This window comes from Desmodus rotundus, chromosome 1, assembly GCF_022682495.2.
Source record: "Desmodus rotundus isolate HL8 chromosome 1, HLdesRot8A.1, whole genome shotgun sequence".
In the NCBI taxonomy this organism is placed as follows: domain Eukaryota; kingdom Metazoa; phylum Chordata; class Mammalia; order Chiroptera; family Phyllostomidae; genus Desmodus; species Desmodus rotundus.
In genome coordinates, this window is record NC_071387.1 from 36,170,225 (window position 1) to 36,407,277 (window position 237,053).

General features: G+C 38.7%; 5 protein-coding genes, 1 non-coding gene and 5 pseudogenes across 29 annotated transcripts; 7 read left to right on the forward strand and 4 right to left on the reverse strand.

Moving 5' to 3' along the window:
* The first annotated feature begins 22,119 nt into the window (after positions 1-22,119).
* On the forward strand, positions 22,120-22,251 carry LOC112304612 (thymosin beta-4-like). The gene has a single exon (XM_045195247.1). The coding sequence runs from the start codon at positions 22,120-22,122 to the stop codon at positions 22,249-22,251; it is 132 nt and encodes a 43-aa protein (XP_045051182.1).
* A 22,019-nt stretch (positions 22,252-44,270) lies between these two features.
* LOC128781462 (ATP synthase subunit g, mitochondrial pseudogene) lies at positions 44,271-46,975 on the forward strand (annotated as a pseudogene).
* An 8,899-nt stretch (positions 46,976-55,874) lies between these two features.
* On the reverse strand, positions 55,875-77,243 carry RMI1 (RecQ mediated genome instability 1). 12 transcript variants are annotated; one of them, XM_053923477.2, is made up of 6 exons: positions 76,963-77,243; positions 75,630-75,668; positions 74,627-74,730; positions 71,888-71,948; positions 58,801-58,897; positions 55,875-57,961 (listed from the first exon to the last, which is right to left on the reverse strand). In XM_053923477.2, the coding sequence occupies exon 6, from the start codon at positions 57,928-57,930 to the stop codon at positions 56,053-56,055; it is 1,878 nt and encodes a 625-aa protein (XP_053779452.1). In that variant the 5' UTR covers positions 57,931-57,961; positions 58,801-58,897; positions 71,888-71,948; positions 74,627-74,730; positions 75,630-75,668; positions 76,963-77,243; the 3' UTR covers positions 55,875-56,052. The 12 variants fall into 12 exon arrangements, with proteins under 12 accessions (XP_053779452.1, XP_045051035.1, XP_045051036.1 ...); XM_045195100.3 differs by adding an exon at positions 76,284-76,406 and having other exon boundaries at positions 74,627-75,668; XM_045195101.3 differs by having other exon boundaries at positions 75,568-75,668; positions 76,284-77,243.
* LOC112304408 (V-type proton ATPase subunit G 1 pseudogene) lies at positions 58,927-59,620 on the forward strand (annotated as a pseudogene).
* A 64-nt stretch (positions 77,244-77,307) lies between the features above and the next one.
* Positions 77,308-89,709, forward strand: HNRNPK (heterogeneous nuclear ribonucleoprotein K). Of its 9 annotated transcripts, none has more exons than XM_053923484.2 (17): positions 77,313-77,443; positions 79,459-79,532; positions 79,644-79,727; positions 80,178-80,275; positions 80,925-80,981; positions 82,463-82,506; positions 83,384-83,456; positions 83,955-84,026; positions 84,528-84,641; positions 85,007-85,135; positions 85,765-86,072; positions 86,184-86,238; positions 86,557-86,640; positions 86,916-86,931; positions 87,008-87,090; positions 87,470-87,639; positions 88,364-89,709. In XM_053923484.2, the coding sequence occupies exons 3-17, from the start codon at positions 79,670-79,672 to the stop codon at positions 88,395-88,397; spliced, it is 1,395 nt and encodes a 464-aa protein (XP_053779459.1). In that variant the 5' UTR covers positions 77,313-77,443; positions 79,459-79,532; positions 79,644-79,669; the 3' UTR covers positions 88,398-89,709. The 9 variants fall into 9 exon arrangements, with proteins under 9 accessions (XP_053779465.1, XP_053779473.1, XP_053779476.1 ...); XM_053923497.2 differs by having other exon boundaries at positions 88,424-89,709; XM_053923486.2 differs by lacking the exon at positions 77,313-77,443 and adding an exon at positions 77,675-77,798.
* A 4,506-nt stretch (positions 89,710-94,215) lies between these two features.
* Positions 94,216-95,279, forward strand: LOC112304315 (phosphoserine aminotransferase pseudogene; annotated as a pseudogene).
* Positions 95,280-99,015: 3,736 nt separating this feature from the next.
* Positions 99,016-110,758, forward strand: QNG1 (Q-nucleotide N-glycosylase 1). Of its 3 annotated transcripts, XR_006655428.3 has the most exons (5): positions 99,016-99,673; positions 100,168-100,427; positions 105,825-106,020; positions 107,144-107,378; positions 109,954-110,085. XR_006655428.3 is itself a non-coding variant. In XM_024560071.4 (4 exons), exons 1-4 carry the CDS (start codon positions 99,337-99,339, stop codon positions 110,184-110,186), a joined length of 1,026 nt encoding a protein of 341 aa, XP_024415839.2. In that variant the 5' UTR covers positions 99,064-99,336; the 3' UTR covers positions 110,187-110,758. The 3 variants fall into 3 exon arrangements, 2 of the variants coding, with proteins under 2 accessions (XP_024415839.2, XP_024415840.2); XM_024560071.4 differs by lacking the exon at positions 107,144-107,378 and having other exon boundaries at positions 99,064-99,673; positions 109,954-110,758; XM_024560072.3 differs by lacking the exon at positions 107,144-107,378 and having other exon boundaries at positions 99,444-99,692; positions 109,954-110,758.
* Positions 110,759-117,918: 7,160 nt separating this feature from the next.
* Positions 117,919-197,952, forward strand: KIF27 (kinesin family member 27). Of its 3 annotated transcripts, none has more exons than XM_053923518.1 (18): positions 117,919-118,005; positions 122,807-123,191; positions 129,127-129,327; positions 135,873-136,834; positions 140,800-140,943; positions 147,600-147,806; positions 154,807-154,976; positions 155,441-155,544; positions 157,011-157,166; positions 160,336-160,541; positions 163,599-163,796; positions 170,994-171,107; positions 174,052-174,228; positions 178,966-179,181; positions 187,262-187,468; positions 188,979-189,177; positions 190,562-190,726; positions 194,786-197,952. In XM_053923518.1, the coding sequence occupies exons 2-18, from the start codon at positions 122,894-122,896 to the stop codon at positions 195,268-195,270; spliced, it is 4,209 nt and encodes a 1,402-aa protein (XP_053779493.1). In that variant the 5' UTR covers positions 117,919-118,005; positions 122,807-122,893; the 3' UTR covers positions 195,271-197,952. The 3 variants fall into 3 exon arrangements, with proteins under 3 accessions (XP_053779493.1, XP_053779496.1, XP_024415864.2); XM_024560096.3 differs by lacking the exon at positions 117,919-118,005 and adding an exon at positions 118,329-118,434; XM_053923521.1 differs by lacking the exon at positions 157,011-157,166.
* On the reverse strand, positions 130,111-132,760 carry LOC112304340 (large ribosomal subunit protein P1 pseudogene; annotated as a pseudogene).
* On the reverse strand, positions 137,989-138,095 carry LOC112304631 (U6 spliceosomal RNA). Its single transcript, XR_002974764.1, has one exon. It is a non-coding gene; the product is annotated as a U6 spliceosomal RNA (small nuclear RNA).
* LOC139440450 (U4 spliceosomal RNA) lies at positions 170,484-170,610 on the reverse strand (annotated as a pseudogene).
* Positions 197,953-237,053: the final 39,101 nt, after the last annotated feature.

The window sequence follows — 237,053 nt, forward strand, 5'->3', positions numbered from 1 at the left end:
TTATGAAATAATTTAAACTGTATAGAAATTATTCTTTGATAGTTTGAAATCACTTGCCCCCAAGACTTCTAGATCCCCATGACTTTCTTGAGGTAAATATTTGACAAGATTTTAAAATTTTATTATATAACATTTTTCCTAAGAAATTGTTCAAATTTTCAGATAACTCTCAAAAATAGTATGCTGAATGAAAGAAGTTTTATGCTAGAGAGTGCATATTACATGATGCCACTTACATGAAGTCCTAGGACAGGCCAAACCAACCTACAAAGGAAGGGAAATAGAGCAGGGGCTTCCTCCAAGGGGTGGGATGGGAACAGGAGATGATGGGGAAGGAACACGAGGGAACTTTGTGGGGGGACGGAAATGTTCAGTAATTACTATGATAGGGGTTGGGTTACACAGGTGTATGCATGTGTCCAATCTCAGTGAATGCACAACTAAGATGTGTACACACAACACTGTATGTAAATTTTACATCAAAAGAAAAAAATTATTGAGAAATATTGAACTTTAGTTAATTACATGCACGCTGAAATTTAATTAATTCCAGCAGTCATCTTTTTTTAATTCTATGCATCTAAGAGGGGCTTGAGAAAGGGGTCTGTGTGAGCTGAGGAAAGCACCCAGCAGATATGAAAGCATAGTTCTGAGGGTCCCTGGGAGAGGGAAGCTGAGAGTCTGAAAGAGGCTCAGGAAAGAGGGGGGCTTTCTGAAGCTTGGAAAGGAGGAAATGAACTCCTTGCGCCACAGCACATTAGGAGGCCCATAGACGGAGGCTCTTTAATTTCTGTACCGAGAAAGCAAGCATCCAAGGATGATTTCTAACGGCCATTAGGATATTTAAAGAATGCAAAGGTCACTTCTCACGGGAAAGGAATTCTCATTAGATGCCAAGAGAACCCCTAAGAGAGGCTTTGGCCACAGTTGTGTGTGTGCACACGTGCACGCACAGGTACATTGAAGAAGCCCCGCAGCTGCCTGACAGAGAAATACGAGTGACAAAGTTGATACATCGTGTCACACCTCCAAGCCTCAACTAGTTTCCGACCCAAACTCTTCTGGGCTGTGTGTTCACCTGCTGCCTGACCGTAAAATCTCCCTGGCACGCTCCCTCCCTGTGAGCACGGCCGCTCATCTTTAACACCATGTCCCAGAAAGGGATGTTTCCTCTTTCTGGAAACTGGAAATAGTCTTTCATTATTGATTTTAGATAGGTCTGTAAATAAACTCAACATATGGGGTCAAGAACTTAATAAACTTGACGTAGTTAAGAATTCATTTGGTTAACTTCTAGACCAGTGCTCTCCCATGAAAATACAATGCAAGCCACATAAGCGATTGTAAATTTTGTAGTAACCATACTTTTTTAAAACTACAAAGAAACAGGTGAAATGAACTGATAATATATTTTACTTAACCCAGTATCTCAAAAGGTTATCATTGAAAAGGTATTCATATAAAGAAATATTGACATAAAATGTTGTTCACTTAAGAGAACATTGAGGCACTACCTCAGATTATGTTTGTGCCGAGGTTTGGAACCCAGTCTGTGTTCTACATTCACAGCACGTCTCAGTCCGGACCGGCCACATTTCCAGTGTTTGATGTCCCGGTGTGGCTAGCACGTCCCACAGTGGGTAGCCCAGGTCGGGCCTCAGAATTAAGAGTAACTCATGTGTGAAGTATAATACTAAAACTCACTTCTCAGGTTTTAGAAAAAACCAAGGAGTTGTATGTCCACGTCTTGCTGATTACAGAAAAAACTTGTTGGTCGCAGTGTTCCAAATCTCTCAGATATCCAGAGTGCATTAAATGCAGGCGACAGTGTTCTGGCAGTGTTCTCTGACCCATGAATAGTAAACAACAAAAGCTTCTTTAAAATCCTTTTGCTGCATTACGGCAAAATCTCTGACTGCGGCCAGGGAACAATTTAACAAGGGCTCTAAGCTAAATGTATGTAGGAGCCAGGCAAGTGCCATAAATGAGTGGGGACCAGCGTGTTGCCTGTAAGACAACAGGAAGTGGTAGCCGTTGTGCCAGATTGGAAAGTGCACGCTCTGTCTAAACACGCTCAGTTTGGGAAGCTGTGTAAACAGCATGCATGTCAGACAAAACCCATCTGCTAACCAACTTTGGCTACCAGTTTACAACACCTAATTCAATGGGACCAAAAAGGGAGCATCGTAAAGGAAAGGCTTATTTTATTCCCTGAGTGCAGGAGTCTGTCTCCCTGGTTACGTTGCCAAAGACAACATTTTCTCCTCCCAACAACAGAGCTTTCTGTGAAGCCAACATGCCTCTCACGTACAGTCGTCTGTTACAACTCTTAGGCATGAGCAAGAAACAGGAAAACTATTAGCTGGAAATTCTCCACAAGTAAGCTTCATTAGCGTGGAATGGCATTGCGTGTGTCACACATCCCCTCACTCGCTCTCCAGACCGTGTCATGACTCCACTTTAAGAACACGAGCCTGACTTGGTCACCGCTCTGAAGACCCTGCTGACCAGCCAGGCAGCGTTGAATGCAGAGCTGTGCTGTTCAAGGCAATGTGTCTTTTGCCTACCTCCGTCTTTCTCGAACTAGGAGCCCTCTGTTAAAGATAAGGAATATTTGGCCAAAAAACACATTTAAGTCAGTGCTTTAAAAAATAAGTCTAGTACTGAAAAACATGGAGAATACGGGATAAGTGTGCACTACGAATTATATTTGCATCTTAGAAGGGTTATAGGCAAGTTGCCGAACATACTTCTCCTAAGAGCACAACAAGTATCCTCAATAAGAGAAAAAGATTCCCTTTGATAACGCACAGCACCATTCTCTGAGTGTCCGTGCGACTGCTCCTTTTGATGGAGTGACTCTAATCTGGATGTTGTCATCATAGCAAAGAGAGCACTCCTTTAATTCCCCTGAATTAGGAGGAAATAGTTTGGACACCATCGGGTTGGCTCCTTCTAGGGAGTGTGTCAGTCTGCTTAGGCTGCCATGACAACATAGCGCAGACTGGGTGGCACTAACAACAGAAATTTTTCCTGCACAGAAGACAAGAGAGCACCTCCCCAGTTTCAGCAACCACTGGTTTTATTTTATTTTTCCTGGTTTTTACTGTTTTGGTAATATAGATGAAAAAAGAAACATATTAATACCACCTGGGGAGAACCCCAACCAAAGAAATCTGGAATGTATATTAAATGCTTCCCCCCCCGCTTTCCTGTTCATTTTTGGTGCTGGTGATAAACTTCCAAGTATTGTGATTTTTTTTTTAATTTTATGTCCTTTTTATTTATTTCTAGATGAAGGGAGGATAACATTTGCTGTCTTATGTGGCACTCTCTTTGAAAATGTGCTGCATGAAGTTCCTCAAAAATAGAATTTTTACCCTTGAAAGGCTAAAAAACCCCAGAAATTTATTTTCTCACAATTCTGGAGACTGCAAGTCCAAGATCAGTTGCTGGCAGGGTTGACTTATTCTTCTGAGGCCTCTCTCCTTGGCTCATACGGGGCTGCCTTCTTACGGCCTCTTCCCATGATTGTGCCCCTGTGCAGGGGGCCCCTGCTGCCTCTTCCTCTTCCTATAACACCGCCAATCATAATTGATTAGGGTAAACCCTCACGGCCTCATTTTAAATTTGTCACCTCTTTAAAGGACCTATCTCCAAATGCTGTCTGAGTATTGGAGATAGTATACTGTCTGAGTATACTCAGTACACTGAGTATACTGCCAGTGTCTGAGGTACTGGAGGTTAGGGCTTCAACACGGGAATTTTGATGGGACACAATTCAGTCCATAATGGGAAGCAACATTTCTTGAAGTAAAAAAAAAAGGCTAACATTCATTGAGCAACTCTTATATGTTATCAACCATAATAAGCATTTTACATGTTTTAATTCATTCCATCTTCAGAACAATCCCATGAGCAAGATACTTTTATAATCTCCATTCTACTGATGCAAACCTGGGGCGGAAAGAGCATAAGTAACTTGCCCAAGGTCTCACAGCTAGTAAGTGGCAGAGCAAGGATATGAATACAGATGGACAGATGGGCAGATGGTTTGGCTACAAAGCCCATGTACTCAGCCACTTTACAATAGATAGAAATGCTGTTTCAGCAGAGAATCTGCTACTCTGAATTGGTTGACAATGGCTCAATATCTTGTCTGTTATGGACTGAATTTTGTTTCCCAAAATTCATATATTGAAGGTCTTACCCCTAAAAGGACTTATTTGGAGAAAGGGCCTTTAAAGATGTACTTAAGTTTAAAGGAGGTTATACAAATGGGGCCCTGATCCAATAGGACTGGTGTCCTTTCAAGAGAAGGAAGAGACACCAGGGATGTGTGTACACAGAGGAAAGGCCATGTGAGGAAAGAGGGAGAAGGCAGCCAGCCATCTGTGAGCCAAAGAGAGAGGCCTCATGAAAAACCAAACCAGCCAACAACTTTATCTTGAACTTCCAGCCTCCAGAACTATTTAAAAAATACATTTCTGTGTTTAAGCCACCCCGTCTACAGTATTTTGTAACAGCAGCTGACTTGACTATTACACTGACCCTTTGTCAAGAGCTAGTATGGAGACAATCTGTGATTACCACAGATAACCTATAAGATTTTGATCCCAAGAGATTGTTAAGTCAGTAAAAAAGTCTCAGGGAAGTGGGCTTCTCGGGACTCTGGACCCTGGAGGTTGAAATATTTTATAGAATCCACTGGGTTCTGCTTTCTATCCTCAAGCAAGGATGTGGACTTCTAGACTCTGCATCTGGATTAAGAACTTGGAAAATGTGATGTTTTTGGATGTCATGAAAATAGAAATGCATAGGTTGGGAGTGTAGGACAAAAAGAAGATAACAAGTAACAGATTGGGAGTGAGAATAAGAGGGCAGTGGCAGAACAAGAACTGAGCTTTTCAGGCCTGGTAAGACCCCCTCATGGGAACCCAGTGCCTGGTATCCAGTGCTTCCCTCAACCTCCCCATCCTATTAGTGATTCTAGAGACCAAGGGAAGCTGTACCAAGGTCAACTGCATCTGATCTCGTTCAGTGTGTTGACCTGAATTTTAATAAGATCTCTAATCCCTCACTGATTGACATTTACTCTAAAAATGATTGGTGTTTACTCTAAAACTTCAAAGGCTCGTGGGTGTGCATGCCCTGTGAAACTGAACTGAGTGTGTTTTAAACAACAGGCCTCCCACTCATTAGATAAGACAAATGTTTGAAAAACAAAATTAATAAAAAGTTGCATATCCTGCTATAATATAAAAATATGATATGCATTATTATTTTAAAACTTCTAATATCTTGTATTTGGGGTGAAATTTTTATCAAGAGAATCTGATATTTTTGTTTAAACAGTCTAGTAACCTGACTCCTTTTGAAAGAATAAATAAACCATAGAAAGACCTAGTGTAGACCAAGCAGAAAGATACAGCCTTAATTAAGATCATGCATTCAATGCATATATTCCGCGAAATTTTTTAGCAGCCTGTTATGTGCCTCTGTTCAGGGCACTGGCCAGCCTGAGTTACATAAGTCATGAGAAACTGAGAAAAACCAATCAGAAAAGGAAGAAAGTGAGCTCCCACGATATGGGGGCAAGGGCTACAAGTTCTAGGAGCAACAGAAGTAGCGTGACATTGAGGTACTTGGAAAGAAAATCCTTGCAAATTATTTAACAGCACAAATTAGCACAGGAGAGTAGTCAGCTGGGCCTGCAGAATACAGAGGACAATGTGAAATATTTAGGAAGAAAACCAATTGAGACAAAAAGAAAAAAATGGGCTGGGACACACCTAACTCTCTAGGCTTGAAACCTTTACCAATTTGGGGGCAAAAAAAAGGATTGGCACACTTATTTTGTTGTTCACATTTGCATTAACTACCTAGAGATCTCTGTAGTGAGTTCTATAGGTTTCTTTCCCTTGCTTTGTAAATTTCTACTGTGTTTTGAACAAAGCAATAATTTGCTTTCACGTAAGATCTTCTTATGACCCCAGAGAAATGTACAGAAATACATAAATCCAGAGGGGTTTTACCAGCTTGTCCTCCTCTAGTCTGACTACGTGTGTAGGGGCTAGTGATTGGGCATTTTTAGGTGTGCATGCACTGAAAATATGAACTGTAAGTGGGAGCACACGCATTGTGTCATGTGGAGAGAAATAATAATGTTTTGAATGGTGCTGACAAGTCATGAGATGAGTCACTGAGAACAGCCAGGAAGATAATAACTTTCTGGAAGAAAAAATCACTTTGGGGGAAAAACTGCTTCTGCCTTAGTCTTCCTAATTAGTTTGTTAGAAAGGTAGGCACACTATCTAGCCCAGGAAGGCAGCTGTGCGTGCCTCACTCTACCTTCTGAGGAGGCAGCAAATGGCCACCAGGCCAGTTGACATCAGGGACTGGTCAAGAAAGAGAGCTCCAGGGCCTCTGGGACCAGCACTCCATTGGCTCCATTCCCCACGGCTCATGTGCGGCATGCACAGCACAGGCCTGAACTAACTTACGGCTCTGGAGAAGGCCCTGAAATCAAGTAGTGGGACAGACTTTGACTGACCTGCAGAAAATAATGGAACAAACCAGGGGTATCATAGGAGGCTGATGTCTCTGTCTCTAGAAGAACGAGTTTATGTATTTGTAATCAGACAAAAAGAATAACTATTTCATTAACAACTCCTCCTATAACCAGTGTTTTGTTTGTTTTGTTTGTTTGCTTGTTGTTCTTGGACCTAACAAAACGTATATCATATTTACATCTAACCATAGTTCTAAAGTGGGCAAGAAAGACAAGCAGAGAGTGAAAGAGCCTCAGTCGCTACCTGGCAGCACCTCTCACTGAGCCCCTCCTGCCACTGAGACTCACAGCTATAAAGGAAGCAGGGTTTAAGCATTTCATAAGGAACATGTCCGTCCAATGGAGGACAGCTCCAACAGTCATCTATGTTTAATTCTATGCATCTAAGAGGGGCTTGAGAAAGGGGTTTGTGTGAGCTGAGGAAAGCACCCAACAGATATGAAAACTCAGTTCTGAGGGTCCCTGGGAGAGGGAAGCTGAGAGTCTGAAAGAGGCTCAGGAAAGAGGGGGGCTTTCTGAAGCTTGGAAAGGAGGAAATAGACTACTTGTGCCACAGCACATTCGGAGGCCCATAGACTGAGCCTGACTAAACTAACTGGTGTGTTGTAAGATGTGGCCAGAGTTAACTAAGACCTGAGAGAATGAACCACTTCAGTTGCAGGACTTCCCACAGAACAACCAAGGCATCTTTTATCAAGAATAGCGTCATCCACCATCAGACTCATAGATACAGAGGTCAGACTGATGGTTGCCAGAGGGGGTTTGGAGGGCTGGGTTAAAAATGTAAAGGGATTAAGAAGTGCAAACTGGTAGTTACAAAACAGTCACATAGCATAGGAACTATAGTTGATAACATGGTAGCAATTATGTACAATGCCAGGTGGGTACTCAAAATATCAGGGGGACCACTTTGTAACATATGTGATTATCTAACCATTATGCTGTACACCCGAAACTAATACAAAATAATACTGAATGCAAACTACAATCGAAAAACATTTTTAAATGACAGATGTTACATATAAAATCCAACTTCTGCTTCAAGGCTGGGCTGCAATGCTAGCTCCTCTAGGAAGCTTTTCCATGTCTCAGCAGACGTGCTCCTCCCTCCGAGGCTGTAGATGTTGTGCACGTGTCTTCCAGAAGGCATGCTCCCGGAAAGCTGGGCTCTTTCCCCTAACACAGTGCCAGTACTAATGAGCATGTTCCTTAGTATTACGCATAAACCAAAGCATATGCCCATTTAGTTTATGAAAATAAATCATTAACAATAAAAAAGAACTGTTTCATCATGGCGTGTCTACTCAGTTTGAGAATTTTTAACAGTTAAAATTAATAGTTGGCTAATTTAACAACATCTGCTCTGTGAAAGACAATATCAAGAGAACAAGAAGACAAACCACAGGCTGGAAGCAAATAGTTGCAAAGACACATCTGACAAAGGACTGCTAAAAAATACAAAGAAATTCTTAAAACTCATCAATAAGAAAACAAACAACCTCATTTTAAAAACTGACCAAAGTTCTTAACAGACATCTCACTAAAGAAGGTATACAGATGGCAGATAACCATATGAAAAGATGCTCAACACCATATATCATTAGGGAAATGCAAATTAAAACAATAATGGTCGTCACCACATACCTATTAGAATGAACAAAATCCGGAACATTGACGACACCAAGTGCTTGTGAGGATGTGGAGCACCAGGAACAAGGATACCCGTGAGCAAAACTAAATGATAACAAATGAGTGTTGTTTTAAGCCACCAAGTTTTGTTTTGCAGCTACAGCTTACTGACATAACCACACACATTGGGATGGTTACTATTTTTAAAAAGGAAAGGAAAGCAAATCACAAGTGTTGGCCAAGGTGCAGAGAAATCGAAACCCTGTGCCCTATCGGTGGGGACATAGAATGGTGCAGCCACCATAGAAACAGTATGGCAGAGCCCCAAAGTATTAAAAACAGAATTACAATATGGCCTAGCCACTCCACTTAGGACTATACATGAAAAATATTGAAAGTAGGGTTCAGAACAGATATTTGTACTCCTGTGGTTCATAGTAGCATGATTCACAATAGTCAGGAAGTGGAAGCCACCCAATTGTTCACCAGTGGATTAATGCATAAACTAAACGTGGTAGTCCATAAAATGGAATATTATTCAGTCTTAAAAGGAAGGAAGTTTTGACACCTGCTATAACATGAGTAAAACCTGAGGACATTATGTTAAATGAAATAAGCCAATCACAAAAAGATAAATACTGCACGATTCTACTTATGTGGGATACTTCAAAGAGTCAAACTCATAGAGACAGAAAGTAGAAGGTTGGTTGCCAGGGACTGAGGAGAGGGCGCAATAGAGAAGTGCTTAATTGCTACCAATTTCAGTTTTGCAAGGTAACAGGAGCCGATTAGTTGCGCGACAGAATGTGCTTGACACTACTGAACTGTATACTTCCTTTGAAATTCTTTCTTTAAATTTTTTATATTGGTGTTCAATTGCAGTTGTCCCCATTTTTCCCCCATTGCCCACCCCTGCCCTGCCCAGCCCCCCTCCAACTGTATACTTTAAAATGATTAAGACAGCCACTTTATAATATGTATATTTTACCATAATTTATTTAAGCTTATGATATAAATTGACACAGATCTCGGCCCGCAAGATCTGTTGTTGTGGTTGCAGTATTCCAATACACATACACAAGGACTACAGAGGTCCTGTGGGGGAAAAGGGACAGCGCGGCCACTCTCTCAAGAGGAGAGTGCCTCTGAGCGCCTTGGCCACTCCCTCAAGGAGGGAGCGCACCTACCTTTGCCATGACCAAGCTTTTATTGGTTTTCCCAGCCCCTTACATCAAAGAAGGTCCTCCTTTACTATGCAAAGGTTTGTTTTGGGTGGTTATCTTTGCAGACGCAGGAGAGGGTGTCGCTGAATACATCAAAGGAGAACATTTGCAATGTAAAGGGAGAAGTGGTCCAAACAGCTAGGTTCCAGACCTGGAAGGTCTAGCCCAGATTCTGGGAAGATAAAGATACTTAGTAAACATTTGCTTGCCTCAAGGTGACGGAGTTTTTAGCAAGAGCAAGTCTCATAGCAGTCTAAGTACAATGTAGGCCTGATTTCCCACTGGAGAACTTATCCATGGACGTGGGTCCTGCCTGCCAACCTTGCTCCCCACTGGCTTTTCCGAGTGGGGGCTGAGCCACATTTCCCACGCGTGAAACAGTTCCCCACAATAAATCTCCTGCTGTCTTAAGTCTTCTCATCCCTTTTCAGCCAAATTTGACCTCACAACATGAAGATTTTTGTCTTGAATTCCTTTAAAAAATCTCAAATCTCTTGGTGTCTCTGATACCAACTTCTAGTTTAAAATAGGAAAAAACAGAATATATAAAATCACCCTTTACCATTTTACAGACTAAATGTCAAGAAATTAAAAGTTTTCTACAATAGAAACTCCCCCTTCATTTATTTTGCCACTACCAGGAAACTATGCCCCTTAGAACCTTTACTACCAGCTCCTGGATTATGTCATTTCCCCCTTCTCATTAGCCCAACCACCTCTTTTAAACCTGACCAGTGGCCTTCCAGTGAAGAGCTAAAGGACACGTTGAATTCTAAAAGACGAATAAATGGGGCCTTTTCTGAAGCTCAAATAAAATGATGCATGTACAAGTCAGAGACACTCCAGCTCTTCATGGCGACACCTTCTCAGAAACACTGTCCATAAAAACAAAAGCAATCGCAGACTTCATGGGTTATTATCTCAAAGACTAACGGTCCCAGTAGTAGAGGAGAGTGAAATCTTACGCCTAGCAAAACATCTTTAAAATCTGTTCTCCCACTTCCGTCATATCCTCCCCATAAATGCCAGTCTCAAATCCCAAAAACTTCTTTCTTTTAAGCTTTTCTTACATCTTATGGCCCCTCCTACTGCTGCTGCTCTCCCTGCTCAGGTTTATAAAATAAGGCCCAGTGGGGAAGGGAGGCAGAAAGAAATTGTTCAGTGGCCAAGGCCTTGGTTTTCTCTTTTGGACAGATGAAATGTCCCTAAATACCCTGGCTGGAAGGTCTAATTCTAATAAAAGAAACACATATAGGGAAATGAACAGAAATACTTAAGATCCATTGGTCTTGTGAAATAACTTTTAGATGAGATCTATATTTAAATGGTGCCAATTCTGCTTTCCAGAATGTGTGACTCTTAAAGCCCAAATGAGTTTGAGTGAAGCTGTTTTCACTAGAGCAAGGTTTGACATTTCTCATCCCACACAGAGGAAAATAAATAGTGGAACCATCTTCATTCATGGAAACACTGATTTCTGGTTCTCACCCCATTGGATTCTGACCTTGCAACAGCACACAGCCTCCCCTTTGGACCAAGGAGAGGGAAAACCTCATTCCCTGACACACACAAAGGGACAACAAGTTCTGCTGGCACCTTATCTCCTAGGGAAGAGGCCAGCTGTCTCCCAACATTTTGTAAAAAATATGGGCTAAAAAAATAATAAAAATTTAATTTCCTTTGAAGTGGAGGTTGATCTCATTTTATACATTAAAATAATTCCTAGGAGATGACATCTGCCAACTCTCCCACTCTCAGTCTCCAAAACTGCCTCTTGGCTTCTCCCTGTGCACTCTGCTTGTCATGAACGACTCACCCTCTCTAATCCAGAAAACACCAACCTGTGTGCCACCGATGTCTTGCATTACCCCAGGGTGCCTTGCAAATTTTACCTTTTTCTCAAGGTATCACTTGCTAAGAGTTTAAAAGCACTGCCCTTTACACAGTGTTCCAGGACTCAGCTGCCCTTTCTGTCTGGAAAACCTTCTATGTGTATAATTTATACCCATCTTTTCAGATTCAGTGCTGGGTATCTGACTTCCTCCTCCAGGAAGTCTTCCCTGATCTGACCTAGCCCACCATTTGGAATAGGTTAAGTACTTCTCTACGCTCTGAAAACCCCTGTGTGCCTAGATTGTGTATACACTGTATAGTGTTATATGTAGCCACTAGTAAGTAGTTCCCCAAACAGATCTTATTTGGAGGGCAAAGTCCTCATAGCTGTTGTTATTCTACTTTTAATTGAAGTTAGTCTCATTTTTCCTGTAAGCTTAAGATAACCATCTCTATCTAGGGCAAGTCTCTTTATCCTTCAAGTCACCATTCAGATTTCACTTTGGTGACACTTCCCCTGCCCGACCTTAGCTCCAGCAAGGGTGCTTTGTGCATGCTGCCTGCACTGTGTTCTGGTCTCTGATGTACCCATTTCTCCTTGTCACTAGACTGCAAGCTCATTGGCACCAGAACTATGTCTGATTTCTATTTGTATGTCCAACACCAGCAGACACCCTCTGTTCTCTCAGTGAATACCCTGTCTCCCAAGATCAATCATAATTCTAGCTAAATCACCCGGGGGTAAAGACATGTAAACATTTTTTTTACTGCTTTTATATACCATAAAAGATTCTCTCTCTGCTCTGCTCTAAACCAGTGGTTCTCATTCTTAGGATGCATCAGCGTCACCTACAAAGCTTGTCAAAACAGATCGCTGGGCCTATGCCCAGAGAGTCTAGTACATTGGTCTGGGGTGGGACCCAAGAATTTGCCTTTCTAACAAGCACCCATGTGATGCTGATGCTGCAAGTCCAGGAGCCAGATTCTGAGTAGCCCTGTACAAAGCAAGCCATCAGATAACCCAAATAGATGTCCTCCAGGTCTTCTGGAACACACACATCTGACTGAATGAATAATCTTAAAGGGAAATGTTCATGTAGAGCTTACACGTTCTGGGTCAAAAGGAAGAAGCTCTCATTGTTTTGCACCTGGCATTTTTATCAGTTTCTGTTGCTGTTCTTTTTATTACATGGGCCAAAGGGAAGTGACAGTCAGTAAATACCTACTATGAGGAACAGTTGGGTACAGAGTTGAAGAGCCCAGGCCTGGAGCCAGACTCCCTGACACCAAATCCTGCCTTGGCTTGAACTCCGTGCTTCAGCCTCCTTTTCTGTAAATTAGGAATAATCACAGTCCTCCCTTATGGGGTTGCCATGAAGCTTCGATGAGTTAGTGCACGCAGAGTGTACTAACTTAACACAGTGTCTGCCTCGGTAAGTTAGGGCTCAAAGCGTTAGCTTTCATCACTATTAGTGCTCTTAAACATGACCGTTTTCACACACACACTAGCTAATTTAATCTTCACTTCAGTTCTTTCAACAGCTTGCCTTAGACCATATCATTAAAAACAGCTAAAACTGGGAGAGAAATAAATTTTGACTCCAAAATTCATGATTTCTCTTTCTAGTCATTTGAGAGCTTATCAAATGGCAATTTCCCAGTCCCATGCGACTGCTCAGATTCTTATTCCATTCCATGGGGGACTCAGAAACCTGTGTTTTCAACTAGCTCCCCAAGGAATTTGAAAGCTGCTGCTGATGGTGTAGGGATCATCTTTTCCACAGACAGCCTCCCCGGATGGACATTAGAATTAGTGAGAACAAATGAAGAATGGGGTTTTAAAAACTAACGACTAAACAAATGTCTTTTGTTATTATGGAAAGAAATTGCTTTTCTTCAAACTGTAGAGCTATATCAAGATAAGAAGAAACTGTCAGAACACAGTTGAGAACAAAAAGCTATTGCTCTAATTTGACCACGAAAATGAAAGCTAAAAATTCTCTGGAATCAACGGATGTGACAAAGACCGAACTCAGTTTTTGCATTCAGAAGCACTGCGTTTGATTCCCAAATCTCATCCTTATTTAGTGTCATCTTAAGCAATTTATTTCACCTCTCTGAACTTCAATTTGCTCATTTGTAAATAAGAATATCTACCTCATAGGATTGTTGTAAACAATAAAATAATGCATATAAAGTACTTAGCACTGTGTCTGGAACAGAACACACTCAGTAGATGATAGCACTGTTATTCCTACTAATGTCGACAGTCAGTTGCAGAAGTCGTAGAGGAGAGACGGGGGAGGGTGCTTGACGACACCACAGCTTTATGAACCGGTGTAAAATGGTAAAGAGCAGGAGTGGAATGGCATCTTTAAAATGTAATCATATTTAGGAATTTTGAGCACACACCATTATCCCTAACATATGTGTGTAAACCGCAGCCTCATCATATCTTCGTAACACCTGGAAAAATGTGATGAGTGTGTGCACTAAAGACTCCCTTCCCAAAAGGGCTCTTCATGGTCCCCAGAGCCTGAGGCAGAAATGGACACTGGTGCTTGCTCAGCAATTGCAGGGAAATGAGAAACCTCCTCAGAAAGTCTTTGCACTCGTTGTGAATTTTTCCTCATTAACCAGCCTCTTCCCAAGAGCATCATCACAAATCTGGGGGAATTCTAAAGTGCCTCACAGACCTTTGGAAAGAGCCTGCAGCCCACCCGACTCCAGCGTCTCCTGTCTTTGGATACGAGGAAAGAATAGGAATAAAAGGACAGTTAAGCAAAAGAACTCATGCTCCTGTTTGGTTCACACCACCAAATTCTGAACCCAGGATTGCGTGTGTGTGTGTGTGTGTGTTTGAAAATAGAAATGTGGAGGTTAAAACTAGTTCTAAATGTTTAAAAAGCATGTATTGAAGTTGCCTAAACACTCTATGCTGCTGGCATGTCATCAAAGTGATTTGAAAAATAAAAAAGTGATCTGGCATGAAATAATTCTTAGAAAACACCTTGATGCAGAGAAAACAAAAACGCACTACTCCCAAAGAAGACAAAGAACTGAGGTGAGGGGATTAAAAAGTACAAATAGGTAGTTAGGGAATAGCCATGGGGATGTAGAGTCAGTATAAGAAATGGAGGAGCCAAAGAACTTATAATCATGACCCATGGACACGAACAATGATGGGGGGATTGCCCGAAGGAGTGGGTGGTGCTGCGTGAAGCAGGGCAAAGGGGGAAAATCAGGACAACTGTAATAGCATAATCAATAAAATATAATTTTTAAAAAAATAACTGCTTTGTGAGATCAGCCTATCTGTCAAATGAGTTGGGCTGCTCATCTGATGCAAAGGCCACTGTTAGCCCTAATATTCTAGAATTCTAAGATTGTATTTATTCATATAGTTAGATGGATGTGCACATATATGTACACATGTATGTATAATATAAATTTTAATTAGTCCCAAGCATATGATAGAATGGTGTAATACTATTTAAAACTCACCAGAATTCTCCATCCTTAGTATTAAGCTTATTCATAAACACTGAGAAATTTCCTACCACATGGAAAAAGGGATTTTTTCAAAATTAAAACCATCCTATCAAAAAGTATCACAGCATTTTGTTGGGTTAAATATTAAGTTAAAATCCTTTGAGAGCTAACACAATAAAACTTTTAAAATGTTATCCAATTTTTAATTACTGTATTTGGCTGTGTATAATGCTCACTTTTATGCTAAAATATTTTTAGGAAAAAATAAGGATGTACATTATACATAGGTAGTACTAATTCTGTATCTATATAAATGTTTTTAATTCTTTTATTTATGCTTATGCATTAAAAGTGTAACTCTAGAAAACAATAACAATATCCATATGCAAAACAATACCCTGGAATACGATAATCAGTTTTGTTTCTAAATATAAATAAATAAATAATTGAATTAAAATGAAAGATTTTTTCCCTGAAATTTTGTGCCAAAAACGTGGGTGCACAGTATATGGCAAAATACGGTAAATGTAATATGTCCTGTAATTTATCTACTTATATTTTATACGTTGATTTTGTTGTTTTTGTTTTTTTGTAAAGAAAATGTCTAAATTGAAAGTGTCAACGGAACAAAAAGGGGAGGAGGGCTAACAATCCGCTTTCCAAAAAGGTGCATTAAGACGGTTTATCCATAAACCTCAGGTTGTCGTAGCTTCCCAAACAAGCCCTCTTTCCTCTTCCTCCTGGGCCAGCACACCTACCCTCACCCTCATCTTCATTCCGTACATACTTGAAAGTGTTTTTCTTTGTTAACCTATGAAGGGGGCTGGGTAAGTGCTGGGGGCGTCAGGCCTGATAGCCAGGGGGCCGGGCCTCAGGCTTAGGGTGCATCCCCGCACGGGGACGAGCGCCCAGTGGGTAAAGGACACTTCTCCCTCTTTCATACCCTCCCCCATCCCCTCTCTCTCCCCGCCCCTCGCTGTCCATAACATCAGAAGAATTATTATTATTTTTTTTTTTATGGCACAAAGGTCCGTCCCCATCGCGAATGCGGTCCGTGGATACTTCTTTTTTGGGGCTGTGGTAGGTAAATATCACGGTGGAAAGTGCCAGTCTCCCTGGGTCTGCCCACAGTAACCTGCCCCCGTGCCTGCAGAGCAGGCACGTTGAAGGCTCGGAAAAGGCAGGAAAATAGAAACGCTCTAGCTGGACGACTTACAACGTTGTTTTGCCCTCAAGAACAGGAAACTGCATGGCACAATCCCAGTGATTTCCAGGGGGCGTGGGTTTCCACGCTCACAGAACCTTCACACAGAGTCCCTGCCTGCTGGGAGCAGCGAGAACCCAAGCTGAGCGTCAGTTCCCCGGTGCACGATGCTGCTTGTCTAGGTGAAGGTTTACAAATCGCGCCAGGCAAGAGCCCTTTTCACTTTTCCCAGTGAAGTTGCTGTGCACTGTGGTCAACTGCAACGTCGAAACAAGGGCCCTCCCCACCACCCAGCTGCCTCCTGATGGGATGAGAGTGAGAGGAGGAGCTGGATAATAATTTTAGTAACTATTCTAATTTTTTAATTAACCCAGGAGAAATACAAAATAATATAAACCCTTGGGGAGAGGGAAGTTAATTCTCAAGGCAAACGGTATAGTGTTCTTTTTGTCAACGATCTGCACCAAGGTGCCTAAGCCATTTGCTGCCAAAGATTTTTTTTTTTCTTGAAAAAAGAAAGGAAGGAAGGAACCTATAAAACAAGTAGAAGTTAACTGTTGTCTCTCTTAAAAGATATAGAGCATGGAAATCTTTGTTTGATATTTTTGCACATTTTCCCATGAAACTCCCCATACCACCACCCAGCCTGCCACTCCCCACCCCCTCAGCAAACAAAAGTTTTGAGCAAGGATATGAGAGTAAGCACTCACTTCTTAATGTAGGAAACCAGTTCTATTTATGAACATGCTCAGTAAATCCTTGCCATGGGGGAATCCTTAAGTTTGAAATGTTTAATGAGAGCTAACCAGGTTTTTGACCAGGCCTGAATTGGATGCAAATAAAATTTGACTTCTTGTGTACACAGGCTTAAAAAGAGAACGTTAAAGAAAAAGTGTACTATTCTGTTCCACATGGACTTGGGACTTTATTTCTAATTATACACACTTTGTGTTCTCTGGCATATGTTTGGTACACTGGTGGGAGATCTTTGCAAGTTTATTTAATTAAATGTTAGCACTGGCAGGGACTTGAGAAGGTCATCAGTCAACCCTCTCATCTTTGTAGTTAGGGAATGGAGACCCTGAGAGGCTGTACCTTGGAACTAAATTCAAAAGATATAAACAACCCTTAAAAACAAAGGAAAGCGTGGAAGCTAACATTTGGGTCTAAATAGCAAGTGGCAGGCCCACCATATAAAAATCGCCTAGGCCGCCCTCTTTCCACCAGGGACCAAGTTACCCAGGAGCCCTAAGTCCCCCTAAGGTACTGCCTTTGGGAGTCCTACCCTCCTCCTTTTTTCTTCCCTTATCCTGAATACTAGCCCTTCAGTTTTCTAATGAGGCCCATCTGGGTAGGAATGCAGGACTAAAGCAATAGGATGCTGTCTCTCAGGCAGTCCCATGTGCACCAAATGCACAATGTCCACTTCAGCTAAACCCTCTTAGCTTGCAAGAGGTAGCAAGCTTTATTTGAGTATTAATAACATATGTGGCCCTGATAATGAGAGGCGAACTGAATAAGGGGAATGGAGCTCAAATCAACGCAAAAGCCAGCTGCCCCTTCTTCTCTCTCTGTAGGCATAAACCAGCTGTTTAGAGGCAGGAGGGGAAAGTCAGGGGGAAAACACAAAAGGGGAGGCCTCTCCAATGAAGTCCTATTTATTTTTTTAAAAGGTTAAAAGGCTTCTTTTAAAATGGGAGCCTAGAATTCAAACCACTACCCCAAATAAGGCCTGACATTATCTGCAGACATCGCCTAATCCTCCACTGTATACTAACATTCTTCTAAAAGAGGGGAGTTTTGTCTTTAAAGAACCAATCCTTTTTAAAAGTTTTTAAATTTTACAGTTTTGGTTTAGCTAATGAGAAGAATTAGAACTTATCAAAAAAAATTGGTTTCAACAGACTTTTTGTTCTTCTCTGCTAAGACTTTTTTTGTTGTTCAGAAATTTGGACTCCTGCTACATAAGAAATATTTGTCTTTTGAGACACCAAACAATATTTACCTGATTTGGAGCTGTGAGTTAAGTTTCTCTTCAAATATGCCAAGGTTCTCAGCCTACAACACCTGAGTTCCCAGCACAGGCTGCCTGAATCTCAATGTTTTCCCAGCGGAGGCAGCTGTGTTACAGCACAGCTTAAAGGCGTCTGCTCTTACGGTTTGCACTACAGCAAATTCATTATACACTTCATTTAGAAGTGTCATTCATTCATTCGCTTTCTTAAATCATTGTGTATGCCAGTGGGCAAAGTGGAAATCAGTAAAATTTCCCTGTACCTCACATCCATTCTCTGTTAATTTACACTTTTTAAAAAAGTAAGAATAGCAAACTTTCATGTGACACCTCCAAATGTTACATCCTAGGGCAGTTAGTTACAAAGCAGACGGATTGATCAATCGTATAAATCAAATGCAAAGATTATAAGATATTCAAAATCAGTCATGTGCTATTTGGGAGAAAAACCTATCTCTTTGGAGCATCACAGTCATTAAGTGGTACATTTCTGATTTAGTTAATAAGAGTCCAATTATATTTGAAATGTAGATTGATTCTCTTAAAAGCATGAATCAATTTGGCAAGGACACCTCAATATTAATGCAGCCTCTTTACTGCTTCCATAGTAAGATTGTGTCCCCATAATCATGATCAGCTTATTGATACAAACACCTCTCTACCCTTTAGTTAATTCAAATAGAACATTTCATAGGTGCTTTCAGCTGATGGGGTGGTAAATAATTTTTCGACTAAAAGTTGAAGTGGGTTGATTAGGAGCCACTTTTTTTTTCTGTTTTGCACAATAAAAAGATGAACTGCATGATTCGCCAAGCCAATTTGCAGAGCAACCTCTCCTCTCTAATTGCTGCCAGACTAATGTAGTAGGAGCTGAGTCCTAGGAAGTAGAGAAATCCATTTACCCAGGCATGACATTTAAGTAGCAAACACAAGTACTGGATTTCTCCATTACCTTCATTTCAGCCCTGCTACATTCCACCTGTGACCTTTCTGTGATGAGGCCAATGCGCTTTCATACAATTTGGTAACTATAATAAAGGTCCACTTCAAAATGTTTGAGAGCAGACTAAAAACATTTTTTTACAAAAGCATAATTAAGTCCATAACCAATCTTGCTAATTCCCGATAATGTATTGGAAAACCAAATTATTTGATAAATGCTCTGATAAATGCACATCATACCAGAGGGGAAAATTGCATATTTCCTCCATCACAAACAGCATTGTGTTTGTCACCAAGCGTTCCAGCCTTGATTAGTGCTTTTACTTCATATGACACTTTCTTTCAACAACAAGAAGCACGCAGGTTCTGCAAAAACAGCCTGGGCTCCTTTGTTGTCTACCTCACCAAAAAAAAAAAAAAAAGGAGAAAGCATTTTTAAATAGAATCCAGGTAGAAACACATATCAAAGAAGGAAAAAAAAAATCTGTACCTTTACTTTTCACAACTCTCCTCAGACATTTAAGTCTCAGCAGAGGTTCTCCAGGTAAGTTATCATCAAACTGGCACCGAGATGCTCCCAGGGATGTGTCTTTTTGCAGTATGATCACTACACTCCCTAGTGCAGAGCACACCTGGCATGTAGTAGATGGCCTATTAATTTTTACTGAAAGAAGGATGAATGTTTACAGGGCCCTTGAACTTTGAGGATGGGGAGAAGACCAAAGCAGTGTATGTGTGTGTGTGTGTGTGTATTTTAATCCTCACCCAAGGATATATTTTTATTAATTTTAGAGAGAAAGAAACATCAATGTCAGAGAGAAACTTTGATCCGTTGCCTCCCATAGGTGCTCTGAACCTGTAACCTTTTGGTGTACCCAATAACACTCCAACCCACTGAGCCACCTGGCAGGGGCCCAAAGCCATATTTTTAAATGAAGCAAACTAAGTCAGTTTTATTTTTTTCTGTTTGTCCCCCAGGGAGTTACTCTCAACCTCCAAAAAAGAAATAATAAAAGAAAATTCAGGATTTTGACTTCCTGTTGAAATTTGTCAAGTAATTCATTAACACTTTACTTGAAGTCAAAGCGTTTGCTTCAGGGTTGAATTCAGAAGCTGATTCCACACAAAGTCGACCTCAAATATAGCATCTTCAGTTGCACACAAGACTGTGCCGTGCCACAAAAATAGAGGACAGTCCTTGGAGGATATGTTATCTGAAAGCTAAATGCTTTACCCTTTTCTTTATTTTTGTTGTTTACTTAAATTGCTCGGGTAAAAGATTTATCCGCCAGAGTTCTTCCTGCTGTAAATTTAATAGCCTAGAGATTAAAACCAGCAAGCTCGAGGTTAGAGAGGAAAATGCCAACCTTGTTTCTTAACGACAGCGGCCCACCCAAAGACTCTTGAATACCATCAATAATATGCTTGATGCTTTAACAAGTATATTTAAAAAGCAATTAGGTATGCCAGTCTCAGGCTGAAAACAATTTTAAAATAACACAAGCGTTAAGTCCCTACCTCTTTACAAAGTAGCGAGTTGCACTGACATGATTTAGATCTTGTGCACTGTTTCTGTAAAGTGATTTCCACAAGGTGGGGGAGCGCGTGCTTAGGAAGATTCATGCTTCTGTAGGTTTGGGTTCTTCCTTCCCTATTAAAAAAACAGAATTGCATATAATTGACTCCAGCAGTTTTGAGTAACTACCAAAAAACTTCACCACTGTGAAAAGCATTGATACTTGTTGCTAAGAACTAAAACTCAATATTTATTCATCTTTGACTCTGACTTATTAAAACACAGGAGGATGGAGGATAATAGGCAGCAGAATGAAAAAAGAGGTGTAGGTAAAGAACTTGCCTAAGGAACTTTCTTCTGAGAAGGTACACTGAGGCTGAGATTGCACCAAAGGTCACAGATGGGGTCAAACACCACTGAGTTCTCAGTGACTGTCACTGGGGAGGCTGAGTAGCAGCTCAGTGCAGGATGTTGAACTGGGAGGACAATGATGACAGATTCACACACAGTGGGTTATAAGGCCCATTGAATGGCATTTCCCATCCCAGGGCTGAGGCACAGCACATGGCTGATTGAAGACTTGTGTTTGAGGGGAAGCGTTTGGCAGAGGATGCTACAAGGCAAGAAATCCAAAGGCAACAGGAAGGTGCAACCCTGGCATTCCACAGCCAGGTCCTTTGGTCAAGCCAAGACCATGTAGATATATAAAGGTATCTCAGGACTTTTCAGTCATCTGGAACCAGTGTGTCTGGTCAATCCTCAAAAGTTGGGGGCTCCACTTGTTTTCTCAAAACTGTCCAGGTAAGATGAACACAACCCCTTCCTCAGTTGGCGTAATTTGACAGGAGCAAAGTCTGGTTCCTTCACATTCAATGTAGACAGTGCTTCAGGCCCTGAGGTCCACTTTTAAAATGCCCAGATGTCTTTTCCTAGAAAGCCACAGCTGCACAGCTTATCTTCAACAAAAGCAGGGGCAATAAGGTGAAGGTATTAGGAACATAGGCATCCATCAGAACCACACAAATGGGTTCCAAGTGATGCTTCTGCCATGCACTAGCTGTGTAACTTTGGGCAAGACAACTTATCTCTCTGAGCCTCATCTGTAAAACGAGGACAAGTAATTTGAGGATTAAATGAGATAAGCCACTTTAAGTATTTAGCAGAGTACTTGACACTGTGGGCCATCCAGGAATGAATACTGTTGTGATTATCAGAGAGCAAAATGCTACACTGGAGAGAGCTGGGATCTTACATTTGGCATTTGGGCCATGAAAGGCAAAATGCTCCCAACATGAGCCACGGCTATTGTTCCACCTCAACATCGTTTTAGGGTTACATGGAGATATAAGTAAATAGACTAAAATATTGAGTTTTCTGATTCTGGACATTTTCATTCCCTTTGGCTTCTGCCCATGTCCCAATTATTGTTATTTCTACATTGCCTCTCCTTGGAAGCAGTTTGGTGTTTACTCTAGAGAAGTAGTTATTTTAATACAAGTTCAAACCAAATGTAATGAGTAAAATAAGCTTCTGGGAGAAAAAACATGTATCATACATTCCAGTGCCAAATATTTTCAAATTATTCATTTGGTTGATGCCTCTTGTGAGATAATTAAGAAATAACTGGCTCACTCCAGACACTGAGCCAGTCAGTCTCCTCTCGTTCGTGCACCTCACTCTGCTTCCGGGGCTACCATGTCTGACAAACCCGATATGGCTGAGACTGAGGAACTTGGTAAGTCAAAACTGAGGACAGAAATGCAAGAGAAAAACCCACTGCCTTCAAAAGAAACTACTGAACAGGAGAAGCAAGCTGGTGAATTGTAATGAGGGCCCACACCGCCGACATGCACTGTACATTCCACAAGTATTGCCTTCTAAATTTACTTCTTTTAGACGTTTAAGTTCCTAAGATGCAAAGAGGTTGGATCAGTTTAAATGACTGTGCTGCCCATTTTCACATCAGAGAACTACTGACAAGGCCACATCTGCCTCCCCCATCTGCCTCTCTGGCTGGCAGGGAAGGAAGAGAACTTGCATGTTGGTGAAGGAAGAAGCTGGTGGGACGACAGCGAAATCTAGAGCAAAACCCAAGCTGTTCCCAGGTGCTCTGCAGGCTGTAAAAAGCAGTTTAATCAGAGTGCCACTTTTCTTTGTTAAAACAATTTTTATTACTGGAATGTGCAACTTTTTAATATTCAAATAAAAAGTTTTAAAACCTGAAAAAAAAAAACCCCAAAACCAGAAAGAACTGCATGCTGTGGCCATGTAGATACTTAGGAATTAAAATATGTATATTGTCCATTCAAATGCGACAACCCACCCCTTGAGGAAAAAGTCCCTCTACCTGGAATACTCATAACTACTTGAACCTGGGTCATTCCCACTGATCAGTTATTAATTCATGAGTGCTGGTTCTATCAAAATGTGGGTTTTTCTCACAGTAAGATGAAATACAACTGGGGCCTTACAGGAGAGGTAAATTTTGTATGGGAAAATAATGAGAGAGAGGGAAAGAAGATTGGAGCTATACAGAAAGGGAACAGTAGAAGACGGACAGGGGGAAGGAGGCTGGATAGTGGTCGGGCCTCAGCGTGGCTCTAAGTCCCAGGTACACCAACCAGGAAAGGCAGCACGCATCCTTCTACAAGGAGCTGTACCTGGCTCCTGGACAGTGATGAATAATATCCAGGCCGCACATCAAACTTAAATAAGTGCTAGATACTCAGATCCCACGAAGGGGTTATTTCTTGAATGGCCCCTGAGACTCTAGGTTCAGGGACAGTTCTGTGGTAATTATTCAAGAAGCTAAATACATACTATTTCTCCTCACCCTGAATGCTTTATACTCTTAGACTTTGACCTTTGTTTTTGGTTTTCTTTCTGTCCAGACATCAAGTTTAGGTAAAAGTGAAAGGGAATTTGGAGGCCCTCTAAATTTCAGTGTTCAGGAACCAAGCTTCCATTATGCTCTTTCCATTGCATGTTATTTTAATAAATTTAGAAGAATGTGTATTAACAACAGCACTGTGGAAACATACCATACTCTGTCTCAGTGATCTACAGGCAGGTAGACAGGACATCTATTTCTATATGTTCAGTCACATAAATTACCTTAAGCCCCAGACTTTAATTTTGAAGGAAAATTAGATTGAATCTGAATAATTAAGGACAGGTAGAGAAAAATTTTAATAAAAGTTCATAATTTGATTCACAGTTCCTTGAGCCAATAGTATTCACTTTCATTAGATGCATGATTACCCAGTGGTTGGTGAGTATCAGTTAATAACCGGAACATTTGTGGGGCCTTGTGTGCAACAATAGCTGGGGGCACACATAAGAGCCAGAAGAAATGGGCACGCTCATGCTGTGATGTACCTCATATGTATCATGTGCTAGATGCAAATCACCATCATCATTAAGGTCTAGAGTCCTCATTTTAATTCTTTCCTTCATTTGACAAACATTTATTAAGGATCTGTGATGCATCAGGCTCTGTTCTAAGCACTGGAGAAACTGAAGTCAGCACAGGAGGCAAAGCCCAAATTCTGTGGTACTTAGACCATAGTGGAGAGATGCAGAAAATTAATAAGTAGATATATAACAGCATTTTTTCCCTCACAGAAGCCAGAGAAGACCAGATACAGCCTAAAGTTCAAAATGCCCCAACAAGTAAATTACCCATCACACCCATGGTTTAGGAAGATCTAAGCAGTGGCCATTAAACCCCTGGCTTCCCCGGAGCTGAGATTTACACATTTTTAATTATCTGTGGACAAGTTTTATCTTGCTTATGTTCATACTCCCAGATGAAAAAACGTCATTTTATAGAAATGTTGATTCCCAATTAATCTATACAGTATAAATATAATGCAATTCCACTCAAAATCCTGGCAGGATTTTTTTATAGAACTTGACTGACTGATTTTAAAATTTATCTTGCACTACCTGATATGAAATATACCATAAAGCTACAGTTATTAAAACAATAAGCTACTGGTAAAGACACATAGATTGGTGGGCAAAGATAGGAAGTCTATAAACATGTTAATACGTATGAGGAATTTAATGTTAAATTGCTGAAACTGCCTATTTTAGAGGTCAAAATGACCAAAAACTGGCAATTGTATATAGTACAGTCAAATATATGATGAGAGTAACCTTTTATGTATGTTGAGAAGAGACAAATGACCCCAACAAATTGGCTATCCATTTGGGGGAAGAAAATTCAGTTAGATCCTTATCTCACACCAACCATAAAAATCAGATATTTTATCAATCATATTAAAGATGTAGATATTACATATATGTAAATATATATTGGTTAAGGTAATTAGTGGCTAGAACAGATGAGCCCCCAAATCTCAGCAGCTTCAAACTCATGTAAGAGTCAAAACAATTGTTTCTCATTGAGTAGCTCTTCTCCAAGTGGTGATTCAGATCCAGGCTTCTTCTAAATTGTTGTTCCACTATCTTTAATACATAGCTCCTCATTTCTCCATGGAGGTTGTATCCATTACAGTCAACTGAACAGGAAAAAGGCATAAAAGATCAGACAGGCAAGTCCTGGAAGATGGCATTTCACTTCTCTCCACATTCCATTAGCCAGAACTCAACAGCATGGCCACATCTAGCTGCCAAGAACGTTGGGATATAAAGTCTGGCTACGTGCTCAGCAGAAAAAGGAAAAGGGTCTGCTGAACAACTAGACTGTTTCTGCTTCGTTTACACACTTTTATGCACAAGAAAACTAGGAGGATATATTTGTGAGCTTGTGGTAAGGAAAATTTTTCTCAAGCCAAAAGTGAAAAAATAAAAGATTGGCAAACTTGACTTCATTAAACAGAAAAACCTAACCACAAAAGACACCATAAGCAAAGTTTAAAGGACAAATGAGGAAAAGGAAGACTGTATTTATAACATATAAAGCAAAAGATTAACATTACAGAATACAAAAGTTACAACTAGCCAATAAGTATGTGAAAAATCCTCAATCTCATTGGAAATCAGTGAATCGTACTTTGAAACAAGAAATGGATATGTTTTATCCATCAGATTTATAAAATAATCTTTAAGTGTTTAAGATATCCAGCAACTCCTCAAGATATCTTAGAGAAATGCTCCCAAATATGTTCAAAGTAGAATGAAGAATTTTGTTGTAGTATCATTTACAATAATAAAAAATTGAAAACGAGATAAGTGTGCATGGATAAAAGAATGGTTAAAAGAACTCTCAACACAGTGGAACATTTTTAGGTAGATCCAGATACGTAACATGGAAAGGTCTCCAAACATACACTAAGTGAAAAAAGAAAATCACAGAATAATAAATACAGCATGATCCCATTTTTGCACATATACATGTGTGATCCCTATATGAACATGTAAGTGTATGTAGAAAATTAAATATCTCAAAGGATACATACCAATCTGACAGATAAGTGTTTTTCCCCCCAAGGAAGGAAGTAAAATGACAAACACATGAAGAAAGGTTAAAAGAGGATATTTTCATTATACAATCTGTACTCTGAATTTTTATAGGCATATATAATGTACTACTTATGCAAATAAGGATTGTGATATAATTTTTTAGGAAGTATAAAATAATGATTTGACTTCTGGTTTCCTGTCTTGCATGTAAGGAGCTTGGAAGTCACCACTCCATCCTAACAACCAGTAAAAAGCAGAACAGAATTAAAAAATAATAATAATAACTATTCTAGGATCCCCAAGAGAGGTGAGGATGCAGAGCAAACTGCTGTCCCCCACAGAGAGACAGACAGGTGAACACAGGAGCCATGGCTTATCGGACCCAACTCGGAAGTGGAAACTACCACAGGAAACAGCGCCAGGGTAAGAAAATTTGAATTGCTAGAGGCTACATGTGGACAAGTCTGAGAGTAATACCACAGAGCAACCCAGTAATGGGGGACCCCCCCAAAATTTTGTGAGATCTACCTCAGGAGCTCAAACAGATTCTCACAGTATTATCAGGGGGGGAAATCCCTTCTGCTGCAGCAGTAGGAAGGGAAAAGGATCCGTATTGAAATGTACTACAGGACTCTTTCAACTAATCTTTGAGAAAGGAGCAAATGCAATCCAATGAAGCAAAAATAGTCTTTTCAATAAATGGTGCTATAACAGTTGGACATTCACTTGCAAAAAAAAATAAATTTAGATATAGACTTTTACCCTTTACAAAAATTAACTCAAAATGGATCATATGCCTACATATAAAATGCAAAATTGTAAAACTCTTAGAAGATAATATAGGGAAAAACCTAGATGACCTCAGGCATGGTAATTCCTTTTTAGATACAATACCATAAGCACAACCCATGAAAGAAATCATAGATAGCTCAATTTGATTAAATTTAAAACTTTTGCAAAATACCATGTCAAGAGAATGAGATGACAAGTCACAGACTGAAAGAATATATTTGCAAAAGACGTATCTCATAAAGAACTATTATCCAAAATATACAAGAACTCTTAAAACTTAACAATAAGAAAACAAACAACCCAATTTAAAAATGGGCAAAGGCCCTTACCAGCATGGCTCAGTGAGCTGAACATGGTTCAGCAAAGCAAAAGGTCACTGGTTTGATTCCCAGTCAGGGCACATGCCTGGGTGGCAGGCCAGGTCCCTGACTGGGGGTGTGCAAGAGGCAACCAATGGATGTTTTTCTCACACATAAGTGTTTCTCTCCCTCTTCTTCTCCCTCCCTTCCTCTCTCTCTAAATGAAATCTTTAAAAAATAAAAATAAAAAATGGGCCAAAGATCTTAACAGATTCCTCACAAAGAAGATATACAGATGAAAAATAAACACATAAAAAGGTATTCTACTTCATATGTTACTAGGTAAATGCAAATTAAAACAACAATGACATACTAATACTACACACCTATTAAAGTGGTCAAAATCCAGAACACTGACAATACCACATCCTGGTGAGTTTGTGGAACAATTGGAACTTTCTTCCTATTACCAGTGGGAATGCAAAATGGGTCCAGCCACTTTGGGAGACAGTTTGGTGGTTTCTTACAAACTAACCATACTTTTTATCATATGATCCAGTAATCACACTCCTTGGTATTTACACAAAGGATGTGAAAACCTCTCCACACGAAAACCTGCACAAGATGTTCATGGAAGTTTTATTTATAATTGCCAAAACTTGGAAGCAACCAAGATGTCCTTTAGTAGGTAAATGGATAAACTGCGATACCTTCAGACAATGTAACATTATTCAGCACTACAAGAAATAAGTTATTGCCCTGGCCAGTGTGGCTCATTTGGTTGGAGCATCATTTGGTAATTGAAAGGTTGCAGGTTTGATTCCCCGTCAGGGCATATATCTAGGTTGCAGGTTCTATTTTCTGTCGGGATGTGTATGATCCCAATCTAGGCACATACAGGTACAGGAGGCAACCTATTGAGGTTTCTATCTCTCTCTACCTCTCTCTCTTTCTCTCTCTCTCTCTAAAAGCAATGAAAAAGAAAAAAGTCCTCCGGTGAGGATCAAAAAGAAACTATCGAGCTATGAAAGGAAATGGAGGAAAATTCAACACATATTACCAAGTTAAAGAAGCCAATCTGAAAAGGCTACAAAATATACAGTTCCAACTATATGACATTCTGGAAAGGCAAAACTAGCGAAAAGACAAGTGGTTGCCGAGGGTTGGGTGGAGGGAGGGGTGAGTCTGCGAGCACAGAGGATTTTTAGGGCAGTGAAACTACTCTATATAACACTTCGATAGTGGATACATGTCATCATACATTTGTCCCAAGCCATGGAACGTACTACTCCAAGAATGAACCCTAATGTAACCTATGAATGGTGTTAATCTCCATCCACCCTTCTGCCCAGCCCACAGTCACCACACTGTTGTCTGTGCCCATGAGTTCTTTCTCTCTTTTCTTTTTTTTACTCAATCCCTCCACCCATCTCAACACTCCCCCCAGAGAAGTCAGCCTGCTCTCTGTCTATGAGTCTGTCTCCATTTTGCTTGTTAGTTCAGTTTGTTCATTAGGTTCCACATAACAAATGTGCCACTTTGATAACGAGCAAGGCTGTGCATGTGTGGGGGCAGGGAGTTTATGAGAATTCTCTGTACCTTCTCCTCAGTTTTGCTGTTGACCTAAAACTGCTCAAAAAAAATTTTTAAAGAAAAAAAGGAATAAATCCAAAAAATTACATAACTTGCATATATATTTTTCAAAAGACAAAAGGCAGACTGGGAAAAATATTTGCAACATAAATATTTAAAATATTATTAATATGTTCAGATGTGAAGAACACCTATATGTCAATAAAAGAAGAAACACAATAGAAAGATCAGTAATAGATTAGAATAAAAACAAAAGAAAAAATATAAAATGAAAATAAGTACAGTACATAAAAAAATACTCAGACTCACAAATGATTTTAAAAAATGACTTCCTGAGTTAACGCTTCTCACATCAAACTGTCCAACTGCCTAAATGAAGTTTAAGGAAATGAGAAGCCACCAAGGATCCCATAGAAGGGTATGGAAACTTGGGACCATCAGGAAATGATTGAAGAAATGGTCTCCCAAGAAATTGGGATTTATGAAAAAGGAGGTAGGAGGAAGCAACCAGGAGCAGCTTCAGGAAAAAGACGTCAGAGAAGACAGGGGCTAATAAAGTGAGCCCTTAGGGTATATTAGCTAATATTCCTGACTCCATTTGTTGATTCTACCCTTGTTTTCCATTCTTTCCTCATGCCTGGTTTTCATGGGCCATTTTGTTGTATTTTATTCATCTTATAAACTGCCTTCCATGTCTGGAACATTTTTGAGAACAGATAATCAAATAAATGAATGATTTATTCAACAGATAGTGAAATGAATGAGTGGTTAAATAAAAATTGTGACTGTTTTCAAAAAGAAAAATGTCCTCAAAGTGATTCAGTGGGGTGGAAATGCCATCCATTCTGAGAAAGAACTACTTTAGCATCATTGGACAATACCTAGAACACAGATTCCCAGAGAAGGGGATGTATGAGGGTTAAAAGTTATATTAGATGCTTCAAGGAGTACTGGTCCTGTGTCAGCAGAACTCATACCCTGAAAAAAAGGTATACTGTGACTGAAAGCTTAGAAAAAAAGTAAGTTATAGTTAGAATAGATCAACTGCTGTAGCAAACAAACCCCCAAATGTATAATGGTTCACCCTTAATACAAGTTTATTTCTTGCTCACAAAACATACTGAGCAAGTGAACAGGTGGGCAGAACAGTCATTCAGGCAGCCTAAGCTGATGGAGGCACTGCCATCTTCAACACGATGTTTCCAGGGTTGCCCTGGGAGTCACCTCCTTCTAACCAGTCAGGAGAATAGAACAAGCAACTTATGGGACGTTTATATCAACGAAACCTGAAAGGCAGACATATTACTTTCAGATAAAACTCAGGCATGTGACCATACCTAACTACAAGGGAGGCAGGGAAATGTGGTCCAGCTGTGTGCCCGGAATGGAGTGTGGATTTGGGTGAGTCCCTAGTACTTCCTGCCACAGACCATCAGCAGACCTAGAGTAAGACTTGAATAAGAGACTTCAATAAATTCCAAGCTCCACACTATGAGTCCCCTTCTCGGGAGACTGGGAACATGTGCCCAACACCTGTTCAAGAGTTCTTTACTAATAAATTCCAGATGAGAATTCTAGCTCATCTGGAAGATTCTTTTACTGGAGGCTTTTTCAGGGAACTCTCCCATCCCAGTATAGAGGGAGGAAAGGCAAAGAAAGCCCATTCCCACCGTGCATGTTAAGAGTCACTGGGTTATCAGGGAGAAATAAGAGATGGAAGACTGACTGTACTTGTAAATAGGGGAGATTTTTCTGTGCAGCCTTGTGCATTTATGGAGAGAATGTCATGCTGATGTCAAGCTTTGTTAAACCGCTGCTCAATCCTTTACAGAAGCACATTTAAAAAAAAATATTTCTATTGTTCACTTCTGCCTTGCTCTGGTAAGGCTACTTCCACAATGAGTAGAAGACATAAAAGAACAGCTGCACCACATCTCTTAACCATGAACCCTAGTAGGCACCCATTTTGCTAAAAAGGAGAAATCAATTTTTAGTTTTACACGAGAGAAATAAGGCCCACTTAAAAGGAAATATTAAGAATGCCTATTTAAATGCAAATTGAACTACAGCATTTACACATGTCAATCAAGATCCCTCAAAGAATTTTCTTGAAATATTAGCATTTCCTTATATGAATTTTTTCTTTTAAAGAAAGAGATTCACCATTGAAAATTGTTCTGAATTTTATAGCAGGTTTTTGAAAAGTAAATCATTGTTAGTTCTGGTAACGTTTGACTTGAGGGACCAGTGTCGTTTCGGCATGAAAAAGGTGAGGACTCCTCTGCCCACCCAAGAAAGGCCATGACCTTGATTGTGCCCTGGCTCGTGTCCTGTTAGGAGAACCAGGGTGGCAGTGACTGTTGGTACCCACAACACAATCAAAGAATAATAAAAAAGCTAACGTTCGTTGAGTGCCCACTGCCTGTGCCAGACATTTTTTCTTCAGATTACATAATTGGTCTCCACAATCCCCTAGAGAGGGAAGTGGGTAAACATTATTATCTATTTTTAACAGATTAGGAAACTAAGGCTCAGAGAAGTAGCACTTACCCTGAGTTTCACAATAAGTCATAAATCCAGGATTCAAAGCCAAGTGTGTGTTATTCCAAAATCCATCGTTATCATCACTATTCTGAGCTGGCTCATGTATTGGGTTGGTCAAAAAGTCCATCTGTTTTTTCCTGTAAAATAAAAGACAAAGTTTTCATTTTCACTAATAACTTTATTGATTTGGATATTTTGAGCATGCCGGCTCTCTCCTGTGTGGTATAACGTTGATTGTTCTCAGTTAATGTCTCCATTTGATCTCTATCAGCTTCTACTGGCTTACGTGACCGTGCAGCATCGTCTGGCACAAAACTTTGCAAACCGCTTTTGACATGTTCGATCAGTCACAGCACCTGCATACATTGAACAGATCTTTTTTTGCATTTCTGTTGCATTTTTACCTTTCTTGAAATAATAAAGCATAATATGCCAAAAATGTTGCGTATTTTCTTCCATCTTCAGTGTTAAAATAGCTACAGAAAAATTCACCAATTCTGATAATTCTTTTAAACACATGCTGATGTGACAGCTGTCACAATACAATCTAACAAAGTTGTTTCAAATGAAGTTAAAGACAACTAAGTGCTACTACGGCCATCTTATGAAAAAAAACAGAAGAACTTTTTGGCCAACCCAATATGTCCAGGTCAATTAGGCTCTTCCCAGTCAGATGATTTTTGCTTGCCTGCGTGGAAGTCAGGACACCTTAGGCTGCACTTGCAACCCCTGGGTCTTTTTCAATGGACTAATTTTTGGAGGGAGAAACATGGCAGCCTGCTAAGCAGTTATGCCACCAGCTAGCACGATGTCATTTGGCTAGCCTGTGCTTTCAGCGAACCCTTTGAGCCTGTCCATCAGCTCTTCTAATCAGGGTAGTGCTGGAAGAAAAAAACTGTCAACACATAATAATATATCCAGTGAAAATATTCAAGAATGATAGGTTTTTTGTTTTATTTTTTCTTTTTTTTTTAAAGTGGGTACATCTCAGGTAAGAAAAACTTTAATTCATTGCCAGCAGACCCACTCAAAAGAATTGCTAAAAGAAGGGAAATGATACCAGAAGGAAACTTGGAATGTCAAGAATGAATTATAAAGTGGGGGGGCAGGGTTTTCAGGAACGACTATAAAGGACACATGAACAAAACCAAGGGGGGCTGGAAGCAGGGGAGGGAGGTGGGGATGGCTGGGGTTGTGGGGAATGGTGGGGGGTAAATGCAGACAACTGTACTTGAACAACAATAAAATAATTTTTTAAAAAATGAATTAAAAAAACAGAGAAATGTTAAATATCTGGATAAATGTAGATAATTCTTCTCCTCCTGAGTTCTTTAAAATATACATAACACCCAAAAGCAGAAAGTATAACAATGTCTGCTGGGGTTTAAGACTCTACATTCCACTTTGTGTCAGGGTCTCCAAGACCGCACTCAGGTTTAATGATTTTTTAAAAAGACTAATAGAACTCAGAAAAGTATTATGCTCTTGGTTAAAGTTTATTACAACAAAAAAATGCAGATTAAAATCAGTAAAGGCAAAAGGCCCATAGGGCAGAGTCCAGAAGAGACCAGGCACAAGCTTCCAGTTATCGTCCCCCAATAGACTTGTACAAACAGCACCTAATTTTCCCAACAGTGGTGTATGACAACACACATGGTGTGTCACCAAACAGAGAAACTTAGCCAAGACTTTGTGTCCAGGATTTTTATTGGGGGTTGGTCACATAGTCACGAAACACCCATGTGACTGATCTTAAGTAATCAGTCTCCAGACCATTCAAGAGGTCAAACTGGTGCAGTGTGGTCCAAAGACCCCACATAAATAACACTGTTAGCATAAATTATGTGGCAAAACCCTAGGCCCCAGGCATACAAAAATACTCTTATTAGGCAGGGCATTCCAAGGGCTTAGGGACTATCTCCCATGAAGTTGTCAAGGGCCAGTCCTTTGGAATGTACAGGGCTTGAACATCTCAAGCCAGCTAAGTTAATACTTTACTGCTTGTGCTTGAAGTGGTAAAATATGGATTCTAAATAGTATGTATGTGCTTTGTAAGCCCTAGACCAATTACTAAAAATAAATACTACAAATATAGTCAAAGATACAATGGATACATTAAATAGAATACTAAATTATGTTCAACTAAGCCAAAGGAAGGAAGGGAAGGAAAACAGAGGAATAAAAATTAGAGAGGAAAAAACAGAACACAAATAATAAAATGATAAGCCTAAATCCAAATTATTGAATTACATTAAACATCAACTTTCTAAATAAGCCATTCAAAAATTAGAGTTTGTCAGATGGACATAAATGGACTTAGGAAGAATAAGAACATGAGATTATATGCTGTCTACAAGAAACCCACCTCAAATATAATGATATAGGTAGAATAAAGTAACAGATAGAAAGGATATACCATGCAAACGCTAATCAAAAGAAAGTTGGCACAGAAATATTAATAACAGACAAAGTAAACTTCAAAGCAAATTATCAGAAATACAGACATTACATAATGATAGAAAGGTCAATTCATAAAGATACATAACAATGCTAAATGTATATAAAAGTAACAACAAAGCTTCATGAAACAAAAATGGAAAGAATTGGAAAGAGAAATGGGTAAGTCCAAAATTATAGTTGCTTGCTTACTTCAATACTATTCTCTCAGTAGTCAGTAGATTAGTAGGCAGAAACTAGCAAGGATATAAAAGAACTGAACAATATTATCAGACAACTAATTAATTCACATTTATAGAACACTCAATCCAACAACAGATTATACATTCCTTTCAAATACTTACAGAACAGGCACCAAAAAGCTGTCCTGGATCATAAAACAAATCTTAATATATTTAAAAGAATGGAATCATTAAAAATATGTTCTCCAGTAATAATAGAATTAAGCTAGAAACCAATAACAACGATAACAGGAAAATCTACAAACATTTGGGAATTATACCATATACTTTTAAGTAATCCATGGGTCCAAGAAGAAATCTCAATGGAAATTATAAAATATTTTCAACTGAATGAATATAAAAATATAACAAATCAAAATTTATGGTATGAAGCTAAAGTAGTACTTAGAGAATTATTTAAAGCATTAATTGCTCATATTATAAAAGAAGTCTCTAGGTAGTAATCTAAGTTTCCACCTGGAGAAAAATAAGTCCAGTGAAAGAATAGGGAATGAGATAATAAAGATAAGAGCAGCAATCAATGAAATTAAAACACAAAAACAATTTAAAAAATCAATAAAACAAAGAGGGAGTTCTTTTAAAAATCAATAAAATTAATGAATCTCTAGCAAGATTGACAAAAAATAGAGAAGTCACAAATTACCAATATCAACAATGAGAGAGGGGATATTCTACAGACTCTGCAGAAATTAGAAGACTAATATGAGGATACTACAAACAACTCCACACACATAAATTCAAAAACTTAGATAAAATGGAGCATTTCTACAAAAACCATAAACTACCGAAACTCACTCAAGGTAAAATATATAACCTGAACTGCCTCATAATTATCAAAAGAAATTGAACCAGTAATTAAAAACCTTCTGAAAAAGAAATCTCCAGGCTCAGAATATTTCACTGATGAATTCTACCAATTGAAAAAGAAATAACACAAATTCTACTTTTTCCAGAAGTTAAAGGAGGAGTGAATACTTCTCAACTCATTTTTAAGGCCAACATTACTCTGATACTAACACCAGACAAAGATGTTACAAGAAAACAATATATCTTATGAATATTTTTGCAAAAGTGCTAAACAAAATATTAGCAAATGAAATCCACCTATATAAAACATGATATACCACAATCGATTCAGTATGCAAAAATTAATCTAATCTGTTATAACAATCTAAAGAAGAAAAACAACACAGTTCTATCAATTTATGCTCCCCCAAAACCACTTGAAGCAATTCAACATTCATTCATGACAAAAATTCTCAGAAAACTGAAATAGAATGGAACTTCCTTAACCTGAAAAAGGTACAGTTATAGGCTGAACTGTATTCCCCCCCAAATCCATATGTTGAAGCCCTAACCTCCAGGACCTCAAAACGTGACTGCATTTGGATGATGACACCTTGATCTTGGACTTCCAGGTTTCAGAATTGTGAGAAATAAATTGCTGCTGTTTAAGCCGCTCGGTCTGTGGTACTGAATGGCAGCCCTAGGAAACTCATACAGACATCTCCAGAATAATACAAGATAATACAGGTACCAATAACTAACATCATATTTAAGGTTGAAATACTGAGTGCTCTCCCACCCCCACCCCAAGATCAGGAACAAGGCAAGAATGTCTGCTCTCTCACTCTAGTGTGAAAAGACATTTGAAGAGAATTCAGTGCTTTGAACAGAATTCAGTGATTTATCAAGATAATCTATTCCACAGACATTGTCTCATCCCCTTGCTTCAATACCCCTCACCATACCAACTCCAACACCAACCACACACACACACACACACACACACACACACACACAAATTACAGCTATTATCTAAATGTCTTTGTTAAAGCTATTTTCCATCCAAATTATCAAAATGGTTGCTTTAGTTCAATTCGAGTGTACAGAAGCAGTCTTGGGCATAATGGGGGAGGGACAGGGAATCAAATTAACAGCAAGATTATGAAGTCTGCATAAAAGACAATTTTAAATGGAAACAGTAATTTCAATGTGTTTATATATGAAAACTGCAACCCATGCATCCCTGCCGCATTGTGGAGGGTCGGGTTACCTTTGATGGAGCTTCCCAACACCATCGCGTTCTCATAATGTAATTTCTGTGTCCTGGTTAAAGAAGGATACAATATGATCATTTAAAAAGTATTAAGCTTCTTAAAAACCTGTTTGGAAGTTATTTGGAGATTTATTTTCTTCTCACATATAATGTATCTGAGCAATTTAGAACTATTACTATATCTACCAAGTCTCACTTCACACTTACTCTTGCAAGAAAAATGCTTCATGCAAATCTGAAAATTACAACTGGAGACATTCTATGTAGGCTACTTAACCGAGGGTAGGGGAGGTCTACATGCTATATGTTGCCAAAGATGGACGGGAAAAAAGGTAGTTAAAAGGAAAAAAGGGATTATGTTCTGAGGTTGTGTTTTCTCCTGAGGCTCTTTAAACAATGCCTTCATCTGTTCCCTATTTTCCAATTGTCTTCTCCAGCGATGTGGCAATAATTTAGCAGTATTATGTGCTGTCACTTCTGCATTAGTAAACACCAGGACTTGCTGAGTAATTACCTCAGAATAACCTCATAATGAAATGCAGTGACGAATTCTAATTAAAATTTAACGTTGCTTAACAACTATTCTACTTTAAAATGAGAATTTTCCAGCCATGTATCCTAATGAGTTATCAGAATGCATTACCTCCAAAAAACATACAAATGAGAAGGTAAACATAAAATATTACCCCAGTGGGCATGTGTTTGGGAACATTTATAATAAAAATTAATATACTGCATTAAAATTATTAAATGCAAAAGCACATCAAAATTCTGTAACAACTACAGGGCAGGATTTTTATTTGAAAGTTCATATTTCATTTTGAAGAAGGAAAAATGGTATATTATACTCCAATACAGGAATTAAAGGTATCTTTTTCTGAACATGGGACTAATGCATATTAAACTACGAATAAAATCACAGAGCTAAAAGAAAACTTGCTATGTAATTTAAAAATCAAGGCCTTCCATTTACTTTATTCTATAAAAATATGCCAAGAGGGGAATCTCTCCCATATTCTGTTGTTCTGCCTTCTGAGCGTTTATGTAAATCCTTTGATGCTGACCCAGTGAACATGGTGACATGGTGAAAATCTATCACCCACTTCTCTCTCGCCAAACCACAGGAATACGATACTAACATCCGCAGCCCTCCCTTCTCCCTTACATTGCCAGAATTATCAGGTTCATTCCATTTCATTCGGGGAAAAGACCTATATTCTAATTCTTCTGCAATTACCTGCTGGCATCTGCTAAAGCTCCATAGCTCCTCCTCACACTCTGTCAAAACTTTTATGTTGCTACTTCTACTCTTGAGGCCTAATTAATGCCTTTGGGGGTATAAAAATTTTAAATACAATCATGTGGAGACCAGCGAGGGTATTGCCCGTAGGATTCCGCAAAATATGCTTACTCTTTTTCTCCACGATGCAGAGCTAACATAAATATTGCCATAGACAAATTTGCAGCCGTTATTTCCATTATCCAAGCTCTAGTGCTACTAGGAATATGTGCCCACTTCACAGAGCCTGAGTCTTGGATATCTCCCTCTACCAGGTTCTATACCACACGCTCACTTGTAGTAGAAGTTATTGTTGCTGCTAACAATGAAGAGATTTGTTTATAGGTGACTGTCACAAGATATGTTGGGACTTTTTCTTCCCTCTCTACACCAAATGAGTATTGTAGAAGAGGTGACAGCCCTTAGCTTTTCTGGGATTCCCTTTGGCCAATGTTACGAATGGAAACAAGCTAGAAGTTCTGGGGACTTCTGCTAAGCAGCCTGCACAGGCTGAGAGGAGAGGGGGAACAGGAGGAGACAGCTGAGGCCTTGCTCAGACACCTCGAGTTCCATTCCCATAACTTTGCAGTGCTACAGGGGCTTTCCATCTGTGTGCAGGAAATTGTCTGTGGCGATCAGAACCAACATGGTATTGACCTCTGCGCAGTCACCAGGCACCACAAATGGTGGTTGAGAGGTGGTGAGACTGCCCTTCCTGCTGTCCCTTCAAGAAGAATGTGAAATAACTTTACTAGGCCGTTTTCAAGAGGACAATGCTTCAGGGCACAAGCTTTGGGGTCAGACTTGTGTTTGTATCTCAGCTCTGCTGCTTGCTAGTTGTTACCTTGAGCAATTGGCTTAATCTTTCTGAGATTCTGTCTCATCATCTATAAATTGGGACTAATAATACTCACCTCACAAGATTATTGTAAGAAATAAAAGATCAATATGATAAGCACTTGGCATGGTGACTGATTCAAGTGTTCGGTTAGTGGTAGCACTAACATTACTACTACTGTCCTATCCATGCTATCTTTCCCCACACGTGGTAATACCTCCTGGCTTCTATAATAACAATACCATTCTTCCTGAGAAAAATGTTCAAGCCATCCTTGCCTCTTACCCTTCCCTCAGTCCCCACCCACATCCAAAGAATCACCAAGTCTTAATTAATCCATCCCACCCTTTGCACTTCCATTGTCACTCCTCTAGTTCACACTTTCATTACCTCTTACCTGTACCTTCACTCAGTAAATGTTTATTACAGCTCTTACTGTGTATTGGGCATAGTGGAGAATATGGACGTGTGTGATACCTCAAAATACTCAAAATACCTACAGTCTGGTGGTGGGATGGGGAAATACAGACACGTGGACAGTTAACTAGACTGCAAGGTCAAACGAAACAGAATAGAACACACAGGGAGGTTTCACACATATATGATTCAACAACAAAAAATAAGATATAGGAGAAAGTAGAAGAGGGTAAGGGGAGATAAATGGTGATGGAAGAAGACTTGACATGGGTCACTGAACACACAATACAACATACAGATGATATATTAGACACCTGAAACCTATATAATTTTATTAATATCATCTCAATAAATTCAATTTAAAAATAAGAATAAATAAGGTATGTAGCAAAGTTTCACAGAGACCTTGCCCCTTGAGGTGAAACTTGAATGATGAATCTTTTTTTTAAAGACAATTTGGTCTAGAGAAAAAAGCATGAGCAATACAAGTCCTCAGGAAATAGGTCATGTGAAGAGAAAGATGTATTGTACAGTGGCATTGGAGGATGGGATGAAAAGCACAGAGCAGAAGCTAAAGATGGAACTCCTTGGGTGGTGAGGTGGGGCATTCAAGGGGAAAGAACATAGGTTTGAGGCAGCTCTCCTTCAAATTCTGGAGAAGGCAACTTTTCTTTCAAGGTCAAGGTCCAGAGTCTGAACCTGGAATTCATTCCATTATAATGTTAAAGTTAAATAAAACTGCTCCCAGTAACACAATCACTTCCTTGTTTTTTAAATCTTTTTTTATTGCAATAGCAAATAAACCACGCACTCACCTGTTGCTGTACATACCTATAGCTTCTTACTGCTAGCTCCTCTAGCCCTCAGCCTGCAGGCTTTCTCTAGCTGCAGAAGTGAGCTCACCACTGCACACAGCTGCCAGGGAGTCAGCCAACCACTGCCCCCAGGCAAGTGGGAGCCATCCTCAGGTGGGACAATCTGAGGTGTGTTCTACACAGCCTTCTGAAGTCCAGAGTGGCACTTGGCCCCAGTTGTCCCTAGCAGCTCTAGATTGGTTTCCTTCCTTTCCCTCTCACATCCTTTTCCCATTCAGTTTGCTGGGGTCACCCCTCACACACACACACACACACACACAAAGAAAAAAAAACTATTGGTGTGTAAATCCCCATATGTATGTGGGGAAACCAACCTAAGACAATGGCCAGTTTGTCAGCTCATGCTGCCAAAGCAAAGTACCACAGACTGGTTCAGCCTTAAGCAATAGAAATTTATTTTCTCACAATTCTGGAGACTAGATGTCAGAGATCAAAGTAGAGGCAGTGTTGATCTCTTCTGCGGCCTCTCTCCTTGGCTTGCAGTTTATTACCATCTCCACCATCTTCACATGGTTTTTCCTGTGTGTGTGTCTGTGTCTCAATCTCCTCTCCTTAAAGGACATCAGTCATACTGGATTAGGGCCCATCGATATGACCTCATTTAATTTAATTACCTCTTTTAAAGGCCCCATCTCCAAATTCAGTCATATTCTGAGGTGCTGGAGGTTAGGACTTCAACACAGAATTTGTTGGAGTGGAGGGGGTACACAATTAAGCCCATAACAGCCCATTATAACCAAAAGAAAAATGAGTAAGTATATAAAGTTAAAAAACATGTAAGCTCCTCCAATCCAATTTCCAACTTCCTCCAAAGGAAAAAGAAGATAGAGAAAAGAAAAAAAAAAACTATTATGTCCTTCAAGCTCCTTTTCTACATGTAGTAGGAATGATGTTGCAATGACAAATGTCAATGAAAACATCAATTTCCTTATTTTCTTGGATTCAATTTAAATGAGAACCCTTGTACTAGAAAATTCAATCACAAGTGAGCCTAGACGCCTTTCCCTTTCTTTGATCACCCAAGCATCATGAAGACTTATGTGATCCCAAGAAAAACATGAACAGTCCTCACCTTCAGTCCATTGTAGTCATTGCTTATGTTTCCAGGTCCAGCTGCTCAAAGACAGGCAGCTTTCGTGCTGGCTAGGCTCGAGGTGCTAGATTCTGGGGGCTTTAGTATCCAGGATCCAGTCCTACAGATATATCCACTTCCCTCCAAGGTCCTACCAGCTCCCTAGGCCACAGGTCCTCACCACTAGGAGGCAATAGAGAAAGAGTAGCAATTGAGAGCATGGCTGAGGAGGCTGGGCCACCAGGGGCTCATTCCTGGCTCTAAGCTTTGCTAGTTTTGTGACCTTGAGCAAGGTGCTTTACCTCTCTATGGTTCAGTTTCTTCCTTTGAAAAGTTTTGAATAAAAAGTCTCTGTTTCATGACTAATACCCATAGTTATCCATATAATCATTACAATAAACCTATTATGTGTTTTGGACAAGAAAAATAAAGCCTTTTTCCAAGGTCACACAGCTAGTTAGTGGCAAAGCTAGGGTTCATACTCAACTCTCTGACAAGTGGAACCAGACTAATGGAGCCAATTAAAATCGGAAAGTAGATTTAAAGTTGTTAAATATATTCTTTCTATTTTTCCCTAATGTAATTTTATTACTAGACCATAAGAATTGGTGGTAATGGGAAATTCCAAGAGTTATGTGAGATGTTTACTGTAAACATGTGCTCATGTTGATTTGGCCCAATCAGCAGACAAGAGTAGCCCAGTAGGTTGTGCTGAAATCCTGGTTCTGAATCTGCACGGGCTGCCTGCTACCTGGAGACACACATTCTGATGGCACAAAGCAGCCATCAGCATTAAGAGATTTGCCCACGATTAGGAATTTAACCTAGGATTTAACCCAGGTCCCTTAATTCCAAATCCTTCTACTATATTCTCATTCCAGTTTGCCTGGGGCTGTCCTGGTGTTAGCACTGACAGTCCTCTGTCCTAGGAAACCCCTTCTCATTCCTGGGCACACCGGGCTGACTGATCACCCTTAGTCTCTCACATTCAGGGGATGGAGGTGGAATATCAGGAATGGGAAGAATAAGAGAGAATGAACAGATGGCACTTTTTAAATAAAGGCAGGGTCCAAGTCAATGATTTCTGAGGTTGTTTCCAGTCTAATTAGTGCAAGGAAGTAAAAACGTTATCAATTCCTTGGATGTTAATTTTATAGTTTAGTAGCTGATAAGAAAATATCACCAACATGAGGAAAAATAATAACTCTACTAATACTGTACCTAATACTAAGGTACAATACCTGAGAATATGAGAGAGAAGGGAACTCAAGAAGGCTGTCCTCACACTTCCAGACAGAATAGACCCTGCCCTCTTTCCCACCCTGTACTCAATGATCACACCTGAAATCACTTATTGAACTTATCTGCATGCTTCTTTTCCATACAGAACACCAAAGTTCCTTGAAAGACTGAGTCTTATTCAGCATCGAAGACCCTGGCACAGAACAGGTAGGTACTGTTGGCTGATTAAATGAACAAATGAATGATCGCTTTTTCCCCTCCTATATTTCCTCACAATACATTTTTGCTACTAAAACTAGCATTACCTCTTGTATGATCATGAGTACCTTGAAAAGAATTTTATGCAATGAGTGGTATCTTCCCGAATAATCAAAGAAATGCTATTACTGATAGAATTACTGACTGCTGATGCCATTTCACCACTTCAGGTTTTGCATTTATGGCAAATTTACAATATACCTTTCAATTTGAATCATGCAAGACCTACCTGCATTATTATTACATGTGGTAGCCATTTATCAGACAGAAGCCGTTCTGTTGCTTTAAACTATATATCTTATCTGAAAGGTAGAGTCCTGTATCTCTAAGGTTTTCCAATATTTTTGTTGGATCTGTCCAACATTTATTAAGCAGCCACTGAATATTTTGTATGAATACCACATTCAACAAATTATTGAATATTTTATAACCGGTAAGAGCAGCAGAATGGTACCATATAATCTCTACCTTACAGGAATTTCTGGTCGACCCGAAGAGATAAGACTTACGTAAAAAGGATAACTTATAATGGATCTCATCTAAAGCAATAAATTGAATGTGCCAAATGAGCAGCACAGAAAATAAATGACAATACCCTTGATCATTATTGTTTTACCTGCCTTTCCCATTATCCAATGAGGGCCTTGAAGATATATTATTTTGTAACCTTGGTACCTACTTTTCAAGAGAAATCTGATTTTAACAACTTTCTCAGGTAATTCTGATGTATAAAGAAGTTTAAGAATCACTACTGGATACAACAGAGGGACTGGGAGTGAGAAAGTGTCATGATAGAGATGCATGAAGATTCATCTAGTGGAGTACAAGATGGAGCAGAGCACAGAGAAACTATAGATCACGGGACACAGAACAAAGGCTGCTGCATTTTTCCATGCATAAAACATTAAGAATAGTATGAAGGAAAAGGACATGGAAAACAGTGAGCCCAAGGAATTATCAAACCTGGTGACTGTTTGCTAGGGAAGATGGGGAATGAAAATAACTTCAATATTTCTAACTTAGGAACTGGAATAATAGCTAGCATGTATAATAATTGTTGTCTGGCTACCTCAACAACCATGCCCAAGCCTCTTCTTTTTCACTCATTTACCATAACAGAAGTTAGAGAACTCGACAGTTACTTTCTCGGCCTCTTTCACACACAAGATTAGACATGTGACTTAGTCTTGACAATCACAGGTAACGAGAAGTCCTTTGAGAGGCTCTGGATGAAAGGACAGTGCATGCTGGCCCTGCCCATCTCCCCTCTTCTATGAAGATGAGAAGCCAACATGCTAAAGAGGGTAGAGGGGAAAGATGGAAAGAAACGGTGTCTTTGGTAGCACCACTGAACTGCTGCACCATATCCGTAACTACCAATTCCAGAATTTTAGTCCTGTAAGATAATGACAGGTGTTTATTGCTAATCCTACTATTAATTGGTGTTCTGTTACTTGTAGATTAATACAACCAAAGTAATATGAACACTGATCACATGCCAGGCACTAGTCCAGGCAATTTAACTCAATGCTTACAACAACTTGATGGAGGGATGTGTTATTATCCCCATTGTACAGATGAGGTAATTAAGGCACCAGTCAAATAACTTGCCTAAGTCCACACACCTAGTAATTAACACCACAGGGATTTGAAACCAGGCAGTCAGCCTCCCAAGCCCTTACTCTTAACCATTACACACACATCCAGTCTCTCAATAATGGTAATGGTGATAACATAGAAATAAAGTGGCCTGGAACAGGTATTAACAGCTAGCAGTCCAAGTGGAAATGTCCATCAGGAAGTTAGAAATGCCAAGTCTGAAGCACAAGAATATGAAGGATATTATTTAGAACAAGGAGCCATCTGCATTGAAATAAAAGTTGATTTAGAAACTATAGAAGTTCCAAATTCTACTCTTCTACCCACAGGGCGAGTTGAACATAACTATGTATGTAGCAATCCCAGCTTGGCCTGAATAATAATGCTTTGCTGACAGAATGCTTTGGACTATTGCAAAGCTGGCTCCCTTGCTAGTGCACCATTTAAGTTCTGGCTATGAGTGCATCATTTAAAGAAATGTTGTGAAGTGGGGTCCAGGGCTGCTCTTCACTCCTTACTGCCAGGGAAGATTGTTGGCTCTGCATAGCAATTCCCCAGTGTAAGCCAATGCAGGACATGACCTCAATCTTCCAGGCAGCTGCCAGTTTGCAGGGCTGTACTGACCCAGCAAAATTACCTGGAATCTGGAATAAGGTTTCCAGGGCTGCCAACCCTGTTCTATCACCTTCAACATCAGGGCAGCCCATTGTCAGAAAAGAAAATGAATGTTTACCTTCATACCAATGAGGTTCAGAGTAAAAGATGCTCATGGAGGACTACAATGAGAGGAGGGGGAAATAGGTAACATTCATTCCAAATAATAAAAGTAATGGTAATAGCTCTGACCGGTATGGCTCAGTTGGTTTGGCATTGTCCTGCAAAGCCAAATGTCGCTGGTTCAATTCCTGGTCAGGGCACATGCCTAGGCTGTGGGTTCAATCCCCAGTTGGAGCACATACAAGAGGCAACTGATCCATGTTTCTCTCTCTCATCATTGTTTCTCTCCCTCTCTGTCTCCCTCCTTTCCCCTCTCTCTAAAAAGCAAATACACACACACACACATATATATTTTAAGTCTGATCCATATTTTTTAAAAATAATAATAATGGTAATGAGACTGTGCATTTATTGAGCACTGGCCTTTACCTTTTAATGCATTCACACATTATCTCATGGGAAGCAAGTCAATTTCTGATCTGCTTCTATTTTAACAAAATCACTAAGTGTCCAAAGAAAATTGATGTTAATCGTGCCAATTTTTTTGTTTTCCATCTTTTCTCAAAGCCCTAACAAAGGTCAGCTGGAACAGTCTACTGATACCTGTGACACTGCAACAGTTCTCACGCCAGGCTGACAGCCAGGGCAACAGAGCTGTGGAAAACACATCAGCCCGCCTGGGAGAACTGAGAGGTCACATATATGAAAAAGATGCGTCTACAAACTTCCCATCACCAAGTTTGAAAGGTTGGTACTTACATGATCCTAGAAATTGGAGACAATTTAATTCTTACTAATCCAACATAAGATTATAAATGTTCTGCTGCATTGGAAGGGGTAAATGTCTATTATACAATCCAGGTATTGGTCAGAATGTTTCATCCTTTCCCGGGTGATGAACTTCAATTAACCCAGTTCTGAGCTGGATGTGCTAATCTCCATCACAAAGTACAGATGACACTGGAACAATTTCAATGTCATTAAATGCTTAAATGATGTTACAATCATTTAAGCAACTAGAGTACACATATTAATATTTTAATTTATAACCCTTTTGCCAAAGCACTTCTGTTAGATTTAGTTTAATATTTCCCTAATCTCACACCCCAGGTCCAATCATTCTAGTTAATTCTAACCTCCTTAATCAAGGATGCATGTCTTTACTTGGGATCCTGAAAAGTAATGGAGATTATAAATGGATGTATTTCATTACTGTTCATGATTGTGGTCAGTTGCTCTCTGGTCCTCAGTCTGGGACCATTTGAAAGCTAAACAACACTACAATTAGCTGCTAACAACAATAACAAAAAGAAGACAAAAAATACACATCCATCTTATTACAGGGACAGGAATGAGACCAACTGAATCACCAATGAAGGGATCGGTAGTCCAAGACCACTCATGCCTCATGAATGGCAGTTGCAAAGGGTTCCCTCCTCCAACCCCTCAAGCAAGAGGGCAATGGGTCAGAATAGCTGCACACTACCTTGGAGAAGTTACTCACCTGACATTAGTGGCTAAGTCCATGTCAACTAGACTAACTCTAACATCTGTACGCAGGAGCTGATCTAGAATTTAAAAGCACACAAACAGGGAAGTAGCTAGCAAGTCCTCTCACAATCCTGCAAAAGTTGATTTTTTTTGGTCCCAAAAGAGAATGAAAGAGAAGTAAATTCCCTCCTAAACTTCCAACTCCTTGAGAATACGAATGTAGTGGAGTGAGTACCTGGCACGCGATACATTAATGTTTGTTGAAAATGAAATGAACTAACATGTCCTATCACTGAATGTACGTAACTACTGTATTTTGCCATGTGTAATGCACACCCACGTTTTTGGCCTAAACTTTCCAGAAAAAATATCTTTCATTTTAATTTATTAATTCAATTTTTTATTTATTTATATTTGGAAACAAAACTGATTATCATATTCCAGGGTATTATTTTGCATATGGATATCATTATTGCTTTTTAGAGGTATGCTTCTAATGCATAAGCATAAATAAAAGAATTAAAACATTTATATAGATAGGGAATTTGTACAACCTATGTATAATGTGCATCCTTATTTTCCCCTCAAAAATTTGGGCAAAAAAGTGCACATTATACACAGCAAAATGCAGTACCTGACAAAGTAGATATTGTTGTTCTCATTTTATTAGGAAGAAATTGAAAAGATGAGTCTGGTAACTTGTTAAAAAGGAATAAAGCCAGAATTCAAGTTCAGGTCTTTCTGGCGGCAAAGTTAAGGTTCTTTGCATTAAGTCATACTGCTGCAAACCCCCTGCTTTGCTAAATGAAGAACACCCTTCTGCATTTTTTCTAATTACAAAATTTACAAGACTATTCTATATTTGTAAAAAGCTCCCTTCTAGTCTCATCTCCCATTCTCTGCAGATGAATGTTTATTCCTTTAATCAAAATGTGATTAAAGGTTTAATCATCAACACAACTTCTTTGTCTCTTCCCCATCCTCCTTTCCTTCACTGTCACTGAGAAACGTGTGACCCTCAAGTTCCAGGTGACAAGTTTTTCCAACCTAGAATCTCAGCCCAATTTGTCCATAACCTGGCAGAGAAGACTCCAGTCTTGGTAAACACTGCTGTAACTTATTTGAAGCCTCAACTGGCCACAATTGGCACTATTGTCAGAGTTGAGCTGCTTCCTCAACCCCTGCTGAGATCCCTACAGCTATTAGAGCTGTAAATAGTGCTCAAACTAGTAGCTTCAAACAGCTATTAACGCTGTGCTGAATGGTTTGGTGGCGTCTGAGGTATGGATGTGGTTTCATGCTGGTGAGATCATAGGCAAGTATGGCATCATTAGCTATAATGTTTAAAAACTATCTTTAACATCTGATTATATTTGGTTTATTATTTGAGTGTTCTTGGACCATGTGTGACCAGACTGCTATCTGAATAACATGTATCGAAGTCAACATTTTGGAACACTAAGTAACAATTTCTCATAGTATTAAGTTGAGTTAACTTTTGCTTTGATACATTAATACAGGTCTAAATGTATTGTTGCTTAGCTTGAAACTGGAAAGGGTATATACATGTATATACGAAGGTAAGATTTTCATTTGAATGTTTGAAATATGTGGTAAACTTTATTTCCAGAAAAAAATTAAGACAAAGCCTTGCAAAAACTAGAACTTGCTGTAGGAGAAATAATGTCATGTGCCAGAATGATGTGGTTAAATCAATATCAGTAGTCATAAAGAATAAAATGTGGACTGTATCTCTGCTAAAATCACAGATCCTTTTGATAACAGCTGTCTATGAATGTTAAGGCACTTCTTGTCAACTTGAATATAGCATCAAGAGAGAAGAGCCAGGTAGTATTCTAAATATGTATCTTTGTAACATCTTTACCAGTAGGACAGAGTGAATGAGAACCATTAATGTGTTCAGTTTTGACTTTTAGAACATATCTTTGCAAAATAAAATATCCTACAGATTTTAAAACGGTTATAACTTAGTATCATCCATGGTCTAAGTAGCATACTATCCTGAAATAAATAGAAGTGATTATATAAAAAAAAATTTAAATAAGTGACCCTTCTCTACTTCATGGTAAAAGCCCCCTCAGTGGCCCTCATTGCCATCCATTCTCTGGGGCCTTACTCCATCAATAATCCCCCCAACCTAGATACATTTTATTAATCTTCATTCTTCCTTCTGTGACTTCTTTCTGCCAATGTAACAAATGTTTGGAAGTGCTTCCCATATTAAAACACAGGCTACTCTTTGAACTACATTCCTCCCTGCTTCCCTTCACTACCAAGTTTCTTTCTATGGCTTCCATTTCCTTAACATCTAATCATGTGCAAAAAACTCTTTTGATAATCACTGAACAATTAAATCCAAGTTTTCCTCAGTTCTCATCAGACTCTACAGCAAGACACTGTCCACAACTCTTCATATTATCTTCTCCCATGATTTTTTATAACACTGACCACTCTCATTTCTACTTCTCATTATGATTCCTCTTTATCCTTCTATCTCCAACTGTAACTACTCGCTTTGGTTATGGCCATGGTCCATTTCTCTTCTCTCTACGTCCTCTGCTTTGGTAATTGTACTCAATCTTTTCTACCAATCTTTTGTACTGACTGGTACTGTATTCCACATTTCAAATTTCCTGTTGGACATCTGCCTGTCCTCCTGACATGGCAGAGTCAGTATGCTCAAAACACAAGTTATTTTTTTGTACATATCTATTATATTGTAATAGAGAGGAGGTACAGACCAACCTAATGCTGACACATAAGCACATACTCCTCCCCCCAAAATGATTGCTTGTATGCACAAAGACGTGTACAAGGCTGTTCACAGAAACATTTGTAAAAGCAAAATAACGGAAACCTGAAAGTGCATGGATACATGGATGCATAAAGTGTGGTCTTTCCCCTCAATGAAACATTATGTAGCAAAATTAGTAAACCATAGCTACATGCATCAACAGAGATGAAACTCAGGAATACAATGTTGGGGAAGAAACAGAAAGGCATATATCACATTATTCCATTTTTTTTTAAGTTATAAAACATTCAAAATTAAACCACCCATTATTTACAGTGGTAAAATTAAAGAGAAAAGTAAAAAAATACTAAACACAGAATTCAGGATAATGGCCTCTCCTGAAGGAGGGGAGTGGGAAGGAGCACTGTAGGGGATTCTAAAGTGCTGGGAACATTCTAGTTCTTAAGCTGTGAGGGGGAACACCAATATTTGTTGTACCATCATTCTTTAAACTTACATGTCTTACAAATGCAGTTAAGGTATTCATTATCAAGTGAAAACAAGTTTCGGAAAAGATATAATAGGTATTTTAATTAATCTGAAAATCTCATTTTCATCATCATACATATGGAATGCAAGTAAAACAAGCACTGTACTCAGTATATGGGATTTATTTTTATGGGCCTCCAACTTACCACTTACTTCTCCTATGAGGGTTTTAGAAAACTAAAGCAAGAGTAGCAAGAGCACTGATTTGCTGAGCATGGGTAGTCAGCAGCTTTATGAGGTCCCACGCAGTGTCAGCACAACACCCAACGGAAGTGGGAAGGCTGGATTCAATGTAACTACCTGACAAAGTAAATACCAAAAATTGAGTTTGAACTATCTTCTCACCAAAATGAATGTCTGTCCTCTACATCTGAGTTCACCTTAACAGTTTATCACGGCCAGCCTGCAACCGCCTTGCTCCAGGACTCTGAGCAGTTATCTTCAGCATGGTAGATCAGTAAGAGCCATATCCATATACTGAGTACTACTTTGTGCCACGCACTGCTGTCTCACTTAGCCCCTCAACACCCCTCAGGGGTTTCAAGTGTTATCCCCACTGTATACAAAACAGGTTCAGAAAAGATAAACATCTAAAAATCTCTATAATCACTTACAGCAAGTATTAGAGGCAGGATTTAAATCCAGGTATCTCTGACTCCAAGTGCTAACTTCTCACCTGGGACCCAGCAATCTTCATCACAGGCCTTCCCTCATCTAGGCAATTTCACAGTGAACTCTCCTCTCCAGTGAGGCAGGCAAGTCTCCTTAATGTCTCCTGAAAAAGTCAGACTCAAGGTATCCATGCCTTTCCGTGTTATTCCTCTGCTGCAAAACACCCTCTCCTCCTTTCCTCTACTTACCCAAATACTATCCAAATACCAATCACTTTTTTCAAGCTTCCATTTGGAACTGATCTTCTGAAGCCTTCCTGAACCAATCCAAATATCCTGAGTGGTCTCACTTTGTCAGAATCTTGTCTTCTAGTTGTTCTATTAGGCTGTAGGTTCCACAAAAGGCCAGATGCCTCTGTGGCATTTTGTTTTGCTTTATTTGAGGTTCTCCACATAGATACACCCAGTAACTACAAAATAAACTCATGATTCAGGAACTGTACAGACATAATTATAATTCCTCTGGCAGTGATTCCAAGGAGATTCCAAATCCCCATCCAGGCTTGTTAAACCTACAGATGTCAGGCTCCATTCCAGAGACCTGGTGAGTCAGAATCTCCCATGGAAGGGGGTGGGAGAACTGCATATCTCTATTTTTTACACATCTTAAGTGCACCCTCAGATGAAAACTTTATGCTTTGTTATAGTTCAGGACCATGTCCACCTACATAAATGCGTAAGGTACAGCCATAGAAAGAAAAGTAAAACAAGTAATAAAAAATATGTATTTATAAGTCATATAAGTACATATTTCAAGAAATTTAATTCCTTATGGGAGTGATTATTTTAAGGGAAGAAGGAAGAAAGGAAGCAAAGAAAAGAGATAAGGAAAAAGGGAAGGAGAGGAGAGGTAGATGTTAACTTTATGAAAATTCACAAAATCTCAAGGCAACTCATTTGAGCAGTCCTAATTCATAGGCGTTCTGGTTCCTCCCTGACAGGCCTTACAGAACCAGCCTATCCAGGGGTTGCAAATACAAATACCTACAAGGCCAAGGAAGATACCTAAGGGAGTGAAACCAACAGCATGTCAGGCAGCAGGGAGTGGAGAGAACACAAGTAGGAGCCATAACTAAAGGAGTGAGCAGTGACTCAGCTCCAGATAATTGTCTCCAAACAGCTCAAGCCCAATTGCCAGATCCTCCAACTTATCAAAACAACCATGACATCTTCCCATCTTTAAATATTGGCCATTAATTTAAAAAACAAAATTAAACATTGGTCAGGCCTATGTTGTTTTCAACTACTTCCTCCTTATAACAATGAATGTCAGGTCTCATCTGCCTTTAACAAAACACCACACTCCTACTCCAAATAACGACAATCTTGAGAAAGAACAAAGTTGCAGGTATCACGCTACCTGATATCAAAGTATACTACAAGGCCACAGTAATCAAAACAGCATGGCACTGGCATAAAGAGACATATAAATCAATGGAACAGAGAGCCCAGAAATACACCCATACCTGTTATGATCAATTAATATTTGACAAAGGAGGCAAAAAAATGCAATGGGGTAAAAAACAGTCTATTCCAAAAAGTGTTGGGAGCCCAGCCCTGGCTGGTGTGGCTCAGTGGATTGAGTGCCTGCCTGCAAACTAAAAGGTCACGAGTTTAATTCCCAATCAGGGCTCATGCCTGGACTGCGGGCCAGGCCCCCACTTGGGGTGTGCAAGAATCTAATGTTTTTCTCCTCTCCCTCTTTTCCTCTCTCTAAAAGTAAATAAATAAAATCTTTAAAAAATAAAGAAAATCTTCAATATACATGCAAAAAGATGAAACTAGAGCACCTTTTTACACCACATAGAATAAACTCAAAATGGATTAAAGACTTAAATGTAAGACTCAAAACCATAAAAATCCTCAAAGAAAACATAAGCAGTAAAATCTGACATTTCTCTTAGCAATATTTTTTCTGATATATCTCCTTGGGCAAGAAAAATAAAAGAAAAAATAAGCAAATGGGACTATATCAAACTAAAAAGTTTTTGCACAGCAAAAGAAACCATCAACAGAATGAAAAGATAACCAACTGAATTAAAGTATTAGCCAATGATACATCTGATAAGGAGCTAATATTCAAAATGTATAAAGAACTCATATATAACACCAAAAATTTTTTTCAACTAAAAAATGAGCACAGGACATGAAAACACTTCTCCAAAGAGGACATACAGATGGCCAATAGACAGATGACAAGATGCTCAACATCACTAATCATCAGAGATGCAAATTAAAACCACAATATCACCTCACGCCTGCCAGAATGGCTATCGTAAATAAATCCACAAAAAAGTGCTGGCAAGGACGTGTAGAATAGGGAACTCTTGTGCATTATTGGTGGGAATGCAGATTGGTGTATCCACTATGGAAAACAGTATGAGGATCCTCAAAAAAATTAAAAATGGAACTGCCACTTGACCTAGCAATTCCACTTCTGGATATATATCCAAAGAAAACCAAAACACTAACTCAAAAGAACATATGCACTCCTTTGTTCACTGCAATAGTACTCACAATAGCTAACATATGGAAACAGCCCAAGTTTCCATCAACAGATGAGTGGATCAAAGAGCTGTGGTACACATATACAATGGAATATTACTAGCCATAAAAAATACAATCTTACCACTTGTGACAGCATAGATAAACCTAGAGTATTATGCTAAGTGAAGTAACTCAGAGAAAGACAAATACCACGATTTCACTTATATGTGAAATCTAAAGAAAATAAATGAACAAAAAAAATAGAAACAGACTCATAAATAGAGAATAGACTAATGGTTGTCAGAGGGGAGGGAAGGTTGAGGGACTGGGTGAAAAAGATGAAGGGATTAAGTACAAATTGGTAATAATAAAATAGTCACAGGAGCCCTGGCTGGTGTGGCTCAGTGGATTGAACCCTGGCCTGTGAAACGAAAGATCGCCAATTCAGTTCTCCATCGGGGCACATGTCTGGGTTGCAGTCCAGGTCCCTAGTTGGGAGCAAGGCAACTGATTCATGTATCTTTCATACACTGATGTTTCTCTTTCTCCCTCCCTTTCACCCTTTCTAAAAGTAAATAAAATCTCTTTTAAAAAAGTCACAGGAATGTAAAAGGCAGCATAGGGCATATACTACTACTGCAATAACTAGATATAGTGCCACGTGAGTACCAGAAAAGCCTGGGGTGGGGGGAAGGGCACTCTGTGCAGTGTATGATTGTCTGACCACTATGCAGTACATCTGAAACTAATATAAAATAATACAAATGTAAATTGTAATTGAAAAATAAAATTTTGAAGATGTTAATTTTTTTTATCACATTGGTTTTTATCACCCTAGGCTGTCAAAATCATTCCTGGATTCTAATCCAGCAACCAGTATTTGAAAAATCCCTCCCATACTTGGGAAAAAAAAAAATTGTGGAGCAAGTGCTGACTGTGAGAAGAGCCCTGTCACACTACTAAAAACCACAATCCCGTTAATCCATTTGAATACAATTAGTCAACAAGTGGATCCACTTAACTGTTCTTAATTCTAGTCCATATTGTTAACAAAGATTCTGTGTAAAAAACATGACAAATGCCATGCAGACCTCTAAACACACTAAATACATATTCCTGTCTTCTCCAGTAGTCTAGTAACATTCCATTCATTCACGGTGTCTATCATTATATTCACAGCACTGACCCAAGTCCCAGGAATGCAGCAATGAATATGACAGTCAAATCCTTGAGCTTATGGAATTTACATCCTGGCAATCCAGACAGTCACTGAACAATAGAGTTCACAACTGTTAAATGATAATCATGACAGCAAAATATTAGTGACTAAGTATATGATGTCTGAGATTTCCCTCAAGGTAATTAAGGGATGGTATGTAGTTCAAATAAAACTGAGTTGGAGTTAATAATTGTTAAAACTGGGTGAGAGAAATGCAGGGATTTATTATACTATTCTCTCTACTTTTGTCTAAGTTTGAAATTTTCCACTAAAATTTAAAAATTATAATTATGATACTGTGGAAAACTATAGAAAATTAAGAAAATAAGTAACAGTGAGGATCTAACCTAATGCAATGAGGCAGAGAAAGTTTCTTTGAGAAAATGACTCGTAAATTTAAATCTGAAGCAAACAGAGGGAACAGCATAGAAAAGCACCCCGACAAGGAACAGAGTACATACAAATAGCACAAATATTGTCAAATCATAGTTGAGTTGCAACCATAGTTTGGCTGCAGATACCAGAATTTGGCAGAAATTAGCACTCTGGGAGGATCAAATGGCTATATTTAATTTACAATAAAGTATTTTATACTTTATTATAATTTATAAATTGTTTCATTCTTTATATCAGTAAAATTCATAAACATGTATGTATACTGAAATATAGATATATAAATACAGATAAAACCCAGCTGTTAAGCATTTACTAGCACACCACTAAACAGAATCCAGTGGAAGTTTGAGACTTTGAAAAGGGAATTAGAGATTCCACTTAAACTTGGCTTCAGAAACATTCTCTTTTCAGTGACTCGTGTTGGGACACAGAACTCACAGAAAAGGAAACATAATTCAATACACTACCTGTACTCTGCCTGAACACCATTTAGACCTATATTATATACCTGTTTTTATGAATTTTAACTTTAAACTTTGACCTGTTAAAATTCTTCTACCCTCTTAAATGACCTAGCCAAACATACACATACAGCAAAACTGTAAGAGGCATGCAGACAGCCTACCATCCTAATTTAGATTACTTCAATGGGAGAATACACCAAAATTTGGTGCCAGAAGGGAAAGTGCTTATCAACTGTGCAAGACCGTTACGTACTCTTTCATTTGAGCCTCATAGAAACCATAGGCTATAAATCATCACCCCCACTTTACCAGTGAGAAATCAGTTTTGGCTCAAATGAGGCAATTGTCCAAGATCATGCCCTAACAATACCACTTCAAAACCCAAAGTTCATCCTGTGACACTGGCTCAGACTTGTCCTCTCCCAGATGATCGAATGCTCCATTTATTAGTACTGGGTCACCACCAGTGAACAACCTTATTAAGGATTAAAAATTGAGTCTAATTATTGTAATTCATATTAAGATGAAAAGGCATTTTAATAGATTTCTTAACTCTCTGGAATTACAGAGGAAAGAATTGTGTTTTGTTTTGGCATGGTAGCTTCTTGATTCCCTCAGCTACATTTCTGCTCCATCAAAGAAAGACAAGAATCAAGAACTTGTCCTCCCTTCTGAAAGTTTGCAACCCCAAGGATAAAGCCAAAACAGAAACGCTCTATACATTTTCCCATCCTCCTTCCACCTTCCACCCATACCTCCCCTATCTTCATTCAGAGTTAAATGTTAAAAAAAAAAATTTTTAAGTTAAAGCTCTTGAATAGTCTGATAACATTTACCAATGTTCACAGGTGAAATCACCAAGGACAATCTGTCAACTTCTATTTCTTGGAAACATAACCTAATGAAAACATCAGCCTTCTAGTTTATTAATTATTAGGGTTTATATAGCTGTTTCATTTCATTAGTATTGAGGTCCCATAAAAGTGACGTGAAGAACCAGGCCATCATGGAAAAGTAATAATGTCAAATACATATTTCAAGTTGATTTATATTGACTCTTTTAAATGCACTGTGGGTCTGCTGCCCTGAATCTCAAAGCTACAATGAATACTAACAGCATGAATTCACAAATATACAAAGAAAAATACCAAACTTATTAAATTTATTAATGGAATAATCATCTGTCTTTTACTATTAGAGATTATTCTAAAAATTTGGTGTCCTATTGTCCATCCTAATGTTTGAGAAATATTTAAGAACATCATCAAGGAAGACAACTCAACAAAAGAATATAAAATAAATGATCAGATTGACAAAAAACCTTTTTAATGATAATACCTTGTATAAGTATTTGAGATACTGAGAAGCCACAAATTCTTAAACTCCAGATAGAAATATGGACGGATAGCCCTGGCTCAGTGGATTGAGCGCTGGCCTGCAAACCAAAGAGTTGCTGGTTTGATTCCCAGTTGGGGCATGCACCTGGGTTGCAGGCCAGATCCCCAGTTGGGATATGTAAGAGGAACCACACATTGATGTTTCTCTCCCTCCCTCTCTCTCTAGAAATAAATAAATAAAATCTTTTTTAAAAAAAGGAAGGATAAAATTACAGAGCATCCATTTAAAATAAATTTAATTTAAATTAAAAAAAATTAAAATCACAAAAATAAGTGAATAACAAATTTCTCAATAACAGTGAGTCACCAAGTTCTTTTTTAATAGTTTCTATTAAAAAATTTATTAAGAAAACCTAAACACACAAACATGATTAAACACTTTTAAACAAAAGTCATGAAACTTCGTCCCTTTTACAAAAAGAAAGTTTCAAAAATAAAAGGATAAATTCTAAATATTTCATTGTTTTCTAGTACTATTTTAGTAAATTATTTATTCAATCGCTTCTTTAGGTTCTCAAGGTGTTCCACATTAACGTCTTCTAATGCCAGTACCATTGCTTTAGACAAGGAGGGACTAAACGAAATAGTCATTAGACAGCACAAATCTATTAGATCTCGCTGACATTTCTGCAAACCTTCCAGAAATGTTTGGTACTGAACAGGATCTTTTTTTAACTTTTTCATCTCCGGTACTGAAAACCCTATCAAACTAGTGAGTATTTCATCTACAAAGTCTACATCTAGATATGCAGTACCGTCAGAAATCTTTGCTGCTATACTCCAAATGCCACCAGAACTTGATAGATTTCCAGTTAAGGTTACAATAAAGGCTTTGACTTTTACTGTTACAATTTTCTTTGGTTTGCTGGCCATTAGAACAGACAAATAGATAAAGGGGGGAGAATACAAATCCATGGTGACAGAAAGATTAGTGCTGTCCTCTGATGATCTTGAAGAACAATGCTGAAAATGGTGATCATTTTCATTAGACATTTGTGAATTCCTTTTTGGTACATAATTAACCAGTTCTTCATTTAAAATTGTATTACTTAAGGAATGTATATCTGAACTGCTGATGGTTTGTTTTACTTTATCACCTGTCTCTGAGTTCTTTTCTTTATTTGTAAAGTCATGGTACAGGGGTGTATTATCATGAACTGAAAAAACACTACTGTTGTGGTCTGTAGGAGATAAACTAAAAGATTTGTCTTCATTAGACATTTGTTCAGATAAATTTTTTTCATTCCAATTGTTACTATTTTTGCAAATCAAAGAAAAATTATTCAGAGCATTAGGCTCATGTGAAGATCTCACTATATTTTCATCTGTGATTCTGTTCAAAGTCAATGGCTGCAATTCTTTAGTCTCCATTTTTTCTTCCTGGGCAGCTTCTTCTAAAAGCAAGGCCTCCGCCAATGAAAAATCATCTAATTCCCCATCAGTGAAATGCACAGACTGATTTGGTGGTTTCTCCTTTGGTCTTGGAGAAATAACAAGTCCTGGTTCAAAACTTGACTGTCTTCTGGGAATAGTATTTGAGGAACTACCTGTGCTAAAGCATCTTCCTTCCAAGAAGGTGGCATTAATTGCTGCAAGCTCATCATTTTCATCAAGACTTGCCAAGAGTTCTGCATCAGAAGGTCCTAAGACAAGATCTAGATCATCTGTATTTCTGGGAATGCTTTGGTTAGAATTATTTGGTATGATTGAAACTATAGGATCAGGTTCCCCAATTAATCTTCCAAGTACTTTTTCTTGAGCATATTCCTCTAAAAGAGCATCTACTTCTCCTCCCAACACCTTCACATTTTCTGGTTTCAGTAAGAGAACACCAAGGCGGAAAGAAATGATTCCATAAATCAAAATTTTTGTACCTGGAGGAAGATTACTATGAAGAGCTGGAATAGGCTGATATTCCATTCCCTGCACTTGTACAATTCCATCAGTTAGCTGTAGCATCAACATTCGTGAAGGCTTTGCTTCCCAAGGCTTTTGGGTTACTTGTGTTTCAGCTGTAATTAGCTCATTCATAGTATTCTTTCCTCTCAACTTTTGTATCTGGGAATATGCAGGTTGACTTACATCAACCAATGAATTAATCTGCAGAGCAAAAAATCCATTCAGTTCTCCTTTTGGAACTTCTAAAATGCCATCAGGTAAAAGAGGATGCTCCAAATCTTTCAGATCGGTAAGGAGCCATTGCTCAAAAACTTGTTTATTTATTTGTGCCTGGCTCAAATTAACATTATCATTTTCTTCTTGGATCCAGCGAATACAAGCTTCCAGCCACAATGGTGGTACTTTTACATGCCATGTAGCTAAAAGCCAGGTTTCAACTCTTACTGCGATACTAGTTACACTCATTTCTTTTAAATAAAAATTATGTATCTGTTACCTAGAAACAAAAAAACAAAAGAATTATAATTCAGTACACTTAAATATAGTCTCCATAATTCTGTACGATGCACAGAACAGGCATAACCACACCCTTTTGATTTTTCTCACTTCAGAATTTAAAAGCCTTTCACTTTCTACATATCCAAATTTCAAATACCACAAGCAAGCAGATGATATAATGAGAAAAGCAAAAGTGTTGAAAGGTAACTCATCAAATTATAAGTTCTCTGACCTAATATAAATTTCTTAAATCTCTAACCCAGTTTTTTCATTTGTAAAATGTCAATACCATCATCTATCTTACAGGGTTGTTTTGAAGACTACATGTTAACATTTGTAAAGCATGTCAGATCTATGAAAGACACGTAACAAATAGTAATTATTATATTGATAACCAGATTTTAAATCATTTAAAATTTGGTTAAGAAACAGTATCTGAATTTGTCTCAGAAATCTTCTAAAGTCTAATAAAAGCAGCCTCCTAATTATTCAGGCAATAGAAAAAAAGAAGCAATATTCACTAAGGTTATTTTCATAACTACAATGCATACTCTATTAAAACATAGCATTGTATTTGACCATATAGCACTTAAATATGTGATCTAAGACTAAAGTTATAACAAACAACAATAAATTCTGACCTGATATAAAGCATCTACTTTAGCTAAATAATTTCAATAGTCCTATCAGGTAAATATACTTCTGATTTTCTCAGTATGATAAAAAGTAAAGACAAATTAATGCTATGTTCACATAAGTATATTTTTTCCTTCTATAGCCAAAGATATCTAAGAGTGAGAATTTGTGAAAGTTGTAATATGCCCAGAAGAAACTCACCATTTGGAACAGGTGCATAGGATTTGAAGACAGGACTTGGAACTGGTTGTTCAGGGGAGAACTTATAACATCTACTGCTCAGAAATAGCCCTGGGAGCTAAGACAAGAAGCAGTAACGGTTATAAGATGAAGCTGCAAAAAGAATCACTGACCTATTTTCATGAGTGCAAGAGTTTGATAGTTTGGTTTTTCAGTCTCCTGTTACCAATCAAGGTAGAGTATAGGTAACGCAGAATTTTAAAAATGAGGTTTGGAGTGATATAAACAAAAGCAAATAACCATGAGAAACTTATCCACTTTAGCTTGCTTCCTTGTCTATATAGTACTTACTTTCATGGGCCAGTATGAAAATTAAAGGAGATGGGAGAGGACAGAGAGCAGGGACCAGCCCAGACACAGATATTAGGCAGCTAAGTCAGATGACCTAAGGGATAAATCCAGCCCATTTAGGCCGCTCACCTTAAGCCTCAGAATCACCAGCTCTATGGCAAGTCACAAGGAATCCAGCAGCTGCTGCTATAGGCAGAGAAGCAGGCTACCCAGAAAGTATCCCAGGCCCACAAGAGACCAGAGGCTGAAGCAGGTCAAAGCAGTTCAGGCTGAAAGTAAACAGTACTGCCTGCAGAGGGAGAAAGACTTCAAGGCCAAGGTAGCTGGGGTTCTAGGATACCATGGCAGTGGCAGCACTGAGGTAGAGGAGGATAACCGGAAGACAATCCTCCAGACTTTCTGGCAGAACAAGGATGAAGTCCTGGATAACCTTTGGTCTTGCCTGCAATTTCAGCCAGAAGTCCATTAAAACTACCACATAAATAGCTAAGAGAAGGAGTACTTGGTTCCATGGATTGGCATTTTAGATGCCTACATAGAATATGAACCATTAGCAAAGCTTAAGCTATTTCTTGTAAAAAGGCATTAAATTATTTCTGTATATGGTAAGTCCCCTCACTTTATGAAGAATAGCAAATGTTGCTTCTTTGTAGAAACTTAAAACTTAATCCAAAGGCTTCAGTTTTTACTTCATATTTTTTAGAAATTTAATCAGTATATACATTGTCTTGGTTTCCTATGTCTTTTAGCTCAAGCAACACATATATTTAGTACTGACTTTTTCTTTCTTAAGTGTAGTAAAAAAAAAGTGTGTTGGGTTTTTTTTTTGATGAAAGAAAGGAGGTTAAAACCTTTTCCCCCCTAAAGCTTTCTTGAAGGTCAGGGGTTTTATCTATGAAAAAGTAGTAAATAGTTACTTGTAACCTGTATTAAGCAACAGGAAGCCTTAAAATAATACTTTCTGGCTAAGGGTTAGAACAATCAATAGAATTGTTTGGGCTGCTTTTACCAAAATTACTAGATGACAACTTAAGAACTTGTTACATGTTATTAGTTAAAAGTGAAAATTCTTTATCATGTAAAAAAATTAAAAGAGCTAGGAGAACAGTAAATAATCCAGTGGTTCAGAGTACAACCATGGTACCAATTATTTTTCACTTACTGTCACCGTAAACAAGTGGTCACATTATTAATTTAACACATGGTTAAAATTTAAGGTAGTATAGTTGTGAGAATTACATGAATAACATTTTAAAGGAATGAAGGTCATTGTAATTACTGAGCTGGTAAATCTTTATATTGAAGAAAATTATTGAGAGTATAGATATATTTTTAATGATATATGAAAAACAATGTAAAAATTCAAAGGTAGGAAAAGTCCCTGGCCATTACAATGAAAATAAACCACATCAAGTCAAATCTACATGTCTCTATAACAAAGAAACCAACAATCTCTATACTAGGTTTCTGATTTAAATGGAAATATTTCCTAACTTATTGCTAAATAAGGAAACAAAAACAGTGTACTAACTTTTGTGTACAAAAAAAAGGAAAATATTCTTATTTCCCTGTATATACATAAAGGACTTTTAGAAGGATATACAGGAAATAAAACATTTAGTATATAGCTACACTCAATAAAAAAGAATAAGATCTTTGTGGGTCAGTAAATAACATGTGCAATATACATAGTATGGTCCAGAAGTAGGCTATTCACATCAAGTAAAAGCTCAAATCCCTAATGAAACAGCTGACCTAGCCCTATGCCAGCCAGAGGATCAGGCTGAAAGCAACTCGAAAACTACACAAGAGCAAAACACATGGGAAAAACTCCTATTCAACATGAGCTCTCAAACTAAAATGATAATATACTCGAGGAAAATTACTGCCATGAGCCACACTAGTAGACAAAATAAACAGGAGAATTTTCATCTTTAAAAAAAAAATGTTAAATAAAAAATCTTAAATGGTTTTTAAAAACCTCTGAGCATACTATAAATATACTTTAAAAATGGGACTAATATCCTTTTAAAAAGGTAATTAAACAGTAACAGGCATTTATGAAAAGAATCAATTGGAAATCTTAGAAATGGGAAAGTCTCTGAAATTAGAAGTGTAAGAGATGGGATAAACAATAGAATAAAAACATATGAAGAGAGAACTTACACACTTGAAATTAGAACAGAGTATAAAGATTTTAAAAAATTAAGAAAATAAGATTTTAAAAAGCTATGCAGGGGAAGATAATCACAGTTTCAGAAGGAAAAACTAGAAGATGGGGAGGAAATGTGTTTTTAAAAGATAACTGGTTGGGCCCTGGCTATGTATAAGTAGCTCAGTTGGATAGAGCATTGTCCCAAAATACCAAGGTTGCAGGTTTGATCCCAGATTAGGGCACATACAAGAATCAACCAATGAATGTGTGAATAAGTAGAACAACAAATCATTGTTTCTCTTTCTCTCTCCCCCTCCCTCAAAAATCAATAATAATAAAAAAAACTAATAATGGTTGAAGGTGGTCAAAAAGTATAAATTTCCAGTTAAATACTAAGGATGTAATAATATACATCATGATGAATATAGATAACACTGCTACGTATGTTAGGATCTACTCTCTTAACTTTCTGAAGAGTATTCATCACAAAGACAATTATTTTTTCTTCTCTTTTTATTGTATCTATATAAGATGATGGATGTTCACTAAACCTATTGTGATAATCATTTCAAATCATCACTTATACAGTGATGTACAGGGCCTGGCACAAATAATGCCCCTTTTTTTATTACAAAATCTTTTATTACAAAATCATAAGCATGTAATTCTGTAATATAACACTGTTACACTCAAGCACACCACAAGACATTTTAGGTGAAATGTTCAAATTAAAACTATAAATTATTATACCCATATTATATTATTATCCTATCAACCACACTCAAGCAGGCCTCACTTCTGCCAGACCCTGTATGTCAATTATTTCTCAATAAAATTGGGGGCAGAAATAAATAAAAGTGAAAATAAATAAAAAATAATATTGAAATTTTCCTGAAAGTCAAGAAAGATATAATTCTCCAGGCTGGAAAACCCCAATACTACTAAGCAGTATTTTTAAAAATCTACAAGTAAACATAGTATGGCAAATGGCAAAACATTAAGGACAGAAGGGGAAAAAATCTTAAGATCAGCAAGCTGGATATAAAATTTGAGACAGTAAAAATGTAGAAAAAACAAAAAGAATTCAGAGGGAAGTTTGGGTATTCCTGTTTTATCAAGGAAGACAGAGATTCTGAGTAGGTTTAGAAATTTATAGAAAAAATATAAAATTATATATTTAAGGGTAAAACACATATCTTTATAAACCCTCCTGAAAGAGAACAGAGAACAGATCCCTCCACAAAGAACAGATTTTTTAAAGTCCATAAAACTCTTAGAACAGCCCTGGTCAGTGCGGCTCAGTCGGTTGGGTGTCATCCCGCAGACTGAAGGGTCACTGGCTTGATTCCCAGTCAGCTTGTGCCTGGGTTGTGGGCTTTGTCCCCAGTCAGGGCACTTGAAGAAGGCAACTGGTCGATGTTTCAATCTGACATGAAAGATGTTTTTCCTCCTCTCTTTCTCCCTCCCACACTCTAAAATAAAATAAAAATAAATTTAAAGAAAAGCAAAACTCTTAAGAACAAAGAAAATGGGAGAGGAAAAAATGGCAACAAATTTTGAAAGCTAGAAACCAGACACCCAAAAGCTGAATTCTAAGCTGGGATTAAGGGTGGCTGATTTAAAACCCAGAACCCACAAAAGGTAAATACCATGTATGTTTGGAAGTAAAGGGCACTCTAAAAACATGACTGATTAGGAGATTCTTTAAGACATTAATTAAGACTGTGGCATCCTCATCCCACATCAGTGAGACTGCTAATTCTATCTTCTAAATCAGAGGCTTTTTAGATTCGGGGACACCAGAGCAGGGTTAAAGGTACTACACTGAAACTAGAACAAATTAATTCTTAAACACTAAATGGTAAACACATGCTACTCTCTTCCTCCACAAAACTCCAAGAAATAACAGTGACTAGGCCTACACTCTCCTAGAAGGAGACTAAAAAATCTTTCTCCAGATAATCCTACCACTGAGACCTAGAAATATGCACTAACAAGAGATGTTCTCTAATTAAATGGTCTTTCTGAGACCACATCAACAGACTCAAGAGTTCCAACGAGCTTTCCTTCCAGTTTCCCACTCTTAATTATGACAAGATATCTGAGAAAAGCCTCTAAAAAGAAATCACATCAAAGAGAAAAAAATGCAATGAAGTGACCATGAAGAGAGACAAAAACTTCAAAAAAGCTATCATTAATATCCTCAGACAGCAAAGACATCACATTCATGGAAGAATGCTGTAACAAGGAATATTCATAAGACAAAAAAACAACTCTTAGAAATTTAAAACACAATCACAGAAATGAAAAACAGTACAATGATGGAAAATAATAAAATCTCTTCAAAAAGCAAAGCATCAGTACAAAGAAATCAATGGAATAAAGGGGATCGAAGGGGCAATAATCAGAGAAACACATTTAGGAAAATTTGTAACAAAGACAAAAGCTTCCAGATTTAAAGGACATACAAATAAATAAAAATAGACATATAACAAAGCATACATTTATAAAATTTTAGAAAACAGGAAGATTCTGCAAGCTTCCAAAAAGGGAAAACAAACAACAAATAGGTCACATTCAGAATATCAGGAATAAAAATGGCTTTAGATTTCTCAATGGAAGCTATAAAGTAAATGAGCAATTCCTTCAAATGTCTGAGTGAAAATTATTTCCAACCTATAAATCTCTACTCAGGAAAGTATCAATCAAGAATGATGATGAAATAAAAACATTTTCAGATCAGATTTGTACAAAACAATTTTGTAATGTAGGATGTGTTCTAACAGAGGAATAAAACAAGAAAGAGGAAGAAGGCATGATATTCCCAACCTTAGAGAGGCAACAAAAGAGAGGCAAAACATCACAGTGAAGGGTATTTGCAGGATGTAAAGGCAAACAGTCCAGAAGGCCTCAGGAGAAATTATTTTTTCAGATGAAATTGTGTAAGACCCAGGATTTCATGTCTTTCTCATTCTTGGCTTATACCTGTTAGCTGGAACATTGATGTAGCTCAATGTACAACAGAGACTTAACTAACTGGAGGAGTTAGGAATTGTACTAAAGAAAAAATACAGAAAAGCAAGAGAAAAAAAGAGAAGAACTCAAAAGAAAACAAAATATTTAACAGGAAAGAAAAGTAGTATTTGTATACTACATGACTTAATTGTAAATAACATGTACAGTCATAATATACACTCTGAATCTGGCAAAAACTTTTAACATAGCTATACAGAGATAAACTAACAAGATTGACAAATATGTATGAGGGTGAAGGTGGGAGGGGTAAGAAAGATAAGGGAAAAAGAGGTTAATCCTCATCTCTGTAGTGAAAGTCAATAGACTAATGCCTGAATACTGAAATATCAAGTATCAATATTTGCATTGCTTCCAGAGCTATAGAAGTAAATACAAAAAAAAGATCAGCTACAAAAGTTGAAAGTGATTGCCTCTGGGGAAAGGGGACAAAGGATGGGGGCAGAGGGTTGCTATTTCTCAAAACTATTCTTTAAAGTTTGATATTTTAAATGATACATATAAAATTTTATTTTCTTTGATCTTCTACATTCCACTGATTTCTTTGTACTGGTGTTTAATGTTAGGAGGAGATTTTCTTACTAACTTTCATGTGTTCTACCTTTTCATTTCTGCTGATAGCAATGAACAAAATAGCACAAGAATATTTATGTTTAAAGTTTAAAGGTATATAGAGGAACTACTATGGAGGACACATGGACAAAACCAAGGGGGAGGGTGGAGGTGGGGGAGGGAGGTGAGTTCAGTTCGGGTGGGGTGGAGGGATGGGGAGAAAAGGCATACAACTGTACTTGAATAACAATAAAATTAAAAAAAATTAGAAATAATAAAAAAAAAAAAAAAAAAAAAAGTTTAAAGGTATAAAAGACAAAATGCTTTCCCCCTAACATCAGGAGTAAGGCAAAAATGTCTACTCTCAACATTTCAACATTGTACTGGAGGACTGTGTCAATGCAATAAAACAGAAAAATAAAAGTATACTAATTAAAATACAAAAAAATAGCATTAAGACACATAAACCAATGGAACAGAATAAAGTCCAAAAATAAACCTTCATATATAAGGTCAAACGATTTTCAACAAGAGTACCAAGATTACACACTGGGGAAAGGATAGTCTCTTCAACAAAAAGTACTGGAAAAACTCAATCTCCACATGCAGGAATGGACCCTTACCTTATACCATATTCAAAATTTAACTCAAAATGGATTAAAGATCTAAATGTTAAAACCTGAAACTATAAAACTCCTAGAAGAAAATGTAGAAGAAAAATTCATAATATTGCAATGGTCAGTGATTTCTTGGACATGACAAAAGTACAGGTGACAAAAGCACAGGTAACAAAACAAATAGGGCTATATCAAACTTAAGAACTCTAAAGCAAAGGAAACAAGAGTGAAAAAGTAACCAACTGAAAGGGAGGAAATATTTGCAACCATATTTCTGATAAGTGGTAAATATCCAGAATATATGAAGAACTCAACTCAATAACTCCCCTCCAAAAAAAATTTAAAAATTGGCAAAGGAATAGAATAGCCATCTCTCCAACAAAGATATACAAATGTCCAAAAGTATAAAAAGACAATCATTAACCAAAAAAGAAATGCAAATCAAAACCACAATGAGGTATCATTGTGGAACTCTTGAACACTGTTGGTGGGAATTGTAAAATGGTGCAGCTACTATGAAGATTCCCCCAAAAATGAAAAACAGAACTATCATATAACCCAGCAATCCCACTTCTTTTTTTTTTTTTTTTTTTTTTTTTTTTTTTTTTTTAATATATTTATTGATTATGCTATTACAGTTGTCCCATTTCCCCCCCCACTCCACTCCATCCTGCCCAATCCCCTCCCTCCCACATTCCCCCCCTATAGTTCATGTCCATAGGTCATACTTATAAGTTCTTTGGCTTCTACATTTCCTACACTATTTTTACCCTCCCCCTGTCTATTTTCCACCTATCATCTATGCTACTTATTCTCTGTACCTTCCCCCCCTCACCCCCTCCCACTCCCTTAATGACAACCCTCATGTTCTAGTTGTTTGCCTAGTTTGCTCTCGTTTTTGTTTTATGTGTGGCCGTTAATAACTGTGAGTTTGCTGTCATTTTTACTGTTCCTATTTTTGATCTTCTTTTTCTTAGGTAACTCCCTTTAACATTTCATATAATAAGGGCTTGGTGATGATGAACTTCTTTAACTTGACCTTATCTGAAAAGCACTTTATCTTCCCTTCCATTCTAAGTGATAGCTTTGCTGGATACAGTAATCTTGGATGTAGATCCTTGCGTTTAATCTTGGGTAATGTAATTATGATGTGCCTTGGCGTGTTCCTCCTTGGGTCCAGCTTCTTTGGGACTCTCTGAGCTTCCTGGACTTCCTGGAAGTCTATTTCCTTTGCCAGATTAGGGAAGTTCTCCTTCATTATTTGTTCAAATAAGTTTTCAATTTTTTGTTCTTCCTCTTCTCCTTCTGGCACCCCTATAATTCGGATGTTGGAACGTTTCAAGGCGTCCGGGAGGTTCCTAAGCCTCTCCTCATTTTTCCAAGTTCTTGTTTCTTCATTCTTTTCTGGTTGGATGTTTGTTTCTTCCTTCTGGTCCACACCATTGATTTGAGTCCCAGTTTCCTTCGCATCACTATTGGTTCCCTGTACATTTTCCTTTGTTTCTCTTAGCATAGGCTTCATTTTTTCATCTGTTTTTCGAATAGATTCAACCAAGTCTGTGAGCATATTGATAACCAGTGCTTTGAACTGTGCATCGGATAGGTTGGCTATCTCTTCGTCGCTTAGTTGTATTTTTTCTGGAGCTTTGAAGTGTTCTGTCATTTGGGCCATTTTTTTTTTTTTTTTTGTCTTGGCGCGTCTGTTACTTTAAGGGGCGGAGCCTTAGGTGTTCCCAGGGGTGGGGTAATGCTGGTTGCTGCGCTGTGACGCTGTACGTGGGGGAGGGGCCGAGTGGGAGCAATGGCGCCCGCCTCACTCTCCTCCGGATTTCAATCTTTCACTCCGCTACCCACAATCAAACTGGGCCACTCTGGTGCTGGTTCCCGAGTAAGTGGGCCTGTGCACACTCTAGGCCCCTGTGGGTCTCTCCAACAACCTCTCCTGTGAGGCTGGGAGTCTCTCCTGCTGCCGCCCCAACGCCCACGGGCGTTTTCAATCAGAGGTTTGAGGCTTTATTTCTCCCGTGCTGGAGTCCTGGGTTACGCGATCTGCTTCGCTCCCCGCCGTTCGTCCCGGTTTATCTGTGCACGAATGTGGGGCCGCGGGGTGCTACCCGCTGCTCTGCCTGTCCCGATCTCTGCCACTCTGAGTCCGGCCCTCTGGGTTTATCTGTGCAAATGTGGGGCCGCAGGGTCTGCTAGTGCTCGGACTGCCTGCGCCATTTGTCCCACACTCCGCCAGTCTCAGTCCCGCCACAGCCACGCGAGTCCTCTCCACCCTGGTGCCCGTCTCCGCCCCTCCTACCAGTCTGGATGAATGGTTATTTTCTATTTTCTTGGTGTTGGTCCCCCTTGCTGTTCGATTCTCTGTCAGTTCTGGTTGTGCGAGGAGGCGCAGTGTGTCTACCTACGCCGCCATCTTGGTTCTCCGCAATCCCACTTCTGGGTATATATCCAATAAAACTGAGAAGAGAATCTCGAAAAGATGTTTGCACACCCATGTTCACCGCAGAATTATTCACAACAGACAAGATGTGGGAGCAATCTAAATGCCCATCAACAGATGACTGGGTGAATAAAATGTGCTATATACACATAATATTATTCAGCCTTAAAAAAAAAAAGAAATCCTGTCATATGCTGCAACATGGATGAAACTTAAAGACATTATGGCAAGTGAAATAAGCTGATCACAAAAATACTGCATGATTCCACTGACATGAGGTATCTAAAGTACTCAAACTCATAAAAATATAAAGTAGAACTGTAGTTGCCAGAGGCTGAGAGAAGGAAGAAAGAAGCTGTTCAATGAACGCCGAATTTCATTTGTGCAAGATAAGTAAGTTCCAGAGATCTGTTTTACAATACTGTAATGTATACTTAAAAACTGCCAAGAGGGTAAATTTGTGTTATATGTTTTAGAGGGGAATAAAAAGAAAAAATAAAATTACCCCACTTGTAGATGACATGAACGTTTGTGAAGAAAATGCCAAGGAATCTGCAAAAAAACCCTACATCACCTGATAAATGAGTTAGCCAGATCCAAGTGTTTATTTCATCTATTGAGTATTACATTGTTTGTACTTTTGTGCATTTTTATTGATGATTTCCCTGTTTAATATGGCCCCCCTACATAGTGCTAAAGTGCTGTTTAGGGCTCTGGCCCAGTGGCTCAGTTGATTAGAGTATTGTCCCCCATGCAGCAAGGCTGCATGCAGGTCCATCCAGATCCTGGGTCAGGGTACACACAGGAAGCAACAAATTGATGTCTCTGTTTCTCTTGCTCTTCCTTTCTCCCTTCCTTTCTCTCTCTTTCTCTTCTCCCTCTCCCTCTCTCAAATCAGTAAGTTAAAAAAATTTTTTCTAAAGAGTATAAAAACAAGCACACATACACACAAAAGTCAAGGCAGGCTGCAATAAACACATAACGGACAAAAGATTTGTATCCAGAATACATAAAGAATTCTGAAACTCAATTAAGAAAACAAACTAATTTTAAAATGAACAAAAGAGTCCTGGATGGTATGGCTCAGTGAACTGAGCACTGGCCTGCAAACCAAAAGTTCGCCAGTTCAATACTTGGTCAGGGCACATGCCCAGGGTGTGGGCCAGGTCCCTTTCCCTCTCCCTAAAAATAAATAAATAAAATCTTTAAACTAAATAAATAAATAAAATGAGCAAAAGATTTAAATAGATATTTCACCAAAGATATGCAGATGGTAAGTAAACACAGTAAAAGATGCTCAATGTGGTTAGACATTAGGGAAATGCAAAATTCAAAGCACAACGTGAATTACGCATCTATTATCATAGCTAAAATAAAAAGTAACTGACAATACCAAGTACTGGAATTCTCATGTTTACTAGTGGGAATGGAAAATGGCAGAACCACTTTGGAAAACAATTTAGCAAAACAATTTTGCAGTTGCTTAGAAAAACAGATTAGCATTTTCTGAGAAAGTTAAAGATATACCTATACCATAGAGGTCAGTAATCATATTATTAGGTATTTACTCAAGAAAAATAAAAATTTACACTCATTTAAAACTTGTATATAAATGTTTATAGCAGCTTTACTCATAATCACCAAACTTGGAAACAACCCACATCTCTTTCACCTGGTGAATGAAAAAACAAATCATACTACAGCACTACAATGAAATACTATCCATAACTGAAATGAATAAACTACTAGTAGATGCACTAACATGGAGGAATGTTGCTATAGACTGTGTCCCCCCCTCCAAATTTATATGTTGAAATCCTAATGCCCAATGTGATGGTATTAAGAGATGGGGTCTTTTGGGCATGATAGGTCATGAGGGTGGAACTCTCATGAAAGAGCTATGAACTCGTATAAAAGAGAATCCCCCCGTCAACAGAACTACCTTGCCCTTTCTACCATGGGAGGTTACAGTAAAAAGATGGTCATCCATGAAACAGAAAATATGTCCTCACCAGACAACCACCAAATCTGCTATTGCCTTGATCTTGGACTTCCCAGCCTCCAGAGAAATAAATCTCTGTTGTTTATGTCACCCAGTTTATGCTATTTTTTTGGAGTAACCCAAATAGACTAAGACAATGTCAAATATGGTATGCTAAGTGAAAGAAGCCAGACACACTATATAACATATCTTGCTGTCTATAATGCGTGTTTTTTGCCCAAATTTTTGAGGGAAAAATAAGGATGCACGTTATACATGGGTAATACTAATACAGTATCTATATGTTTTTAACTCTTTTATTTATGCTTATGCACTAGAAGTGTAACTCTAGTTACTAGAAAGCAATAATGATATCAGTGTGCAAAATAATACCGTAGAATACGATAATCAGTCTTGTTTCTAAATATAAATAAATAAAAAATTGAATTAAAAATTAAAACGAAAGATATTTTTCCTAAAAGTTTGGGCCAAAAATGTGGGTGCACATTATACACAGCAAAGTACAGTAATGGTGATGTGATGTGACCATATGTTTGTCAAAACTCATAGAACTATACACCAAAAAACTATGAATTTTACTTCAATAAAAGCTGAAGACAGGCTTCCGGCCAAGATGGAGGCGTAGGTAGACACACTGCGCCTCTTCACACAACCAAAAGAAAGAAAACAACAATTTAAAAACAAAAAAACAACCAGAACTGACAGAAAATCAAACTGTATGGAAGTCCGACGACCAAGGAAATAAAGAAGAAACATGCATCCAGACTGGAAGGAAGGGCTGAGACGGGCAGCCAGGGTGGAGAGGACTTGCGGGCCCAGCGAGGTGGCGGATTGTGGAATGGGGCAGGCCAGGCTGCAGCTGGCAGACCCACAAGGTGGTGGCTGACAGACCCCGTGGCCCCACATTCTCGCATAGGTAAACCAGGAGGAACGTCGGGGGAGAGAAACAGACCGCCCAACCCAGGGCTGCAGCGTGGGGAAATAAAGCCTCAAACCTCTAATTGAAAACACCCGTAGGGGTTGAGGCAGCAGTGGGAGAAACTCCCAGCCTCACAGGAGGGTTTGTTGGAGAGACCCACAGGGGCCGAGAGCGTGCACAAGCCCACCCACTCAGGAATCAGCACCAGAGGGGCCCGGTTTGATTGTGGGTAGCAGAGGGAGTGACTGAAATCCAGCAGAGAGTGGAGCAAGCGCCATTGCTCCCTCTCGGCCCCTCCCCCACGTACAGCGTCCCAGTGCAGCAATCAGCGTTACCCTGCCCCGGGGAACACCTAAAGCTCTGCCCATATATGTAACCCGCGTGCCAAGACAAAAAAAAATGGCCCAAATAAAAGAACAGATCAAAGCTCCAGAAAAAATACAACTAAGTGAGGAAGAGATAGCCAACCTATCGGATGCACAGTTCAAAACACTGGTTATCAAGATGCTCACAGAATTGGTTGAATTTGGTCGCAAATTAGAGAAAAAAATGAAAGCTATGCTAAGAGAAACAAAGGAAAATGTACAGGGAACCAATAGTGGTGGGAAGGAAACTGGGGCTCAAATCAACAGTGTGGACCAGAAGGAAGAAAGAAATATCCAACCACAAAAGAATGAAGAAACAAGAATTCAAAAAAATGAGGAGAGGCTTAGGAACCTCCAGGACATCTTTAAAACGTTCCAACATCCGAAATATAGGGGTGCCAGAAGGAGAAGAGGAAGAACAAAAAATCGAAAATTTACTTGAACAAGTAATGAAGGAGAAGTTCCCTAATCTGGCAAAGGAAATAGACTTCCAGGAAGTCCAGGATGCTCAGAGAATCCCAAAGAAGCTGGACCCAAGGAGGAACACACCAAGGCACATCATAATTACATTACCTAAGATTAAACAGAAGGAAAGAATCTTAGAAGCAGCAAGAGAAAAGGATACAGTTAAAAATGTTAACAATCATAATGAACATAGATCAACTCACCTGTTAAAAGATCCTCTCACACTGAATAAATCAAATCCAACTGTATGCTTAAAAGATAGACCTAAAAGAAAATAACATCAAAATATGAATTTAATTAAAATAAAGGTATGTTAAAACCTCCAAGCATAATTCCACAAAGCCACAGCTTAGTGACATCTAGACTGAAATAACTATACTTATATAACCTAAGATTCCAAAGTGCTATTTTTTTTACCTCAAAAATTACACCCAATCCATGGCTCTTAGGTGAGCTCATTTAGTGAGTTACCTATTTCCTGCACTAAAATTTAAAAACCACAGTACTGGCAAATGGCCTTAGTATAATTTCCAGAGGTGTAGTAACGTGATGACAGTAAGTAAACTGAAATCAGGACAAAGTATACTTTGAACAGTTAAAAATTGTTTAGGTGAAGTATCAAGAATAAAAACCACAATAACAATTTAGTTGTTTGCAAAATGTTTTGTACTATAAATCACTCTGGGTACAGTATATACCCCTAAATTACAAGCAACCATATAACACAAATGCTATTTTCTACCTGAATGTATTAAATACTAGGAGATAATACTGTTGATACTTCTAGGACCAGGGAAAAAACAGTAAGAAAGATTAGTTGTGAATTGAAAAGGTCAAGGCTAGACAGAAAATTAAATAAACAAGGATGAATTTCAGATATTAATCCTATAATCTGAGCAGGTACAGCTATATAAACACAGAACTAAACACAAGGGTTTGCTGAAAATAAAACTTAAAAACTTTTACTTATAAAACTTTCAGCTTTTTGCAAAATACTTTTACAACTGCATTTATAACCCAAATTTCAAAATCATAACTTACGGTAGGTAGGTATTTTCATCTATTTGAGAAAATGAATTTGAGGCACAAAAATAAAGATATAAAGACCATACCTAGTAGAAGACCTAGAAACAGAACATAAATTCTGCTAATCTCCATTCCTATTTTTTCTAGACCCTGTTGACTTAAGTAGAAAGAGAATATAGTAGTATCACCTGTCCCCCTTTATATATAAAACCCACTTACATGTAAATCTTACTCATAAATGGCTATCCTGTAAGAGCACAGTATTAAAATTAACAGACTTCTCAGATCTCATTTAAATAAGCTCACCTAGTACATTCCAAATTATTTCATTTACAAAATCAAGTGAAAGAAAAATTCAACATCACCTATTGCACCTGTCTTTGACAGCTTCAAAACAATAATGTTAGGGTTAAGTAATACTTTTCCTTCGTTATAACTCTACAAAAGCCCAATTTTAAATTTTCAAAAATATAATGTTTTAAGGCTTACGTATGCCTTTATTTTTTAATTTTTTTATATATCTCAAACATGCACTTATTTGTGCTGTTATCATGGCAGGTAACAAAACTTTCAAAAAGACAGTTGGGACAAAATCTGAGAAACGATGCTCAACTAAACCATATCTAAATTGTTCTATTAATGTGTGGCAATACTAATTAATAATTCGCTCCAAGTACTACCGTCTACAGTTTGCATCTCCACTTTCTGGAGCTAACTACATCCTGTAATTTTATAATTATCAAAACTGGGCAAAAAAATTGAATGACTGAAACCCCAAAAGATAACCAAACCTTTAAAAAATGTGTTGAGATATTTAACATTGCGATATTAACTCAAATACAGCTAATATAAAATATTTTACCAAAAAGTCAAGAACTTTGGGGGAAAAACTGCTAAATGCACATTTGTTACACAGAATTCTTCATTTAACAACAAAGTAGAAGGTATATTGATCTCCCTACAACTGCATGTAATAACAGATGTAATAAAAAAAATTCTATGTACAATAGAATTATTTTTCATAGGTTACAAAGAAAGATTTATTAAAATGTTTAATCAAATGGAAAAGGTATCATCATGTGGAATCCATATTATAATGTTTAGACTGGGTTTCAATAACTGAACCCCTTAATAATTTAGTAAATTCTACTACTTGCATCTTCTCCTTCAGAGAATTCCTAAGGTTTTCGTTCCTCCCTTTCTCAAGAAATTGAGTAACCACAGTTACTGCAGGTAGAAGCAACTCAGAGAGAAGATGTTAGCGAGGGCAGCAAGGCCTCCCACCTGCTCACATACAAAAAAACAGCACCTAATCCTCAAAAGTATATGCTTTTTAAATTGTACTTTAAGAAACATTCATACCACATGATCCACTTCTTTTACTCTCCAAAATTAATCTTAAGAAAACAATCACAAATGTAGACAAAAATTTATGTGCCAGAGTATTATCATTGTTTTTGTAGAGGGGAAAAAAAGAAAACAGAAACAATCTATAGAATGGAGGGTAACAGCATCTTTAAAAAACATTTTTAAAGGACTATTTAGTGACATGTTCTTATTTTATTTTGTTAGGAAAAAGACCAGATATAAAACTACATATATCTTAATCCTCACTAATTTTATAAACAAGAAAAAAGTTTTAACTGACATTTTGTGCATGGTAAACTTGGCTGACCACAATAATCTACATTCTAGATCTTGACTGCAGGAACTGAGTAGGAAGAGAATAGAATAGGAAAATACTATCACATATCACCACTAAGACTGAAGCATATTTAATTTATAAATTAGTTTTCAGGCAGCCTCACACATTCCAAGTTTTAAAAAACAGAAAGAGGCAGAAGTACCATCCTTCTGGGTATTGTATATGGCATTCAACCGATAACTGAAACTTAAAAGCAATAACAAATATTTACATCATAATTGCTCCACGTTTCCTCTATCTGCACCTATAAAGTCCCGTGTTTTAACTCATTTGGAATGACTTCAAGGTAATCCCAAAATTTTGAGAAGGTACTCTCTGAAAATTAGGGGGGGAAATTATATGTAATGACTGAAATCAGAAAGAAGTAATCAGTGGGGCTAGTTGTGGATCTTCCATAACCTGATGAAAGATAAAAAACAACAGAAAATAGGTTTAGGAGTTTGAATCCCAACTCTGCTATGTGACCTCAGACATGTTCTTAATTTCCTCCTCATCTATAAAAACAGATAACCACAACACACCCACAGAACTGTAATAAGCATTAAACTGCGAGTACAAGATCTAGCACAGGGTAGGGAATTCGGGAAATGATAGCTATAATATTTGAAATAACCATCTAGCCAGTGTGGATTCTCAATTATATTAGCTTATCTAAAATAAATCCCACCTGGCTGGTGTGGCTCAGTGGATTAAGTGCCCCCCTGCAAACCAAAGGGTTCGAAGTCCGGACACCAGCCTGGGTTGCCTTGCGGTCAGATCCCCAGTTGGGGGCGCTCCAGAGGCAACCACATGTTGATATTTCTCTCCCTCTCTTTCTCCCTCCCTTCCCCACTCTCTAAAAATAAATAAAATCTTTAAAAAAAAATAAAGTAAATCCCAAACCTAAGTAATACTAGCTCTGAATTCACTTAGAGTGCAAAATGATCATACAATTACACAAAACAGGAACCACTGAATGTATGGATCAAGTAGGCAAGTCCATGAATGAGCATAGGTATAATATAGTTTGGCTGAAAACACTAGAGTATGAAAGGATGATGAAAAGACAGGCTTTTCCTGTAATTTAAACAGTACACTTAAAAAGTAAATTGTAAGAGGTAATGAAAATAAAAGCATCCAATAATGGCATCTAGCAAAGGTAATAGCTTTTACCAGTTAGGGTCCAGTCAGAAGATGGTAAAATTGGGAGGAAGGAGTTCCTGGGTAGGGCTTACTTTGCACTGCTGTTCATCACTCGTCACAGAAAATGATGGCTGCAATAAAAATACTAGTTTGAAAGAAAACATCATTAATTAGTACAGTATCCCTATATGTGCCTTTTAGTGTTAGTGAAATGTCCCAGGTTTTAAATGACAGATTCAATTAAATGTTGCAAATCCTGACTGGCAGATTAAATCTCTACAATCCAAGTTTCCCAGACCCCAAATACGCTTATCGATTCTTGGTTGAACACTAACCATGTCATGTACCATAGAACCAAAATGTGAGTTAAGTTTTAAGTCTCAACAAGTCTTACAATGCACTCTTCATGGTGGGAACCATATTAGAAAAACCGGATTAACACTTAAAGAGATCTTAAACTCCACAATCCCAGACACTATGTTCTAACAGTATTTCTTAACTATCCTCCCAACCAGTAAATGGTGCTTCATGAAGCCTTCTTCCTAATTAGGCAAGTAAAAGTTAAAGGATAGACGAAATCATAGCCATTTTAAAAAAGATGCTGATTACATCTATTTTGCAAATTATTCAAGAGGGAAATCAAGTTCCAATGTAATGAATCAGCATAAATTTATCATTATAAATATATACATATATACGTGTATTCTGCTAATAGTGGATTTAGCTTTATGTGTAAAGTACAACACCTTTAACCTTCAACGTTGAGTTTGGGGTTATGGAGGAAGACTGGAGAGTTGAAGGGTCACGATGTGAAAATTGGATACAATCAAGCCTGCCGATTTCCCGGGACTGTCAGGAATCCAAACGATCTTAACAAAAGAAATCATCAAAGCTTACTACAGGGGCCTTAGGAACACCAGACACAAATGAAGTACTGTAATCTGAATACGCTAAAACGGTAACATTGGAGGGCGAGGTTTTTGATGTTTTCATCACTGTCGCATACCCTGACATGCGTCAGGCTTTTTAAGGAGCTGAAAAACAGAACGCGGGTGTCTAAACGTATTTTGATGCTTACATTCATTTGGGATGAATGTAATACTACTGCAAGGAGTTTTTAGATAAAACGCAGCGATAAAGAGAGCGAAAGAATAAAAGGTCTCTTCATAACAGAGAAAGCCCCGTGGAGAAGCCTGGACTTTCCCGGGCGTTGCTGGCTCAAGGTAGGAAGCAAATGGACAAGTTCTCCAAGACTCTGCGGCTCACCGCCACAACTCCGCGGACCCGCCCGCGTCTGTCGGGGTCCCGCCAGTACCGAACGCCAGCTGCGCCCCCCGCGGGCGCCACGCCTGACGGGCGCTCTGGCCCGTTACAAATAGCGGGTTTCCACGGTGAGGGCCGGGCTGGTGGGCAGGCTGCACTTACCGACCCGCAGCTCGCCCCGCAGCCGGGCGGGAGTGGGGTACGGGGAGGGAGACCCGAGTGTGGACAGTGTAGACGGGGTAATTCGTCGGGGCCTAGCATCGACCTGGGAATCCCGCTTTCCCCTCGTGCAACAGCAGTTCCCGCGCCGCTAGTCTCTGCAAACAGGAACCAAAACGCCGCGCGCCCTAGTCCTATTTTGCCTCTTCCCGCCCGACTACCCGCGTGCTCACGCCCCTCCTCCAAACCCAAAAGATTCCTGCAGGCCCCGAAAACGCCTCTTCCCCGCCCCCTCCCTGTGCCAGTGAACGAGGCAGCCTTTAGTTCTCGCGAGAGGCTTTTCCCCTCCCCCAGCTAGTGAGTGCGCGAACAGGAGACGAGGAGGGCGCTCCAGGCGAAAGTGGTGCGGACGCCATTATCCTCTGTTTCTCCCGTGCACCAACCTCGACGTCTTGCTTACGTTCCGCTTGTTTACGGCCTATAGGTAATTGGGATTATTGGGACTTCGGTATTGCGGACGCAGGAAGGGGATTGGCCTGCCTAAAGGCTGCGTTGACTTTTTCTAAGTCTGGTTTTTCTCGGGCCTTCCGCGGCCTCGCAGCCTGAAGGGAGGCGCCGGCGGGAGGCGGGGTGTTGCCGCCCCCGGCACGTTGATTGAAGCGGCTTTAGACCAATCGCTTAGCCCTGGTGCCACGGCTGAAGCCCCAGCAGCCAATCGGGTACGACGGCGGGGTAGCAGAGCGCGGGAGGCGGGGGAGAGAGCGGCGGGGCCCTGGGCTCGTTCTCTATCTGTGACCGGTTGAGGCGGCGCGGCAGCGAAGGGACGGCGGCCTCGCGCGGTGAGGTGCGGGGCTAGGCAAGCGGCGCGAGAGAGTGAGAGTCGGAGACGAGTTTTGTCACTTTGAAGGAGGCGTTTGAGGGCTGTTTGGTTGGCTGCCTCTCAGCTAGGGAACGTTGCCCGGTTCCCCTCCCCCCACCTCCGCCATTTCCCTGAGCGTATATCCGCAGTCTTCGTTGTGGTACTAGAGGCTTTGGGACATTGCGAGGCATGTGCCTGTTGGATGAGCTGTAGTTTTCAGTCTTGGGGACTAGGATTTTTCGGGGAGAGGGTGTGGGAGGCCTGCGAGCCGGACCCCAGGACGTAGAGAACGCCGTCTTTTGTGTGAGTCCCGCCGCACTTTTCGCTGACCCGGCCGGGTCTTGGAGCTGGAGCCGGAGAGGTCGAACGGTCGGGGCTGCCTCCGTTGCTTTGTCTCTCCCGCGGTGGGGGGAGGGTGCGGGGGATGAGATCTCGGGACCGCGTGGTGGGTGGGGGAGGGGGTCGGCTCCGGCTCCGCCTAGTAGCACGTAGTCGCCATTACAGAGGCCGCCATTTCCTGTCGGATCCAGGAGAGTAGCGGCGCTTCTGCTCTCGACCGTGGCTTTTTCAACTCTCCTTAGTCCGCTCTTGGCGATTCTGGTATCGCGCGTGGGGGAGGGCAGTGCATGTTGCGTCGGCTGGTCGCGCGCACACTTAGCGAATTGTGCGTTCTGGGGAATGGTGATAGAAGGACCGCAGCAACGTCTTATTCTTACAACAGACCCTCCTGTTTGTCTCTAAATTCCTTTATCCAAATACTGTGTCATAACTCAGTATTTGAGCGATGGGCCGAAGGAGAGTGTTCCTTCGTCGTTCCTTAGTCGTTGGAAACGTGATTTGTCGACAAACTTTAAGGAAGAATGGAAGACAAAAATGTTGCCCCTTTTTTGAAGCGCTGGGCTATCTGGCTATTCCCCCCCGCCCCTTTTTTTTTTTTTTCTGTTTCTTTTGTTTTTTTTTTTTTTAAAGCAGAGGCCACTTGCCGTCACTTTCTGCCAGTACTGAGAAGGGACTGTTCGCAGTCCTATGACCATTCTGATTGTAAAGGTGTAAGGTTATCGTTAGGTTATGCCCTTTTTACTAGTGTAAAAAAACCTTGCTAGTGTTCAAGAGTTCCATTAATTCTTGAATAATCGAGTAGTACTGGCAGTTTGGGTTTGCTCTTAAGTCAGGTTCTGAGATTTATTCCTTCGATTGACTTGACTATTAAACATGGCTTGAATTTGCCTTTATATTTGGAAACTTTCGAGGTTTTAGAAAATAACATTTCAAGTCCCAATAGAAACTCCCAAACAGTTTACATTTTAATATAAAACCAGTTTGTTTTCTGTTTTTGTACAAATTAAACTTTGGGGGGAGAATTGAAGTTAATGGGTTGTGCCTTTGGTCTTACCTGTATTTATCATATAAAATAACTAGTTTCTGTGGTGGGACTAGATCCAGTGGCTTTAGTTTTCTTTACCCAAAAATCGGTAAGATTGTTTTGGGTTTGTAAGGCAATCATTTGAGGTTTTAAGACCCTAAAATGAAGAAATAAGTTTTAGAAGTAGCTCTTATAGTTTGTTGTGTTCAAATCAGTGTTTGTTAGTATCCAGTAATTGGCAACCCAAAGGCAAAACTGATTTATGTTGGTTTTTTAGGCTACTGCAGCACTAGGGTGTCAGTTGGTCCCGCCCAGAACACTTCAGTTCTTCTCTGCAAGGATATATAATTGGTATGTTCTAGAAGCAGAGTTGTTTCTTTGCTTTTTTTTTTATCTTTAGCAACATGCACAGCTTATTTTCCAATAAATCAGATGTACTAGCCTCTTTATTTTTTTAAACAGATTGGTGTCCGATATAATCCAAGAAAATGGAAACTGAACAGCCTGAGGAAACCTTCCCCAACACTGAAACCAATGGTGAATTTGGTGAGAGGGCATTTCTGTTAATTTTGTTGTTAATGACTGTGTGTGTAGTTGGCCATTGCTGTGAGTTAATTCTTGGCTTGTATTTATGAACTAAAAGTAACTCTTGCTCGCATAGGTAGGTAACTGTAAACTAAGACAAAACCAATACAAAAATTTTTTTCTTGCATTTTGAAATTTCTGATCATTTGAAGTATTTTGTCACAGTATCTTGTGTTCAGAAAATGTTACTGAAAGAGGCAGCATGCTTCGATCCATATTTAAATGTCCAAGAATATAAGGGCCTTTAGGGCTTTTTTAAACAAACTTGGAATTAGCAACAAATCTCTTCAAACAATGTAGTTGCTTTCTCTAATTTAACCTGTTAATTACATTAAAACTTAAATACAATTAAAGATGCCTTTTCTTGAAGATGCTGGTGCTTTCTTTGAAAATTGAACTGTTAATTTCCAGGTAAACGCCCAGCAGAAGACATGGAAGAGGAACAAGCTTTTAAAAGATCTAGAAACACTGATGAGATGGTTGAATTACGCATTCTGCTTCAGAGCAAGGTATTAATTTTATTCTTGAAAATTTGAAAATGGCTCTTATTCAAGTATAAATTAAGATAACTTCTGGTTAGGTCCCCTGGGAAGCCTTAAAGATTGAAAAATTTAAAAGATGTGTGTGACTGTGAAGACTTCGTGGAGACTTCGAGACTTCGGGGCGGGGGTTGGTTTGGGTTTGGGGTTTTTTTGTTTCTGTTTTGGCTAACAATTAAAAAGAAATTCCTTAATATATTGAGACACTTACAGGTAAAACCAGGAGAAAGGGTATAGGTGATTCTTACAGCATAAATAGATTTTGATTACATTGTAAATTTATTAGAAAATGGCATTTTACTTAGTAATATCAGGTTACAGTGTGAAAGTAGCTCATATTTAAATCATTTAATTGTTTTACAGATGGGTACTATACAACTAATAAATGGTTAAGTTTTATATTCAGTGTATTCTTACATTCTGAATATTCCAAAGCTCTGTCTTTGGTTATTAGAACCGGAAAAGCCTGTTGGATACTTTGTGTTTTTTATTTTTTAACTTGATTCTGATATCCACAAATAAATTTCCAAGAGGATGGGGGGCGGGGGTTGGTTTTTGGTTAAAACTTGAGAGCACAAGAAAGGAAAGGGCAAAATTAATTTCTTTTTACCTTCTCCAGAATGCTGGGGCAGTGATTGGAAAAGGAGGCAAGAATATTAAGGCTCTGCGTACAGACGTAAGTATTAAAGAGTTTAAACTACACAAGCAGCTTCAGTTTGTAGAAATTTAAGGAGTTGCATCATAGAAATCATTTAATAGTCTAGATACCAGCCATTTGTAATCGTTGATTGCATAGATAATTTCAAGGTTTGCCGTTCCTGGTTTAACAGTTTGTGTTGGGTGGGGGGAATCTATATTAAACCTCTTCACTTTCTAATAACTTTCCACCAAATTATTCACTTCAAGCAAGATAACATCTTAATTAAAAATGACAATAACGACAGTATAAAAACCCTTAATTGCACCATTTCCCATGTTTGAATCAATTAGAGTGTTACTGAAAGCCATTGCAGGTGGCTGATTAAACTCAAATTTTTGTTTCCTTTTTTTAAATTGTCCATCTGCTCTTTAACAGCTTGCACATGGAACACAAACAAATTAATGTTTTAAGCTTGCATGATTTAAATTTGGGTAAAAAAGAATAGGCACTTAATCTTTAAGATTGGGAAACCTTTTGTCAATGCCAGTGATTTGTTTGAGTCTTCGTATTTTATAGTGGGTTGACTCTTGTGATTAGACACATTAAATGTTGGTATCACCAGAAATGTGCATATTTATAGGGCTTGGCTACACCTAAATTCCTTTAAAATTTTTTCTCATAGTGAACACGCTCTTAATGTTTTTCTTGCTAAAATTGAGGCAAATAATAACTTTGTGTTAAGTACTTATTTGGTAGTATTTCATTTCTCTCTTGGTCGCAGATCTTTGTGTGTTCCTCTTGATTACTGTAAACTGAACTTGAAAATTCGTTTAAAATTTTGCAAACTTGCCTATTAGCATCTAGGGATGTGTTTTAAACCTCCAGGAAACCAACTAGTCTTTTTAGGATTTTTGGTTATGTGGGAATTTTTGTTTTGTCTTTTATAAACCTCTCTCCTCTTAATCCAGATGTTCTGTATAATTATCTGGGTTATTAATTTCCCCGTTTCCTCAAGAACTTCAGTAAACTGAGTCATGACAGGTTTTGTGTCTACCCTCATGAGCCAGCCTGCTACTGAAACATCGTTTGTTTATTTTTTGTTTATTTTTTTGTTTTTTTTTTAAATAGCTAGTACCATCATTTAAGGTCCTTAAATGTTAAGCCACAGTCAGATATAGAGAAGTCCATTATTGTGTTAGTCTTCAGAGCAACTTAAACTTGTTTCATTAATTGAGAGTATGAGTATAGTTTGTATTAAATTAAAATTTATTGCTTTTCCCCCTTTTCCCTCTCCTTGTTTTTTTGGCCATATATCTCCGTTGCCCATGTACTGGATCGACTTACCCCTGCGTTGCCCACCATGACGTTGGCCCATCCGCCCCTGAACGCCCATGTGAAAACCCTGGTTGGCTATGCCCAAAAATGTGCTCGTTGCCAAACGGGTACCATACTTGACAACTTCTGATTGAATGCCCATGCCCAATGCCAACATCCACGAACGCCAATGACCAATGCAGTACAATGCCAGTGTTTCAGTCCCAGACAGCAGTGGCCCCGAGCGGTATGTCCCAACAGTTTATGCCTCACTGCCTGATTAGAAAGAGAGAAATGTATTTTATTACCTGCCTTTTATATAATTAAATAGTATCCCCTTTAGACGGTGTATTGTTTTTCAAGTTTCTGTCTTATTTTCCCCATTAAGTCTTTTTGTCACTGAACTTTTACCGTGAGTTGCCCACCCAAACGATCCACTAATTTTATTTCGATGGAAGGAGCACAGCTTCAAGTGTTGCATATTTGCTGCATTGTAAATCAAATTGTTACCAAAATAGTCTCTCGCTCTGTCTTTGTGGCCCACCTTGCTTCCCAACATTGCCTGTTCATAATTTTTTCTGATGAAATGCTAACTCTGGTTCACTTTCCTTCACTTCTCATTTGTATTGTCTTTGTTTTGTCTTGCATTTGTATTTGTTTTCTTGCAGAGCCCATTAGTGATCTAATTTCTAACTGGTATCCATAACCTTACTCCAAATATAATGTTCACCACTTGCATATTCCCCCACTTTGCCTAAGAGAAGGTGTGCCAGTTTTACCAATGTAATGGCAAGGGTATCCTTAATTAACTTAGTGGTGGCGGGGAACATAAATATTCAACTCTGCTTCAGTTCTGGTCAATTTATTGCCCACTTAATCTGAGCCCTTCCAAGAGCCCATTCTCTCTGTCTCTCTGCAAGTCTCCTAATACTGTTACCATGTCTGTATTGGGCATAAAACAAAAATGCATGTGTTAAATCTTATACATAGGCTACTTTAAATGGGGAGTATTAAAAAATTGTATGTTACTTCTCTGTAAAAGTTTGTATGACTAGTGGTAAACACAAAACTCATTTTTCTTTTCCATCTTTTTTGTACTATCTGGTATTTGTGATGTTTGACAGCATATTGAGTATCAGTGCTGATATTGAAACAATTGGAGAAATTCTGAAGAAAATCATCCCTACCTTGGAAGAGGTAGGCTCTTTTTTCAATGTATTTGCCAATTGAAGGGGAGGGTGTTTAAAGTATGTTTTATTGGGGCATAAAGGGGGAGGAGGAGAGACAGTGGGTAAAATAGTTTGTAGCAGCAGCATTGTACAACCTACTCCATAGAATACAGGGTTACTGTGGTCACAATTTGTTTTAAAATGCAGTCTGGCCACTCTGGAGTAAATAGGAACTATTTGTGGTTGTGTATTTCATGGGTTTAGCATAGATTTTATGGGCTTTGGTTTTTTGTTAATATTGGTTGTAGGGATATGTGAGAAAGGACTGTGTTTGAAAAGTTTGGGGATATTTTAATTCTGTAATTATTAAGTATAGAGAAAAAACATGTTTTTAGTGTAGATTAGCAGTTTCTCATTACTTAATGATGTAGATGTGAAATATGTTGTAGTAGCTTTACCAATATATGCGACAATAGCCTGATCACACTAGACACTTAACCTATTACTCTTATTTTTCTACTTTCAGGGCCTGCAGTTGCCATCACCCACTGCAACCAGCCAGCTCCCGCTCGAATCTGATGCTGTGGAATGCTTAAATGTATGTCATAGTGCCATTGAACCCCACTGAAGTATGGAGCCTGGCCCATAGGATCAATTTTATTTTTAACATGGTGTGCTTTTCCCGTCTCTATAGAAAAAGGCTTGAAAACATGATAAATGAATGGTCTTACAACTCATTGTTGACCCTGCTCCATGCTGCAGTGGGAATTAACTACATTTGCAAAGTGCTTTGCAGTCATTTATATTATGGTGTTATTTTGAATGTTAATAATAATAATGTGGTAACAGCGACATGCTAAATGGCTGCAGTGTGGGTATGGTGTTGCAGGACCTGAAAATAAAATAGTTTTTTAAGGTGGTGCAGAATGTCCTTTTTGGGCCTGGCTATTGAGGATAATAAGCACATAACTGGTAAAGTTATTGAAATAAAAATTCAGGTTGCTCACTGCAACAGTATGTTACGCTTATAGCAGACAAGTGTGCATTATTTGGGGGATCTTTAATTTGGAACTAAAACTTTATAACTCTCCCTCTGCAGTACCAACACTATAAAGGAAGCGACTTTGACTGCGAATTGAGACTGTTGATTCATCAGAGTCTGGCAGGAGGAATTATTGGGGTCAAAGGTGCTAAAATCAAAGAACTTAGAGAGGTAAAGGCACCGTTTTATTTTCTCCTGTTAACATTACCGGAAAATAGTTTTTCATGTAGACTTGGTTCAGTGGGCTTCTCTCACCCTTCTGAGTTTCTTCCCTGAGATTCCTCATCACTTCTATATTTACTTTGCTATCAAAATACCACAATAAGGCCTGACTCACATTATTTTTCAAAAATTTGTATGCCAATGAAAAGTCCTAGAGTTACTAACAAAATGGGGGGGGGGGGCAGGTTTACTTATGGCAAATGTGTTTCTGAACCTTCCCAGGTTTCATAGTCTCATTAATGTACTTTTTTTAAAAATTCTTTTGATTGACTAATGTGCTTTTTTTTTTTTTTTTTTTTTTAAACTTACCACAGAACACTCAGACAACAATCAAGCTTTTCCAGGAATGCTGTCCTCATTCCACTGACAGAGTCGTGCTTATTGGAGGAAAACCTGATAGGGTTGTAGAATGCATAAAGATCATCCTTGATCTCATATCAGAGGTACCTTCAGAATATGCATTTCACTTCATGAAACACATAGATGTCAAAAGTAGTTTCAGAATGTTTAGACACGGTCTTGTCCTATTCCCTAGCAATTTTTTATCATCTGTCTTTAGTTACCACTTTAATTTAGAAATAATTGGGAGAGTGTAGAGGTTGGTCATTTGATTGCTAGTGAGATTTTTATAGCCTTTAGTCCTTCAAAGTCAGTTTCTGTAGTACTACATTGCACAGGTTCCCAACTTACAGCCTCAATATGGGTTATAGGCTCACCAAAGTTGGTGATCCCTTAATCCCTCAGAATGGTTACTTCTTCATAGACTCCATTGTGAAATGTAAAAGGTGTTTGTAAAATGCCTAAGATTAGGGTAAAAATAGTAAACTGTTAATCCCCCGCCTGCAAGCAGTAACTGCTCACTTTTTGTTTGGACTTGCATGTTGCCTTCCCACCCCCCACCCACCCTCAGTCCTTTCCTTCCTACTGTATTTTTGCCTATTTCCTTGTTCTGTCTGAAGTGCTTGTTAGGAGAAATAAGGAGGAAACTTTAACTATTTTGTAAAAAGAGTGCTTGGTGATGAACCAAGGTTGTTTTTTTTGGTTTGTAATACAGCTTATGTTTTTGTTTTAGTCTCCCATCAAAGGACGTGCACAGCCTTATGATCCCAACTTTTACGATGAAACCTATGATTACGGTGGCTTTACAATGATGTTTGATGACCGCCGTGGACGTCCTGTGGGATTTCCCATGCGGGGAAGAGGTGGTTTTGACAGAATGCCTCCTGGTCGGGGTGGGCGTCCAATGCCTCCATCTAGAAGAGATTACGATGATATGAGCCCTCGGCGAGGACCTCCTCCACCTCCTCCTGGTAGAGGTGGCCGGGGTGGTAGCAGAGCACGAAATCTTCCTCTTCCTCCACCACCACCACCTAGAGGAGGGTAAGTTCTTTTGATCTACATACTGACACACAGGAGGCTGCACTTTAGCAAGGTTGGTAGGGTAGATTTTATTAGATGTGTGTGACATTACAACCAGTATTATTCTTGCAGAGATCTAATGGCCTATGACAGAAGAGGAAGACCTGGAGACCGTTACGATGGCATGGTAAGAATTTTCATTTACCATCAATATATAGTTAAGGGCATAAAGGATCTTAAAGTCGGTCGTAGTTAACATTTTGTTCCCAAAAACTGTTAATTGAAAAGCTTGTCTTAAAAATGGACTTCTTACATAGATTACATCATTTTGGGCGTTTGCTAGACTAATTATTAAGACTTTATTAAGACATTGTTATTCCCCAAAATGTATGATTGTTGCCAATTTATATATTTAGTAACATAGAATAGAAATCAGGCATATAAAAGAGCTCTATAGCAAAAATACAGTGCCAGGTTCATGTTAATAGTTCCTCTCTTAACACAGGTTGGTTTCAGTGCTGATGAAACTTGGGACTCTGCAATAGATACGTGGAGCCCTTCAGAATGGCAGATGGCGTATGAACCACAGGTTGAGTATCATGGTTGTTTGCATTCATATCAGTAATAATTAAGATGTTTGTGTACTCACCAATAAGTGTCTTTTTTCCCCCTTAATATTTTTGTTTCTATAAATGCTGTATACCGGGTTTTTTGCCCTAAGGATTGTATTCTGAATGTATACTTACTAGGGAAGATACGGGAGGGCTTTGGTTTCCTAAACTGAGGGGTTTTAGGAATATTAAAATATCTGAAGAAGAGTCTTAAAGTAATTTTTTGTTTTGTTTTTTTCCTTTCCATTTTTAGGGTGGCTCCGGATATGGTAAGTTTTCTCCTTTGTAAAATCAAACATTATTTCATGCTTTCTAAATGAACTTAATACTCATTATTTAAATCAGATTATTCCTATGCAGGGGGTCGTGGCTCATATGGTGATCTTGGTGGACCTATTATTACTACACAAGTAACTATTCCCAAAGATGTAAGTATCTTTACTATATTATATGGAACATTTAATGAATCATTTCAAGTTCCCTAACTTAAAAGGTTTAACAAAAATATTCCATTTTAGGATTAAAATTGTGTTTTTAAGGACTTAGTGTCATTCTCTGGTTTAAGATTTGTCAAGTGATGTCTAGTACTATCAAAAGGAGTTAGAGGTTTTTGAGCCCTTGATTAATTTAGTAAGGAAATGCTGAAGTGTAAATATTGTAATCCAAATCTTGACTGGTTAGAGAGCATTAAAGTTCAGAATAAGTCAATATACAAAGTTAATACTTTTGTGAAGGTCATTAAAAATACAGGTTATGTGGTTTCTGTTAAAGTATGTCATAAACATTTGTTTCTGAAAATTTTTTCAGTTGGCTGGATCTATTATTGGCAAAGGTGGTCAGAGGATTAAACAAATTCGTCATGAGTCAGGAGCTTCGATCAAAATTGATGAGCCTTTAGAAGGGTCCGAAGATCGGATCATTACCATTACAGGAACACAGGACCAGATACAGAATGCACAGTATTTGCTGCAGAACAGGTCAGTTTAAGTTTACCTTTATGTTAGCTTGCACATACTAAAACTTTAAAAAGCTTTTCTTCTCAATTGGTTTTTCTTTTTAGAAGCCATGGTGTCTCAACCTTTTGGGGACCTAACTTCTAAACATTCTAATAGCTTTGCTTTAATTTTCTTCTGCTTTCTTACTAAAAACGGAGACATTCAATACTAATCTTGCTGGAAGAAGCCTTAACCAAGCAAACTTCTCATTTCTGTGGTGAAAACTGCTGCTAAAACCACTTGTTACAAATTATACAGAGCCTGTAGAAAATATAGAAGATTTCAGTGGATGTTGGTCTAGTTCTGTGTGGAAGACTAGTGATTTTGTTGTTTTTAGATAACTAAATCGACAACAAATCACAGTCTGCCATATGGCACAGGCCATGCCTCTACAGGACAAATGATTGGTGCTGTAAAATGCAGCATTTCACACCTAACTGGCATTTCTTGTCTTTTCTACCGACTATTAACAACTTTTGATTTCATTTTCTTAATTCTTCTCTACTAATGTCTGGTTCACTGTTAATCTTTTAATTTTTTTTTTAATTTTACATTGCTCTAATTTGTAACTGCTAATGTTTTAATTCTTATTTCTAATTATACTGGACATGCTTATTTTAATTTAGCATTGAAAATTGTCTTAATGTTGATTAAGATGTTACGAACAAAAATTCTAATTCGTACTTTTTTTTCTTTTCTTTTATAGTGTGAAGCAGTATGCAGATGTTGAAGGATTCTAATGCAAGATATTTTTTCTTTTTTATAGTGTGAAGCAGTATTCTGGAAAGTTTTTCTAAGACTAGTGAAGAACTGAAGGAGTCCTGCATCTTTTTTTTTTAATCTGCTTCTGTTTAAAAAGCCAACATTCCTCTGCTTCATAGGTGTTCTGCATTTGAGGTGTAGTGAAATCTTTGCTGTTCACCAGATGTAATGTTTTAGTTCCTTACAAACAGGGTGGGGGGAGGGTGTGCAAAAACTAACATTGAAATTTTGAAACAGCAGCAGAGTGAGTGAATTTTAATTTTTGTTCATTGTTGGTGGTTAAAAAGGAAAATTCCCCCTATGTAATTATTGTGAACACTTTGCTTTGTGGTCACTGTAACATTTGGGTGGGGGTGGGACAGGGAGGAAAAGTAACAGTAGTCCATATTTCCCTGGCATCTATTCAGAGCAGTGTGCAGAACGTAATGCTCTTTTGTAAGAAACGTTTTATGATTTTTAAAATAAATTTAGTGAACCTATTTTTGGTCGTCATTTTTTTTTTTTTTTTTTTTTTAAGATGGTCATTTTTCAAATGGCTAAATTCCCCAACCTACTCTCTCAACCTGAACACTTAAGTTTGATTTTCAGCTCCTCTGCTGGGCTTAAACTTAGGTAAAAATATCTTGGCAAATTCAGTTCTGGTGATTTCTGGATGGTTTGAAACTCCATTTATTGCTTGGGAAGAAACTCCATCATACCACATTCATGCTTATAATAAGCTGGGGATTTTGTTTATTTGTTTTGGCAAATGCTTACCCCTACTTTGCAACAGTTTTCTATGTTAGTAATTGTGAAGAACCAAGGTGGGGAGCAGTGCTAAAAAATAGTGGTATAACTATATACCAGAAGCCTGATGGCAGCAAGTTTTATTAATCGGAATAATAATTGGTCATGGAAGTGGCTGATGCTAAATAAATCCTGATTATTTTTTATTAGATAATTTCTCACCTATAGACTTAAACTGTCAGCCTGCCTAGTGTCTATTAGTTAAACTTTGTAAAATATATATTCTTTTTCCCATTGTATGCAAACTGAAAGAAAAAGATGTACCATTTTTTTGTTGTATGTTGGGTTATGTAGGAAATGTTTGTGAACAATTCAAAAAATTTTGGAAAAAAGTTCCTGTGGATGTTTTGTGTAGTATCTTGACATTTGTATTAATAGTTAAGTTCTCTTCCAAATAAAACTCCCATAATGCTAGATTTGATGTGTGCCCAATTTGAACAAGATTGACACCTGTAAATTTGTTAAAACGTTCCTCTTGTAAGGAAATACAGTAATCTTAAATTATGTATTTTTTGTGTGAAGTGTTTTTCTAGCATTTACAAATGAAATCTAGTAGGGTGTGGTAAATAGCATAAGAGCTGAGTCATGCAGTTTTACAAGTTCTGTTCTCACATTATCTATAAAAAATCTAGGTTTTTTAGGTTTCTGTAGAATAACTCTAGTTTGTTGAGTATTAAATCCTAAAACACTGCCTGTTGACCTCCAATTGTCCAGGAGGCATGAGACCTCATTTACATGGAAAAGGATTCATGGGTATAGGTTTGTTTTCTTCAGTGTAGGAAGGAGACTTGTGTATAATAGAATGAAGTGGGAAGCTTTTCTGTGAGTACACAAATGATACATGCAAATATGCTTTTTAGGGTGATCAGTACTCCCCTCTTGGAGGAGAGGAATTAAGTGTTCTCTTAATAGTGAAATACATTGTCACATCACTTAAAATTAGTGAATACCACCTGTGATGAGGTTGCCCCAAAGGTAAAGTTAGGCTGAGTTGCCACATTGGTGTTACTTAGCTTCTCCTTTGAGCATTTCAAGTATAGGTAAGCTGGGCCTGCTTGGGGTAGTATAGCCTGCTCCTTTTGAAATGAGCCCTCCCCAGAGAAAAATCAGCAGTGATGACATTTAGTCAAGTTGTAAGCATTCCTGGAGAGAAGGCTAGTGTTCAAAGCTTCCATTGGTCATTGAAAAATCAGTAAACAAATGGACTATTCAGTGAAGGTTTTAATTTTTGCCTTTTACAAACTAGACCTTGAACACACGAACCTGCTAAAGAATTGGAGAGTGGCATTGATAAGTTAGGTGTACAACTGGGAAGGAGAGGCCTTTTGCATTGCCACTATTGGTAAATGGTGTTTGAACGTGAGTTGGAAATTAAGAAAGTTCTGGCATCAGGTTTCGAATTCACATTTAGTGCAATACTTAACCAAGTTTCTAAGGAGTAGTACATAACAGACTTTATTGAGTCTTCAAATTTTTATATGTATATAAAGATTTTAATTTTATAGAGGGGAAGGGAGGAGAACATGGGGTGCCTCTCAGCACCCCTACCTAGGACCTCCACGCAACCCAGACATGTTCCCTGACCAGGTTCGATTCCCAGGAACATTTTGCTTGCAGAATGACAACTAACTGAACCACACAGGTCAGGGCAGAGGCTTTAAAAATTTAAACACAAACATGTAAGTTTCCAAAAATGATTTTAGCTTAACTTTTTGACTAGTTAGTACCAAAATGCCTCCAGGTGTTGGAGATCAGGTTGCACCGAGGTTTTTTAACAGGAATGAAGAACTCGCTATTCAAATTTTAAGTTTGCATAGTGAGACAAATGGAAAATACCATTGTACTGAATGAGTAGTTAAGCCTAAATCTTTGATCACCAATACCGCTGGCATACATAGATGGCTGAATCTACAAAAGTGAACTGTCATCAGAATAGAGCAATTTTTCTTGAAAGTCATTTCAGTGGTTTGTCTTATAATGTCTTATGTTAGTACCCAAATGGAATTACTGTTTCATGAACATGACAAGTCATGAATTGCTTAAGATTGCTGCTAGAAGCCCTGGCGGGTGTGGCCCAGTGGATTGAATACTGTCCTGTGAACAGAAAGGTTGCTAGCTAATTCGATTCCCAGTCAGCACATGCCCAGGTTACAGGCCAGGTAACCTAGCTGGGGCATGAGAGGCAACCAGTCAGTGTATCTCTTGCACATCAACATCATTTTTCCTCTCTTCCCAGCTGTAAAAATGTTTTTAAAAAAGTCACTGTTGAAGAGGCCTGCATTTTAAAATTTATTTTTGTATCAGTGAAAACACCATAAAGTAAGTTTGTTTTTTTAAACATTTTGGTCTACGGGACAATGCTCCAACCAAGTGAGCCATACCAGCCAGGGCAAGGGATATTCAGTCTTGATGGCTAAATTAAGTTAATCTTAAATATACTATGTTTACATCTGTTTTTAATAAAGGTTTGTCCCTTACAAATGAGAATTGAAACTGTCCCAATTTTTTTATGGTGACACTGAGCTTTTACAGAGCAGTATTATGGTGTTTCTCAAGCTGTTCCTAGGGCCATGTTCAAAATCACCAACAATACTGGTTAAGTATGAAAGTTTCTGGCCCACACGTCAGTTCTAATGAACCAAATCAATCTATACACAGGCGTCCACAATCTGCACTTTTAACAAATTCCTGGAGTTAATATTTTTAAGTTGTTAAAAAGGTGTATCATTTCTACCTTTCCAAGATCTTTAAGGTCTTCTGTGTGCAAAGGGTTTATGTAGGTTTGCTGATAATGGGAGGAAAGAGCTTTTGCTAGCAATTACGTAATAATGTAAGAACTACAAGTATCTTCTTACCTTTTCATTAACTCAGATTATTTCATTCCCTAAGTATACAGGGATAGTTGTAGGCCCTAAGGGTGTAGTAGTAAGCAAAAATAATCTATTTGAAAAGATAATCCAATAATTACAGCAAATTGATAGAGGAAAAAAACAGTACTGTGAGATGTGTGTATACACATACATCCATTCATAATCTAGTTAGTGTTGCCTGAAACAACTGTGACAAGTTAAAAGGGAAAATCCAGTGTGTTGATCCAAAACTTCCCTCTGCTCGTAGCAGATGAAAAAGACGAGTTGGTGTTCACAGATGGGTATCATTCGTCCAAGGCGCAGGCCTCAGCACTTAGAATCAGGGAAGGAATCTGACCTATGGAAGAGGAAGGGAATATCTGGAAAACTAAAGTCGAGGTAGAATACATTCATCCATATTTAAAATGGGGAGCTAATTTGCTGAGCTGGGTGGTTGAATGTACAAAATGCAAATGTTTTATGGGTTTGGGTTCCCCTGTTTGCCAACTGAGCAACAGGCACAAACAACTAATTGAGGTAAACTGAAATACTAGCTAACCTATTGCCTGAAACCTTTCTAGTCACCTCTTTTTTTTTTGTCCATACCCATAAGGATTTCCTGTCCTCTTAACAGCCCCCATTTCTCCCCACTTCCCCAAATTCAGACCTGTAACCCCCAGACCTATAATTTTGAGGGAAATAAGGCATAGTCACCAAAACCTCACTTTTCAAAATCCTGTCAAATATTTTCCTCTTTTGGTCATCCTATCCCCCTTTTCCATTTCCTTCCTGAAATCTACCATTAAGGCACAGGCTTCATGGAAAGGAAGGGCCAGTTCACCTAGAATAAAAAGTCTGTAGGGTAGGGAGGGGAAAGCGTATTGACAGCTGCTTATCAGACTGAAAGAGAAAGTCATTTTGACGGTAAGGAGAGATTTGACAGGAACGTTGGAGTACAAAGTGCCCGCTTTGTCCCTCTGAAACCTCCCTCGGGTTCAGTCTGGTGCAGGGCAAGAGATTAGTTAGAGCAGCAACTCCAGATAGGTGTATGAATAGGAAGCCAAAGGCAGAGAAGCAAGACTCAAGCCTCATTTCTATTTGGAACCCTGCAAAGTGTCTCTATGATCACATGGGCTGGCGATGCACAGGAGAAATCGAGGCATATGCTTTGGCACAGCGACTGAAGTTACACACACACACTCCACAGAACTTCCTTTGATTCCCATATGGCCAAAGAGGGAGTGCTCATGGACTTGACCGAGGGTCACCATGGTGAAGGGGGTGGTTACCTTATAGTAGGAGCTATAAAGTAGCCCACCCAGGGGCTAGATAGAGATGCAGCAGAAAAAAAGTGTTGTAAATACCAGTGAAAGCTGAAGTCAGATCAAGTTAGTCAAGGAAGACCAACTGGGCTCAATGCTGAGAAACCAGACCATGCATTATACTAACTAGTTTAGTCACTCAGTGGTAGTAGTAACTATGGGAAGAGCAGGGGCCAGAATTCAGACACCAGACAGACTACACCTCAGCTAGAGGTCAAAGGCAGGTTGCTGACAAGGGCTCTTTCCTCCTATTATCAGAACCCCTAAGCCTTTGGACCCAGCCTTCCCTTCCATCCTGAAAACTTTCATGTGACTTTCCAAAAATTTATCTTTGCTTAAATTAGTCAGTTGCTATTATATGCAGCCCTTCAATCAAAGGCTTATCTTGAACAGGAAGCATTGCTAATTTCAGGGAGGACAGTAACAAAGTATGGGTGACAGCTGCTGGATCCATCTCAGCTGCCACTGCTGTCAGCCATTGTCACTTGGGCCTTCAGAGTTATGCCATGTGGGGCATAAATCAGTCATTTTCCAGGGGAGTGCCAGGCTCTGTCTCAAGGCTGCTACTGAACATCCAAGGCAAACAGCAACGTGCCCAAGTTTCTGGCTTTTTCCTTCATGTTCAGACTTCAACAAATGCCACACCTCACAGGCGAGAGGTTTGACTTCCTGACTAGCCACCAAAGGGGCTGGATGATACAACTGGAATGATGGAGGAGTTCACTTCCTCTGGGGGAAACTGTGACCAATGGGGGATAAGAGAAAGGAGAGAGCTGCGTGCTGCCCGGCCATCAGTCCCCTAGGTCTACTCTGCTTGTGCTGCCAAGGAAACACTGTGGATGGCTGGTGCCAGGCAGTCAATTTCATTTGGCAGAAGGCCGGCCACCATGTTGTCTTACTCATTGTAGTTAGAGATACACAAAGAATTATTAGACTACAAAGACTTCGCATTAGTGTTCTTGAAATGAACCATTGGCCATCTGCTTCACTAAGATGATTCACAACACAGAAAATCTTGTCGGGGAATTGTTAGCCATTCTAGACAACGACAAGGTAATTCTCCCACAAAGAGATGGGTCAGGCCAGTTCAGTGCTGTCTTCTTGAAACTTGGTCTGTCTGAAAGCAGAAAGATGTGCTGACTATGTGGTGAGCTAAAGTCGCAGAAGAACTTTGTGACTAAAACTTTGTGACTGTGAATATTGTTCATTATCCTAAACTTGGGAGTTATATGAAAAATCCAGATCCAAGTTCATGAAACCTTGACCCAAATGCCTGCTCTGTTAATTACTGCACCAAGGAGACCAGGCACAGGGCAGATGTCCTCATCTGCCATGTGTCCTCAAACTTCCTATCTAAGCCAGTGGATATCTCCAAGTTTGGTGTGATATTTGCTCTTCTGGTGCATAGAAGAATGCACCACTGTGGTGATCATCAGCAATGACCTGCTGGGCTTTGGCCTCAAAGAGCACCCTTCAATCCTGGAGTACAAAGTGCAGGTTGGTAACTCCTTGTACAACACACCTTGGTGTTTCAGCATCTACGTCATGGGCTTGGTCCTGGAGTGGATTGAGAATAGTGGTGTGCAGTGGCCATGGAGAAGATTAGCTCCACCCAATCTCAAATGATTCATGGTACTGATAAGCCTCAAGGATTCTATGTGTATCCAGTGAACTCCAGATAGAAGCAAGTTGAATATTCCATCATGCACTGGCAACAACAAAAAAGATAATGCTTTGGGAAAAAACAACTTTTTGGTAAAGCTCTTGAACTCCGTATGATCTCTTTGAAAGGGTGTGGGTCTGAGGGGGCATCCGGGCCTTTCTGTAGAATGCAGAGAGGATTGAAGATGTACAGAAGCTGGCAGGCTTCATGAAAAATTCTTTGGGGATACAACAGCTGTGAACACATCCTACTCAACATATACTCTGCCCTTGAATAGTGTATAAAACTTGGGAATGGCTATAAAAACCTAAACGTGGTATGTTTTCTTGAATGAACATGTTCATTCTACATTCTTCTTTTTCCAAAGAACAACAACAAAACATCCACAACTCTGCAAACTGATGGGACTTTGAACAGACACCTTAATTCTGACTTGATCTGGAACATTTAAAAATTTTTTCTCTTCCTTTTCTAGCAAATTCTACCTTATACTGTCTTTGCTGACACTTTTTTCTGCGAGACCTCAGTATTCAAACTTGTCTGTGGACTTAATTATGCCAAGTGCAGTTAATGTTTCTGGAGATGCACAAGCACACATCATGGAAGGTGGATGGGGTCCTCTAGGCGCTTAATCTCAATCCCTTCCAAAATGACAGTAGTGGGACCTCCTGGGTTCCACAGCTATTAATTCAGTTCAACACTGATCATGTGGTAAGTGTTTAGGAGGTGTTCTAGGCTAAAGGTCAATTGGAGAGCTTTCTTTATACTGTAATTTTGAAGAGATAAGTGACATACTACTATATGTTTATATAGCAAGGTCTGTTTTTAATACCAAGTAGTTTTTATCTCTACGCATTTATATTTCTAATAGTACAGTTGTCAGTAGTAAATGTAGAGACTTAGAATTTGTTAGAATCCATGACTTTGTGCATTATAGCATTACATTAGCCCCATTTTCCTCCACCACCCTCCCTTTTAGGCTGCTTTATAAAAAAGATTTACAAATTCTCCAATTCACTTTTGTTTTCCTTTCAATGGGTAGGAGAGAAGGCTGATTGGTTGCTTTCTTATTTTTTAGTTATTCTGTGGAAGTAAAATTTTCTGGTAAACTCCCTTATCCTTTGTTCACTTGACTGTTCTATTTATAGTGTTTGATCAGAGTGATACTGTGAATTCAGGAAGATCTGTACTGAAGAGTCTTTTCCCCTATTGTTTTTCCATTGTCAGTATTTTATGTTGAATATGTGAAGGACATTAAAACCCTAAAACATCTGAAGGAGAGAGAAGAATTTCCTCTTCTTTCCCCCTCCAACAAACTCCTCCAAGGCACAGTTTCTCCATGTAGTTTGTCCAGTGTGGTGTGGACTGTGGCAACATTCCTACACAGGGACCAGCTGTGTTTCTTCCAGGCTCACCGCAAAGCAGTTACCAGCCCCAAACTACGTCTGCTTGTATTATTTGCCATGTGAACCTTCTCTTTTCCTTTCCACACTGTCATGCCCTGTCAGATTGTACCTCACAGATAAAACATCAGCATTTAATCCCTGCCTCACGTGTGTTCAAAATATTCCTTTGTATGTTTATTTTTGTGCTTTTTTAAAAGTAGGTTTTCACATTTATTATCATATGTACCCCTCCTTTTGCACTACAGTCCAAGCTGAGTGATCTATTGCCAACTAGCACCAATTCTCCAAATCAAAGTGTGCGAGGGATATTAATACATGCTTGTGTGATTCTCTTTAATACACCAGGCAATCTATTTACTTCTGTTCCCCAGAAATAAAATAACTAGCAGGGCTGCTGCTCCTTAAATGGAGATTAGTTTGAAGGTGACTGAAGTTTAAACATGTAAGAATAAATACACAATTTCTTTAATAAATAATTCCGTGTTTTGGGGGGGTCTCTCTCTCCATAGTCTGGCTTTCTGTTGTGTGAAGTACAATCCTACCCAGACATTCGGTTGCCTTTCCCACTAGACCATTTCAGATACCATGTCTGTATTTGCTACCTGTGTAAGATAGAAAACCCAACTCAGAATTATAAGGAAGTTTATTAACTCACATAACTGGAGACCCAAAAGTAGGACAGACTTCAAGGTTGATGTAGTCCTGTTACCCGAATTCCATTTCTCTGCTATTCTTCTGGCCTTCCGCATGTGTTGACTTCATACACTCTGGTTGCCATCAAAAGCACTGCAGCAATTTCAAGCCTTATATCAAAGCTCAACATTTCCAGCAGGAATGTGAATCACTTCTAGAAGTTCTCCTGGTAAAGCTTTTTGGAAAGCATCCTGAAAAACCTATCCTTCCCACTCATTAAAGCAAGGTACATGCATGATCCTAATCCAGTAAGGAGGTGCTATTATCCTTAGCCCAGCCCAGACCACCCCTGGAGCCACGGAGGCTGGGCTTCCCCAGCTGTGGGTAAGAGGGAGTGAGTTCTAAACAACATCAGGGTTCTGTTGGAAAGGAAGGAGGAAAAGGATGTTTTGTAGGTAAAGAGCTCACTTAAAAAAAAAGATTTTATTTATTTTTAGACGGGAAGGGAGGGATGAGAGAGGGAGAGAAACATGGATGTGCTAGAGAAACAACGATCAGTTGCCTTTCAAAGGCCCCCATCCAGAGACCTGGGCCACACCCCATGCATGTCCCTGAACAGAATCAAACCGGTGGGTGACCTTTGTCCTTGCCGGACAACACTCAACCCACTAAGCCACACCAGCCAGGGCAAGAGCTCACTTTTTATATTTCCAGTATATTTCTTGTAGGCATACTTAAGAAAAGAAAAAAACCCAAAACGAAACACCCCTCCCCCCCATACACACATACAAAGTTTATCTCAACAATAAGGTTCTTGAACAAAGGAAGTATGTTCTAGTCTTGTTTATACTACTCCTAGTGTTTAACTCAATCCTGAATGTGGTAGGAGTTCAACTTGTTTATTTATTTAATCAATTAGCCTTAGTGAGAGAAAATGGCCTAAATTGTTTAGCCTCCTGTGTTCTTTTGTAGATTGCTAGATTTTCTTGCTAATCAATTTCTTTGACTCCCAAGACAGAGCTGCTGGGGTACGCAGGAAAAATTGCAAGTCCACAGATTTACATTTATGCAACAACTGTACTGATCTACTAATGACTTTTCTGGAAAAGTCCATCATAGTGAAGTCCTTAAATTTCCTTTTTCTTACCAAAATGAAGAAATCAAGAGGAATGATGTTGTTTCTCTAGGGAAACAATTGTCAAACTTAAAAGTTCCAGATCATCCAAAACTTATAAGGTTATTCACTGTCAATAAGTAAAGATAAGTACTGATTTTTAAAAACAGTTGATTTTCAAAGATGTTAACGTTTCATATTACCCAAGGAGATAATATTTTGTCTCCGAAGGAGGAAAAAAGCCCCTAACTTTTCATCACTAGGCAAATTTGGATACATCTCCTCAATTCTATTAGAAGGTGTTGTTCAAACGGTTGGGGGCTGTGAGGTAATATTACTTCCAGTCTCCTCAGTAGGGCCTTTGAGAAAGTCACTACTTGACAACATCAGTTCACCCTGCTAGGCTTGGCTTGCAGAAGTGTGCCTGGCCTGGGGGTCAGTGAACAAGGGTTCAAATCTCAGACCTAGTCTTGTGACTAGGAGCTAACTACTACACCACTCAGCATCTCTTGCAAAATGAGCATTACTCAGTTGCTCGTTCGCCACAGCTTCCAGCATCCATTCTCCAAACATTCTAATTGACCATGCAACGGCCCCCAAATGGGCAGGCGTGGCCGAGGGCGTCAAGCTCAGACTTCGCTCCTCCGGGAGCCCCCAGGCGGGAGCCCAGTTAAGGAAATGCAGTACACCCGCTCACTTATCGCGACCGGGGCCACCGGAGCGCAAGGCAGTCCCATCTGCCCGAAGAGAGGGTGGGAGCGCAGGCAAAATGGCGCAGCCTCAGGCCTTAGGCTGGGCAACTCCCGGAGGTCGCGCGCCTGGCCCATCCTGGCCCCTCGGGGCTGCAGAACCGGAAACGGACCCCGGGCGGGCGCCGGGGAGCGAGTGGGCGGGGCCGTTTTCTCGGAAGTGCGTGCAGCTGTGTTTGGGCGCTGGGCCCTACGCTCTTCGCGGTCACGAGCGGAGCGGCCTCCTAGGGAGGGGACCCGGATCCTGCCGCGGTGGGAGCGCGGGAGCGGGACCCAGTGAGGGTATTGATCCCACGGTGGGTAGGTTGGAAGAGTCGCGGAGGAAGAGAGGGAAGAGGGTTTGGCTAGCCCGCTGGCAAAAACGTCGTTCCCTAGTCCTAAAAAGGAGGGGCGATATGGACGGTCCCCTAACTCCCAGGGAGTCCGCAAAATTCATTACGGAAAACAGTCGGGATGTGTTCATTGACGGCGGAGGCGTGCGGCGGGTGGCCGAGCTGCTGCTCGCCAAGCTCTCGAGTCCGGAGCTACGCCGCGGGGCCTGGAAGGCCCTTCACGAGCTGAACCCCAGGTCGGCCGACGAAGCCGCAGTCAACTGGGTCTTCGTTGCAGACACACTCAACTTCTCCTTCTGGTCGGAGCGCGATGAGCGCAAATGCCTGGTGGGGTACAGGGGGAGAACGTACAGTGGGTACTGGTCCCTGTGCGCCGCGATCAACAGAGCTCTCGACGAAGGTTGGTGCCCTTTGTGCTGGTGAGGAGACCCTTTTAGCCTTTGACGCTTCAGTTTACTGGGAGGGTCCCGAGGAGCGGGCGGGAAGATGGAATAATTTGTTATAAGGCGAACCTGAAGTTCTTCATTGCCAGCCCCTCAGCTTAAAATAAGAGTATGATAAGAAGCTGGCATTAAATCCTTATTCAGTGGGAACTGATCCTAAATACGTATTATCGCAGCTAAGTCTGATGAAATCTGAAGAACCAAAGGGACTGATATATAACATATTTTACATTGTTAAAATACACCTGATGTAATATTACAATAGAAATGGGTGAATGCGTACAGATGAACAAACAGAAAATGAGGCGTTTGCTTCTGGTTTTTTATTCATCCACTTATAGTTAATTTATGTACCACTCATTTAGTTTCATATTAACTGTGTTGTAAAAACAAGAGTCTAGTGAGTATAAAATCATGACATTGTTCCTCTGTGTTTTCTTTTCTTCCCAAGGGATACCAATAACTAGTGCTTCGTACTATGCTACAGTGACCCTGGATCAGGTTCGGCATATACTCCGTTCTGACACGGATGTTCCCCTGCCTTTGATAGAAGACAGGCATCGGATTCTCAATGAAACCGGGAAAATTCTGCTTGAGAAGTTTGAAGGCTCTTTTCTTAATTGTGTCCGAAAAAGTGAAAAAAGTGCACAGAAGTTAATGCATCTGGTAGTTGAAAGCTTTCCATCTTACAGAGATGTGACTGAGTTTGAGGTGAGTTGCCACTGTTGGGGATTCTAGAATTCTTATCTTGTCATTGTCAACTTTTAGTTAACTCTTTTACTTCCGGAGCTCCTTTTGAGAATAAAAACTTAAATTTTGAAGTGCGTTCCTGTGAACAAGGAATAGCAACAATTAAGCAGAGTTTCAAAGACCTTACTTCTCCTATGATTTCTCACTAGCAGATTCTCATTATTCTTTTCACCTTTTTCATTGTCCTTTGAAAATGCTTCAAACCTGAAAAAACAGGGGACCTTCAAAGGGGTGTTATCACTTAGGGATAAGGATCTTTTTAATACTTAAAAACATTTTTGCAGGCCAGGTCCCTGATTGGGGGCATGCAAGAGGCAAAGCAATTGTTTCTCTTGCATATGGATGTTTCTCTTCCTCTCTTTCTCCCTCCCTTACCCTGTCTCTAAAAAGAAATAAAGTCTTTTTAAAAAATTTACTTCATTGAATGAAAATCAGAATGTACACTAAATTTTCTCTAATAAGTATATTTGCAGAGTTCTAATGTATATATACTATGCATTTTCCTTTTCATGCACAGTATTATTTGCTGTATTAACAGTATTATTAACAGTATTATTTGCTTTATGGTACAAAAAAAATTCTAAAGAGATTTACTTTTAAACTGGTGAACATTTTGTTTACCCTCCCAGTGTACACCTGGATTTTGTTTTTGTAAAATTTTTAGAATCTGTTATCATTGTGTATTTTAACTGTGACAAGAATTGAAAGCAACTTCACTGGAATCACATAACATAAATCTAAGTTAATGTTATGTCAGCTTTAAATATTAAAGCTAAACTTTTGTAATTACAGTTCAGTAACAACTAAAATTACCAATAATATTGCTTAAATTGTTCTGTATCATTTACAGGGTGTTTGCACATACACTCTCATTTGATCCATAGAACAGCTCTGTGGGGCCTAAGAACAAGGAGCATATTGTCCCCTGTGCAGCAGGAGCCAGTCAAAAAAGAAAGTTAAACTAGTTTATCTTAGGTCAGGTAGTCAGTAGCTAGCTTTTCAGTTCTACTATAAAATGAGAGATGGCCTGTTTATGTAAGTTAAGATTCTTTTCATTGCAAGTGACAGACACGAAACTAGAAAAGAGCTTAATCAAAAGGAAGAATTTTTGGATGGGTATTGGGGATGGGCACATCCAGGATCAAGGACTCAGTGTCATCAGGATTCAGCCTCTTCTCTTAGCTTCTGTTGACTCCATTTTTCTTTTATTGTACACCAGTTTTCTCCATGAAGTAGAAGAGCTTTTTGCATCTTACTGCGTCAGCACCAGAGAGAGAGAATGGGAGAAACATGTTCTCAGGTTCAGTTCTAAAACTCTTGGGCAAGAACTGATTGAACGGGCAGGGATTATGACCCATTAAGTGTGGCTTTTAGGGGTGTGTGGACAGGCAGAGGCAATTCCTGGAAAAGAGGCCATATAGGTCAACTTACTGTTGAACTTGATTCTGTTTTGGATTAACCATTCTGCTGATGCAGAGGTTACTTTGAAATTTATCTTTGTCTTCGAAGTATGTCATTTCAGCCTTGTTTTTCAAGAAATTAGGACTCCGTTCCTCAGTCCATCATTCAGGCCATCTGAATATACAGGGTTGGGCAAAAGTAGGTTTACAATGTGAATAGGTGAAACACAGAGTTTATTATTTTATTCTTATTTATTAATTATTGTATTATTTTCCATATGAAGAACTGAAAACCAACTTTTTTCCCCATCCTGTATTAAACAGTGTGGGCAAGAAATCAAACTGCCATTCACGTGGCTAAGAATCCGTGTATTCTAGAGTTTACATGGTTTTAGTAGAAGACAGGCTAAAATTAAATTTAACATGGCTTCAGGGTGGGTGAATTCTTGCCCTGGCTAATATGGCTTAATTGGTTGGAGCATCATCCCACAAACCAAAAGGTCACAAATTCCATTCCCAGTCAGGGCACATGCCTGGGTTGTGGGTTCGGTCCCCAGTTGGAGCGCTCTGATTGATGTTTCTCTCCCTCTCTCTCTCTCCCCCTCCCTTCTTTCTCTAAAATCAATAAGCATGTCCTCAGGTGATGATAAGAAATACAAAATTTCAACACTTTTTTAAAGGAATATTGTATTTTTTCATTTTTTTCAATAAGACTATCATTAGTGTTACCCAAAGCCTGTATTTCTGTAACCACTATGATTCCTCATATAACACTGAGCACATAGTGAGTGCTCACTTAATGCTTTAATTAGTCAATTTACAGTTATCTTTGTATAGTCATATAAAAGATACACAAATAATTAAAGCACTTTGCATAATTCCAAATCTGGAAGAATTCTAACGAACAATTCTGGGACTGATTTGAAATTCAAAAAATGTTAAAGTCAAATATACCTTTTTATTCATATTTTAAAATTTTCGAATTGCAAAAGTAAAACATATTAATTATAGAATTTGTGAAGTACAGAGAAGCAGTCTATTGTACTAGGAGGTAACCACTGATTACAATTTAGTCTTTTTCTGTGTGTGCGTGTGTGAATGTGTATGCACAAGCAGGGGAGAATTAGTAGCATGCTGTGTAAACTTAAAACTTAACATATTATGAACATCTTTCTATATCAAAAATTCTTTCACAGGGTAATTTTTTTTTAGTACCAATTTTAATGTCTTCACAGTATTTCGGTGTATGGATGTTCAATCCCATGATTATTTGCCCAGACTATTTTACCACAGTAATTGTGTTTGATACACAGTTTATTTTTTAAATTAAATTTTATATCTTACTGTTTTCAGTTTTATGTGATATTAATCAATGCTGCACAGCAGTTGAACATCCATAATTATTTTCTCAGAATGGATTCCTAATAGCAGAAATTCTACTAGGCAATGCTGCTAGTCAGAGCGTGGCCAGTCTTTTCTGGCTTGTAATACATAAAAATGCTGACTGTTCTCTAGAAAGATGGTAACAGAGATGATCAGCAGCATTGAGAGTGCCCTTTTCCCTGCTCCTTCAGGACATGGTTGTAGTATTTGTTGCTATATTTTAAAATCTTTAATAAGTTGCATAAAAATAGAATAGTCATGCTTATTTTTAATGCATACTGATTTACTGAGATGATCACTTTTACATATAAACAAATTAATGAAATTAGGAAATTTTAATTCAGACAGATTTAGATCACTGATTTCTCAGCCTGGCTGTGCCCCAGAATCAGTTAGGAAGCTTTAAAATTCAGATATATTTCCAGTGCACCACTCTCAAAGATTCTGATCAATGGGAAGAGCGGTTTTTTTAAGCTCTTCAAGTGACTCTGATTTAGCCTATGCAGTAACTATGTAAAAGTCCTAATTAATAAATTGGCTTCCTTAGGCTGTCATCTTTACTCTGATGTATATACTGTTAAATATGCATGAAAAATATGAGCTTTTTTGTATTTTAATAGATAACATTTTATGCTACTCATAAACATTTGTAATTCTTGATCTTTCTAATGTGTTCATGATAAATTTGTTGAAGAAAATCAACTCATGGTCATAGCGTTTTTCATTGACAATTACTTTTTAAAGGTACTATTTTGAAAATATTTTATTCACAAATCAATATTATGGAACAGATAGGGAATTGCTATTTTGGTTCGTAGGCCAGCACTCAATTCACTGAGCCACACCAGCCAGGGCTGGTTCATAGATTTTTTCCAGTTTGCTCTATGAATCTTGTTAAATATAGAATAGTTTCTATCATAGTAAACATTATGATATAATAATTGTGTTTGATACACAATTTTATTTTGTAAATTAGGTTTTATGTCTTGCTGTTTCATAAACTAGACTTGAATTAGAAATCTAATTACCATATATAAGTTCAGCTTATATAAAGGAACAATTGCCAGGTTGTCATACTTTGATTGGTTTGGGAAGATAGGTTGTTCCCAAATGATGTAGGGCTACTTACTAATGGCGATTTGTTCCCCCAGCACTCAATTTAATTTACAGGCTTTAAACATTGTCAAAAAATGAGCAAATGTGTTTGCTCTGGAAAACAAAATATTGGATTTCTTAGTGTTGGCCTTAGAAAGTTTAATTTAGTTAGTAAAAGTTCTTCTGGATTGATTGCAGTAGGTGTGCCTTATGCTTAAACAATATTGGGTTGTTTCTCATTAGAACACAGTATCACTAGAGTTTTTTTAAATACATAAAGGACTCTATATTGTCATCTCAAGGAATTTTATATGGAGTCTTTCCTTGAAGAATTTTATTTTTTATTTAATTATTTATGTCATTTACATATTAAAACATTCTTATAGGTGGTTGGGATATATTTTGGGAGCCAGTGATGTTTATTATTCCCGTCTATCAGATAAGCAGTTGTAAAAGATGATTGGTATTATTACCATTGGTATTCGGACTAGGAGTAGATCCTAATTACCATGTTTTCTCGTAGTCTATGTTTGTTCGTAGTCTATACTGATCTGCACTTGTAGTTTTGAAGAGAATTTTTGAGTTAAATTATAATCCACTGTCTTATAGTGCTTGGTTAAATTTGTTTCTGCCATGCGTAAATAGAATTGGTAGTTTATTTTTGCTACACACTGACTTTGACTATTTCTAAAAATGGTAGACTGGACACATTCTGACTGTAGATCATATTATCTGATTAAGTTAATTGTGTTATCTGAAAGGAAACAGGTAAAAAATGAATGTTGTGATTCTCTTCAGAGGTGAGTTTAGGGATGATTTATGTTCTTTATACTTATTTTTTTAAAGATTTTATTTATTTATTTTTAGAGAGAGGGGAAGGGAGGCAGAAAGAGAGGGATAGATAACCACATCAATGTGTGGTTGCCTCTTGCATGCCCCCTACTGGGGACCTGGCCTGCAACCCAGGCATGTGCCCTGACTGGGAATCAAACCAGTGACCCTTTGCTTCACAGTCCGGTGCTCAATCCACTGAGCCACACCAGCCAGGGCTCTTCTTTATACTTTTCTGTATTTTATACAATTAATGTAAATTATGTTGCAATTAGGAAAACATTTAAATTTAAGGACCTTTCTAAGGAAATTCTATTTAGTAATTAAAATTAATAAGTAGGTGGATTATAGTGACACAGAAATATGTACATGAAGCAGTGCCATTAAAAAGAACACTAAATAGTACCATGATTACATACATTGTATTTTATGTTCCTAGAAAAATATAGGAAGTAAATTTGGAATGATAGAGGTAATTTAATATTTATTAGACCCCCCCATTCTTTCTGTAAAAGGTCTGTAAATTCTTGTCAACAGAGTAAGATTACTCTCCCCTTGAAAAATATTTTCAATGTGTGTCTTTTTTTTAATAGCATTTCATAAAGCTTTCAGATACTCAGATGACATTTATATTATCTTCATTCGTCAGGGGAAAAGAATTTCTTTTTACAAACGGGCCCAAATCCTCGTGGCAGACACGTGGAGCGTGTTGGAGGGAGAGGGAGATGGCTGCTTTGAGGACATCTCCAGTATTACCATGTTCGCTGACTATCGGTTACCTCAGGTTCTTGTTCACCTGGGAGCCCTGAAATACTCCAGTGCACTACTGGAGAAACTTCTCAAAGGTTTGTCGACTTAATTAAGACATTCGTTGTTACACCCTGAATTATTGTTGAGTCTATAGCTTCTTTCACAAAAGGTCTCCTTTCCTTAGATAAAAGCACTATTTATGGTTAAAAACATATGTAAAGAAAAACAGAAGGGCAATTGAAATATGGAGAAAATTGCTTTTTGTTGCTTATACTGTGGAATATGTATAATGTGGGATATTATAATTTCAGAGCATCATAATAAAATGAAATCTAAATTTATGTCTCATGGTGTACAACACTGAGACAGTTCATCAGGGGTAGTGTTTGAAGAATGTTCATTAAGCCAGAGAGCACACTATGATGTAAATACAAGGTGGGACTGAGAGGTAGTATGTACTGGATTTTGAGTCAGGAGGCTCTAAGGTCTGCCACTGGGTTATTTTGCACAAGTTACCCACTTTCCTAGGCTTATTTATTTACCATTATTGGATTCGATTATTGATTCTCAAGAATGGAAACCTTATTATAATATATGAGTACAAATAATTGTGTTTGTGTGACAATTAACTTTTTGTTTTTTAAACATTTCTTTGTATAAGAAAAATAATTGTATAATTTTGATGTTAATTTCTCTTTTGGGTGCAGTATTTTCAGCTACTTTTTTCTTTTTCCTTTATTTTTAAAAGAAAGTAGTTTTTATGACTGCATAATTTTCCCTTGTGAAACAGATTTCAATCACCCGAAATCAGAATAATACAGAATTTAAAGGTACCATTATTCCTGTGGTTGCTTCTACCAGGCTTTTATGCTGCCTTGGGCAATTGATTTTGTCTTCTGTTTCCTCATTTGAAAAATAACAAGCCATTTTATGTCATAATGCTCATATCTCCGGTCATTAATTGTTGGATACCTTAAAAAGGGGCAACTGTTAGCAGTCAGGGATCCCTTTAGATTCAGACGTAGGCCAGCTGATCTTGTGCAGTGCTCATTTTTACCTCTAAACATCCTCTTGCCTGGTTTCCGTCACCACATTTTCTTTTTTTCAGTTAAAATCCTACATATCTACAAAGGCTTTGCCTCAGTGCTACTACCTCTTCCACATAGCTTTTCCTGACTTTTCACAATTTTTCCTTCTTCTTCTCTTGAATTTTTATAGCACCCAATTGTCTCTGCCACTGTGAGAAAAACCCTGGTGAAAAGGGACCCATCCAGCATCGTTGTACAGAGTTGTCGAAGTTCTCTTCTGCCATCCATTTCATCTCAGAGCTCTGCTCCAGATGCCCAGCTGCAGCTGTTACTGCCTCCATTTTGTCCAGCTTTTGAAAACGAGACTCCGCTGTCCTTAACTAGAGGGACACGGGGCGAACAAACTTCTTTGCACCCTAGTTTATGTAAACAAAATTGGATTTTTTTCAAAAAGTTCTTTATTAGCAAGCTAGAGGAGAAACAGAAACTATAAATGTAAAGGTGTATACACTGATTAAAAAAAAACTATCATAAGTGAAATCTAAACCCAGGTGGCTTGACTAGATGAGGTAGAACTTTCCTAACCACCAATGATACTTCTTTCAAACTTGAGGATGTGATACATTGTATTTCTTTTACTCTCCCTTTCTCTGGATATCTCCAGGACAGCCCTTGGAAGGCCTGTCTAGATTTCTGTTCATTTCATGTTTAACCAATCTTTTCACCAAAGGCATATTTTTTTTTAGCTGAATATAAAGACTGGTGATACAATTTGACTAAATTTAGATTCTTCACTGTGATTCTAGAGTTGAGCTTTAGGCCTAATATGTTGGTTGTGTTACCTTACCTTACTCTGTGTTTGTCAGTCCTCTCTAGTGGTTTCATTCTTTTTCTGTTTCAAAGTCCATGTCCTATCCCATACCGGAAGTTGCTGTACTTACTAACTATATTAGTTTCATAAGGCTGACATAACAAATCATCACTAACTGGATGGCTTTAAACAAAAATTTATTCTCTCATAGCAGTGGAGGCTAAAAGTCTGAAATCAAGATGTTGGCAGGGTTAGGCTCCCTCTGAAGGCTCTCGGGAAGAATCTGTGACCCTCGGCAACCCTTTGCATTCCTTGGCTTGTAGCTGCATCACTCCAAGTATGGCCTTATTTCCTGTGTGTCTTCTCTCGCTCTTGGATTCCTCTCCTTTTTTTATGAGGACACCAGTCATGACATTTAAGACCCCCCTAATCCTGTATGACCTCATCTTAATATGAGCTCACCTGCAAAGACCCTATTTACAGAGAAGACCACATTCACAGGTTCCAGGAAGTAGGACTTGAGTGTATCTTTTTGGAGGACACAGTTCAGTCTACAGTTATTTATTGCTGGGTAACAAATTATGCTAAAATTTAAAACAAGACATTTATTGTCTCAGTTTCTGTGGGTCAGGAGTTTGGGTGCTGCTTAACTGGATGTCTGTGGGTCAAGGTGGCGCTCAAGCAGTCAGCTGTGGTAATGGTCTTGTCTGATGGCTCTGCTTGGGCAGTGATACCTGCCTCCAGTGTCACTGTCGCGGTTGATTTGGGAATCCCGGCAAGTTGATAGATGAGTTTGCAGGCATTGATTAGCAAGAGAACTGAAGAAGAAGGGGTGGATTTATATGCTGGCACCTGGAGCCAAATAAGAAACATAGGTGGTGTCTGTTCTTCCCCCTGTCCCGGTGACCAGTGCCTAAGCCCTTGGGAGAGATGGATGGGAGGGACATAGTAACATTACCTAAGATCCCAGGTGACAGAGTGGAAGCCAGTGGGCTTGGGGCATTTTCCCTATGTCTCATTGGATCACAGGGCCTATCTGGCACTGTGAAGCTCTGCAGACGTGTTTGGTTTGGCCTGAACAGTGTTTTAAGCAATTTTTAATTACTTATCAACACTTGACAGTAAGGAGATTTCCTTCGAAAATCAAACCTTCTGACTCTTGTAAAAGTAGAGAAATATGGGAACATTGGGTCTACCTTCAGACAGGACAGCACACTCTAGCTCACCAGTTTCCATCTGGATGTGTTCAGTTACTCTCTGTGTGCCTGAATCTTTTTTTTTTTTTTTAAAGGTTGTATTTATTTTTTTAGAGAGGGGGAAGAGAGGGAGAGAGGAGGGGAAAGAAACATCAGTGTGTGAGAGATACATTGATCGGTTGCCTCTTGCACGCCCCCAATTGGGGACCTGGCCTGCAACCCAGGCATGTTGCAACCCTGGCCCCAACCAGACATCGAACCACCAACATTTTGGTTTGCAGGCTGGCACTCAATCCAGTGAGGCATACCTGCAAGGGTTTTGTGCCTGATCTTTGTAGGCAGTTGAGTGGATGAGCCCAACTCTAGTGTCTGTGGCAAAGGACAGCCAGTCACCACCCTTTAGGATCAGACATACCCTGGAGGGAGTTCTCAGCTCCATATTCAGGCAAGCTGACTGAAGGATCCTGAATACAAAGAATGACCATGGTTTTCCTTGCCCAAGTTAACCACTTTGATTTTCTTAGTTGACCTTGATGTATCTAGGGTGTCCCTGAGGCAATATTCAGTTCTCAAATGGTGATGGGAGGTGGTATTTATTTGACCCCTTAGGAGTCTAAATTTTGTAGTATTTTTTTCCCCTGGCATTAAACCTAATTTTAAATCCTTCTCAGTAATTTAATAATCTTGCTGTCATTTTTAAATTTATGATTACCTTATATTTATTTAGTAAATATTTTTGTGGGAGCTGGTATGTGCAAGGTGCTATGCTAGGTCCTAGGAATATTGAGACAAAGAAGCCAGACATCGTCCCAGTCCTTGCAGAACTTGCAGTTTTGAATTAAGGCCTGAGTTTAGAAATGGTTTAAATTACTAAAAATAAATAAAGTTTGAGATTTACAGTTTTCAACTGTATTTTGTTCTATAGCAAAGTTCTGAGTGTATTTTATCTCATTGACTTTTAGCACTACTTGCTTTGTTTTTTTCCCCTTGCAGGAGAAATGCTCTCGTATGGGAGTAGGCAAGAGGTGGAAATCAGAGGATGCTCACTTTGGTGTGTTGAATTGATCCGGGATTGTCTTCTGGAACTTATTGAAAAAAAGGGTGAAACAACTAGTGGAGAGATCAATTCCATTCTTCTGGATTATTACTTATGGGACTATGCCCGTGATCACAGGGAAGATATGAAAGGAATTCCATTTCATCGAACACGTTGCATATATTATTGACCTGAAGTGTAAACTGATCCGAAGAAAACTCCTTACATTTTTATATCACATAATCATTTATACAATTTCACTTTGACGTTCAGAGAAGATGGTGGGGTTAATTTCTCCTGGCCTATCGTGTGCATTCCCAAATATATCCTTTTTCTGCTTATTTAATTTTAACTCTGTTTTCCCTTTTTGTGGACACATTACAGAAACAGTGAAGGAACTTTAATGCTTTCTTTAAATCTCAGATTTCTTAAAATCAATCATGTCATAATTTGATTAATCTTCAGTGACAATATTTCATCTATTCAGTTGGTATCTTTTCTCCAGGTGTGATTTTCTATGTGTGGTAATCATTTGTTATGAGAAGGGGATGGGTAGGGTCTTTGTTGTGTAAATGCTGCTGCTCTTATAAAAAAATCAGTCGACAGCTTAATTTCAACTTTTTATCAGTAATGACAGAGTTTTGTACATAATGATTTCAATTGAGGATATTGGTCTATGTAGGTTTTTTCTTTTTTTTCAGAGTAACTGCATAAAGATTTATTTTCATGAAACTGAATAAAGATTTTAAAAACTTTCTTAAACCTGGAATGGATCATTTCATTAAAATAGAATTTACCAGATATATTTTTTAAAAGGTTTGCAGTGGATTTGGTTATGTACTTTATATTTCAGAACTCTCATTACCTACCATGCATTCATTTCCCACTTTCACTCCCATCTCCTAACATAATCTTCATTTTTGTTACCTTTCCTACCTGTCAGCCCCCTGTGAATCAAAAAGGTGTCTTTTCCGCAAGCACTTTACTGCCATCTGCTGGAAACTTGTCATAATAACCTTACAGACGACAATGAATGGAATGTGAATGCCACCCCGCCAGGTCTCCTCGGAGTTGTGTTCTGCACTACTTGCACCATTACAAGTAGTGGCTTTATATCTCTCCCTCCCCTATGCGGAGCAGGGGCAGTTACTGAAGAAATAGAAGTCTGCTTATGGAAAGGAAAAGGGATGGTAGGCAGCCTAAACAACCTTGTCTGCCACACCTTTGTGTGTTCAAAATTCTTCAGCAGTCGGGGATCATTTCAAGTTGAGGACTGCTGAAGAAGAGCTAGGAAAAGGGTAAGGCTACTTTCTGAGTTGGTTCAAGGAAAGAACTAGTCCAGTTTCCCATCTGGAGGTGGGAAAAACCTAATTACTCCCTTCTTTCACCATTCCTATTTTGACATTCTCTGGCATATAAATCAGTATTCTTTGGTTGTAAGAATGTAATTCAATTATTAAGATTCAGTGACTTTGATGAGGCCTGAGTTAAATGGAAAGAAACAATAGGTCACAATGCCATTCAATAAGTAGCCTACACATATTTACTTTGAGGAATGAAAATGATATTTGGAAAGCAAAAATTGAGATCATAATTACGCCACACATCCTCAACTCCAAAAAAAAAATCCTATTGGGTGACCAAGTCATTATTCTCTAAGTCAGTAAATAAAAGGAAAAAAAAATCAAGTGTGTTGCCTCCCATTTCTATACTAACTGCATTTCTGGATAATCTGATGGAGGGAAACTATCGAATAATTTCAATTAAATGTAAAAAGGAAATATTAGAATTAGAAAATTACCATTTTGGAATCCCTGATGAAATAATAGACCTGGAAAATGATCATCAATGGCTTTTAAAACCATTAGGTAAAATGTTGACAGGAAACTTCTTTAATGGATAGATTAGGTTGAAAGCACCTACTACTTATCTTAACATCACTAAAAGAGGGATGTACAGACTTATGCGCCTGTTAGTGTGTTGTAATAGGAAGTCCACAGTCCCATTTGTGAATTATTCTAGCCGGAAAAATTGAACCTGAATCTAATCAAGAATCTAGATCTAACTACTAATTTACTGGAAATGTAGGAAGTGCAGGAACAAGTGAAATGACAACAGAAAGATGCAGTGGCCAAAAATATTCTAAAGGACAAATGGCATAGTTTCTTTAACAAATAAATGGTGAAAAGAAAAAAAGGTGGGGCTTAGCGAGGATGTGGAGAAATTGGAAGCCTGTGTGCTGCTGGTGGAAATGTAATACAATGAAGCCGCTCTGGAAAATAGTATGGCAGTTCCTCAGAAAATAACAAATAAGACTATCATATGATCCAGCGATTCCACTTTTGGGTATATATCCAAAAAGACTTGAAAGATGGATCTTAAAGAGATATTTGTATATCCTTGTTCATAGCAGCATTATTCACAATAGCCAAAAGTTAGAAGCAACCCAAGTGTCCAACAAGAGATGAATAGATAAACAAAATACAGATATTATTCAGTCTTAAAAAGGGAATTCTGACACATGCTACAACATGGATGAACCTTTAGGACATGATGCTAAGTGAAATAAGCCAGTCACAAAAGGACAAATACTGCATGATTCCAGTGTATGAAATACCGGGAATATTCAAATTCATAGAGAACAAAGTACAGCGGTGGTTGCCAGGGCTTGGGGAAAGGGGTGAGTGGGGAACTATTGTTTAACTTAACAGTATAGAGTTCCAGGTTTTCAAGATAAAAAGAGTTCTGGAGATTAGTTGTACAGCAATGTAAATGCACTTAACAGTACTGAAGTGCATACTTAAACATGGTTAAGAGAGTAAATTTTATGTTATGTGTATTTTACCACAGTTTTCATAAAGATGGAGGGTACCTGTGATTGCTTAAAAGAGAATTAAGCAACATATCAACCAAATAGTACATGTTTGGACCATGTTTGGATCTTGATGGCAAATAAACCGAGAGAGAAGGGGTGGGGAAGGGAAGAAAAAGGAGAGAGAGGCATTATGTAGAAGACTAGCATAGTCTTCGGGGAGGCAGTGTTGACTTCGTCATCTGACACACGTAGACTTCAGATTGCCTCTGCCACTTACCAACCGCGTAGCCTTAAGCAAATTACTTGTTTTCTGTTTTTAACTTTTATTTCTATGAATATTGATTGAATGTATGCAATGAGTTTAATATATACTGTTTTAAACACTGCTCAACAATGGGAACATGAAAATAAGTAATACATGGTCTCTGCTGATACTGAGGAATAAATGTGAGAAAGAAATAGCAGGGATAAGTCTAGAAAGGTAGGCAAAAAAGTAGAATATGGAAGGCCTTGTATGCCATGTCAAGAAGATTGGACTTTATCATAAAGAGCCATTGAAGTTCTTACTTTTTAAAGTTGTCCTTCATGTTTATAAAAATCACATATTTATACATTAAGAAAAAATACAATGCAATCCCAATTAGAAATTTCAGTGGAACTTTCTACTGGAAATTGTCAAACTGATTCAAAAGTTATTTAGGAAGACAAATGCCAAGAGCAGCTAAGAACACTTAGAACAATAAGGAAGGGCTTACCCTATCAGGTAAAATATACCAGAAAATTATAGTAATTAAAGCAGTATGGAATTGGTACAGGAATTAAATTAATGGATGTAACAGAATGGAGGTCTCCTTCAAATAAACTCATGAAAATATAGAAAAATGTTCTATTCCATTGACTCTAAGACATAACTTTTCACATTTCATTTCAAGTTTTATGAACTGAAATTAATTTTCTTATTTAAGATAATCTGGTTTGGAGTTTCTATTACTTATAAAGTGCTCTAATGATAAACTTTTCAAACAAGTCTTTTTTCCCCCTTTAAGAAATCCAGAGTTGGTTTCTGTTCCTTGGAACCAAGACCCTAATTGACTCAACTTTAAAAATGACCTTTACAATCAGAGCAGAAATAAACGAAACAGTCTAAAAAAAAGAAACAAAAATCAATGAATCCAAGAGGTGGTTCTTTGAAAACATAAACTTGATTGACAAACCTTTAACCAGACTCATAAAGAAGAAAAGAAAGAGGACCCCAATAAATAAAATCAGAAATGAAAGAGGAGAAATAACAATGGACACCAAAGAAATACAAAGGATTGTAAGGAAATATTATGAACAACTATATGCCAACAAACTGGACAACCTGGATGAAATGGATAAATTCCTAGAAACATACAATCTTCCAAAACTAAATCAGGAAGAGTCAGAGAATTTGAATAGAGATTACACCTAGTGAAATTGAAGCAGTAATCAAAAAACTCCCAACAAACAAAAGCCCTGGACTAGATGGCTTCTCAGGGGAATTTTACCAAACATTCCAAGAAGAACTAACACCTCTTCTAAAAATATTTCATAAAATTCAGAAGGAGGGAAGGTTCCAAAACTCATTTTATGAGGTCAGAATTATCCTAATTCCAAAACCAGATAAGGACCCTGCAAAGAAAACATTTTATAGGTCAATAACCCTGATGAACATAGATGCAAAAATCCTCAACAAAATATTAGCAAACTGAATGAATACAGCAATGCATCAAAAAGATCATACACCACGATCAAGTGGCATTTATTCCAGGAATGCATGTTTGGTACAATATTTGCAAATCAATAAATGTGATTCACCACATAAACAAAATGAAGGATAAAAACATCATGATCATATCAATAGGTGCAGGAAAAGCATTTGATAAACCCAGAATGCATTTATGATAAAAACTCTCAGCAAAGTGGGATTAGAAGGAGCATATCTAAACATAATAAAGGCCATATATGACAAACCCACTGCCAGCATCATACTCAGTGGTCAAAAACTACAAGTTTTCCCCTGAACATCAGGAACAAGACAGGGATGTTCACTTTCACCTCTTGTTCAACATAGTACTGAAAATCCTAGCCATAGAAATCAGACAAAAAGAAGAAATTAAAGGCATCCAAATTGGAAAGAAATAAAACTGTCTTTATTTGCACATGGTATGGTACTGTACATAAAGAACCCCAAAGATTCCACCAAGGACCTACTAGAACTGATAAATGAATTCAGCAAGGTAGCAGGATACAAAATTAATATCCAGAAATCAGTGGCATTTTTATTTGCCAATAATGAACTAACAGAAAGGGAAATTAAGAAAACAATCCCATTCACAATTGCTTCAAAAAGAATAAAATACCTAGGAATAAACTTAACCAAGGATGTAAAAGACCTGTACTTGGAAAATTATAAGACACTGAAGAAAGAAATTGAAGAAGATACAAATAAGTGGAAGCACATATTCTGTTCATGGAGAGGAAGAATTAACATCATTAAACCCAAAGCAATCTATAGATTCAACGCAGTTCCTATCAAGATTCCAATGACGTATTTCACAGAACTAGAACAAATATTTCAAAAATTTATATGGAACCACAAAAGACCTCTCATAGCAACAGCAATCCTGAGAAGAACAAAGTTGGAGGAATCACACTACCTAATATCAAACTATACTATGAAACCATAGTAATGAAAACAGCATGGTACTTTTCTAAATACACAAATCAATGGAACAGAACAGAGAGCTCAGAAATAAACTCGTACTTTTATCATCAATTAATATTTGACAGAAGAAGCAAGCGCATACAATGGGCTAAGGATAGTTTATTTAATAACTGATGTTGGGAAAATTAAACAGATATGTGTAGAAAAATGAAACTAGACCACCTTCTTACACCACTCACAGGAATAAATTCAAAATGGATCAAAGACTTAAATGTTAGACCCATAACCATAAAAATGGTAGAAGAAAACATAGGCAGGAAAATCTTGGACATTGCTTATCCAATTTTTCATCACATGTATTTCCCCAGGCAAGGGAAACAAAAGAAAAAATGAACAAATAGAACTACATTAAACTAAACATTTTTTGCACAGTAAAGGAAATCCTCAACAAAGTAAAAAGACAACCCACAGAATGGGAGAACATATTCACTAATACATCTTATAAGGAGTTAATGTAAAAAGTTTATAAGCCCTGGTTGGTGTGGCTCGGTGGATTGTGTGCTGGCCTGTGAACCAAGAAGCTGCCAGTTTGATTCCTAGTCCAGGCACATGCCTGGGTTGCAGGCCAGGTCCCCTGTTGGGGGCACATGAGAGGCAATGGAATCTCTCACACATTGATGTTTCTATCTCTCTTTCTGTATCTCTAAAATAAAAAATAAATCTTAAGAAAAATTCATTCCTCAGGCTTTAAAAAAGTTTTTAAAGTATTTACAAAACTCAACACCAACACCCCCCCCCTCAAAAAAAACGAATCCAATTTAAAAATGGGCAAAGGACCTGAACAGACTCTTCTCCAAAGAGGATGTACAGATGGCCAATAGACATATGAAAAGATGCTCAACATAATCAGAGAAATGTAAATTAAAACCACAGTGAGATACCATCTCACACCTGTCAGAATGGCTATCATCAATAAATCAACAAACAACAAGTGCTGGCAAGGATGTGGAGAAAGGGAACCCTTTTGCACTGTTGGTGGGAATGCAGACTGGTGCAGCCACTGTGGAAAGCAGTATGGAGGTACCTCAAAAGATTAAAAATGGATCTGCCTTTCGACTCAGCTATCCCACTTCTGGGGATATATCCAAAGGAACCCAAAACACTAATTCGAAATAACACAAGCACCCCTTTGTTCACTGCAGTGTTATTTACAATCACCAAGATATGGAAGCAGCACAAGTGTCCATCAATGGATGAGTGCATATAACAACTATGGGACATTTACACAATGGATTACTACTCGGATATAAAAAAGAATAAAATTTCACCTCTGTGAAAGTATGGCTGGACCTGGAGAATGTTATGCTAAGTGAAATAAGCCAGTCAGAGAAAGACAAATGCCATATGATTTCACTCATATGTGGAATCTAATGAACAAAATGGACAACCAAAATGTAGACTCATAGATGGAGAGCAGATGACAGCTAGTGGGGGTGGTATGCTACAGGGTGGAGGGATCCAACAAAAAGGAAAAAGTACTCATGGACATGGGCAACAGTGTGGTGACTGTGGGCGGAGGCGAGTATAAAGAGACTAAATGGTAATGGGAAAAAATATAAATATTATATATACATTTTTAATTTTTATTTATTTATTTTTAGACAGAGGGAAAGAGAAGAAGAAAGAGAGGGAGAGAAACATCAATATGTGGTTGTCTCTTGCGGGGCCCCCACCTGGGGACCTGGCCTGCAACCCCCGCACCTACCCTGACTGGGAATTGAACTGGCCACCCTTTAGTTCGCAGGCCAGTGCTCAATCCACTGAGCCACACCAGCCAGCTAAATATTATATATTTTTAAAAGATTCATTTTATGCAAACTTTACTTCAATAAAAATAAATTGAATTGGTAGCTAAAATGTTGAAACGCATGTGACGTTTGTTTCATAAATCCGTGGAAAGTTACTTTGTTTTATTTTTTAAATTTTTACTTTATTTTCGAGAGCTAGAGGAAAGGAGAGAGAGCGAGAGACACCAAGACACGGATTTGTTGTTCCACCATTGATGCCTTTGTTGGTTGATTCTGGTATGTGCCCTGACCCGGGATGGAACCCGCAATCTTGGCACATGGGAAGACTGCGGGCCAGAGCCTGGCCGCGGAGAGTTACTTCGGCTCAGTAGTTTGAGAGGAGTCTGGATTTTTCAGCGACGCTGGGCTATGTGCCTCCGAGTGCCGTGCAGCCAGCTCCCCAGAGGCGGGGCGGGATTGACGGGGTTTGAGTGACCTCCGCGCTGCCGCGGCTCCCTGAAGCGGGACTGGGCTTGGGGGCGGGGCCGGCGCACAGCCAGCAGGCAGGCTGGGAGGGGCGGCGCGGGCGTCGGGCTTCGCCCGTTGCCAGGAGAACCCGTGACAACAAAAGGCGCAGGCGGCGGCGGCGGCGCGTTGGAGGGAAATCCTGGAGTTCCGCGCTTTGCTCGCCGCCGGAGACCGAGGCTTTCTCCTGCCGGTCAGTGCGCGGCGGGCGGGCCGGCCGGGCTAGCAGGGTCGTGTGCGGTGCGGCGTCCTGCCGTCCTGCTGCGCCCAGGAAGACGGGGCGCCGGCCGAGAGCGGGGCTCTCGGGGTGGGGGTCTGCCGAGGGTGGGCTCGGGGGGCGGTTGGGGCACCGGCGAGGCCGACGAGGGCGCCCGAGGGGTGCTGGGACCCCCGCCTAGCGGCCGGAGGAAGTTGGGTCTCTCTGAGAAGGGCAGAGGGAAGAGGGATGCGGGATCGAGCGGCACTGAATCAAATACTGGTGTAGTTTTCGCATTGGTACTTCCGAGTGCGGGATCTGGAAGGTATGGGAAGTCCCACCTCCTTTGGGGGTTTCGTTTAGCCAGTCGCTGGCCGCCTACTTTCCCTTCCGGATGTTGAAACTGTGCGCATTCTAAGGACTGTAGTAAGTCCGATAGCCCCCTCCCTCGGACGTAGTTCATAAATTGATAAAGAAAGGGTGCCCAAATTATTTCTTTAAAACCTTTCAAATAACACCGCCCTCTTCAAGTTTTTAAAACTTTGATGTTTTCCCTCTTCGTATCTCCTCCACTTAGTTCTTTATGTATTTGGAGGCTTTTCCGAGATCCTTATGCGACTCACTATCCAGTTGCTGGGAAATTTCTTATGCAAATACTAACAAGCCACAGTTTTTAGACAACCACTACCTCTGAAAAACCAAGGGCACAAGATGGCAACAGTATTTGGAAACACTTATTTCTAATTAATGACGTGGCAACAATGGTCAAGTATTTCTCTTGCCTTTGCTTAGCTTTCAAACTTCCTTGAGTATGCCTAAATAGTACCAGCCAGTCAGATTTCACCTTTCTTTACATTTAATGATGGCATAATACGTATGCTTCTGATCACTTATTGACCAGAAGCTGAAGAAGTGTAAGTGCTGTGGATTTTTTAAATCACATCCTTGTACATTAATTTTTTGCAAGCCCTTGCCTTTGTAGCCAAATTCCTATTATAAAAACCAAGAAAATGAAAATATCCCAATTACACTTTGTACTACTTTCAATTTCGTTGGAAGTAATTAGGCTTGGCTTAACACAAACCATGTTTTAATGTGATGGCATTAAAAAACACTAATCTATATGATGAAAACTTCTAATGTAGGTGTTCAGAGACATTTGGAAGAACCACCTCAACACAGCATCTCTGCAATTTCTTTGGAGAAGTTTACAGTGCCAAATGATTGTAGAGCCCTTTAGGATCCTAGAAAAGACTGACCATACATATGAGTTGGTTTTTTTTTCGGTGCTGAATATTAGTAGAATGAATAAAACTGACAAGGTTATATGCATCTCTGTGGCCATTAAAGATAGTTTGCTGACTCTGTTTTAGAATTTTACTGCCCAGGGAGCTGATTTTTTTTTTTTTAAACCCTTAGTGGGCCCTTAATAGAATGATGTAAATGTTTTTCATTATTGTGATCCTTTTCCGACTTATCCACTTGCTATAGTTTTTTAAAGGCTAGTGAATATTAAATGTCTTAATTAACATTTCCATAGCAAGTAGTGCTAAAAATGTTATTTTAGTTTTAGCCTGCTAGGTTACTTAATGATACTGTTCAAGACTTGCCTTCTCCTAAACTGGTTATTTTTCATCATCTGCACTAAACATTATCATAGGTTACTGGTTACATTTTTAAACCTTTTATCCTATCAAGACAGTATTTGTCTACATGTTTTTATGTGAACAGATGTTTTCATTTCTGTTAGATATACATCTAAGAGTAGAGTTTCTGGGTGAAAGGATAACCCTTTGTTTAGCTTATTGAGCAACTGTGAGATTGTTTTACAGAGCAATTGCATTATTTCACATTCCCATCAGAAGTGTATGAGGGTTCTGTATTCACTACCTCCTTGCTAACACTTACGATATGTTTTTTTGACTATAGTTGTGTTAGTGGGCATGGTATGGTATCTCATTGTGGTTTTGATTGCATTTCCCTGGTAGCTAATGTTGCGCATCTTTGCCTCTGCTTATTGGCCACGTTAATATTTCCTTTGCAGAAATGTGTTTTCAGAGCCTTTGCCCATTTAAATTTTTTTTTTTAGGTTGAGTTGTCATAGTTCTTTATATATTGCAGATACAGATCTTTATTAGATATACTTGCAAATATTTTCTCACATTCAGTGAGTTGTTTTTTCACTGTGTCCTTGATGGTGTCTTTTGAGGCATAAAACTTAAATTTGATTAAGTGCATTTTATCAATTTTTCCTTTTATTGCTCATTGCTCTTGCTTTCGGTGTTCTATATGAAAAACCATTGTCAAATCCAAGGTTAGGAAGAGTTACCTTTATATTTTCTTTTAAGAATTTTACAGTTTCACCCTGACCATTGTGGCTCAGTGGGTGGGGCATCATCCCCAAAAGAAAGGTTGCTGGTTTGATTCCTGGTCAGGGCACATGCCTGGGTCGTGGGCCAGGTCCTGAATTGGTGGCATGCTGGGGACATGCAAGAGGCAACCAGTTGATGTTTCTCTTTGATATCGCTGTTTCTCTCTATCTGTTTCTCCCTCCCTTACCCTCTCTTTAAAAAAATAAATAAATAAGATCTTTAAAAAATAATTTTATAGTTCAACCATTGATTGCATTTAGGTCTATGAACCATTTTGAATTAACTTTTGTGCATGTTAGGTAGGAGTCCAATTTCATTCTTATGACTGTGGCTATCCAGTCGTCCCGTGACTATTTGTTGAAAAGACGTATGTTTCCCCATTAAATTGTCTTGGCATGCTTGTTGTAAATTAATTGTCTATAAATGTGATTATTTATTTCTGGATTCTCAATTCTTTTCTATTAATATTTTCCCCATATTAAATTTCTTTTTTTCATTGAATTTTTTTGGGTGACATTGGATTATAAAATTATGCAGGTTTTAGGTATGCAGTTCTATGATAGATCATCTGTGTATTGTGTTGTGTGTTTACCATCCCAAGTCAAGTCTCCTTCCATCACCATTTATTCCCCCTTTTACTCTCTACCTCCCCTTTTTCACTGATTTTTGAGTCTGGCCTATGCCCGTACATACTGTCTTGATTACTATTGCTTGTTTTTTATTTTATTTTTATTTTTAGACAGAGGGAAAGGGAGGGAGAAAGAGAGGGAGAGAAACATTAATGTGTGGTTGCCTCTCATGCACCCTGCACTGGGGAACCCAGGCATATGCTCTAACTGGGAATTGAACCAGCGACCCTTTGGTTCACAGTCTGGTGTGCTCTTCACTGAGCCACACCAGCCAGGGCACTATTGCTTGGTTTTAAAATTGGGGAAATATGTCTTCCAATTTTGTTCTCTTTCACTATTGTTTCTGCTATTCTGTGTCCCTTGAATTTGCATATGAATTTTAGCATTAGCTTGTCAATTTCTGCAAAGAAGTCATTTGGGATTATGGTGAGAGTTGTGTTGAATGTGTAGATCAGTTTGGGAAATACTGTCATCTTAACAATATTGTCTTCCAATCTGTGAACTTGTTTTTTTCCCCACTTATTTAGACCTTTACTTTCTTTCAACAATATTTTGTAGTTTTCAAAGTAGCAGTTTTACACATTTTTAAAAATTTTTTTTCCTAAGTATATTTATTCTTTTATTGCTAATGAAAATGGAAATTATTTTTTAAAGATTTTATTTATTTACTTTAGAGAGAGGGGATGGGAGAGAGAAGGAGAGGGCTAGAAACATCTCCAGTGTTTGAGAGATCACAATCAGTTGCCTCTTGCACACCCCCAACCAGGGACGTGGCCTGCAACACAGGCATGTGTCCTGACTGGGAATTGAACTGGTGACAGACCTTTCAGTTTGCAGGCTGGCGCTCAGTCCACTGAGCCACACCAGCCAGGGTGGAATTGTTTTCTTAATTTATTTTTCAAGTTGCTCATTGTAACATAGCTACCAATTAAAATTTTTTTTTATCCTCACCTGAGGACATTTCTTCATTGCTGTTTAGAGGGAGAGGAAGGGAGAGAGAAACATCGATGTGAGAGAGAACCGTCAATAGGTTGCCTTTCGTACGCGCCTGGGCTGGGGATCCTATGTGCCCAGACTAGGGAATGAATCCGCAACCTAGGGTTATGCCCTGACGGGCAATGGAAACTGCAATCCTTTGGGCGTGCGATGATGCTCCAACCAACTGAGCCACACCAGCCAGGGTGCAGTTTCATTTTTAATGTATTAATTCTACCAGAGCTCTTCAGAAATATGTTTAACATAATTTAGGAGTACAAAAGCAGTTTTTCTGTTGGTGTTGATTATTTTGAATAAAAACTTCCTTTCAAATTTATATTGACTTTTGGAAATCCTTAAAATTATTTCATGGATTTTTTAATATAATATTTGTGGTGAGGAAGAGGTGTTATTTTTCAATGGGCAGTTATAAAACCTAGTACAAGGACTTGCTTTTAACACCTATGTATAATTTCCCAGTTATTTTCTTGCCTTAATGTTCTAACTCCCTAATTATTCAATATTTAGATTGAGCTGGGAAACAGCATTACAGAAAGAAGGGCACATTGGAATCCCATGTGCTTTTATTTAGTCTCATCATTTACCAGTACATGGTCTTCATTCCCTAGGTTATTTTATAGCAAATCCAGACATCATACCATTTCATCTGTAAATTATAGAGGTGCTTTTACAAGACAGACTCTTTGTAACTATCTTATTTTGGAGCAAAACCTGCTGTAATCGACTTTGCTTTAGATGATGATTTGTTTATTAGGGTATAAGAGTCAATAATTAAATTTTGGTTTCTATTTTGATACACAGGAGTCCAGATCTTATGTAAAATGGATGTTTCTCACACTAGACACTGAATATTAAGTAGAAAATCTGTTTAGTAAAATCTAAGCTGCCATGGAAGAAATACCAGTAAAAGTTGCTGTAAGAATTAGACCTCTGCTCTGCAAAGAAGTTCTTCATAATCATCAAGTTTGTGTGAGAGTTATTCCAAACACCCAGCAAATTATCATTGGGAGAGATAGAGTCTTTACTTTTGACTTTGTTTTTGGCAAAAATTCCACTCAAGATGAAGTTTATAATATGTGCATAAAGCCACTTGTGTTGTCACTCATTGAAGGCTATAATGCAACCGTTTTTGCCTATGGACAAACTGGATCTGGGAAGACATACACCATCGGAGGAGGCCATGTTGGTAAGATTCTCATACTCTTTGACTTTTTGAAACACTTGAACGAAACCAAAGTATGACCATACCTGACTCATAGTAGGTGCTCAGCATATTGATCGAATGAAATAATGAATAGGATAGTCAGAAGTGCTCATATGTCATCTTTGAAACATTTGTTTTTAACGGGGAGGGAGGATGGGAGGAGGTGGAGGAGGGAGTAGGGGATAAAAGGTGATGGGCGGAGACTTGCCCTGGGGTGGTGAGCACACAGTACAGTGCACAGATGATGTGCTGTGGAACTGTGCACCTGAAACCTGCATAATGTCGTTAACCAGTGTCACCAGGATGAATTCAATGCAAAGGAAAAAATAGTAATAAAAAAGAAACATTTGTTTTTAAATATTGAAGTTTTATTAAACAATTTAATTTATGATTATAGTTGTTTGAGGAATGATTTGATATACGTTTATATTGCAAAATCATTACCACAGTTTAGTTAACATCAGTCACCTCACACAGTTCCAAATTGTTTTCTCCTTGTGATGAGAAATCTTAGCAACTTTCAAATACACAATACGGAGTTGTTAACTATAGTCACCGTGCTGTATATCACACCCCCGGGACTTGGCTTGCCAGGGAAGTTTGTGGCTTTTGATTACCTTCACCCATTTCCCCCACCCGCAACCCCTGCTTCTGGCAACCCTTTGTCATTTTGAATGGAATTTACATTAGAGAGACATGAATGAGCATGATTAGACTTTGCATCTTTTAATAGTCCACTTGTAAATATTCAGAGTCCTGTAACTAGAACTTAGAGGAATATAAGAGAAATTTATTATTTAGTTTAAAGTGTGTCCCCCCCCGCCACATTTCCTAGCCAGATTTGTTTTTTACAGCTTTATTGGCGTGTAGTTGACAAATAAAATTGTGAGATATTTTAAGTGTTCATTGGGATGATTTTATATGCAAGTATGTGTACATTGTGAAAGGATTCTGCCCTTCTAGTTAACACATCCATTACCTCACTGTATACAGATTTCTGTTTTAAATACTGAATGCTTTAGGATATAATTTTTCCTGCTTGTAATTATAGTTTGGAAAAGGTAGTATCATAAGATTCCTTTAGAGCTGGAAGGAACCTTGAAAATCATTCCTCTTCCTTTATTAAGTGAGGAGCTCCAGCCACAGAATGATTAAGGGCTCACCGAGTTGGGTGGCTGGTGACAGCACTGGACTGGAAAACCACGTGCTCTGTTAAGACTGTTTAGTGTACTGGCATTTTCATACTAAAAACAATCTTTTGAATATTGTGCATATACATCGTTGTTTAAAATTATCACTGTATGTGTAATGTGTCTGTGTGTGTAATGGCTTTCAATGTTTTTTCTACTTTCATACTTCTCAAGGGTAGGATATGTGACTTTCAGAAACATCTCTCGTTAAGTGCAGGGATGTGGGGGGGTGAGGTTTGGAAGGTGTCTGTGTGGTTTGAGGAGGCCCTCATTCCAAAGATTAAATGGAGGGGCCTTCAGTGCCCAATGCCACTATTATTCCCATTTTTTAAGGACCACTGGTATATAGGATTAGGAGACTCAAGATACGAGATTATTTTAGGTTCTCAAAATAAATTTCAGGTTCTTTCTATTGTGGCTTTTCTTGAAGGTTGTATTTTTTAAGTACTTTTTTTGTGTTAAATTTTATTTAATTTTTAAAGAGGGGAGAATTCAAAAATTCATTAATTTTTAGAAATTGAGGGAGAGAAACAGTGATCAGTTGCCTCTCGAAGGCCTCCAACTGGGGACCTGGCCTGCAATCCAGGCGTGTGCCCTGACTGGGAATCGAACCTGCAGCCTTTAGGTTCACAGGCCGGCACTCAATCCACTGAGCCACACCAGCTAGGGCTGTATTTTTTTCTTTTTGATTGGCCAGTATTTTGTGACCTTAAAGACTCAGTATGTGCATTTTACTAATAGGGGTATGAGATGTTCAGAACTTGGTGACAATTGTAGCTATAGTTTTTTAAAAAGAGGCCATGAGTGTAATTTTAATTCTTTAAGGGAAAAAGTTATTTATCATCCTAAAATACTTTAACTGCCCTAAGGCACTCTATACCCAGAGAAGTAGATCACCATTAGAAACTATTTTGATGATGTTTTTTCCCCTAGTTTTTAAAAAAATATATTAATTTTTTCATGGTAAAAACAGTTGTCACGTGATGCTTAAGAAATTAAACAAATGAAAGCCCCTTTCATCCCCAGGAAATAACACTTTGATGTATACCGTTCTAGAGCCCTCCAGACATTTTTCTGGGCACGTTACAAATGCACGTGTCGTTTTTGTTTCGCTTTTTTGCTTGTTTAATGAGATATTATACCTGTGGCTCTGTAACTTTCTTTTTGCTTTTAACCATACAAAATATCATTTTATTTCTTCCCATTTGGGTCATAGAATTTCATTTCATTTTTTTGGCTGTATAGTATTTTATAATTTGAATGGATCATGGTTCGTTCATTCCAGTATTAACGGGCATTTAGGTGGTTCCTGATTGTTACTCATAAAAGAAGTTGCATTACATACCTCTGTACATTTAACTTTCATTTGTGTATTAGTATTTCAATGGAATATATTTCTAGAAGTGGATTTGGGGAATCAACCACATTTAAAATGTGGACAGATACTGACAAATTACCCTCCAGAAAGGCTTGTTCCAATTTATATATATTCCCACCATCAATATATGAAAGCCGTTTGTTCCTATCTCTATCATTTCCTGGATATATAAATCCAAAGTATTTTTTTCTACCATCTGACAAGTGAAAAATTGTACTGTGTTGTTTGAAGTTACCCTTGTTTGTGTATTCGTGAAATTAGAGAACATTTTCAATTTTCCATGCTGACACCGTTTCTAGGTCAGTTGTCTGCTGTTTGATTATTGGCCAGGCAAATAATGTTGTTCCCCCCGCCCAATAAATAATTTATTGAGTATTTGCAGTGTTTAGGGTTCCCTGCTAGCTACTGCGGCAGGGTGAAAATTTCTTATCTTTAATGTGATCCTTATTTAAACTAATATTCATTTTCCTACTTTTCAGAATCTTGGATGTACCGGCTTTTACCGGGCATAATCTTCTCTAAAAGCTTTCATTTCTGTACTCTTTAAATACATAGCTGTTGAGATATAAAACTTCGTAAGTTCTCTGTATGAAATAGTTTATTTCAAAAAGAAAAAATACGCAAGAAAGAAACAGTTTATTTCACGAATATAAGCCTAACATTGAAATGTGGTTTTCAGGTCACCAAAATATGTATTTGAAACTTTATTGTAAATATTATCTGAAATTGAGTGTTTTGACAAGTCTTTTGAATTTTTGTGCTCTTTTGTTATCTGCTGAAGTGGGGAATGATCAACTATATATACTGGCTAATCCAGAATGCTTAACATATACTATAGTTTATAGAGACTGCTATTGGCAAGTTCCTGGGAACTGCCAAAAAGGAATCTTTCTCCCTTGTATTCCAACACCTACAGCTTCCTTTCCTTGCCACACGATGGCAGTATTGCATCTTAAATTAGCTGAAAGGCAGCCCAATTAGTGGAGGTTCAGATTTTCAGGATGAGTGTTGCCAAAAATGTAAACATTGATGATCTTCAGTTTGGAAGCAAGTTTGTGTTAAGGTACATTTATAAGCCAACGTTTTGTAACTTTTTTCTGTGGAACGATGCTGGAAATGGTAGACAGATTTCTTTCGAAATTGGCCTGCAGAAGTTCGTTTAACCTTAAATCCCAATTTATTCTTTCACTTACTTTAAATTTTATCTTGTACTTTTCTTTTACTATTTTAAAAATTGTGGCGAAATATGTGTGTATATAATAAAACATAAAATTTACCATTGTAACCATTTTAAGAGTATAGTTCTCTGACATTAAATTTAGTGTTTCGCAACCATCACTGCTGTTTTTCAGCAACCCAAATGTATAGAAACTTTGTGACCATTAAGAAGTAACTTCCCTCCCCCTCCCCCTGGAAACCTCTAATTTACTTTCCTTCTCTATGAATGTTCATCTTCCAGATATTTCTCAGAAGTGGAGTACACAATATTTGCTCTCCTGTGTCTGGATTCTTTCACTTAGTGTGGTGTTTCCAAGGGCATCCTTCTTGCAGCATATTCAGAACTTTCCTTTTATGACTGAAGAATATTCCATTTTATTTCTGTGTTGTATTGTGTTTATCCATTCCTATGTTGGTGGGCACTCGAGTTGTTTCCCCCTTTTGGCTCTTGTGAATAATGCTGCTGTGGACATTGGTGTACAAGTATCTGAGTCCCTTGTGTGCACTTTTGTTCATTCATGATGTTATTGTAGTGATTTGTGTGCTGGGTTGTGGAAGTGATGAAGGAGAAGAGGTATGTGAGACTTCTGACCCTACTTTTCCCCCTGATCTCATCCAGTCTCATGACATTAAAAACTATCTATATGTAGCTGACTTCCAGGTTTTTTTTTTTTAATCCCCAGTCCAGACTACTGTCTTGAACTCCAGACTTATGTATTCAACTGACTGTTTAGTCTTTGCAGTTGGGTGCTACAACATCTCATTTGGATGCCAACAGACATCTCAAGTTTAATTACTCAAAAAAATGAACTTACAGCCCTGGCTGGTGTGGCTCACTATATTGAGTGCCAGTCTGCAAACCGAGGGGTTGCTGGTTCAATTCCCAGTCTATGGCATATGCCTGGGTTGCAGGCCAGGTCCCCATTTGGGGGTGTGAGAGAGGCAACCATACATTGATGTTTCTCTCCCACTCCTTCTCTCTCTCTTCCCCTCTCTCTAAAAATAAGTAAGTAAAAACTTAAAAAAATGAACTGCCATTTCCCCCTCAAACCAATTCAATCCCTGCTCCTCCCCATATCTATTCCCCACTATCAGCTCTAGTGGCTCTAGACAAAACCTTGGAGTCATCGTTAACTCATTGCTTTCTCTCACATCCCAGTTCCAATCTGCCAGGGAATGTTAATGTTGTTCCCTTCCACATAAACCTAGAATCGGGTCAGTCCTCACCTTTTCTCTGCTGCCGTCCTGCTGTGAGCCCCCATCCCGTCTACTCAACCCTCTTAACTGCCCTGCCTTCTAAGCTGTCTCCTCACACCCACCCCTGCCCTTCTGTGGTATTTGCAAAACCCAGCAGCCAGGGTGGGCTCTTACATCGCAACTTACTGCTGTCCCCCATGCTCTCATCTCGCTCAGAGTAAAACCCGAAGTCTACAAGGAGTGACATGTTCTGGCTTCTGTCACCTCTGTGACCTCATCGCCAGCCACTGTCCCCTTGCTCTCTCTGTTTCAGCCACACTGTCCTCCTTGTTTATGGATCACACCAATTTGGTGTCTTTGTACTGGCTGCTCTCTGTGCCCAGGTCACTCTCCCCTCACATACCCACGTGGTTCCTCTGCTACCTCTTTCAAATCTTTGCTCAAGTGTCAGATTTTCAATGAAGCGCATCATGACTTTCCTACTGAAAGTGGCAAACACCTCCCACCTAAGTGCACTCACACTTCCACTCCCTTTTACTCTGTTCTGTCTTTTATCTGGGCATACCCATCACTTTTAATAGACCACTTAAATCATTTACCTGTTACTGTGTTTTGCTGTTGCCTGTCTTTCCTCAGTACAGCCCCACAGGGGAAGGGATTTTTTTATTGTGTTTTGCTAACTAATGGTTCCCAGGCTCCTAGAATACCGCCTGACACATGGACAGCACTAAGTAAATATTTGTTAAATGAATGCACGAGTGAATTTTGAATGAGGGCATGCATGTGAAAAATTTTACCTATGAATTCTGCAGTTACAGTTTAAAAGATTTATAATATAGAGAATTGTAAGAAGAAATGTATTGCTTGTAAATCTTATGTTGTAGCTTTTCTTAAATTTTAAGTTTAATATGTGACTTCTTTTTTAAATTTTCAGCTTCAGTTGTGGAGGATCAAAAGGGCATCATTCCTCGAGCTATCCAAGAAATATTTCAAAACATCTCTGAAAATCCGAGCACTGACTTTAAAATAAAAGTGTCTTATATAGAAGTATATAAGGAAGACCTAAGAGATCTTCTAGAATTGGAGACATCTATGAAGGATCTTCACATCCGAGAAGATGAAAAAGGAAACACAGGTAAAGTAGCCTACTTACTTGGTAGCTGTCTTTAGCAAATAGATAAGATTCAGTTTCAGTTTAATTCAGCTTCTGGGTATATTCCAGGGAAGCTTTAAAAACACACAGAAGCAAAACGAATTTGTTTTTACTTTAAAATTGAACGGCTTATTGATTAACAATATCAGTTAAATCTCCCAGGTGATTTAACTAGTTCAACTAGCGGTTAAGATGAAGTTATTAAGTTGTAATTAGTACTTATTTCCTATGATTGCATTGCACTGTTTCACGCATCTCCCCCCGACCCCCATCCCGCATCTGACCTTAAGGGAGACTGTGAAATCCTCTAAATTAGCTTTGTACTTTTTTTCCTCTTGATTACCTGAAGATTGGGGATGGCTTCTTCCTTTGGTGTTCACCCAAGTTGATCCAGAATTCTTTCTCCTTTGGTGGTTGTCCCAGTATACCTATTGCATGCTTTTTTTTTTTTCAAGTGTAGAGAGTTTATGTGTTTGCTTCTCCATAGTGACATTTTCTTGTCCTTTGTTGTGCTTCTCAAGGTCTGATACCCTGTGCTTAACACATTAATCTTATGAAATATCCATTTGTTTGGAAATGGGAGAAGGCTAGGAGGGGTGGGTTAAAATGCAAGTATTTTAAAGAATAGTACTTTCTGCTTTTCTGACTTAAAAGGTGACATGTTCTATTTAGAACACTTAGGAAACAGAAAAGTATAAGGAAGAAAGTTAAAGATCATTTTGTTTTCAGGATTCAGCTTTTTATTGAATGTGTTGCAAAAGAGGGTTAGTCAAAAAGGCCAAAGCCCATGTCATTAAAAGACCCCTCAGATTCTTCTTTCTTTGCTTCCACTTTCTTTTCCTCAGCTGAGGAGGCAGAGGTGGAGGGGCAGGACCTCCTGCTGTTCCTCCTTCTGGGGGCAGGACTAGCTGCAGGGGCAGGTCCAGCAGCCCCTACATTGCAGATGAGGCTCCCAATGTTGACATGGGCCAGTGTCTTTGCAGACAAGCTAGGCCCTGTAAGGTTCAACATTTACACCAGCTGCTTTAGTGAGGGCACTGATCTTATCCTCCTGGCAGCATCATGTAGCACCTCATCGTCACCTCATTGTCTTGTAGGATAAGAGCCAAGCAGATGCAGGCAAGCCCCAAGACAAAGGCCACGGTGTGGGCAGTGCTGCCAGGAGGAGTAGTGCTAGTTGCTGGGTGAAGTGAGGGCCTCCCAGATTTCTTTTTCTATGCATGTATAATTGTTATTTATTTATTTTCATTTTTGAATTTAAAAAATTTTAATCCTCATTCAAGGATAATGCTTACTGATTTTGGAGAGAGAGGAGGAAGGGAGAGAGAGAAAAAGGAGAGAGAAAGAAACATCAATGTGAGAAACATCAGTCAGGTACCTCCTCAATGCATCCTGACTAGGGATCAAACCTGAAGCCTAGGTATGTGCCCTGACCGGGAATTGAACCCACAGCCTTTTGATGTAAAGGACAATGCTCCAACCAACTGAGCCACCTGGCTGGGACTATATAATTGTTTCTTAATGTACTTGCGTCCCCCACATATAGTATTGCATCTAATTTTTTCACTTAATATTTATATTGTAAGCATTTCTACATGTCATTAAATAGTTTTCAACCTGTGACTCTTTGTAGTCATGTGGTAATTTGTCTTCTGAATGAATTATAATAATTTAACACTGTTCCATTGTTGTACATTTAGGCTGTTTCCAAATTTTCACTATTATTTATAACAAATGACTGTTCTTGGATGTCTTCCTCTCCTAGAAAATACATTTAGTAGAACCTTCCAGGAGATAAATGGTCCTGCCAGTGGAGTGACTCCTTGGGGGAGTTTTGTAGTGGCTAGGAAAGTAAGATGGTTATCCATCATTCAAACAGCGGCCTGCAGGGGGCAGTAAAGCTTGTCACCTTAGAGGCTCTGTCCTGGCAGCTCTGGCATTCCTGGATGTTTGAAGAAATTGTTTTTGTTGTTGTTGTTGTTTTTAGAAAGCACATATGGTAGTTTATGAAAGTATTAGCTAATGCAATGCAGTTTTTAAAATTTTTTAATCATTTTTTTAATTACAGTTGACATACATTATTATGTTAGGTATACACCCGTGTTTAGACATTACATGAATTAGTAAGTTATCATCCTGATAAATCTCACGCCCATCTGACACCATCCATAGCTATTAGACTATTATTAACTATATTTCCTATGCTGTATTTTTTGTCCCCGTGACTATTTTGTAACAACCAATTTGTACTTCTTAATCCCTTCACCTTTTAGTCCCTCTCCTGAACCCTCTCCCGAACCCTCTCCCACCTGTCACAGTGTTCTGTGTAACTATGAGTCTTTCTGTTTTGCTTATTCATTTATTTTGATTTTTAGATTCAATTGTTGATAGATATATAGTTGTTGCCATTTTATTCATAGTTTTAATCTTTTCCTTCCTAACATTTCCTATAATACTGGTTTGGTGGTGATGAACTCCTTTAGCTTTTTTCTGTTTGGGAAGCTTTTTATCTGTCCTTTGGTTCTAAACGATAGCTTTGCTGGGTAGAGTAACCTCGGTTGTAGGTCCTTGCTTTTCACGACTCTGAATATTTCTTGCCAGTCCCTTCTGGCCTGCAAAGTTTCTTTTGAGATACCAGCTGAAAGTCTTATTGGAGGTCCCTTGTAGGTAACTAACTGCTTTTCTCTTGCTGCTTTTAAGTTTCTCTCTTTGTATTTAACTTTTGGCATTTTAATTATGCTGTGTCTTGGAGTAAGTCTCTTTGTGTTAATCTTGTTTGGAACTTCTGTGCTTCTTGGACTTGCACATCTATTTCCTTCACCAAGTTAGGGAAGTTTTCTGTCATTATTTTTCCATATAGGTTTCCAGTGTCTTGCTTTCTCTCTTCTCCTTCCAGCACCCCATGATGCAAATATTGGTACACTTGAAGTTGTCCCAGAGGCTCCTTACACTATCTTTGTTTTTTTGGATTCTTTTTTCTTCTTCTTGTTCTGATTGGGTATTTTCTTTTTCCTTATGTTCCAAATCACTGATTTGATTCTCAGCTTCATCCACTCTACTGTTGTTTCCCTGTAAATTATTCTTTAATTAGTGTATCCTTTATTTTTGAGTGGATCTTTTTTATGCTGTTGATGTTTTCACTAAGTTCCTTGAGCATCTTTATAACCAATGTTTAGAATTCTGCATCTAGTAGGTTGCTTGTCTCCATTTTGTTTAGTTCTTTTTCTGGAGTTTTTCTCTGTTCTTTCATTTGGATCACATTTCTTTGTCTCTTCATTTTGTCAGCTTCCCTGTGTTTGTTTCTATGTATTAGGTAGAGCTGCTATTTCTCCCAGGTTTGGTAGAGTGGCCTAATATAGTAGGTGTCCTGTAGGGCCCCTATTACCCAAGCTGGGCACTTGAGTTGCACCTCCATGTGGGCTGTACACACTCCTCTTATAGTTGAGCCTTGGTTTCTGGTTGTACGTCAATAGGAGGGATTTACTCAGGCTGATCAGCTGCATGGACTGGCTGTGACCACTGATCACTGACCTCTGACCACCATGGAGAATCAGCTGCATGGACTGGCTGTGACCACTGATCACTGACCTCTGACCACCGTGGAGGATCAGCTGCAGGGACCCACTCCACAGAGCAGGACTTAATTCAGCAGGACGCAGGTGCCTGTTGAATTCGCCCCTTGAGTGTGTTGCTTGTGTAGGTGGTTGGATGGTGGTGCTTCAGTGTGGTCTGAAGCTGTCCACTTGGTGTGCTGGCTCTGGGGGCTCCCAGAGGTGTAGGCTAAGGTTAGCCACAGCCTGTGTTCTTCCTGGGGCCACCTGGCATAAGCTACAAATTGATCTGCAGATGGCTTCTATTTGTACTGGGCTTAGAGGTGCCAGGCAAGGCCAAGCTGTGAACTGAAGCCCCTGCTGCTAGTCCTAAGCCTGGGGCCACATAGTGAGACATAAGTGGTTCACTAAGGCCAGATACTGCTTGTTTGAGAGAATTTAGGAAAATCTGTAGCATGAGCCAAGATAAGCCATTTGGATGGAAACAGCTTGGATGGGCCCAAAAGTTGGGTAGGGCAGGGCCTCAGGGAATCATCCAGGCAGGGTAAACAGTGTGAGCCAGGTTAGTAGAGTCTCAGATACGATGCCTACCTGCTGACTCTGTGGGAGGAGGGCTTAGAAAAGGAAATATGCCCCCTATCAGCATTTCTGTTTGGGAGAAAGCTGTTGCTCTTAGGCCAAACAATTCTGTTCCTCTCCATGTGTCTCTGGTGTCTTTCGAGCTGCTGCCCCATGCTAGAGCTCAAAGGGAGTAAATTCAAGTAAGTTCATGTGCAGGCCCTTTAAGAGAAACTGCCTGGGACTCCAGAAGCTTCCATTTTCCTCAGACTCAATCCCCACTGGTTTTTACAGCCAGAGGTTATGGGGACTTCTCTTCTTGACTTTGGAACCCTGGGTTGGGACCCCTTGCTCCTCAGAGAGGACCTCTATGACCAAGATATTTCTCTAGATTTTTATCTGCTACACATGGGCGAGGCACCAGCCCCTTCCAAGTCTCCACCCCTCCTACCAGTCCCATGTGTTCCTTAACTCCATCGTTCTAGGACTTTAGAACTCCATCGAAAAAAATCTGCTTGATTTTAGGCGGTCGTGACGATGGTTGTTCTGTAGTTTAGTTGTAATTTTGATGCAGTTGTGGGAGGACATGAGCACCGTCTTTACTTCACCACCATCTTGACCCCAGTTTATTTTTTCTGGACAGAATTCAAACTGGTGTTTTGAGCTTCTATATCTAATGAAATATAATTATGAATGTCTTTATTTTTTATTTTACATGATATTTGTTTAAATTGTCTCACAATATAGAAGTATACGGTGTCACTCCTGATAAACTTAATGATTCCATAGCCATTAGCAGTCCTGCAAAAATTTTGGACGTATGTAACAAACGGTCTTAAGACAAATTGTCGTGTATCTTATATAATGTCCTACAGCCAAAATGCTTTTGTTTGACATATTTATTTAGTTCCTTTGTGTGAAGCAGTGGTTGGTATCTAACCTGCGTGCTGCACCGTTATCATCATCTTTGAAGCTTTTTAAAAAATACTGGTTTCTAGGCACTTTTCAAAGATTCTAATGAATCAGTCTGGGGTGGGGTCAGCATTGGTACTTTCTTTTGTATAAAGCTCCCAGGTGATGTGCAGGTAGGTTTGAAAACCATAGAGAGTACTAAGCTATAGCCTAACACTAGAAAAATTTTATAAAATTTATGCTATGATTTACAGTTATATTGTGATATTTTATAATTGCTGATATTTTAGCTCTGTCTGTAGTTCAGGTACTTTAGAGCTTTAAATGAACCAGGTTGTTAAAAAAGGTGTCATGCTGAAAATAATGTAAGCAAAATGGTTATTTTTCAAAGAAACAGTGGCATGGCAGGGTCTGGATAAACAGGAAGTACAGCACTGTGGTTTGAGCTGAGGATCAGGAGTTCCGCTGCTCTGATTCCAATCCAAAGTCTGCCTACTCCTTCCTGACGTATTTTGGATGTAAACAAATAATGTGGGTAATAGTAAGCTTAGATTATTTTTTGGTTCTTTTTCTACTGTTGAAATAGAAACTTTGTGGCTTGTTTTGAATTGCCATCTCATTCGTTTGCCTTGCACTCTGATATTATGTAGGGCATACCTGTTTTCAAAATGAATAAGTATTTATACTGAAATTTTCATCTGTTATGGGTTGTTACTTGATGATATCAAAACACCTTAAACCTAAGGAGAGCTTGAATAGTAACAAAACTCAAAAGAAAGTAACTTTTAAAAATGAACTATTACTGATTAATTTTGCATTATATAATTAGATTATATAAACTATTATCTTTTAATTAATCCAGTAGATTCCACAAATGAAATACTGGAATAAAGAGGGATTTTTTTTGTCAGCTGTTATTATTTTTAAAAGCTTACCTGAGGATATTTTATTGTTGATTTCCGAGAGAGTAAGGGGTAGGGTGAGAGAGGAAGCGGGGGGGGGGGGGGGAGAGAAAGAGAGGGGGAGAGAGAGAGAGAGAGAGAGAGAGAAACACATCGATGTGAGAAACATTGGTCCATCGCATTCTCGTATGCACCTCCCCTGGGATCGAACCTGCAACCTAGGTATGTACCCTGACTGGGAATCAAGCCTGCTACTTTTTGTTATATGGGAGGATGCTCCCACCAACTGAGCCACCTGGCCAGGATGTGTCATCTGTTTTGAAAAATTGAGCATGATGTGTGCCTACAAAGAAACCAGGTCATTAAAAATGATGTACGGTATGCTGTCTTTTAGAATTTAAACAAAAGGAGTGCTCTCTGTAAAATGTTCTTTGGGAGATTATCTGAAATTATTTAATGTTGATGTGTACTGTTTTTTGAAATACTATTGATTTTTTAAAAGGGACTGTCTTAGCTGGGTAGTCTTGCAAATGATAACTGTTGTGTTTAATTTAACTATACTGGATTTTGATTAAAGCTTGATTTAAAAACTTTCTGTTTTAAGTGATTGTCGGGACCAAGGAGTGCCAGGTGGAGAGTGCGGATGAAGTGATGAGCCTGCTGGAGATGGGGAATGCAGCCCGGCACACAGGTTCCACCCAGATGAACGAACACTCCAGCAGATCCCATGCAATTTTTACAATCAGCATTTGTCAAGTTGTAAAAAATACAGAGGCAACCGAAGACGGATCCTGGTGTTCCCGTCAACATATTGTCTCAAAGTTCCACTTTGTGGATTTGGCTGGATCAGAAAGAGCAACGAAAACAGGGAATACTGGCGAACGGTTCAAAGAATCCATTCAGATCAACAGTGGGTTGCTGGCTTTAGGAAACGTAATAAGTGCTCTTGGGGACCCACGCAGGAAGAACTCACACATCCCATACAGGGATGCTAAAATTACCCGACTTCTGAAAGATTCCCTGGGCGGCAGTGCCAAGACGGTCATGATCACTTGTGTCAGCCCGTCTTCCTTGGATTTTGATGAATCCTTAAATTCTCTCAAATACGCCAACAGAGCACGCAACATCCGAAACAAACCCACCTTAAACTTCAACCCTGAGTCAGACCGGATGGACGAAATGGAATTTGAGATTAAGTTGCTTCGAGAAGCTTTGCAAAGCCAGCAGGCTAGTACTATCAGCCAGACCAGCCAGATCCATCGAGAGGGGACTTCTGAGAAAAACAGGATCCTTTCTCTTGAGGAGCAAGTAGCTCAGCTGCAAGGAGAATGTCTGGGTTACCAAAAGTGTATAGAGGAAGCCTTCACCTTCCTGGTGGAGTTAAAAGATGCTGTCAGACTAAACCAAAAGCAGCAACAAAAACTGCAGGAGTGGTTTAACATGACCCAGGAGGTCAGGAAGGCCCTTCTCAGCTCATTCAGAGGAAGCCGAGGCATTGAAAACCTGGAAGAAGGACCACAGCATGTTACAGTTATCCAGCTGAAGCGAGAGCTGAAGAAATGCCAGGTACTTAGACACTGCTTTTATAAAATAACTTGTCTAAGGACTAAATTTATTTGGGGCAAGTAAGAGTCATTGTAGAATTTGAGAAAATTTTTGAAAGGATTATATGTGAACTCTCATTTGGCTTTGCTCTGTTTCACCTTTTCCTATTGCTTTCTCCTTATAATTCATACCTTTCATGGCTTCTTTTTTTTCTAGTAAAGTGATTTTAATTTGTTACATTTATTAACTACAATTTTGTGGACTCGGTCATTAAATTTAGAGGGAAAAGAAACACAGTTTCAGAAACAAAATCAAGTTGTACTTTATTGAATTTTATCCCTCCATGGGTCAGTGGTTCTTGAAAGAAAAACATATTTCATCCCTTGAGTTTGAGGTACTGATTTTTTAAACAAATCATCATATTTGATAATATTTAAGAAATGTAGGTGTGTACATGTGTATGTATTGCATGTATGTATATTGAGTTCAGAATTACATTTCCCCACTTTTCATTCAAAAAACGTTTACTGAGCCCTGGCTGGTGTGGCTCAGTGGCTTGAGTGCTGACCTGTGAACCAAAGGTTGCTGGTTCAACTCCCAGTCAGGGCACAACCTGGGTTGCAGGCCAGTTCCCAGTAGGGGGCATGCAAGGGTCAAACCACACATTGATGTTTCTCTCCTTTTCTTTCTCCCTCCCTTCTTCCTCTCTAAAAATGAATAAATAAAATCTTAAAAAAAAAAGTCTATTGAGTGAAGATTATGTGTCATGAGAGAAATAATGGAGAGCAAGACATACCTAGTTCTGCTTATGTGGAGTTTGCAATTTGGTGGGCAAATGGATGTTCTGCCAGTTTTTTAAAATAGGAAAACAGTTAAAAATAGAAAAAGTTAAAAAGATAGCTGTCTAGTTAGAAATCTTTCCTCAATATCTTCTTATATAGATTAGAAAAATCCAGTTGTATTATTACTTTTTATTATAGCAATTATTGAAATTCTTGTTTGCAGATTTTTTAAAATATATTTTACTGATTATGCTATTACATTTGTCCCATTTCCCCCCCTTCACTCCACTCCACCCTGCACACCCCCTCCCTCCCACATTCCCCCCGTATAGTTCATGTCCATGGGTCATACATATAAGTTCTTCGGCTTCTACATTTCCTACACTATTCTTAAAAAATATGGAAGGGTTCACGAATTTGCGTGTCATCCTTGCTCGGGGGCCATGCTAATCTTCTCTGTATCGTTCCAGTTTTAGTGTATGTGCTGCCGAAGTGAGTACTGTTTGCAGATTTCTTAAAATCAAGTTTTCCCATTGCAATCTATAGATATTTAACATATTAGAATTAAAACAAAAATTTACACTATTTTATTCAAAACTAACACTAATAATATGATTACATGATTAACATACAGAACATTTTTTCATGAAAAATAGTATTTTCAGAAACAAAAAATTAATAAGAATGCAATTGTTTTACATTTTTGCATTTCTCTTTAAATAGCTGGCTTAATAGAAGACAGGTAGCTTATTAAGGTGGACAAATAAGATAATTTTATTGCTTCATTAAGATATTCTTTTTAAAAATATACTTCTATTTGTTTTTAGAGATCGAGGAAGTGAGGGAGAAGGAGAGGGAGAGAAACATCCATCGTGTGCTCCTAACTGGGGACCTGGGTTGTAATCTAGGCATGTGCCCTGACTGGGAATTCAACTGGCGACCTTTTAGTTCACAGGCCAGCACTCAATCCACTGAACCACACCAGCCAGGGCGTGCTTCATTGAGATATTCTTAAGTAAAGCTGTTATTAGTTTGTATTGGGAGCACCTGGCAGTGAAGTGGAGTTTGGTGACGAACAGTTCCTAACACAAATGGACACAACAGTAATAACTACCCTTGAGGTTGTTGTGAAGATTTTTAAAGCATTAGTTCCCATAAAGTGATGACAAGGTTGACTGGCCTGTAGTAAGGCTCCCTAAAGTTTAGCTTATTTTTATCTCCTTTTATTTATTTTTCACCTGCCTGTGCCTAGGTTATATACATCAGTGGCAGCTAAGGGATTGAACTCAGTAGTCAAGTAGGGCCACAGGCCAGGAGTTACTGTGAAGGCATCGTGCTAAGTTTATCAAGTTTATCTCTTAGGGAGATAGTGGGTCTGTTGGGGGAGAGGCAAAGACATTCTCTTTGCTCAGTCTGCTTCCTTGAGCCTGTTAGGCAAGCAGGTAAGTATTTTTTAAAAAATTCCTAGCTAAGATGATATTATGGGTCTACTCACAGGTGGGATAATAGCTGGATTTGCTCGGGAAGTGTCTCCTTTTTAGAAGCTGTCAGATAATGTTGTAACCTTGATTTTTGCTATTAGTCAATTATCAGAACACTGCATCCCCTCAAAAATAGTTCCTAAGGGACTTTGTTGCTTTTTAAAAAAATTCCAAATGTTAAATACAAGAACAGTACTGAATATGAATATCCTCACTCAACAGTTAAACACTTTTAAATGAATAATAAGCAATAAAATTGTAGTTTCTGAAGCATATGTACCAACATGTGCAGCACTAGGAGAGCAATTATAAGCTTCTCAAATGGACAGTAGACAATAGAAGAAGAAATTAGCTAATGAGAATTACAGTTACATCTTATTTTATAGAAGAGAGAAGTCATGGAGGTTACATAAACATATGGGGTGGTAAGGACTCTCAGTGTGGCATGTTCCCTCCTCATTTGTTTTTTTGAGAATCCCAAGCAGAGAAAGAAGGGAGTAGCCCAAAACCCTCTGTGAACCTGTGGCAAAATCAGGGCTGGCCTCAGTCCACGGGTTCCCAGTGCAGAGGCCCATCCATCTCTGTGCCACTGCCTGAGGAGGCACACACGTACTCTGTTTTCTTGTGAGTCAAATCTTACTTGTAAAGTGAACACTGTTTTGCGAACCAACTATTTGTTCTTGTCCTTTCCTGTGGCTTAGGCTTTGGATCTATATAAGCTCAGGGGTTTAATGTCAGGAATTTGGTTTATCCGCCATGTCATCTTGGGAAAAGGTTTTAATCTCACCGAATTTCAGGTTCTTCATGAAAAAGAAAACATGTTCGTTCAGTGGGATATTTTAAAAATGCCAAGTATTAGTTTTCTTTCTCCTTATTCAACTTAAAAATTGTTTTAAAAGTATTACTTGCATAACCCAATTTATTTGAAAATAGTTGTAAGTCACTAAAAACTAAGAAAAGCAATTGTTTAACCATATTTTCAGACATCTTTGAAATACATAGAAGAAGTGTACAAAAATTAGCAAATGTCCTTTATTTAAACATCATTGGTTTGATCCCAGGTTTTGGCATGGAAAACAAAACAAAACAAAACAAATCCAAATGCATTCTTACACTCTTTAGGTCAGTTTGGAAAATATGACCTTTGATTTTTAAAAGTCCACATTAAGCCCTCGCCGGTGTAGCTCAGTGGATTCGGTGCCGGCCTGCGAACCAAAAGGTTGCTGGTTCAATTCCTAGTCAGGGCACATGCCTGGTGTGCAGGCCAATTGATGTGTCTCTCACACACTGATGTTTCTCTCTCTCTCTCTTTCTCCTTCCTTTACCCTCTCTCTATAAATAAGTAAATAAATAAAATCTTAAAAAAAATAAAAAAAATTAACACCCACATTAAAATCTCATGGAAATTCCAGCAAACTTGTAAAAATCTTGTGGAATGTACTCTAGAACCTGAATAACTGGTTTTCATTTTAAAAGGCAAAAAATAAAAATCAGGAGAATCTTCTCATCTTTATGATAATTCTTATGTTATAGCAATAATAGCGCCTCTCAACTCTTTCTGCCTTCCTTATAAAGAAACCAGAAAATAATTTGAAAATGAATAGGGTAAGAAAAATTCTAAGAGACATTGTCAAGCTGTCATTAAATCACTGCTTTTGTGGTATTATGTGGCCTCTCGAGTATTTTCCATGGTGAATCTCGTGCTTTCTTTCCCTCCTCCTAGTGTGCTCTGGCTGCTGATGAAGTCGTATTCAATGAAAAGGAAATGGAGGTGAAGGAACTAAAGAATCAAGTGCAGATGATGGTGCAGGAAAACAAAGGACATGTTCTATCTTTGAAAGAAGCACAAAAAGTGAATAGATTGCAGGTAGAGTTTCTTAATGCATCTAGTTCGGCAGATTTCATTGGACCAGTACTAACTTAATAGAATAGCATTTAAATGATAAAGAAAATGTTTACAGAAATAGGTTTCAGTTGAACAGTTCTGAACACAAGCACCTAAAAGAATTATTATAGTTTTTCCCTTAAATTGGTGTAAAGGGAAAACATTTTTATTGTTAGTTTAACTTACATTGTTATCTTTTCTTCATTCTTTTCCCTTCCATTGTTTGCCAAGGTAATAGGCAATGTATAATGTTATAAGTTGGACGGCAGGTAATGAGGAAAATAATACAGAACTTTTGTGGTCCTGTCAATGGAATGAGCCCACTTTTTAAGTCACTTAAGGACCAGATGGCAAGTCTGGTTGCCACCAGCTGCAAAAGTAGGTTCACAGTTGCGAGTACGTGACACACAGAGTTTATTCTTGCATTATTATTTATTCTTGTATTATATATTTTTTCATAGGAACAACTATAAACCTACTTTTGCCTGTCCCTGTATATTCTGTGTATGATGAATATTCTTTGTCATTTACATGGTTCCAAATATTTTTTCTCTTTGGCTTTTCACTCTTGATGAGGTCTTTTGATGAAAAGACATATTGCAATCAAATTCAACAATCTTTTCTTTATGGTCAATGATGTTTCTACTCTAACAAGCCTTTCCTTTTCATTTCCTTGAAGGATATTTTCTGTATTATCTTCTAGGAGCTTTATTGTTTTGCCTTTAACATTTAGCTCTACAGTGCTTCTATAATTGATTTTTGTGTATGGGGTAAGGTAAACGTCTTTTTTTTCCTCCATGGAGATACCCATTTGTCCTGTCACCATGTATTGAAGAGACCATTCCTTCACCACTGTCCTGAGTGCTATCTTTGTCTTAAGTCAAGGTTATTTGTGCCTGAATTTATTGTCTATTAAGGGTCTCATATTGTATCCTTGGTTTATCTATCCTTGAAACATTCTCACATTTCTTATTTATTGTAGGTTTATGATAAGTCTAGATCAGGGGTGTCAAACTCATTTTCACCGGGGGCCACATCAGCCTTGTGGTTGCCTTTAAAGGGCCAAATGTAATTTTAGGACTGTATAAATGTCATTACTCCTTAACTAGGGTCAAGGAGCTCTACATTCGGCCCTTTGAAGACAATTGCAAGGCTGATGTGGCCCCCGGTGAAAATGAGTTTGACACCCTGGTCTAGATACTCAGTAAAGCAAGGCCTTTTGCTTCGTTCCCCTAACATCTAAGAATGTCTTGGTTTTTCCATGTAAATTTTGGAATCAACTGTCAAGAGCCACAAAGAAAACCATTTTTTGTGATTTTGATTGGGATTGTGCTGTCTGTAGATTCATTTGGGGAAAATTGACATCTTCTGATTTTGAGTCTTCTAATCCATGAGTATGGTATTTCCCTTTATTACTTAGGTTTCCTTTGTGTGTGTGTGTGTGTGTGTGTGTGTAAGTATTCAACACCTTTTGTTAGACTCATTTCTAGACACTTGATTTAATGTAACTAAATGGGATCTTTTTAAAATTTTGTTTTCTTAATTGTTTGTTGGTATTTATAAATATATTGATTTTAGTATATTGATATACCCAGCAGCCTGACCAAAATTACTTTTTAAAAATTATATTTTATTGATTATGCCTTTACAGTTGTTACAGTTTTTTCCCCCTTTGCCCCCTCCACTCAGCAGCCCCCACTCCCTCAGGCAATCCCCACACCATTGTTCATGTCCATGGGTCAAGCATATAAGTTCTTTGGACACCCCATTTCCTAAACTGTACTCTACATTCCCATGGCTATTCTGTAACTACCTATCTGTACTTCTTAATCCCCTCACCTCCTCACCCATTCCTCACATTTCCCTCCCAGCTGGCAACCATCAAAATGCTCTCTGTCTCCATAATTTTGTCTCTCTTCTTCTTGTTTGCTTAATTTATTTTTTAGATTCAATTGTTGATAGATATGTATTTATTGCTATTTTATTGTTTATAGTGTTGATCTTCTTTTTCTTAAATAAGCCCCTTTAACATTTCATATATTAATGGTTTGGTGATGATGAACTCCTTTAGTTTTTTCTTGTTGGGGAAGCTCTTTATCTGCCCTTTGATTCTAAATGATATCTCTGCAGGGTGGAGCAGTCTTGGCTGTAGGTCCCTGCTTTCCATGACTTTGAATATTTCTTGCCAATCCCTTCTAGCCTGCAAAGTTTCTTTTGAGAAATCAGCTGAGAGTCTTATGGAAATTCCCCTGTAGGTAACTAACTGCTTTTCTCTTGCTGCTTTTAAGATTCTATCTTTATCTTTAACCTTTGGCATTTTAATTATGATGTGTCTTGTAGTGGACCTCTTTGCCTCCATCTTGTTTGGGACTCTCTGTGTTTCCTGGACTTGCATGTCTATTTTCTTCATCAAGTTAGGGAACTTTTCTTTCATTTTTTTTTTTTCTCCAAATAGATTTCCAGTTTCTAGCTCTTTCTCTTCTCATTCTGGAACCCCTATGATGTGAATGTTGGACCTCTTGCAGTTGTCCCAGAGACTGCTTACACTATCCTCCGTTTTTTGGATTCTTTTTTCTTCTTCTTGTTCTGATTGGTTGTTTTTTGCTTCCTTATGTCCCAAGACATTGATTTGATTCTCAGCTTCATCCACTCTACTGTTGTTTCCCTGTAAATGTTCTTTATTTCAGTTAGTGTATCCTTCATGGCTGACTGGATTGTTTTTATGCTGTTGAGGTCCTCACTAAGTTCCTTGAGCATCCTTATGACCAGTGATTTGAACTCTGCATCTGATAGATTGCTTTTCTCCATTTTGTTTAGTTTTTTTCCTGGAGTTTTGATCTGTTCTTTCATTTGGGCCATGTTTTTTTGTCTCCTCATTTTGGCAGCCTCCCTGTGTTTGTTTCTATGTATTAGGTGGAGCTGCTATGACTCCCTGTCTTGGTAGTGCAACCTAATGTAGTAGGTGTCCTGTAGGGTCCAGTGGCACAGCTTCCCCATCACCTAAGCTGTGTACTCGAGGTGCACCCTTTGTGTGGGCTGAGTACCCCCTCCTTTTGTACTTGAGCCTTGGTTGCTGTTGGCAGGTCAATGGGAGGGATTTACCCAGGCCAGTCAGCTGCAGGGACTGGCTCTGACCACTGACCACCAACCTCTGCCTTCTGTGGAGGATCAGCTGTGCAGGGTCAGGTTGGTGGTGCTCTGATGTGGTTTGTAGCTGTCCACTGGGTGCACAGGCCCTGATGTCCTGGGTGTTGCAGTCCAAGGTCAGCCTCTGCCTGTTGTCTGCCCTGGCCTACCCTGAATGATCTGTAAAGCAATCTGAGATGGTTGCTACTTGTGCTGGGCTTGGAGGTTCCCAGGGGAAGCTAAGCTGTGAATCTAGGCTGCCTGCTGCAAATGCTGGACCCAGGGCCACTTAGTAAGAGGTACAGGGACTGGGGCTCACTGAGACTGGCTGTTGTTTGTTTGAGAAGATTCACAAAGACATGAAGCATGAGCCAAGACCAGGCATTCATGTGCAGTGGCTTTCACTGTTAACAGCTTGGTTGGACCTATAAGTTGGGTGGGATGGAGTCTCTAGTGATCTCCAGGGCAGGGCAAATAGTGTTAGCCAGGTTGATGGAGTCTCAGGTATGGCACCTGCCTGCCAGCCCTGTGGCTCTGTGTGGGGAAAGATCAGAATAGGGACAGTTTCCTCTGCCTGCCTTTCTCTCTGGGAGAAAGCTGTCCCCCATCTCTTGCCTTGATGCCAGACACCTCAGTTCCTCCCTGTATGCCACAGGTGTCTTTCATGCTGCTACCGTGGTGTTGGAGCTCACAGGAGTGAGTCTGATTAGGTGAGTCTGTGTGTGGGTTCTTTAAGAGGAAGTGCTTGGGGCTCCAGAAGTTTTTTCTGACTCAATCCCCACTGTTTTTTGCAGCCAGAAGTTATGGGGACTTATCTTTTTGGCACTGGAACCCTGGGCTGGGGTAGCTGGTGTGGAGCTGGAACTGCTTGCTTCCAAGATATCCTTCTGGAATTTTTATCAACTGCATGTGGATGTGGGACCAGCCCATTCCGCGTCTCCATTCCTTCTACCAGTCTGGATGCATGTGGTTTCTTTAATTCCATAGTTGTTGGACTTCCATTGAACTCTGTTTGTGATGGTTCTGTGTGATGGTTGTTCTATAGTTTAGTTGTAATTTGATGTGGTTGTGTAAAGAGGCAAGCTATATTTACCTACACCTCCCTATTGACCAGAAGTCCTGAATTCACTTTTTAATTTTACTATTTATGTAAATTCTTTTGTATTTTTGTTTATAATTGTGTCATCTGCAAATGATGACAGTTTTATGTCTTCCTTTATAATCCTTATACCTTTTCCTTTTTCTTAACTTTCTTCTTTGGCCGGGATCTTCAATACAGTGTTAAATACACGTGATAGCAAGCGTTTTTTCTTGTTTCCAATTATAGAGGAAAAGCTTTCATTATTGAGTACCATGTTAGCTGTGGCTATTTTTTATTTACCTTTTATCAAAGTCTGGAGGAAACCGGGCACAAAATTCCAAGAGTTTTCTCCCAGGGGAGTTCCATGGATGTGCTTAATTCCCCCAGCAGTGGTTGGGACAAGACATATGAAACGTTGTTTCCCAGGGAAACTCAGAAGAGGCTCAGTGCCTGCAGTTTTTATTGAAGGCACTCTCTGCCCGGCACGTACCAACGTTCCAGACTACCGGAAGGAGGGCAGGTGTGCGGCACAGACCACATGGTCTGCACAGACAATTTGAGCACACCGAGCCACTCTCATCTAAGCTTATCTTTGCCTATATTCCACATTCAGTTCAGAATATTTCCTAGTTTTTATTGTGACTTTTTTCTTTGACCTCTGGGTTATATAGTTATTTTATTTCTAACACACGGAGGATTTTTAAAAAATAATTTTTGGCTTAATTGCATTGTGGTCCTTATGATTTCAGTCCTTCGAATATGTTGAAATTTGCTGTATGACTCAATGTGAGGCCAATTTTTGTAGATATTACAGATGTGCGTGAAAGAAAGTGTATTCTGCAATATTGGGTGCTGTTAATTCTGTTATTCAGACCTATATTTTTACCCATTTGTTGGGGTATTTTTGTTATATCTGTAGTTTAGAGTGATGTTAAAATCTCCCACTGTGATTTTGGATTTGTCTTACTTCTCCATGTAGTATATATAATTTTTGCATTATGTACTGAAGCTGTGTCACTAAATGCATAGAAATGTAGAATCATTACATCGTCATAGTGAGTTGATGTACTTAAAAAATCATTTTCACCTCTTTTTATCTCTTGCCATGTTTTTGCCTTACAGTCCATTTTGTTATGAATACAGCTATGCCAGCTTTCTTTTGATTAATATTTACATGGAGTCTCTTTTTTCTTCTTATTTTTAATCTTTCTGTGTCTATTTTAGTTTTGTTTCTTGTAAGCAGCAGGTTAGATAATTTTACAATCTTCTCTGACAGTCTTTATCTTTTAATTGGATTGCTTACTTCATTTATGAATTTAACATAGTTACTTTTATGTTTTGGTTATAATCCCACCACTGTACTTTTTATTTATTCTCCCTGTTCTGTGTTCCCTTTTTCTCTCCTTTCTTACCTTCTTTTGGATTGTGTATTTTTAATTTTAACTTCATTAGCTTAGAAGTTGTACTTTTACTCTCTTTTTAGTGGTTATCCTAGAGGGTATACCATGCATCCTTGTCTTAATAAAATTTAATATTAATTGGTAGTTTTACCTTTTTCCCAGGCAATGTAAAGATTCCATTTAACACCTACTCTCAACTTATGTACTATTTTGTTGTATATTTTAATTATCTGTATGCATGACTTTTAAATAAGGTTGCATTTTTATAGGTCAGCATTAACACAGTGAAACTTTAAGTTTTTAAAAAATTTTTAAACACTGTAGTACATGTGAAATGCTAAAATGAATGACAATTTCTTGTTTACATAATTTTGTGCTTATAAAACATAAGAGTTTCCTGGATTGGATGTACTTTAAACATTTTTTAGAGGATACTTAAAAAGCTAAACCACACACACACACAGCCCCCACCCCCACCCCTACACAATGCGCCCTGCCTTTGATTTCCAAGCTCTCCTTTCTCCTTTCTATCAGTTACCCATCTTCTATCTCTGTGCTTTTGGCTTTCTTTTTCACTGAGTAAAGGCTTTCACTTCACTGCACCTGCTGCCACTTTCTGTCTTCTTTGCTGCCACCTCTGTTACTTGAAGCTCTTCCTCCACTTTTCAACTTTCTTGTCTCTCGTTACTTCTTGGATTTCACACAGAAAGTCCAAGCTTTTGTAAAGATCAGCTAATCAGAGTGCTTCAGGTTGACAAACCAACCAGTCACAGTGTATGGGGCCTTTTTTTTTCAGTATTTAACTATGCCGTATTTGTTGCTGCTTACTATTCAAAGGTGTTTACCACTCACAACAGTCCTACATACCTGTGAACACAAGAAGTCTTTGGATAAATGAGGTTTTACTATACTGGTAAGGTAGTTGTGACTTGTAGTTATGATTTTGGTCATTATATAATTTATTTTTTATCATTATCTATACACATACTGAGGATCTCCATTTTTAAAATTCTCATTTCTTTTCTACAAAGAATGAAAAAATAATAGAACAACAACTTCTTGTGGATCAACTGAGTGAAGAACTAACAAAACTTAACCTCTCCATGACTTCTTCAGCTAAGGAAACTTGTGGAGATGGACCAGATAACAGAATACCTGAAAAGAGACCATATACTGTACCGTTTGATGCTCGTTTGGGGCACTATATTTATATCCCAGCAAGACCAGATACCAGGAAGGTAAAGTCTAAACATTAATCTCTCTCTTATTTTGAGATCTTAAAAATATTATATGTAATATGATATCACAGTGTATGTATATAGTCTCAGCAGGTATGTTTGGTTTCTGTTTGGTTTTGTGGACTTTGTGTATTCTCTTTTATAATATCATGCTTTTTGTTTTATTTTATTTTTTAAAGATTTTGTTTATTTTTAGCGAGTGGGAAAGGGAGGGAGAAAGAGAGGGAGAGAAACATCAATGTGTGGTTGTTTCTTACGTGTCCCCCCCACGGGGGACCTGGCTCGCAACCCAGGCAAGGGCACTGGTGACACTTTGGTTCACAGGCCGGCACTCAATCCACTGAGCCACACCAGCCAGGGCTCATGCTTCTTTTTAATAAAAATACAGTAAATAGGAGAATGTATGGTTATATTTGGAAGGAATAGTTGACGATTTTATTCATCAAGGAGGAAAAGCTGTCCTTTGCCATCTTATTTTCAGACATGACTAAGTGATACATTCATGATTTTTTTCTTTCTTTAACCACATCAAGTTGAGATGAGGTTGGAGGTTATTTCTTTTGACTTATATGCTTTGTCTTAATATTTTCTTTTCTTTTTACAAATATTTTATTTATTTTTAGAAAGAGGGCAAGTGAGGGGGAAAGAGAGGAAGAGAAACATCATTGTGTGAGAGAAACATTGATCAGTTGCCTCTTGTATATGCCCTGACTGGGGACTGAACCTGCAACCCAGGCGTGTGCCCTGACCGGGAATCGGACTGGTGACCTTTCACTTTGCAGATGACACCCAACCAAATGAGCCACACCAGTCAGGGCAATTTTTCCCAAAATGACATTTATGTATTACTCAGTCTTGCCAACCTGATGTATCAAGACTGTATAAAGAGCAGTGTGGACTTTCAATTTGTATTTATTTATGAATATGTGTGTTGTAGTAAATATATGCACACATATTTCTCTTGAAAAATCATTAAGTAATCTCTACCGTGGAAAAGACTGATTAACAGATTCATGAATTTTGGTTTTTATTTATTGGTTTTATGAAGAGAAATAGTTTGAGATCCATGTGATTGATGGGTACAGTCAAAGGGATACGAAGTACGCGAAATGCCGTAGACTTCGCAGTTAGACAGGCTTGGATGTGAACACCAGCTCTCTCGTACAGGCCCACAGAGGACTAAACCTGCGGGCCCCAGGCTCCTTACCTGTCAGAATGGGGGAGGAGTCTATGGAGGATTTGCATGAGACGGTGACCGTGAAAGCGCCTGGCACATCGTGCCCTCAGTATATGTCTGTGGGGTACTTTCACTATGTCCCAGGCTCAGTACCTCAGAGTGAGTAAGACAGATGTTACCCTTGCCTGTATGGTCTTCCATTTGGAGTGGTTGAATTTTAAAATTTAAACCATTGTTTTTATTAATTTCAGTTTTACTTTGTAGAGCCATTGGCATTACCCTCATGGTTAAATACATGGTACCTTTTCATAAAACATTTAGGAAAAAAGATCAGTTCTTCCCATGATTCACATTATTACTTCAACTTAATACTTATATATTGTCTTCTATATTTAATTTTTTTACTATTGGCTAGTTATGGCTAAAGCATTTTCCTGTTTCTTTCCATTCTTTTATTTTTAAGAATATTTGAGGTTTTTTTCTGATTATAAGAATTACACACACTTATTTTCTCTCAGTCTCTGGTTTTTACTTCTAGACAGTCACACACACACACACACACACACACACACACATACATACACAGACTCTTTGGGGAGATAAAGCTCAATGGGCTCTTGAGAAAGGTAGGCCCTTCTGTTGTTATCTCTAGTTGTTTAATTAGACCTGAGGCAGACATCTAGAATTGTTTCAAATTAGTAAATTTTTAGCATTGTTTTGTTTTTAAGAATTTCCTTATACCCCAAAAGAACCATCTGGACACTTTATGAAGGGAAAAAGGAAGAAGGTGCAAAGGTCATATGATTAGCAGTTTTGAGAGATCTAATGGGCATCCAGAAACCCTGGCCACCTCTTTTGTCTGGCCTGGCTATTGCAGCAGACATGAAAAGGCAGGTTTGCAATGGAAGACACATAGTGTGGTAAGCCTTGTTCACGTCCTGTTTACGGTTACAGTGTTTTAAGCATGAGGGGAATGTCTCATGTTGGATACCAAAACTAGCTAAATTAAGCCAGAGAGGACATATGAAATACCATTTAATTTTCTCCTGGATTTCTGTGTCCTTGGCAGAAGTCTAGTTAATATTTTCCAGCCCTAATTATTTTCTTTCAGAGTTAAGCTCTAATATTTTCTTGAAGTAAAAGTAGTCTGATAAGAGAAATACTTTAACTTAAAATAGTTTCAAAAGAAAAAGGGAAAAAGTAGCTTAAATGATTATTAAACTGATTACAGAAAGAGTTTGACTTTATTTCTTATGCACTTTTATACATATTGAAGGGAAGGAATGAAAAGATTTTATTTATTTTAAAAGTGTACTATATTTATATATATACTTTCATTACTAGCTTTTCTCAATATATCATACACATTTGATAGCCATGAAATATTCTATAATGTATTGTGATTTTTAATGTCTGAATAATATTTATTCTAAAAGCATGCCATTGTGTGCTTTTTCCTCTTGTTGCACATTTGTTTTCAACTATCTCTTAATCTGAAAAGTTAAACACCAAAATGGGATTATAGGACACGTCTACTCATGCAAATATCCTAAAGAAATTGCCCCTCACAGTCAAATAGTATATGGGTAAATAAAAGAAAAGTACTGATATTCTGTACCAAATTAATATGGAAAAAATAGAAAACTCATTTGTCTCAATAAATGCCGAAAACTCATCTGATGAAGTGCAAACTTGAATATTGATTTAAACTTAAAATATAATAGAGGTTCCTAATTCTCTTAACATTGAAATATGATATAATTATCCGTTTTGAGTTTATTCTGGTATATGGTGTAAATTGGTGGTCTAGCTTCATTTATTTGCATGTACCACTCCAGTTCTCCCAACACCATTTATTTATTATTTCTTTAAAGATTTTATTTATTTATTTTTAGAGAGAGAGGAAGGGAGGGAGGAAGAGAGGGAGAGAAACATCAGTGTGTGGTTGCCTCTCACGTGCCCCCTTCTGGGGACCCAGCCTGCAACCCAGGCATGTGTCCTGGCTGGGAATCAAACCAGCAACCCTTCGGTTCGCAGGCCAGCATCCAGTCCACTAAGCCACACCAGCCAGGGCCCAACACCATTTGTTGAAGAGGCTATCTTTACTCCATTGAATGCTCATGTCCCCTTTGTTGAATATTAATTGACCGTAGATAACTTGGGTTTATTTCTGGGTTCTCTGTTCTGTTCCATTGATCTATGTGTTTGTTCTTATGTCAGTACCAGACTGTTTTGATTACAGTGGCCTTGTAGTGTAGGGTATTGTGATCCCTCCTTTGTTCTTCTTTGTTAAGATTGTTGAGGCTACTTGGGGTCTTTTTTGGTTCCATGTAAGTTTTTGAAATATTTGTTCTAGATCTGTGAAATATGCCATTGGTATTTTAATAGGAATTGTGTTGACTCTGTAGATTACTTTGGGTAGTATGGACATTTTAATGATGTTACATCTTCCAGTCCATGAATGTGGTGTATGTTTCCATTTATTTGTATTTGTATCTTCCTTGATTTCTTTCTTCAGTGTTCTGTAGTTTTCTGAGTACATCTTTTAATTCCTTGATTAAATTTATTCCTAGGTACTGTATTTTTCTTATTGCGATAGTGAATGGGATTTTTTTTCCTAGTTTCTCTTTCTGATATGTCATTGTTGGTATACAAAAATGCCTTTAATTTTTGCATATTGATTTTGTATCCTGCTATTTTGCCAAATTCACTTATTAGGTTGAGTAGTTTTTTGGTGGAGACTACAGGGTTTTCTATGTACACTATCATGTTGTCTGTGAATAATAAAAGTTTTACTTCCTCCTTTCCAATTTGGATACCTTTTATTTCTTTTTTTTGTCTGATCACTGTGGCTAGAACTTCCAGTACTATGTTGAATAAGAGTGGTGAAAGTGGACACCCTTGTCTTGTTCCTTATCTTAAGGGGAAAGCTTCTAGTTTTTGCCCATTGAGTATAATGTTGGCTATAGGATTCTTGTATATAGCTTTTATGATGTTGAGGTGTGTTCTCTCTATTCCCACTTTGCTGAGTATTTTTATCATAAATGGGTGCCAGATTTAAGCAAATGCCTTTTCAGCATCTATTGATGTGATCATGTGATTTTTGTCTTTCAAATTTTTTGATTTTATTGGTTTGTGAATATTGTATCATCCTTGTATCCTTGGGATGAACCATACACCAGAATAAACTCAAAATGCATAAAAGACTTAAATATAAGTTGTGACACCGTAAAACTCCTAGAGGAAAACATAGGCAGGAAAATTTCAGATATTCCATGTACCAATATTTTTGCTGATACAGCTCCTAGGGCAAGGGAAATAAAGGAAAAAATAAACAAATTGGACTAAAAAGCTTCTGCACGACTAAAGACACCATCATCAAAATGAAAAGGGAACCGACTGTATGGGAGAACATATTTGCCAATGATACATCGGACAAGAGTTTGATCTCCAAAATATATGAAAAACTCATATGACTCAATGTGGGGGGGCTCCGCCCGCAGGGCCCCCTGGCCTACACGGATGAGAATAAGTCTACCAAGACATGATCTGCTTGGGGAGGAAAGGTGGCCGATCTCTCAAAGGAGAAGGGACAAGAGCCTTTTCCTCAATGGGCTTTTATTGGGTTCATTTTGCACAGGAATACAGGTAAAGCTCATGAATCATTGTCAGGCAGTAAGGATCAAATAATAGATAACAAACAAAGAACTCTGAGGGCTTATTCTGTGTCAGGGTCAGTTAGCTAAAGAGCTATAAGATTTTGGGAAACAAACTCATTTCAGGCTTGGACCCTTATCATTTAAATTGAGGGTATAAACAAAGCTGGTTTCACAGGATTTTATGCATTCTTTCTTAGGCCTGATTGCCCCGGGGAATCTGCCCTTTCCAGCACAAGACTGAACCACCCTCTGTCATTGTTTCAGGCTTAGTCAGGCAGGGGAAGTAAGGCAGCCAAGAGATTAGGAGACTTCTTGCAGACAGAATGAGGACTCAGGCTATGTCAAAGCCGAGGGGTGAGGGTCCATCACCCCCTTTTTCTGTAGCCCCCCAAGTCCTTCCCTGTGGGCCTCTTCATGACCATGCCTGTCTTAGGTCGTCCCTCCCTTGAGGAATCTTACACATCATTGGCTAACTGGTTAGGCTCAGGGCCAGGCAGGGTAAAGTAAAGTGGGCAGAGGTAGCGCCCGTAGTGGCTTATGGTCCCAAGGTCTCTGACTCAGCCTTAGCCATGGGGGTTTTACAGCTTATGAAACCAGGCAGGGCGGTTCCCAACAACTCAAGACCAGGAAGACAAACAATCCAATTTAAAAAATGGGCAAAGGATCCCCAATAGGGGGTGTGCAAGAGGCAGCCATACATGGATGTTTCTCTCCCTCTCCCTCCCTTCCCCTCTGTGTAAAAATAAAATAAAATCTTTAAACAAAAAACCAAAAATATTAATTTGCTAAGTGTTACTCATTGTGGCAGAGTTTATTTGGTGTTCATTATTAAGCTGGGTCATTTGTTTTCTTTGTAAAAAGAAGTTTTAAAAGCAAATTATAATCTCAGAGAACAAAATTTGACTGTGAACAAAAAATTGCTTTTGCTTCTGAAATAATTCCCCCTCCCTGACAAAGAGAAGCCTTGGTGCCTGTCAGCTGCAGATCAAGGGGCCAAGCTGTTAGATAAGTGCTTGTTAGGTAAGTACTTACTCAGTTGGTTCTTCTGTGAGTAATTCCCTCCCCAGTCCAAAACTCCAGAATTGGAGGGCTACCCAGAACACTTGATGCCCTATCCATCACGGTGCTGATGTGACAGATGGTCTTATTAGGTGACTAAGAGTAGGGGCACAAAAATCAGACATCAAGGTATCAGGTAGGCTTTTCTGAGAGGGAGTATGTGAGGGACCTATGTGAACTGAATCTTGAGCACCTTGTGATACACACGTTTCACTATATGTTACAATTTTAATAGCTTGTAATAATATATTAACAAATTGAGTGTCTCCTCTTAAGATTTTATTATTTACCTTTTTTGAGAAATCACCCTGAGATTTGATTACACAGAGGTGGTGAAAAGAAATATTTGGTAACAGAAACTAAAATAAGAGTATAAAGGAAATTTCTAATTCATTGTTGTTGTTTTTCATGCTTATTTTTTGAGAACTTAAGGTACATTGGCAATAGAAGCATCTTATAGTATATTTAGAAAGTTCCCACACTAGCAACTAATTATCCTATGATACATATTCAGTATGTCATCTGTAGTATTAATTAGCTGTGCCTAGCCGCCACGTGTAAAGTGTGAGTAAGTACATTTGGATTTCCAAATTGAGAATATTTTGCCTTGGCAGAGGGAGTGGCGACAGCTTTGGATTTCTTCATTCAATGGACTTGGGTTGGAGGGGGATGCAGACCCTGAGCAGCAACACCGTAATGCTCCTCGTGTTCAGAACTGAGAAGACGGGTGGGCTGTGAAACAGTTGCCTCCTCCCGCACTATGTATGGGCTTTGCATTCATGGGGGAGTGCCTATGCTGTTTAAGAGCTGTGATGTTTTCGCTCGGGCCTCTTTGGTTTCATTTTCGAATATTATACTGTAGTTGAAGGTAGAAGAGGTTTTTAGAAGAGAAAGAACTGGAGATTCTGAAAGAAGTATGTGTCTGTGAGGCACAATAGCATTGTGAAATGAATTTTGACACTTTTGAGGGGTGATGCATATTATCAGTGACTGTGTATTCTAAGAGTACTTATTTAATAACCCCTTAAAATATGTTGAATAATAAGATAAAAATAGACATCTAAAAATCACTTTTTTGTTGTTGGGTGGGGAAATCACTTGGAAGGTCTATACAAGCCCTTCTGTGTGCTCCCTGGATCGAGTGGTTGCTGGATTTCGAACACGAAGTCAGATGCTCCTGGGCCACATAGAAGAGCAAGATGAAGTCCTCCACTGCCAGTTTTCTGATAACAGTGATGATGAAGACTCAGAAGGCCAAGAGAAATCTGAAATTAGGTATGTTAAATATAGACTGAATTAATAAATGTACTTTTATGATGCAATAAATGTACAAATGGAGAGATTTTTCATTAAAGTATATCTTTTCCATTTAAATAATAGTAGGTAATTTTTGCTAAATGTACTGTCAACTAATGTACCGTGAAACCAGTGTTTGAACACAAGTCATCAGACTCACAATTGAAAAATAATTTTGTTTTTAGAGCTTTTATAGTCATTATATTTTAGTTTTCAGAGAGAATGTTTCGGGATTTCCTGATTCAGCTGCCACAGTGGCAACAAACAAACAATAATGAATTTCCTGCTGGGCCCAACATGGGTGGGAATATTAGTAAAATTCTGTTTATATAATTAATAATTCTCTTAACATTATTGCCGCTTTGGGGGGAAGTTAATTTGAAGGCAGATTAGCAAACACTAACAGACAAGTTGTTACCTTTGACCCTGATCTTTTTTTTTAGACATAGAAGTCGCTCATGGATTCAAAAGCCAGGCTCTGTTTGTTCTCTTGTTGAATTGAATGATATGCATGATCAAACACAAAAGTCAAGTTTGGGGAATGAAGGTACACAGACTTACTTAAGTAATTTACATTTAATGTTTATAAGACATCTTTTTTTTCAGTCAGTAAGTTAAGAAGCATCTAGGAATTCTCAAAGATGGGAACCTGATAGGATTGTTTTCCTGGCTGGTGGAACTTCCTTTATGTTCTCTCTTCTACTTCTGATTTATTATTCCTTTTTACTCCTCAGAAATTTTTCCCACCAATCAATTCTGGCTAGAGTTATAAGCTCAGTCTCTCAGAATGGGGATTTTATACTCAAACCTAAGTTGGTATGCATTGTACTCTTGACTACTTCAAAATACATCTTATATAACTTACTGGGTGTCTCCTTTCCTGCTTCACTGGCTCACATGCCTACCACTAGTGCTGTACCCTTGGCATTGGAGCCAAATTAGTCTATGGGTGCTCATAATATTCAAATACACATTATTTGATGCATAACAGCATAAAATGTTTATGTTCCAAAAACTGTAGTAGGATATTTTAAACTTATTTATCTTGGCCTATGAGTGGCAAAAGCACAAAAAGTAAGAGTATAGAAAATATAAATAAAATGATAAATTATTCCCACAATGTGAAAATAGAGAGCCTTTTTAAATAAACTATGCATGTAATATTTAACAAAAGATTACCTATATGTCACAAATAAAACTGAAGTAACATTTTAAATGTATTAAGTGATATAGGTATGTGCTATCCAAGTTGCCATTCTTGACTATTACTGGTTTATAAGCAGGAAAGAAACTTATGTCAGAATGTAAATCATGAATAAAAATAAATAATTTTTTTTTTAAAGAAAGAATGTAAATCAGCGCAGTAGCTCCTCCACTGAGGAAGTCTCTCTATGAAAAAAAAAGATCAGCTGAACTAAACGGTGACATAGTTGCTTTACATTCTGGTGTCAGATAATAGCAAACAGTGCTGGCCCACACTCTAGTAGTCTGGTGTAGGCTACATTCTTTGATTACAACACGACTAGAAGTTAATAGGAAAAAAATTCAAACCTCTACCCACCTGGAGATTTTACAACTCTCTCAAATAATTCAAGTTAAAAACTCAAATTGCAGAATATCTAAGGGCAATGAAAACTTGTATCAGAACCTGTGGGATATGATTAAAGTATGTATGTAGTATGGGTGTGATTATAGCCTTGGACTTGAAGAAAAAAAAGACAGTATTTACTTCAGTTCCCCTAAATGCGACCAGAGAGTTGTTTTTCATTGGAGTTGGGGGAAAGAAATGCTAGTGTCTCTTAGGAAAGGAAAGGAAAACTCTTCCTGTAAGCTAGAAAACTGAAGTCCCAACGTCCATGTATTTTCCCTTCCCTTCCTTCCCTGTCTCTGTTCGTCTCTTCCTCTGCTACCTCTAGACTGCTTCCGTGTTCACTCTTCTCTTTTAGCTTTACTTCTGTTGAATATTTCATAAGCACATAGTTTTATTTCAGTTTTGTTTCTTTTATTTTAAAGATTCAAAGATTGAATGTCTCCAAGAGAGTCAAGAGTTGAATTTGCAAAAATTAAGGACTTCAGAACTCATACTTACTGAAGCTAAACAAAAAATGAGAGAACTTACAATTAACATCAATATGAAAGAAGATCTGATTAAAGAATTATTGAAAACAGGTAATAGTATCCAATGAAGGTGTGTTCTAAAGCCAATATGTAGAGGTTAGTTGTTAAAAGAACTTTGTTATATTGGGATTCATCTATGAATTGTTCTAACCAGTGTGAATTTTGTGCTGTGCTGAAACTCCGTGGCACTTACTGTTTTTTGCCATATTTATTTATTTTTAGAGGGGTGGAAGAGAGGGAGAAAGAAAGGGAGAAACATCGACTAGTTGCCTCTCGCATGCTCCCAACTGGGGACCTGGCCTGCAACCCAGGCATGTGCCCTGACCAGGAATCGAGCCAGTGACCTTTCAGTTTGCAAGCCAGCACTCAGTCCACTGAGCCACCCAGCCAGGGCTGGTTTTTGCCACTTTTAAAAAACATTATACTAGGTATCTGGGAATATATCTGAGCTGTTTTTCTAACTCATTTTAATAATTATTTAAATTATTAATCTTTATTTTCTTGGATAGTTCATTTTAACAGTAATCCTAAACTTTATATTTTAAAATGAAGTTGATTTTTATTTCTCTGAAGATGTAAGGATTTATTCTTGAGAGCCGTTCTCTTAAGTGAGCTAAGCTTCTAGCTCTTCTTAGTCTCAAATTTCTGCCAGGTCGGTGTATGCACCACACCCTCTGCTCACCCTCAGCTACCTTAGGCTTGCCCTAAAAAGTCCGTCTCAAGCCTTTTGCCTTCCTCCCCAAATACACTCAATGTATGAGGCTTGACTACTTTGAAATTCAGTTAAGAATTGAAGGAGTAAGAGACACTAGCATTTCTTTTCCCTAACTCCAATGAAAAATAACTTCCTGTACTTGAGCAATAATTAAAAAAAGAAAGAAAGAAAGAAAGAAATAATAAAAAATAACGTTCTGGTCACATTTAGGGGACCTGAAGGAAGTACTATCTTTTTTCCTTCAAGCTCAAGGCTATAATCACACCCAAACTACATGAATTATGGAGGGTCCCAACTCCTCTGCCAGCAAGGGAAAATCTGTCTTCCTACTTCCCCTCTCTTTCTTACAAAGTTGCTTTCTGGCTGTTGGTCCTTCTTTCTTGACCGCCTGTCCCAAGCTGCTGTCCCCAAATGTTTTCCCTCCTTGTTCCTGGTGATGTATGTGCTGTGCATCATCCCTCCTCCAGATCTCAGGTGTCTAATTAAATCTGACCGTGCTCCTCCTTCACAGGCAGGACCAATGCCGATTGAACTCTCCTAGGAGTACCCAGGAACTGATTTAGGGATTTAAATAGCTTCCTTTGCTAAGATTTCAGAGTACTGCCTGTGGAAGTTGAGGATATTTACCCTTCTAAAATAAATTATTTTCTTTTAGATAGTTATCTCACCATGAGATATCTCACTAAACAAGCACACTTTTTTGTTTGTTTGTTTTGTTTTGTTTTGTAGTCTGGGATACCCATTCTGGTTGCCTTAGGGTACCTGAACGTACACAGACAAGATCCTCTTCTTACTCACTAGAACCAAGGGACCCTTAGTTCTAGCAAACTAAGATGGTGACCAGCAAAAGGGTCAATGTGTGCTGATTTTTCAGAGGTGCCTCAATAAAGATTTTTCCCAATTGCAACTACTTCAGCCAAAATAACAGTGATTGTAGTGTGTTTTATCAATTCTGATAACACATTTTTCACATTTTAATATCTCTGTAATCAGAATATACCTTACAATCAATGGCATCTTAGCATTTTATCATGCCATTTGTTAATTGGCACTGTACCTTAGTTCATAAAATGCTGGTGTGAACACTTTATGGTGTCTTAGGTTTATTATAATATAGTAGTCATATATATTTTGAAATTAGTCAAGTGATCATAGAGTGTAGAGCCAGAAGACAACTCACAGTACATTTAGTTGAATAACTCTTTTTTATTAAAAAATTAAGAGATTTTTAGTATAATAGTATGACAAACTGTTGCTGGTGGTTATTCATCCCATGACCTCTGGACCCTTAGTCCCCACTGCCACCAGTTTGCTAGTCTAGTTCAGGGACAGCTGACTATTCAGAACCAATCAAAACCAGGTTTTTAGGTTCAGTAGCTGGATTGGAATGAAAAGAAATATAGAAACATCTCATTCTATTTTTCTCTGTGTTCTAAATATTTGAAGGAAAAGCATTTAAAAAGAATTCATCTTTGCTCTGACCAGTGTGGCTCAATTGGTTGGGCATCATTCTGCAAAGCAAAAGGTCACTGGTTCGATTCCTAGTCAGGGCACATGCCTGGGTTGTGGGTTTGGTCCCTTGTCAGGGTGTGTGTGAGAGGCAACTGATTGAGGTCTCTCTCTCACACTGATGTTTCTCTCCCTCTCTTTCTCCCTCCCTGCTCTCTCTAAAAATAAATAAGATCTTTTAAAAAATAATTCATCTTTAACATGGTCAATGGAATGAAAAAGGAGGGGGCCAGCTCTAGATTAAAAGATTAAGAGACATAACAGTCAGATGTGTCATGGATCTTGTTTGGGTCGTAATTAAAATAAACCAACTGTAAAAGACATTTTGGAACAATTGGGGAAGTCTGAATAGGGAATTGGTAGGTATTATTATTGTTAGGTGTAATATGACTCTTGGGTTGTGTCCATATTTTGTATAGATGCTCATTGAAGTATGGTTAGGTGAGATATGACATCTGAGGTTGCTTCACAATTTTTAAGCAATTAAATGAAAGAAAAACATAGATGAAGTAACTCTAGCAAAATCTTGATAACTCTTGAATCTGGATGATGAGCACCTGTTAATATCATTTCCCTACTTTTAGTATGTTGAAATTTTTCATAGTAGTCGTAAAAAAAAGGAATTCAGAGAAATGGATTATGGGTAGTGGGAAGTTGAAGTGAAATAAGTAAAAGGCCAAAGAGTAACCTGAGATAACCTTCTTAACTCGAGTTTGATGCCAGCAGAGCTAAACTACATATTCAGAAGACCAGAAATGTCACACTAAAACACAAAAAATCCTTTGTGAAGATTGAATGGCACCAGATGGAAACAATCATTAAGGAACTAATTATTAAGAGGCCAGGTGGCAAGTTGTGTTTGAATTTTTAATATGATGCCTTAAATATTTACAATGCTCAGCTGGATTCTAAGAGTAGAACATTTTTATGTTTTTGACATTTTGGTTTTTAAAAATATAATTTATAATTGTTATTACTGTTATTATTATGGTGAAGGTAATGATGCCAAGTCTGTAAGCAAACAGTATTCTCTGAAAGTAACAAAACTCGCGCATGAAGCAGAACAGGCGAAAGTGGAATTAATTGAGACAGAAAAGAAGCTACAGGAACTGGAAAACAAAGATCTTTCTGATGTTGCTTTGAAAGTAAAATTACAGAGGGAGTTCCGTAAAAAGATGGATGCTGCAAAGCTGAAAGTCCAGGTAATTTTAAAACTGAGGAAACCTACTTAAAGCTTTGTACTTTTGAGGATTCTTGTACATAGTTAAGAAAGAAGTAGGATTCCATTTTCACCAGCAAGATAAACTGGAATGCAGCTTTTCTTTTCCAGAGTGCTGGTAGGTTTACATAATTTTGACCTGGGTAATATATTTCTGCATTCAGGAAGTGTATTGTCTTGCCCTGGCTGGTGTGGCTCAGTGGATTGAGTGCCGCCCTACAGATCGAAAGGTCTCCTGTTCAGTTCCCAGTCAGGGCACATGCCTGGCTTGTGGGCCAGGTACCCGGTTGGGGACCTGTGAGAGGCAACCCAGTGTTTCCTTCGCACACTGATGTTTCTCTCCCTTTATTCCTCTCTCCCTTCCCTTCTCTCTAAAAAATAAAATCTTTCAAAAAAGAAGTACATTGCCTTAATGTTTTTATCAAAAACCATAAGGTAAGAAATAAAGATAACCACAGACATAGCGTTCTTTTCTAAAGGACAAAAGATTGGTGATTAAATAAAGGAATGAAACATCGGCATGGCACTTTGTAGACACTCAGCAAATAACTGTTTTCTCAACCCATAACTGATGGGTTGAAGAAACGTTAGTAACTCCTAGTACTATAGCTTATTAGTTTCCTAATGCTGTATTTAGATATGTCCTCAGAAATAGCTACAGTTAAAAATTCTGTGAGAGAGATTTGATTACAGAGATTTGTGTAATGAAGCTGTTTTAGATACTGTTGGTATAGTCAGACTGCTTCATTAGTCTGATTGCAATGAATTTGCTAGAATACTTTTTTCATTTTTTATTCATAATTTATTGCTTTCATATCTTTTCCACTGTATGTAGAACAGAATTGTAGGTAGAACGGAATTGTAGGTAACCTATTCAAGGCATTATTTATTTAGTTTTGAAACGGTTCCGTAGTTATTTTCTTTCACCAAGGTGCTCACTGCATATCTCCTCTGTGCCAGGGCCTGGTTTATGCAGAGATGGACAGTGCCCCCCAAACCCCTCCTCTCGGGGTTTTATGATGACACCTCAAACATCTGGGCATCACCACTAAAATTTTCTACCTAAGTAGCCTCAAGGCAACACCAAGTTAAAATAATAACTGGAAAGTTTGAACTGATGAAGGGAATGTGGTAATTGTCCACGTCACACCTTCCACTTGCCTTCAGAATACTTATTTTCCCTTATGGTTCACCTCAGAGAGTCTGGGGACTGATTCTTTTTTACTGCTTGATCCTTTAAATTAAGGTTGTGATGTGTAACAAAATACTCATTTTAATAAAACAGTACTAGAACAAAACAATGAAGATATTTTTCTTTGTGCTTATTATAAAATATTATTTATAATTTCATAGTTTTATATCCTAACTTCAATTCTGATTATAACTTCAATTCTTTTATCAGTATTAATGGCTAGAATTACTGTTTTTCTAAGGAGGTTATTATATTTATATATCTTCTGTTTAAGCCTTGTTTATGGATTTAGCAAAGATTATATGTTCTGTACCATATAACTAAAATGGTTGAGATTAAATGAAAGATTATTAATAGGGCTTGTGAATTACCATGTTCTTTTGTTTTTCAAGTTTCATGTTGCATATCCTTCTCTCCTAAGGGTTCTGATAAGGGAAGGAAAGAAGACACAGAACTTAAGTTCAGACAAAACATCTCACACAGTAGAGGACTGAAATGAGGTTCCCATGTAGTTGTAGAAATGACTGCCTTTCACATACCCATGTACAACCGGTGGGGGAGGGAACGATGAAGATGACGGAGGATGGTGGAGTGGGTGAGGAGGAGGAGGATGACAGTTACCAGATATTAAGTGTCACAAAGTCCCATATAAGTAGCTGGTGTTTTGTATGTGTTACTTAATCATTATTTTTAATCCTTTGAAGGGGGTATTTTTATCCTATTTTATAAATGAGCAAGCTAAGATTTAGAAAGGTAAAATAACATTTCAGGGTCACATAGTTGTAGTCGAAATACCAGCTTTCAGTATTCTAACATGTACCATTTTAAATATTGAAATACTAGAGGTTTTTTTGATGTAATTAAGTTATTTCAGTTTGTAAAACAAAATTTTTTTAATGTAAAACATCTTAAATCTGTATTCTTTTTTTTAGAGATTTTATTTATTTGTCTTTAGAGAGAGGGGGAGGGAGGGAGAAAGAAATGGAGAGAAACATCAATGTGTGGTTGCCCCTTGGAGCCCCCAACTGGGGACCTGGCCTGCAACCCAGGCATGTACCCTGACTGGGAATCCAGTTGGCGACCCTTTGGTTCAGAGGCTGGCACTCAATCCACTGAGCCACACCAGCCAGGGCTGAAGTCTGTATTCTTTATGTCATTAGATATATACACCGTATTTTGCCATGTGTAATGCACACCCATGGCTTTTGTGTGCATTATACACTGGATTATTATACCCATGGAATGTCATCATTATACCCTTGTATAATGTACATCCTTATTTTTCCCTCAAAAATTTGGTTAAAATGTGCATTATACATGGCAAAATACAGTAATACAGGCTGCATAATATTTTAAGGCTAACTGGTGCACTTTTGAGCATCTGTGGATTAAGAGCAAAAACAATAATAACCTATCTCACTTTTAAATAAGATTTCCAGCACTTTCACTGATGTGGGAAAGGCACTACAATGCTAGTATTATTTTGCTCCAGCATTGCAATTACTGTCAAAATGAAATGTAAGTTCAGTTTTGTATTGTTTTAATTTTTACCATGTACATACAATATTTTAAGTTAAAATCCTCATTAGTAAAAAGCAAAGAGATGAAGTTGGTTCTCTTTGGCTGTCAGCATCAGGATGTCTCATCATTCTCTCTGTCTGGTGAAAATCATGGCGGTTGCCCAGTTATCAAAGCAGAAACGTAGAAAACAATTGTGAACCCATCAAAAATAAAAAATAAAGTAAAACCTAGGCAAAATGTCTACCCTTGCCATTGAATGAAAAGTTTTTTACTTGGTGTTTATGAGAGATGCAGTTTTTCATTTTGAAATATTCCATATGTTCCCAGGTCTTACAGAAGAAGCAACAAAATAGTAAGAAGTTGGCATCACTTTCGATCCAAAATGAGAAGTGTGCTAGTGAACTAGAGCAGAGTGTAGATCACATGAAATACCAAAAGGTACAGCTGCAAAAAAGACTTCAAGAAGAAAATGAAAACCGGAAGCAGCTGGATACAGAAATTAAGCGGGATCAACAAAAAATCAAAGTAATATTGTCATACTTTCCTGCTAAGCGTAATATGAAATGTGAAATGGCACAGAGCTAAGGAAGCCAAGGTCTTGACTTGTTTGGCTTGTGAGGCACCTAACCGCGGCCTGTGCTTGGCTGCTCTCCTCATTCTCTTGAAAGCTTTGTTCGTCTACATAGTAAAACCTATGTGTTGAATTCTGAGTACTGTCTTGAAGGCTTTGACTTCACAAAAGAAAGTTCACTAATACCATTTCACAGACTAGGACCTTAACTTAAGTTGCGGCTGTCAAAAACATTTAAAGCCAACTTTGTAAATAACATCTAACATTTGAATAGGATTTCCCATTTTCAAAGCGCTTTGAAATGCATTGTCCATGTGGTGGTATGGAAGAAAAGTTCAAGGTAAAATGGTCCGATTTCATCCATAATGAGCAGAAGAATGATCAGACCTGTGCACCCAGCAGGTCTATAGAATAGATTAGGACGGGGAGGAACTAGTGGTGTCAGCCTGGGCTCTGGAGTCAGGCTAGCACAGGTTCAAATCCGAGCTCTCTCAGTTCCTAGCTGGATCACTTACTGAGGAAGATCACCCTTTTTGAACCTGTTTTATTCATATCTATAATGGCCTTAATCATACTCTCCCCACAGGGCTCTGAATATAGAGGGGAGGTCACGATCATAACAATAATAACAAACTGTATACCAGTCTTTTGGCGAAATGATAAGCCAGACCCAAAGCTTGGAACATAATTCCAGATTTCCTATATATTTAATTTTGGAATATAATCTATTCTTAGACCTTAAAAAAAATCATAGAATTTAGTGACAGAAGGGAACTTAAAACACATTTAAGCCAAGTTACTGATTCTTTTTTTAACAGCTTTATTGAGATATACTTCACATACCGTACAATTCACCCATTTAAATTATACAATTTAATAGGTTTCGGTGTATTACATATTAACTTTTATAAGCTGTGGTAAATATATATGTGTGTGTATCATATATACACACACATATACATCATGAAATACATCATTTTAACATTGTTCAATTGTGCAGTTCAGTGGCATTAATTACATTCCCAGTGTTGTGCAACCATCACCATCTATTTCCAAAACACTTTTCCTCACTCTAAACAGACACTCTGGAACCGTTAAGAACTCCCTGTCCCCTCCTTCCTCTAATCTACTTATCTATGAATTTGCCTATTCTAGATATTTCATAAAAGTGGAATCATACAATATATTTGTCCTGTGTCTGGGTTATTTCACTTAGCATATAATATTTTCAAGGTTCATCCACATTGTAGCATGTATCAGAACCTCATTCCTTCTTACGACTGAATAATATTTCATTGTATGCATATACAACATTTTGTTTATCCATTCATTTGTTCATAGACATTGGGTTGTTTCACCTGTAGCTATTGTGAATAATGCTGTGATAAACATTGGCATACACGTAGTTGTTTAAGTCCCTGCTTTCAATTCCTTTGGAACTGAAATACGCAGGAATGAAATCCTGGGTCATATGGTAATTCTTTATTTAGCTTTTCTGAGGAAGCACTAAATATTTTCAATAGAGGCAGCACCTTTTACATTCTCGCTAGAAATGTATAAGGGTTCCAATTTCTCCACACCTTTGCTGATGCTTGTTTCTGTTTATTATAGACATCCAAGTCCCTGTGAAGTGGTATTTCATTGTGTATTTGCACTTTCCAAATGACTAATCATGCTCAACATCTTTTCATGTGCTTATATCTTCTTTGGAGAAATGTCTATTCAAGTTCTTCATGTACTTGTTTGTTGTTCCTATTTCAACCTGTTTTTTATTTTTTATTGGATTTATTGGGGTGATGCTGGTTAATAAAATAAGGGTGAAAAAGGTGAAGGGTTTAAGCAAAAAAACAAAACAAAACAAAAACCCTCATAGCCACAGACAACAGCATAGTGAATACCAGAGGGGAAGGGGGTGGAGGGAGGTAGAAGAAGGTATACGGGGGATAAATGGTGATGGAAGGAGTCTTGTCTACTTTTTAATTGGATTGTTTGTCTTTTGTTGTTGAGTTATGGGAGCTCTTTATACATTCTGGACATTTAACTCTATCAGATACATGACTTTCAATATTTCAACCCATTCTGTAGGTTGTCTTTAAATTTTCTTGATAATCTTTGATGCAGCAAAGTTTTTCATTTTATGAAGTCCAACTTATATATTTTCTCTTTTGTACTTCATGTCTAAGAATCCACTGCCGAATCTAAGATCAGGAAGATTTACTCCTGTGGTGTTTTTTAAAGACTTTTATGGTTTTAGCTCTTATATTCAGTAAGTCATTGATCCATAATTAGTTAATTCTTACGTATGGTGTGAAATAGGGGTCCGACTTCATTCATTTGCATGTGGAAATCTCTTTGTCCTAACGCCATCTGTTGAAGAGACTATTCTTTCCTCACTGAATGGATTTGATACCCGGTCAAAAATTAATTGGCTATAGATTTATAGATTTATTTGTAAACTCTCACTTCTATTCCATTTGTCCATAAGTCTGTCCTAATGCCTGTACCACACTGTTTGTGATTTTGTACTAAGTTTTGAAATTGGGTAGTCAGCCTTCCGACTTTCTTCTTCCTTTTCTAGATTCTTTTGGCTATTTGCGGCCCCTTGCAATTTCATGTGGATTCAAAAATCACCTTTTCTATTTCTGCAGAAAAGGCCAGTAGAATTTTGATATGGATTGCATTGAATCTGTAGATCTCTTAGTGTCGTATTGACATCATGACAATATGTCTTCTTACTCAGGTGCATTTATTTAGGCCTTTAATTTCTTTTAGCAATGTTTTCTAATTTTCAGTGTATAAGTCTTTTACTTCCTTGGTTAAATTTATTCCCAGATGTTCTATTTTGTAGATGTTATTGTAAATGGAATTGCTTTCTTTTCTTTACTCATTCTTAATAATGGTAATTATTATTATGGCAGTAGTTAACATTTATTGAGTGTTTACCCTCAGTCAATACTATGCTAAGGACTTATGTTCTCTAACTCATTTAATTCTTCTATATTTTTAACTTTTCCTTTTCTCCTAGAATCCTTCTTTAAACATCTTAGATTTTTTGCTCATCCTAAAATTAATCCTTCAGTCTTACATTACTTTCTCTCACTCTGTTCTCCCCTTCATAACCAAGCGTCTTGGAAAAGTTTACTGTATTTGTTTCTGTTTTCTCTGCTTCCATTTATTCTCTTATCCTCTCCAGTCTGGCTTCAGGCTCCATTTCAAAGCTCTGAGAAGTTCACTAGTGCTCTCTGTCTGTGAAGTCCTTGTCCATTTTTTTTAAATCCTCACCTGAGGACCTTTTTTTTTTTTTATTACTTTTAGAGAGAGAGATGCATCGATGTGAGAAAGAAACATCAATTGGTTGCCTCTCACATGTGCCTGGACCGGGGATCATATGTGCCCGGACCTGGGAACTGAATTCACGACATAGGTATGTGCTTTGACTGGGAATTGAACCTGCAACCTTTTGGTTACAGGATAACGCTTCAACCAACTGAGCCACACTGGTCAGGGCTAAAGTCCTTAACACCTTGGTTGCATCTAGCACAGTTCACTACTTCCTCCATCTTGAAATATTTTCCCCATTGCCTTGGTGAAATGATTCTCTCTTTGTTTTTTTCACTTTCTGATTGATTGCTTGTTTTCTGTCTTTACTAGCTCATCTTACACTGTGAGTCCTTTACATAAGAGAATTCCTCAAGACCCTAGCCTGTGCCCTCTTCTATATTCTGTCTTTGGTTACCTCATCTTTTTCCATGGCTGCCGTTAAACTCTGCCAACTCCCAAATTTAATCCTTAATCCCAGATTTGCTCTTTGAGCTCTGGATTCATATCTGTTGGTATCTTCATTAGGTTATCCTGTAGATGAATTTATGATCTTCCTTACTAATCTCCCTACTGTCCCCCTTCCCTGTTTCCTTCATGGGGGAGAAAATATAGTTTTCCAGTGTGCTTTATATGATATTTCAATCTACTCAATTGGGTAAGATAGAAATTTGGCAGCCATTCTTGACTCTGTCTTTTTCCTTATCCCATATCCAATGAACCACTAAGTCCTATAGATTATATCTTCTAAATATCTTGAATCTGTTCAATTCTTATTTCTACAGCCAGTGACCTTGTCTCTTCAAGTCCTTCCTGCAATGTGGGAAACAGGCCTGCCTGTCATTCTTATGGTCTTTGGGTCTTAGCTGCTCATCTCTCATAGGCCATGGCCTAAACCAACAAGACGTAGAACTCTTGCCCTGGCCAGTGTGGCTCAGTCGGTTGGAGTGTCATCTCCTAAACCAAGTGGTGGTGGGTTCAATTCCTGGTCAGGACACATACCCAAGTTGTGGATTCAATCCCCGGTTGAGGTGTATGCAAGAAGGCAAACCAATTGATGTTTCTCAAATGGATGTTTCTCTCTCTCTTTCTTTCCCTCTAAAGGCAATTAAAAAAAATGTCCCTGGATGAGGATAAAAAAAGAAAGACATAGAACTCTCTAGATCTATGCTTAGGGAAAAGAAAAAACTCTTTTAGTCAGAGAGTATATACTGCTGAAATATAATTCTGCCTGTAACTTTAACTTTTTACATTCTGACATAGGACAGTTTTGTTCCTTTAGCCATATTTTACATTCAAGGGAAATGACCCATTCAAGGGGGAGAATGAGTATTCCAGAAAAAGGAACAGTCTGCCCCAAAGATATATTGAAGTTCGTATTACTTCACACACAAACAGAAAACCTGCTCACAGTCCTAAAGGTCATCCTGCCCTCTGCTGGGAGCTGACTGACACTCCTGTTTGTCCATTTTCCACTCAACTGCGCCACCTCCAGAGAATACTGTGACTTCGGCGTAGGTTCTTAGAGCAGCAGTTCTTAACCGAAGTGCATGGATGAGCTATAAAGAAAAGGTATGGAAACTCCTGGTATCGTGGGCCATAGTGTGATCTTGGGCTTTTTACTTCTTTAAGCACTAATATCCCCACCTACATAATTTAGTTCATAATAATTCCTGGCAATAGGATTATTGTGAGCATTAAGTGGGGTACTTGAATAGATGTAAAAAGGCTGGCACAGTGCCTGGCAGAAAGTTATTTTAATATTGTAACAGGGATTACAATATAAAACAAAGGCAATAATGTCTACTGCAACATGTAGAAAAAGGAATTAGACCTAGTGCAATATTCTTTTAAAGCATATGTGGAAGAATAGGAATAGTAGAGTTAGCTCCAAGTACAAGGTACCTTTATCTAAGCGTCCTGAAGTTTCTGTGACTATGGCAGGCGATAAATAGTAACTATGAGCTAGATCTAGGGAAGCCTGAAAATTGATGGGCGATAATAATAAGAGGGTCCAAATTCACCCATAGTGCAACTCAGGTGGGCAGTGAAAATTGATTGAGTCTGTAGCAGACCTGTGTTCTTTATGACATCCCCTGACCCCGCCTAATACATGTCATGACAATTGCCGGACACATGGTGGGAACTAACCAAATGTCCAGTCTGTTTAAACCATTCATGATAATTTAAACATTTCCTTTAAATAATTCTTAGCTCTCTTGAATAAGAAAATTCATTCTCTTAGCCTCTTCTGCTCTGTGCTTCTCTCCCTAAGATGGAATCCAGTGTATGTGGTAGTTGGATGTGTACCTTTTTATTGCAGCATGTAGAGTTGAGAGCGAAGCGGCCCCCTGAGTTTCAGTTGGTCCTTGGATGTGAGTAGCCGGAATCTGCTCTCTCTTGTCCACCTTTCCCTGCTGGCCTCTGATGATGAAACCTGTGGCTGGCGTAACTCATAGTCTGGTCTTGCTTTTAGCATAGAGCATGGTGGTGCTTTGACTTCATCTCACATCCCAATGGTCTTCCACTTAGCTCTGGTCTGTCCTCACCTTGAGTTTTGGGGTTGATTCTCCATGGTAATTGACCCTGTTGGTTCTCAACTGAGGGTCCATGTCACCTGAGACCAGGGGGTTCAATTAGTCTCTCTTTCCTGACTGTACTTTCCTCTCTCAGGAAAGCTGGGCATTCCCACAGGGGTGTGAGGCCTCTGCACTGCAGCCTACACTTTCTACCTCTGCCCTCAGTGATACCTGACTTAACCCCCTTATTCTGGGCCAAAACCAGAGAGGGGAAAATTGGGACATATATCCTTCTTACTGTCTCTCTTCTCTTTTCTGCTATTCCTGGGGCTGGAAAATGGTGGACTTCCTTTTTACTTTATATCAGTACTTCTGAAACTACCTGTGGAAAAGGTACAATTTTTATTTTATTACTAATTTATCACAGCCCAATACTTCTTAAAAACATGAACTAGTAAAAAAAATAAAATGTAAAAGTCCATCTACTTATTAGATTCAACAGACTTAAAATTATTCTGTCAAATTGTGATAAAAATTTCTAAACACTTTCAGTTTCTGTACTTACCTATCATGGATCAGTAAGAGGTAGTCTGCAGACTGGCCCACTTTGATTCCTGGCCTCCGTCCTGATTCCTGCTAAGCTGTAGTGGCGACAGTGGCATCTTCTCTAAACCTCGGGAGAGCACTGTGAGCATTGGGCCTCTTGCTGTCACTCTTAAGATGTGGATGGGAACTAAAGGAATTTGGAAAATTCTCTTCACAGGCCCATGATCTGTCTTGCAAGGCTATTCTCGTGCTGCACAATCTGAAATTTGAGTGTCAGAAATGGACTAATACTTTTATTTTTACATATCTATTGTCATAAATTTTATTAGCAATAACTGTGCCTCACTAAATCTCATTGGCTACGATACTGCCACTGCGCGCAGCTGTTTTATCATAGATTGTAATATCCGCATGGTGGATGGGTGCTTTGGGTGTACTACTGAGGGTAATGAGTTCACAAAGGCACAAGAGGAAAGCACAGTTATAAGTTTCAGACTTGTCCATGTTACGCTGATTTGTAACACTGGGAAAGAATGAAAAAAAAAAACCCAACTTAGTTTGTCAGTAAACCCTGATTTTTGATGTGAGATTTAATTGCTTCAGTGAGGGGCTAATGTTGCTTTCTTCTCAAAATAGCCCCAACCTTCATCTGTTCATTTTCTATCTGAAACTAAGGAAGCAAATGTTAAGAAAATGATTATTTCATAAATATTTAATGAGGGCCACATAGTAAAAGCCATAAGGTATTCTGATTTCTCTTTTCTACAGGAACTAAAGTTAAAAACAGAACTGGAAGAAGGTCTAAAACTGAAAGCTGAGGACTTTGATGCATTTAAGATGAAAAGGAATAAAGGTTCCTTTGGAAGTATAGACCAATTACAGGTTTGTCAATTCTATTTAGTGTTTTCTTGATTTTTCTTCTATTTGATGATTGCCTAAATAGAGGTAAAAAGTGGTGAACTCTGAAGAACATTTTCAAACACTAGATTTTTGCACTTGAGGTTAAAATTTCTAATATTCCTTCTGAAACTTTTATTTAAAAATTATTTCTTATCTAGAAATATGCTGTGTTCTTATTTCAGTAAAAAATGGGTGTTTGAATGTCGTGGCATATATATGAAACCCATGTGTATGATATTGTATTTATTCCCATGTCAAAACTGGTTTATTTTCATGGAAACATACTCATGAATTTCTAAAAATTAGAGCTCTCCATTCATTCTATATGCACCATATGTAATATATTAAAAAGCTATTGTTTTAGTGCCACATTTAAAAAATGAAATTCAGCCATGACCACTGTGGCTCAGTGGGTTGGGCGCTGGCACCAAAGAAGAGGGGTTACCGGTTTGATTCCCAGTCAGGGCACCTGGGTTGCCAGCCAGGTCCCCAGTTGAGGGCGTGTTGAGAGGCAACTGATGGATGCTTCTCTCACACATCAGTATTTCTCTCCCTCTTTTTCTCATTCCCCCTTCTCTCTAAAAATAAATAACAATCTTTAAAAAAATGAAATTCATAAACTAATACATTTCAGAGAAACAAAATTTTAATGTTATGTAAATTCAAAATGGCAATTCTAAAAATCTTACGGAAAAATACTACACTTAAAATTGTAATTACATTGAAATGCATACACATCACCTTGGTGCTGAAAAATTTGTTCTCTCTTCCTAAATTTTATACTTTAATAGTAAAGTTTAGTTCATAAATGTACAGCAGGTCCTTCAATAATGTTATTTCATTCAACATCATTTCATTATAATGTTGATGAGATGCCTTAGAAACTTTACTTTTGTTTATATCAATTAGCCTATAGTAAAAATTTTTTCATTATACGTAGTTTTGCTTAAAATTGCAGAACCTACCAATGATGTTAAGTGAGGACTTAACTGTATTCCTAGTTATTTATATTACTGGTGTATTTTAGAAATTGGTTAAAGAGCATTTCTGGTGGAAAAGGTATGTGGCGGGGGGAGCAGGAGAGGTTGGAAGGCAAAGAATAGTGAGAGTTATGTTTTAAAATGTTAGGGATCTAAATTTTAAGTGAATACAGTAATAAAGAGATTGCTGTTGCACTGACTGTTGGGTTTTAAAAAAATGCAAAACTGCATGTTTTTTAATGTTGTAAACACTAAAACCCATTTTCTAGAATTTGACTCAAAACAAGGACAGGATTATAAGTTAATCAATATGAGTATCCAGAGAACTTATAATAGGACATTGATTGGATATGGAGTTCCTTTATAAGAAGAAAGTATTTAATATTGGAACTGTATGGTAGGAACTTTTACTATAAAAAAAGAAAAGACAAATCAAGAAATTTTCAGAAAACTAAGATACAGTGAATTACACAAATCATAGTAACCTTTATTGTATCATTTGCAGAAAAATCCATTTGTTTTTGTTTCCCTAAAAAGCCTGTATTATGTTAGCAGACTCCTACCCATTCTTCAAAGGACAGCTAAAATTCTACCTACTCTGTAGGGCTGCCATTGACATTTCTCCCATTTTCCAGACAAAACCAATCCCCTTCTCCATGTTTGCTTGTGTCGTACCTAGCAGTTAGCATTTATTATCAACAATAATGACTTCTTGGCTTCTCTCCTGTTGCAGTGGAGCTTAAGAAAACTCTGTGGTTCATCTTTCAAACCAGGCTCATAGTCAAGGGATGTTTGTAGAATATATTTAATTGCTAGACTTCATAGGGTCTCATATATGGACTTTTAAGGTATAATTGGATAAAGCAAAACTAAAGTATTTTTATAGTAGTTTGGGGGTGTCTTTTCTGTTCCTAAAAATTGTAGAGCTACCATTTTATGGCTTGGATGTGATAGTCCTGCCGGACCATACTTTCTAGGTCTGGGTCAAAGACTGGTGGCTCTTTGCTGTGGCCATTTTGCTCTTTTTTTTTTTTTTTCCCTCATGCATATTTACTATGTCATTGTCTTAATGTAGATTTCTAGGAACCGCTTTTTAAAATTAAGTTTGCGATGAACTGGAAAGTAGTACTATGTTGATTTATTATCTGTTATCTGTTATTTAGTTGGCGTTGCCTCACCACTGTAAACACATAGTGCAAATGAGTACATGGTGGACTTCATCTCGCACAGTCAAATTCTATTCATATTTTTGTTTGTTCTTATTTCTGGGGATCCTTAATCCAAGAGCATATTAAGGTGCTTGTTTTGGAAATCTTCCTGACTGTATTTTATTATACAATTATTAGATGTTGACAGAATACAGTACAGAGTGGACTTCCACGCTCCATCATCTGTACCTTCCACCATGTGTATCCATTCATTCACTTCATTGATTAATTTATTTAATCAGGCATTTATTTAGTCATTCCTATAACATTTTATTGAAGGTCAATCATGGGCCACGCTTTGGGGATACAAAGGTGAAAAGTACAATCCCGCAATCAATCAAGGATCTCAAGCTGGAGAGGCAGACAATGTGTAGAACAGCCCACAGCGTAAATGCTGTGGTGGGGGTATGCAGCACTGTGATGGGGAAAAAGATTCCCAGCATATCCTAACTCTTAATATAGGTAAAGAAAATTGTCAGCCCTTTCTTGGTCAGCCTAAAAAATCCCAGACTTGAACATATTTGGGGAGTAAATTTTAATTCCTTATTAAACAACACAGCGAGATGTTAAATGAAATCATGTACTTCAGACAGTTTAAGACAGGAACACTATTTTGTTAATTTCACTAGTAGTTTTCAATGTTCATTTAAGGAGTTTCAGCCAGTCTGAAACTAGGTTGCCATATACATTTTATGGAAGAAGGAAAACAAATAACATTTCTTTGAAATTCTAATTTAGAAATTGGTTGAGCAAAAGAAGTGGTTAGATGAAGAAGTAGAGAAAGTGCTGAACCAACGCCAAGCATTAGAGGAGCTGGAAGAAGAGCTAAAGAAACGAGAGGCCATAGTTTCTAAGAAGGAGGCCCTGTTACAGGAGAAGAGTGACCTGGAAAATAAGAAGTTGAGATCTAGTCAGGTATTCTGTTTAATATGCTGTTTCATTCTGGTCGTAAGTCATATAACGTAGGAATTTTTTCTCTAAGAAGTAAACCATTTTGAAGTCAGAAATTAGACGAAAACTCTTCTGGTTTTCCGTGTGTTTTGCTTATCACTGCTTATGTAATGACCATCACTAAAATTTATTGCAGTTTTGAGGTAAAATGTTCAGTGTTCTTCCCAGTATGATTTATTACTAACTTTTTTGGGTACTTTAAAAATTGTGGTAAAATATACATAATATAAAGTTTACTGTTTTGAGCATTTTTAAATGTACAATTCAGTGGCATTAATTACATTCACAATGTTACACAACCGTCACTCCTACCTATTTCTGAAACTTTTTATTACCCCAAACAGAAACTCTGTAACTATTAAGCAGTAATTCTTCATTTCCCCTGGAAATCTCTATTCTTAACTTTAGTGGATATTTTCAAAATAAATATTCGATGCTGTATACCGAACATTGGTAATCTGGAATAATAGACTTGAAATGATCTAGCTATCACTACCATCCAAAGCTAGAGGTTTGCAAGGGATCCTATAAAAGAAGATTTTATGTAATGAAGATTTGCTTATTTTTCAAATTATAAAGACTTGGGGATCTTTACAAAAATTTTTGCTGGAGGACTTGGACTTTATGAGCCAAAGAAGTGATTTTATGAAGGAGCTTGACTCAATTTCAAGTTTTGGGGGAAAAAAATGTTTGTGAAAGGAGTAGAAGGACCATGAGAATACATTTTTTGATATATCTTTGCATATCTTCATCATTAGCAATAGCAACAACAGAATCTAAAAATGAAGCTGGCTTGCCACAGACATGAAAAGGACTTCCTACCCAAACCTTTGCCTCCAGTAGGCTTTGAGTCCTAGGCCAATCTAAATACTGAATCAAGGAACAGAGAGAATCAGTGACCTGCTTCTTTATTAGACCTGCCTTTCATCCAAAATCTAGATCAGTAGGATCTGAGTTGATAGTGGCGTATTCTTAACCTCTGCACTCAAAATAACAGGTACACAGGGATGGTGACCTATACTGACCTCTGCTCTGTCCTCTGTTCCCCCAACATGTTGAAATAGTTATTAGCACCAGGCTGCTTTATGTAGGGGTAGGGGCTTCCCCTCCAACCACCCTAGTTGCTGATGCTTGTATCCAGGTGGCATGCTCACACTGGCTGTCGGAGTGAAGTTTTCAAAGCTGCCAGAGCATGATGCTAAGTGAAATAAGCCAGGCGGTGAAAGACAAATACCATATGATCTCACCTATAAGTGGAACCTAATCAACAAAACAAGCAAGCAAAATAGAACCAGAGACGTTGAAATAAAGAACAAACTGACAGTAACCAGAGGGGATGGGGGAGAGAGATAATGGGGGAAAATAAGGGGAGGGCCACCAAGTAACATGTATAAAGGACACATGGACAAAACCAAATGGGTTAGGTTCAAGGGTGGGAGACGGGGATGAGTGGGGCGGGGGGCTGTGGTGGGGGGAAAATGGAGACAACTGGACTTGAACAACAATTAAAAACAAAAGGAAAAAAATAAAATAAAAGCTGCCCCTCAAAACATGTAAATGAGAGCAAAGGGGATTACCAAATTAAAATATCAAGTGAGTAAATAGAAGAAAACCTGGGACCTTTATGATATATTCTATATCATAAAAGAAGAAGAAAAAAAAGGAATAGGAGGAAAATCTTTTTCTAGAAATAAATTTACTCCATATACAGGAGAAAAATGAAAGTAGATATTTTAGTTTCAAGAAAATGTAATATTTAGGAGTAAGAACATACTGAGACACGTTGACAGTACAAATAAATAAAACCCACAGTAGATCGAAGCAAAATTGATTCTTTCAAGATTGTGTTAACGAAACAGAAGGAAAGCTTGAGACTATATAATACTGGGTTGTTTTCTGAATAAAAGGCATAAAAATATTACATGTTTTTTCAGAGTTTAAGAAATACTTATAAGAATTGATCATATGCATTTCAGACAAGGAACATGATAGTTAAAAAACTACATTCACACCATATATGAGTTTAACTACAAAATGACTCAAAGACCTAAAATAAATATAAAAGCTAAAACTATAAAACTCTTAGAAGAAAACATAGACATAAATCTCCATGGCCTTGGGTTAAGCAGTGGTTTCTTGGGTCGTACACATAAAGCATACACAACAGAAGAAACGTTAAACTGGACTTCATCAAAATTAAAACATTTATGATGCAAAGGATACCATTAAAAAAGTGAAAACCACAGAGTTGGAGAAAATATTTGCAAATCATATATCTGGTAAGGGACTTGTATCTAGAATATATAAAAAACTCTTACAACTCAATAATATAAAGAAAATTCAACTAAAAACAGGCAAAGGATCTAATAGACATGTCTCCAAAGAAGATAAACAGATGACCAGTAACCATGACAAAATGCTTAACATCCTTAGCTATCAGGGAAATTCAAATAAAAATTTCTTTAAAAAAAAAATTTAATCTTTATTGTATTTTTTTCCATTCCCATTTCATCCCTTTATACCTCCTTTCCCCCAGCAACCACCACACTGTTGTCCATGTCATGAGTCCTTTTTCCTTTCTGCTCAATCCTTCCACCCCCAACCTACCCACCCCCACCCAACTAGCTGTCATCTGCTATCCATCGATGAGTCTGTCTCTGTTTTGCTTGCTGGACTAGTTTGTTCATTCGATTCTACATGTGAGTGAAATCCTGTGGTATTTGTCTTTCTCTGACTGGCTTATTTCACTCAGCAAAATGTCCCATATTACTTTTATCCACTGATCTACTAATGGACGCTTGGGCTGCTTCCATATCTTGGCAATTGTAAATAATGCTGCGATGAATATAGGGGTGCCTACATTTTTTGGAATTAGTGTTTTGGGTTCCTTTGGGTATATTCCCAGAAGTGGGATAGCTGGGTCGAAAGGCAGATCCATTTTTAATTTTTTGAGGTATCTCCATACTGCTTTCCACAGTGGCTGCCACCAGTCCAAATAAAAATTTCAATGAGATACCACTTCTCATCAACAAGGATGGCTATAATCAGAAAAATCGATTAAATGTTGGTGAAAATATAAAGGAATTGGAACTTGCATATGCTGCCAGTGGGATTTGAAAATAGTTCAGTTGTTTTGGGTAACTATCTTGTAGTTCCTCAAAAGGTTAAACATAGAATAACCACATGACCTAGCAATTCCATTCATAGGTATATGTTGTCCAGGAGAAGTAAAAAACATATCCACACAAAAATTTGTACATGAATGTTCATAACAGCATTATTCATAATAGCCAAAAATTGAAAACAACTCAAATGTCCATCAGCTGATGACTGGATAAACAGAATGTGGTATATCCTTACAATGGAATATTATTCAGCAATGGGAAGGAATGAGGTAGTGACACATGTTACAACATGGAAAATCCTGAAAATGTGTCAAGTGAAAGAAGCCAGTCACAAAAGACCACCTATTGTATGTGAAGATGGAATATGGACATTTGCTAGTGAAAAAATTATCTCCCACCTGTCCTGTCTCAGGAAACTACTGGAGGATGTTCTCCACAAAAAGGAGGGCGTAAACTATGAAAAAGGAAGACTCAGGACTGAAAATGTGACCCAACGTGGAAATTCCCAGGATAATACCAAAGGAAAATCCCAGAACAACTTGTCCAGCGTGGAGCCAGAATATGGGGGCTCCAGGCAAAGTGTTTCCAGAAAAGAATGGAATGAAAAGATTTCTTGATTAAATTTGATCAAGTGAAAAAATCATGTTGAGAGGAATTATATAGTTCTATTGGAAAAGAATTAGTTGTAAGATACAAAAAAGTTGTATCAGGTAGAAGTATGATCATTTTTTATAGATCAGATATAAACTATTCACAAGGTCATGTAAACTGAACATTGATTTACTGTAAAACTATAAGACAATACATATTGGGATAATGAAGGAAGAAGTAGGAAAGAGAAGGCATAAGTGCCAAATCCCGATCTTTCATAATCGTCAGTCAGAAGACAGTATCTAAAATTGATAGTTTTTTAGAAACATGGACATAAACGCCAGAAGAAATACTAAATCATTGATGATGGTTGTTTCTGGGAAACAAGACTTGGATGAAACGGTGGGATAGAGGATGGCATTTAAAAAAATTAAAAACCTTATGGTGATGTATGTACATAATTACTTTAATGAGAAAATATTAATAAGTAAAAAATTAACTCAGTCCATAATTAAGATCTCCATAAATGTAACTGGCTGTATTTTCTGACCAGAGTAAAACAAGCAGAAATGAATTATATGTTTAAACAACAACAAACCAAATATCAAACTCCAGAAAATTTTAATATAATTAATTCTACTTTGTAACCAGGTCAAAGAAAAAAAGTTCAATTTAGGAAAAAAAAAATATATATATATATATACACACTACCTCTCAAAACCTATGTTGTGTAGTCTTGTGTGGCCAAGCAATACTTGGTAGTAAATTCATTGTTTAAATTTTCATTTTTTAAAAAAAGGCAGTTAACTTAAGATTTTAGAAAATGAAGCCCCTCTACCCCTCTCCCCAAAAAATTAATGGGAGAAAACAATAATGTAGAAGCTAAAAATATCTTTAGTAATTTTGTTTACATTTTTCCTAATTATATGCAGTCTGTATTTCTAATAAATTTTTTATGGGTGTCTTGTTGATTGTATGTTCTTAGACCTTAAACACAGATAGTTTGAAAATATCAACTCGCCTGAACTTGTTGGACCAAGAGTTGTCTGAAAAGAATGTACAGCTCCAGAGCAGCACAGCTGAGGAGAAAAGAAAGATTTCGGAACAAGTTCAAGCCCTCCAGAAAGAAAAAGATCAGCTACAGAGACGAAGAAACAGTGTGGATGAGAAGCTTAAAAATGGTAGCATGCTGTCACCTGAAGTAAGTCAGTATTCTTTGAAACTGGAAGTGCTGTATGACGGATCACTTGGATGACTTCCTTCGCCTCTGTCACTTAAACATAAAAACGATAAATCTGGTGAACTTTGTTTTCTTGACAATTCGTCAGATGCACTGAGTTTACTGGGCACCATGAGCCATGCTTGACTAGGGACTGACATGTCCTTATGCAGAGGTCCTTGAACATGGGCCCTTCCTGGGTTGTCAGGGATTGGGAGACTAACCCTTTCCTTGAGTCTGGACTTTCTCAGCCAGGTTTCTCATCTGAACTCACAAAGCACACAATGATTTGAAGGGATTCTTTTATTTCTTCCAAAAAGGGCACCTTCTTTCTCTCTGTGCATCTTTCTCAAGGGGTGCATCTTCCTTGAATAATACTAGGTAACATTACATTCAATGGACGTTTAGGGCATTAAGGGTTAATTTTTTCTGTTACCTTGGTTGAGAAAGGCCCAACGTGAAGGAGCACATCCCTTCCAGGCAGATGCATAAAATTCAAATCCTGATAAAAATACCTTTTAGTTAGAGTTTTCATTTAAGGGCCCATATAGCTCCTCTCACCTTTATTTTTTAAATTATGTGAAAGATGTATCACATATTGCCTATCAAGTTGCCCCAGACTTTGTCTTTTTTCAGAGTTTTACCTCAGTTGGCAAGGGTACCTGTGATCAAAGATGAACTTTTGAGCCCAAGTTTTCTCTGCAAATATTTATTTTTGACACCCTGTAATTACCAAAGCAAGAGAAAATTGCTAAGAGAAAGTGAGTAGCTGGGAAGCATGCACCTTGCTGAATCTTGTAATGTTTTAGATTAGAGCAAGAAGAAGAGGAAGTTAAGGGGCCTGGTTAGGAGGGAACAGGAGAAAGGATTTCATTATATTAGATTATTGCTCATTGAGTTGATCAAAGGTATTAAAGACTAAATCAATTCAGGGCCATGTGGCATTATCAACCTCTACTGCCCTATTTTATAACTCAACTTAGGTAGCTGTGCAGAGAATCACAGGATCAGGCTGTCCTCCTGGGATTGTTCATATTGGAGCCCAAGCTGGTAAATTTGAAGTATGAGAGCCTAAAATACAGAAAAACATGTAAGTAAGGAATTCTGGCCTGCCCAGGACTGTTACTGGGCCCTGTGGAAGAAACAAAATAAAAGCAAAAAGTATTATGCTTCTCTTGAGAAATTTACACTCTATCAGGAGAGAAGAGACAGAAGGATAAGAAAACTCTAAACCCTGAAGAACATAAAAAAGCAAGGTATAGACAATATAATAAAGCCATACTTATTACATTATTTATACAAAGCAATGTGGTGATCATTTGGGAGAAGATTATTAAGGCAGCCTTGGTGGATTGGAATCTTGAGCTGGATTATAAAGAACGTAATATACTATACCGCATTGGTCAATATAGAAAAGGCCATTTTTAGATAGAACACTTTTAAATAAGGCATGGAGATGGGAACAAGCAAATTATGTTTGCAGAAGAGTAAAGGGTCCATTTATTGTCATCAAAAGACATTTAGTTTCTTTTTCATGTGGAATTCTATAACTAAAATGATGTAGGTTTTGTAGTGAAAATAGAGGAGTGTGCTTGCTACCTATTTAGAAGCCACTCTAGGTCTCATGTAGTCAGGTTAGCTTCTCTGAACCCTTCTTCCACATGGCTGGTTCTTAATGCAGCTCTGAAGTGGGCTCTGCTCTCCCCACTGTTTTCAATCCAATGCTAATATTACCAGATGGCTCTGCCAAGAGCAGATGATGGGGAACATCAGATGCTGATGGGACACAAGACAGTAAAACCTAGGTGGCGTGGTTTGCTGTTTTGATGTCTTTAAGCTTGCTTATTTCTGTCTTTACAATAACTCAAAATATTTTTCTAATTGTATTACTTTATGGTAAAGTGATAGGTTTTAGATCAACAATTTAACATAAGCAAATCACCTTTGGTAAAATCCAGAAACTAAGATTGAAAATTAACAATTTTTCTAATAATGCAGAGCAGTTGCCTCGTAATTGAGGTATAGAAGAAAATACAAGAACTATTATATCTATGTTTATTTCATATTTTAAACTTTCAATTTCATGTTTTAGGATTAGAAGATACATATAATTTATTGAGAAATATACAATACATACTCGGTACAGAGGTGGGCAAAAGTTGTATAGTTGTTTGTATGGAAAAACACTTGCAATTTATGATTATTACAATAGCTTTATTAAGTCAAAAGAATGTCACAATGCAACTGTAAGCCTAGTTTTGCCCACCTCTGTATGTGTACAAAAGTTTTGTTTGTTTTGCTTGCTCAAAATTTTTTGTTAGTTTTCTTGTTTGTTTTGTTTTTTTACTGATTGGATGTGTGATCTAAAAGGTTTGGAAACCCACTGCTTTAGATTCCTGTTACCCTCAGATCCCTGATCTCTCTGGACCAGCAGCAACAGGATCACCAGGGAACCTGTTAGAAATGCAGCGTCTAAGGCCCCACCCAGACCTGCTGAATGAGAAATCTGCATTTTAACATACTCCTGGGTTCACAATAAAGTTTTGAAAAGTGCTCTATGATAATGGACAGTTAATTCTTAGTAATCTGTGGTTTGAGTTGTGGTAAATTTTCATCCTGGAACAGTTTCCCATTGCCACTCATCTTGTTAACGTACCCCCATTGCTGGCTTAGAGGAAACCACAAGTGTTTACATGCTACGGCCTTATGGAGCAGGATGGTCTCAGGGTTCTATGGTTGCTGTACTACCTTATCAGTCTTGGTGCTTCCTTAACTTAGATCCAGAACCATAGGAACTAAATTTGTACCAAAATGTCCTTAGCCATATATAAAGGCAAACTCTCTCCACATTTGTTTTTGGTAAAAATATAAACACAGTATTCATTCATAAGTCAGATGTGTTCTTGGGATAATTTATTATCTGGTTCCTCATTCATTCACCTAATTACCTTTTAGGATTTAAGTTTATTTTTCTTTAAATGGTACATATTATTTTCTTCTTATGGAGCAATTATCAAATCATTAAATTATTTTTTTAATTGTTGACACTGTTACAGATGTCCCCCATTTTTCTACTCTTTGCCCCCTTCCACCCATCCCCCACCAAGGCCTTCGCCTCACTGTCGTCTGTGTCCATGGGCTATGCATACATGCAGACACGTTGTTTGACTAATCTCTTCCAGGCCCTCCATGGTGGTTAGTGATTGCACAGAGAAATAAAATGTCTATAGGACTTTTCTTTTCAAAATGACTCCCTCAGGATACTTTATAAAATGGCTTTTAAAAATAAGTATTCTTTGACCTTCCACTGGAATAGATTATTACATACCATTTCCCTGAATTTCAGAAAAGAAGTTCTGGAAGTCACTGTATTCTTTAGGTAGATTAAAAGTACTGACATTATTTTTCTTGAAATGCTGGGGAGAGAAGTATAAAAAAATACTTGGGTTATATAACCAAAACATAATGGAACTATTTTTTCTCTTCTTCCTCTATTAACTCATTCATTAGACACTTAACTGAGTTTAAACTGTGTGATATATACTGTGCTAAGCAATCAGGACATGAATACAGACAAGACGGTCTGCCCTCAAGGAACTTAAAGTTCAGGTGACATCCGCCATATGTGCAGGTGTATATATATATATTCAAATGTCACCAAGTCCCAAATAACTTCTTACCAGAGATTTGGATCCCTCCCCCCCAAATAATATGTTATTTGGGTAGTTCAAAGAACCACTAGATTTTCTGACAGGTATTCATCATATTTTTCCCTACAAAGGAAATCTCTGGCATATGAAAAAAATGTTATGTTGCTACCATTTTTAATGCTTATATATTTCCTCCAATGATGTCGCATAGAAATCTTATGAAATGCTTCATGTCCTTAAATCTATACTACTTTTTTTAAATGACATACTGTTTTATCCCTAGAGACTTAAATCTGATTACTGGTTCCTTTTTTAATGTTTTATTGATTATGCTATTACAGTTCCCCTAATTTTTCCCACCTTGGCCCCCTTTGGCCCCCTCCACCCAGCACCCACACTCCTTCAAGCAATGCCCACACCATTGTTCATGTCCATGAGTCATGTGTATAAGCTCTTTGCTTGGCTACTCCATAGCATCCCCATGGCTATTCTACCAATTTGTACTTTTTTTCTTTTTTAAATATATTTTTTTATTTTTTAGATTTTTTTATTTTTAGAGGTGGAGGGAAGAGAGAAAGGGAAACATTGATGTGAGAAACATCATCAACTGGTTGCCTCCTACACACCCCCAACTGGGGACCTGGCCCACAACCCAGTCATGTGCCCTGACTGGGAATTGAACCAGTGACCTTTCAGTTCGCAGGCCGATGCTCAACCCACTGAATCACAGCAGCCAGGGCTGATTTAGTTCTTAATTTATCCTGAATCTATTTTTCTTTCCCTCCTAGCAATATATTGTTTTAATGGATCCTTGAAGGAACATCAGAGGGTCTCCAGATCTCACTGATACATAATATACATGTTAAGAGCTGGGGAGGGAGATACATGACAAAACTGCTAATCCTGTGGGCTGAGGCGTTGAGTGTAATCCCTGGTGATCAGCATTTGCTGTCTGACCTTGGGATGTTTCATAACTTACCTAAGCTTCTGCCTCTTCCATTACACTGCATAGATTTATTGCAGGGATCAACGACTATATGTTATACATGTGTATACAAACAGTGCACTGTGTAGCAAAGCAAGCACTCAATAAACATTCTTAAAGTTTAGTAGTTCATTAGGCTCAAACACAGCAGGTCCTTGAATGATGTCATTTTGTTCAAAGTCATTTTGTTAATAATGCTTTTTCTTAAATTATATTTTATTGCTTATGCTATTAAATTGTCCTAATTTTTCTCCCTTTGCCACTCTCAACTCAGCAAGCACTCCCCACTCTCTCAGGCAATCCCCACACCTTTATGTCCATTGGTCATGCACATAAGTTCTTTGGCTACTCCGTTTCCTACACTGTACTTTACATCCCCATGGCTATTCTGTAACTATCTATTTGTACTTAATCCCCTCACCTCTTCACCCATTCCCCCATACCCTCCTCCCATCTGGCAACCATCAAAACGTTCTCCGTATCCATGATTTTGTCTGTTCTTACTGTTTGCTTAGTTTATTTTTTAGATTAACTTGTTGATATGTATAAGTCCTTTATACATTTCATATAATAATGGTTTGGTGATGATGAACTCCTTTAATTTTTTCTTGTCTGGGAAGCTCTTTATCAGCCCTTTAATTCTGATACCTTTGCTGCGGAGAGCAATCTTGGCTGTAGGTTTCCGCATTTAATGACTTTGAATATTTCTTGTCAGTCCCTTCTAGCCTGAAAAGTTTCTTTTGAGAAGTCGGCTGACAATCTTATGGGAACTCCCCTGTAGGTAACTAACTACTTTTAAGATTCTCTCTTTATCTTCAACCTTTGGCATTTTAATTATTATGTGTCTTGGTGTGGGCCGGTTTGCATCCATCTTGTTTGGAACCCTCTGCTTCCTGGACTTGCATGTCTTTTTCCTTCACCAAATCAAGGAAGTTTTCTTTCATTATTCTTTCAATAGATCTCCAATTTCTTGCTTTTTCTCTTTTCCTTCTGGCACCCCTATGATGGATATGTTGGAACACTTGCCGTCCCAGATGCTGCTTACCCTGTCCTCATTTTATTGGATTCTTTTTTCTTCTTGTTGTTCTGATTGGTTGTTTTTTGCTTCCTTATGTTCCAAGTCATTGATTTGATTCTCAGCTTCACCCACTCTACTGTAGTTTTCCTGTAAATGCTCTTTATTTCAATTAGTGTATCCTTCACGGCTGACTAGATCTTTTTTATGCTCTTGAGGTTCTCACTAAGTTCCTTGAACATCCTTATGACCAGTGATTTGAACTTTGCATCTGATAGACTGCTTTTCTCCATTTTGTTTAGTTCTTTTCTGGAGTTTGATCTCTTTCATTTGGACCATGTTTCTTTGTCTCCTCATTTTAGCAGCTTGTTTTTCTCTTATATTTTTCTCTTTTCTATGTATGAAAAGAGAAAAAAAACATATGTTTTTCTCTTTTCTATGTATGAGATAGAGCTGCTATAACTCCCTGTCTTGGTAGTGTGGCTTAATATAGCAGGTTGCCTGTAGAGTCTAGAGGCACTGCCTCTCCTATCACCCAAGCTGGGTATGAGGCTTCGAGTGGGCTGAGTACACCTTCCTCTTGTAGTTGAGCCTTCGTTGCTGTTGGCAGGTCAATGGGAGGGATTTACCCAGGCCAGTCAGCTGGAAGGACTGGCTGTGACCACTGACCACCACCTCTGCCCTCCATGGAGATCAGCTGTGCAGGGGCAGGGTGGTGGTGCCCGATGTGGTCTGTAGCTGTTCACAGGATTTGCAGGCTCTGAGGTTTGCTGGGTGGTACAGGCCAGCATCAGCCCCACCGTGTTCTGCCTAGAGCCACCCAACATGAGGTATACAAAGCAACCTGCAGATTGCTGCTACTTGTGCTGGGCTTGGAGGTTCCTAGGCAAAGCCAAGCTGTGAACCCTGGATGGCTGCTGCTAGTCCTTGGCCTGGGGCCACTTAGCAAGAGGTATGGGAGCTGGGGACTCAGTGAGGCTATTGCTTGTTTGAGAGGATTTAGGAAGATGTGAAGCATGAGACAAGATAAGCCATTCATATGGAAAAGCCATTGTTAACAGCTTGGGTGGACTGGTGAGTTGGGTGGGGCAGAGTCTCGGGGTCTCCAGGGCAGGGCAAGGGGCAAACAGCATAAGCTACGTTGATGTATTCTCACATATGGCACCCACCTGCTGTCTCTATGGCTCTGTGGGGGAGGGTTCAGAAAAGGAACAATGACCTCTGCCTGCCTTTCTGCCTGGGAGAAAGCTGTCCCTCACTTCTCACTCTGAAGCCAGACACCTCAGTTCTTCCCTGTATGCCACTGGTGCTTTTCATGCTGCTACCTTGGTGCCGGAGCTCAGAGATAGTGAGTCTGAGTAATTCTGTGTGTGGGTCCTTTAAGAGGAACTGCGTGGGAATCCCACAGTTTCTTCCACTCAGTTCCTGCTAGTTTTTATAGCCAGAATTTATGGGGACTTACCTTCTTGGCACTGGAACCCTGGGCTGGGGGTCCTGGTGTGGGGCTTTGACCCCTCATTCCCACGATATCCCTCCTGAATTTTTCCCCATCACATGTGGGTGTGGGGCTAGCCTGTCCCACATCTCCACTCCTCTTACCAGTGTGGGTGGATATGGTTTTTTAATTCCATAGTTGTTGGACTTCCCTTCATTTCAATATGTAGCAGTCCTGAGTGATGGTGGTTCTATAGTTTAGTTGTAATTTTGATGTGGTTGTGCGAGGAGGTTAGCTGTGTTTACCTACGCCTCCATCTTGACTGGAAGTCTCACTGCATTATAATGTTGATGAGGACAAAAAATCAGTTCCAGGCTGGGGCCACTATCTGTTTGCCATTTGCGTGTTTTCACATGTCTGTGAAGGTTCTCTGTGGACTCCCGTTTCCTTCCACATCCCAACGTTCTGCACATTAGAAGATGTGTGTTCTACATTGTCCCAGTCTGAGTGAGTATTGGTGTGGGTGTAGCATGTTTTACGATGGAAAGACATCGAGTGTGGGTTTCCACCTTACACCGTAAGCTGCAAGGACATGCTCTGACCACCCATAACTCTGAACTGGAATCAGCAGGTTGGAAATCATTATCTCATTTGTTTTTATTAATCTTTCTTAAATGTATGTAGAGCTGACATTTATTTCAGTGTTTAATGTTACGTGTTTGGGTTTTTATTTAGAGATTTGGTGATGTTTTCATGGCCAGATAGACATATGCCGTAGGAACTTAACTCTTGTTTGTATCAATTAGTGTATGGTAAAATTGGTTTCATTATACATTGTTTTGCTTACAGTTGCAGTTTCCAAGAATCTATCAATGACGTTAAGTGTGGACATACAAGTACATTAGCAAATAAGTATGACAAAGTCCAAGTTATACTATTTCATTTAAAAAGAGTGATTTCTGTTGTATTATGTCTAGGAAGAACATGTTCTTTTCCAACTTGAAGAAGAGATTGAAGCTTTAGAAGCTGCAATTGAATACAAGAATGAAAGTATCCGAAGTCGCCAGAACTCGCTCAGAGCTTCATTTCAAAACCTCTCTCATAGTGAAGCAAATGTCTTGGAAAAACTAATTGGCCTGAATCCTATTGAGATTAGAGCTATCCTTTTCAGATATTTCAATAAGGTTAGTTTTTGAGGGATAGAGGATTTTCTTCTAAATAAGGGCCAAGATGCTTATATATCTCACGTTTGTTTAGAATCTTTAAGGAAGTTGAAAGCCTTAAAGATTTGTTCGTGTAACTTCAGATTTAAGCTTGATTTCTCTTTATAGTACTGCACACTATCAGTAGAAAGCTTTGGGTTATCTGAATATATGCACCTAACTTTGTGTGGTTCTTAAAGTTGAAGGGCCTTCTGTAAGAAGAGCTTTTTGAAATAGTGTTTAAAATAAAAGAATTTAAGCTATATTTCTGTCACTACTTCTTGATATTTTTTAGATTTGGATGTTGCTAATCAGTATTAATGAAAAATTAAGGGCCTCCAAATTTGGGTTCCCTTTCCTTCATTGCTGTAGGATAGGGGTACATTTACTTTTTCATCATAACCTGTGAATTGATATGGAAATGAAGTGATACATAACTGGCAAAGACAGTAATAGATTTTAGCATTAACCTGAATGTGCTTAATATTAATTAAAATACTTTATTTTTTATACGTATTTGACAATTTACTGATCCAGAGATGTTTCTTACCATGGAGAACTATATCTTTTCTCTAATGTATTCTCTTACAATATATATTATGAAGTGTTAAACAAGTAGATAACTTTTTTCTCTGAAAAGTATATACAGTTTAAGGGAATATCAGACACTTAATGAACAGTAAAAACTGAAGTTTTAAAATAAAGTCCTAATTCTGTTAGACAAGTGAAATAAAGATGAAAAATTAATGGAAATGTTATACACAGCCCTCCTCTCGGATAGTTCCTGTCAGTAGAAAGCTGCTGTTATGGATGAGAGCGTGTCCTGTCGCTGGGCGTGGAGGGCAGAGAAATGGTGGGGTACTGTCCGAGGCTTGGATGTAGGTAACTCTTGTGTGGTGTTCTAAGATCAAGTGTTCCTAACCTAAAGCATCCAGGCCAAGGTCAGTGGGTTTTCTGATCCTGAGAACCATTTGGAGAAATGAGTGTTTTTCTAAAAAGGTCATTATTCACAAGCTCCGTGACACAGTCAGTTTTACTTCATATCAATGCAGAGAATAACCCAGTGGACTAAATGTACAATCTAAAACCAAACTCTGTATTTAGAGTTTAAAAATTCTGTCACTTATCTATAACACCCATTTTGGATTTAACATGGGGGAATTATCTAGGTGTTACAAGCTTCTGAATCTACTTATAAGAGAAACAGAATTACAGGATTTTAAATGTAGATTAGGGGATTATAAATGTCTAAGAAATGTTGGAGGGGTGATTAGTAGAGCAACATTATGCTTAAATAAAATTACTACCAATTCAGAATCCTAACAAATTCAAAAGGCTGTTAGGTTATTCTGTGGGTATGTTACAAAGCATTTGCCTAATTATACCATGGTGATTAAGGAAGTTTATCTTATGAAGCCTAACAAAAGTAGATTAATGTATTATATCAGGCTATCTAAGACACACTGAAGAAGTCAAAACATGTATTTGCTAGGTGGTTAATTTGCGAGAAGCTGAACGAAAACTACAGTTACAGAATAAAGAAATTAAAATGCAGATTCTGGAGCGGGATAATATGGTTCGTGAGTTGGAATCTGCACTGGAACATCTGAAATTGCAGTGTGACCGGAGACTAACCCTCCAGCAAAAGGAACATGAGCAAAAAATGCAGTTGCTGTTACATCATTTCCAAGGTATCTCACCTGGTGTCAGCTCTGTAGAGATGATGAGTAGGAGGGGGATTTGGGAAGGAACATAGAACAGCATTTGATCACTTAAAGTCCAACATGTATCAGTAGTTAGTTGCTACTGATACATGTTTTTGTGCCTTCTGTGTTTTGGTTAGCACATGTTGTCATTGCTGCCTTTGATGTAGGGTTATTCATGCTTGAAATGCCACCCCTTGTGTTGGTCCCCAGGGCCATACAAAAGAACTGCTGCAATCCTGTTAGTTTGTTGTTGGTCTAGTGTTTATACAGAGATACGGTATGACTTTTGAAGTTTTTCATAACAAAGTTGTATCTGAAAATGTTAACAATTTATAAATTTTCTAACTTCAGTTGAATATGGGATATAAAATTAAGTTTGTTTATTTGATATCCTTTATGGGGATTTTTATTTATGATGTTATTTACTTTGAAGTATCTTTTAAAACAAGATGATGGGTTAATTACACAGGGTGGGGCAAGAGTAAGTTTACAGCTATGAGTATGTGAAAGTTTATTGTTTTATCATTATTAATTAATTATTGTTTTCTTTTCCATATGAACTTTAAACCTTCTTTTGCCCCATCCTGTAAATAGACAAATACACTTAGGTAAAATTTACAAAACAGCCAATTATAACAAAAGAAAATTACAAACCAATGGGACCATTTTATAAATTTACCAGTAGGAAGAGTAGGTCTGAAAATCTGTATTTTCTGAAGGTTACTGAATTTTACCAGTTTTAGAAAATACCCCAGCGGGGACATTTTTAGATATTTAAAAATATTAATTAGAAGTTTTAAGTTACTCTATTGTAGCATAAACTGGAATTTGCCTTATGCTATTTCCTCCCCTTTTGTGGTGTTTTCCTTTGTAATTTTATCTTTCTAGGGTCTTTTAGCAGGTTTTTTTTTTTTAATTTGGTGCGTTCTTTTTTTTTGGTTGTATGTTTTCTGGGCCTATAAACTTTAGGCTTCTGGTTTTTCATATACCCACTATTCCTGATTATAAACTTTAAGATACTGATGTAGCTGATGGACAGAGTTCCAAATGTGAACTTTTTATAGAAAAATCCTTCTGTTGTTCTAAGGATAAATCTAGTTAGTAGCTACTCAGAACGTGCTTATCAATCATAAAAATGTGGTAGTTTGTAGGGGTTAGGGTAGAGAAATTGACTAAGGCACCAGTCCTGCTTTGAAATATTTTACAGGCAGAAGAATCCAAATTATAGATGAAAACAGATCCATTCAGGTGACGGTGACAGATATAATAGTAACATACTTCTGACCCTTTAAGTGTGGTCTGGGGGCTATGTTAAAACCTAATTTTCAATCATTTAAGCTGATTTTAAATATAAATTTCTGTTTTCTAGAGCAAGATGGGGAAGGCATTATGGAAACTTTAAAAACATATGAAGATAAAATCCAACAGCTGGAAAAAGATCTTTATTTCTATAAGAAAACCAGCAGAGATCTTAAGAAGAAACTTAAGGAATTGTTAGGGGAAGCAATTCAGAGGCGACTAGTACCATCAGAAAGTAAGACATTTAGTGCTACTTGTCATGCTGTTTCTCTAGCACTTGATGAAGTTGATCTGCTCTGTATGTTAGCTTTTCCCAATTGACTTGGTTATTTAGGATTGGGTATGTGCCTTCTGTTTGACTCTGTAAATAAAAGTAGTTCTCTAGTCTATGTGTACGATAGAAAGAACCATAGGAATCATGAAGGAATGAGTAAGTATGTATGTGTGAAGGGAACTGCGTGTATTGATTGCCTGCCATGTGCCCTGGGCTTTTGTGTTCCCTGACTTAAAATAACCCTATAGTCTAAGATCGCTGTTGCTTTCCTATTTTATAGTAAATGACACCTTCTGATTATCACACAAAAATGTAAAATAAATAGAGAATAATAAAAGTAAAGGTAAAATAATATTATATGTATTTCTAAAATCAGTCAGGTCTTTTTCATACCATGACCTCTGGAAACTCAAAAATATAATAAAACCCAGTGTTGAGACAAAAGATGTTTTCTTGCATAACTATGCATAGAGATGCAGAAGTAGCACCTTCCTAAATGAAATACTAAAACATGACAGAATACTTTGCAAAAGTGAAAAGCGCCATGATTAAAATGCACTCTTTGAGCCTGCCAACGAGGAATTAGTATTTCTGAAAGAACGTAGTCTACATTTTATAAAAGAATTGGCCTTCCTTTTACAGAAAACAGAAGATTTCTAATACTTTAAGTATGGCTTATGAAATTTGATTTTACAGCCTTTTAGAATATAACTATTTTGCATCTATAAAGAAAACTGCTTAAAGATGGGTACAACAGAAGACCAGTGAAAAATTATATATGTATGGGTAATGAAAAGTTTATATGTTGAACATGTAATGCAAGCAGAATAGTTTTAAAATTTAAAACTCAGTAATATTTTAGAAAAGTAGGTCTAGCCCTGGCTGGTGTGGCTCAGTGGACTGAGTGCTGGCCTGAAAACTGAAAGGTCGCTGGTTCAATTCCCAGTCAGGGCACATGCCTGGGTTGCAGGCCGTGTCCCTAGTTGGGGGCATGAGAGATGCAACTGGTCAATGTCTCTCCCTCTCTTTCTCCCTCCCTTACTTGTCTCTAAAAAATAAATAAATAAATAAAATCTTAAAAAAAAAAAGTAGTTCTAATGCTACCTTATATTTATGGTATATATAATTTACACATATTTTTACAAGTAGTGCCATTTAACCCTCAAACTCAAGGTAGGCCAGTGTCTGCTAACCCTGTTTTTAGAGGAAGGACTTGAAACTTACAGAGGTCAAGTGACTCATGGACAGAACAGTAATAAGAATGTGGTCTAAGGTCCTTCATTTTCTGACTCCTGGTTTAGTATCCTAGGATAAAAGTTGTCTTAGGATAGAGAAGTGATGCAAACACACAAATCCAGCCAAAGTGACTAAACTTTCTGATTCTCAATGTAGTATTGCAGAGGTACTTACTAATATAATTAAAACATTTACTTGAAAACTCCTTGCAGCATATAGCTGAACCTTTTATTTGAAACACTACTTACAAAATATCACATGTAAAAAGATGTTAAATAGGAAATAGAACCATCAGCATAAGGTCGTTTTAGCTTAAGCCCACTTTCAAATTTAAGATATCTGACATTAGATGTCTAGTGTTTAAGTGCCCATGTTTATACTACTACATCTACTAGACACCTCTTAAAGTGACCATATGCTGTGGCGGAATACAGGTTTAAGAAACTTGGATCCTCATCCTGCTCTTTAAGGAGACAAACACAAAAACCTCTAAGTTAAATAATCTTGGAGTTGTGTAAAGTAATAATGACTCCAATCTGACCAGCTTTCTTGGGAGAGTTAGTCTTGATAATAATGTTGAAAATATTATTTCAGCTAGTTTGCTTTTCTGCCTAGAAACATCTTAAATACTTTTTTTTGCTATAAAAAGTGATAGTCATTACAGAAAAATCTTAAAATATAGGAAAAAAACACCCATAATTCTACCTAGAACTATTAACATTTAGTATAAATCTGGTCAGTATTTCCCCCATGCTTTAAAAAAAAATGCAGTTGGAGTCATATTGGGGATATAGCTTGTATTATATCCTATTTCAAAATGTTACTCTAATATAATGACATTAAACAAGATTTGTTTGAATTATACAATATGGCAATTTATAATTCTGAGTTGCCTAAAAAGTACTATATGCTTAATAATCAATACCCTAGTTAATATATAACTGTCTTATATTGAGTTCATTGGTTTTTGATAGTCTTTTCATTGTCTGCCCACCAGCCTTACATTTATCTTCTTTGATTATTTTTAGCAGTTTCAAGGGCATGAAAATTAATTTTTGACCGAAATACTATAGTTACTTCTCGGTCATGCCTTGTATAGTACATCTGTTTTCTAACATATTTTGTGAGGATAAAGTCAGTTTATGTGGACACACAGTCTATGCACTTATTTAAGTATTTAAATCTGCATCCTTGTATCAATTCAAATCACTATAAAACTGCACAAGGAGCAGTAGAATCAGAAGGCCTGGGTTGAAATCCTAATTTCTTATTTTACTAGCTTTGTGACCTTGGGTGAATTAATGTTTCTCTAATTTGTTCCCGAATGGTAAAATTCTGGAAGAGGGAAACTTTCTAAGAATCTGAGTGGGCTCGGGAGTGAGCTTCTCTAGTGAGCCCCTCCGTGCTGTTTCCCATATGGCCCCGCGACCTGGGCATCAGGATTGTGAAAGGATTCCTATTGACTCTCCTGTGAAGCACACGGTGGGAGCCACAGTCTGTGGTCAGCTTTGTGAGGAGCTGCTAGTTCTGTGTGAGGGAGGATCTGTGCCATTTGCTAGTTCAGGTTTTTTTGTGAGAGAATTTTAAAAACTAGAAAATCAATTATGTTTTAAGCCAGGGGTCACAAACTAACACGCCTGCAGGAGCCAGGGAAGCCCAAGTGAGCAGTGGTGAATGCCGCCGTTGTCTAGGCGGGCAGGGACAGCTTTGCTCCAGGTGCTGTTGCCAGGCAGAAACTATCAGTTCTCTTTTTTCCTAGAAATGTCATGTATTTATTTTTTTATCATTACCCAAGGAAATTTTTTTCATTGCTTTGAGAAGGGAGAGAAACATGATTGGTTGCCTCCTATAAGTGTCCAGACCAGGGATCAAACCCACAACACAAGCATGTGCCCTGCAGGTTTGGGAATCAAACCTGCAACCTTTTGGTCACAGGGCAACACTCCAACCAGCTGAGCCACGCTGGCCAGGGCTGGGTCATATATTATTTTATAAGCTAAGTAAAAACTGTCTGTGGGCCAGATTTGGCTTGGGAGCTGCCATTGTGCAACCTCTGTGTTTAAACTTGGTATTCATAGGACTAGAATGTACTAATCATGTGTCAATATATGTTAAAGTTGGTATTTTTCATTATAATAGGTCCAATACCTATATGGACTTCCCTTAAGCAAGTTTTTGTCTTTGCTATTAGATGATTCTATGATTTGAGGACCTCAAAGCTGTGCTCCAGCAGGGTATCCCCCACTGAGGACCTATGCTCCCATCTCTATTTTGATAGAATCCCAGAGTATACTCAGAGAGCACAACGCTCCTATCATGCTAGGGGTGCTAACGAAGACTATTTTCATGCATGTAATGCCAAGGCCTGGAAGAGTCACTGGAGGTAGGGGCAGAGACAGTATTCTCCAGTAATGGTTTTACGTAGCCAGGATTTGGGTGTCGTCACCAGTGGAAAGCTCAGTGGAGGGCAGGTGTGGAAGGGCACCAGGGAGGCCCAATCAGTGCACTCCTGTGTTTCCAGGGAGTACCAAAATCACTAGCAGACTATTTCTCAACTTTGTTCCAGGAATGAAAAGTTCTCAGTTGTTCATATGCAAGATGCCTTGAAGTAAAATAAGAATAATTCATATTCACACTTCTATTTGTCTAAGAAGTAATTTAACAAAAAAAAAGCTGAAAGAATTTATATTGAGTAATAATAATGTTAACTATATAGGCTATCATGACCAAAATACCTCTGCTTTTGAGGAAATATCTAATTTTCTTTTCTTTTTGGATTTTTAGATCATGATGCTGGTGATGGAGTCCTGAATACAGAAGAAGCAGGCGTGGTTTCAGAAGAATTAAAATGGGCACCTAGAACTGAAAGTATGAAATTAAGTGGAAGGGAAAGAGAATTAGACAGTTCTGCAAGCAGCTCAAGAACACAACCAAATCCTCAGAAGCTCTGGGAAGATGGCCCAGAATTACCTCCAATTTATAGCTCTTTAGCACCCACTAGTGGGCATTTGTTAAGCAATGAGGATAAAACAGAAATAGAGGAAAATCAGTTTCTAAAACCTCACAGTCAACCATCATCCCAAATTCAGCCAGTGGGAACTGTGAGACAGCTTCATGGTGTCATGCCTGTAAAGCTGTGTCGCAAAGAGTTACGTCAAATTTCTGCCCTGGAACTATCATTACGACGGTCCAGTCTTGGGGTCGGGGCTGGTTCTATGACTGCTGATTCCATTGAAGTGGCTAGGAAACCTAGTGACTTGAAAACTTAGGTAGTTATTAATAGAACTTTTAATTTAGTGTATGTGTAAAATTCCTTTTTCTAACCTGTTAATTAAAGCTTAAGCTCGCTGGCTCTTCCTTCAAGAAAAATGAAGAAGAGGAGGAAGGAATCCCTACTCCTTTTGTGTAATATGTATGTGTAATCTTCCATAGTACATTTGGGGAGTTTTAATTTGCTTTTGCATAATAACCAAACACACATTTTCCAATACTATCAAGTAACTGGACATTTAAATATTTTCACTTACAAATTTGTCTAAAGTTCTTTTCTAGGCATATTTGAAGAAAAGACTAAGAATAGAATAATAAACAAATATCCATCAAATGTATATTATAATGTATATTATTGTAAGTATAATATAATAATTATATCTTATAAGTTATCGTTTTCAAATACAATTATATTTTTGTTATTTTGAAAGATCCAGTTAAGTATTGCTGATGGCAGAGGGAACGCCCCTGCATATGTATCAGCATAACTGAAAACCTTTGGCAAAATGAAGTCTGTGGGCTAAGGCAACTAGAGGTTGGTGGATTAGGATTAATTTATGGTCCTCAGAGCCCACAGAGGTTGAATGACCAGTCTTGATTTTTTAAACATGGTCTCTATTCTTTTTCTGGAATTGTTTTTAGAATATTATATTATTGTTTGCTAATATTATGGAATATATGTTTTCATTTCTTTCCTGCCCTGTCTGTTTAACATCTCTCTCTTTATGCTACTAAAAATGGGAGAAAAGGGTGCAGTTCTATGGAACAAGGAAACAATAATAGAATAACACTAAAGCATTCTAACATTTCAAGGAAAAGATAACCTGATTGCATGGACTGTACCTGTATAGCTTGAAGTCTAGCCAGAGGATATTTCCGTACACCCGCAGGCAGGCCTTACACAGGCCAGACTACATTGGGGCTGTATATATGTAAATGAAAAATTTTCATCAAAACTTTTTTGGTCTAAACCTTATTATATAATATAAACTTTATTTGGAATTATGAACTAAACATTGATTTGCCCAACATAATCCAGTTTGTACTTTTGTACCATATTTCTCAATCACAGAAAACATCCCCTTATAATGACCAGAGAGGTATTTTATTAAAATTTTTTCACTTATGTTATTTTTGTTACTTGTTGAAACTCACTTGTAAAATAAAGTTGTTCCTTAAATTAATTAATGTTTGGGTGGGGCAGTAGCAAAACCACCCTTACTTACAGACCTACTCAATTAGTCACCCGTGACCTTGCAGACTCCATTTTTTCTTATCTGATGTTGCTACTAGTTTTTCTTTTGACCTTTTCTTTGTTGCTGTTGGCCCTGACAATCTTTCCTAAGGCCCAAACTGTTGGAGTAGGATCCCTTGGTCCCACAGCTAAAAACCAGTTCCTATAGAAACAGAAAACCAAACCAAAACAAACTCCTAAATTGGTGAGTAGTTTCTGTATCTCTTAAACATGGTACTAAAATTCATTTAAATTATGAGTTAAATGACTTCTGTGGACTTACCTGGGGACTGAACCACAGTTTATAACCTCGACCCAATGAGAAACTGCTTCAAACAATGAATTTACAAACTACCTTGGAAATTTTATTTTTAAGAGGGATATTTGAAGTCAGATTCTGGTTTTAAGTGAGTTTCCTTTTTTTGCCTTTGGTTTGTATGATATATATTTAATGTATATCACACGTAATGTAAATATAAATATATAATGGCCAAAGGCCAGTACCTTAACAAAACACAGCAATTATATATTTATTAATAAATACATACTTATTAATGAAGTTCCCAATTGTAAATTCCTTATATGATTAAGTAGTAATTTAGAAATAATTCATGTAAGAATGTATTCTAACGCTGGAATTCTGCTTGTCCAAGAATTGACACATATTTGTTTTACCTCTGAAATACAAACACATTTTCTGAAATGTGTAAATGTGTTTATTTTGTAGTAGACAACAAAATTTATATCCAACCAACAATGATTAGATTTGATAGTGCAAATGTCAACTGACTTATAAATAATGGAGGTACAGTTTTTTCCTTCCTTCCAGTTAAACATGTGTCTTTTTATGCTATGATAGAGTTCATATACATATACAAATACACAGTAATATCCTGAATGATATGTCCTAGACGTGAACTTCTTGTCATTCTAATTTAGTCAGTTCCCTCACAGAGGAAAGAAAAATTAAGGCATCTGCCCAAGGCAAGTCAAATTATTTTTTTACATATACTACTAATAAATTTGTATTTCTTTAAACTGTCGGTCATTGTGTTTGCCTTTTTGCATGTATATAAAATGTTTATCATTTTCTTTTGTGTTGTTTGTTACGGGTTTTCCCCCCACTTATATCAGAGCATTTTAAAGAAAACGTTTACATGTGAAAAGCACTAGTTCCTTCCCTAACTCCAAAGTGTTATAAGTAAAGTGTTGGAGAATTCTGTAAGTATGGGAAACTGTGGGCAGTAAGAATATCAGTGTAGGTGCTTTAATGTTTATTTTCTTTTGCTAACGGGTTTTTTGTTGTTGTTTTTTTTTGTTCCACAAGTCTTCATATTTTCATGAACTCAGGCTCCAAGGAGTCAGCTAAAATACACATGGACTTCAACAATGTGAACGTGATTGGAACATTGTTTGTGTTAGTCCAGATCAATAAAGTGATAATGGATGGGTGTCTTTTATTAAATAAATAAATAAATAAATAAATAAATAAATAAATAAATAAATAAATAAATAAAGGTCTTACACTAAGTCTTAGAATGAATTTCTCAGGAGTCAAATCCTTCATGGGAGTTTGGTTTGATAGTCATAGATTCTCATGCATTAAATGCAAGTGTGACATGTTTTGCTCTTACAGTTATTTCCTCAGGCACATACTTGCGACTTTTTAAAACACTGGATTATCAGTATTTGAATGCTCAGTGTGTACAATATCTGTAAACTCATGTCCACAATCCCTCTTTCAACCTCGCTGGCATTTTCAGAAATATTCATTATATATATATTCTACTTTTAAACTTATTACAGGCTGTGGCTGCCTTCATTAGTACCGATAACATTCTTCTACATTTATATTTTCAAAAATTGAAAGTAAAGGTGGAAATGAGATCCTTCTACACAATAAATACCTCAAATGCATTGGGTATGTTGTATTTTTGAGCTCATAGGGGCAGTAGTGTTCAAAGGGTGCAGTGGTGGGAGACTCTGCCCTACAGGGAGGAGTATTTTATCACTGTCATTGTTTACTTTGATCCTGAAAATGAAAAGCAGATGACTTTTTCCTAAGTTTTATCATTTTTAAATGCTCTGCAAACAATGCATCCCCTGTCGCCTGTGCCAGGGGTGACTGCTTCCATTCCTTGCTCCTGGAATGCAGTGTGTATGTACATGGCACCACGTATGGGAATGGTGTTTGATTTTCATACTGACCTACATGTTGACCCCAAGAATACCACAACATGGAGTTAATTAGAGCAATAAAAATTACAGAAACCTCAGAAAAACTAAGTTATATTGACTTTAAAAAAATTCCTCAGCCAAGGATATGTTTATTGATTTTAGAGAGAGAGAAACATCAATGTGAGAGAGAAACATGGATTGGCTGCCTCCTGTACACGCCCCAACTGGGGATCGAACCCGCAACCTAGGTATGTGTCCTGACCCATCAAACCCACAACCTTTTTGGTGTATGGGACTATGCTCCCATACTAACTGAGCCACCCGGCCAAGGCATAATACTGGCTTTTGATATTCTGCATAGTTCTTATTTATCTCTTATATTTTTTCTAGGAATTTCCACAATCAATTGCACTATTTGAAATGCTAGCAGTGTAATTTACTTGAACCTACATATACTGACCTAGACTTAGGTATTAGGTTCCACTGGTGAATTATCACACACAGCTCTACGGAGTGATCTCTATAGAACTTTACAAGAAAAATACAACAGTGTCACATACTTTGTTATAATAAGATCCTTATATTCCCAAAGAATAAAACCATTCACACAAAGAGTAGAAAAATATTTAAACATTTAAAAAATTTTATATATACTGGTGATTGTTGGAAATTTAAAGCTGTTTATTAATACTTGTGTAATCAAAGTCGAACAGAAGAAATACATTTAAAAATAATATTCATATATTGTATTACTGTGTTTTCAAGCTTATTATAGTATATATAAAGCAAGGTGTAATTTTTCAAGTCCACAGTGGGAAATGTTAGAATTTATTTAATCTGAGGGGTCTTTTAAAAGAACTACTTCTCTGACCCCAACCCCCTCTCCAATTACCACCAACAAATTATGGGTAAATTATAACTGTACTTACCCCTCACTCCCATAACGTTCCAGGATTCCAATAGCTCTGATAAGAACAGGAGACGAAGAGGTTTATTTTAAAGCATTTCATAGATCAGCAAAGAATTGTGAAAAATATTCTGAGCAAATATATTTTAATTCTCTGGAAACAGCACTGAAAGGACTTCAATCTTTGGCTATCTCTAAACCCTAAAGAATACTTCTAGGTAGTATTGATTTTGCCATTTGAAAATATACATCCTGGTTTTTATGCTGGTTCTTCCTTCTGTGATTACTATCAATTCAGGGTTATAGGAAAAAAGCAAAATGTGAATGCAAATTGTGGAGCCATTCAATAGAGAATTATAAGAAACAGTTTTGGGTAAATTCCAACAGCCACAACACAGATGGAAGAAAATAGGACTTAAGCGATCTTACCATTGAAGAACCATAAATAGCATGCGAAAACAAACATTGTAGGCATTAATTGACAGCATTTATCTTTATAAAACAGTACTTAACCATTTTGGCTAATTTTTCTCTCTGCTAGAGTATTCCTGATTTATATACAATAAAACTTTTAAACAAATTCTGAGTTTTAGTTATATATGTCAGCAACAGTGGATACAGCAGTATCCTCTAGGAAGTTTCACGTGAAGCCTAATTTCACTATAAAATATTTCAAAGATTTGGCTAAGTATTTTTAGAGCTGTAAGAAATATTTGATGACTTTCTTTGATTTATGAATGAAATATGTTTTCAGTGGGTTTTTAACCACCAATTTTTGCTTATTTGTTGCTTATTTCCTTCAGAACAATTACATTTGTGAGTTACCGGTTTACTCTGGCTAGAAAACAAATTTTCTGCCCTGGCTGATGAGGCTCAGTGGATTGAGTGCCCGCCTGCAAACAGAAAGGTTGGAGGTTTGATTCCCAGTCAGAGCACATACCTGGGCTGTGGGCCTGGTTCCCAGTTAGGGGCCTGCAAGAGGCAGTGAGAGGCAACCATTGATGTTTCCCTTGCACACTGAAGTGTCTCTCCCTCTTTTTCTCCTTCACTTACCCTCTCTAAAATATAAAATAAAATCTTAAAAACATTTTTTTTCTTAAATCAGGAAAATGGTTTCCATGAGGTAATCACAAAGATATTGAAAACTCATTTATCCCCTTAAGGAAACTGTAACACATTAAGTTGATGGTTTTTGTACATACATAGTTATGTGATCAAATTAACAGTGTCTGCCTTTGGCATTTGATTCTCGTGGCTGTTATATACAATAAGTATATTAGAATTAAATATGACATTACCATGGTGGCCTCTGCTGTACGAGCATTCTGAGACAAGCTCCTTCCCCTTAGTTTGCAAGTATCTGCCAATGTTAAGGAATAATTTGTCTCTCTTTAGATCAAAGCACTCATCACCTGCACAGCCAAGTAATTAAAGGCCAACACTTTAATAGTAATGGAACCTACAATCCTAAGTATTCTACTGGATTGTGAGCAAATGAACCAAGGGGAAAGAATCCTAACAATAGTTTTCCTGGAAGTTACCTTCGCTAGTACTGAGGTCCTCTTAGTAACGTTTATTACAAAGTTCACTATCTCCCATAAGAAAGGAAACTATATGTAAAGACCTGATTATTCCAGTTTAACTGGCCAGCTCAAAGTAGAGTTGTAAGAGTTCTTTGTATATTCTACTACAAGTTCCTTATGAGATAATATGAATTGCAAATATTTTCTCCCATTCTGTGGTTTTTTTTCACTTCTTTGATGGTGTCATTTTCATGGGAAGTTTTTACATTTGATGAAATCTACTTGATCTATTTTATTCTTTTGATTGTACTTTGGTTGTCATATCTACAAAACCATTACTTAATCCACTATCATGCAGATTTATACCTCTGTTTTCTTATAAGAGTTTTATCATTTTAGCTCATATTTTTGTCTTGGGTCCATTTGGAATTAATTTTTCATGTGGAATGAAGTTGCAGGCTAACTGCGTTCTTGGCATGTGCGTGTCCAGTACTTTTAGCACTTTTTGTATTAAAAGAGTGACCCTTTCCTTCTAGAGCAGTTCTGGCACACTTGTTGAAAACCAGTTGACCATAGGTGTCTGAGCTTAATTCTGAATTCTTCATGGTATTCCATTGGCTCACATCTCTCCTTACGCCACTACCATGTTCTCTTGATGACTGCAGATTGGGAGTGGATTTTACAGTTGGGAAGTGTCACACTATGAGCTTTCCTCTTTTGCACTGTGGTTTTTGGCAATTGGGGGCCCCTAGAGTTTTCATATGAATTTCAGGAATAGCTTATCATTCCTATGAAATTGATATGAAATTCTTTCTGCAAAAGAGCAATTGGAATAGTTTCTCCAAGATATATCTATTTATTTTGGAAAGGAATGGATTTTGAGGAGGAAAAAACAAGCACAGAAGTATGGAGTAGAAAAAAAAATACAAATTTAAACTCTTTTGCTAATTGTTATATAAGCACAACACTGAGCACACAGAACACCTTGTACAAAACAAGGCAGTAAAGGTTGAGGAGCAAGGGCTTCCTCTAGGCAAGGCTGAAGATGTCCTCTGCTATTCGGAATGTGGCTTGCAGTCCTTGTCTCTGGGTGGATCACAGGGTGTGTGACGCAGTCCCTGCTTTAACCAGGTTGGAACAGAAGAATGTCCTTAGGCCCAGGCAGAAGCACATGAAGTGTCTGGCTTCCTGTGTCCTGTAACCATCATAATTGTTCCCCACCATGGGGTGCCTCTTGGGGTTGTACTTCCTGTCAAACCCCTGCACATGGGCCCCTGTGTCCTTCTCTGTGCTGACTTTGCCCAGGGCCTGAGCAGCACTCTGCCCTGAGGCCTGTGGAGTTACCTCTGACATACTGGCATTTTTGAGCACTGCCTTTCCCTCCCATTGACTCTGCAACTCTCATTTGGAGTCTATTGGCATCTTAACAGTATTAAGTCTTTCATCCATGAACATGGGCTGTCTTTCCATTTAAGTAGAACATCTTTAATTTCTTTTAATGTGTTTGAATAAATTCATTCCTAAATATTTTATTCCTCTTGATGCCATTGTAAGTGGATTTGTTTTTGTAATTTCACCTTCAATGTGTAGAGAAATACAACTTACTTTTGTATGTTGATCACAATTTGTTTTTGGTGGATAGTCAGTTTGGGTGAGAAACCCACCATTCTATGAATGAGGGAACTTAGGCCTTATTTCTCCATAGAAACTGGCTTCAGTAGAAATCCCAACCTTTTTGTTGTTGTTGATAAATCTTTAGCTGATTGTCTTAAGGTTATTCCTTTAAGAATCATTTCTAGTTTTCTTACTGGCAGGTTATGGGTTAGACTAAGAGCCTAAAGCACAGCTGCACAACTGGGCATTTGTGGGCTGTAGTGTCAGGTCTGTCATGTCTACTGTTTTCTGTGTGTGAAACACAGAAGGAACAATCCCCAGTTCCCCACATTTCTGTAATGTGAGGACACTTTATATTTCAAAACTCCACACATTTTAAAGATGAATGTTAATGCAGGGAAGCTATACCATTTTACAAAATCTATGGGCTTGTCTATGCTAAGTGCTAACTCTAAAGGGAAAAGTGTAATCACAGTCCCACAACCAAGGAGCATATAGTATGTTGAGGAAAGATAGGTAATAACATTGAGACCATTTGTTTGTATACAGTGAGGCTGGCACGGAAGCCACTTCCAGTGTAGTGAGCAGAACAGGCCAGGTGTCTGTTTCAATGGGGCTCAAAATCCAAGGGAGGACATAATGGCTCTGGTGAAAACGTAGAGGGTACTATGAGAATATGGAGAAAGGGCTTTAGACTCTGAGCAGTAAAGGAAACTTCCCTAAGAAGGTGCCCGTTGTGTGGTAATGGGAACATTGGCTTTCAGAAGCTGCAGGAATAAGAGGAATATCTGTTTAGATCAAGAAACCCCATTGCCAAGACTAAGAAGCGGCAGAAAGCATCATATACTCAAGGTACTGCATACGTTTCATAATAGGCTTAGCATTTCGTGGACTCCAAGTAACTATCTGCTGAGAACGCATTAGTGCTGGGCAAAAGGGATAGCAGGAGGTGAGGACAGGAAGGTGGCTAAGATCACGAAGGGGACACACTGAGGAATTGAAAGACTACAGAGAGCTAGCTACACACAGTCTGTGTGATTCCTGTAGCAATTGGACTGGTTTACTTTTGCTGCCTTCAAGCCTTTTCCTTTAGATACAATACTATGAATGATGTACAAAATACCAGGAGAGGGTGAAAAACCCATTAAGTAGCACTATTTATTTTCAAATAATTTATAATTGTTAGATATACCTGTACACACTTACACATAACATTCCTTTTCATCACTGCAAGGTTCCTGTGGAGTATATGGATTATTGTTCTGTCTAATTATTATTATTATTTTATTGTTATTCATATATAGTTTTCTGCCTTTGCCTCCACCCTTCCCTACCAGCACAGCCCTACCCACCTCCCTCTCCCCGTTTCTCCCCCCACTTGTTATTGTGCATAGGTCCTTTTTAATTCTTCCTGTTAACCCTTCACCATTTCCCCCATTCACCCCTCCCCTTCGTCTAATTATTTCTGAAAGTATAAAAAAGCCTTTCAGCTGTGGCTGGTGTGGCCCAGTGGATTGAGTACTGGTGTGCGAACCAAGTGTTCTAGGGTTGGATTCCCAGTCAAGGCACATGCCTGGGTTGTATGAGAGGACCACGTAGGGGGCCAGCCAGAGGCAAACACACATTGATGCTTGTCTCCATCTTGTTCTCCCTGCCTTCCCCTCTCTCTGAAAATAAATAAAAACTTTAAAAAATGTTTTCCGGTTAGCAAGTATCACACTATCACGTTTGTTCTTTTTCAATATGGTTTTTGGCTTTATGTGGTGCCTTAAGTTTTCATCTGAGTTTTACGAACAGCTTATGATTTCTGGAAAAAACCCTATAAGAATTTTTTTTCCTAAGGTGTATTAATTAATTCCTTTATTTACTTATTTAAACAGGGAATGATTTGAAGAGAAAAAACATGAGGCACGAAGTATGGAATAGGAAATAAATACATATGTGATTGTTTTGCTAATTGTTATATAAGCACAACACTGAGCACACAGAACACAATGTACAAAACAAAGCATTAAAGGTTGAGGAGCAAGGGCTTCCTCTAAGCAAGGCTGAAGATGTCATCTCTGCTATTCGGAATGTGGCCTGCAGTCCTTGTCTCTGGGTGGATCACAGGGTGTGTGACGCAGTCCCTGCTTTAACCAGGTTGGAACAGAAGAATGCCCTTAGACCCAGGCTGAAGCCCATGAAGTGTCTGGTTTCATGTGTCCTGTAACCATCATAATTGTTCCCCACAATGGGGTGCCTTGGGGTTATACTTCCTGTCAAACCCCTGCACATGGGCCCCTGTGTCCTTCTCTGTGCTGACTTTGCCCAGGGCCTGAGCAGCACCCTGCCCTGAGGCCTGTGGAGTTACCTCTGACATACTGGCATTTTTGAGCACTGCCTTTCCCTCCCATTGACTCTGCAACTCTCATTTGGAGTCTATTGGCATCTTAACAGTATTAAGTCTTTCATCCATGAACATGAGCTGTCTTTCCATTTAAGTAGAACATCTTTAATTTCTTTTAATGTGTTTGATTAAATTCATTCCTAAATATTTTATTCCTCTTGACGCCATTTTAAGTGGATTTGTTTTTGTAATTTCACTTTCAGATGTGTAGAGAAATACAACTTACTTTTGTATGTTGATCACAGTTTGTTTTTGGTGGATAGTCAGTTAGGGTGAGAAACCCAGCAGTCTGTGAATGAGGGAACTTAGGTATTATTTCCCCATAGAAACTGACTTAAGTAGAAATCTCAACCTTTTTGTTGTTGTTGATAAATCTTTAGCTGATTGTCTTAAGGTTATTCCTTTAAGAATCATTTCTAGTTTTCTTACTGGCAGGTTATGGGTGAGACTAAGAGCCTAAAGCACAGCTGCACAACTGGGCATTTGTGGGCTGTAGTGTCAGGTCTGTCATATGTACTGTTTTCTGTGTGTGAAACACAGAAGGAGCAATTCCCAGTTCCCCATCTTTCTGTAATGTGAGGACACTTTATATTTCAGAAATCCAGCCATTTTAAATGTGAATGGCCATGCAGTGAAGCTAATCTCTTCTACATTTTCTATGGGCTTGTCTATGCTAAGTGCTAACTCTAAAGGGAAAAGTGTAATCACAGGCCCACCACCAAACAGCATATAGAATGTGCAGGAAAGTTAGATCATAACATTGAGACCATTTGAAGGCATACAGTGAGCTGGAAACCAAAGTCACATACCAGTTAGTAAACAGGCCAGGTTTCTGTTTTAAAGGGGTCAAAATACAGAGGAGGACATAATGGCTTTGGGGAAAACATAGAAGTTAGTATGAGAATATGGAGGAAGGGCTGTATGCTCTTAGGGGTAAGGGAAACTTTCCTAAGAAGTGCCCCTGTGTCATACTGGGAACATTGGCTTTCAGAAACTACAGGAATAAGAGGAGTATCTGTTTAGATCAACAAACCCCATTGCCAAAGATAAGAATGGGAAACAACATCGTATACTCCTTGAACTGCAAGTAGTTTAGTAATAGGCTCAGCACTTTTTGGACTCCAAGTAAGTATTTGCCGAGAATCAGTTAGTGCTGGGTGAAAGGGATCGCTGGAAATGAGGATAGAAACGTGTGTAAGATCACAAAGGGGACACACTAAAGAACTGAAGTACTGGAGAGAGCTACCTATATTCATTCTGTGTGATTCCTATAGCAATTGGACTGGTTTACTTTTACTGCCCTCAAGCCTTTTCCTTTAGACTCAATTGTATCAGTAATGTACAAAATATGAGAGGAGGGGGAAAACCCATTAAGTAGCACTATTTATTTTCAAATACTTTACAGGTGTTAGATATATCTGTGCACACTCATGCGTTACATTCCTTTTGATCACTGCAAGGGTCCTGAGGAAACTCGATTGTCATTTTGTCTAATTGTTTTTGAAAGTATAGCATAGAATTTCAGGCCTGGCTGGTGTGGGTCAGTGGATTGAGTGCTGGCCTGCAAAGCAAATGTTCTAGGGTTGGATTCCCAGTCAAGACACAAGCCTGGGTGGCAGGCCAGGACCCAATAGGGAGCCAACCAGAGGCAAACACACATTGATGCTTGTCTCCCTCTCATTCTCTCTCCCTTCCCCTCTGTCTGGAAATAAATACATCTTTAAAAAGTTATTTTCATGTTGGTGTTGCTCTGTCAGCTTTGTTCATTTTCAGTATGGTTTTTGGCTGTGTGGGGTCCCTTGAGTTTTCTCCGAGGTTTAGCAAGAGCTTATGATTTTCTGAAAATCCCTGTTGGATTTTTATGTCCTACAGATTTATTAATTAATTTATTCATTTACTTATTTCAACAAGGAATGATTTGAGGAGAAGAAAACATGGGGCATGGAAGTATAGAATAGGAAATATATACACATCTAATTTCTATTGCTAGTTGTTTGCCAATGGTTTCAGAGGCACAACACTGAGCACACAGAACACCATGTAAAAAAAAAGGCATTAAAGGTTGAAGAGCAAGGGCTTCCTCTAGGCAAGGTTGAAGATGTCATCTCTGGTATTCGGAATGTGGCCTGCAGTCCTTGTCTCTGGGTGGATTACCGGGTGTGTGACGCAGTCCCTGCTTTAACCAGGTTGGAACAGAAGAATGTCCTTAGGCCCAGGCAGAAGCACATGAAGTGTCTGGTTTCCTGTGTCCTGTAACCATCATAATTGTTCCCCACCATGGGGTGCCTCTTGGGGTTGTACTTCCTGTCAAACCCCTGCACATGGGCCCCTGTGTCCTTCTCTGTGCTGACTTTGCCCAGGGCGTGAGCAGCACCCTGCCCTGAGGCCTGTGGAGTTACCTCTGACATACTGGCATTTTTGAGCACTGCCTTTCCCTCCCATTGTCTCTGCAACTCTCATTTGGAGTCTATTGGCATCTTAACAGTATTAAGTCTTTCATCCACGAACATGGGCTGTCTTTCCATTTAAGTAGAACATCTTTAATTTCTTTTAATGTGTTTGATTAAATTCATTCCTAAATATTTTATTCTTCTTGACGCCATTGTAAGTGGATATGTTTTTGTAATTTCACTTTCAGATGTGTAGAGAAATACAACTTACTTTTGTATGTTGATCACAATTTGTTTTTGGTGGATAGTCAGTTAGGGTGAGAAACCCAGCAGTCTGTGAATGAGGGAACTTAGGTATTATTTCCCCATAGAAACTGACTTCAGTAGAAATCCGAACATTTTTGTTGTTGTTGATAAACCTTTAGCTGATTGTGTTAAGGTTATTCCTTTAAGAATCATTTCTAGTTTTCTTACTGGCAGGTTATGGGTGAGACTAAGAGCCTAAAGCACAGCTGCACAACTGGGCATTTGTGGGCTGTAGTGTCAGGTCTGTCATGTCTACTGTTTTCTGTGTGTGAAACACAGAAGGAGCAATCCTCAGGTCCCCATCTTTCTGTAATGTGAGGACACTTTATATTTCAGAAATCCAGCCATTTTAAATGTGAATGGCCATGCAGCGAAGCTAATCTCTTCTACATTTTCTATGGGCTTGTCTATGCTAAGTGCTAACTCTAAAGGGAACAGTGTAATCACAGGCCCACCACCAAACAGCATATAGAATGTGCAGGAAAGTTAGATCATAACATTGAGACCATTTGAAGGCATACAGTGAGCCGGGCACCAAAGTCACATACCAGTTAGTAAACAGGCCAGGTTTCTGTTTTAAAGGGGTCAAAATACAGAGGAGGACATAATGGCTTTGGGGAAATCATAGAAGTTAGTATGAGAATATGGAGGAAGGGCTGTATGCTCTTAGGGGTAAGGGAAACTTTCCTAAGAAGTGCCCCTGTGTCATACTGGGAACATTGGCTTTCAGAAACTACAGGAATAAGAGGAGTATCTGTTTAGATCAACAAACCCCATTGCCAAAGATAAGAATGGGAAACAACATCGTATACTCCTTGAACTGCAAGTAGTTTAGTAATAGGCTCAGCACTTTTTGGACTCCAAGTAAGTATTTGCCGAGAATCAGTTAGTGCTGGGTGAAAGGGATCGCTGGAAATGAGGATAGAAACGTGTGTAAGATCACAAAGGGGACACACTAAAGAACTGAAGTACTGGAGAGAGCTACCTATATTCATTCTGTGTGATTCCTATAGCAATTGGACTGGTTTACTTTTACTGCCCTCAAGCCTTTTCCTTTAGACTCAATTGTATCAATGATGTACAAAATATGAGAGGAGGGGGAAAACCCATTAAGTAGCACTATTTATTTTCAAATACTTTATAGGTGTTAGATATATCTGTGCACACTCATGAGTTACATTCCTTTTGATCACTGCAAGGGTCCTGAGGAAACTCGATTGTCATTTTGTCTAATTGTTTTTGAAAGTATAGCATAGAATTTCAGGCCTGGCTGGTGTGGGTCAGTGGATTGAGTGCTGGCCTGTGAAGCAAATGTTCTAGGGTTGGATTCCCAGTCAAGACACAAGCCTGGGTGGCAGGCCAGGACCCAATAGGGAGCCAACCAGAGGCAAACACACATTGATGCTTGTCTCCCTCTCATTCTCTCTCCCTTCCCCTCTGTCTGAAAATAAATACAATCTTTAAAAAGTTATTTTCATGTTGGTGTTGCCCTGTCAGCTTTGTTGTTTTTCAGTATGGTTTTTGGCTGTGTGGGGTCCCTTGAGTTTTCTCTGAGGTTTAGCAAGAGCTTATGATTTTCTGAAAATCCCTGTTGGATTTTTATGTCCTACAGATTTATTAATTGATTTATTCATTTACTTATTTCAACAAGGAATGATTTGAGGAGAAGAAAACATGGGGCATGGAAGTATAGAATAGGAAATAATATACACATCTAATTTCTATTGCTAGTTGTTTGCCAATGGTTTCAGAGGCACAACACTGAGCACACAGAACACCATGTAAAAAAAAAGGCATTAAAGGTTGAAGAGCAAGGGCTTCCTCTAGGCAAGGCTGAAGATGTCATCTCTGGTATTCGGAATGTGGCCTGCAGTCCTTGTCTCTGGGTGGATTACCGGGTGTGTGACGCAGTCCCTGCTTTAACCAGGTTGGAACAGAAGAATGTCCTTAGGCCCAGGCAGAAGCACATGAAGTGTCTGGTTTCCTGTGTCCTGTAACCATCATAATTGTTCCCCACCATGGGGTGCCTCTTGGGGTTGTACTTCCTGTCAAACCCCTGCACATGGGCCCCTGTGTCCTTCTCTGTGCTGACTTTGCCCAGGGCCTGAGCAGCACCCTGCCCTGAGGCCTGTGGAGTTACCTCTGACATACTGGCATTTTTGAGCACTGCCTTTCCCTCCCATTGTCTCTGCAACTCTCATTTGGAGTCTATTGGCATCTTAACAGTATTAAGTCTTTCATCCATGAACATGGGCTGTCTTTCCATTTAAGTAGAACATCTTTAATTTCTTTTAATGTGTTTGATTAAATTCATTCCTAAATATTTTATTCTTCTTGACGCCATTGTAAGTGGATATGTTTTTGTAATTTCACTTTCAGATGTGTAGAGAAATACAACTTACTTTTGTATGTTGATCACAATTTGTTTTTGGTGGATAGTCAGTTAGGGTGAGAAACCCAGCAGTCTGTGAATGAGGGAACTTAGGTATTATTTCCCCATAGAAACTGACTTCAGTAGAAATCCGAACATTTTTGTTGTTGTTGATAAACCTTTAGCTGATTGTGTTAAGGTTATTCCTTTAAGAATCATTTCTAGTTTTCTTACTGGCAGGTTATGGGTGAGACTAAGAGCCTAAAGCACAGCTGCACAACTGGGCATTTGTGGGCTGTAGTGTCAGGTCTGTCATGTCTACTGTTTTCTGTGTGTGAAACACAGAAGGAGCAATCCTCAGGTCCCCATCTTTCTGTAATGTGAGGACACTTTATATTTCAGAAATCCAGCCATTTTAAATGTGAATGGCCATGCAGCGAAGCTAATCTCTTCTACATTTTCTATGGGCTTGTCTATGCTAAGTGCTAACTCTAAAGGGAACAGTGTAATCACAGGCCCACCACCAAACAGCATATAGAATGTGCAGGAAAGTTAGATCATAACATTGAGACCATTTGAAGGCATACAGTGAGCCGGGCACCAAAGTCACATACCAGTTAGTAAACAGGCCAGGTTTCTGTTTTAAAGGGGTCAAAATACAGAGGAGGACATAATGGCTTTGGGGAAATCATAGAAGTTAGTATGAGAATATGGAGGAAGGGCTGTATGCTCTTAGGGGTAAGGGAAACTTTCCTAAGAAGTGCCCCTGTGTCATACTGGGAACATTGGCTTTCAGAAACTACAGGAATAAGAGGAGTATCTGTTTAGATCAACAAACCCCATTGCCAAAGATAAGAATGGGAAACAACATCGTATACTCCTTGAACTGCAAGTAGTTTAGTAATAGGCTCAGCACTTTTTGGACTCCAAGTAAGTATTTGCCGAGAATCAGTTAGTGCTGGGTGAAAGGGATCGCTGGAAATGAGGATAGAAACGTGTGTAAGATCACAAAGGGGACACACTAAAGAACTGAAGTACTGGAGAGAGCTACCTATATTCATTCTGTGTGATTCCTATAGCAATTGGACTGGTTTACTTTTACTGCCCTCAAGCCTTTTCCTTTAGACTCAATTGTATCAATGATGTACAAAATATGAGAGGAGGGGGAAAACCCATTAAGTAGCACTATTTATTTTCAAATACTTTATAGGTGTTAGATATATCTGTGCACACTCATGAGTTACATTCCTTTTGATCACTGCAAGGGTCCTGAGGAAACTCGATTGTCATTTTGTCTAATTGTTTTTGAAAGTATAGCATAGAATTTCAGGCCTGGCTGGTGTGGGTCAGTGGATTGAGTGCTGGCCTGTGAAGCAAATGTTCTAGGGTTGGATTCCCAGTCAAGACACAAGCCTGGGTGGCAGGCCAGGACCCAATAGGGAGCCAACCAGAGGCAAACACACATTGATGCTTGTCTCCCTCTCATTCTCTCTCCCTTCCCCTCTGTCTGAAAATAAATACAATCTTTAAAAAGTTATTTTCATGTTGGTGTTGCCCTGTCAGCTTTGTTGTTTTTCAGTATGGTTTTTGGCTGTGTGGGGTCCCTTGAGTTTTCTCCGAGGTTTAGCAAGGGATTATGATTTTCTGAAAATCCCTGTTGGATTTTTATGTCCTACAGATTTATTAATTGATTTATTCATTTACTTATTTCAACAAGGAATGATTTGAGGAGAAGAAAACATGGGGCATGGAAGTATAGAATAGGAAATATATACACATCTAATTTCTATTGCTAGTTGTTTGCCAATGGTTTCAGAGGCACAACACTGAGCACACAGAACACCATGTAAAAAAAAAGGCATTAAAGGTTGAAGAGCAAGGGCTTCCTCTAGGCAAGGTTGAAGATGTCATCTCTGGTATTCGGAATGTGGCCTGCAGTCCTTGTCTCTGGGTGGATTACCGGGTGTGTGACGCAGTCCCTGCTTTAACCAGGTTGGAACAGAAGAATGTCCTTAGGCCCAGGCAGAAGCACATGAAGTGTCTGGTTTCCTGTGTCCTGTAACCATCATAATTGTTCCCCACCATGGGGTGCCTCTTGGGGTTGTACTTCCTGTCAAACCCCTGCACATGGGCCCCTGTGTCCTTCTCTGTGCTGACTTTGCCCAGGGCGTGAGCAGCACCCTGCCCTGAGGCCTGTGGAGTTACCTCTGACATACTGGCATTTTTGAGCACTGCCTTTCCCTCCCATTGTCTCTGCAACTCTCATTTGGAGTCTATTGGCATCTTAACAGTATTAAGTCTTTCATCCACGAACATGGGCTGTCTTTCCATTTAAGTAGAACATCTTTAATTTCTTTTAATGTGTTTGATTAAATTCATTCCTAAATATTTTATTCCTCTTGACGCCATTGTAAGTGGATATGTTTTTGTAATTTCACTTTCAGATGTGTAGAGAAATACAACTTACTTTTGTATGTTGATCACAATTTGTTTTTGGTGGATAGTCAGTTAGGGTGAGAAACCCAGCAGTCTGTGAATGAGGGAACTTAGGTATTATTTCCCCATAGAAACTGACTTCAGTAGAAATCCGAACATTTTTGTTGTTGTTGATAAACCTTTAGCTGATTGTGTTAAGGTTATTCCTTTAAGAATCATTTCTAGTTTTCTTACTGGCAGGTTATGGGTGAGACTAAGAGCCTAAAGCACAGCTGCACAACTGGGCATTTGTGGGCTGTAGTGTCAGGTCTGTCATGTCTACTGTTTTCTGTGTGTGAAACACAGAAGGAGCAATCCTCAGGTCCCCATCTTTCTGTAATGTGAGGACACTTTATATTTCAGAAATCCAGCCATTTTAAATGTGAATGGCCATGCAGCGAAGCTAATCTCTTCTACATTTTCTATGGGCTTGTCTATGCTAAGTGCTAACTCTAAAGGGAACAGTGTAATCACAGGCCCACCACCAAACAGCATATAGAATGTGCAGGAAAGTTAGATCATAACATTGAGACCATTTGAAGGCATACAGTGAGCCGGGCACCAAAGTCACATACCAGTTAGTAAACAGGCCAGGTTTCTGTTTTAAAGGGGTCAAAATACAGAGGAGGACATAATGGCTTTGGGGAAATCATAGAAGTTAGTATGAGAATATGGAGGAAGGGCTGTATGCTCTTAGGGGTAAGGGAAACTTTCCTAAGAAGTGCCCCTGTGTCATACTGGGAACATTGGCTTTCAGAAACTACAGGAATAAGAGGAGTATCTGTTTAGATCAACAAACCCCATTGCCAAAGATAAGAATGGGAAACAACATCGTATACTCCTTGAACTGCAAGTAGTTTAGTAATAGGCTCAGCACTTTTTGGACTCCAAGTAAGTATTTGCCGAGAATCAGTTAGTGCTGGGTGAAAGGGATCGCTGGAAATGAGGATAGAAACGTGTGTAAGATCACAAAGGGGACACACTAAAGAACTGAAGTACTGGAGAGAGCTACCTATATTCATTCTGTGTGATTCCTATAGCAATTGGACTGGTTTACTTTTACTGCCCTCAAGCCTTTTCCTTTAGACTCAATTGTATCAATGATGTACAAAATATGAGAGGAGGGGGAAAACCCATTAAGTAGCACTATTTATTTTCAAATACTTTATAGGTGTTAGATATATCTGTGCACACTCATGAGTTACATTCCTTTTGATCACTGCAAGGGTCCTGAGGAAACTCGATTGTCATTTTGTCTAATTGTTTTTGAAAGTATAGCATAGAATTTCAGGCCTGGCTGGTGTGGGTCAGTGGATTGAGTGCTGGCCTGTGAAGCAAATGTTCTAGGGTTGGATTCCCAGTCAAGACACAAGCCTGGGTGGCAGGCCAGGACCCAATAGGGAGCCAACCAGAGGCAAACACACATTGATGCTTGTCTCCCTCTCATTCTCTCTCCCTTCCCCTCTGTCTGAAAATAAATACAATCTTTAAAAAGTTATTTTCATGTTGGTGTTGCCCTGTCAGCTTTGTTGTTTTTCAGTATGGTTTTTGGCTGTGTGGGGTCCCTTGAGTTTTCTCCGAGGTTTAGCAAGAGCTTATGATTTTCTGAAAATCCCTGTTGGATTTTTATGTCCTACAGATTTATTAATTAATTTATTCATTTACTTATTTCAACAAGGAATGATTTGAGGAGAAGAAAACATGGGGCATGGAAGTATAGAATAGGAAATATATACACATCTAATTTCTATTGCTAGTTGTTTGCCAATGGTTTCAGAGGCACAACACTGAGCACACAGAACACCATGTAAAAAAAAAGGCATTAAAGGTTGAAGAGCAAGGGCTTCCTCTAGGCAAGGTTGAAGATGTCATCTCTGGTATTCGGAATGTGGCCTGCAGTCCTTGTCTCTGGGTGGATTACCGGGTGTGTGACGCAGTCCCTGCTTTAACCAGGTTGGAACAGAAGAATGTCCTTAGGCCCAGGCAGAAGCACATGAAGTGTCTGGTTTCCTGTGTCCTGTAACCATCATAATTGTTCCCCACCATGGGGTGCCTCTTGGGGTTGTACTTCCTGTCAAACCCCTGCACATGGGCCCCTGTGTCCTTCTCTGTGCTGACTTTGCCCAGGGCGTGAGCAGCACCCTGCCCTGAGGCCTGTGGAGTTACCTCTGACATACTGGCATTTTTGAGCACTGCCTTTCCCTCCCATTGTCTCTGCAACTCTCATTTGGAGTCTATTGGCATCTTAACAGTATTAAGTCTTTCATCCACGAACATGGGCTGTCTTTCCATTTAAGTAGAACATCTTTAATTTCTTTTAATGTGTTTGATTAAATTCATTCCTAAATATTTTATTCTTCTTGACGCCATTGTAAGTGGATATGTTTTTGTAATTTCACTTTCAGATGTGTAGAGAAATACAACTTACTTTTGTATGTTGATCACAATTTGTTTTTGGTGGATAGTCAGTTAGGGTGAGAAACCCAGCAGTCTGTGAATGAGGGAACTTAGGTATTATTTCCCCATAGAAACTGACTTCAGTAGAAATCCGAACATTTTTGTTGTTGTTGATAAACCTTTAGCTGATTGTGTTAAGGTTATTCCTTTAAGAATCATTTCTAGTTTTCTTACTGGCAGGTTATGGGTGAGACTAAGAGCCTAAAGCACAGCTGCACAACTGGGCATTTGTGGGCTGTAGTGTCAGGTCTGTCATGTCTACTGTTTTCTGTGTGTGAAACACAGAAGGAGCAATCCTCAGGTCCCCATCTTTCTGTAATGTGAGGACACTTTATATTTCAGAAATCCAGCCATTTTAAATGTGAATGGCCATGCAGCGAAGCTAATCTCTTCTACATTTTCTATGGGCTTGTCTATGCTAAGTGCTAACTCTAAAGGGAACAGTGTAATCACAGGCCCACCACCAAACAGCATATAGAATGTGCAGGAAAGTTAGATCATAACATTGAGACCATTTGAAGGCATACAGTGAGCCGGGCACCAAAGTCACATACCAGTTAGTAAACAGGCCAGGTTTCTGTTTTAAAGGGGTCAAAATACAGAGGAGGACATAATGGCTTTGGGGAAATCATAGAAGTTAGTATGAGAATATGGAGGAAGGGCTGTATGCTCTTAGGGGTAAGGGAAACTTTCCTAAGAAGTGCCCCTGTGTCATACTGGGAACATTGGCTTTCAGAAACTACAGGAATAAGAGGAGTATCTGTTTAGATCAACAAACCCCATTGCCAAAGATAAGAATGGGAAACAACATCGTATACTCCTTGAACTGCAAGTAGTTTAGTAATAGGCTCAGCACTTTTTGGACTCCAAGTAAGTATTTGCCGAGAATCAGTTAGTGCTGGGTGAAAGGGATCGCTGGAAATGAGGATAGAAACGTGTGTAAGATCACAAAGGGGACACACTAAAGAACTGAAGTACTGGAGAGAGCTACCTATATTCATTCTGTGTGATTCCTATAGCAATTGGACTGGTTTACTTTTACTGCCCTCAAGCCTTTTCCTTTAGACTCAATTGTATCAATGATGTACAAAATATGAGAGGAGGGGGAAAACCCATTAAGTAGCACTATTTATTTTCAAATACTTTATAGGTGTTAGATATATCTGTGCACACTCATGAGTTACATTCCTTTTGATCACTGCAAGGGTCCTGAGGAAACTCGATTGTCATTTTGTCTAATTGTTTTTGAAAGTATAGCATAGAATTTCAGGCCTGGCTGGTGTGGGTCAGTGGATTGAGTGCTGGCCTGTGAAGCAAATGTTCTAGGGTTGGATTCCCAGTCAAGACACAAGCCTGGGTGGCAGGCCAGGACCCAATAGGGAGCCAACCAGAGGCAAACACACATTGATGCTTGTCTCCCTCTCATTCTCTCTCCCTTCCCCTCTGTCTGAAAATAAATACAATCTTTAAAAAGTTATTTTCATGTTGGTGTTGCCCTGTCAGCTTTGTTGTTTTTCAGTATGGTTTTTGGCTGTGTGGGGTCCCTTGAGTTTTCTCCGAGGTTTAGCAAGAGCTTATGATTTTCTGAAAATCCCTGTTGGATTTTTATGTCCTACAGATTTATTAATTAATTTATTCATTTACTTATTTCAACAAGGAATGATTTGAGGAGAAGAAAACATGGGGCATGGAAGTATAGAATAGGAAATATATACACATCTAATTTCTATTGCTAGTTGTTTGCCAATGGTTTCAGAGGCACAACACTGAGCACACAGAACACCATGTAAAAAAAAAGGCATTAAAGGTTGAAGAGCAAGGGCTTCCTCTAGGCAAGGTTGAAGATGTCATCTCTGGTATTCGGAATGTGGCCTGCAGTCCTTGTCTCTGGGTGGATTACCGGGTGTGTGACGCAGTCCCTGCTTTAACCAGGTTGGAACAGAAGAATGTCCTTAGGCCCAGGCAGAAGCACATGAAGTGTCTGGTTTCCTGTGTCCTGTAACCATCATAATTGTTCCCCACCATGGGGTGCCTCTTGGGGTTGTACTTCCTGTCAAACCCCTGCACATGGGCCCCTGTGTCCTTCTCTGTGCTGACTTTGCCCAGGGCCTGAGCAGCACCCTGCCCTGAGGCCTGTGGAGTTACCTCTGACATACTGGCATTTTTGAGCACTGCCTTTCCCTCCCATTGTCTCTGCAACTCTCATTTGGAGTCTATTGGCATCTTAACAGTATTAAGTCTTTCATCCACGAACATGGGCTGTCTTTCCATTTAAGTAGAACATCTTTAATTTCTTTTAATGTGTTTGATTAAATTCATTCCTAAATATTTTATTCTTCTTGACGCCATTGTAAGTGGATATGTTTTTGTAATTTCACTTTCAGATGTGTAGAGAAATACAACTTACTTTTGTATGTTGATCACAATTTGTTTTTGGTGGATAGTCAGTTAGGGTGAGAAACCCAGCAGTCTGTGAATGAGGGAACTTAGGTATTATTTCCCCATAGAAACTGACTTCAGTAGAAATCCGAACATTTTTGTTGTTGTTGATAAACCTTTAGCTGATTGTGTTAAGGTTATTCCTTTAAGAATCATTTCTAGTTTTCTTACTGGCAGGTTATGGGTGAGACTAAGAGCCTAAAGCACAGCTGCACAACTGGGCATTTGTGGGCTGTAGTGTCAGGTCTGTCATGTCTACTGTTTTCTGTGTGTGAAACACAGAAGGAGCAATCCTCAGGTCCCCATCTTTCTGTAATGTGAGGACACTTTATATTTCAGAAATCCAGCCATTTTAAATGTGAATGGCCATGCAGCGAAGCTAATCTCTTCTACATTTTCTATGGGCTTGTCTATGCTAAGTGCTAACTCTAAAGGGAACAGTGTAATCACAGGCCCACCACCAAACAGCATATAGAATGTGCAGGAAAGTTAGATCATAACATTGAGACCATTTGAAGGCATACAGTGAGCCGGGCACCAAAGTCACATACCAGTTAGTAAACAGGCCAGGTTTCTGTTTTAAAGGGGTCAAAATACAGAGGAGGACATAATGGCTTTGGGGAAATCATAGAAGTTAGTATGAGAATATGGAGGAAGGGCTGTATGCTCTTAGGGGTAAGGGAAACTTTCCTAAGAAGTGCCCCTGTGTCATACTGGGAACATTGGCTTTCAGAAACTACAGGAATAAGAGGAGTATCTGTTTAGATCAACAAACCCCATTGCCAAAGATAAGAATGGGAAACAACATCGTATACTCCTTGAACTGCAAGTAGTTTAGTAATAGGCTCAGCACTTTTTGGACTCCAAGTAAGTATTTGCCGAGAATCAGTTAGTGCTGGGTGAAAGGGATCGCTGGAAATGAGGATAGAAACGTGTGTAAGATCACAAAGGGGACACACTAAAGAACTGAAGTACTGGAGAGAGCTACCTATATTCATTCTGTGTGATTCCTATAGCAATTGGACTGGTTTACTTTTACTGCCCTCAAGCCTTTTCCTTTAGACTCAATTGTATCAATGATGTACAAAATATGAGAGGAGGGGGAAAACCCATTAAGTAGCACTATTTATTTTCAAATACTTTATAGGTGTTAGATATATCTGTGCACACTCATGAGTTACATTCCTTTTGATCACTGCAAGGGTCCTGAGGAAACTCGATTGTCATTTTGTCTAATTGTTTTTGAAAGTATAGCATAGAATTTCAGGCCTGGCTGGTGTGGGTCAGTGGATTGAGTGCTGGCCTGTGAAGCAAATGTTCTAGGGTTGGATTCCCAGTCAAGACACAAGCCTGGGTGGCAGGCCAGGACCCAATAGGGAGCCAACCAGAGGCAAACACACATTGATGCTTGTCTCCCTCTCATTCTCTCTCCCTTCCCCTCTGTCTGAAAATAAATACAATCTTTAAAAAGTTATTTTCATGTTGGTGTTGCCCTGTCAGCTTTGTTGTTTTTCAGTATGGTTTTTGGCTGTGTGGGGTCCCTTGAGTTTTCTCCGAGGTTTAGCAAGGGATTATGATTTTCTGAAAATCCCTGTTGGATTTTTATGTCCTACAGATTTATTAATTGATTTATTCATTTACTTATTTCAACAAGGAATGATTTGAGGAGAAGAAAACATGGGGCATGGAAGTATAGAATAGGAAATATATACACATCTAATTTCTATTGCTAGTTGTTTGCCAATGGTTTCAGAGGCACAACACTGAGCACACAGAACACCATGTAAAAAAAAAGGCATTAAAGGTTGAAGAGCAAGGGCTTCCTCTAGGCAAGGTTGAAGATGTCATCTCTGGTATTCGGAATGTGGCCTGCAGTCCTTGTCTCTGGGTGGATTACCGGGTGTGTGACGCAGTCCCTGCTTTAACCAGGTTGGAACAGAAGAATGTCCTTAGGCCCAGGCAGAAGCACATGAAGTGTCTGGTTTCCTGTGTCCTGTAACCATCATAATTGTTCCCCACCATGGGGTGCCTCTTGGGGTTGTACTTCCTGTCAAACCCCTGCACATGGGCCCCTGTGTCCTTCTCTGTGCTGACTTTGCCCAGGGCGTGAGCAGCACCCTGCCCTGAGGCCTGTGGAGTTACCTCTGACATACTGGCATTTTTGAGCACTGCCTTTCCCTCCCATTGTCTCTGCAACTCTCATTTGGAGTCTATTGGCATCTTAACAGTATTAAGTCTTTCATCCACGAACATGGGCTGTCTTTCCATTTAAGTAGAACATCTTTAATTTCTTTTAATGTGTTTGATTAAATTCATTCCTAAATATTTTATTCCTCTTGACGCCATTGTAAGTGGATATGTTTTTGTAATTTCACTTTCAGATGTGTAGAGAAATACAACTTACTTTTGTATGTTGATCACAATTTGTTTTTGGTGGATAGTCAGTTAGGGTGAGAAACCCAGCAGTCTGTGAATGAGGGAACTTAGGTATTATTTCCCCATAGAAACTGACTTCAGTAGAAATCCGAACATTTTTGTTGTTGTTGATAAACCTTTAGCTGATTGTGTTAAGGTTATTCCTTTAAGAATCATTTCTAGTTTTCTTACTGGCAGGTTATGGGTGAGACTAAGAGCCTAAAGCACAGCTGCACAACTGGGCATTTGTGGGCTGTAGTGTCAGGTCTGTCATGTCTACTGTTTTCTGTGTGTGAAACACAGAAGGAGCAATCCTCAGGTCCCCATCTTTCTGTAATGTGAGGACACTTTATATTTCAGAAATCCAGCCATTTTAAATGTGAATGGCCATGCAGCGAAGCTAATCTCTTCTACATTTTCTATGGGCTTGTCTATGCTAAGTGCTAACTCTAAAGGGAACAGTGTAATCACAGGCCCACCACCAAACAGCATATAGAATGTGCAGGAAAGTTAGATCATAACATTGAGACCATTTGAAGGCATACAGTGAGCCGGGCACCAAAGTCACATACCAGTTAGTAAACAGGCCAGGTTTCTGTTTTAAAGGGGTCAAAATACAGAGGAGGACATAATGGCTTTGGGGAAATCATAGAAGTTAGTATGAGAATATGGAGGAAGGGCTGTATGCTCTTAGGGGTAAGGGAAACTTTCCTAAGAAGTGCCCCTGTGTCATACTGGGAACATTGGCTTTCAGAAACTACAGGAATAAGAGGAGTATCTGTTTAGATCAACAAACCCCATTGCCAAAGATAAGAATGGGAAACAACATCGTATACTCCTTGAACTGCAAGTAGTTTAGTAATAGGCTCAGCACTTTTTGGACTCCAAGTAAGTATTTGCCGAGAATCAGTTAGTGCTGGGTGAAAGGGATCGCTGGAAATGAGGATAGAAACGTGTGTAAGATCACAAAGGGGACACACTAAAGAACTGAAGTACTGGAGAGAGCTACCTATATTCATTCTGTGTGATTCCTATAGCAATTGGACTGGTTTACTTTTACTGCCCTCAAGCCTTTTCCTTTAGACTCAATTGTATCAATGATGTACAAAATATGAGAGGAGGGGGAAAACCCATTAAGTAGCACTATTTATTTTCAAATACTTTATAGGTGTTAGATATATCTGTGCACACTCATGAGTTACATTCCTTTTGATCACTGCAAGGGTCCTGAGGAAACTCGATTGTCATTTTGTCTAATTGTTTTTGAAAGTATAGCATAGAATTTCAGGCCTGGCTGGTGTGGGTCAGTGGATTGAGTGCTGGCCTGTGAAGCAAATGTTCTAGGGTTGGATTCCCAGTCAAGACACAAGCCTGGGTGGCAGGCCAGGACCCAATAGGGAGCCAACCAGAGGCAAACACACATTGATGCTTGTCTCCCTCTCATTCTCTCTCCCTTCCCCTCTGTCTGAAAATAAATACAATCTTTAAAAAGTTATTTTCATGTTGGTGTTGCCCTGTCAGCTTTGTTGTTTTTCAGTATGGTTTTTGGCTATGTGGGGTCCCTTGAGTTTTCTCTGAGGTTTAGCAAGAGCTTATGATTTTCTGAAAATCCCTGTTGGATTTTTATGTCCTACAGATTTATTAATTGATTTATTCATTTACTTATTTCAACAAGGAATGATTTGAGGAGAAGAAAACATGGGGCATGGAAGTATAGAATAGGAAATAATATACACATCTAATTTCTATTGCTAGTTGTTTGCCAATGGTTTCAGAGGCACAACACTGAGCACACAGAACACCATGTAAAAAAAAAGGCATTAAAGGTTGAAGAGCAAGGGCTTCCTCTAGGCAAGGCTGAAGATGTCATCTCTGGTATTCGGAATGTGGCCTGCAGTCCTTGTCTCTGGGTGGATTACCGGGTGTGTGACGCAGTCCCTGCTTTAACCAGGTTGGAACAGAAGAATGTCCTTAGGCCCAGGCAGAAGCACATGAAGTGTCTGGTTTCCTGTGTCCTGTAACCATCATAATTGTTCCCCACCATGGGGTGCCTCTTGGGGTTGTACTTCCTGTCAAACCCCTGCACATGGGCCCCTGTGTCCTTCTCTGTGCTGACTTTGCCCAGGGCCTGAGCAGCACCCTGCCCTGAGGCCTGTGGAGTTACCTCTGACATACTGGCATTTTTGAGCACTGCCTTTCCCTCCCATTGTCTCTGCAACTCTCATTTGGAGTCTATTGGCATCTTAACAGTATTAAGTCTTTCATCCATGAACATGGGCTGTCTTTCCATTTAAGTAGAACATCTTTAATTTCTTTTAATGTGTTTGATTAAATTCATTCCTAAATATTTTATTCTTCTTGACGCCATTGTAAGTGGATATGTTTTTGTAATTTCACTTTCAGATGTGTAGAGAAATACAACTTACTTTTGTATGTTGATCACAATTTGTTTTTGGTGGATAGTCAGTTAGGGTGAGAAACCCAGCAGTCTGTGAATGAGGGAACTTAGGTATTATTTCCCCATAGAAACTGACTTCAGTAGAAATCCGAACATTTTTGTTGTTGTTGATAAACCTTTAGCTGATTGTGTTAAGGTTATTCCTTTAAGAATCATTTCTAGTTTTCTTACTGGCAGGTTATGGGTGAGACTAAGAGCCTAAAGCACAGCTGCACAACTGGGCATTTGTGGGCTGTAGTGTCAGGTCTGTCATGTCTACTGTTTTCTGTGTGTGAAACACAGAAGGAGCAATCCTCAGGTCCCCATCTTTCTGTAATGTGAGGACACTTTATATTTCAGAAATCCAGCCATTTTAAATGTGAATGGCCATGCAGCGAAGCTAATCTCTTCTACATTTTCTATGGGCTTGTCTATGCTAAGTGCTAACTCTAAAGGGAACAGTGTAATCACAGGCCCACCACCAAACAGCATATAGAATGTGCAGGAAAGTTAGATCATAACATTGAGACCATTTGAAGGCATACAGTGAGCCGGGCACCAAAGTCACATACCAGTTAGTAAACAGGCCAGGTTTCTGTTTTAAAGGGGTCAAAATACAGAGGAGGACATAATGGCTTTGGGGAAATCATAGAAGTTAGTATGAGAATATGGAGGAAGGGCTGTATGCTCTTAGGGGTAAGGGAAACTTTCCTAAGAAGTGCCCCTGTGTCATACTGGGAACATTGGCTTTCAGAAACTACAGGAATAAGAGGAGTATCTGTTTAGATCAACAAACCCCATTGCCAAAGATAAGAATGGGAAACAACATCGTATACTCCTTGAACTGCAAGTAGTTTAGTAATAGGCTCAGCACTTTTTGGACTCCAAGTAAGTATTTGCCGAGAATCAGTTAGTGCTGGGTGAAAGGGATCGCTGGAAATGAGGATAGAAACGTGTGTAAGATCACAAAGGGGACACACTAAAGAACTGAAGTACTGGAGAGAGCTACCTATATTCATTCTGTGTGATTCCTATAGCAATTGGACTGGTTTACTTTTACTGCCCTCAAGCCTTTTCCTTTAGACTCAATTGTATCAATGATGTACAAAATATGAGAGGAGGGGGAAAACCCATTAAGTAGCACTATTTATTTTCAAATACTTTATAGGTGTTAGATATATCTGTGCACACTCATGAGTTACATTCCTTTTGATCACTGCAAGGGTCCTGAGGAAACTCGATTGTCATTTTGTCTAATTGTTTTTGAAAGTATAGCATAGAATTTCAGGCCTGGCTGGTGTGGGTCAGTGGATTGAGTGCTGGCCTGTGAAGCAAATGTTCTAGGGTTGGATTCCCAGTCAAGACACAAGCCTGGGTGGCAGGCCAGGACCCAATAGGGAGCCAACCAGAGGCAAACACACATTGATGCTTGTCTCCCTCTCATTCTCTCTCCCTTCCCCTCTGTCTGAAAATAAATACAATCTTTAAAAAGTTATTTTCATGTTGGTGTTGCCCTGTCAGCTTTGTTGTTTTTCAGTATGGTTTTTGGCTGTGTGGGGTCCCTTGAGTTTTCTCCGAGGTTTAGCAAGAGATTATGATTTTCTGAAAATCCCTGTTGGATTTTTATGTCCTACAGATTTATTAATTGATTTATTCATTTACTTATTTCAACAAGGAATGATTTGAGGAGAAGAAAACATGGGGCATGGAAGTATAGAATAGGAAATATATACACATCTAATTTCTATTGCTAGTTGTTTGCCAATGGTTTCAGAGGCACAACACTGAGCACACAGAACACCATGTAAAAAAAAAGGCATTAAAGGTTGAAGAGCAAGGGCTTCCTCTAGGCAAGGTTGAAGATGTCATCTCTGGTATTCGAAATGTGGCCTGCAGTCCTTGTCTCTGGGTGGATTACCGGGTGTGTGACGCAGTCCCTGCTTTAACCAGGTTGGAACAGAAGAATGTCCTTAGGCCCAGGCAGAAGCACATGAAGTGTCTGGTTTCCTGTGTCCTGTAACCATCATAATTGTTCCCCACCATGGGGTGCCTCTTGGGGTTGTACTTCCTGTCAAACCCCTGCACATGGGCCCCTGTGTCCTTCTCTGTGCTGACTTTGCCCAGGGCCTGAGCAGCACCCTGCCCTGAGGCCTGTGGAGTTACCTCTGACATACTGGCATTTTTGAGCACTGCCTTTCCCTCCCATTGTCTCTGCAACTCTCATTTGGAGTCTATTGGCATCTTAACAGTATTAAGTCTTTCATCCACGAACATGGGCTGTCTTTCCATTTAAGTAGAACATCTTTAATTTCTTTTAATGTGTTTGATTAAATTCATTCCTAAATATTTTATTCTTCTTGACGCCATTGTAAGTGGATATGTTTTTGTAATTTCACTTTCAGATGTGTAGAGAAATACAACTTACTTTTGTATGTTGATCACAATTTGTTTTTGGTGGATAGTCAGTTAGGGTGAGAAACCCAGCAGTCTGTGAATGAGGGAACTTAGGTATTATTTCCCCATAGAAACTGACTTCAGTAGAAATCCGAACATTTTTGTTGTTGTTGATAAACCTTTAGCTGATTGTGTTAAGGTTATTCCTTTAAGAATCATTTCTAGTTTTCTTACTGGCAGGTTATGGGTGAGACTAAGAGCCTAAAGCACAGCTGCACAACTGGGCATTTGTGGGCTGTAGTGTCAGGTCTGTCATGTCTACTGTTTTCTGTGTGTGAAACACAGAAGGAGCAATCCTCAGGTCCCCATCTTTCTGTAATGTGAGGACACTTTATATTTCAGAAATCCAGCCATTTTAAATGTGAATGGCCATGCAGCGAAGCTAATCTCTTCTACATTTTCTATGGGCTTGTCTATGCTAAGTGCTAACTCTAAAGGGAACAGTGTAATCACAGGCCCACCACCAAACAGCATATAGAATGTGCAGGAAAGTTAGATCATAACATTGAGACCATTTGAAGGCATACAGTGAGCCGGGCACCAAAGTCACATACCAGTTAGTAAACAGGCCAGGTTTCTGTTTTAAAGGGGTCAAAATACAGAGGAGGACATAATGGCTTTGGGGAAATCATAGAAGTTAGTATGAGAATATGGAGGAAGGGCTGTATGCTCTTAGGGGTAAGGGAAACTTTCCTAAGAAGTGCCCCTGTGTCATACTGGGAACATTGGCTTTCAGAAACTACAGGAATAAGAGGAGTATCTGTTTAGATCAACAAACCCCATTGCCAAAGATAAGAATGGGAAACAACATCGTATACTCCTTGAACTGCAAGTAGTTTAGTAATAGGCTCAGCACTTTTTGGACTCCAAGTAAGTATTTGCCGAGAATCAGTTAGTGCTGGGTGAAAGGGATCGCTGGAAATGAGGATAGAAACGTGTGTAAGATCACAAAGGGGACACACTAAAGAACTGAAGTACTGGAGAGAGCTACCTATATTCATTCTGTGTGATTCCTATAGCAATTGGACTGGTTTACTTTTACTGCCCTCAAGCCTTTTCCTTTAGACTCAATTGTATCAATGATGTACAAAATATGAGAGGAGGGGGAAAACCCATTAAGTAGCACTATTTATTTTCAAATACTTTATAGGTGTTAGATATATCTGTGCACACTCATGAGTTACATTCCTTTTGATCACTGCAAGGGTCCTGAGGAAACTCGATTGTCATTTTGTCTAATTGTTTTTGAAAGTATAGCATAGAATTTCAGGCCTGGCTGGTGTGGGTCAGTGGATTGAGTGCTGGCCTGTGAAGCAAATGTTCTAGGGTTGGATTCCCAGTCAAGACACAAGCCTGGGTGGCAGGCCAGGACCCAATAGGGAGCCAACCAGAGGCAAACACACATTGATGCTTGTCTCCCTCTCATTCTCTCTCCCTTCCCCTCTGTCTGAAAATAAATACAATCTTTAAAAAGTTATTTTCATGTTGGTGTTGCCCTGTCAGCTTTGTTGTTTTTCAGTATTGTTTTTGGCTGTGTGGGGTCCCTTGAGTTTTCTCTGAGGTTTAGCAAGAGCTAATGATTTTCTAAAAATCCCTGTTGGATTTTTATGTCCTACATATTTATTAATTAATTTATTCATTTACTTATTTCAACAAGGAATGATTTGAGGAGAAGAAAACATGGGGCATGGAAGTATAGAATAGGAAATATATACACATCTAATTTCTATTGCTAGTTGTTTGCCAATGGTTTCAGAGGCACAACACTGAGCACACAGAACACCATGTAAAAAAAAAGGCATTAAAGGTTGAAGAGCAAGGGCTTCCTCTAGGCAAGGCTGAAGATGTCATCTCTGGTATTCGGAATGTGGCCTGCAGTCCTTGTCTCTGGGTGGATTACCAGGTGTGTGACGCAGTCCCTGCTTTAACCAGGTTGGAACAGAAGAATGTCCTTAGGCCCAGGCAGAAGCACATGAAGTGTCTGGTTTCCTGTGTCCTGTAACCATCATAATTGTTCCCCACCATGGGGTGCCTCTTGGGGTTGTACTTCCTGTCAAACCCCTGCACATGGGCCCCTGTGTCCTTCTCTGTGCTGACTTTGCCCAGGGCGTGAGCAGCACCCTGCCCTGAGGCCTGTGGAGTTACCTCTGACATACTGGCATTTTTGAGCACTGCCTTTCCCTCCCATTGTCTCTGCAACTCTCATTTGGAGTCTATTGGCATCTTAACAGTATTAAGTCTTTCATCCATGAACATAGGCTGTCTTTCCATTTAAGTAGAACATCTTTAATTTCTTTTAATGTGTTTGATTAAATTCATTCCTAAATATTTTATTCCTCTTGACGCCATTGTAAGTGGGTTTGTTTTTGTAATTTCACTTTCAGATGTGTAGAGAAATACAACTTACTTTTGTATGTTGATCACAATTTGTTTTTGGTGGATAGTCAGTTTGGGGGAGAAACCCAGCAGTCTGTGAATGAGGGAACTTAGGTATTATTTCCCCATAGAAACTGACTTAAGTAGAAATCCGAACATTTTTGTTGTTGTTGATAAACCTTTAGCTGATTGTGTTAAGGTTATTCCTTTAAGAATCATTTCTAGTTTTCTTACTGGCAGGTTATGGGTGAGACTAAGAGCCTAAAGCACAGCTGCACAACTGGGCATTTGTAGGCTGTAGTGTCAGGTCTGTCATGTCTACTGTTTTCTGTGTGTGAAACACAGAAGGAGCAATCCTCAGGTCCCCATCTTTCTGTAATGTGAGGACACTTTATATTCCAAAACTCCGCACATTGTAAAGATGAATGTTAATGCAGGGAAGCTATACCATTTTACAAAATCTATGGGCTTGTCTATGCTAAGTGCTAACTCTAAAGGGAAAAGTGTAATCACAGGCCCACCACCAAGGAGCATATAGTATGTTGAGGAAAGATAGGTAATAACATTGAGACCATTTGTTTGTATACAGTGAGGCTGGCACAGAGGCCACTTTCAGTGTAGTGAGCAGAACAGGCCAGGTGTCTGTTTCAATGGGGCTCAAAATCCAAGGGAGGACATAATGGCTCTGGTGAAAATCTAGAGGATATTATTAGAATATGGAGAAAGGGTTTAGACTCTGAGCAGTAAGGGAAACTTTCCTAAGAAGGTGCCCATTGTGTGGTAATGGGAACATTGGCTTTCAGAAGCTGCATGTTTAAGAGGATTATCTGTTTAGATCAAGAAACCCCATTGCCAATAGTAAGAAGTGGCAGAAAGCATCATATACTCAAGGTACTGCGTAAGTTTCATAGTAGGCTTAGCATTTCTTGGACTCCAAGTAGCTATCTGCTGAGAAGGCATTAGTGCTGGCAAAAGAGATAGCAGGAGGTGAGGACAGGAAGGTGGCTAAGATCACGAAGGGGACACACTGAGGAATTGAAAGACTACAGAGCTAGCTACACACAGTCTGTGTGTTTCCTATAGCAATTGGACTGGTTTACTTTTGCTGCCTTCAAGCCTTTTCCTTTAGATACAATACTATGAATGATATACAAAATACCAGGAGAGGGTGAAAAACCCATTAAGTAGCACTATTTATTTTCAAATAATTTATAATTGTTAGATATACCTGTACACACTTACACATAACATTCCTTTTCATCACTGCAAGGTTCCTGTGGAGTATATGAATTATTGTTCTGTCTAATTATTATTATTATTATTTTATTGTTATTCATATATAGTTTTCTGCCTTTGCCTCCACCCTTCCCTACCAGCACAGCCCTACCCACCTCCCTCTCCCCGTTTCTCTCCCCACTTATTATTGTGCATAGGTCCTTTTTAATTCTTCCTGTAAACCCTTCAGCATTTCCCCCATTCTCCCCTCCCCTTCGTCTAATTATTTCTGAAAGTATAAAATAGCCTTTCAGCTGTGGCTGGTGTGGCCCAGTGGATTGAGTACTGGTGTGCGAACCAAGTGTTCTAGGGTTGGATTCCCAGTCAAGGCACATGCCTGGGTTGCAGGAGAGGACTCCGTAGGGGGCCACCCAGAGGCAACCACACATTGATGCTTGTCTCCCTCTCATTCTCTCTCCCTTCCCCTGTCTCTGAAAATAAATAAATAAAATCTTTTTAAAATCATTTTCATGTTGTAAGTGTCACACTATGAGCTTTGTTCTTTTTCAATACGGTTTTGGCTATTTGGGGTCTCTAAGTTTTCTCTCAGGGTTAGCAATAGCTTATGATTTTCTGAAAATCCCTTTGGATATTTTTGTGCTACAGATTTATTAATTCATTTATTTACTTATTTCAAAAAGGAATGATTTGAGGACATGAAAACATGGGGCATGGAAGTATAGAATAGGAAATATATACATATCTAATTTCTATTGCTAGTTGTTTGCCAATGGTTTCAGAAGGACAACACTGAGCACACAGAACACCTTGTACAAAACAAGGCAGTAAAGGTTGAGGAGCAAGGGCTTCCTCTAGGCAAGGCTGAAGATGTCATCTCTGCTATTCGAAATGTGGCCTGCAGTCCTTGTGTCTGGGTGGATTACTGGGTGTGTGACGCAGTCCCTGCTTTAACCAGGTTGGAACAGAAGAATGTCCTTAGGCCCAGGCAGAAGCACATGAAGTGTCTGGTTTCCTGTGTCCTGTAACCATCATAATTGTTCCCCACCATGGGGTGCCTCTTGGGGTTGTACTTCCTGTCAAACCCCTGCACATGGGCCCCTGTGTCCTTCTCTGTGCTGACTTTGCCCAGGGCGTGAGCAGCACCCTGCCCTGAGGCCTGTGGAGTTACCTCTGACATACTGGCATTTTTGAGCACTGCCTTTCCCTCCCATTGACTCTGCAACTCTCATTTGGAGTCTATTGGCATCTTAACAGTATTAAGTCTTTCATCCATGAACATGGGCTGTCTTTCCATTTAAGTAGAACATCTTTAATTTCTTTTAATGTGTTTTGATTAAATTCATTCCTAAATATTTTATTCCTCTTGACGCCATTCTAAGTGGGTTTGTTTTTGTAATTTCACTTTCAGATGTGTAGAGAAATACAACTTACTTTTGTATGTTGATCACAATTTGTTTTTGGTGGATAGTCAGTTTGTGGGAGAAACCCAGCAGTCTGTGAATGAGGGAACTTAGGTATTATTTCCCCATAGAAACTGACTTAAGTAGAAATCTCAACCTTTTTGTTGTTGTTGATAAATCTTTAGCTGATTGTCTTAAGGTTATTCCTTTAAGAATCATTTCTAGTTTTCTTAGTGGCAGGTTATGGGTGAGACTAAGAGCCTAAAGCACAGCTGCACAACTGGGCATTTGTGGGCTGTAGTGTCAGGTCTGTCATGTCTACTGTTTCCTATGTGTGAAACACAGAAGGAACAATCCCCAGTTCCCCATCTTTCTGTAATGTGAGGACACTTTATATTCCAAAACTCCGCACATTTTAAAGATGAATGTTAATGCAGGGAAGCTATACCATTTTACAAAATCTATGGGCTTGTCTATGCTAAGTGCTAACTCTAAAGGCAAAAGTGTAATCACAGGCCCACCACCAAGGAGCATATAGTATGTTGAGGAAAGATAGGTAATAACATTGAGACCATTTGTTTGTATACAGTGAGGCTGGCACAGAGGCCACTTCCAGTGTAGTGAGCAGAACAGGCCAGGTGTCTGTTTCAATGGGGTCAAAATCCAAGGGAGGACATAATGGCTCTGGTGAAAACGTAGAGGGTACTATGAGAATATGGAGAAAGGGCTTTAGACTCTGAGCAGTAAGGGAAACTTTCCTAAGATAGTGCCCGTTGTGTGGTAATGGGAACATTGGCTTTCAGAAGCTGCATGTTTAAGAGGATTATCTGTTTAGATCAAGAAACCCCATTGCCAATAGTAAGAAGTGGCAGAAAGCATCATATACTCAAGGTACTGCGTAAGTTTCATAGTAGGCTTAGCATTTCTTGGACTCCAAGTAGCTATCTGCTGAGAAGGCATTAGTGCTGGGCAAAAGGGATAGCAGGAGGTGAGGACAGGAAGGTGGCTAAGATCACGAAGGGGTCACACTGAGGAATTGAAAGACTACAGAAAGCTAGCTACACACAGTCTGTGTGATTCCTAGCAATTGGACTGGTTTAGTTTTGCTGCCTTCAAGCCTTTTCCTTTAGATACAATACTATGAATGATGTACAAAATACCAGGAGAGGGTGAAAAACCCATTAAGTAGCACTATTTATTTTCAAATAATTTATAATTGTTAGATATACCTGTACACACTTACACATAACATTCCTTTTCATCACTGCAAGGGTCCTGAGGAATATATGGATTGTTGTTCTGTCTAATTATTATTATTATTACTATTTTATTGTTATTCATATACAATTTTCTGCCTTTGCCTCCACCCTTCCCTACCAGCACAGCCCTACCCACCTCCCTCTCCCCGTTTCTCTCCCCACTTATTATTGTGCATAGGTCCTTTATAATTCTTCCTGTTAACCCTTCAGCATTTCCCCCATTCTTCCCTCCCCTTCGTCTAATTATTTCTGAAAGTATAAAAAAGCCTTTCAGCTGTGGCTGGTGTGGCCCAGTGGACTGAGTACTGGTGTGCGAACCAAGTGTTCTAGGGTTGGATTCCCAGTCAAGGCACATGCCTGGGTTGTATGAGAGGACCACGTAGGGGGCCAGACAGAGGCAAACACACATTGATGCTTGTCTCCCTCTTGTTCTCCCTGCCTTCCCCTCTCTCTGAAAATAAATAAAATCTTTTAAAAAATTATTTTCCTGTTAGCAAGTGTCACACTATCACCTTTGTTCTTTTTCAATGTGGTTTTTGGCTTTTTGTGGTGCCTTGAGTTTTCACCTGAGTTTTACGAATAGCTTATGATTTTCTGAAACAACCCTATAGGAATTTTTTTGTCTTAAGGTTTATTAATTAATTCCTTTATTTCCTTATTTTAAAAGGGAATGATTTGATGAGGGAAAAACATGGGGTAGGAAGTATGGAATAGGAAGTAAATACAAATGTGATTGTTTTGCTATTTGTTATATAAGCACAACAGTGAGCACACAGAACACCATTTGCAAAACAAAGCATTAAAGGTTGAGGAGCAAGGGCTTCCTCTAGGCAAGGCTGAAGATGTCATCTCTGCTATTCGAAATGTGGCCTGCAGTCCTTGTCTCTGGGTGGATCACAGGCTGTGCGATGCAGTCATTGCTTTAACCAGGTTGCAACAGAAGAATGCCCTTAGGCCCAGGCAGAAGCACATGAAGTGTCTGGTTTCCTGTGTCCTGTAACCATCATAATTGTTCCCCACCATGGGGTGCCTCTTGGGGTTGTACTTCTTGTCAAACCCCTGCACATGGGCCCCTGTGTCCTTCTCTGTGCTGACTTTGCCCAGGGCCTGAGCAGCACCCTGCCCTGAGGCCTGTGGAGTTACCTCTGACATACTGGCATTTTTGAGCACTGCCTTTCCCTCCCATTGACTCTGCAACTCTCATTTGGAGTCTATTGGCATCTTAACAGTATTAAGTCTTTCATCCATGAACATAGGCTGTCTTTCCATTTAAGTAGAACATCTTTAATTTCTTTTAATGTGTTTGATTAAATTCATTCCTAAATATTTTATTCCTCTTGACGCCATTGTAAGTGGATTTGTTTTTGTAATTTCACTTTCAGATGTGTAGAGAAATACAACTTACTTTTGTATGTTGATCACAATTTGTTTTTGGTGGATAGTCAGTTTGGGGGAGAAACCCAGCAGTCTGTGAATGAGGGAACTTAGGTCTTATTTCTCCATAGAAACTGACTTAAGTAGAAATCCCAATCTTGTTGTTGTTGTTGATAAATCTTTAGCTGATTGTCTTAAGGTTATTCCTTTAAGAATCATTTCTAGTTTTCTTATTGGCTGGTTGTGGGTGAGACTAAGAGCCTAAAGCACAGCTGCACAACTGGGCATTTGTAGGCTGTAGTGTCAGATCTGTCATGTCTACTGTTCCCTGTGTGTGAAACCCAGAAGGAACAATCTTCAGGTCCCCATCTTTCTGTAATGTGAGGACACTTTATATTTCAAAACTCCACACATTTTAAATATGAATGGTTATGCAGAGGAGCTAATCTATTTTAGAATTTGTATGGGCTTGTCTCATGCTAAGTGGTAACTCTAACGGGAAAAGTGTAATCACAGGCCCACCCGAAAACAGCATATAGAATGTGGAGGAAAATTAGATAGTAATAATTAGACCATTTGAAGGCATACAGTGAGCTTGTCACCAAAGTCACATACCAGTCAGCAGATGAGGCCCGGTGTCTCTTTTATAGGGGTCAATATATAGAGGACATAATGGGTTTGGTAAAGATTTAGAAGATATTATGAGAATTTGGAGCAAGGGCTTTTGAATTTTTGGGTAAGGGAAACTTTCCTAAGAAGGTGTCCCTTGTCATACTGGGAACATTGGTTTTCAGAAGCCACGGTGAAAGAGGAATAGCTTTTAGATCAAGAATCCTCATTGCCAAAGCTAAGAAGCAGCAGATAACATCATATACTCAGGGAAATGGAAGTAGAATAGTAATAGGCTCTGCAGTTTGTGGACTTCAAGTATCTTCTGAGAATGAATTAGTACTGGGCGAAAGAGGTAGGTGCAGGTGAGGATAGGAAGGTAGCTAAGATCACAAGGATGATACATTCAGGAATTGAAAGACTACAGAAAGTTTGCTGCATTTTGTCTGTGTAATTTACAAAGCAATTGGACCTGCTTAGTTTTGTTGCCCCCAATCCTATTTCTTTAGAGCAATAGTAGGAATGAGGTACAAAATGTCAGAAGAGGGTGAAAAACCCATTAAGTAGCACTTACTATTTGCACACATTTTATAGGTGTTTTATATATAACTGTGTAGACATATGTTTATGTATACATAACATTCCTTTTGACTACTGCAATGCTCCTGAGGAAACACAGATTTAGTTTTTGTGTAAGTTTTTTGAAAGTGTAAAATAGTCTTTAGCCCTGCGTGGTGTGACTCAGTTGATTGGGTGTTGTCCTGTGAAGGGAAAGGTCTCGGGTTTAATTCTGGTTAGGATACATGGCTGGGGTGGGGGTTCAGCCCCCAATTAGGGGTGTGAGCAAGAGGCTACCAATCAATGTTTCTCATGTGAATGTTTTTCTCCCTTTCTCTCACATCCCTCTTCTCTAAAATGAATAAAAAGAAAGAAAATTAAATATATAAAATAGGCTTTCATAACAATTCCATAGTCATGGAGGTTATTTTCACATTCAAGTTAGTAAGACAGCTTCATATAAGTAGTACAGTATAAATAAGAAAGACCACCGTAAGGGCAACGGATGGAGGTAGCTGAATCAAAACCGTGGAAAAGCAACATAAACATTTCTATTTTGAAGTGGACAATGCGAATAATGAAAAAGTTCAGCTTTGATTTATTTAATTTTCTAAAAAAGATATTTTTAAAGTACTAATCAAGAATTAGTTGTAAAGATGGCCTGTTAGGGTACAAACCTGCTGTCTTCTCAGATTGCCAGCCATCTGAATAAAGCTCCCATAAAGATTCCCTCCTGTCTCTGATTATTGGGTCTGGTAGGTGACAGACAGCATGAATGCCGGCTTTCTGGTTTTATATTGTGGTGACTCTGTCGGGACAGATTTTGGGACTCTGTGGTAAGTCTGAGTATTTGACAGGGAGTCCCATCAACTGTCTGGCCTAGAGGGCCCTGCAATGGGCTTTGGAGATTCCTTAGCAGCTGCCAAGTGATTTCACTTGGGGACTCCCCTCCTCCGACTCTCAGCATCTCCCATAGTCTTCAAATTTGATTGAATCGCTGCACTTTCCGGTTCAGGTTACAATCCCGGGTCACGACTTAGATCGTCAGGAATGAAGGTGCCTTCTGATTTACAGAGCTCTGTCTGGTAAAAAGATGTCTTCTGGTTTAATTAAGGTGCTTCTGGTTTTTGTGACATTACAGAGCTCTGGTAGAATCAGGGGAAAAGTCTCCATTCTGGGAAACAGTCTTTTGGGGCAAGTTTTGGCTAATTGGTTGACCTATGCTTATAAACCTATGACTAAAAAGCAAGTAGTTTTTATTGTAATACTGTTTGGTTTATGTATTGTATAATCTGGACTCAGGAGGGCATTGGCCGCTGAATGGATTTTTAAATTACTGCATTATACTGTAGCTAGATTTGTTTTGTCAAAGATTGGGGAAGTGCTCTTTAGAAACTTTCATGAGTTTACATAATCAGGATGCAGGATTAAAAGGAAATAGATGAATGATTCAGAGACAAGGAAATTTGCCTGTGAAAGATAGCAGAAGCTCAGAAGAGAGGGCCCAGGAAGATCTAGATATTATGGCTGCTGTGAGCATGGTCAGGGTTCCCACAGCCCCTCCAGCCCTGGGGAAATCTCCCTCCTTACTCAGCTAAGGGAACTGGGGAAAATGAGCTTGAACTGGTTTCACCAGCTCAAACCCATCAGGGAACCAAATTCAGTGGTGGAAAAGCCCCTCCTAGGGCAGAGCACTACCCTTTGTGGAAACTTCCAGTGGGAGTAGGGCCAGAAGGCTAGTCCCTGGATGTTACTGGACACATACTCCATTTTCTACATCAGATCTGTTAAGCTGGAAAAACTATGAAAGGACCAGAATATATCCCTTTAGAATGAATGAAGGAGTGTACCCAGGCTTTTGAGTCTCTGAAGGTGCACCAGCGTTCGAACTTCCAAACCTACTAAACTCTTCTCAGTTATATGTTCATGAAAGGAGGGCACTGCCCTAGGAGTCTTCATCCAAATGCTTGGTGACATTTTGCAACCCCTCAGTTAATTGTCAAGGAAACTAAATCATACTGTCCAGGTGCAGCCAACCTGCTTGAGAGCTGTGACAGCCATCTGTGAGCTCTTACAGGAAGCTAAACAATTTCCTCGGGACAGCCTATCACCATTTATGCACCCCACCAAGTGTTGAGACTGCTGGAGCAAAGGGAAATTTGTGGCTCACTGCTGGAAGAAGGGGCAGGTACCAAGCCATGCTTCCTGATAATCCCAATGTCTGCCTCAAAAATCAGCCTCTCCTCTCCCAGAGCCTGACTCAGTGGCACTGATACATGACTGTGCTGAGATAACTGATGAAGTTTATTCTATCATAATTGATTTACAGAACCATCCTCTAGAAGAGGCAACTGGGCTCCATATGCAGACGGAAGCAGTTCTATGGACAAAGGAAACAGAAAAGCTGGGTACACAGTTGTGATTCTTGAAGAAGTAGTGGAGGCCGAGGCCTTGGCTGGGAACCTCTGCTCAGAAAGCTGAACTGATTGCATTGACAAGAGCCCTGGAATTGTTGCATGAAGGGAGTGAATATATATATCAACTCAAGGTAAGCTTTCCTAATTTTGCAATCACATGGTTCCATATGGAAGGAGACAGAACCATTAACCTCCAATAAAAAGGAGATCAAGCATGCAGCAGAAATTTTAAAATTATTAGACGCTGTTCAGGTACCTTTACAGGTGGTAGTTATGCACTGCCCAGGGCATCAGAAAGAGGACACTGAAGTAGCTAGAGGAAACAGTCTGGCTGATCGAGCAGTAAAAGAGGCTGCGAAAGGAACATTTATAATGTCTTTGATACCTGTTCTAGACTTGTCACAATTTGACCTTGAATTTTTGACTGTAGACTTAGAGAAAGCTGAGAGCTGGGGTTTTGATGAAAAAGGAGCTGATGGAAAAAGAATAAGAAAGGAGTTATACAGCTTCCTGAACATTTATTAGAGCCAGGCATGAAGCATTTGCATGAGGTCACTCACTATGTAAGGGACTCATTAACTAACTGCGGCTCACAGGTCCTGGAATTTCTAAACCCATATGAAAAATAATTGTTAGATGTGTTGTGTGCCAGAAGAACAACCCGAAGACAGATCCCCATCAAAAGAAAGAAGGGAAACAATACCAAGGACAGAGCCCATTTGAGGACTGGCAAATGGACTTTACCCAGATGCCAAGGGTCCAAGTATGGAAATATTTGCTAGCCTTTTTTGACACCTTTTCAGGATGGGTAGAAGCCTATCCTACTAGAATGCAGAAATCCCCAAGGTAGTGAAAGACTTACTAAAGGGAATAATTGCTCGCTTTGGCCTATCCAGCAGCATCCAGAGCAATAATGGACCTTCTTTTGTTTCAGAAATTACACAAGTTTAGTAAATTTTAGAAA

Coding starts and splice junctions, on each gene's coding strand:
- LOC112304612 (XM_045195247.1), top strand. CDS start 22,120: ATGTCTGACAAACCCGATATGGCTGAGACTGAGGAACTTGGTAAGTCA.
- RMI1 (XM_045195108.3), bottom strand. CDS start 57,930: ATGAGTGTAACTAGTATCGCAGTAAGAGTTGAAACCTGGCTTTTAGCT.
- HNRNPK (XM_053923490.2), top strand. CDS start 79,670: ATGGAAACTGAACAGCCTGAGGAAACCTTCCCCAACACTGAAACCAAT. Junction 80,982..82,462: donor TTAAGGCTCTGCGTACAGAC/GTAAGTATTAAA, acceptor TGACCAATGCAG/TACAATGCCAGTGTTTCAGT. Junction 86,239..86,556: donor GAGACCGTTACGATGGCATG/GTAAGAATTTTC, acceptor CTCTTAACACAG/GTTGGTTTCAGTGCTGATGA.
- QNG1 (XM_024560071.4), top strand. CDS start 99,337: ATGGACGGTCCCCTAACTCCCAGGGAGTCCGCAAAATTCATTACGGAA. Junction 99,674..100,167: donor CAACAGAGCTCTCGACGAAG/GTTGGTGCCCTT, acceptor TTTCTTCCCAAG/GGATACCAATAACTAGTGCT. Junction 106,021..109,953: donor ACTGGAGAAACTTCTCAAAG/GTTTGTCGACTT, acceptor TTCCCCTTGCAG/GAGAAATGCTCTCGTATGGG.
- KIF27 (XM_053923518.1), top strand. CDS start 122,894: ATGGAAGAAATACCAGTAAAAGTTGCTGTAAGAATTAGACCTCTGCTC. Junction 136,835..140,799: donor GAGAGCTGAAGAAATGCCAG/GTACTTAGACAC, acceptor CCCTCCTCCTAG/TGTGCTCTGGCTGCTGATGA. Junction 157,167..160,335: donor TAAAGAATTATTGAAAACAG/GTAATAGTATCC, acceptor ATTATGGTGAAG/GTAATGATGCCAAGTCTGTA.